The sequence below is a fragment of the Idiotropiscis lumnitzeri genome, chromosome 9 (genome assembly GCF_059441095.1).
Source record: "Idiotropiscis lumnitzeri isolate Australia: NSW breed Sydney's pygmy pipehorse chromosome 9, RoL_Ilum_1.0, whole genome shotgun sequence".
In the NCBI taxonomy this organism is placed as follows: domain Eukaryota; kingdom Metazoa; phylum Chordata; class Actinopteri; order Syngnathiformes; family Syngnathidae; genus Idiotropiscis; species Idiotropiscis lumnitzeri.
The window spans coordinates 10,700,921-10,926,916 of NC_142399.1; the positions used below are offsets into that span (position 1 = coordinate 10,700,921).

General features: G+C 42.1%; 8 protein-coding genes and 1 long non-coding RNA gene across 24 annotated transcripts in view; 1 reads left to right on the forward strand and 8 right to left on the reverse strand.

Annotated features, from left to right (window-relative positions):
- The window catches only part of LOC148330198 (phytanoyl-CoA hydroxylase-interacting protein-like), a 14,963-nt gene extending 2,179 nt beyond the window's left edge, over positions 1 to 12,784 (forward strand). The window contains exons 2-5 of the mRNA XM_088305087.1: positions 6,189 to 6,385; positions 7,970 to 8,144; positions 8,697 to 8,814; positions 11,810 to 12,784. Coding sequence (XP_088161213.1) covers positions 6,189 to 6,385; positions 7,970 to 8,144; positions 8,697 to 8,814; positions 11,810 to 12,365 — 1,046 coding nt within the window. The 3' untranslated portion in view covers positions 12,366 to 12,784. The remainder of the gene's footprint in view (positions 1 to 6,188; positions 6,386 to 7,969; positions 8,145 to 8,696; positions 8,815 to 11,809) is intronic.
- Positions 12,785 to 15,155: 2,371 nt separating this feature from the next.
- fam13c (family with sequence similarity 13 member C) lies at positions 15,156 to 22,944 on the reverse strand. The gene is made up of 10 exons (XM_088305180.1): positions 22,716 to 22,944; positions 21,541 to 21,790; positions 20,655 to 20,784; positions 20,435 to 20,516; positions 19,272 to 19,465; positions 19,119 to 19,202; positions 17,762 to 17,866; positions 16,921 to 17,111; positions 16,617 to 16,718; positions 15,156 to 15,558 (listed from the first exon to the last, which is right to left on the reverse strand). Exons 1-10 carry the CDS (start codon positions 22,939 to 22,941, stop codon positions 15,432 to 15,434), a joined length of 1,491 nt encoding a protein of 496 aa, XP_088161306.1. The 5' UTR covers positions 22,942 to 22,944; the 3' UTR covers positions 15,156 to 15,431.
- A 930-nt stretch (positions 22,945 to 23,874) lies between these two features.
- Positions 23,875 to 31,743, reverse strand: LOC148330200 (protein FAM13A-like). The gene is made up of 6 exons (XM_088305179.1): positions 31,460 to 31,743; positions 30,576 to 30,777; positions 30,301 to 30,507; positions 29,875 to 30,055; positions 28,360 to 28,502; positions 23,875 to 23,956 (listed from the first exon to the last, which is right to left on the reverse strand). Exons 1-5 carry the CDS (start codon positions 31,526 to 31,528, stop codon positions 28,361 to 28,363), a joined length of 801 nt encoding a protein of 266 aa, XP_088161305.1. The 5' UTR covers positions 31,529 to 31,743; the 3' UTR covers positions 23,875 to 23,956; position 28,360.
- A 735-nt stretch (positions 31,744 to 32,478) lies between these two features.
- Positions 32,479 to 42,276, reverse strand: LOC148330201 (monocarboxylate transporter 9-like). The gene is made up of 6 exons (XM_088305547.1): positions 41,624 to 42,276; positions 40,156 to 40,390; positions 38,345 to 38,488; positions 37,034 to 37,129; positions 34,702 to 35,580; positions 32,479 to 33,913 (listed from the first exon to the last, which is right to left on the reverse strand). Exons 2-6 carry the CDS (start codon positions 40,346 to 40,348, stop codon positions 33,726 to 33,728), a joined length of 1,500 nt encoding a protein of 499 aa, XP_088161673.1. The 5' UTR covers positions 40,349 to 40,390; positions 41,624 to 42,276; the 3' UTR covers positions 32,479 to 33,725.
- Positions 42,277 to 46,170: 3,894 nt separating this feature from the next.
- On the reverse strand, positions 46,171 to 57,951 carry LOC148330202 (coiled-coil domain-containing protein 6-like). Of its 2 annotated transcripts, none has more exons than XM_088305447.1 (9): positions 57,559 to 57,950; positions 54,512 to 54,661; positions 52,766 to 52,894; positions 51,408 to 51,511; positions 51,167 to 51,327; positions 50,084 to 50,240; positions 49,378 to 49,478; positions 48,410 to 48,531; positions 46,171 to 47,362 (listed from the first exon to the last, which is right to left on the reverse strand). In XM_088305447.1, exons 1-9 carry the CDS (start codon positions 57,811 to 57,813, stop codon positions 47,162 to 47,164), a joined length of 1,380 nt encoding a protein of 459 aa, XP_088161573.1. In that variant the 5' UTR covers positions 57,814 to 57,950; the 3' UTR covers positions 46,171 to 47,161. The 2 variants fall into 2 exon arrangements, with proteins under 2 accessions (XP_088161573.1, XP_088161574.1); XM_088305448.1 differs by having other exon boundaries at positions 47,214 to 47,362; positions 49,378 to 49,453; positions 57,559 to 57,951.
- A 1,641-nt stretch (positions 57,952 to 59,592) lies between these two features.
- Positions 59,593 to 163,334, reverse strand: LOC148330203 (ankyrin-3-like). Of its 14 annotated transcripts, none has more exons than XM_088304802.1 (51): positions 137,724 to 138,159; positions 115,120 to 115,221; positions 114,051 to 114,149; positions 112,165 to 112,263; positions 111,085 to 111,183; positions 109,334 to 109,519; positions 109,169 to 109,189; positions 107,388 to 107,486; positions 106,889 to 106,987; positions 106,620 to 106,718; positions 105,253 to 105,450; positions 104,699 to 104,797; positions 103,399 to 103,497; positions 103,229 to 103,327; positions 102,541 to 102,738; positions 101,538 to 101,636; positions 100,407 to 100,505; positions 99,191 to 99,388; positions 98,753 to 98,851; positions 97,928 to 98,026; positions 97,738 to 97,836; positions 97,559 to 97,654; positions 95,332 to 95,404; positions 95,146 to 95,202; positions 92,035 to 92,158; positions 90,635 to 90,646; positions 87,442 to 87,544; positions 86,891 to 86,941; positions 86,254 to 86,363; positions 84,315 to 84,539; positions 83,675 to 83,829; positions 82,768 to 82,979; positions 82,247 to 82,454; positions 82,075 to 82,171; positions 81,529 to 81,757; positions 81,270 to 81,395; positions 80,896 to 81,018; positions 80,409 to 80,435; positions 79,431 to 79,512; positions 71,003 to 78,187; positions 70,086 to 70,160; positions 69,847 to 69,978; positions 69,564 to 69,707; positions 67,256 to 67,657; positions 66,424 to 66,505; positions 66,191 to 66,350; positions 65,572 to 65,652; positions 64,748 to 64,831; positions 64,543 to 64,647; positions 63,833 to 63,931; positions 59,593 to 61,559 (listed from the first exon to the last, which is right to left on the reverse strand). In XM_088304802.1, the coding sequence occupies exons 1-50, from the start codon at positions 137,844 to 137,846 to the stop codon at positions 63,860 to 63,862; spliced, it is 13,044 nt and encodes a 4,347-aa protein (XP_088160928.1). In that variant the 5' UTR covers positions 137,847 to 138,159; the 3' UTR covers positions 59,593 to 61,559; positions 63,833 to 63,859. The 14 variants fall into 14 exon arrangements, with proteins under 14 accessions (XP_088160928.1, XP_088160921.1, XP_088160924.1 ...); XM_088304795.1 differs by adding an exon at positions 85,811 to 85,843 and having other exon boundaries at positions 66,424 to 67,657; positions 137,724 to 138,158; XM_088304798.1 differs by lacking the exons at positions 86,891 to 86,941; positions 137,724 to 138,159 and adding exons at positions 85,811 to 85,843; positions 162,824 to 163,334 and having other exon boundaries at positions 66,424 to 67,657.
- A 3,495-nt stretch (positions 163,335 to 166,829) lies between these two features.
- LOC148330204 (uncharacterized) lies at positions 166,830 to 170,994 on the reverse strand. The gene is made up of 4 exons (XR_015845005.1): positions 170,796 to 170,994; positions 169,809 to 169,926; positions 169,321 to 169,469; positions 166,830 to 167,018 (listed from the first exon to the last, which is right to left on the reverse strand). It is a non-coding gene; the product is annotated as an uncharacterized LOC148330204 (long non-coding RNA).
- A 6,620-nt stretch (positions 170,995 to 177,614) lies between these two features.
- ubac2 (UBA domain containing 2) lies at positions 177,615 to 183,543 on the reverse strand. The gene is made up of 10 exons (XM_088305621.1): positions 183,354 to 183,543; positions 182,749 to 182,873; positions 182,464 to 182,583; positions 182,064 to 182,170; positions 181,859 to 181,982; positions 181,725 to 181,772; positions 180,755 to 180,863; positions 180,543 to 180,685; positions 180,106 to 180,225; positions 177,615 to 179,528 (listed from the first exon to the last, which is right to left on the reverse strand). The coding sequence occupies exons 1-10, from the start codon at positions 183,382 to 183,384 to the stop codon at positions 179,421 to 179,423; spliced, it is 1,035 nt and encodes a 344-aa protein (XP_088161747.1). The 5' UTR covers positions 183,385 to 183,543; the 3' UTR covers positions 177,615 to 179,420.
- Positions 183,544 to 186,646: 3,103 nt separating this feature from the next.
- On the reverse strand, positions 186,647 to 217,647 carry dachc (dachshund c). Of its 2 annotated transcripts, none has more exons than XM_088304690.1 (11): positions 216,806 to 217,647; positions 204,816 to 204,925; positions 201,709 to 201,816; positions 197,136 to 197,317; positions 196,556 to 196,676; positions 196,354 to 196,467; positions 191,266 to 191,441; positions 189,976 to 190,126; positions 188,938 to 189,069; positions 188,686 to 188,757; positions 186,647 to 187,022 (listed from the first exon to the last, which is right to left on the reverse strand). In XM_088304690.1, the coding sequence occupies exons 1-11, from the start codon at positions 217,390 to 217,392 to the stop codon at positions 186,985 to 186,987; spliced, it is 1,791 nt and encodes a 596-aa protein (XP_088160816.1). In that variant the 5' UTR covers positions 217,393 to 217,647; the 3' UTR covers positions 186,647 to 186,984. The 2 variants fall into 2 exon arrangements, with proteins under 2 accessions (XP_088160816.1, XP_088160817.1); XM_088304691.1 differs by having other exon boundaries at positions 189,976 to 190,123; positions 216,806 to 217,646.
- Between the last annotated feature and the right edge of the window lie 8,349 nt (positions 217,648 to 225,996).

Consider the following 225,996-nt stretch of genomic DNA (forward strand, 5'->3'; position numbering starts at 1 on the left):
GAAAGCGGTGTAAAAAAATAGGTGGAAGACACAGCAACCGCATGTAACGTACTCGCATTGATTTTCCTGGAAATAGCCACTGTCCTTATCTGGAAAACCGTTTTTTTTTCTATTCTCAGGACCGGATTAATTTCCTTACTTTGTTGCTTTCTAAATTTACCTCTCACAGCCATCAATATTTAATTGGCAGCAAGAGAGGCTGCATGTGGCCAAGCTGAGCCAGCAAATGGAAGTGAATGCAGCATCACTGGGCTGCTTCCTGTCTGTGGGAACAGCACACACACACACACACACACACACACACACCCAGACACACACCCCGCACTGTCAGGACATTTCAATGCGCTAAACACGTGGCGGAACAGTTGTGTCAGTGTGTGGTGGTGAATGACAAAGTTGTGCAGCCTGAATGCAGGTTTTGTTCCTCAAAATGGAGGGTGTGCTACTTCTACACCCTCAGATTCGTAACTGGATTGGAACTACAAATTAGCCCAATGGGTCCGTTTGTTTAAAATAATAATAAAAAAATTCACTGATGATGCCTTTTCACGCTGCACTGTCCATATTACCTGAGCATCATTCTCAGCATTCCAACTCGATTGTTTTGATCCATAATGGAAGGTCAACCAATAAATAAATTAGCCTGCGTTGTTCTCTGAAGAGTGAGTTTTAATCAAATGCAAATTAATGATGTCGGCCTCAGACGTGCGCTTACTGCTAACGACGCAGATGAGCAAATTAGCGTCAACCTTGCGTCGACGTGCCGCGCGAGCGCTCGATGGCTGATTTGGAGGACTGTCAATTGCCGTTGTTGGTGTGATTCATATGACATTTCAGAGCAGGCTGAATGTTGACAACATGACTGTGCAGGCCAGATTGACATGTATGTGCTATTCATCACTCCACTGTCATAAAAAAAAAAAAAATGACTGATTGCCTTACTGGATGGTTTCAAACTTTATGCAGTCTTGAAGCTGCTAGCAAGATTTGAATGTAGCCTCACTTAACTTCCCGCCTCCACCCCTTGGAGGCTCCGCCCAAAGAAATGCCATCCGCTCACTAACGCGTGTACTCCAAGCCATTGCTAGCATGACTTAGTCATCATGGAATATTGCCAAAAATGAAATGTTACCGGTTTGACGTTATCAATTAAAGCAAGCAGCCGTTTGAAGCCATCGGAGTAACAAACACCAACATTCTGTCCCTTGACATTTCTTTAACTTTTGTTGCGGAGTTAAATAACTGGTCAAGAAACGTTAATGGAGCCTCTGAGTGTCTCCACAAGCCTCGGCGATGCTCATGAGCAAATGATCGACACATCCCTCGGTCACGCCTATTTTTCCCCATTCTCTGATTGGTTAGTTTTGTTCACACCAGGCTATTTTAAGAAAAAAATAATTAAAAGTTAAATTGGAGGCATAAGATGTGGCCTTAGAGGGATGACCCCCCCCCCCCAAAAAAAAAAAATCTACCACTGCATTTTCCACACGATGTGGTGTATAAAGTTATGTAATTGCACTAATCCCTCATGTTTAAATCGGATAATGTACCAAAAACTAATGTCGACCTACATTGAACCAGATGTGGCTTTGATGGACTGAAAGTGCGACTACAAGCTTGTAAACAACACCGGTCCGTTTTCAGAACATGCGTCATCTTCTGGCAGATTCCAACAATACGAGAGACACTTGTTGCTGTTTTCTTGTGGTCTTTTTCCAACCACTTCCTGCTAATAACTCAGTTACTAGCCAGTTACCCAGTATTTGAGTTTATTTTTTCTTGGGTACTTATTTACTCTTCCTCTTTTGGACATATTATCCCAGACACCAGGATAAGCGGTCCAGAAAATGGATGGATGGAATTGAACAACTCACGCAAGATTGATTTAGTGTTATCGTTATTATGATATGGTTTTACTGTGTCTGTATTTGCGGATGAGAAGCTTGCTGATGTGTAAACACGGCGATGAAGGGCCACATTGTTTGTGTGGTTTAGTATAGAGAAAGATGCTCTTGTTTCTGGCCGCTCTGCGCTCTCAGCATGACGTCCGTGTCAGTCTAGTAGTCCGTGTAGCGAAACCAACAAAGATGTGCTTTGCAAAAGGCCAGGCCAACATCCGTGTCCGCTGCGGCACTGCTAACCTAAAAAAGTTGGGACGCTGGTCCAAGACAAAGGATGTGTCATTTTGTTACACTACATGAGCAGCCAGTTCTTGACTGACCTCCAACTTGTTCTAAATTAAATTTTATTTACATTTTTTTTGTCTTTTACCGGACTCTTCTCAACTTCCTTTTGGGGCTGAGGATATTGAATATTTTTGGAATTGATTATTCTTTGCGCAAAAATATTTAATCAGAGATGCAAGTAAACTTTTCTATTGTTTTTATTTGTGCAAATTTCTAATCTGCCCTTGTTTTTCTTTAGCACATAAGGTGTCATAATAATATGAATAATATTGTAATAATATAATTTGCAATATAGTAATATACAGTATTTAGTAGTATTTATTAATTGACAACATAGCTATAAATTACACCGCGTCATGAAATCCATATAGTGCAAGTTTTTATTGGTCAAACTAAAAATCAACAAATGACAATACTTCAAAAACGTGATGTGCGAGTAAAAAAAATTAAATTAGCCTCAAAAATACATTTAGGGACCCAAGAAGCCCATCTGTGATTAAAAGTCGTTGTTGAGCAACGTTATTCGCGTAATCGCATAAAAAATAATACTAATAATAATTTGCATCATACCAATATAAAATATGTATATTTTTTGCCCACTTGGCGTCGCCATCTACACCATAGTATCTGAGACATCATATGTGTGTGGCTTCTAAAAGTGGTGCCCGACCTGGTGAGTGACGTGGGTGTCGACGAATGTGAGTGGCCCTTGTGGCTCAGGATAGCCGCTGGCAATTACCTGGCTAACATTTAACATATATTTCATTTTCTGCATGTTGATTGGCTCTGGCCATCAGCTGTAGGCCTGAGCTAGCATCTGAATGTGCTTGTTACATCTTAATTTGTTTCCATTTGTTCTATCAAGCGATTGGAACTGCTACATTTGCAATATGATAGTCTGGCGATGGTGTTAAGTGGTCCCAAACACAGGATGCTTTTATTTAGTTATTTATTTTTTGAGATGGGTACAATCCTTTCACTAATAAAGCACTATCAAGTTAGCCAGTACTTCAAGCCAGGTAATAATGCGGCACATCTAAGCAAGTAGATCCATTAGGAGGCTGATGTGTTTGCATGTTAACAAGATTTTTATTGATCCCTTTGCATCCGTCCATCGCTGGGCATTGTAGGACTGTTTGATGGCGCTAAATAAAAAGGGAACTCCGGAATCATGCTGGTGTTTACCTCTCTGCAAATGCTCGTAGTGAAGTAGTAAATGAGCTCATATGGCAGTAATAGTCATTCAGCGGCGTTTAGGGTGAAATGGTGATGCAGGAAATGAAAATATACGCTCTACCTGCCGACAAATGTGAGTCACAGCAACACTTGAGTTGTCCCTGGCGAGCAGTACGAGGGTTAATTTCTGCCTGCTCCGTCTGACCTTCGTCCTCCTCCATCTTTCATTCCCGCCATCCCCAGAGTATTGGTCACAGATAAGCGGCGCAGGCTGTCGAAAGCTCGAACGCACGCACTCTACCTGCAAAAGACAGAAAGGGTTGGACACAATATTAGGTCTGCAGATGAGTAGAGGTTTAATCGGAAAGCCATGCCAAAAATAGGATTCCATGTGACCAAAATATTCGCTGCTCTTCATTGTACACGAATGTCATACACAGGATATACAATCCATTGTATATTATACATGTTGTTGACGTTCAATGTCTATAATTTCGTCCATACTTCAACGTGCCATGAATCTATTATTCATACATATTATGCATATCAACAGTTTCATACGACTTCACATATTGGGAGTTTAATAATTTATCAGCATGTCGTCATATACTACATATCATCGACAAATATATATTGTACATGCCACTTTGCTGAAATATCTATTTATCTTGCTAGCTAGTGAGCTAGCCACATCTCGCTTGGGTTTGCGCTATCGCTCTCTCTCTCTCTCTCTTTCTCTCTCTCTGTCTCATCTATCTATCTATCTATCTATCTGTCTATCAGTCTGTCTGTCTGTCTGCAACCTAGCTAGCTAGCTGGCTAGCTGGATTACTTTTAATTACAGTTGGCTTTAAGTGTCCCTAGCTTTCTAGCTAGCTAGGTCGTAAACAGACTAACAGACAGAGAGACAGACATACAGATAGATTGATAAATAGATGAGAGAGCAAGAGAGTGAGATATGGCTAGCTCACTAGCTAGCAAGAGGCATAGATATTTGAGCAAAGTGGTATGTACAATATATATTTGTCAATGATATGCAGTATGACGACATGATGATGAATTATTAAACTCCCAAAAGTTTAGCTCGCTAGCTAGCTAGCCAGCCACATTTCTCTTTCTCACTTTCTTCTCTCTGTCTCTCATGTTGATCCATCTATCTAATTTTAAGAAAGAAGCAAAAGCCATCAACCCATCCATTCTCTGCCCACCTTGTTGTAGATGAACATAGTTAATGTGTAGTTCTTTGTTGATAAGCTGCGGGTGTCCGTCTGAGTTTGCATTTGCATTTTAGGAGGAGAATTAGCAATGCTTCATCATTATGGTGATGGACAGTGTTAATAATAACGCAGATGATATAGCTCGCCTCATGTTACGACCCCTCGCGGATTGTGATAAATGACTGTGGAGAGGACTGATAATGGTGCAAAAGAAATAATCGCCTCATTTGAAATATCATGGCACTATTTGCTGTCTTGAGTCATTATAAAACTTGAGTGGCCATGGTCACTCACTGTTGGATCTCACTAAGTTCAAATATGAAAGCCCAGTCTTGACCTGCTGTGCACCGAGTTTACTTTTGTGATGTAGTGAGTCTCTCAAGTGTTATACTTCCATTTATTCTGGGCGACAGCGGGCCTTGCCGAAATCAAAGGTCAGCAACAAAAGGTGGGACAGCACACAGCACACGGACCGTAATGTACTTTTCAGATGGCGTGCATGCAAATAATCAATCCGGATTGTCTGTTCTCTGCTTTTGATGTTTATTATCATGCGTTCCTGCAATATGAAGCTTTTTGTACAACCTAAACGCGAATATTTGTCACTGGAACAGTCTGTTCTCTTCTTCTTGGCTGCTTTTCCAATGCATGTGGATGATAGATTGTTATTGTCCAATCAGATTTCAGCTCCTCTGTTGCCATGCAAAGCTAATCTGCCCAGGGCCTTCAGAATTAGGAGTGCTGGTTCATGTCGACCACTGTTCACTGAAAAGCATTTTAGCCACCTTGATGGTGTACGAGAGACATTATTTACCATTTACAAATCAGACCTGGACCTTAACTTTTCCACCTTTTGCATTTAGTTGTGTGTTAACCTGCACATGTATCACTAGCAGCTCCCGTAGTGATGTCCAGCTCTCCATGAAAAGATGCTTGTGTGTGCGCGTGTGTGTGTGTGTGGTTGCAAGACAGTCCAATTATGGAATTGGTCTTTTAATCTCGGCGCGTGAATGGAGATGGCTGTACCACGCTCGGATGCTTCCGCCATTGTTTAGACGTGCATTCTTTGAATCGTATACTCACACACACACACACGCACACACACCCGTCACATTGTTGCCATGTCGCCCGAGTGTGACGCAAAAGTCTATATTCCTCCCTGATTCCACAAAGGAGCCGTTGAGCCGAGCCATTTTCTCTGACCTCGCTTTGCACTACGGGTCGTACATCCACATGTGCGATAACAATTAAGAAACAAATATGTGACAGATCGGAGCAAATCAACCACCAAATGTCATTTTTGTAGCCCTCGTTGCTGATTAGAGGTGGAGCCTCGACTGCGGAGAGCGCACGTTCAAATCAGCACCGTGTTGAAATATTCAATGCGGCTTCTGCTCGGGGAAGCACATAGGTATGTATTGTAAGGGGGATGATGTGTTTCCATGGCAACCTGCGCTGGTTAGACTGTAAGTGGCCAACAGGGAGGGAGAATAATCACTAGCAGCGATGAAGCAGATAAAAGAATGAGAGTTGTAAGTGTAATGAATGCACAAGCAGGATTTCAAGGCCAAATGTCAACATTTCTGACCAAACGTTACTTTGTCCGCAGGAAGTCAATCTCAGGATGGCGCCATCTCTGACATGGTGGAGCTGCCTGTCCCGCAGAGCATCAAGATCAGCAACATCACCTGCGACTCCTTCAAGATCTGCTGGGACATGGAGCAGCGCGGCAAGGAGCGCATCACACACTACTTCATTGACCTGAACAAGAAGGAGAACAAAAACTCCAACAAGTTCAAACACAAGGTAAGCAAGAAGGGAAGCGGTTTGTATGCTCCACGTGCTTTTCGTAGTTTTGTGCTTTACTTTAGGGAGATGTCGGATGTAGTTCCAGGTATTTTCCTGAGCCCTGATCTCTACTGGCACCGCTGTTGCCTTTACCCTTGACATTCCCTCTCGTTCTTCTTCTTCTGTCTGATGTGGTGGATCTCTATGCTGTCTTTCAATCCAGCTTTTCCAAACCCGTTTTCTCGATGTCAGCCACTTCTTGAATTTGTCTGTGTTCCATGCCATGCAGGGGCTTGTCTTTCCATGACAGTCCATCTGGCTCCTTCTACTTACCGAGCTTCGTTTGCCTGAAGCATTTACTAAGGATGTCGTCCCTGGATGCCATGACCTTGATGTATTCTTGGATGCATGTCCAGGATTCTGGACTTGGGGTGGAACCCTCTGTGCATTGTTAGGAGCTATCTAGTCATGTGGCTTATATCTAGATACGTGGGATGCTTTGATGCACTTGAGTCTGCTATCTGAAAACAGATTTCCTGATTCAAACCGTTTTTTGTGAAAGCCTTTATACGTATGTATAGATATATATGAGGTTTGTAATTGGCCATAAATGCCACAAGGTGGCACCAAAGCAATACTTTTGGAATTAGACAAGGATTTGCTAAAAAGAGTGAATAAAACGGAGGATTGTGTAAAAAAATTAAAAAATAATATATCTGTGACTAGGTGAACTTGTGAGTAGTAAATCGCAAATGCAACACTCGGCATGGACTGGTCGCTAGCGATTCAAAGGGTACATATACAATACTGAAGCAGTTGTTCAAATTCATTGAATAATCGAAATTGTCCATATGTGTGAATATGTATCAAAATGCTTATTCGGCAATATATGTGCCCTCCAGTTGACTGGCGAACAGTCCAGGGTGTACTATGCCTCTTGCGCAAAGTCAGCTGGGATTGGCTCAAACTCGCCTTTGACCCGAACAAGGATCAATTTGGATGTATTTCTCCTTACGTGCTGAGCAGCCAGCGAATGAATAGGGATGTATTGCAAATTGATATTTTCCAACGTAAACATCTCAGTTAGCTTTTGTTCAGTAACAGTGGCGTGCAAGTGCAGAACGGCTCGCCCACACACACTTTTCAGAAATAGAAATATCACAAAGGATTTACTCTGTTGTTTAATTTCCATTATGGTGGGTGGGCAAGCACTCCACATGCGCAATTGCTAGACAAGGAATTCAAAAGTCATATTTCCCATAATATGTCCCATTTCCGTCATTGTTGGGGGTGTGGGGGGGTTGTGGAGATAAATGCTTGTTTTATGACATCGTGGAAGGCAGAAGCGCACCGTTATTTGGATGAACACTGGCGCCATAATGTCGTAATGTGATGATTGTGAATTACAGTGGCAACTTGTGATGAGACAAAATTGGAGGTGAGCAGACAAACCGGCCAACCAGATCCTCTGTGTAATCATTAGCCCACGCCCGTGAAAGGCACACAACCTACAGTATCGACAGCAATTCTATTTTAGCAGTTTTTAAGGTACCATCTTATATGCGATTGCGTTGAAGTCTGATTGGTGCCGTCTTCCTCCAGGATGTGCCGACCAAGCTGGTGGCCAAGGCGGTCCCCCTGCCCATGACGGTGCGGGGCCACTGGTTCCTGAGCCCGCGCACCGAGTACACAGTGGCAGTCCAGACGGCGTCCAAACAGACCGACGGCGACTACGCCGTCTCGGAATGGAGTGAAATCGTTGAGTTTTGCACCGCTGGTGAGTCACAGGGAGCTCTGCCTCATTGTGTTTCCACGCAGTCGTTATACTCACTCTTTCATCGACGTGACTTTACATTTGAGGTATCCTTGAGGAGGTCACTGCGCCCTGAAAGATGTTTCATCATCATACCGGATGTGACCAAGCACTTTTGTCCACATGATATATGAGAGTGAACTGTAACGAGATTCTTACAGATGGATGGTATTACGATTCGGGAAGGACGCCGGGATTAAATCAAGCAGCTCGGCGAGCGGATGCGATTTATCTCGCGATGCAGAGGTCAGGACATTTAATGCCGGTAGAGGTTGACGTTGGGGGAGGGGAAGCAGGGGGTCATGTGAGGCGGGGGGGGGCTGGTACATTACGAACCACCCGGTCGTAAAACAGCCCAAAAAAGCAACACTGGCAATATTGTGAAGCTTTAGTGATTAAAAAAGAAAACATGTTTTACTTACTCGAGCGTAATAGCAGGTTAATGTGCATTAATCACCAAATCAGCCGTCCTTCAAATGATGCTTGATGGTGAGGACGTTTATGCCTTCTTTCCAGATTATTCCACCGTGCATCTCAACCAGCTTCTGGCGAAGGCCGAGGTGATCTCCGGCCGGATGCTGCGCTTCTCCGTCTTCTACCGTAACCAGAATAAGGAATACTTTGACCACGCCAGGTAGGCAGCTCACCATTAAAGTATCAACTGTTTGACGGTAATGGGAGATTGTTTTGCTATCTCAGTGTTTTTGTTCAATTGTTTCATTTTTTAGGGAACAAAGAACACGTTTACTGAATTAAAAACAAACAAAAATTAAAACAGGACAAATTCATCCCTTTAATAGTTGATTTGTTGGTCTTTATTAGTCAAGTGCTACTTCAACCTATAACAAAAAGTTATCCCTCTTATTTTGTGGGTAAAATAGACTGTTATGGTTAAAAAAAAAAACAACATTTGGATTAAACTGTCTCTGCTGGCGAAAATTTCCCCCCAATTTCTCCATAAAACATTTATAAGAAATGGTCAGCAAACTAATAGCAAACACAAATATGTGTATTTATGTTTCACTACCTAATAACAATAATGGCAAATACACAAATAATTTTATAGTATGTTTAAAAAATACAACTTTTTGTTTTACATTAGCAGGTCAATTTCATCATTTAAATAAATATATTTTATTTATAAAAAAAAAATAGGATTAATCTTTTTTAGTTTTGTCTTTTTCCTTTTAGAAAAATGTTTTTAAAAAATCTTGTCTAATAATTGTAATTATAAAAATAAAAAATGTAAGATTTATTATTTATTTTTAAAACATCATTTAATTTGTATAAATTATCAACCCTTTTATGTTGCAGGTCAAATTATTCACCATTTGATAATCTAGCTGGAAAATTGCAATTCAATTATTCTTGTATTTTTTTTTCTTTTTAATAGGGAAAAAAAGTGTCTTTACATGTGTATATATATATATATATATATATATATATATATATAAATATATATATATATACTCTCTAATCATTACAAATACAGTATTTTAAGTAGTTTTCTGTATTTAAAACAATTAAAAATTATCATGTATTCATTAACCTTTTTAATGAATATTATTAATATTGATTAATATATCAGGTTACATTCACTGTGTCAAAATCGGAAAATAGAAATAAGTCATTTTAAAAAGTGGACTGAATTTACAGTATTACTCATTTATTTTCCTTTTCTCTTTTATTAAAATCCTAATCAACTAATTTACATTTTTCAACAACAAATCATGCAGTGGGTCACATTGACCCCCAAACTAACTCAACCGTGCCCCACCCCCACCCCGCAGGATTTAGCAGCACAACAAAGCTCAGCTCGATGAAATCAATATGAGCACATAGAGTAAGCGAATTTGACTCATTATTCCATTTTAATGTGCTGCCCATTAGAAGTTCTCCATACGCAAACATGTTTTAATGCATTCTTGGTGCGCACAGCGGCTGCAGGGAGTGTTTTCATTCCATCCGTAAATCTGCAGCATGCACAACCGGGAACTACGGAGTCCATAAGGTGAAATGGAAGTTTAAAGAAATGAAAAAAATGAAAAACTTTGCGAGATAATGCAAAGTTGTTTTTGTTTGCAAGGGTATGTTTTTTGTTTTTTTTAAATGTGCGTTTATATACTTCCGGGTCTTATCGGCAGATTAGGAGCGCTTCTTGCGGTCAGATGTCATCCTCTTTTGTTTAGCACTCACTTCAGATGTCTTTTGCTTATTTAAAAACCATGCTTAATATTAAGAATTGATTTTATGTGTTGTATTTTAAGCGAATTTCATCGTAATGCAATTAAACTCACCCGGAAGATGACCCGGAAGTACATAAACGTGCATTAAAAAAACATTCCCTTTGCGTTTAAAAAAAAACGGTTATCTCGCAACTTTTTTTTATTCATTTTTTTTTATCTTCCATGTCACCTTAGGAGCTGCTTAGGAAGCATCCATCCTTTTTAAAATATTCTAGTGCTTGTCCTCAAGGTCATGCTTTGCTCAGCTGACTTTGAGCGAGAGGTGGGGTACAGCTAAGATTCAAACCCAGAACCTCAGAACTGTGAGGTAGATGTTGCCCTCCGTTCTATCCTAACAATAAAAAGTCATGCAAAAGATGCATTGTTTTGCACATTGTGCTGTTCACTAGTTTGTCAAATTTGCCAGTAAAGCATGGACTGCATGTACCCGACTGCAGACGCGGAAGGTGTGTTATCACAATTCTCTAATTGGAGCGTCTGTGCGCTCAAAGCAGACAAATGGCGGCGACGCAAGTGTGTGAGCTTGGCCCGTGTGCCGCTTTTGTTTGCAGCACTTTGTCATCATCAAATGTGTTTTTCCTCAATTTCTCTCGCTGCGCAAATGTTATTACAGCAGCGTGGGGAAAATGCAGCAGAGAGCTGTGTTAATTGATTTCATTTAGTTCTGCAAATGTAATCGGTTTCAAACAATTTAGCAGTGACGTCATGCACGCTTTTGGAATGCCTGCCACAGATTGCAAAACAAATTGCCAATTCGTAATGCTGTGGGAGATTTGTGATAGGTTAGTGGAAATACTTTGGGTGCAGATGTGCAGGATAGCTACCATTTAGGAACAAGAAGTCCATTTAATTTTCGGTATCCTGATTACATAATGTATATTTATTCTGATACTCTGCCTGCAAATCCCCAAGTGTGATTCTCACACTCTTAACTCATTCACTGCCAGCCTAGGTAAAATGAAAGTTCTATACCCGTCCGTCAATGGCAGTGAAAATGAGTTAAGCATTCACTATATCCATGTTTTTGCAGGACCCAAATTTAGCACTTCAAACGAACTGTCACTAGTTCTTGTGAAAGTAAACAATTGAAAGTAAAAAGTTTTTAGTTTACTAGTGAGAAATCTTTCATGTTATCTGAAAAACATGAATTAGGTTTTAGTGATTTTTTTTTTCATGAACCTGTACGCTCAACATCTGACGCACAAGTAAGACAAGTGCCATGTTTGCCATCTTCTGGTGAACAGTTATTACAATTTAAAACTGAAGATTCAAACCCAGCACCTCTTGAGGAGTATGTGCTAACCACTACTCCACAGTGCTTTTGACTTCCATATAGTCATCATCACTCAGGTGGGCTGATTTTTGTTCTTTGTTCTGCTCCAGGGAGGAGCAGGGTAACCGGATGCTCCCCTCGGTGAAGGACAACAGCGGCAGCCACGGTTCTCCGATCAGCGGCAAGCTGGAAGGTCTTTTCTTCAGCTGCAACACAGAGTTCAACACGGGCAAAACCCCGCAGGACTCCCCATACGGCCGCCACCGCTTTGAGGTGCGGGCCGATGCCCTCTTCAACCCCGACACCAACCTCTACTTTGGGGACTTCTACTGCATGTATACGGCCTACCACTACGTCATCCTGGTCTTGGCGCCCAAGGGCTCGCAGGGGGACGACTTCTGCAAGCAGAGGCTGCCCGCCCTCGACATCGCCGACAACCGGTTTCTCACGTGCCAACGGGTGGAAGGCGGGGGCGGCGACGGCGACAGCGACCTGGTGTTCCGTCACGCCCAGGACGTCATCTTGGAGGTGATCTACACAGAGCCCGTGGACCTGGCGCAGGGCACGGTGGCCGAGATCAGCGGCCACCAGCTCATGAGTCTGTCCACCGTCAACGCCAAGAAGGACCCCAGCTGCAAGACCTGCAACATCAGCGTGGGACGCTAGCAGGGGGCGGGACAGGTTGGGGGCTAGACTTTGGCGGAAGCGTGCATTGCAGTTGCATGATACGGCGCGTTTAAGTACACACACACACACGCATACAGTTATATTGCGTCACCCATCTACACTCTCAAACACAATTACAATTTTTCACAGAAGATTCACATTCCGTTCTCATAATATTGCAAATACGGATTATTTTCAAGAAAGTTGGGAAAATGTTTTATAGAAACCCACGCACAAAAAGAAACCAAAAAAAACGTTGCAGTTATGGACACCCCTCTACACAAATACTTTAGTGCTAATAGTGAATCCAAGATATAGAAATACTGTGACTTTTTTTTTTAAATAAATAAAAAACAAATAATTTCTGGTATATACATATATATATATATATATATATATATATATATATATATATATATATATATATATATATATATATATATATATATATATATATATATATATGTGTGTGTGCGTGTATAGATGTGTGTATACATAGTATGCAGAATATCTAATATATAATAAAATAAAAAATAACTAAAATAATTTTAAATCTGGATGATTTTTTTTCTTTTATTACCACTATATATAATAAAATAAAAAATAACTAAAATAATTTTAAATCTGGATGATTTTATTTTTATTTTATTACCACTCCCCCCAAAAAATCTTTTGTGATATTATAAATGCATATTTTTCGAGATTCTGATATTTATTACTCTTTGCTGATTATTGCAAATTTTTCTCTTAATCAGTTTTTTTCTCTGTCATATTAAGAATTTCTTTCTCCAAAATATGTATTTTCCAGTAACATGTGTAATAAAGTGACATTTGTTACACTCGTCTTTTTTAATCTAAAAACACATTGTCGTTCTTTTTTCTTCTAATTTTTGACGTTTTACCCAAAATCCTCGTATTTTTTTTTATTTTTAGAAAACTTTGTTTTACTTTTTTCTCATATTTCTATACTTTCTTCTAATATTCTAACTTTGTTCATCTAATAATACTCTTTTTTTTAAATAATAAAATGAATCAAAATCTTTTTTCTTATACAAATAAATGATCAAAAAATACTTTTGTTCCTGCACACAAATTATTTTTCTCATACTTTTGCAGATTATTTAAAAATATGAAAAGTAGTATTAAAAGAAAAAAAATGTAAACTTTCTCGAGACAAAAAGTTGGAGACTGGAGTGACTGCAACCTCCACATGCACTGTTCACATACACACACGCACGCACGCACACACAGGCTCTCACACACAACACGCGCTGGCAACACATTCTCATCAACGAAAAAGCCGCTTTTCACCAATGCTAACACACTACTGCTTCTCAGATTTTTTTTCTGATGTTTACTTAATTATTTTTTTCTTTTGCTTTGTAATTGTAATACTTAAGCATCGTTATTCTTTCTAACTTGATTTGGATCCTTTGTTTGCCGTTCCAGCGGGGGACATCTTCTCGCTACCTCCAACTATGGCATGGACTGATACTCTAACTTTGTGAGGCTGCAGCAACCTGTTATTTCTTTAAACCAAAGGTATTAAAACAACTAAGACTTAAAAAAAAAAAAAGAAAAAAGCTGTGGAATCGGACTGTAACTCATGCAACAGGCCTAAAAAATGTGTACTGTGATGGACAAGCGTGATAACCTTTAAAAAAAAACAAAAAAACAAGCATGATGCAGTCTTCTTTGCAGCACGGGTGTACTGTGAGTGTCGTCGCCATGGCAACCCTTTCTGCAACAGTCACTCTGTTGTTGTTGTTGTGCAGTGGTTGGTGGAAAGGCAAAAAAAAAAAATCAAAAATGTTGCGCGGGGTAAATGTGAAAAAATATTTATTTTCTATTGATACATTCATATGTACATATAAGGAGGGTATATAGAGTGTTATATAAACCAGAAGTGCACAAAGCTCTGTCTGATTCATGTCACCGATAGCATTTAAGTGGAATTTCCATCAAGCAAACTGCGCGACAGCAGCCGACATACGAAGATGACGAGACATAAAGTGGAACTGTGATGCGAATGACAACATTCACTAGGTTGCAAAGTCAACATCCAAATTGAATAGTCACAATAAATAATGGAAGAATAATGTGTGTGCACATGATAGCACAATGAAGGACTAAAACCTGACAGTTTCAATGCTTGCATCATTTGATAGGAATGACTGAGTGGGTCACACTGACAAGGAAAGAAAAATGAACAGCAGGTGGAGAAAGTCCCAATCTGGCCACATCATTTTTTTCGCAAAAGTTGTATTTATGAGAGAGAAAAGATCATAACGTTAGACTTCAGTATACGGAAAAAATGAAAATAAAATAAACCGTAATGTAATTTCCTCACATTTCTTCACATAAAAGTTTTCGTGGTTCAGCTTTTTGAGAAACATTTAGCTTGTGATGTTCGACTTTTTCGAAAATTTGTATTTGATTCTTGAGAAATGTAAATCAGTTTCCTCATGACTTTTTAATTCTTTTAAAAAGTGATGAGAAAGTGACTCTTTATTTTCCTTTAATATTGCCACCAAAAAGAAAACATTTAATTTAAGAAACTATAAAGTTGAGAAAACATTTCTGCAACATAAAAACACATTTGTATTATTTTTTTAAGAAAGAATTAATCTAATTGAAATTCCGAGGACAACAATTTTTTTCAAACTATTACAATTTTTTTCTTGAACTGTCCTCGTAGCTTTGTGACTTTTTCTCATAATTGTCCATTTTTTTCCCTCTGTTCAGCGTGGCCCTGTTACCTCCTCATGCATTGATACCTTTTTTTTTAAATTATTATTTGCCAAGACATTTAGAAAATGCATATTCCACAATAACGACAAACAAAAAAAAAAATTCAGTGCCATTAATCCACGAATATTTACACGACTCTCAATGTACAACAACATGATCATCACGTTCCGAGCGCGTGTGCTCCGCAACATAACGCTTGCTTCATCGTGTGCTTTTTGGACTAAAAAATAAAGAACTTTCAACGCCATTGTGGTCCTGTAAAGTGCATCACCTTCATCCTCGTCATCGTTTGGACAAAACGCTCCACTGTGAAGCTCAGTTGCTCTTGACTGTGTCCTGTTTTTTGCTGAGCAAGGCCTCGAGCAGGCGCAATTTGGCTTTGAGGTTCTTGTACTGGCAGTACTCCTCCGCCATGGGCCCGCGGTCTTCCTTCTGACAGACCCTGTGAGAGGACACACCATAGTTTGCTCATCGATTGTTTTTCGTTTTGTTTTTTTGGTTAGGGGCCGCAGCAGCTTCCTTAACCGCTTGACGCTCCCCATGTTGCCTCTAACAAAAAAAATGACTTTCCGCTGAATGTGTAAAGAACAGAAAAAAGTGCAAATTTTTTTCTGAGTTTTCTATGCTGTATAAAGTAGAGTTTCCTTTAGTTTTTTTTCCTCTCATTACACTGTGCTGCCTTGACTTGAGTTTAATTCCTTCCCTGATCACGTTGGTAAGCAGGGCCCACCGCCCCCTGCAAACGTCGCAGAAAATAAATTTAGGACGCATGTGTATCAAACAGCAGAAAGCAGCCCTGCGCTGAAAAATTACTTCGTAAAGTGTCAGTCTCCATTGAATTTAATGATGTCATTAATTGGTTCCAGTGTACTAAAAAAAAACACCAAAAACTACAACTTTTTACATTTTTATCAAGAAAAACAGCACTGCACAGCACTTGATGCAATAGAAACACAAATATAATGTAAAGAATTAAAACAGTTTGTGTACGATTTCATACATTAATTCAATGAGAATTTTGTGTGTGGTCATACATTAGTTGTGTTTTCTCAGAGGATGAAGAATATATCCCTTGCGAGTATTGACTGTCTGCAAGTGTTGTGACTGTGTTCAAATCTTAAGTTTTTTCAAGGTTTCCAAGTACTGCAACATCGATGCTAGTTTCATTAGCTCATCAATGGCGATTTGTATTGTGTGTTAGCATTAAGCTAATAGACTTTAGTTTCATTTACATAACATTTTAACTGGGATCAGCTAAAGATGACTTGTAGGAGGAGCTAGGCCACTTTTTTGGGAAAAAAAAAAGTTTTATCTGTCAAACTGATGTTTTTGCAACTCAAGGCAGATCTCTCAAAAGTCGAGGAACCACTGTGTTTCATTCCATTGACTGAATTATATTTGTTGTTTTTGTTGTAATCAAATGCTCCCCAGTTTGTTTATTATTTAGACAGAATAAAACCAAATAGCAAAATAGTTGTCCTGTTATTTATTTGCATGTACCTGCCACTCAGGGTGTAGAAAAGATCCTCAAACTCCCGAAGTGCTCGGTGGAGCCGCCGTTTTTCCAAGCGAGTGATCCGAAGATGATCTAGTAATTCCGATCTGCGTGATGAATAAAAGTCACAATGAGCAGGCCAAGGTAATCCCTTTTTCTTGGCCAAGAGTTGAAATGATGAATTTGGTTTATCTGCCCATGCCTGCGACAGACTCGATAGACACCTACAATATGTACACGAGCCTACACATGCTTGCAACTATTCAAAAAATTGAGAGGAAAAAAAGATTGAGTGCCCACAATCCGTACCTAGAAGCCTCATGGAGTGTTGCCATGGTGACAATCTGCGGCTGGAGACACTTCATTTCCTCCAGAGGTGACACCAGCGGCGTGTCGGACATTTCTAAGGAGGAAGGGGGCAGCGGTTCCCCAGATGACACGCATTGCTGTCTCGGGTTTTGCTCTTTAGGGCGGTCGTCGTCGGAGAAGTCCTCTTCCTCCTACGGACACACACACACACACACACACGCACACCCCCCCCCCCACACACACCCACACACACACACACACACACACACACACAACACGTTTTGATTGTAAAATATCAATGGACAGAACGCAGTTTAAAAAGGATCTTCGTTGATGCACATGGGACAGATTTTATGTAGTGTGCCCGTATTGCCACTAGAGGACAGCAAAGTACACTTATTTTATTTGCGTGGTGCATAACTTAAGACAAAGAGGTTTTTGTTGTTTCACATTTTGAAAAATCATGTCCTCATCATCAGTTTGTTATTTCTTTTGCTTAGCATAATATGAAAATGTGTTTTTATTTTCATTTATGAAAAATAAACAAAAATGCATCTCCATTTAGTGAGTTATTTCTTCTAACAACAAAGAAATATGAGTGAGCAGGCAAAACATGCTTGTTTTATAAAGTATTGTTTTTGTTGTTTCATATTTTTTTTTTTAAAAATATCCAAATTTTGTGGGTTACTTCTATATTAACAACTGAGAAAACGCAGCTATTTTTGTTTTGTTTTGTTGATACAAAACACGCAGAAGTGTTTTTTTTTGTGTGCGTGTGTTTTGCAGAAATTTTATTTGATTCTGAGTGACTTCAGTGTGGTGAAGTTGTCTTTCTACTCACAATGGTGGGAATGGGTGTGGAAGTGGTGGAGGAAAGCAGCAGCTGTTTGAGGATGCGGTAGCGCTCGTACAAAGGTTTGACCAGCGACCGCTCATTCACGCTGCTCTAAAGACACAAATGGAGATCACATTGTTACTGAGAGCGCCTTGCGATTGTCACACATTCGAATATTTCAAAAGATGTATAATGAAAATGTCATCAAGGTTGCCCCGCTCAAATATCGCAAAAGAGCTTAAAAATAACCAAAGGTGATTTATTTTCATCAAAGCCACAATGAAGTCATTTTTTTTGCTTTTTATTTCAGAAAACCCTAAAAAAATCTAACTAAATGTCAATTATATTATATTTTTTAATAATCTCACTTCAGATAACAAAAGATGTAGCAGATTAAAGCAGTGTTGGCAACCATCCAGCTCCACCAAAAAATATATTTTTGGGCGGGGGATAATTGGGAGTTGAAAAAATATATATATTAAAATGAAGAAACGTGTTTATTATCAAACCTAATAAATACAGAAAAAACTGTATCTCAAAGAAAATGTTTTGCAGTTTTAAATAAAAACAAAACCTAAAAAAAACTACAAAAATGGAATTTCTTTAAAAAAAATAACATTTAAAAATTATTTTAAAAATAAATTATTTAATTAATTAAAAATGTTTTAAAAAATTACATTTTAAAAGAAAACTGAGAAAATGTGCTTGTGTTTAGCATTAAAAAAATAATGAAATGATCAAATTTAAAAAAACATTGGGTATTGTTACTAGTTTCTTTTAATCCAATTTCTTTTTAATTAAAGTCCTAACCCTGACGCCGAATCACGCATTTTTCAAATATTGTAATGAAGAAAACTTGTTTCTGTTGTATTGTGCACAGAAAAAACAAAAATATTTGGATGAGTGTTTATTTTTTTACCCAAAACACAAGGAAAGGTATTTTGCATTTGCATAAAAACCAAAGACAAAACAAAAAAAGTCTCTGAATGATACGTAGAAACTCACCAAAAAAATTAAAACTAAAAAAAAGAATGTATCAGTAGTCCAAATTTCTTTTCATCGAAACCCCAAAAAGTATGTTTTTTGTTGAATTTCAACAGAAAAACGCACACACAACAAGAAAGTCATACTGATTTGACCTTCGATATTATTCCAAATCAATATAGTTCTTGCAATGAAATCCAAAAGGGTTTCAAGATCGCTTTTAAAAATTGTGTACTTTGCCTATACACATTTACAGGACATTAACACGCAAAAAAAGTGTCAAGATGCTCGCTGTTAAAATTGTTCGTGCAAGATCTCTTGATGACAAAACGTAAAACTCATCGAGAGATGTGACAGCCAAATCCAAATGTGTTCTTACCGGGCGTCCGTGCAGACTCTCAAAGTAGAGCAAACACTTCTGCAGGCTGGACTTCTCCATGCTCATCTGGGACGGGTTCATCTCCTGCACGTCAACACACGTCACGGTCTCGCTACAGGACTTTGTTCAATTGAAAGGAGAAGGAAAGAGAACCTTGATGGAGTCTGGCAGGCCGAGTTCTCGCCGCCTCTCCGCCAGCGTCCTGCTGATGACGTGCAGAGTTTCCTCCACACTGGGCTTGGCGTTGCTGTTGTTGTTCGCTGGCCCCGAAAGGGTCGCGTCGCTTGGACTGCCCCTTTCCAAAGCTGCTTTCGGGACGCCTTCCTCTGCATGACACAGCTTCAGCTCTGCACGACCACACAAGTTGGAGCATGCGGTTAAACATTAGCGCAGTTTTTGAGGATGAGAGACAAGAGTCACTTTGGATTCATTTGACAATCTCGTTCTTATTGTCCACGGCTGTTTGCAGTGATGACAAAACTATCAAACTAAGATTTAATTCTATCCCAAACACGAAGAAAATCTATTAGTTGTGATTTACATTATAATAAAAGGTTGAAAAAAATAATAATTTATACAAACAAAACAACAACGAAGCATTTTGTTTTGGGGATATAAACAACAACAAAAAAACAATTAGAATGTACAAAAAACATGTATCTTTAAGTCTTTAAGTTTGAACATTTATTAAAAAAAAATCCATTAGCCAAAACAAAAATGTTACATTTCATATGAACACAAAACATAAACCTCCGGAGTAGAGGCATATTTTATGTTATTTCTTTTCAAGTGATGTTACCCACTTAGATAGATAAATAGAAAGAAAGATAAATAAATAAATAAATAAAGGAAAACTATTTAAAATACGCAGTGTAGTGACAAATTTTCTGAGCTATTAATTTTTTGTATCCAAATTTGGTAGAAAATGTTTCTTGTGTGTACCAGAAAAAATAAACTAAAACTAAAAATAATAAAAATGCATCTTATTTTCTTCTCACAACGTGACTTTCTTTGTTCCACATTAAAACAAAAAGCAAAAGAAAAAAAAGATTAAAATTAGTTCACATTCGTAAAAAAAAAAAAAAAAATACACTAAAATTTTGGTGTCTTTGGATGAGCAAAAAAAGTTTTTGTTTTGCATAAAAACTACCAAATTTAGGTAAGAAATTAATGTTAATTCCCTTTAACCAAACCTTGTTTTGATTTGTCCAACATAAAAAATATATATTTTTAGGGAGGGATTACCAACAAAAAGTTTCTTTTGTTGTTGGTTTTTTTTTTTTTTTTTCATAAAAACAGCATGCACCCCAAGTGACCTTTTAGCTGCTTGCGGCTCTTCAGAAGCTCCTTGATCAGTCTGGCAACCTCGGGATGTGCGGTCTTGTCATAATAAGAAGGCTGAGGGAAAAACAACAACACATCCACATGAGTCACCTCCCAAACTCGTGACGTGATGTTTGTGATGCAGTGGTTGAGACGAGGCCTTTCGGGCTCGTGGACAAAGCGTGACTCAGTCGTTTCGACTTTGGTGTTCACCTTGAGCCTCTCCTGCTCAAAATGCTCCTCGAGCTGTCTGATCCTCTTCCTCAAGGTCTGAACGTGTCTTCTCAACACGGACACGGACAGCGAGCAGTCGTCTGCTTCTGCACGGACACTGCAGCGCGCCCTGCAGATAGGGAAAAAAAAGTCAATCCACGATAAGGACACATAATATAAATCTAAAAATGAAATAAAAATAAAAATAAAAATAAAAATAAAAATAAAAATAAAAATAAAAATAAAAATAAAAATAAAAATAAAAATAAAAATAAAAATAAAAATAAAAATAATAAAAATAAAAATAATAAAAATAAAAATAATAAAAATAAAAATAATAAAAATAAAAATTAAAAAATATTTATAAATAAAATTTAAAAAAAATATATAAATAAAAATAAAAATAATAAAAATAATAAAAAATAATAAAAAATAAAAATAAAAATAAAAATAAAAATAAAAATAAAAATAAAAATAAAAATAAAAATAAAAATAAAAATAAAAATAAAAATAAAAATAAAAATAAAAATAAAAATAAAAATAAAAATAAAAATAAAGTGCATGACCGACGACAGCAAGAGCAGTCGGGCTCTGGCCAGTTGCAGTAGCGCTGCTGTCAGTGTCAACAGAGGAGGATGGCACGAGTGTTGCTTGTTATTGCAATGATATGTGTATTAAAATGGTCAACGAGAATAAATGCTGATTAATGTTGATTCAAAGCACTTCAGGAACTAGGAAGAATTTCTCAAATGGACTTTTTAGCCCATGATTAAAATGAATACTCAGAATCTTTGCAGTCCAATTGATTAACGACACCTCGGATTTGTGACAAAATGTCAGATGTCAAATTGCATCAAACGTGCGGAGGGGCAGCAAAGTCTCATACATGCGTATATGCTGCGAGCACGGCGGCGACGGGGCGGTGTCGGGATCCAGGTTGTAGCGCAGGCTGCTGCTCAGGTTGGGGCAGCGAGGTGACGGGATAGGGCACTCGCCAGTGGTGAAAGCGGAGAGGGGCAGCAGTGTAGGACTGTCCGGGGAGCTGGCTGGGGGGTCGCCATGTCCCGGGGTTCCCTCAGGAGGAGAGGTCGTGGATGGAGCAGGAGGACAGGAAGAAACCTGCGACGGGGCAGGTACTGCTGGACAGAAAACAACAAAGAGAAACTTGAAAAGTGATAGAAGTGATTTTACTTTTTGTTTGCATAATCCCAACAAATACCAGACAAGGATAAACACCAGCCCCCACTCCCAAAAAAATATTACAAGAAATGCAAATAAATCAGCTGATTTTTGCCATTGTTTACTCTCTGTTGTAAACATAAACAAATATTACAGGACAAAGTGACATAATTCTGTTGTGGCGTTATTAATTGGTTTGTCTCTAGAGAATCTGTGATAGGCTGGCAACTAGTCCAAGGTGTACCCCGCTTCTTGCCCAAAATCAGTGTGCCATAGCCTTATAATAGTTTTATATTTTTTTAAATAGCTTTAAGAGCAAGTTTGTTCATTTTTATTTGTTTGTATTTCTCCAAAAATGCTTGGTTTTATGTTCGTTTTTATTAGTTTTAGTATTAGGTTTAGTATATTATAGTATATTATATTTTTTAATAAAGTAAATTACAATTCTCACACGCGTCCTTCTTCTGTACGGATGTACAATACTGAAATAAATAGATTGAAAATCAACCCTGAAAAGTCATTTTTGCTATAAATATAATTTTTATAAAGTTTTATAAACATAAAGATGCAGTTTAAGTTAGTTTTCTGTTTTTTGTTGAAGCATTTTCATTTGTTTTTTTTTCAGTCACGTAAATGATTTTTTTTTTACTTTTAGTTTTAATTTATTTCCTGAGACTTTGTAATAATATTGATGTGCCGTGAGATATTTGTAATGTATGATGGGTGCCTTGCATTAGGAACAAACAGAATTTTTTTTTTAAAAAAATATACAATCGATGACATGTATCTTAAACTTGGGAGCTACCTCAGTCACGTTCAAACATATCCGTGCGTGTGTTTGTGTGTGCGCGTGTGTCAATGTGAGTGTGTGGGTGCACTCACTATGCGGTGATGAGTCGATCGTGTCCTGAACCGGCGTTGTCGGGGGCGAGTGCAGGAGCGGCTTGTGGTCTAAATGCGGGCTTGGCTGCCTGCTTAAAAAAGGCTGCTGGTGGGCTGGCAGGTTCTTCTGCTCACGGGGGTCTTCTTGCTCCAAGTCCGGGGGGCTAAAATCTGCCTCCAGGGCTTGGAGCTTGAGGGAGGGGCTCTGGAAGCAGAAGCAGAACATGGCTTTGCGCAGCAAGGTCTTTCCTGAGCTTAAAAAGTCCTCCAGGGGATGAAGTGAGAAGGTATCACGCTGCGTTTCGTAGTAAATGATGGTGTCCTCCGCCTCGGCGATCCTCACGTCTCCAACATCACCTTGGTCATGATGGCGCTCAACCCAAAAAGTCAGAAGGACCACTGTCCAAACATGTCGGAATCCGAGTGCAGGACGCAGCACAGAAGTCCATTACGCAGGAAAACACGACGAGTAGAAAAAGACGATTGACGCACATGGCGTTGCTTCCCGGCCGGCATTCCCTGCTCAACTGCCTCCACATGGATTATTCATCAGGCGCGGCAAGAAGGGGCGCGGCGGGAATACCGCTCGTGTCGTTGCGTGCGGCGTGGGCGCGTGTGGGTGCGTGCTCGAGCAGAGGAGAGGAAGAGGAAGACGAGGATGATGTGAGGGGTGGGGGTTACCACGGCAACGTTGTCAGAGCGAGGCAGGGCGGCTACGCGATGATGGTGCTGCGGGAGTCACGTCGCTCTCCTGCACGAACATGGAGGCTGCGATGAAAAGCAGTTTTGCTTTGAGGCATTTGGGGAAGGGAGGCGGGGGGCCATATAAGTAGCTCTGACATCATCATCATCATCATCATCATCATCATGGCTTCAAACGCTGCTTTCTCACGCTCCTGCACTGTTCATTCATAAAAAACACAGCGTTGTGCGTCACAAGGGCAGGGAGGGGAGAGGGAAAGGAAGGAGGGGTCGGAATGAGGCGGAGGGTATCGATAGATGAGGCAGCCGCAGAGAAGCACGCTTCAATACGCAAGTAAAAAAAGAAATTACTTACGCGAGCATCGACGGTGCCCTGTTGTCAAAGATTAGGAGTCTAAAAATGGCAGCAAGGATGGAGGGATCCATTGTACGTCACAGCCTGTGTAATTATCAGTGTTTGCGCGTGGGTGTGTGCGTGTGTGTGTGTGGGGGTGTGTGCGTGCGTCAGGAGAAGCATCACCTCCTCCTCCTCCTTTTGCCTGAAGGAGGACAAAACAGAGTGATGATGTGTCATTGTGCTGCAGCCCATTGAACACGACACATATACGAAAGGAAATGCTCCACGCATGTTGCAATTTAAAGTCTGGCAGAAGCTACACGGCAAACAAAGTGGATCATTTGACAGGTTCAGGTCTTTGAATGCCAATATTTGAGGAACATTTCAATACAAGAGTGGTGTTGACAGCTCTGCCTTTAAAAAGTTATCCCTCGTAATTTTAAGGTAAGAGTGAGGAATTTACTTTTTATTTTAAGAGGAGGCAAAATAGTGAGTAGAAATATTAGAAAAATATGTAGTGCAGTTTTACACAACTGAAAATTACAATCTCAATAAACATTGTGAAATGCTGAGAGCAAAAAGGCGCTTTGGTAATGGTTGGAAAACGAAGCTTCAAAATTGCTTCATGAACCAGTTGTTGTATTTTTTTTATTCCTCCCGCCCAAAATCCCTGGAAGCACCCACTGACTCGAATAGCTCAATTTTTAAGCAATTATTATTATGTACTTCAGTCACATTATTTTAAATAAACAGCCGTCTTTCTAGAGTGTAACGTGCGACTATTCCTACATGACTCGGGTCGTATACAGTATACGTATGACTAATAGGAATCATATTATATGACAATAATGTCAACAGCATATAATGATTGAGTCGTCTCAGTAATAATACATCAACTGTAATGGCTTTGTTTAGAGCCGGCGTGGGAAAACTACGACCCGGGGGCCACATGCGGCCCGTTAAACGTTTTAATCCGGCCCGCCGAACTTGAAAAAATGTAATGAATAAACTTTGTTGATGTTTTATTTTCTAAATACTGTGGTGTGTCAAAGACAGCTATTTTGTTGGAATGTTTTTGTTCATTTTTATTTAAAATTAAATGGGTTTTTTTTCTCCGATGAGGCGAGATTACCAAAACACTCCATCCATCTGCTCCTGGTCCGGCCCCTCTGTCAAATTTTAGAACCCATTGTGGCCCGCCAATCAAAACGTTTGCCCACCCCTGGTTTAGAGCATGACACAAATGGCGTTTGGATTTATAATCAATTCTATCCCAGAGTTTGTGTATTTGTCTGTGTGTGTTGCTCTGAGGCCATCTGGCAAGTCCATTTAGGTTCCTGTTCAGTCTTGCGTGACATGAGTGAGGCACAAGTGAGACAACCTGTCCTGCAGCTCTGCTCTCAGGATGCATTGCGCCACCCACCGTACTCGCTCAGCGTAAAGTGGCCAGTTAGCAGTCACGTGGCACCCCCGCGGCGGCTCCGTGTTATTTGGACTGGAATCATATCAAAAGCGTGTCTGTGGGCACCGCGCTGCTCCAGTAACCCACTTGTCACGACGAGCGCAGCCAAGGCGAGTCAAGCTGGCGCAAAAGGAGGACAAGAACGACCGCAGCGTCCCGAGGAATCACGTCACGTCGGTGAGGATGGAAACGACAATGTCAGCCAGGCCCCTTTTTTTTTTTTTTTTTTTTTTTTTGAATTGAGCAGACAACTTAAGAGCAAACTTTAGCAAAGTGACGTGACTTGTTTTGTCACACAAAATTGAGGCCAATTAATTCAAGTGCCATCATTGAAAATCGTTAGGAATCAAATTTAAAATTGAACGTGCTTACAAGATCACCGTCGGTGTTTATTCGAACAAGTAAGAGAAGTATGCATAAGATGGGATAAGACATTTGACACTTATCAAAGCAGAATTACCAAACTTTGTTGAGCCAGCAAGGTTAAGGGAGTTAGCACGACACTTCCTGTTCATGCTCTTATTTTGAAAACTATGCGCTCAACTTCTGGTGATCTACTTAGCGAACTAATTTTACGACAGCAACAGTTATCAAAGGAGGCTTTCCACCTGTGGTTGTGTTATGCCTCTTTTTTTTTTTATTTTGGTATCAAGTTATTGTGACTTGGGTATTGTATGAACAAAAGTAGACAGTTAGTGACTATGTTTACATGCAGTCAACATTCGAGTGAAGGTCTAAATTCCGATTTCTGAACCATACAGTTTAAACCTCACATTTTGAGTCATCCAATTTAAACGGCAACGCGCCGACCTTGTGATGCAAATAGACGTAATTTCCGCTTGTAACTTGTTACCATCAATAAAACGTTATATTCTTGTGACCCAACACAGGAATAAAGCAGGCCGCTTCCTCTTCGCCCTAAAAGTTAGCCGTCTGAGTTTCGCCATGATCGCTGCAGAGAACTCAATCTATTCAAGTTAAGCTCATTATGGCGAGGATGCGGCACATACAAGAACGTTGTGTACTACAAAGACCGTGATTCCTTGCGGCTAGAACAAGCACATCCGCAAAACACACACTAATGCTTCATGAGAAGTCGGTAAACAATTCCGTTTAGATGATTGCCAGAACGTCCAGATTTGTCACTCCGGGCCTGCTGTAGGATGACAATATCACTAAGAAGTGAGCATGCCTCTGTCAAGGCTAAACTTAACAGGAGTGAAAATCCATTTGTGATCTCGCAGCGCATTGCTCGCTGACTTTGGCGAGAGGCCGAGTTTATCCTGGACCGGTTGCACTCAAATTGCAGGGCACATACAGACAAACAATTCACACTCACAAGTATGAGACTAATAAACCGAGCATGCATGTTCTTGGAATTTTGGAAGATGCAAAGAAGAGTGTTAGAGCTGATATTCGAACCACCGAACCTCAGAATTGTGAGAAAGGCAGACTAAGCGCTAGCTCATCGTGCTGTTCTGGAAAAAAAAGTGGCTGTTTGCGGAGGATTAAAAAATGCGCTGTGACTCAAACGGTGTAAATTAATTCCTGTATCAGAACCTTAAAACTGTGAGGCTGACTCATGGCTGAAAAAAATTTATAATCATATAACATGGGATTGTTTGTCCACGTTTAGGGTCTCTGAATGACAAAAAAATTATCAGGACCTTTATCCAGAGTCATATTAAAAATGAATCAATTGATGGTTCTAGCATGTTCAAAAAACGAAGCGTGAAGTCCTTCAATTTTTCTACATCTGCATATGAAGGAGAAAGTTTGGCTGCTCCTGCTCTGTAGCCCACAAGACGGCAGAAAACAACATTGTGCTTTTTCATCGACATGGCCGGCAGTCAAGCATACAGCTGACATGAGGGCGGCTTCCATTAGCAAGGAGAGCGCGCACACGCATGATGAGCACTCGGTAGTCGACAACAAGCCCCTTCCTGGAGGCAAAGCGGCTCACTCGCTGCCTTCAATTACAGCATGAGCCCAAACAACACACTTAAACATTAGGCACAGCACATGACAGCATCGTGTCACCAGCCGTTTGGTTCACAAGTAGGCCACACAGTGTGTGTATACAGCAGCACTCGTAGTCAAACAAAGCGCTTGACGCCATTTATTGCTGCTGAGCCTCGTGCTGGCACACATACATGAAAACGATTCATCCATATCGCAATGTAGCAAAATGCGCAATTTATAAACGATGTTTCATTTCAGTTGGTTGGTCAGGTTTATTTTTCATATAAGGTGGTCGGTTTGGCACGCGCGGATTCACATATTCGCAGATTTATTTTTTTTTGTTTTAACAATGTTTTTGGGTTTAAATGTATTTTTCCTCCCCTGAATGCAATTCAATGGGTGGTAATTATGCACAAATTTTAACAATTCACAGACCAGCCCAGTCCCTACATCCTCCGTGAATAGTAGATTTATTTCTATAGTGTTTAACTAAGTTTTGTGTTTTCATGTTTACATATTGTTTCATGACGCCTGAAAAGTTGAAGTGATGAACGCACAAATTTCTTTGCATTATTGCTGTAATGTGATTTATGACTGACAGAGTTATGTTTACGGCACACTTACTTGGTAGAATTTTTAGAAGTTGAAATAATGAGTACTTTAAAGACTGCAAATCAAAATGTTTAGAGAGTTAAAAACTCCAATTGAAGCACGTAAATTTTAATATTATATTAATTCATGGTTCATTTGCTTTTAGGCCCAACCAAGGAGAACAAAATGATTATGTATCATAAGAATTAATACTGTACATCAGATATTGTTTACTGAAATAAAAATGTATTTATTGCTTGTGTTTGTTGAGAAGACCTAGAAAAAAATAATTGTTTATGAAAAAAAATTGCAATATTGAGGAGGGGAAAAAAATGCAATTCAAAATCATTCAGCCCTAATGTTAACAGAACTGCAGTCACCAACCTGGATCACTTCACTTGCTTAGTTTTTTGTGTTTATAATTTAAACTTGCTTTAAGTACTACTTGAATATGAGCAACATGTTTGTCCTGTTGGCCACAACAATAGCTCTTGACCTGTCTGCAATATCAGATTATTGTGGTTGTTTTTTTTTTTTTAATAATTACTGAGCTTTTTTTTTTTTACATTGGCAAGAATTTCAAAAGTCACCTCAGAAGGGGTTGGAGGACGCCGGGGAAGGTGGGCGGGAAATGCCGGAAGGCAGAGGGAGGATCTTGTGTTTTCTGAGGAGATGGACCATCACGGTGTTGCACACGTTCTGCTCCTCCAGCATCTTCGCTCCAGCGGGAACGCTGCAAAGGGAAACAAACGCTGAGACACATCATCACCAGGTGGCATGTCGACAAACACATTGGGAAACACTCCCATCTAGTGGAGGGAATCATGCATCGGAGAAGCATCCTTTGTGCCGCCTTAAAATATGATTGACCAAATTGACGAGTTTTTACAGAAACGAGCCGTCCTTCGGATGATTTTCGCAAACTTGAGATACAAGGTCTGTTTGGTGGCAGTGAATTCAAATCACAATAAGTAGTAGCTAAGGGAAAAAAAAGAAGGAATCAGAAAGTTATGTAACGGCGGTGTTTGAGGCGTGGACGGCTACATACAGCTGACGTGACCGTTCCCATTGGCCATATTGCGGTGGCCCTGCTAGAACCGGTACTGGCCCTACATATTCACAATATGATACATTTTAATGATTATTTCATATTTAGCATAATTATTCTGGATTATCTAGCTTTTAAGAACATATTACTTCTGTGTAGTCCTTCTATGATGAGCGAGAACATCAAACCGGAAACATTTCGTTTTTGGCAATATGCCATCATGAATAAGTCATGCTAACAATGTAGCAGCCTTGGCGAGCTTGAAGAAATGGTTCTCAACTGACCTACTCAGTTAAATACAGGTTAAATGAAAAGAAAATTAGAAGCATGCTAGCAGCTTCAAGAGTACGAAGCTTTAACCTGGGAACAGTGAGGGAGACATTCGAAACAGCACATTAATGTGCTGCTATTAAATTAACAGTATGAACCCATTGAGATTTTTCCCCCGTTGCTTCAGGGCTCGATTTATGGCCGCCGCCAATATTATAGACCGTTAAATGGAGTGATGGGGGGGTCGTCATGGCAACAAGCCAGTTCAGCGTAAAAGTGGCTTAGAAGCTGCTATTTTGTTTGTAATTGCTTTAACATCACAGATATGTGAATTCAAATGACTCGAGGCGGCGCATTTGACTGGAAGTCATCAGAATCTTACATGCAACGTATAAAAATAGAACGACTTCAGGTTAACCTTTTCAATTGAGTACACAAAGTACAGGCAAGACCAGCATGGGGGAGTGTGAACCATGGTTGGTCGGAATGACAGGTCAGGATGGCTTACGTAACTGTCACGTATGGGTAAGAGGGGTTGTTTCAAGGCTCGGGTGGCAAATATGTGCAAGGGTGACTGAGGTCGAGCTGTCAAACAAGCTATCACAGAGGCAGCATGGCGAGTGCACTTCACACCTTTCAGTGTCGACAAGGTACATGGATTACAGTGGACGCAAACAAAAATAATTTTTGCCCTTCATGTGCGCTGGATATAAAAAGTCTCAGGTGAGTGAGCTGCATGCATATATATCAAGTGTGCAAGCATTCAACGTCCCTTCCAACAACTTACTGAAAGATGCAAGGTCCAAAAATGGTGGCGAGAGTGTCCACCGTCATGTGATTCAACTGGCTGCAAGCTGCCACTCTGGAAAGGAAGTTGGCGAAGTACAACAGGATGGTGAGGTTGTCATCCGGGATGCGGCAGAGGTGTTTTTTCAAGGACAAGTTCAACTGGGTCTCGTCTGTGTTGGCTACGAAACAAACATGAAAAAGAACGAGAATGTGTATTCATGAAGTCTCACAATAATATGATTTCATCTCGGGATGGGCTTTTGACAAATGTGAATTGACATGTCATTTTTGCTAACGGAGATGGGATAATTTTTTTTATGAAAATATAAAATATAAAGTGGCCCAAACAACAACTGTCAGTAGCGGCCAATTGGCATTTTCCAGCCAAGGTCATGACCCTAGAAAATCCTTGAATGCATTATACCTCTGAAGCACTGCACGAGGTTTCTGCGTTGGTACTCTGGGATGATGGGGTCGGGCAGCTGTTGAAAGAAGAGCTTGAGGAGCGAAGCTACAGTGGACACTTGTTCTAGCTCCAGTTTGACTTTCTCGCCATGATCCAGCCGCCGCCTCAAATGGTGGATCTTTGTCACTGAGCCGCCCACGCGAAAAAGATCCTTGTAGTCCATCGCTGATGACGAAAGAAAAAGGAGTCACAGATAGTTTGAGAATTAATCACAGAAAAAAAAACAGTGTTACCATTTTTCTCCAAGAACTCGACCATATCTCGTAAGACAATCGGTATGCCGTCGATCATCTTCCCGTTTTGTCGCAGCGTCTGGAGGGAGACGCCAAACACGCACTTGGATGCCACTCCAGACTTTGGGACCCGGACAGGAGCAGCTAGATCTGGGTTGCAATGAACACTGAACCACAGCCTTATGGCCGAAGTCCTTTCATGCTGTAAGGGGAAAGATACAAAATGTGAGTGGCTTACTGTCAGGGTTTACCAACGTTTATTAGCCAACACTTGACACTGTGCCCACTGCACACTGAGCAATGAGGCAGAGAGCGACTGAAGTGGAGCGTCACAAAAAACACTTGCCGTCTCTTCACCACACACCAAATGATTGAACACAGCACATTTTACCTTGTAGCTGTTGACCTGTATCTGGTTTTAAGGATCCACAGATAATACAATATACTGTATTATTTCTTATTGAACCACAAAAACATAGCATGATTGGCAAAGGCCACAAAGACAAGGAAATGGGAAGAGAATAAGTAGAGCGTCGATAGTTTGAGGGACTGTTGGCTTGAGTTGATTGGCCCGTTCGCTGCTACAGAGACTCTCTACATTTTACTTTGTAGGCACATGGACATATTACAATGTTATATAAGTTAAGTATTATTGTAAAACTCAAAATACAAAGCTGGCAAAGATACAAAGATTCCAAGATTCAAACCCTAAACCGCAGAACTGCGAGGCAGATGTGCATCAGACCAACTTTACCATGACAATTTGAAAAATATGTGAACATTTGTCTTAAATAGAAATTACATTTGATAATGTTTAGGTTATTCAACCTCTAGATACATCCTAATAAAGACAACGTTGGGTGAGTGATTGAAGATTTACTTACGGAGAATAATGAAAGTTTTCCACCCATGTTGCACTTGACTCTGTTGTTATTTGTGTTGTTTTCTTTCATTTGCTGCCATTTGTTCGCAGAAAGGTTTGCCTAATGTAAGCCTACCCCTGATTTTTATATTAGAATGTATTCTTCAGTTAATTGCAGATAGACATCCATCCAAGACATCCATTTAATTGAGATTAGGGACTAACCAACGAGGTCCGCACTGGCTGTACAAAAAAAATAAATAGATAAAAACTGGCGGAGGAAAATGAAACATGATATTGACTTGACGACGCGATCACTCCGCGGAGTTTTTTCCCCAAGTTAATTACATTTTACATCAGAATAACTAACGATACTTTAGTATGTTTGGTTTTAATGTAAAGCAAATACTATTCTGGGTGTAGACAGAGAGTGTTTTTGTTGTACTTTCTTTATATCACAGTACTGCAGTACGTATGACGGAACTACTTGTGGGACGTTTTGAACGCCTGCAACTTCCGGGTTTAAAATGGAAACGTAAATAATGACCGACCGACCAACGGGTTTTTGTGTAATCCGTTCATATCCACGCAACAAATAGCGTTGCGGTTATGTGCTGATCATTTTAAATTTGCGTAATGCCGACGTTTTCTTTAAAGGACACTCGCGTTATCGTGATCATCTACTTCCGCGTCTTGACGACGTCACAAGCCGCGCCCACTGCACATGTCACACAGCAGCCTTAGAATAAATGGCATGGAAATAAACAGTTTTTGGGGGGAAGGAAAAATCATTTTATATATATATATATATATATATATATATATACTAATAATCACATGCATTCAATCTGCACTAATAATTTGACCTATGTAACATGTATGTTTTGGGGAAGAGGAAGCCGGTGTACCTGGAGAAAACCCATGAACTTCAACCTGTCAACTGTGAGGTAGACAAGCTTACCATTTTTGTACAATAATTAAATTGCTATATTTCTGACTAGTATCCATCCATGCATTGCATAAAAGAACCCCACGCTTAAAAATTTTCAAAACATCTTTAATCGGCACAATGCATACAAAATAACAGAATTGAAATAAAATACATAGATATATTAAGTGCAAGAAAACAGTCTCTATGCAAAGTCAGTGTCAGTTGCATCGTATCTACACCCTGTACTGGGTTTAAAGACACAAAATGCCCCCCAAAACAATAACTTTTACCTGCTACTGGAACTTTTTTTCAGTGGTCTCCTGAACAACATTCAAGTGATTCTCAAAGCCTACGTGTGATTGCACGTACACAGTTCTAACTTCAAACATGACTTACAAATTTACAACCAGGTGCATATAAGTCACTAGTACATAGGACTTAACAAACTAAAGCTAATACAAAACCATACCAAACAACACTAATCTGCACACGTGCGTGCGCAGATACTAACACACACAACATACAAAAAAAAATCATGATAAAGGACCAGCCTGGTCAAAATAATTATTACACAAAGAGATTAAAGAATGAAAAACCTCCTGCTTCTAAAAAAAAAGGGATCTTTTGGTAGACATGCACACGCCAGTGCAGTTTAAAAAAAAAGAAAACTTCAACAACACAAAAAAATAAACATTGTTAGATGAATGCCTCTGTCAGTGTTAATCAATACTAAGCATTATTATCGTTTTGGCACAGCTCTTGTATTGGAGCTCACTGTTGTGCTAGTGTCGTCAATATAGTGGTATTCAGTTTCAAAAAGTAAAAAACTTGATGAGGAAATCTCTACAAAGCAAGGCGTGTGTATTGTTCAAACAGGCATTACGTGTTGACAGGCATTGATGCTTTTGTCATGTACAAGGTGTAATTCATTCGGATGTACAGTACATACAAAAACAAAACTTGTTGCTTAAATTAAGACGATTAAAGAAGCTCAGGCTTCTCAATTCTTGAAGGTTGTTTGTGCATTTTCAGTGGTTTCAAGTTTCCGCACGGAGCCGTTTGACAAGATCACTGATTTGGACCACCTCGTAAAATGAGGTTATAAAATAAGACCGACACCGACAGCACTGTTGTACCTTCAGCTGATGTGCAATGTGTGTTTGGCATCAACCTGAGAAATGCAGGCATGGTTTTTGGGAGGAAAGGCCTGTATTTCCTCTGGCAGGTGTTTTGCTGCGTGAAAAACCTGGCAGCAGCTTAACAGGGCAAACCGTGCTTGTACTCTGAAGGTGCTTCAGTGGAAACACTAGATGAACGTTGCGCGAGTGTTGCCGTGTTTCCCTCGGCGTGCTTGTCTTCACGCTACAGAGGCCACTTTGTCGCAGTTGCTGGTGTACTGGACGTCCGGTCTGTCGTTGTTGGACGTGGGTTTCCGCTTCCAGCAAGGCAGCGTGAGCAGGGAGAGAACCAGCGCTCCCAGCAACACGCAGCTTCCGCTGAAGTAGAACGCCAGGTCGTAAGACTGCGTCCAGTCAAAGAACCACCCTAAAAGGCAAACAGACATGTGAGGATTCCTGGAACATTTAACCAAATAAATGCTTTTAGCTTGTTATACTGTATCACTTGAGAAAAAAATTGTGTGAAGTGGGTCTACTTATGCGCCTGAAAGAAAAATCTTCAGGTAGTTCTGTCACTGTGCAAAGCAAACCCAGTTTTTAGGTTGCGCTTTCACTCTGTGTTGAAGTTCTTGGAATTTCTTTCCCGGAACAGGCCCAGTTCTTAATCATTCAATGCCAGCATAGGTCAAATGAATGGACTTTTTGACGTATATACCCGTCAATGGGCATGAATGAGTTTTAAGTAGATTTGTTCCAGAGCAAGCTGGGCCCGGTTTTTATTCTTCGCTTGCAGTGGACTCAGGAATTGGTAGTATGGTCACAAGCAAATTGGTTCTCTTGTTTGGTAGCTCTGTCACTGCGCAAAGCGGGTTTAGTTCATGGTTTTGTCACTTTGCAGGAAGCACCTCTAGTTATTTGGCAATTCTGTCAGTATCATTAAGCAAACCCAGTTCTTGGGTTGTCCAATCCCATGCAAAGTGGACTGCTTCTGAGGCATTTCTGTCACTATGCCCATAGCAGGCCTAGTTCTTTGATAGTTCTTTTAATTTAAGCTAGGCGGAGCCAAGTTAGCTAGTTCTGTCACATGCAAAGCAAACTAGTTTTGAAACGTTGCACAAAACACACCCACTTTCTTAGTTAGTAGTTTAGTGAACCCAGTTTTTAGGCAGTTGTCACCCCGCCCAACGTTCATCTCTTTCTGAAAACGTGACTTACCAACAACAGGTGGGCCCAGCATGATGCCAAACCCGCCAAAGAACATGACGATTCCGTGGGCTTGTGTGAGTCTGTCCAAGCCGACAATCTTAGTGGTAATGTACGAAGTGATGGACCAGTTTCCCGAGAAGAAGCCCAGGACAGCGCAGAGGATCTGCAGTCCCAAGTAGCTTTTTGTGACGGGGATGAGCAACAGCGCCACCCCTCCCGCGAACATGGTGAAGGCGTACATGTAGATGCTGTTGATCCACCTGATGTCCACCAGGATACCGAGCACCAGTTTGCCCACGCACGTCGTGATGGCTCCGATGGAGACCAGTGGGATGACACTGACTTCTTCGATGAGTCCCTGGCTCTGTGCCACGTCCTCGATTAAGAGCACGGGAGGGAACGCTCCCAGGCTGAACAGGAAGACGCCAATGCAGAAGGCCACCATGGCTTGGTCCTGCAGTAACTCATACATGGAGGTCATGTACTTGGAGTAGGCCTGCCTCTTTTTCTTGATGACTTTCATGATGCCCAACCGAGCCAGGAAGCTGCTCCTCTTCTTCTCCACCTGTATGCTAGCATCTATGCCATCGATAGTAATGAGAAGCTCCTTCACCATCAGACTTTTCTCCTGAGCCGACGTCGTAGAACCAGGTGTCGTCTTCAGGTCGTCCAGTTGGGGCTTTTCGAAGAGCTGCTGCTCCGTGTTGCGTTCCAGGGCTGCCCTCTGTTTGAGGTAGTAACCCGGCATGTAGAGGGGCCTCATGAAGCCGGCGCAGGCCATGAGGTTCAACGCCAGCGCGCCGATGATCAGGAGGCAGCCGTCCAGGCCGTACAGCACGATGAGTTCGTTTTGAGCCGTGGCGTAGATGAAGGCTCCGACGCTGGTGCCTGGACAAGATACAGCCACAATAAAAGTTGATTGCAAAGGATGGGTATTCAATCATCCATCTTCTAGAGCATTTGTCCTCATTCTGGCGCGCTAAAGCCTATCCTAGCACGTGCTGACAAATAACCATTCATACTTATGGACAACTTGAGTGTATGATTGACATAACAAGCTCGTTTTTGGAATGTCAGATGCAGTCTGAGTGCGAGGAGGAAATCCCTCGTAAACTCCACGCAAGCATAACCGAGGTCATTATAGCGAACAAAAACAAAATAATTCAAATAATTGAGGAAAACATTTTGGTTGGCAAAATATTAAATTAAAAAAGGCTCGGAAAAAAACTACTTGAAACTATACGTTACCTATATAAAACTACCTGACTGTAGCGAAAACATTTTTTTCAATGCATCTATTTTGGTATTTCTGTACAGCCGCATAGAAGAGGGAAGGTCAAAATTGTTTGTAGGCGACTTTATTACAGAATAGTTACTTTTTTAAATTAAATATTGCACTCGCCAAATACGCCAGATTTAAATAACTAAATCTAATTCCAAAACTAATAAGAATGAAACTAAAGCAAAGCATTTTTTAAAAAAATAACAAAAAATCCTTTCTTAGGATGGAGTAAGACTCAACATCCGATGTAAAAATGACAATGTTACTGTGTATCTTCAAAACCATTTGCTTTCAAAAAACTATTTTTTTTAAGAAAGCAAACTATTTCAACACTATAGAGTGGGCAAATGATTGGTAAGATTTGACCAATTATTTTGATTTTAGGAAAAATATTAAATTGTCCAAATTGGGACATGTTGCCCCAGTTTTGTTTCTTTGGAGGAACAAATTTGGTTCTGCACACGCTTGGAATGTTGTGCCCATCCACCTCTGCCGAATTCCAATAGATCAAGCAATAAATATATCGCATCAGCTCCCACATGACATCGTGCGTTTTCTAGGTGTGGACGTGGACTTTATACAGGAAGTGACTCGAGCTCAACTGGCGTCACCCGTCGACCGATTGTTGGCTATTTTGAAGCTGCGGGTGCGGCCCTTTGGCACCCGTCCACGTTTTGGTTGTCTGGCCTGTTCATAGTGATTTAGAGATAACTGATACACGGAGCATAACAAACAGTATAAATGTAACTGAAACTCATCGAGCAAACGTTTATTGTGGTCATAGAAGTCAAGCAATCATTTTCTTCCATTTGAAATCATAATTGCCAAATTAGCATTTTTGCAAAGCTTTCAAAAGTCAGCACTGCACTTGGCATTCCCAGCCAAACCTGCCGACTTCTTTCTGGCACATCGCCCCTAAAACTCCCCAGAACACTCCGCCCGTGCTGCACTGCAGATGTTTTTACCCGCTAAATTTTCTACGATTGCCAAGTAGCGGCGCGTACATGAAAGCAGTAATCATGGAGAACTCAGAGCAGCAGAAAGAGACAACAGCAATACCTGTGGTGACGATACCGAGAGCTAGGCCGCGCCTCTTGTCAAAATACTGGCAGGTGATTGTCAAGGTGGCTGCGTAGACCAGACCGCAACCCAAACCTACGTGAGGAAGAGACATGATGGCAGGAAGAGACAAGAGAGGAATTTCTATTAGTAAGAAAAACAAACAAGAATGTGCATTGCAAATTAGAAAATTTCCATTTCTGGAGGAACTGCGTGTGGGGGCTAAAATGCCGTTTGAGAAAATATGCAAAAATGCAGAATAAAATGGAATGATTAAGAATGATGTAAAATGATACTGACAGAAATGTTTTTTTTTGTGTCACTAAGGATAAAGATTTTTTTTTTTTAGGGGAATTTTAGTGGTAAAAATAATGAATTAGTGGCACATGGCAATTATGGACATGTTGAAATTATTCCCAATAGAATGAGCTGCATGTTTTGAATTTCAAATGAGAAACTTTTGTGTGGAATGAATGGGGAATTTTTGTTTCAAAATGCAAAATTTGGGTAAAATTGAATTTTTGGAATGAGAAATTTTATACCTCTTCATGATTAGATTCTTTGGAATATTTTGAAATTGTAATGATATGATCAGATAAATTATGTGGTAGGATATACATAAGGGTAAATAACAGAAATATTGTGTGAAGGCCTTCAGCCATTACACAATGGAACGGAGTTGGGGGCCGACAATTTTTCGATCGCGGCCGGAGAGCGGGGGACTGACTGGCAAAAAAGGGTCAAGTGTCCAGCTCTGCTTATACGTATACATAATATACATCTACGGTGCATATGTTATAGCATACCGGATTTGCGATCATGTTTGTGTCATACGATATAGTGCATTGCTCAATGAAATCCATACGCACAAGGCACTGCACACAACAACGAGCTGCAAATTGACCGCACGTGCATGGTGAGGCATCTCTATAAATAAACGACAGTCTTGAAATATGCATGGCGTCCACTTTGGGCCACTGCTTCCTCTGCTGACTGCAGCATTATGAACGCTACATTTCATGTGCGATAACAGGTGGCAAAGGGTAATAAAAGGTCACGCGGGGACCCGACAATAAAGTCATTAATGTTATTTTTCAGACCCTGATGTTATGTCAAACAAATGCTTCCAGAGTGCCTCTTTTATCATGATGCTCATATTCATTAGCTGTAATCAGCTCCTGTGTTACATAATGGCCGCTGTTTCCAGTGATTATCCAACTTGTTAATATTCCCGTGCATTTGAAAAGGATAAGAAGCTTAGGCCGTTCATATGACTGCCTTGACATCAAACGCATTCCCGGCCTCCCTTACCGACGACAATGCCGTAGGAGAAGATGAGGAACTGGACGTTGGGAGCAAAGGCACTGAGCATCAGGCCTCCGGCCACCATGATGCCGCTGAAGATGGTGACGGGGCGAGCGCCAAAATTGTCCACGCAGGCGCTGCACACGGGACCTGAAAAAAGGGAGACAATTATACTGTTTAATTGTGGGGGCAAAAGGAACTGCGTACAGTAGAAGTGCTGACAAATGAAGAGGCCAAATAAAAAGCCCCCGTTGACAACAAGATGTTGGCACTCCCTCATGTTTTATGTGCGGCACATCATTGCATCACGTTGGCCCAGATCATGACCAGGCCACAAACCAGATCTGCTTGCTCTCAATCAGCTCACTCAGTCAGTCAGCAGAACACGGGCCAGTAGGCAGAAAACCAATTTGAATCGGAAAATCGTTTCGGTTTTAACGGGAACAAATTGAATCGTGACACTTTGAAATATTCTGTCCTTGATTCATGTTGCAACCCATGTATCAAGATACGTATCCAATATTCTTTTATGTATGTAAAAATATACATATACAATCGAACCCTGCATACTCGTGGTTTGGCATCCACGGATTTGCATATTCACCAATTTTTTTTTTTAATATATTTTCTACTAGGATTTTTCTTTAAACATTTTATATGAATATACATTAACATTTTATATATATATATATATATATATATATATATATATATATATATTTTTTTTTTTAACATTTCATATAACATGAAAACTTCCAACAATTAGATTTGTTTTCATCATGCATTCATTTGGCAATTATGTTGCTTTGATGGTTCATCATTGGCTGCGACTTACATTTTGGTTCCAAAACTATATTTGTTTCAGTGTTTCTCATCTCAGAATTTGACCCACTCACGAGTGGTTAGAAATTAATCTTCTCACTTGTGCTTGTTTGCTTTTCCATCTCAAATCAATCAGAGCAACTCAGCCCAGCTCAGGGAGCCGCTAAGTGCTCATCAAAGTGACGTCTTGTTTCCCCTTCAACCCTGTTTCAAACGCTACGGAAAGGACTTGTGGCTCGCCGCCATCATTTTAATTCCCCCCCTGCGTCCGTGTCTGCTTTATCAGTGGCATCATAAGGGGATAGGAACAAGGTCAGGTGTAAAGGTGACGCTTTAGTGCACTACATTTTTTGAGAGTTGGGGCAAAATTGCACGTCAGCAGATGATAGTGCCAAAACATAAAACAGTGACAAAACATTATTTGGTTATGAATAGAACTGGCATTATATATATATATATATATAAATGCCATTTTACATATATCAAACTGACTCAAACTAAATTTACTTGTACCAAATGACTGTTTGACAGTCCTCCTTCCGTACGTCTGTACAATTATTCGAAAATAAATACATTCTGAATCATACCTGGGTTGCTAAAAGCTATTCACAAAGTCAAAGAGAGGACATTTTTTTCTCGAATTGAATTTAGTTTTAGTTTTATACATGTAAGAAGTCGTTACAGTTACCATAGTTAATTTATCAGTGGCAAGAAGTAGTTCTCGGTTTGGAAAAGGTTGCTGAATGAAGTGCTGCTGCCATCAGTGAAAAGTTTTGATTGTCCTTTATGAGACTAATTCCTGAGCCTTATGATAGTGTTGTACTTACAGGTATTTTATTTTTATATATATTTTTGCTACTTCTATAGCAAAATAAGGCAATTTTAGTACACGAAACAGCACTCACAACCAGAAATTGATAAATGTATCTATTTGTGACAGTGTCAATGAAAACTGAACCTTCTGGTCTTTGTATTGAAATGCCGGTGGTACTCACTAGCAATGAGACCCACTCCGGCCACCAGGGAGCCCACCCAGGCCGTCAGCCCCTTGCCCTCCTGGAAGGCATGCAGCCACTCGGGGTAGAGGACGCCGACCGACTGCGGGGAGCCGTAGGCCAGAAGCTGCGCCAGGAAGGAGGCTGCCACGATGACCCATCCCCAGCCGCCGTCCAGCGCTCTGGGAGCCATGTTGGCGATGTTGCTGCTGCCCGCCAGGTGAGGAAGGGGTACCTGTGTTTGGGAGTGGGGTGCTCAAATCAATCAGTCGTCATCTCCAGCAAAGAGCACACTCTGAGGCTGCCTAGATGTGACTCTGAGGACAAAGCCGGTGCACTTTTTGCACTTGTAACCACACGTTGGAGGAGGGGAAAGTTGAGAGAGAGAGGGAAAAAAAGGAGGGCTGGTGCTGTGCGTGGCCAACATGTTTATCTTGACTCAGAATAATTTCTTGATTCTATGTACTAAACAAGAGTGTCATTTGTTCAATTCTCCAAATGTCCCCCTTCAAAATTCTTCAAAGCATTCCAGAAAACTGCGACTCACAAATTCCCATCCGTAGCAATTTCATTATAGGCTTGCAAGATGAACTTTTGCAGTTGCAGTTGTGTCAAGCAAGCGTTAGCCTTCCAAAGTAAGGTTTCAAGGCAAGTATGAGGGCTTTTGTGTCATGTTTAGGAGTTCAAAGTAAGGTTTCAAGGCTTCAAGTAGGGACGGGTGAGCATGGTGTCGTAAGGAGGCCTGTGCGCGGGTTTCAAAAAGTTTGAAGACAGGGTCAGGGTTTGAAAGCAGGATTTATAAATAGGGTTTCAAGCCACTGTTGGTGCCTTAAAGTAAGATGTCAAGCCAGAATTGGGGTTTCAAGTTTGGGTTTCTATGACAGGTTATGGTTTGTAGTACGGGTTTTGAATTATGGTTTCAAGCCAGGGATAGGATTTCAAAATGGGATTACAATCTTAGAAAAGGGTTTCAAATTACCCACGACAAGGGGAGAGTTTCATGATAGAATTTCACAATGTGTTTGATTCAAAGGTTAGGGTTTTACATTTAGCTTTCAAAGACAGTGTAAGTCGCTTTAAGTCACACCATCCTTCCATTCTTCAGCAACCTTCTTTCCTTTCACGCATCCTTATTTCCTTGCTTGTACCATTCAAACCTTCCTTCTTTCATTATAAATTCATAAATTGAAAAAGGAAGCGTCTCCCTACTTTTCGTGCATGCCTGTTTGTGAGCAAGTGAAGCAAACCACTGCAGCAACAGCAGCATCCGCCTTCAGGCGCGCTTTGTTTACAACGCAATGACAACAGTGCAAAGCATTCTGTCATGTCACGGTTCGTCAAATCACAGGTAAAGAAAAATGCTGTCGAGTCCTCGATGTGCAATAATAGAAAAGAGCTCATTGAAACAGCTATTTTTTTCTCTCTGTTTTAAATCAATAATCCATGCATGAATCCAGCAGACACTCACCTCAACAGCAGCCGATGCTCGCGGTGGTGATGCGCGCTCCTCCGCGGCAACTTTCCATGTAGGATGGAGCTTCCCGGGTGGAAAAACGACCAGCGCTTTTGTAGCGGGGGAAAAGGGGGCGAAAAAACCTCGGCGTTATTTTGGTGACGTCTAGTAGAGGAGGTGTCGACTCAAACCGAGCATCAGCGCACTGCGCCTCCGCCTTCTTCTTCTTCTTCTTTCCTGGCCGCTTTGTGGCCGGCGAGCAAACCGGTTCGAAGCTGTTCTCGCCGGCCAGCAGGAGCGCGGCTACCCGTAAGCACGCGGATGTTTTTTTTGTTTTTTTTTCATGTGAATAAACAATAAGACAGACAAGACGCACCTTCTTTTATGAATCATTACATATTAATATTTACCAGATAGGCGCGCTAAAATGTTTGGGGAGGACAACAGCAATGGGGGAATGATAATATTAGGTCATGAAGTGCACTTCTACATATGCAAGGTGGCAAGATACAAAAAAAAAAAGGTGGCAAGATACAAGGGTGTTCGCAATCAATTACCTCTCCTATGAAACTTTTCAGACAGCTCACGGGTTATGGACGGCAATTTCTGCAGCCTCATTTAGGGGTGTACTCACCTTTGTTGTCTTCATGTGGTTTACAGCGGACAATACACTGATACAGTGTAGCGAACAAAAAAAAAATTACTCTCACTTAAGGGTGTGCTCACTTTTGTTGCCAGTGGTTTGGACATTAATAGAAGGCAAGGAAGCTTTATTTGCAATGTACAACATTGAAAAAGCATTTACAAAGAAAAGAGTTAATGACGTTTAAATGTGAAGTTATCTTCGGATCAGAAGATTGAGGGTTCGTGTCCCTTCATGGTTGCGTAACCCTTTCTCAAATTTCCCCATCTCAAATTTCCCCATTGTGGGACTAATAAAGGACATCTTATCTTAAAATAAAATATCTCATTAAAATTACTACCAGAATGTACCGCGCAAGAACGAACGGGATTTTGGAAAAACAGGATTTTTAAATTGCTTTCTAAGATCTTATTTATAGGTATGCGATAACCTGTTTTTTTTTGTTTTTTTTTAAGTATTTACTCTTGTGGTTGACTTCACTTCTGTTGGCAGCTGATTCCATTTGCGTGCAGCATAACAGCTAAATGCTGCTTTACCGTGTTTGCTTTGAACCCTAAACCCGAACAGCATTAATGGCTGTGTGTCGACTTCTTTTGAGGTGTACATTTTACGCTCTTTTACATGTAAATTGTCACACATTGAAGTAAAAATGTAGATATTCTCACTCAGGAGTGTACTCTTATTTGTTGCCAGCAGTTTAGACATTAATAGATGAATATTGAGTTATTTGGCGGAGACAGTAAATCTAGACTATTTGACAAGCTGTACACGACTATAAATGATGTTAACTTTTACACGGCAAGCTGTACACTACACTGAGTACATTGACGTATAAAAATGTAGACGTTCTCACTTCGGGGTGTACTCACTTCTGTTGCTGGCCATTTTGACATTGATGGCTGCATTGAGGTATTTAGAGAAGACGGTAAATTTACACTGTTATATGTGAACGCTGACTTCTTTAAATTAACTTTTGTATGCTCTCACCAGGGGCTGTACTCATTTTTTTGCCATTGGTTTAGACATTATGTGTTGATTTTTTTTTTTTAGCTGATAAGAATTCGTGACTCATATCTTTAATTCAATGGGCGTTGCGTATAAATGTGTTTAAACTGTAACCCTGATGATGGTCATATAGTGTTGGATGACTTGCCAGTTTCCTTGAAACGGCCAATTTTCATAGGCCGCAATCAACAAAACAGCTGATCGTCTTTATGATCTCCGTCAAAGAAAGAAGCCTATCGATGACTTGAGATTCTGATATTAGAGGGTACGGTGACTTGCCTGGGGTGACAATGGTTATTGTTATATCATCCTGATCTTTATATAATGTAATATTTTTCCAACCTTCTTGTTGTTATGAATAAAGCCATAAGAGCATCACCTTTGATGTTTTGTTGATGATTGATGGGTGCTCGTAGTGTTTGAAGCACCTCCTCGGGTTCCTGCATCAACCCATCAACCTCACTCCCAGACGCACATGCTTTCTATCTGGTTGGAACTGGTCTAAGGCAACATGTCACTTAAATGCCAGTGCGAGCACTGCACAAATGCCTCTTGCTCCCGTCACTTTTCCTGGCAGGAGGGGGATTACAGGGCCTAATTCTTTTCTGGAAAATAGAGCAAAGCGCCGCCGTGGAAGCGGTAAAGGTCCTGAGGAATTTTATCTTCACCACACACACATCACCACCACCCCCAGAGGGGCTTTGTTGGTTTTCTTTCATCAAGTTGAGTGCCCCCCCCACGATTTGTGACCTCGTGAAGGTTGTGGAAAAGTGTCAAGTCACGCGGCAAGCAGTTGTAAATTCTTTTAAACCACATTGCAACTTGGTCCAAGAAACTATTTCACTTGAAACATTTGAACAGTAAGCAATTAAACACAGATGCGGCATAATTAGCACACTTTACACTCCCTCTTTCATTTCCTGCTGAAATTAGCCTGTTGTAAGGGGGCAGACCTGACTTCTGTGAAGAGAATATTGTAATTTTCACTCAAGGAGACAGCACTTCATACACTTTGCTCTCTGACAACAAACTGGTTGTATGTCCACTTTGCCCATAGTGCGACATTGTGGATTATTTTCCTTAAAAAAATGTATTCTAAATATTTTGGGGAACAAAATGCAAGAATCAAGGAGTATTTAGGTAACTTTTCCAGAGTATCTTCCTAAATTAAGACTACTTGGGTAACTTTTAGGGAGCATTTAATTGATCATTTTTAAGACAATTTTTATGAATGAAGTCAGAGGGTCGAGACCACAATTGGACTGACTGGCAAAAAAGGGTCAAGTGCCCAGCGCTGCATAGTTGCTATTTAGAAAAAGCATCAAGATAGCAGATTTTTAAATACCAAAAGCAAACTTTTTGTTTCATGTGAGGCTTGATAGTAAACTTCAAGTGGGAGTGGCAATAAATAGCTTGAAGCCACTTTTTAATTTTTTTTTTTAAAGATGTTTTATTGTGACCTTCTCGAAGTTAATTTGCTATTGAATGAAAAGCATCTTCAAGTTCAAATTGACAAAGCTCATAGTTGTCCTGACATCTCGTAACACTTTGACTTGGGACGTAATTGTATTCCTTGATTGTTCCACTTGTATCTGTTGCAAGTTCACAGTATGGGTCAACAAAAATCTAGTGCACATACGTCAGCCGTCTCCTGCAGATGTTACTTGAGCTTCACCATCTCCTCTCCTCTGCAGTGACACAGGAGCCGCTGCAGCCTGCTGTTGTCTCCCATAGGGGGCGTCAGAACAGGGAGACCCCCGACTGCTCCGGTCACTAGAAAAAAAAGCAGATCACACACAAGTAGGAAAACACAGAAAGAGAAGACGGTGAGACTCGTGTGTGTTACTGAAGGGAGTCACCTTGGGGTGGTTTTGTTGCAGCCAATGGAAGGGCTCCGATTAGAGGGGGCCGCCCCCCAAAGGTTACACCATATTTTTGGTAAGATGAACAGTGGTTTGATCATGAGAACAAAACTCTTTGGGGGAGTCAAAGGCGGGAGGCTGTAGGGCCAATATTTTTTCAATATCATTTAAAGTAACCTGGAAAGCAAGACTGAACATTTTTGTAAATCTGGATCAATTGGAGCAACACTTGAACAACATTTACAATGTTAATTCTACCATTTGTTTCTAGAAACTGCATGAAGTGAGCAACGTTTTAATCTCTTTATTTTGTGGGACTTCTCTTGTCGGCACTGCTTTGAGTATATGTCGATGTTTATATTTTTGTCTATCACGATTTGAGCCAGTGTTGGTATGTTCATCTAATATGGCCCTCCACAACATCGGCATTTACATTTCCTCCGTTTGGTTGGCCAGAGCACTTGGCAATATATTTTTTAATGAATTTGTTCTGTTTTTTTTATGTCACTTGATAAATGTTGATAATAAACGGCTTTAAATGTTGCAGGCTGATTACTTGCGTTCTATACTAGTGATGTGGAATTAGTAATATGAATTGGTAAAAGATGAGAAAAGTGCCAACTTACAATGCAGTACATTTCTTTAAAAAGGCACCAAGATCAAATCAAATTTCCCCAGTTTGAGGCTAGAAAATCAAAACTGCACAATGTTGGGTGACAAAGCCACCAGCCGAACGCTTCCTGAGGAGGTGACGCCATTCTGAAGTGGAAGTCACACAAAATCAGCTTGCCTCATGTAGGGAAGAAGATGACTTTATAAAAGGTTAGCGATAGGAGCAGCCTCAACATTCGGTGCAGGAACTTGATAATGATCTGACCGCAAACGACACCTCGGCTCACAAGCAAACAGTTGGTAACACACTGTTATTTGAGATGTTCACCTATCATGTACCATCTTTAGCAAGGTCACCTAGCGAGCATTGTAAGATAGCCCATTAGCCGCTCAACATGTCAATGACGTGGACGAACATTGAAGAAAACTAAAATCAAAAGTTTTCATCTCAAGAGATTTTAATCATACATAGAAATTTAGTTTGACAGTACCATTCATTTAGAATGTTTGAGCATGTATACTTAGTGTAAAGAGCACAAAGTGTTTATTCTTGTTTTTTTTTCTTCTTTTTTTTGCCATTATCTGATGATAAAGCATTGAGAAATACACCAGAGAGAGAAGAGCAAAGAGTACATGACTAAGTAACACCTCAGACTACATTGTTATTTAACAACTTAAAGGCCGACATTTATCTGCGGGTTATGTACCAGTGTGCATCCTCAGAGAGGACCCCTTCCCCAAATTGACTTCAACGAGCCTTGAAAATGTCTGCAGGAACCAAAATCTCCGCGCCGCAAGCTCCGTGTTGGATACGCAACAACGAAGAGCCCCTGGTGGTCTTCTATGACACATCTCGGCCAAACTCGCTAAACGTGAGTGAACGATGAAACGGTCTAACGGATGAAAGGGGGCGGGGGTGTCGTAGTGAGGACATTACTGCAATCGAGTGCCACATTATAAGGCATAAAAACAATCGATCACATCTACAGAAACGGCCATACATCCATCTGCTGACCCAAACATCCATCCATCGCAAAACAAAAGGGCAACAAAAAAGCCGCCGTGAAGCTCTGTGCTGTTTGTGCTATCTGAAAAGCGCCACAACAATTCCAACCAGCTTAAGTTCCAAACGAAGCAAAAAAACAACAAAAAAAACTTACACAACAGGAGGGCAGAACAGACAAATGGCCTACGAGTCCCAGAAGCGATTATTTTTCAGTACATCCATTCCGTTTAAGAGCAATTTGGAAACCGCCGTCGGCGTCGCTTCTCTTCTCTTTAAAAACTTTGTAAGCTGCTTCTGAGCGCTTCTTCCAGAGCTTGTTAATGACGGAAGCTGCTGCGGTTTTGGCGTCGTGGCATCCGGCGGGCACCCTCGTGCGCCCCAAGACGGAGACGTGTGAGTGCGTGCGTGCGAGCAAGCGTGCGGCGTTAAGGCTGGGAGGGAGGCGGCTGCGCCCCGGCGGCGTGCTGCGACATGGCCGCCGGGGAGGACATGGACTGGACCATGGGCTGGGCCGGCGGGGGCAGCTGAGGCTGAGGCTGCAGGGCCCCTGAGTGTGTGTTGGGGGATGGCGGGGGGGTCGGACGTTTAAATTTGTCGGGGCTGGTGCTTCTCCTTGGCGAGGGCCTCTGCGTGAGAAAGAGAAAGACAGAGTAGTATTTTTATTTAATTATTAAGTATTAATTTAAGTTTGTTTCTTAAAATGTTTATGCCAAGAATGTCAAAAAGGCAACCGCAATGTCATCACTATGATCTATAATACCAGTTTATTGATTCAAAAAATATACAGATGAAAATGTGAACCTAACCTAAATATAAGAAACACGTCCTGGTATGAAGCAGCATCCAACTGCAAACTACAATGGCATCATTTATTTTCATTAAAAAGTGTTGTTATTCCATTAAGCAACCATAATTGTGTTTATTTAAATGTTAGTCATATATTTAAAGTTTGTATTTGTTATTTTGCCACTCCAATAGCAAAATAAGCTAATAGAATATATGAAACACTCCCCAGTATGATGCGGTGTCCCACTCCAAATAAACTAAAACAAAGGTGAATTAAGAGTCTTTGGCAACAAAGAAAAGAGGGTTGGCTTTTGGCTTTAAAAGCCAAACCAAAAGACCAAGTCCGCAACCTTGAGGAGCTGATAGAATTGGACCTGATTTTCAAAGCAAACATAGTGCAGCAGCATTTAGTTGTTATGCTGCACACACTCAGCCCCAAGTGTAAATGCTTTTTCCAGGTTAAAAACTATGCTCTTTTTTCTATGCCTAATATTGAGGTATTTCAAAGCATTTTACAAATAAAGCACCCCAAAATCATGTTTTTGAACTCTTTGTTCTGTTAGTAATATTAGTAAGCTACTTTGATTACTTTTAAAAATATTGAGCTCTTATGTAAATGCTTTTAAATGTTGCACCTTGTGTATGAAATGCGCTATATACTTATTATTTTTCAAATGTAACTGCAGCAAAAGGCCTTAATGCATGAAATGATTGCTGAAATGACACCTTGGTGGCAGAGTCAATAAAAATTTGCATTATCATTACAAAGACAACTTTTGATACAGCTCATTATAAAATGTTTAAAATGCATGAACCAGAAGCTAATTCCTTTAATACGTCAATTAAAAAACAGAGCACAGCTGCCCAGATGTTTATGTGTGACTCACCGCTACAGAGTGGGAGGAGCTTCCGTGGACGTGCAGGGCGGGTGTGTTGTAGTGGGAGATGGCGGCTCTGGACAGAGTGGCCGGTGGGGTGAAGCCGACCGTGTGGCTGCCATACGAAAGACCTGTGCGGACGGGAAGTCAAAGTTGCTTCAGAGGATGCACAATTTTTGATACATGCATCTAAACGATTTGCGCAGTGAGGAGCGGTTTACTGTGGAGGACACGTTGCAAACCACCTCGCAAATAGGTGAACTGCCACACAAAAAGTATTTCAGATTTTTGCCCCACCATGTGCTCTAAACATATTTCAAATAATTGAAATTGTCTTAAAATACAACACATATTTGAATGCATGGGACAAATACTGTACATGAACATGCAATATAGAAGTATCGTTTTGGCGCCAAGAAACTACGTTAAAAAGAGTTGAGGAGCTTAATGTAAAGCTCTTCTGTCATCTTGGTGCAAAGGAAGTAAATTGAGGAGCTTTATGAATTGATTTGCCTCCATCTTGTGGAGCCTAATACACAATTGAAGCTTTTTGGCATCAATTACTACCTATAAGCGACCATTTAAAAAAAAACAAAAAACTCTCAATGTAGCAAGGGCACACTGTACTTCAGTTTTCAGGAAGCTCAACAGGCCTGTTTTATGTGCCTGTTCAAGATGCTGGGAAACCCCTGACACACTTATTCAAACCTGATTGCAGAGAAATAAAATATTTATGTTTCTTTCGTCCGGTTCAAAGATTAGTTCAGTGATCAAACTCCATGTCAACACAATGCTGACATGAAAAAATGACATAAAAACAAGTTATGTAAGGTGACTTTATGGCACTGATTTTTATATGCTGCTGCCAGTATTCTTATGATAGCTTACAATTAGGTGTATTTATGCGAGTTCTCTCCCACTGACAAACATGTCACTTGTTGGCTGCTATCTGACCGCTTGGACAGCGGCCATCTTACCGGGGGATATGGGGCGGCTGGAGCTGGGGGAGGGCGTGTACGGGATCGGACTGGACACCGTCCTCGCTCGTAGGCCCTGTGCAGACATCTCGTTGAAATACCTGACGAAGTAAGACCCAAACCAAATAAATGAAAATGATGTTGGTGGCTAACATGATGTCATAAGCGCCATCTTGACTATCTGTGATCGGAGATCACATCACCACATCGCAGAGTTTTTTTTTTTTTTCAATTAGTACCATTATGTTATGTAAGTTTGGCTACAAAGCAATGACAACACTCAGGCTGGATTAAGGCCGCATGGTTCACGATCTGATATTCTTTTTGCAATTAAGTGATGTAATATGGGCATTATTTCTGTACAACAGATAGTAAGAGAAAAATAATTGAGAAGCGCTGCATTTATGTGACCAGTTTCAGGTGGTCCGTCATTGTAAATGCAGTCGTTATCAGATATGTCACTTGAAATGTACCAACATGTAAATCGGATGTCAATTCTCACATAGGCATTGAATCAAAATTAGTTACTTTGAAGTGCACCGTAAATCCAGCTTCACTTCTTATTTTTGTGCCAGCAGTGGCGCTTATTCACTTAAGGGCTTGTCTCGCAAAGAGCCGCTGCCGTGCACGTCTGACACCTTTGCTTTGCACCAACAGCTGCTTTCAAAACACTTCATCTGTGCGATTTAATTGTAGCGTCTCGTACCGCTCATCGTCCATCTCCAGGCTGGACTCGCTCTCCGACAACTGCCTGCACAGCGCCTCACGACGCTCCATCTCCCTCTGGAGTTTTCTCTGCAGCCTGACGTTCTCCTCCCTCATGTGTCGCTCCTCCTCGATGTACTGCGCACGCTTCTCCGTGTCTGTGCGAGAACAAACAACATTGTTGAGAGCAGGATTCACCCACCGCCATTTAACAAAATAGCGGGTCAGTGCCCGGATTCCAATATCATAAAGCAAACAAAATGTCTGCATTTCCTTCTCAGTCTTTCCCTCTAACTTGGCGTTGAGCAAAGCACTCCCCCTAGTGGCCAAAATGAAACGGAATCATCACAGGAGATTGTTTGGAGGAGGTTGTTTGGTTCAGGCCTATTAACCTCCATTAATTGGGCGAAAAGGCAAACAATACCAATTAGAATTGTCACAAATAAAGTGACTATGGACCTCATTAAAATTCAAAGAACTATGAATGTATCCACTTGCCGTAGCGCTTTCATTACAGTCACAAGTGACACGGATGTATTTGCTGGTAAAAGTGGTGAGCATGTCTGCTTCACAGCTTGAGATTCTGGGTTTGGATCCTGGCTCCTTTCTTTCGGCATAGAGCTTAAATGTGTTTCTGAACGACTTCCACTGAAACCTCCAAATGATAAGCTTCAGTTCAACTGCAGCACTAATCAGGACAAGCACTAAAGGGAATGAACACATGTTTCTTGAAGACATTGCACCGATATCAAATGCGTCACTGGCTAAAAAATAATAGAGGGTGGCACATTTAGAAATGTAAGGAGTTAAGACAATACTGTGGGGCTGTAAACTTTGTGCATCATATGAACAGTTGGAGCTGTGTTTATTTCACAAGGCCGTATAAATGTTTTATACTTGATTATAATGTATTGTAGTGATTCACAACATGAAAATGGCTGCAACAGCTTAATTTGGGTTAAAGGAGCAGCTTTTTTTAAATTAATTTATTTTTTAATATATATAAATGCTAGCATCCCGTTCTAAATGGCCGGCGTAATATTTGATAGCATCTGTCGAATTGAAGCGCGTAAAATCCACTTACGCTGCAGTTCGGTGGTGCGCAGGCTTTTCTTAAGCCTCTCCACCTCGTTCTTCAGGAAGCGGATATGCCGCATCATGTTCTCTGGGGAGTCGATCTCCATGGACACGTCCCGCGGGGACGGAGGGGCCGACACGGGCTGGTCCAACTTCTCCTGTAGGATCCTGGCAAACAAAAAGTCAATTTGAAAGAAGAAGATTGTCAATGCCGATGACACTTCGGATTTTGAGTGAACATTGTGTACCTTTTCTCCGCCTCCAGCTTGTCCATCCGCTTCCACAGTCTGTTGACGAGGGCTTCTTGTTCCTGCTCTAATGTGTTCTCGAGGTCGATCTTTTCCCGCCTCAACTGAAGGAGGGACGGGGAAAAAGAAACATTGAGAGAAAGTGCACAGCACATTCAAGGTTGCGGAACAGATAAGTTCTGCTGCGTGCTCGCTTGAGGACAACCCGAAAAAAAATAGAACAGGAGCGAGGCCATAAAACATTTGCCAAGTCCTTGATTGGGCGGAGGGGGCTTTCAGGAAATTATGATCATTTTACTCACTTCCTCAATGTGTCACTTCTCACAAAAAAATTTTAAGAGCACCCAGAATGGGAACACACTGACAAAGAATGGCACACATACTAATAAGCAGGCTGAATTTGAGAATTGCGCCTCCAATTGTGACTCACAAAATCCTGAGTCAAGGTCACTAGTGGCTCATTCCGGCATTTGATCAGGATGCCTCCCAGGTGAGGCGTTCGACATAAGACACACGTCAGACTATGTCGCCTGGCTGGCCTGGGAAAACCTCGTGGTCCCCTGGCTCATTGCTAGGGTGGTCGTTTCCCAACTGAGAGGTTGTGGGATCAATCCCTGGCCAGTGTGACCATGTTGAAGTAACCTTGAGCAAGATACTGAACCCCCAGTTGCTCCTGATGCTATGTCATCAGTACGTAGATGAGGTAATAGTGTGAAGCCCTTTGAGTACAGAAGGTAGAAAAGCGCTATACCTTTGACAGCCCATTTACCAAGAGTTGGATGAAGTGGCTGGGCCTTCCCTGCATAAGATACTGATTTCAAAAAATGGATTTGTGCATACAGACTTTTATTCATCTGCAGTAAGCACAAACGTTTTTTTTAGTCCTCGTCTCATGTGGGGTGTCTCACATTTTAAAAATCAGTTAAGATATTAATAATCGCGACGTGGGTACGATGCTCGAAAAAGTGGAATGTGTGAGTGTGCGTCACCACATCTAGAAGGGCCGGAGGGGAAATATTCTAAAAATCATTTGATGTTTTAATAAGTAAACCAAAATCTGAAACTTCTTTTTTAGTATCCCCCTCTGTCAAAACGTTTTGGGAACAACAAACAAACAAAAAAAAACGAACATTACCCATTTCACCAGTAGTGCATCAAGCAAAAATCTTGATTGTACAGATTTATTTACCTAGAAAAAAAAATGGTAACATGACTGCTGTCCTTTTGCAAACTGTTTACACAACCATCACCCGGGCATAAAAGTCAGAAACAAGAGAGGGGAAAAAAAAATCCTCTCAATAGAGAAAAGGAAGCATCTTGCGTGGAAAAAAAAATAAATAAATAAAAACCATTCATACCTGCTCCAAAGTCAGCTGCTTGGAGATGGTCTCGTTTTCCATCTTCTTGATCTTCTTCATGAGCTTGTTGACCTGGAACTCCTGCTCCTGCTCCAGGTGCTGCTCCAGTTCGGCCTTTTCATGCTGGAGCTAAGATGGGGTGGGAAAAAAAAAAGAAAATAAAAAAGAATGGCAAAATGAGTGGGGCGGGTGAAGAAAGAAGCACAAAAAGGGTGACCGCGATGAGTCACTCGTCAACTATTTGCATGAGAGCGCAAAAGATCACTACGTTAGCTAGACCATCGAGCGGTTAGCAAAACGAGACATGAAAACTGGCCAACATGGCAACCATGGCAACCACATTTGGCAGATAAACCAGACAAACAAGAATGATAGATTACATAAATGACAATCAGTCAGCACGAGGAAAACCGCAAACTAATTTATGGGAAACGACTGGCGAGGGTGACCCGGAATGACTGGCAAAGAAGCAACAAAACAAACGACACAGGGAGGAGAGTCACTTAGAACCGCGCCGTGATGTCATCGTGAGTCCTTTGAGCCTTAAAACTACAGTTGATGAGAATATACTCGCTGCTGTGGGCTTGTGCACACGAGGACGACCCAGACGGGACGGATGATGTCAAACACAGGCCAGAGTGGCCGGATTTACACTGCACGGTTCAAGTGACACAGTTTGGACAGTATGCGTCACTGCAGTGGAAATAGAAAATGCAGGGAATCGGAGCCCTTCCAAATGGAGTTCAAATTTGATCCACATTACACAAACGAGATGCACATCGTCAATTACAGCACTGACGTCAGTGAAATAAAATAACTGGGATTTAATAAGATCTATTTTTATGGTTGACTGTAGTACAGGCAACACAACGCTTTTACTTACTTTACTTGTATTTGTAATATGAACGGTAATTTTATTCTGACGATTTGAATTTCATTAATCTTGCACACACTCGTCTGCGCTAAGAAAACAGTTTAATGAGTATTATTTATGTATTTGCACATTGTGTCAATGGTTTCACCTTTGCAATTAAATTATTTGGCATCAATTCAGAATTGGAGTCTTGGACCTGCAGTGTCAATCCAGCTAAAGACGCTGCTAGGACATGAAAATCTGGTGTCCTGATGCGGTCGGCTTCAACCTGCAATGGCTCAAGGTGAGCCTGAGGATGGTGCGGCAGAGCCAATTGAGCTCAAGATGGCCGCCACGAGATTCTGGCAAAAAGCCCAAGTCCAATGTCAGCATAGGAGAGGAAAAAAAACTGAAGACAACTATCGTGTGGAGCTGCTTATGCATAAGGAGTATCATTCAGAGCAAACAAAAGGTCCTTCAAGGGAAATTTCAGTTCATTTCAACGGGGAAAATTTGCCATCCAACTGTACCTATTGCGTTTTTCAACATTGCTGTCAGACAAATGTTCAACGCTAAACCGAAACTAAAAAACTAAAACTAAAATGATGACATTAGACAAATGTGTCGCATTTCAACTTGCATTTAACACGCAACTGTGATACAAGCGCTGTACAATAAAAACCTAAAGCCAACACACTGGGAACTAACCATTAACTAGGCTGACAGACGGCGGGTGCAGAGGAGATTAGCGCATGTACCATTACTACTTAGCACACTTTGCCGCCTTTGATGTGTACCGCATCAGCCATGCAGTCCATCTTACTTTCCCCTCCCATTTGGACCTTAACGTCAACGAAAGTGAGCAAATGATTGTGCATGTAGGCCATACTCACTTGCATGAGCTTTCTGGAGAGCTCGTTGGTGAGAAACTCCTCCTCCTTCTCATAGTTGACGGCCAGGGTCTCCTTCTCCTTCTGGAGGGCTTGGATCTTCTTGAACAAGGTGTTGCTGATGAACTCTTCCTCCTGCTCCGCTCGCGCTTGCTGAGGTGACAAACACAAAGGATGGATTTACACCAAGTCCTTGTGCCCAATTCGGATGTTTTACCTCAATCTAACGCCCCCCCTCTCTTTTTTTGTTTTTTAACATGTGCACTTCACCTGCTATGCTGTGTTTACACCGATGCAACATGAGACAACCGACAACCTGCATGCACCCAACTGCACTTAAGTAACTCTACTAGCGTCAACACAGAGCAGTGATGAAATGGAAGTAAACAATACAGTATACCCATTCATTATCTAATCTGCTTCATCCCAAAAGAATCGCGGGCGTACTGGAGCCTATCCCAGCCGTCATCTGGCAAGTAGGCGTGGTACACCCTGAACTGGTTGCCAGCCAATCGCAGGGCACACACAGACATACAACCATCCGCGCTCAAACTCACACAGGGGCAATTCAGTGTGTTCAATCAACCTATCATGCATGTCTTTGGAATGTGGGAGGAAACCGGAGTACCCGGAGAAAACCCATGCAGGCACAAGGCGAACATGCCATCTCCAAACAGGAAGGCCGCAGGAGGAATTAAACCCCACACCTCTGAACTGTGAGGCGGACGTGCTAACCAGTTGACCACTGTGCCGCCCGAATACGGTACATATTACAAAAATTCAACATTTAGTTGACGTAGCTTACAAATCGATTCACATAAGAGTAACCTCCACATTTACCCCACTGGGGAATAAAAAAATAATAAGTTTTAATAATTTGTTTTTTTTTTTGTTATAACATGAATTTCACTCTCTCTCTTTCTACCCGTATTCTATATGGTGTACTGTATACAGGGGGGTATACTGTATACCTGTATAGGTTTTTTTTAAGCATTTTTGAAGGGGCGCCGCTACTTCGCGGATTTTCAGTTTTCGCGGGTGGTCTCGGTCCCCATTAACCGCGATAACCGGGGTTTCACTGTATATTCTTCTAATGTAGCATTAGCATTTAGACTATATTTACAAGTATAGTCCTTTAAATTTTGAGGATGTATTTATAAATGTGTTTGTGTGTACGTTTGTGTGTACAATAGGGATGGGCGAGTACTAATACTAGATTTCGATATTGGGCCGATAGCGGCTCTATTTTAAGGCATAGCGTATTTAATTTAGGAGCCAGCCGATACCAGTCACCCATACATAAGGCAACTACTTCTCGCCAGTAGGTAGCACTAAACTGCAATTTGACATAGTCATGAATCATCAACATCTGAAAGAAAGGTCTTTGGTCACAATTTTCTGTCATTGTTTTAAATGAAATCAAAACTACTAGAGGTATGGGCACTCGGTATTGGTGAGTAAATACTTGTCTGAAAATAAAGTGGCATCGAACATCCCTCGTCTACAGGGAATGCTGGCTGATTTGCGAATGCTCCCTGCAAAATTATCATAACATCAACTATTAGCTGGAAAAAAATGCATCTCGTCACGCCTAACAAAATACTTTTGTGCCTTTCTGTCTCGCCCTAAGATGCCATCAGCGCCTTCTTAAGGCTTCTCTGGCAAACAGCCCAGGCGCCAACAGAAGGTAATGACGTGCCAGAAGAGAAGGTAAGCCTCTAGGATATGCTCATAGAAAGGAAAACATGTCGCAGTGTGGGAACTGTACATGTTGTGGGTTATGTCGTACCATGAGTTTGAAATTATATCGGAAATGTTCGTGAACATTATTTGGGGTATATATGGGGTTTCAACTACGAATATAGGCAATTATAAACATCTGGGGCCATCTACTCTTGGCAAAATGTTGTTATTTGCATCTGGTTTTGTTGCCTTGGCGAATAGTGACGGTTGACTGCATACATGGACAATTTTGCCTATAATAAACCTAACATTCATGGTTTGGGAAGAAGGTGAAATATAAGCAACGCAAGCACAGGGAGAACTGCAAACTCCACATAAAGGACTGAAGAACAGATCCGAACCAAGCTCAGACCTGGGAGTCAGACATGTTAACCACTAGTGCACTATCGTGCTGCAGTCACTTGAACTGTGCCAAACCAGGCCAAGATGTTTGCTTCTACAGGGTGGAGTTGGTTAACCGAACGGTGGCAAAAGTAATTAGAATGGTAAGATGGTGATTCACTATTGTTTTTCCGCTGGCATCCAAAACGGAAACAGAATTTCCCCTAATGGCTTTTGAGTTATTGCAGTAATGGGAGCCTCAAAAAAAGAGGGAGGGGGGGGGGGGTGAAACAGGAGGCAGCACAAATTAATCATCTCGGCAATGCGTTTATACGAGCTGGAATGACTCAGTGAGAGGGGGGGGTCAAAGTGGAGGAGACACCCGGCATGAACCTCACCTCAACCAGGGGGGAGAGCACCTTGTGTCGCGCGCCGACACATGAGCCTCGCTCTCGGCTTAGCTCGGCCAAGTTTGGCCTACATACTTCCAATCTTGACACGGAATCAGTTACATACCTCGTCAAGGCTAATACTCGATCCACTTGATGTTGCGGCTCAGTTCGCGTGTGTGTGTGCGCGGTCTTAAACCCCCACGCCGATTTAATTAATGACTTCGTGAGGTGTCAGCGCGACTTTGGACGCCGAGCTAAGGTGAACGGCTATTAGCTGAGAGGGGTACTAAAGAAACAAAACAAAGCCAAACTAGCTGTCTGGCTAACCGCTGGCCGGCCAACGTAGACGTTAGCACGCAGGCTACGTTAGCATAGCAACACGGCCAACTCGCTAACATAACACGAGAGGGGCGTGTTGGGGATTCAAACACACGCATGACACGCATTACGCGTGGAAATTGATGACTTTAATTGTGATTAGACAACGCCGCGTATGACTAGCTACATGACAAATACGTACATAAATAAAAGGCCACGCATCGATCAGGTTGTCATGTATGTTAGCCCCGGAGCTAAGTGGCTAACGCTACTCACAATAGTGACGCTAGCTTTGCGCAGGTCCCGATTCTCCTCCTGCAGCGCTTTGCACTTGAGTTTGAACGTCTCCAGCTCGATTTTCAGAACTTTGTTCTCCTGCTGCAGCGAGGCCAGCCGGTTTGTGAGCTCCTCCAGGCGGAACTGCGAGATCACAATGCTCGGCTTGCCCGAATTGGAGGCGCAGGTGGACATCGGGGTGGCCGAGCTGCTGCCCGCGCCGTCGGTGTCGCTCTCGCTCGCGCTGTCCGCCATGGCGACTGTGAGGAGGAGGAGTAGGAGAGCGAAGACCTTCCACGCAGAAGAAGACGAGCGGCGCTTCCACGCAGCTCTGCCCCCGCGCGGTGTCACTTTGCCGGGGCGCCGCGATAACAGCGCCCCGGTGTGGATGTCTCCAGAAGCGCGGCGAGTCGTGAATCCTCTGTGAAACTCCGCGCTCCACTTTAGCACGTCATAAAGCCAGAACCAGCGCGCTAGAAAGTGGGTCTACGATGACGTGCGCGTTGTTAATAATTAAAAAATAAAAAATAAATCAAGTAAACTACATCTTTAAGTATGGATTCTCTGAATCTTCAGAATCCTGCATGAGAAGCAAACTCAGCAATGTTGTTTATTCAGAGCAGTGTAGTGAGGTTCCTTTGGGAACAAAACGACGTTCAAAATTCTGGAATGGGAGGCAAACTGGTTTGAAAGACGTATGAGGAAGAAGTGAACAAAGTTTTCAAGACAGGATTTGGTTCAAAGTTGGTTTTAAAAGGGGTTAGGATGGCCTAGCAGTCTTTTTTAATATAGATTTTAAGACAAGATTACGTTTCAAATTAGATCCAGTTTTTTTGTTTTGTTTCTAGTCAGGGTTTGGGTTTCAAGTTAGTAGGTTGGTTTAAAGTTTGTATTTTGTACAGATTTAAACCACAGTGAAAAAAACGTTTTTTCTTTTTTTTTTTTTCAAACCAAGAACAAGCCAGCGTTGGCTCAGGCTCTCATGATATCAAAACATGTTTCGGTAGCATTGTTAACAAAAAAAAAAGGAAAACTATCAACTGAAATAGTGGCTCATACTCCTTGCAGAAATGCTGATTTTCAAGCCTGAACGGCTTTTTAAAGGTTATGCCAAAGCAATTCAATAAGATTCAAGTCTGGACTTTGATTAGACCACCCATGAAACCATTGCATTTTTTAAGCCATTCAGAAGTTGACTTGCTGATGAGTTTTAGATTGTTGTCTTGATGTAGACCTCAAACGTGCTTCAGTTTAAGGTCACAAATTAATGGCCGAACATTCTCAGGATTTCCTGGCAACAATCAGAATTTATGGTTCCACCAATTACAGTCAACCAGGTCCTGAAGTTACTAAGCAGCCCCAGAGCATCACTCTTTTCGGAAATGCAGTTACATCTAATAAGATACATATGTTCCAAAAAGTTCCCCCTTTTTTTTTTGTCCAAAGATTATTCTCCCAAAAGTCTTGGGACACACTCCTAAGGTGAGGGAGGCCAACAGTTCATTCAACACTCCAAGGAAAGATCACCACTGTTCCGTGATTCTGGTGAGTGGAATTTGAAGCTTTAGGAATGACTTTGTGATTTCTCATCTGTTCTTGAATTCCTTTGATCATAGCATTTTGTTGCATCTTTTTGAGAACTTTTGGCCGACTTCATTTAGTAAGACTGGTTCTATTTTAGTGATTTCTTGACAGAACAGCAGTGGCGTAGCTAAACTGGTTCCCTTGGGGGGAGGGTTGAGCAAGGCTATTCCAGCGGATCTGCAAAACACAATCTTTGAAACATTTTATCAATGATCAACATCCATTTTTATATTGAATCAAATCCCCCCCCCCCCATTGAAGTGTGGAAACTGCAAAAACAAATGAGAATTTTAGGAGGGGGCAAAATACTTTTTCATTTGACCCTACACCAAAGCAGTCAATTGACATGTTTGAAACATTCGAGAAATCTTCCTCTCTCCACTGCCATTCCTTTCATGAAGTCGTTGTCAAAATTGCATGACACAAGGACACACACAACACAAGAGAAAGTGTATTGCAAAACCAATGCAGTTTTATTTTTTTTGTCCTTTTCAGGTCTATTTCTTCCTTTGTTTTCTTGAAAGACATCTGAAACATTTGCCTTGCTGCTATCGCCTCTAAAAGACCTCAGATAACCAAAGTGCTAGAATTATTATTACATTTCCATGGCTTCACTCTGTTAGTAAAGAATTGTACATAAAAAAAAAATGCGCCCGGGTGAAAACACATATGAAACAAAATCGATAGTTCAACCACATCAAAGGATCGAGCCCCTGATCGATTTTGAGAGGAGAAAGGGGATGTGTACCACCCCCGCACCCACCAGAAAAAGAAAGTCACATCATTTTAATGTCCACAGCGTTGGCATCAGCATGCTGATACTGAACACACTTGATCTATGGGTCCGCCTAATGAAAACCAACACGCAAGTGATGAAAATGATTCAAATGGACACTGCATATACAGGCTCCCCTGCCTAAATACCACACGGCATCAAGAGTCAAACGCAATTTATTCGATGCTTAAACGACTTCTGTTGACCATCCAGTGTTTTTATTTTTAAGATGCAATTAAGAGCTACAGTCAAAATAATCTCTTAGAGTGGATCTTAAATGAAGTAGTGACATCCATCCATCATCTGAGCTTCTTATCCTCACAAGGGTCATGTCACCCAAAATGATGAATAATGGAAAAATAAATGCCCTTTTTTTTGTCATTTGATACCACACAGCATTTGTGAGACAACACGGTCCAAACAGTGTACGGAGACTCTTACACCTTATAGCCAATAACACACGATATACGGTTACAGTGTTGCACAGTGAGCCAGCCTACTAGCGCTTACATTCGCCATTATTTCGCTCTCAAGCTGCCCCTCCAGTTTTACGCACGCACACACGCGCACACACATATATTCCTCCCCATCCACCCAATAAAAAAAAAAAAAGCAAAATGCCTCAATGCTATCCTTGTCCATTTTTAAAATATAAAACCAGTGACAAAACATTAGGGATATACGTGTATACACACACACACGGATAAAAGGGCCTTTTTCTTAATACAGTGCTTTTGCAAACTTGTAAAAATTGTACTTAAAATAATATGAACAGCATGCTTGAAAATACTCTTGAAAGGCTGGGGATCAGATCCCACTTTGGGAATGACCCAACGCTGATTTGCTAGAAATGTCCTCAAGTTAAAATCAAACCAGTCCGTGTACAAACGTTATACCTGCTCTAGTAGATCTTTTTTTTTCTTTTTTTAAAATTTTTATTGTATTTTTTAATTATTTTTTTACAAGAACCTGTGTTACACGCACAACTTTGAAAAGTGGAATTGCTTCAGTGGATTACTAAAGCACTTGAAAAGATCCCACACCCCAATGTGACGAAATTCCACCCTACCAGTAGCATATTAAGAATTGTACACATTCTGACTCTATATACAGAAAAAAAGTTTGTTTTAGTTTAAAAAAAAAAGGAAGAAAAAAAGTCCCCAAACATTTTACATCCTGACAACAGCGGGTTCAAGAAGAAAAACGATAAGGCCAGTGTTGAACGTGTTGAAGTTGGCTGACATGTTCCATTAGATCGCAGTCGAGTTGTATTGTGTCTTCGTCATATTCGTCTCGTAGCCGATTGTGCCGTCTTTGGTCAACGGTTGCACCTACATTGAATGTGAGCGAAGGAGGCCCCCCACCCCCCAAGAGGTCTTCCCCCGAAAGCCCTAACAGAATCCTCGAGGGTGGGTCCCGCGGACCGAGCGTTCACCCTCTCAGGCCCTTTGATTGACGGGGAGTTGGAGGAGTTTGTTCATGCTCATGCGTGGTCGGGTCAAGAGGGGCGTTGGACTCCTCTCATGCCCTGTTCGGTGGATGCTGATGCTGGCTGGACTCTTGGACTCAAGTCCTCAAGCTGGAAAATCTCAGCCCTCAAGTAACCCCTGTTCCCAGGAACGTGGAATATGATCCTGTATGGCTGTGGGACAAAAAAAACAGGACACTCAAATCAGTCTCTTTAAAGATGGACTATTATTAGCTTTAATATCATAATCGCCTGAACCTTCATCAAAGGGCACAGACATTTTTGACATTCTACCACCGTCTGCCAAGCAAGCCAAGGATTTAAATGCTTTTTTTTTTTTGTAAATAGTTGCCAGCAGGATGAGAAATGAGGCTAAAATAGTTGACAACACTGAGGAGGCCTTGCGTCATCACAATGCCCTTGCTCCTTCCCCAGTCATCACGATGATGAAAGCTCATTCTCTGAATAAGCTCTGCACGATTATGAGCAAAATAATACTCACGATTATTTTTGAACAATATTTTAATCATAATTTCTTATGACAATTAGTCATCATGTTGGCAAAAACATCTGTATTAGTATTACACCACTTTTTGACAAACTATGGAGACAGTTTACAGTGTGACATAAAACTTTAAAATTAATAGATTATCACGTTAGAATAAATGATTTCCACCCTTAATGTGTTCCGCTTCTCCTCACGAGGGTCGCAGGCGTGCTAGAGCTTATCCCACTGTCTTCAGTTCAGGGGTACACCCTCGACTGATTACCAGCCAATTGCAGGGCAAACAAAGACAAACAACCATCTGCGCTCACAATCACACCAAGGGGCAATTTAGAGTGTTCAATCAAACTACCATGCATGTTTTTGGAACGTGGGAGGAAACCGGAGTACCCGCAGGAAATCCACGCAGGCACAGGGAAGAACATGCAAACTCCACACAGGAAGGCTGGAGCTGGGATCGAACCCACGACCTCCGCATTGGCATTGTGCGCTAACCAGTTGGGCCTAAGTGATATATAAAGCAAAATAAAATTTACCTGAGAATTGCAACTGAAAAAATATCTGCTGTTATCTTGTTTAACAATATTTTCCCTGAAGCTGAAACAAGACCAGACACTGACTTTAGGCTTTTGCTACAGTTTCGCCCCCTGGTGGTTGGCTGACTACTTGTTGAGAAAGTGCTAAATAAGCAGCAGAAATCACAGACAATCAGGTTCATTTAATCATGGCAGTCAAAATCATGAACACAATTAAAATTGGTGCCCAGCCCTACTCTGGATGATACAAAATGTGATGTGATTGTGTATTTTTACCAACTATATTCAGAGACCTTTTAATAAGACATGTGAAAACGGTCTAAAATGGTGAACATTTAGTATGAAAGTATTCTGAATATCTACTTCAAACGTCACAACTCTAGGGGGAGCCTTGAGTATCACATTTTCAGTCACAAATAATTTTTTTTGACATCATCATGGTAGCACCTGATGTTCAGTGGGTGTGCTGCGTGACTTGACAACACTGCCAATAAATGCTCAGAAGGAGCTGCGCCTCGATGGAGTGGAGCATACGGCCAAACAGCAGTGGGGCTGAACCGTGAGGCTGCGGGGATAACAAGTCTCTTTTTGGAAGTGACGGACTGCTCTGAGTCAGGGATTTGGTAGACAAAAAAGACAGAGGCGCAGGTGGCACCGTTAAATATTGCTCATCAGCGTTTCGTCACCCATGTCTGGTGTCACCCGGGGGAAAAAAAAAACACTAACCCCCATCCAACACAAAAAAAGTTGCCATAGAATGAGCAGACTCAGACACCACTAAGCCTTTTGCACAGACAAGAGAAAATATGTGGGCTGGGATGTTTTTCCATTTTGGAGGGGGAAAAATGCTTACGCTGTATTCCCTCAAATATTTGCCTCCACTCTAATAAACGCAGTGTCATAGTTACTCACACTTTGTGTCAACTATTTGAACAAAACACCTCACTTCAAATAAATTAACCATGGCTCAAATAAACAATCAAAATAATTTTTGTCATTGTGTCAAATGAAATTTTATCTATGGTGGGTACTAGCTCGATAGGTACTCGATATTGGTGAGTTCTGAACGAGTGAATACTCAAACTGGTATTGGTCTAAATAATTTGGGATTGAACATCAAACAGAAATTAACCATGATTTAGAGAATCAAAGGGTGAGTCAGTCACTTGAGCAAATGCCTCAACTCAAATAACTTAACCATGATTAAAATTAATAATAAATTAACTTAAACAATCATCTGGCATGTCATCAAGTAATTGTGGCTCAAACAATAGCAGCGTGTCATCCATTTGAACAAATGTTGACTTGAGACCTGAAACCACCACAAGTAACATCTTGGCGTTGTTTTGGGACTGAGTAAACACGGCCAGGACTGGCAAAAAGTGACAGACATGGAGCAACTGTACCTGGTAGAGAGAAAAAAACATCCATCCCTATGAGTGAAACTTTTTATCTCCGGGTCTCCTCTCGTCCATTCGCCTGCTATTCCTCGACGGTCCGTCTTTCTGCAAAATCCAAAAATAGCCCAAAATAAAGTTGAGTCAAGGGAAGTTTTTCATCTTTAAACCACATCACAATCAACACCAAACCACTGTAATCCGAAACCTGCAAATGTTACACACGCCTGGATGAAGTATGTTGAGATATGGAGAGAGAAGACGAAAATGTATTTAGTATTTTTAAAATAGTCACGGCACCCCGTTAGTCACATTGTCTGTAAATGCAATCAAGGTGGTTGCACCACTGAAATCACTCTGTCCCAACTTTAGGTGGGCCTGAAATCGGAAATGGGATTCAAAACAAGAGCTGAATTGAAATGAATTAAATTTAGATTTATTGTGGTTTTAGTTTTTTTTCGTAGGTTTGGCAATCTCGACATGTGCCTTGTCACTGGCTGATGACGAGTCCAGGGTGTACTCCATCTCTGCCCAATGTCACCTGAGAGAGGCTCCAGCTACCCACAATGCTGATTCAAATAAGCGTTATAGAAAATGGACATTGTGGTTTTCATTCAGTGGTGCACAACCTTACTGCATCATTTGAAGTATCTAATCTTTGAGCCAAAATATCCGCATGCCACCAAGACTTTGCACCCAAGACGGCTATCTCTGCCAACCTCGGGCCCGTCCTCCTGCAGGATGGGACTTTTCTGAAAGTCCCTGTGGCACCTGTTGCTGTCTGTTGAGGAGCTAGAAAGTCGGCGGACGACCTTCCTGATGACCTACGCGGCGTGTCAACCAAGAGAAATGAGGACGGATGGTTTCACAAACCGCCTCGCTCCATGTAAATGAATTGATCGTGAACGTGAAATGATATATTACTTTTCTACTGATGAGGTTACCGTCTTGGTCCAAGTAGTGTTCCTCTGTGACAGACTCGCCGGATATGTTTTTTGCTTCCTCGCCCTGCGAATATTTTGTCATTAGCGCCATCAAATTGGACACAGTTCACACCGAAATACAACCAACAAGCTATCACCACACCAAAAGGAGAGCGACAGTACTCCAACAGCGTGACAAATTCAAAATTCTCTCTGAAAAGTTTTGACAGCAAACTCACAGCAATCCGCACATGCCAGGCACACGTGACCCCGAGAGTAGGGGTCCTCAATCCTGCTCCCTGGGTCCACTGTCCTGCCTGTTTTCCATCTCTCCCTGCTGCAACACAAACTAATTCAAAGGATCTGACAATGAAAAGGTTCTGCAGAAACTGGATAACAATCCTGATCCTTTGAATCAGGAAAGCGATGCAAAACAGGCAGGACAGCGGACCTCGAGGAACCGGATTCAAGACTTCTGCCCTCGGGGCTTCTTCACACTATCATCTTTGTACATTTAAGCCATGTTATGAAAAGTATTAGCTCACCAGCCCTCATTCAAATTATTATTTTGACCGAATCAGATCAGTTGTGAAATGTCAACACTATCATGTGCTGTTGAAGCAACAGTGCGAATGCTGGACACTCTCACAGCTCCCACACAAAGAGAGACACCAGGACAGGCTCAGGAATGCAAAAAAGACACTTTTCTACACTATTCAGTGCACCCACAACCAAAGAAGCAGCAAGTCAAAGCACACCAAGGGGAAAAAAAACCCACTCCAGAATCAAGCTAACCCGAGCCGCTTTCCCAGGCTCGCACGGTACCTTTAAAATGAGACGGCGTCTGAAGATTCTCGTGGTAACGGTCTGTTCTTCCTCTGAACCGGAATCTAAACTAACCCGCTGCTAGAGAAGGAATAATTCCAATATCATGACACAAACTTAAAAGAGAAGCTAGGAAGAGAGAAAGGAGTGCATGTGTTGGTGCGACATTGACAATTTGGCTCCATCTGCAGCTCTGCTCAAAAACCTGTTTAATAATTTTGAGCACAATGATACAATCGATTTTTGATCTTTAACACAACCGAAGGCAAAGATGGATTTACACTGCCTGGTTCAAGTGTCACAATCCCGATTAGTGTCTTGGCATAGAGAAAAAAATATGCAATCGCATATTTTTAGATCGGAATCAGGACTATTTCAAATGTGGATAAAAATATAATGTTAGATATGTTCCAATGTAAGTTCAGTGTAAACAAATACACATGTTGTATATATAGCCTAGATGCATAAATAACTGCAGACAGCCATTTCGGTGTCACTTGAAATGTACTTGACTTTTGGATACAGGCATTAAATTCGGGACACTTGAGACCGACAGTGTAAATTCAAGCCAAAATTCACATCCAAGAAACTGCTCTTCAAATAGTTTTTTCAGAACTACCTGGACTTTCTTCTCGGACACCAGCGTTCCCTCTTCCTTTCTGCCATTCATTGACTCAGATGAGCCGCCCTGAGGTGAGTTTTTTGAGTTGTCGTTTTGTCGGGACCTCCCTGATTCGCCTCTGGACGAGGAAGTGACAGAATCGGCCGAGTTCTCATGGCTGCGGAGAGACGCAGAATTAGCACTGATGTTTTGGAGCGTTTGAAAAATGACAAGGGCTGGATAATTCGCACCTTTCCCGCCGGTCCAGCAGATCTGAGCTGTGGCCTGGTGTTGGTGGCTCTACGTTGACGCTGGATGAGTCACTCTGCCAACCTGAAAGCGAGCACAAGTCTTTTTCTGGCTGTTCAACGCGATTGAGTGTCTTCAGATCTCTTGCCGCCTCAGTAGTCATCTCCTGGTTTTCCTCCTTCTCCTCTGAGCCTTCTTCAGTCTTCACCTCTGCCTTCTCTTGGTTCTCTTTATTTCCTCCTCCATCCTCCTCCTCATTTCCATACTCAGTGGGTTGATGTTCCCAAAGGGCCTTAGCCCATTCCTGAACGGTTAAGTCAATGGGCTGACAATTGCTTCTGCCTTCACATCGCAGTACTTTCGCTGCAATTTCAGCTCTCCCCCCTCGGAGGACCGTTTCTTCACTTTTCCCTTCTCCTTGTTCTACCCTGGGTGTTTCATCAAAACCCTTTGTGCCAGTCTTGGCCTCTAGTTCAAACCCAGCACCAACTACATTAATCTGCACTTCTGCCTCTCCTTTTTGTTGTGTGAAAATGTTTTCCACCTCCGACTGACACCTATCTTTTGTCACTATCTGACATTTTCTCTCCACGTTTTTAATCAAGTCCTCCTCTACCCACCTTTCCACAAATACGTTTCCCTGTACTGCAACCGTCTCATCAACTGTCCCCTTTTCTTTTGAAACTTCCTTTTCTTGTCCTTTATTATAAAAGTTCACTTGTACCATATCTCCATCTCCCATTTGTGCTCTGTCGGGTGGAGAAGGGGTTACCGATGATGCAGAGGAGACTGAAGAGGATGACGTGGAGTAGGCCATGCTGATGTCTAACTCACACATTGGCGGGACAGCGTGTGACTTGGGCTTGCGGCTCGGCTCCATTTCTCGATAAGATCTGTCCTCCTCCTCGCTCAAAAGCAGCTGGTCGTTCAGGGCGATGTGGGGCTTTTGCACCTTGGACGGAACAGGATTCGGGAGGTCGAAAGTAAAAAGGGACAGGTCAAGCTGAGAGGGTCTAAGGGGACTCTTGGGTGGGCTTCCAGGCTTGATCTCTGGGCTCCAGGGTTGGGGCTTTGGTTGGGAGTCAGCCGACTGAGGGGAGTCGGGTTGTGGGTAATGGTGATGCTGGTGGTGGACAGGGGACGGGTTGGGTGTGATGGGAAGTTCGGGCACCAGGAAATGTGGGTCAGAGAGCAGTGTAGCGGGAGAATGCAACTCGGCTAGAATGCTCTGATAATCTGTGGGTGACATGATGATAAATGTACACCAAAGCATGCTAAGAACTGAAAACACAGCATCACACACATATACATCCCACGGCAAGGACAATGGTACTGAGACTTAAGTGGGAAGTAGGTTGCGTCGCAGCAGACATACGCAATACCTACTGAATCTTATCCCACAAGGAGCTTTTAAAGGAGCAATATGGAAGATGCGACATGCTCACATGGGATGGTTGAAAGATGAGAGGTGGAATATAGGGCGATGGGACTCAAACCTTTTGGTTCCAGGGGCCCCTTATAGTTGGGACTTTTTCCAAGAACCCCTTCATAAAACTAACACCAATTAAAAATAAATAGTGCATGTAAATGCCACAGCAATAAAAAAAAAAGCAGACTACACAGCACACTATGAGAATAAATTGTTTCATCAGAACAAAGTCTTAATGTTATGAGCATTTAGTTGGATTAATGCTATGTTAATGTCAAAACAGATCATGGACCTCTGAGGGTACAGGTACCTCAGTTTGAGAACAACTAATATGTAGCTACAGGAATATTTCCAATGAGGTAGGGTCAATGCGGGTGCGAGGGGAAGGTGGACAAGCGCAAGGGCAATGGCAAGGAGACAGGGAGCGGAGAGGTGGGGACAGCGGAGTAGGGCTTGCGCAGCGTGACACACAAGGGGACACAGCGGGCAAGGAGAGAGGGGAGACAGGGCGAGAAGAAGCGGTCAAATCACTAGGCGAACGGGTAACAGAGGGTGAAGAAATGGGTGTGGTAGAATGTTCCAGGAGGTTGTGGATAACAGGACAGGGTGCAAGGGTGAGGACGGCGGGTGAGGTTGTAGGTCCGGAGAGGGTAGTTGCATCACATGTGAGTTCAGAAGTGCTTTGGGATAATTCCACAACAGCTGGGTCTGTATGAGCGGGTGAGGTTGGGGAAGGGGATGGTACAAATAAAGGTGCCGGTGAAGTGATGAGTGGGATCGGGGACGATGGATGTGGTGAGAAAGGAAATGTAGGGGACTGGCGTGAGTCAGCAGGGGGGCATTGAGGGTTGAGGCATTTAACAGGCGGGGGAATAAAGTTGAAGTGTTTTTCCAGTCGCGAAGGGGGCGCCAAGTCTTTGAGCGAAATGGAGAACTCGTAACTAGGAGAGCGGCGTGGGGTCGAGGCTCTAGGTGTGAGGGGAGGGGATGGGATGCATCGGTTTGTATGCAGGATGAAGGCAGGACTGCTTGGAATCAATGGAATAATCACACACACTATGGGGCAGGCATGGATTGACACAGAAAAATAAAACAGGAGAGAATGGAAAATGAATGTCAGAAACAATAAAACAGGAAAATGAATAAATAGTGTGACTTGGGCAGAGGGATGGCTGTCAGCAATATGTGACTCTTAAACAGTTAAGAGCTGTTATGTGCCGTTATCAGCAGTGGGTGCTGCTGATGGGGAGGTGATGAGAGGAAGGAGGAACAGGTAGAGAAGAAGCGGTACTCTCATCTATCCAAGGAAGGCTCAGAGGAACTGGAGGAGCACGAGGAGAACTTAACGGTATACCACTGTTAAATAGACGACACTAGCATAATTCACACTTAACTAGGATAAGGTGAAAAAATATTATTGTACTTTGAATCTTAACACATGCACTCGTATAAATATTGGTCATTTGTGACAACTGGCACAATGTAGCCGTGCATTCAATCTTGATTTAGCCAAGTGTTAACATTTTTGGGGAGAACAGTAAGAGCCAGTTGTCCAAATACAATTAGAAACAGCCACGAAAAAAACATCTCTATAAAAGGACAGAATTAGGCTTTGGGACTAGACATGATCGAAGCCATGTGGTGCATGCAAAAGCAAAAATAATATGGTAGCAGGAAGAGGTAATAGGTCAGCTAATCAGAGCTAAACTTTACCATCAGCCTGATCCCGGAAAACCGCATGATCATCGGCAAAACATCTCGTGCCGGAAATGTTACCATAGTCAAAAATTGGGCCCTCCAGTAAAGTCACAATATCCATCCGATTGACTTTGGTCAGCACTGCAGTCAAGGCATCCGCTGTGAAAAATCATAGGACGTTAAAAAAATGTCAACCTGATGCCAACCAAATGTAACCACGTAGAACGTTGTGTAAAGTCTGTTGAAACATTGAGCTAACGCAGATGGACGATATGACGTCACATATAAAAACTCTTACTTGTGGCATTTTTCCCTTCGCGACTGACCCACTTCTTTAATAGCATGAAACTCTGTGCTGTCAGCGAGTTGGGGTTCTCCAATCTAATGTGGTTGATCTCATCTACCGTGAAGTTCATCTCCCGAGCCAGCTCTATGACGGGACACACAAAGTAAGCCTCGAAGGACCAGTCCATAAGCGTGGTCGTGCACACAAAATGGCCACAATATTTGATGGCAAACACGCCGCCATTTCCTTACCTGTCCAGCTGAGTCCCAGGTGATCTGCCACAATGGCCATACGCAAATCTGTCCGTTCACAAGGACTTTGAGGACCTGGAGAGACAGAGGACAATCACTAGTTAATATTTTGCATATTTCTGTCCTCATATATTAAGAAAAAAATTAAAACATATCAATTTCCTTTTCTGGCCACTTTTCCAGTTTACAATTCAAGATAAGTGGATTAACTGCAATTATTCTTCACGACAATTCAGTGGTTATACAAAATATGTTGAATTGATCTTTTGCATGATGGCAAGAAAAGGTATTTCACACTACATGTGGTGGTCTACAGCTCTTTGTGCTATGTAACCTTTTAGCAGGCTTTGTAACCTTTTAGCAGGCATTATGTGTCATGAGAACCACACAAAACAAAGCATACCACAACTCTTAAGAAGCAGACTCAGAGTTCTAAAAATCTAAGGTGGATAGTTCTAGGTTAGAATCTAAATGGTCAACATGCGCTACTTGGTGTTCTTTGCAAAAAAACTACTGTGACAGTTGAGTGTATGAAAAGTTCTGACGAGACTACAACCATAACTATGACAATTTTGCCCTGAACAGAGACAAACAAACCAGGCGTTGCCAAAAAGGTTGTGCCAGTGTAGCAGTCACTACAACTGGCTTGCTACTCTACTGCACAGGGCACACAAGGTTGAAGAAAAGGGGGGTACAGAGGGAAAGGAATATTGAGACGATACAGGACACAGTACATCAATGATGATGGGTCAATGACAGCTATTGATCTAAGGGAATACATATATATATATATTTATATATATAAACACGCCACAGGCATTCCAGTCAATCAATTCAATGACCACAACATGTCATGCAACTATAAGTGAAATAGGTCAATATATAAATGTATTTGATAGTGTGAAAGTTTTACAAACTAGGCTTGATCTCTGCGATGGGAGGTGTTCGAGACCCTGTGAGTCCCTGACTGCCCTCCTTCCCACCAGTCCGCCTACTCCTCCTGCTCCTCTGACTGCCAGAGGCCCTGTCCGTCGTCGCCACCTTTGCCCCTACGGACGGGGCCCCGGCCTCAGCCCTCGAACCTCTACCAGACCTGGACGAGTGGGAGGGCTGGGAAGGTTGGGAAGGCTGCGAGGTGTCTGACAAGGAGGTGCTCCGGGAGGTGCTGTCTTCCTCCGACTGCTCTGTCTGCTTCTTTTTCTCCTCGTCTGACAGGCGGTCCACCAACTTTATCGTCTCTCCACTAATATCTTTAAAGTATTCAATGGTGCGTTTACAAACCTCGCTAGGGTTCTCCCGTCTCTCCTGCCTAGATGTTCCCTCACCTGACGCCTTGCTGACCTGATGTCTGTCCTTCTGCGGTAACCTCGAGGGCAACTTTATGGCTGCTCTTTCACTAGCTAATGGCCTTGTTGGCCGTGAGGTAACCCTAGCTGAATGTGGTGAGGTAGCTGCAGTTGTGGAGCTACCCTTCTTAATATCCTTGACTGGTATTCTAGACCTTGGTTCTACTTTGGCAATAGCTGGCTCTCCTCTTTTCCTGGTCTCAATTTTCACTACTTGTTTGGGCTTCTGTTTGCCTATCGCTGTTCCCTGGGTGTGAATCGACCGCCCTGACGCTTTTACTGGTAGTCTGGACCTGGGGAGCTTCACTTCACTGTCTTTAACTGGCACACTTTGCTGCTGCACCTGGCTGCTATGACCTATTTCTCCTTTCTCTTCTAAATGTCTACAACACAATGTTTCTATCCTGCTGGCTTTCTGAAGTGTGGGTTCAGAGGAGGACTGTAGATTGAACACCACACTGCCACACTGAATGTAGTTGGCCTGAATACTGGAGGATTCGAGGTTATTATTGTTGTTGCAGTTTTCAGAGGGGTAATCTCTTCTCTCAGACTTGCGTTCTAAGTCTTTGCTAGACTGGCCTTCTGTACTCTGACCCTCTATACTGATGTATTCGGGCACCATCTGGCCCTCTGATATCTCGGCTTTAAAATCAGCGAGATCACCTGAGTCTTTTTTCACAGTTATAGAGGCAGCTATGCCCATCTTAATAGGGGTGCGTAATTTGGGATCAACCTTGGAGGCTGTGATTGTGCATGAGGAGGCGGTCTCAGCTATGGCTTCACCGGTGGGTAGTTCAGTACCAGCATAGCCAGTGTCATTGCCAGGGTGCAAAGGGCTGCATTTCACTGCTGCTGCTGGTGTTGTGCTGCTGCCTGTGGTTGTATCTACAACTTTCACCTTGCCCTCGACTGGGGCCCTCTCCCCAGTTTTTGATGGAGAGGAAATTACACCCAGGATCTTGCCCCCTCTCCCCCTTTCCCCTGTTAGAGGGTCAGAGGAATGCTCACCAATCTGAAAAAACTGAAGCCTCTCTTCAACAAAGTCCCGCTTGCTCATGTCAATAGCACCACTGCGGGTCATCTCAAACATCTTCCCTTCGTGGAAAGGGAAGGGGTTAGGCTCACTAGTTGGTGTACTCTCATCAGTCGGTGTTCGAGCAGGGGTTGTGTCGGGTGTGGTAGCCTGTGATTTGTCCTCCACAGATAAACCAAAGGGCTTTGGATCTTCGTCTTTGGTTTTGGAGTCATACACTCCATCATGATCACTCCCTTTGGTGGACCAGGGGTCAAAGTCGAGGCCTTTCGTGGCTACTGTTTTAAAGGTTGAGTTTAGCTCCTCTTCAAGTTGGTAGCAAAAGTAGTGGTCTGTCAAGCTCTGCCTTTCTGGATGTCTTCCTTCAAGGGTGTAATCAATTTCTTCCCCACTGCTTCTTGTCGAGGACTGATTGGTTTTCCCATCATCACACTTCTCTTCCTCAATAACTTCAAGCTTAGACTGACCAAAGGAGCGATCAGCTGTTTTTCCATCATTGGATAGACTGGATGTTTTTGGGTCCTCACTCAGTCCATCGTCCTCATCCTGAAAATCATAACCATCTAATGAGTCAACCTCAGTGGCATCTGTGTCATGGGAAAATTCTGCAGTGGTTGCTATGGAGCAGTCAGTGATTGATTGGTCATTCCCATTTTGTTCCAAGTCAGCTTCCTCTCCCTTTACACCACCATTGACCCCAGCCTCCTTATTTCCATTCTTCTCTGATTTTCTGTGTTTTGAGCGCTTCTCCCCTTCTTCTTTCATTTTGAAGGTGTACTTTTTGACAGGGATTGGATGGAAAACAGATTCATCATCACTTGAGTCACTGTTATCAGCTCCAGGAGGAATGGGAGATGGAGGCTGGACTCTGATGATTGGCTCGGCTATGAAGTGCTTGTCATGCTCCTCCTGGAGGTTTACTTCCATCATTTCTGTCTCTGTCTCAGAGGATGCACAAGACTTTCTTTTCTCAGGATCTGACTGCTCTGTGTCCAAAGGTGGCGGTGGTGGAAACTCTATGTAAGGAACTCTCTTCTCACGTTTTGTCTTCTGTTTTTCTGCTTCCTGTTTCTTGCTGTGATGCTCTGAAGCTGCTTGCTTAGATTTGTCCCTTGTTGGCTCCTTGTAGATGAAGGTCTTACCGTCTTCCTCTTCTGACTCCTCTGGGATTGGACTTGGCATGCCAGTCATGGAGCTAATCACAGAGTCGGGTATTCTTGAGGTTTGGCTAACGTCCTCTGGGCTTGGCATTTCAGGAGTAACAGGACTCTTCCCAGAGCTGTCTATGAATGTCACTTGCTCTAGAGTGTCATCTTCTGGACTACCTTGAGGAGATGGAGACTCCTTTTGTTTGACAGTGAAAAATGTTCCCCTGGTCTCATGTACTGTCCTACTCTCATGGCTTACTATTGTTTTGTAAGTTCCAAGCTGCCCGGTAGCTGTTTCTTTCTCATACTGTTTGCCTACTTGAATGCTGACGTACACAGGTAAGGGTTTGATATCTTTGAAACCTTCTGTGATAAGTGCAGGAGTTCCATGATCCAAATACTCTATTTGGTCACTGTCAACACCATTACAAGTGATATTTGACTGGCTACAGTCTGAGTCTGTGGATTTCCCTGAGGATCCACAAGTAGATTTGTTAGATTCAAAGCTACTGTGTATCGGGCTTCGAACGAGGACGGGCGTGCGAGAGCCTTCCGTCCCATGTATTTCAACAGAGGAATCTAATTTTAAAGATGGGGATCTGCGATTTTCTGAAAAATTAGATGATTTTCTTACAGGAATTTGAGATTCCGAGTTTTTTTTTAGACCGTCATTACTATTTGGACTCTCTCGTACAACAAATTCAGTGTAAATAATTTTCTTGGTAGTTTCCTGTCTTGGTGAATCACTATTATTGTCATCTTTTAGAGCATCATGGACTAATGCTTGAGATAATTTGGGGGATTGAGGTTTATAGGTACCATACCCTTGGTTCTCCCATGTTTTAAACTTCTTATCATCCTGATTTTTCTCACCGGACTGATGCATGGATGAAAACTTGGACTCACTTTCTTGACCTCTTCTCTGACTTAATGGACTGTCTGGTGTTTTTGGAACATTAGAACCACCAAATACCTGATAGACAGGGAGTTTACTTTCATGCAACTTCCTTATGGGAGGATTGGAATTTTGGGCACCCTGAGTGCTCCTATCTTGTCTTTGAGCCTCTTGTTCAAATTTAAGCCTCACCGCGCTTACTTTGGAAGAAGACATCTGAAAAGGTTTTGGGCCTTCAATTTTTCCATCTCCATGTTTTCTAGAGTCTGAATCATTATGCTGCAGCAGTATTCGCCTCTCTGGACTACTAGGTAAACTGGCACATTTCCGATCATTAGAACTGAACTTGTCTCGAAGTCTTTCTCTGCTCCACTCTTCCCCACCAGCACCATTTCTATAAAGTGATCGTTCTGGACTGCTTTGTGTGGAACTAGGTCCAGATCGCGATTCCCTAAAGTCTGGTCTGCGAGATTTTCTTTCTGGAGAGGAGAGTTCATCATTGAGTTGCTCTGTTTTATCCCTAAAGAACTGAGATACCTCACATAGTTTTTCCTCTGCCTCTTTTACGGTTCTATCAACTCTTTCCTCATAGATCATTTGCTCTCTTTCTTTTCTCTCTGTGTTGTCTGATGAAACACGCATCCAAACTGATTGCTTTGGACTAGCAGGCTCAGAAGAATGCTGCAAAAGTGTCGTTGTGTCATAGTTATCATCAGCATTGCCCATTCTCCCTGACGTATCAAACACATTTCGGGACGACCGAAAGATATATTCTGTTCTTGGCCCTACTGACCTACTCTCCCTACTTCTGTCTGGAGAGTGGAAGCGAGATTTTTCCCTAACATGTTCCTCAGTATCAGAATGGGATTGGTCAAAATTCTCTGACAATAACATTTTCTCAGCAAAATTATAAGATTCTCCCCTTAACTCTGATGATTCATCCTCATGGTACTCCACAGATTGTTGACTAAGCAATTTCAAGGTCTTATAAGACTCATCTGCTATTAACTGGGCTGAACTAGGGCGACTATCCTCATGTGCCATGGTGGTGTTAAATTTGGAGGCGTCAAAATATATGGGAAGTTCATCAGTTTCCCTGTCCTCTTGTCTGTTTCCTGGGTAGTAATACATTTCATTGTCTGAATGGTTTTTAGTCTCCCTTATGATGACCTCTGTTGGTTCTGTTTTATTGCCCTTTTCAATATGCACTTCAATTATTCTTTCAACCTTAGGTTTGACGTCTTCAGAGACTCTCTGGGGTATATCCTCAGATTTGTGCTCAAAAAGTCCAGCAAGCTCCCTAGATGGGTCTTTTCCGGATTGAAAGGCCTTCATTATGTCATGAACAGACATAGTTTCCTCACACCTCTCTGACACAGCTTCATTGCCAGATGGTTTGTGGTAAACCATCCTGGTGGTAGTAGTGATGTGAGTTTCCTCCTTCAAGCGTATGCCTTTACCCATCGGATCCTCATCAGGGGCAATTTTAACTGAATATCCCTTATTCAGCTCAGGGGTGGAGCGAGCTTGATTGGCATGTCCTTTAGACTCAGTATCAATATAGCTGATGGGATTTCCCTCCACCATTGCAGGTTGTTTGTTATCCTCAGAGGGCTCATAGCTCCTGATGACGTGAACTACTTCAGTCCTAGTCTCTGTGATCACTGGGGGAACGGGGACATCCTGAAAAGGGGTCTTTGGGCCCATGCCTTCAGCACTCTGGGGGGCAGAGGGGGTTCTTTCACTTCTGGTCTCAAAGCCACTGTCTGAGAGGGGACTCTTGTCCTGTTCATGATATATATCATCAGGGGATTCCAGCACAGTGTCTGCTCCAAAAAGAGCATCAGCCACTTTACCTGGCTCTCTGTCTGAAGGTGATGATCGCATGCTCGTTGGCGGCATCTTGAGTTTTTGCTCTTGAACTGCCATGGTGGGTTTCAGAACACGTTTTTGTTTTTCCCTAACATCCGCTTCTCTCTTGCTCTCATCTCTTGCATGCTTTGTGTCATGCATTTTGGAAAAAGAATTGCTACCAACATCGTTAGCTAAATAGTCAACAACTTTAGAAAGATTGAAATCTCTATCTTGAATTGTTTTTGGTTTTGCTTGAGGAACCACTGTCTCATATCTTGGGGGATAGCTCCAGTTGCTGGGTGGTTGTTCAACGGGTACTTTTGAGAAGCGTATGTCATCCAAGGTGCCCCTTGCCATTGGCTCTCTGGCCGCATCTTTAGTCAGGATTTCACTCACTTTTACCAGATCTTGTTTTACTTTCTCCACAATCCGGTATGGCTCTTCGTCTTCTACCTTCACTGTAGAACCAGACTGAAATCCTTTACTTGTATTCAAATTTGGATCAGTCTGCAAAATGGCTGACATTCGTATTAAGTCCTCTTTCATATCAGCGACATCTTTCAGAATTTCTTGGCTGGATGACAACGGTGATGTCGTGTTTGACTTTAAACCGGATGAGAGAAGTGGAGGTTTGCTAGGGGAAAGATTTCTGGCAAAGGTCGACTGCAATTGAGGATTCATCTCAGGGGGCGCAGTCTTACGTGGAGACAGAAGAGCAGCAGTTGACCTGGAGACCTCGGGTAACTTTTTAAACTGGGGCTCTGGGACTACATTGATAACAGAATAGACGGGGACCGTCACTGTGCTGGATGTTCCAGCAGTGGTGGCATTAGGAGGAGATCTTAGTGAGTTGTAAAGGGAACTAGATGCTGAGGACCTAATGGACTGATATGATGAGGATGCAGAGGAGGACAATGACTTTAAGGTGCCATAGCCAGCCGAGCAAGAATTGAATGTTTTTTCAACCTCATCAAATGCTGCATTGACGCTTGTCGTCGCAGCATTGGTGGTTGCTTGTATTCTTTCTTGGAGACTGCTGGCAAGGAGAGAGGTTGGGGAGGAGGAGCGGTACTGTGCTGGTGACACTGTTCCATTGATCAGCGCTGCAGCACTTTGTGGGGTATTGGATTTGAGTGGTGATGACAGTGAGGAGAAGAGGTTCCTTGCAGGGCCTGACACATCTGAGGAAAAGGAACGGACAGAGGAGAGCCCAGGGACAGTTTTGATGGGGGAGGAAGATGATACTGTACCAGCGGAAGCACCAACAACGCTCTTATATGACAGAGGGGAACTGAACATAGTAAGGGAGGATTTGGGAGATGTTGGAGGCGTCATGGCTATCGATGTCCTCTCAAGAAGAGGACTTCCACCGGTAGAAGCAGTTATAGAGGAAGTCCTGGCTGACAATGCCGCAAGTCCTTTCATAGACGCACTGTCTGAAGCACTTTTTGCAGGTGATGCCAAGGGACTGTGGGCAACCTGGCCTGAGTACTGAGTATGTTGGACTACAGTTTTGATGGGAGAGGAGATGGTTCTGTACGATCGGATGGGAGAGACCATGTCACTAACTGACTTAACAGAAGAGGCAGGTGATCCGGGAATGTTTGTCTTAACGGGGGAGGCAGAGTTGATGGACCAGACAGACTTTAGTGGAGAGGCAGAAGGTGTGTTGGACGATGAGCTGGAGAGGGAGCCAAACCCAGACTTGGCTTGGCCAGGGACGGCGACAGGAACAGGCGGCCACGCCTGATAAGATCTCGTTGAAAAGACAGGTTTGTGAGGGTAGCCAGAAGGCTGTGTTCTTTGCGGACTTCGATCGGATGTTTCTTCAACAGTAATTCAAACAAAAAGAAAAAAAAGGAGGCAACAGAAAATATAAGGTAAAATAATTGAAAAAGAAAACATAAAAGAAAGAGAAATTCAGTCAGAAACAGCATCACTTACAAGCAGCAAGACAAAAATGTGCATTTGTAGATTACAGAAGGTCCCTTTTACAGACTCAGGATGACATGAGAAGTAAATGTATCAAAACAAAGATACATGACAAAATACAGTGCGTGTGTGGGGGGTGAGGGAACAAAAATGCATGACATGTGGTTGAAGTAACAAAACTAACAACCGAAAAGTACAATTCCATTGCCTTTTGATGTGCTTAATGTGCTTGTTTGACTTGTTGAGACTAGAGTATATTTTACTGTCCATGTTTCCTTGACATGCATTTTCTTACATTTGGTTCTTTTTCAATGCCAGAGATGACCCCACAAGTTAAGAGCATTTGGAAACGCTTAAATATCACATTATTTATGTATTTGGCCACAACTTAGGATAAAGAATGAGGTTGCACTTTACAAAAAATAAAAAATAAAATATATATGTAAATCTGAAGTTAAATGAGCACCAAGATTTAGGTAATGTGCATTTCTTGTGTTATTTTGTCACACCGACTGAATGACTTTTAAAATCTTGAAATTACCTCCAAAATATATAAGATGGACCAGGCATAAACAATAAAAACGAGAACCTATGAGATTTACAATTAAATGTGCACCTTAATGACATCAAGATTAAGCTGCAAAGTGCAACCTGTCAGCACAAAATTATTCTCAGCCACATCGTCACAAAGCCAATAAGAGAACAACGACTGCCGAATGCACAAGAACAAAATGAAATCAAAAGATTCATACAATGCAAATAATAATTAAAAAACAAAAAAAAAACAAAAAAAAAAAAACATTTGATCCAAAGAAATCAATGAATGACATGTATGATGCTAACTTGCTGATATTTTCAAAAGTGTAACACAAAATTTGAAACAGTGGCACATAATGCGGAAGGCTTAGCCAAGCTTGACACACAATAAAACCATGCAGGACGGATGACAATGTTTGTTGGGCTGGGAGAAGAAATGATTCATGAGAACTTGCGATTCAAAACTCCCTCTGGATGACGTAAGCAACATCAATACTACATAAAGGGACCTTCACACAGTTCAACTGATTGTGTTATTTTTGTAGAAAATCTCTATTGATTTTTTTTTCATGCAGGTTATAAAAGAAAAGGGGAACTCACTCGCCGCAGGGTCAGTCAAATAGCTGTAGCGCTTACGCAACGCAAAGGAGGCAAAGGTATGGCGTCGTTCTGGCCTTTCATTCTGAAACAAAAACAAAAGGTGCTTAAACATTAAAATATGGTCTGGTAGTTATATTGACCTAAAAAAAAATGTTACGCTGGTAATCTAGTAGGAAAGTGCGCTGTTTCGGGTGAGTCACCGTTGCCGCAGCCACAGACGAGAACTTCTTTGTCCTTTTTCGCTTTAACATCAAGTGCTCACTATAGTATTATCAAATCGAAATTGAAATGCCATTAATCGGTTTCCCATAAACCAACACATGATTTTAATAAATAAACATATTATTATAATGCATAATAGAACTGCATTGTGAAATACAAATACCGCATTAAAATGTAATAAAATGAAATGTAAACAAATTAACTGGATGTATTCGTCTATTAAAGCCAAAATTCTCACACGCAGTTTGACTGCTGAAAGTGCACCGGCAACTTCTTTTCACTTCACCCGAGCTGCGGCGAACCTGAAGCTCGCTTGTGAGTCAGTCAAGGTGACACAGTTTTTTATTTTTTTTTAACTTATTTTACTATGGGTGCCATATTAAATTCCTTCACTGCTACTCGCGTTTTAAGAACGAGAAAATATTTCTAGAAATGTGGCATGCATCTGCAACAGGTACGCTTATCCGTCATTATCGGTGAAAGGACTCTACTTTACAAATATTATTTAACTATGGGACCAGAAATATCATCACTTGTGCGTCTATAGACAAAGGGGGACAAGTTGGGAGAGGTGTGAAGCATTCCGCATCACTTTTAGATGAAGGCGCTAAATAAAAATAATTGGATTGAAACAAATACCATTTACATTCATGCATGCACAAAGCATTTTACTCAGTAACAAGCCAGCAGGGGGACCCAAAAAAAAAAAAAAAAAACAGAAGCAGCTGTTTGTGTGATGATGAAGAGACTATTTACCTCATCGTCAGGATCAGACTCCATATCCTGTGGGATTCCCAAGATGCATTGCAGCAAGTGCGGGGAGAGAGATGACACAATGGAGAGCGGGGACATTGTCGTGAGATGGGGTAGTGAAAAATGGAGCAGCAAAACCCAAAAAAATGAGAAAACATCAGGGGAAAAAAACTAGTAGCACAATAATAATAATAATAACAACAAGAGCAAAATATAGCAAGCAAAAGCACCATTTTCTTGCAACAAATGCATGTCGGCCGCTCTTAAATTGGAGCCAGGCAGCAGCGGAGCAAAGCAGAAGTAAAAAAACATGTATAGATAGATACATTGTGGGGTCTTATGACTGACTTCATATGTGTGATAGAAAACATACAAATAGCCAATCATCTCCTAAACCAAATGTGTGTCTCTGCCTCATTATTAAAACACTATGTAGGTGATATGACATGAGGCAAAAAGGACGCGGCACTCTTGAGAACTCGCCGCCTACCTTCTTGTGTGTCGGCAGTGTGATATTCAGATTGCATATGGCGGTCTGTGGAAGACCTTTGGAGGTTTTTGGTTCCTTCAGGAATGACAAGCGACCACAGGGCTCTTGGCCCATATCTCTGATCTGTCAAAAAGAGTCAAGAAAATGCATCGGTGAGGAAAGGAAAAAACTAAATCACAGCAGACGATTCTGTTCCCGCCATTAACTCATTCACTACCAGCCGAGTAAAAAAAAAAAAAAAAAAAAAGGGATCATTGATGTCTTTAGCCGTCAATGGTAGTAATATATTGAGACGCACATGTATTATAGGATTCTTAAAACAAATGTTTAGATGGAAAAGGTCAATCGACATATGAAAAAATAAAATCCGGTACCTTCACGTTGAAAGGAAGTCTGTTTTCCTTGAAGGAGTAGAAATTAAATACAAGCTGCTGCCCACTTTTGGTCAGCGGGGACAAGTTGCCATAGCAGTCCACATGGATGGGCTTGCCCTCCAGAACCTGAACCAGGCCGTTGACAAAATATCGACAATGAGGATTAAAGTGTAGAGGCACCTCTTAATCAATGAAACAATGAACGGTTTTCCACTCAAGTTGGGCAAATCCATTTTAGTCACGTCAAACAAAAGCCCACCTCGATGTCTTTACTTCGGGCCACCTCCTCAAAGTTCTCCTGCTGCTCGAGAGTTTTGTCCACTTTGTCGTCCGTCATGCAGAAGCAGCGGAGGCGCGCCTCTACTGGGTCGTTCATTTTGGCGAACACCACAAACTTGGCCAGGTACGGCACGCAGATCAGCTCCCGGTATAACTGAGACGCCAGGCCCACCGTCTCAGGAATCTGGTGACAGTCTGCGAGCCAGAACCTGCCCGGGACCGCACGGGAGGAGAGAGATTTTCTTAAGGAATATCGAGGAGTGTGAAATGAATGGGACACCTGAGAGGCTCCTGATTTTCAGTCATATACACACACTTGAAAAAAATTGTCTTCAAACTATTAGGGGCATTGTTCTCCTAAGATTTGTGACATTGCAAGTAAATTTTTCATTTACTTGTGCCTGTGCAATGAGTACATTTGCACATAAATAGGTGAGTTTGCCAAAAACCTGCCAATATGTGATTTGTGGATATGCAGACACTCGCTCTAAGATATATTCAAATGAATGGATGAATGGTGCCGTACCTGGCCGACACATTTGTGGTAAAGGAGACGCAATCGGTCACAAAAGAAAGCGGCGTGGTCCCCGTGATGTCTTCCCATTGGGCGGGGGACGTTCCTCCTGTGCGAAGCAAAGGACAAAACATGATGTTCCCATTAGGTTTTGGGCAGCGTGATTATTTCAAGGTGCCCCTGCCTGTGATGCTGCAGAGTAAACGCAGGCAAGGTGCCGCGTCACCCCGGTGGCCAGTGGGGTGGCCTTCCGCCTGGCGGGGTGGTACAGGGATGGTCATGGTGATTGGCTTGTGGAATTTCCTCCTCCTGGGCTCCACGGTGACGATGGGGCTGAAGGTGGCTCGGTTCCCCAGGACCGCCCGCACCATGTCATCGGGAACAGGCTGAGCCTGAAAGCGGGGGGAAAATTGTCATACACAGCGACACCTTCACTTGTGAGTAGGGCCCCAACCGACCCGATCGGCTGATTAAAATTAAAAAAAAATAAAATTTGTTTTAAATAATTTAGGGCCTCTATGCTCATAAAGATAAAGTCCTTTTGTATAGTAGGGAGAAAAAGATTGGCAAAAAAAAAGGCCTGATTTATGTTCGTGCGAGAGATTGTCCTTATCTTTGTCCAATTTTAGTAATGTTTTAGTTTTTATAAGAACTGCAAGCCCAGCACCATGGGCCTTGCGCCCTAATGTGTGAGTTGATTTGAACCTGCAAGCCGACGCGAATCTTCTTGGTCAGCGCCCCCTGTGGGAAGGAGGCCTGGACCATGGGCACAGTGCTACTGGACAGGACGCCCCCATCCGGACCCATGTGGTTGGACTCCTGCTTGATCCTCGACACCACGGCAAAATACTGGGGGAAGTCTCTGCTCACGATACGGCAAATGCGCTTCTTCTCCAACTCGGCGGGGCTGTCCAACTCTGAAACATGACCATCAGGAGTGGCGATGAGGGAAAAACAACTACAAGGGGTGCTCGGGTTACAGCAGTCTAACGTATAACATTTGGAGTTCACATTATGTGGCTCAAGAAGATTTATCACAGACACAGGACATGACAGATGACGGACCGGCAAAATAGTCCCGGTTGAAGCACAACTAAGACATGTCTGCCATCTTGTGGTTATTGGAGATATTGCAACTTAAAAATACAGTCATTCGCCGCATTTTTGCAGTTTGGCACCCGCAGGTTTGCATCCATGAAAATATATATATATTTTATTTTGGAAAACATGTGGAATGTTTATCAGAAAAAAAAAAAATCCCCCAAAGTTTTTTTCCCCGTTTGGGCCATCAGTGGCCCTTGATAATAAAAAACAGTCAGCACAGCAGGAACTAAGCTTGCCCTTTTGTGCTGCATGACCACCTATTATTTTGCCGCTGCGCAAACTTGCACTCCGTTCATAACCTTGAAACATCGTACAGTATGTTCGGAGCCATATATACTGCAGACTCCCTTAAGAATTTTCATCCATATGCATATGAGAACGTATGAGAAAATATTCCGGCTGTAGTTCTCATTCTCAGAAATGTCTCTGTTTATTCACAGAGTGACTGGATCACTTTATTTCTGCACATTGTGAACGGTCATTCTGTATTAAACGGCCGCTCTTTTACCTTCATCCATCCCGGTCAGCAGATCCGTGAGTTCCGCCGGCGTGGACTCGAACTGGTGCTCCCGCCATGTGTCGCCGTTGTCGCTCCTCAGCACGATTAGCTCCCTCTCTTTCCCTCGCATGGAGCCGAAATGAGGGATCTCCACGATCACGGGACTGAAATAGCACGCGATCGACGGGGTGAGTCAGTAGAGCTCAGACTCAAGGCCTCAACACAACAATCTGACGACTGCCATTCGAAGGAAAGTCGGTACACGCCTTCTGTTTGGTGTAGTGCGCCATGTCGTAAGGTCGCAGCTGTTGTTGGGATGTCTGAGGGGCGTGTTTGGCCAATTCAACATGTAAAATCGGGTCGGGCTGTCGGGACAACTGATTACTGTGATTGGCTGTCAGCTATCGAATCAGGGCACTGGACAAGTATGGGAAGTGACAAAAGCATAAAAACTGAAAATTTAAACCATTTCTCAAGAGCAAAACACACTATGCTCATTTTTACATCTCTATGGACAATAACGGCTCTCTGGACAGAAGTGCGCAACCATGAGGTAATCACTCTTATTGACGAAAGACCGCCGTTATTGGACAGCACCGTCAAAGGCGCCGCACCCACTGATGACGCATGGTGAACTGGCGAAACCTACCCAAGAAACTGCGCACCAGCCGGGCCGACCTCTACGAGTCTGCTGACCAGGCCTTCCCCTTCTACCATGGGGGGCGGGTAGGCGAGTTTATGTCTCTTGGCCAGGCGACAGGTGATACGCGTGGGCGCCGTGCACTTCCTGGGCGGGATGATGATGCGCATGCCATTATGTCGGCTGCCCCTCATGGATCCGCCGCGAGCGTCCACCATGAAGCTGACCAGGAACCTGAGTGAGAACAGAGAAGATCTGTGAGAGGGTGAGGACGAAGACGCCGAGGCCAAGATGGACAAAAGCCACGGACAAAAAGTGAGCAGGACGTTCCCCATGCTGTGATCACCGGACACCCAAACACGGAACGGAAACGAGAGAAGTAAAAATAAAAGAACGCGCCAGAGAGACGACAAAGAAAGATGCTTTGAGTTCCGAGAGCTGGCGCACAAGAAATGCCTCAAATTGAGGGCGAACTAAACTGCAATGGCGTTTAGTTCGGTTTAGAGGCAAAAAGTGAGATTGATGCCAGCGTTTCAGATCCTCTAAAGCAGCCGTCAGTGATCAAATATTACACACCTGCACAGATGTTTCACCAACAGAGTTAATGTGATTTTAAGGTGAGACACTACCCACAAAAACTTTGGAATATTCGGCTTTCAGGATGAACCGAAAATCCGCGATAATAACTTTTATACATGAAATTAATTTGACCGTTATTTTTTTTTTACTTTGAATGCACCGTTGAGCTCCGTGTTAGAAAATAGCATGTGCAAAAGTGCTGAAATGTGCATTCAAACACTTAGATAAGGTCAAGTTAAGGTCATCTGTAAAAGTTATAGTGCATTTGAAGATACACCCAGAAATTTCACCCGAAAGCACAACATGGTAATCTTTTTGTGAGAAGTCTTGTCCGGTCAGCAAAATGAATGACACGTGGAAAATGTGAGTACAGTAATCCCCCGCAGTTTCAGTTCACTTATTTTTTTTTCTTGTGTTCACACTCTCAATACATTCAACTATAAAATTAATGCTTATTTTTACTTTTTTTTTTAAATCCCATTATTATGACATACATACAGTATTTTATACATTTTGTTTGCAATTTTGGGGGTGTTTTCCAAATATGTGACTTTAAAAAGTGTTAAAATATGTGAAAGGTGTATTTTAAACTAAATTTAAAAAATGCTTTCTTATTGTATATACTGTCACATTCCCAAATGGGTCTGGAACGGGGGATCACTGGATATATTCTTCTTGTGAGTGTTGTTTGGGTTTTTTTCTGTCAATGTAGTATAAGGTTATTCATGTCTTCTGTAAGAGAAAATCAATAACAGAAAGATGACACACTTGTAGAATTTCTAAGCAATGCAAATGAAACACCAAAACACACGAATGAGTGGGAGAAAAAAGGGAATGTAGGGAAAGGCCGTGGTGATTGAGCGAGTGACATCACTGAGGGGATGTGGGGTTGTGACGGGTTACAGAGCAGCAAGCTCAGTCTTCACCTGGAGTCATACTGAGGAAGCGGGGAGGAGAAGCTGTAAAATAAACACATGGAGACAACGCAGGGAGAGGCAAAAGCCCCGAAACCTAGTTTTAGTATCAAGGTTGACAACCGCTGTCGGGATCTATGGCGACGAAACACAAACATCACGCATAACACTGAGTGGTAAAGGAGAGATGGAAAGTGAGGCCATCTGAGCTTTATTTAAGACGTTATCATTAGCATAAATTTAGAAGCAGTATTATGCACTGCACTTTTTGTATAAGCACTGTCATACCGTCGCTGTAATGTACTTGTGGATGGTTGATTTAAAAAATACAATTTTGGTTGACAATAACACACATTTGAAAAAAAGAAACTAGCCAGTAATACGAAAACTACCAAAAAAATAATGGAAATGAAACATTTTTTTTAAAACATCCACACGTTGACCGACGCTCTTACCCAGAATGGATGGGGCTGGATGCGATGTTGTGGCCGTGGTCAACGGTGTCCGGCGTCCAGCTGTAACGCCGCATACACTCCGAGTTGTATTCGCGGGTCACGGCCAGGTGCTAGAAACAGAAAGAGGCGTGTGAGCAGAGGTGACGACAAGGACAGAGGTGCAAGGTGAAGTGATGTGATGAAAAATATTGTGAAAAATTTAATTGATTTTGGGAGTTCCAATTCAAAAAGTGAATTTTATATTAAAAATATTAAACATGTTAAACAAACATGCAAGGAAGAACAATACTTGCAGTACATAAAATGTTTTGATTGTGTCATGCAATATTGTATTGTACTTTCTTGATATGGTGTTTTCATTCACTCAAAAAAGGTTAAAAAAAAGTTTAAAAAATAAAAAATAAATTATATATATATATATATATATATCAACCTGTGTGGAGCAACTCTAAATGAGCTTCACTTTTTCCCAAATGAATATTTTCAACAATATTCAAATTCATTCAGAAGCATAAGCACAACATAATTTGACAGAAACAAACAAGGATGAGTGAATGGATGTGAGAGATATTAGTGAAAACACTGAAATAATGATGAACTATATCGTCAACTTTTTTTTTTTTTTTAATATATATACCTTATTTAGGGGGTCGACCAGGTAGGAAATGTCTTTACAGACACTCTGAAGCTTCGAGAAGAGGGAAGAGTCAAGAGTTGCACTTAATCACAATTTATGATGTTTGCAGTGAAAATGAGACATAGTTACAATTATATCACACAAAATGTACCGGATTTGAATGGACAAGAGTTGAACTCGTGTAAATGAGTCATTTTGACTTTTTGGGTTATATTGAAAAGATTGTAAATCATGTTGAGTTTGTATTTTGGTCTTGTGTGTACTTTGGGATCTTGTGCAATGTGGTCACTCAACTAGCAGGCTACATTGCAGCCGCTGTTTATAATATGGGAGGTGACAGTTTCTGTTTTAGCTCCTGACCACCTAAAAAAAAAAAAAAAAAAAAAAAACAGGCGGGGAGCCCAGCAGTGTGCCCAGAGATTTTCCATGGGAAAACAAGAAACAGGAGGAAATTCAAGATACAGTACATGTAAGATGAACAATTGGCAAAAACGAAACAATATTGGGATGAGGGTGTGAAAGAAGGACTTTGAGAGGGCGTTGTGCTTTACCGTGTCCTTGGTTGGGGCCAAGATCTCCTCGATCATCATGCTGTCCCGGGCGAAGGAGCTCCGGTTGAGGGTGTTGGACCTATCCGAACTGAAGGAGCGGAGGCTAAATGTTACCACGCAAGCCAGCGCCGCGGGGCAACGACAAGCGACAGGCGGCAGGGAAATATAACACAGGACAAAAAGCAAAGAATTACGTTACTTCATGCAACCTCCAGGGAACATTTTTGGTTTTATCTAACTGGACAGAGAGTGTCCAGAGTGGAAAATTAGAAGGAGGCGGAAAGGAGAATGTGATTCTAAAGAGGCGGGATATTCACGGATGGAAATACTACAACTACTACTAGGACTGTATGATCTGGAACCAACATATGAAACACGGGTGTTAAATACTGCCATATTGATATTATTGCGATATTTAACATATACTGTCCCTAAAGAAAATACATTTTGATTGACTAAAGAATATTTTTTCTTCATGCGGCCAAATAAGCAGACTCAATGTATTCTTATTGGGCTGGCAGGACTTTTTGTGTGAGCCTTGGCTGCTTTGAGTCCCACTCTGCTCCGCTGTTGTAGGGTGTTCCACACGGTTCGGTTTTGGAGCCCCTGTAGTTTCCATTGTATTTGCTGAGCCTCTCTCTCAAGGAAACATGATATTTCCTTTCACTGCTATGCGGATGACAGTCAGATGTATGTCCCACTAAGCAAAAAGGACACTTTTTGTCCTATCTGGAGGAACTCAAAGCCTGGATGGCACGAGACTTCTTGAATTTCAACAAACAGAAAAAAGAGAATATAGTGGTTAATCTCACTGGCCTGCTGACTTAAAGCCAACAGTTTCGAATTCGGGTTTTACGTTGGACAGTGAAGTGTCAAGTCAATAAATAGCACTGTATATGCCAGATTTGGTTTCTTCAATTTGATTCCATATACTCCGCTGATCATGTTTTGGCCCAGCTATTTTGTGGAGTATCCCGGGTTAAAAACAAAAGTCTTTTTTGTTCAGTCTTCAGTCTGCAGCACTAATTTCTGATTTTGGCCCATAAATAAGAGGAGTCACAAATACCCATTGAGAGTCTGATGTGTCCTAAAAGACAAAACAACTAAGCTGGACGTTTGTGACGGTGGTCTGAGAGGAGGAAAATGCAGAGCTCAGCATGTCGAGCGGGGGCGCAGTTGGGCACAAAGACAAGGGCTTTATTCAATGCCGCGTTACCCAGCAACTCTGAGCTGCCTAAATGGACTCAGTGGCAATTCCCAGTTGGAAGTCTCCCAAGCCAACATCCGTTCAAAGGGTCGTCCTTCCTTTCTTGTGGCTTCCCTGGTGTTGGTTATGCAATGTTTCAATCGGTATCCAGAGTGTCACATCACCTGTCTCTCTCTCTCTCTCTCTCTCCCCCCCCTCTCTCTGCCTCTCTCTCATCTCTGTCTTTCTACAGAATGATGATGCTCTCATTCAGCCGCCTTTCCCAACACTTTCGCGAGCTCTGTTCATCCTTCCGTCTATTTTCAACTCTGCTACATTCATCCTTCCGCCACAGATCAATCAGTCTGCCCTCCTTTCTCGAAGCTGCACAGAAAATTTTCGCGACTACTCGATTCCCTGGGAATCGGTAAATACCAAGCAATGGTTTATGAAGCTACTTGTGCACCACAATGGCCATAGGATGAGTTCCGTTAACATCCTTGCTGAATATTGACCAAACATCCGGAATCCTCCTGATGGCTGCCGGGGTGTCTCCACTGATTTAACAACCCGCGCAACTTACGACTTTGTTTACAGCTTGGCTGTCTTTCACAAGGTCCCCTCTGTTTCTCTTACGGACACTATTTCCCCAGTCGCTACACTATATTACAATATGTCTGGCAAAACAATGTTGGTGTCAAAGTCGAAAAAAAAAAAGGGCAAAGAAAGGCCGTCGATTTCGACACCATGATAATAGTAATCCGGCTCTATGGGGGCGAGAGGAAAGTTAATGGGATTGGAAAAGGGCTTTAGGTAGCCTGTTAAACTGCTGCAAAGCTGCTAGCAGATGGTACCTGCAGTCAAACAACGTCTAAAACCGACTTACAACTGTTCGGTCCGACCAAACCAGCAAAAGAGTGATTCAGGTGCCAAATTAAACATTAGTCAGTATCAAAATTTCCGAGAATGGACTCTCAAACTTGGGAGATACGATTAGAGGAGCTTTCTTTTCAAAGTGAACCACATTGGGGCATTTTTCGGCACTATGTGGACAATGTTTGGCCATTTAAGGAACATTTTACTTCTTCCAACATATACAGGATATGGAGCGGAACCATAGACAGTTATTTCACAACAGTAGCTTAAGGGGGACCATATTACAGAAACCTGACTTTTTGATTGCCAGTAAATGTAACAGTCAGGACTGTGGAGGGCCATCAAGCGTGAAAATAAACCTAATCAGGTTTTTGAAAATGTGTCCGTGCCACTGTAACAATGGCACTAATTCACACAATAACTCAAGAAGATGAGCGAAGATCCAGTCATTTTCAAGCCACAGCCTGATTCCGGCAGCTTGATCGTACCGTCTGAAACACTATCAACGAATGAATCCCCACATCCCCCAGTTGCAATGCCACTACTATTTTGTCAAAAACAAAAGGTAAGCAGAGCTGCAGTGAACTGATCACATCATGGTAACAAAAGCCAGCTATTGGCTTAGCAGTATTTGCGACGGGGTCTACGGCCAATTCCACGCATGGACTGGGACTGGAACATAAAATGGCCTAATTTGGAAACACCTGGAAACTAAATAAAAAAAGGGGGAAAAAAGCATAATACGGATCATTTTAGTGAGAAACTAACAATTCCTGTCCTTAACTTGAGTGTCTGATCCCTGGAAGTTGCCACTTAAACAAGAAAGCCACATCAACGTTACAGGATTAGTGCTCAAAACTCAAAACTGAAGAAGGGTCGGGTAAACATTTATTGCGGCCGAGCTAGCACTGCAATTTCTTTTCTTTTATTTTTTTACATGATGACTCAGGTAAACAGGTGAGGGGGAAAAAAGGCGATCACAAACTACCACGAACAAACACCGGGTGACAAAGGACTCAGATGGATGCTCTCGATGGACGTTAAAGGGATTTGTGGGGTGTGAGTTTGGGGCAAGGTGACACGAGACGCCATTCAGAACCAAAGACTCCTACAACACTATACTTGTCTTACCTGATTCTAGGGCTAGAACGAGAGTTGAAGTGCAGGGAAAAGAAAAGATAGGAGAGCATCAAGCAAAGACTGACTTTGAGAGGTCTTCAGAAAGTCACATTTGTGTGTTTACAATATGGAATGCATACACACAAAGGCACAGAAAGGAAATGCAATTCTTAGAAGTAAGGCATTAAAATCAACAACAGATCATGGTTTGATGTAGCAGAATTTATTAGGAGGTTTTATTTTAATAAAATTAAATTGGGGTATGCTTGCACAATCTGACAAAATCAAATACACTGCAATCCAAAATAGTGGTTAAATTAAAGTTGAGTACACACATAGCAATAATTATAGCGAATTTGATGGGTTTTTTTTTTCATTCTTCCAATCAATCAGCAAAGACCCGATTGTCAGATGTCTCTAAAAAAATTATCCTGAACGATTATCCGGGTGTGCTTTGAGTGATTTAACTTCTGCTCAGAAAACATTGGTGGCAGATAAGGGTAATTGTGTAACCGGTTCAATATTTTTTATCACGAATCCTTACGTGTGCAGTCAACTCCAAATTGGGTCAAGCTACGGATTCTGTGATTGTAAAGTGACCATTTACGCACCTACCAAACAAAGTCAGCAAAAGCCTGATTATCAGATGCTTCTAAAAAAAACTATCCCGATCTTGCCAAAAGTGACTTTTCTTTCCAAATTTCCTCTGGAAAATGTTGCCGGAATAATTGTAGATGTTCAATACGCAAATCCTAATGTGTGTGATCAACATCAAGTTCAGTCGATGTGGAATGTGAAAACGCAATTCTGATGCAGTGCAGTAGTACAACCAAGCGAACAACAGCAACCACAACAATGAACATATAGAATATTGCACTGGATCTCACTAAATTGTGCAGGTGTACCTAATCAGAACTAGTTTCAGTTCCACCCCCCCCCCCCCCCCCCCCAGAGACAAAAACCTTCTTCCCGCTTTCCAAACTCAAAAACGCTCTTCATTTCCTGTCAATATTTACGTTTTTATCACTCTGACAACCCACAGCATGTCAATGTATTGACACTCGCTGGTGTTTTTCACTGCAGCGCTTCCTCTGGAATTCGGTCTGCCAAGCATTCCACAGGGCATACACCAGCTCAAGTATTTGGCTCATTTATTGCTCTAATTGGGACAAGTTCATAACCCCGCGTTTGAATGAGGCCACGCTAAAAAAAAACAAAAAAAAAAAAACGCTGAATCATTTCATCTGCGCCAATCATTAGATGGCAACTTTCCAACAATGTACTGTACCAGTGTGCACTGTTCCACCTAGTGTCATACATCTGTCGTGTGCTCCAAAGCAGTGATGTTTTTTTTTTTTAAATCTTCCTTTGCGTCTTCATCTTAACGAATGACATATGAGAAAGATGCCTACCTGGCCGAGCGGGCTCCGATGCTGAAGCCCAAGTAGCCCTCCTGGGGGAGAGAATCATCCCCAAGCTCTTTTAGGTCCTGGGGCCGCAGGTACTTGTCCGTGTCGCAGGTCATGGCATCCTCACCTGATGGAAGGATAGCATCATGAAATGCTTAAAGCAAAATAGTAATCCCTTATAAGATTTTAATCATGCTGGAGGCTGTGGGCCAGCCATCTGCAGCATTTATCGATGAATGCACCAGCAGAGCCCGCTGCAACTTTTTTCTTGTGTGACATTACAGCACCTATGAATCTATGACCAAATACATCCATAGTCACTCTCTTCCGCTCTCTCCCTGGCAGCAGCAAAAGCGTGAAGACACACATGACAGAATGTGCAGAAAAGTGAAGCAGCACCACACCACACCTCGATCGGCGGCCCGGTGGACGATGACACGCCGCTCCACGAAGCGGGTGGCGCGGCTACCGTGCTTGGCTTTCTCCCTCATCGTTGGAAGGTGGTCGTGCACCGCGTAGCCCCGCAAACAACTGCGCTCGTTCACCGCAGCCCCTCCCCTCTCGCCCGAGCCGGTGCCGCACTCCAAACGCACTCAAGCCCCACAAAAAGCAGCACTCGTTGCGTTTCCGGTTTTTCGTTTCAAAATAAAACACACTAAGAACGCTTATTTCACCCGAGAAACATTTGCTCCAACTCTAACGCCATCGCGTTAAATAGGAACATACATTCCGTTAATTTAATTTACTCGTGTGTTATTTGGGGCTGTTTTGAGTCGACACGACACACATGTAGTTGTTGGGACGCTAAGGATGATGAACAGAAAACTTAAGGCCATATTAGAAATATTTTTTCCGAGGGGAACATTTCTTGCTGTGTGTGCCAGTGTTCGTATTGTACGGCATTCCGTCATGGTTTTATTTTAGGGGCTTTCACTTCCCGTTTGTCACTGGCCGCCACACAAACGACTTTCAAAAGACATCGTTTTCCCGCATCATTATTTATTTTCTTCTTTTAATACGCGACAATAAATCGTCAAATTGACAAGCCGCATTTAATAAACGGCGAACTACTGTTATGACACGTTTACACTGCATTCGTCATTCAATTTCGAGTCGTCTTACCGTTCACTGACGCAGCCATGACAACTTTTTTATTTAGATTTCCCGAGTCCTTTTTAAAGCTGAAGGGAAAAGATGCGTTTACGAGTTGAAATATTCCAAAAATTGTTGCCCTCACCAGAGAGGAGAAAGCGTAAAGTCCGGTGACATTTGACGTCTGCAAAGTTCAGAGTTAATTCCCTTAAGAAAGCTCATCTCGTTGGCTTTAAAAGAGGCGATCGACACGCCTCTCCGCAAACGCCTTTTCTGACACACCAAGAAGGAGAAAGCATCCGGCATAAACAAGCACGAACGGTCATCCCTTCCTTTTCCATGGCGGAGGTGCAAAGTTTAGGTAGAAGAACTGGAAAACAGTTGAAACCGACGCGAGGAAGTGAACGTAGCGCAAACTTTGCACAAGAGTTAGTCATTGTGCAACGTGTGATGCACATTAAGTATTTGTCTCTCACTTACAGCGTCCTCGGTTTACGACGGTAACGACGTACGTTGTCACTCACGCTTAGTTACCAACGTGTTTTTCTTTGGATTGTTTTGTATTCATGTCCTAGACGTGTTTTTTACATTAACAGTGGTATTTCGACTTACAAGTAGTCCGAGATACAAGTAAACTTCACAGCAGTTTGGCAGACATTACTGTAAAAAGCGATTTCAAGCTGTTTATTAATTGCTGTCAAACTAAACATGAAACAAACAAAAAAAACAATACACGTTGACTAACCTCAACTTTGCCGGAGTAAACACTGCTAGCTTAATGCTAAGCTAGGATTTTAAACACCATTGCTGGGTTAACATACAGCATCACGCTGTTGTAGCCCGTTTAGGAATGTTTTTTCTTTCTATAGCGTGCTAGTCTTCTTGAAAAGAAAACACATTACACACATTTTCGTTTGTGTTTTCTTCCTACAAACAACTGTAATTTAAATTAAAATTTACATATTTTCCCAAGTCAAAGAGAACCACAGCAAAAGGATGAAAGAGCCAAATCTGGCTCTGGCACCGTGAGCTGCAGACCCCTGACCTATACACACACATCGTGACCACCTTGCAGTATTACAAGATTGGCCACCTAACCCTAGAGGATTAGACTCGCTACATCCACTTTCTCCTTCTTGACATAAGTACACCACCTGTGATTCATGCCTGCAACTCCTCGATGTGGGAACTTGCGTCCATCCAGTGCTGGCTTCGACCTATAGAGTTCCCATCAGTTGGCATACAAAGTACACTTCCACGCACACAACTGTTGTCTAGGCAACACATGTATGAAGTAGCTCATCAATTTTACAGGCGTGTTGTGGTTGGAAATAAAGGTCATGAAACCCAAATAACCCGTCGTCGTCGTAGCAGATATTTGGGAAGAGCTTTGTAACACTTTGGAACATCTCAAATGCAACTCTTCAAATATCTCAAAGTGGAGAATGGCGAGATGGAGTTGAAAATAACAAACGAGCTTTTAGAGGAAAATAGCATCTGTGCTGCAGAGGAAAACTGCAAGACTGCAAGGAAAGGAACAGAATTCCAAAATAACCCAGCAAGTGCTCACGCCGGGTGCAAAACTAACATTGAAATGGCATGTTGCAGTTTTCTGGGAGGAAGATTTTAGCATGCGAAATGGACAAAAGTATTAAGACACACTCCTTTGCAATTCAAGTCATCAATTTGCGCTCTTCCATTCATATTTTGCATGTTTTGACCACACAAGATGGCAGCATCTTGTGCAGAGCTGGCTTCGGACGTGCTGGTTATTTTTTACTCATTTTGATAGCTTGTGGGTAATATTAGCGGAATAGTACCGCAATATTTTCTTCTGCTATCAACTTCTGTACATGAAATGTGTCCTGATACTTTTGTCCACTGCAGCTCTAAACAGTCTTACTTACTTTAGTGTGAGTATCATGAAGAGAAAGGTTTAGAAGCAAGAAAAAGTAGAACTGCCCACAACAAAGCAAATCCACAACCAGAACGGTTTGGACGGCAAACTAACAAAGCCAGTACCTTCATCATCATCAGACATCGATTCCTCCTCCAGACTTTCAGGCACATTGGCCCAAACTGTGATTTGAACGTATACGCGGTGATACATGCACACATGTTAAGACACCACCTCTACAACAGTACACTCATGCAGTGCAGAAACAAAGAAAAATAAAAAATTACCAAAATATGCTGTTGTGAGCTTACCTTCGTCATCTGACATGTCCAGGAACTCATTCATGGTTTCTGGAACGTTGATTTTGTGTTTTTCGGCTGCACTCTGTCAACATGACAGGAAGATAAAACACTGAGTAATCGTAACAATAAATTAAATCTTGAGAAAAAAAAAAGTAAAAACATCTGACTTTCTGAAGCTAATAATGTTGAGTCTGATTCAATTGAGGAGAGTTTTGCAAGTCTGGCCCACACTGCTGAAATTTTCTTGAGTTCGCCCATATTCCCAAAACATGCTTGTTAATTTTCTACATCGTCATAATTGACATGACACGCTGAGATTTCGCTGCCAGATCATTATTTTCCAAAGCAAGGCTGCGCCGCCATCTACAGGGATCTGTAAGTAATTACAGTGGTTTCCAAACACAAATTCACAGACAAGCTGGGCCAGACCCTCTTCCACATTCACCCTTTCAAAAACAGACGTGATGAATACATTTATTTGAATTCCAGTTGATGAAAATAAATGAATGTGCTTTGTAAAAAAATTGATATAAAAAAGAAGATAAAAAATGCAGTTGCAGAAATAAAGGCTTGGTGCACTCGATAGCAGAGTAAATAAATGCCTCGCCCAATATTCAGTTTGAAATATGGTAATTAAACAATAATAATGTCATAATCACCAAGCCCACATGAAGCAGACTGCAGCTCCATGTTTAATAGAGACGTATGAGAATATGAGCACATGCTTGTGTGTGGTGAATAATAGATAAATCCCAGTGAGAGGCAAGCAAGCAACCTTGATCATTAAGTTACATCACAACAGATGGAGACACACGCTCACACACACTCATTTGGAGGCTTACACAAGTCCGTATTGTCTTAATAACCTTACTACCTGCTCCAGTCCTCTCCATGTCACGCGTGTGTACGTGGAGGAGATCAGTGTTCAAACGGCAGGCAACTTGAGGCGAAAACATTAGCGGCAATCTAAGCCCTCCTAATGGGCCACGTGAGGCGGCGTGAGCGGCCAACAAGCTGCTCACATGACACTAAATCCTCCTTCCAGTTACATGTTCACGGTTTTGGTTCTGCCTCTCGCTTATTTGGGGTGTAATTCTAGTGTCGACCACTAGATGGGGAAAACTATTTTGTTTGACCCAGTGTAAATTTGAAAGAAGAAGAAGGGAGTATTATAGCACTGCCTAATTTTTGTAGATGATTATTGAATGTACTGATGTGTACATGTTCCTTTGCTTTATCAACTGGTTAAAAAATTGTCAAGCAATCACACTTTTAGGGATCTTTCTTTATTTTTGAATTTTTTTAATGGCGAGAACTTCCCTTTTTTTTTTTTTTTTACTAGCGTAAAAGTCACCTTAATGTTTATAGTGATAAATTTGCATAAAATATTTGTTGTGTTTTTGTAGTGTGTAAATCCAATACACCCATAAGGAATAACATACAGTGAAAAATTAATTCAGTGTTTTCTTTACATTATTATGTCAAAGAAAAACTTTAATTATTTTATGTAAAAAAAAAAAAAACTGCACTTGAGAAATATTGCTAATGTCTCTGTAGGACTTACTGAGTTGCCCACTGTAATTCATTGATAACCAAACCCCATGTTCAAAGACTTAAAATATCTATCATTAAAAAAATATATATAATTACTTTATTTGAATCAGTATATCATCAATACTTGAACATTTTTGTTTAAATATTTTTTGTCATTCAAAAAACAATATGAAAAATATGAAACTTGTATTAATTAAAAAAATTTCATTCATGTATTATTTTATAATTTAATAGAGTAACACATTAATATTTTAATATTCTGTTTAAATAATTCCATTTGTTAGGTAAACAAAACAATTTCAGAATAAAATGCTTCTATTACTTCTGTACTGGCTTAAATAACTTTATTATAACAATGAACATGTATGAATTGAATTGAAAAAAAGCATTTAAAAAATAATAAATGGATCTAAATAAAACAAAGTCTGTTAACATGTTTGTTGTGACTCACGACTTGTCACTTGCCAAATTAGTTTGCGACAGTTTTTATGCCAGACGCATTTGGAGACACAACCCACCCATCTGATAAATTTGGTCTGTGTCTGCATGAAAGGCAAAAAGTATATTAACAGAGAGTAATATTACTGCACAAATATGTCATCTCAAAGTCCAAATATTTACCCGATTTCAAGCAATTTCTCAGTGTCAAGAAAATAGATTTGGTGTTTGGGATGCGTCTCACCACAGTATTCAGGTTTTCGTCCGTCACGGGCCTCAGCGTGTCCACCACCGAGATGTAACCGAGGCGACGGGCGATGGCGAGCGCCGTGTTCCCGTTCTGAGAGGGCGACACACAGGAAGTTTGTCACACAATGACAGACGCACACCGAAAAGAAACGGCGACCGAACGCGTTGACCAACCGCTGTGAGTTCGTTAGCCGCGGCGCCGTGCTGGAGGAGGAGGTTGATGATGTGTGTGTGGCCCTGCTGAGCCGCCTGATGTAGAGGCGTGTAACCATTCTGGACACAAGCAGGTGGGATAAGCGACACCGCATTATTCACGGACAATACACAACTTTATGATCTTAAGTTTTGATTTATTTCCCCCCACCTTGGTTTTGCCGTTGACTTTGGCCTGATTCCGCAGCAGGAAGTTTGCCATCTTTGCGTTGCCATAGTGACAAGCCACATGTAGCGGCGTGTAGTCCATCTGTGAGAAAGTGACAGACAGTTGACTTGCATCCGTCAGACGACTCGGCAAAACCGTTCAAAAGCATTTAGGAACAATATCCAAGTCGTTTTTAAAATGAAACAAAGTTGCCATTGTGTTGCGTGTGGAGGGCGCATCAGTGAGTCAATAACCTCTTCACTGGAAACAACTGCCCAGTCAGCACACACACACACAAATAACAGAGTAACCTTCAGCTTGTTAGGTTTCCATGCACGTGAGCTGCCTGCTATATAATTTGTACTCCATATACTGGATGCGTGAACTAGGTTGTGCGTACGCGGGTGTGTGTGTGCGTGTGTGTGAGGGTGTGTTTGTGTGTAAGTGAATATAACAGGTGCAATTATAATTGAATATCAGAGCGCGCCACATGCTTGCGTACAATCAAGCTGCATCACTGCACCGAGGACAGTTTCCACTCGAGTATGGATTTTTGTGGCAAGTGTGTACATGCGCAGTTGTGTGGGTGCAAGTGTGGTTGTGTGTACGTGAGGAAGTGTGGGTGTGCGTGTGTAGATGTATAAGTGTACATATAAGTGTGTATGCAGGTGTGTAGAAAGGTGTGTGTGTGTCAAGTGTAGTCACTGTTTGGTTTATGGTTTTGGCGATGCAAGTATTCCACCCGACGCCAACGATGTGCTTCTCATCATGAACTGCAGGAGTCGGTTCAAGTTACTGCCGTGTGTGCGCTGACAAAAAAGTCCGTACCTTTGTTTGCGTGTTGACGTCAGCGCCGTGGTTGAGAAGGACTTCGGCAACATTGACCTTATCTTCCTGAGCCGCTAGGTGGAGTGGCGTGAGTCCGCTCTGAGCGTGACACAAAGACACACGCACACACAAAAACATTCAATAGGATGGAAAGAGTTGGGTCAAGAATAACCCAAATTTGAGGCATGAAGGGCAAAGCCTTTGGGGGGACTCATTGACCCCCAAAACTTGGGTCAATGAAATAACATACAAAACAACAAAATTTTCTTTCGTAAATAAATAAGCCAAAAAGCTGGGTCGGTCCCTTTTTGAGTCCATTTGGGTTATTTTGGGCTTATTATTTTCCCCAACTTTCCCACATGCAAGCACATGACAGTGAGCATGCTGCAGTGGTTTAGGAGTGCAATTCCAATACAGGTCCTTCTTCAGTGATGTTACCTTGTTGCAAATGTTCACGGCGGCGCTCTTGGTCAACAGCAGCGACACCAGGTCCACGCTACCCTCCTGTGCCGCCAGGTGGATGGGGCTGATGCCCTGCCGCGTCACCGCGTTGGTGTCGGCGCCGTACTCCAGCAGTGTGGTGCCGATGTCCATTTGGTTCTTCTTGGCGGCAATGTGTAGCGGCGTGTAGCCATTCTGAGAGAGAGAGAGAGAAATTTGACCCAAGTTTGTTTTTTTTTTTGTACAAAAATTGGTTGTTTTCTACAATAAAACACAAGAAGTTGAGTCAAATTGACCCAAGTTAGCGGTTCAGTCCAATTTGGACCCAAATTGGGTTGTTTTTGACCCAGCAGATTTAAGAGTGTACTGAATGCGTTTAACCTTTACATGTTGTGATGCACAGGACACTCTTAAAACCAGCTAGGTCAAAAATAGCCCAATTTTGGTCACCACAGAAAATTACTTATATCAGAAATCAGAATCGGATTTCTGATATAAGTAATTATCTGTTGTTTGGCAGTTTTTACACCAGATATCCTTTCTGATGGAACCCACACATTTCCCCCCTGGGATTTGAATGCCGATCCCTATGTCCCAAATCAGTTGTGTTACCCACTGAAACATACAACCGCCATGAACGTTTTCTAAGATTGTTTCATTAAATGCACTTTAACTTCAGTGTATAACTCCAAAATGGTGGTGACCAGCTATTCAGCCTGTCCAAATCCAACCTTCAACCCAATGTACTGGGTCAAAAAATTCACCCAACCTTAGGTAAAAGTAACCCAATCTGTTCAAAATCCACAGCTGCCCATCATTTTTTAGTGTGTTCCTGTGATTTGAGCTGTGGGCATGATTATGAAACAAATTCAATTCGCATGTCCATGTACCACTGGATTTAGATTTTCCAAGCGTTCTAAATCACTTTGCCCATTGAAGCATTTTTCATCCATATGAACCGTCTTTTATGTCAAAACGGATTTTATACCAAAGCATTTTCTTCAATTGAATTATCGAGGTAGACTTGGATGAGTAAAGCTAGAGATGGAAAAGAAAGAGCTGTGCGTTAAAATGACTTCACGACACATCACCACCAGCAAAGAGCACAAATGTGAGCGAATGTACATTCGGAGTGGAACAAAATGGACGTTGGATGTGACCCGGACACACACCACCATGGGCCCGCCCCGTCACAGTTGCGTGTTGTGTGTACCTTGGCGGCGGCGTGCGGGGAAGCTCCCTGATCCAGCAACAGCAGGGCTACTCTCTGATTATCGTAGTGAGCGGCAACATGCAGTGGAGTTAGCCCGCTCTGAAACACCCCACACGGACACGCACACACGCATGCAACACAAGCAGCAGCAGGTTAGAAGGTCACTGAATGAATGGAGACACGCACAAACACAAACGGCATTCAGATGAGCCGGGAAGACAGCAAACACCAAAGTTGAAATCCAACAAAGACTTTTGTGTGTGTGTTCATGCAAACATTGAGAGGAAACAAGAGCACTCAAGCAGAAGATGATGTTATAAAAAAGGGATGGCTGAATGAGTCAAAACTTATGTCATTTAAACACTAGTTGAATTTTTACAGAAGAAGCATAACAATGTACAGAAAATGGTGATTGGTAACGGCATAAAAATCAATTCAAATGTAGTTGAAAGGTCTCAAAGGGGGTAAACGTGTCACTCATGATTTTCCCATAACAATGGAACACAGTTTAATGACGCTTCGCTACATTTTTGGGCAACTCCCACACAACATTCCACACAGTCCTTACGGTAAACACTTTAATGACAGAAGTGGAAAATTATTTTCTACTAGAGATCATTGTGGGAGTAAGATCTCGACAACCTCAAAAAGTTGCTGAGTCATGACAACGGTGTGATCGAAGCCTCATTATCATACTTGTGTCGCTAAATGCTATCAGATGGAATGGCTCACGCATATTGTTTATGCTACAACACATGGGCAAGAATTATTATCTTTTTGTTTGTTGGTTTGATAGAACGAGTATGAAAAAACTACACGTTTGTCATTCCACAAATGAGCTTTAAAAATGTTTGAGCTCTAATTTTTATCTATTTCTAACAAATCACATAACAATATACAATTGTTAGCATCCGGTCCAAATCAGGAAGTGATGGACGTCTTGTTGACAGTCAAATAAATATTATCATGACATACTTTACCGTGATTTTGACATTTAACAGGATTAAAAAAAAAAGAAAAAAAAATATCAATTTCACATTTGCTTTTGGCACTCCTGGGTGTTACCATGGTAACATATCAAGCAAAAAGTCAACTCTTTTATTGATATATTTTTTGTACTGGACTCCTCACCTTGCCAGCAGCGTCAGGTGCAGCCCTTTTCTGCAGGAGCAGACTGGCCACCTCCATCTTGCCGTATTTTGCAGCCACATGGAGCGGACTGAAGCCTTTCTGTTGGAACGTACAACGCGATAAATCTCAAATTGAGCTTTAAGGGTGGAAAGTAAAATTTTTTTTTTATGACAGTGACACCTCCTTTATACGGGCTCCAGAATCATACTTGCTCCTCCCATATACTTTAAACACATGCAAGAAAACACGCCATTAAAAACATTGTTTAAAAAAAAAGCATAAAATGAATAGAAAAACATGTAAGTACTGTGTATCGTGTAAAGTGTGTGCGTACAGTACAATGTGTGTGCCTTTAAGAGGCGGGGTCTGGAATCTGCATGAGTATAGTGTTGGATATTTTCAAAAGCTACTAGTGCTGCCCTTGGTCTTGTTAGCCCAACCAAATATACTTGATGATGGTATGCTATGCAACTGGAAAATAGGGTCTCAAGACCTATTATTTTTTTGGGGAATTTCTATTTGTACTGTAACTTAAGAAATGTACATTATATTCATCCGGATATAAATACTCTATCCAGCTTTGTAAAAGTCACTTTCTCCATGAATAATACAAACGAGCGGTTTGAGGTGACATCATTTCCGCAGAACAGCTGACTCGGGCGATGTCCCAAATGATGTTGTGTGTGTGCATGTGTGTGTGTGTGTTTCTGTGTAATTGAGTGTGTGCACACCAAGGGGTTTACCCTCCATTAATCTGTTCCACTGACGGAGGTCACCTTCACAAAAAGCCCCCCCCCTAAGCAACATGCCGCACACATGCTTATATCACCTCCATTATAAAATGCCCTTCACAGCTTATGACCTCCCTCAATATAATTAGTCATTTGGGAACTACCCATCATGAACCACATGGATGGGAAGACTCCAAACAAAGTAAAATGAGCAATTTAAATGTTTCTCATGAACTGAATTATTATTATTTTTTATTTTTTTTTTGGGGTACCTTAGTGGAGGAAGACAGCGAGGCTCCGTTCTCGAGGAGCATGGTGGCGACATCCTGGTGGCCTTCGCGGGCTGCCAGGTGCAGGGGCGTGTAGCCCGAGGTGGTGGCCGCATTGGCCGAGGCGCCGCACTGCAGAAGCTGCTGCACGATGTCCACCTTCCCCAGCCGGCTGGAGATGTGTAGTGCCGTCTGGTCATCCTGCAAGGTCACGTCATTTGAATGCTCTATTTGGCAGTATATTAAGTCGGCACACCCCTCGTCAATTGGAGGGTTTTTCTCGTATAAAAAAGCACACCAGTCACCTTTTAGCGCCTCAGATTAACCCCAATTGAATTTGAGATGTTCTAGTAGGCTTTTCCTGACACTTTTGGTTTCATTGGACAATAACAAAATCTTCCAAACAAATGTGTGCTGAGTCCCATTGCACATGAATGTCTTTGGTTGAATCTGAACACAACCAAACAGCAGTTATAAGAGGGTGTGCACACTTGTGCAACCACATTATTTCAATTGTTTATTTGGGCGTCCCCGTTCTAAAAATATTTTGTTTTATTTTTTTTGATTGAGTTGCATTCGTGGTTATAAAAAAGGTCTTTTTTTTTTTTTTTTCATAAAACAAACATTTGGAAAGGGGTGTGTAGACTTTTTACTCCCACTCTCAATTGAGACTGGCGGTCAGAGTGCCCACCTTGGACTTGGTCTCCACTTTAGCTCCGTTCTTGAGCAGGTATCGAACCACGTCGGCCTGGCCCGCCCGTGCTGCCATGTGAAGGGCCGTCTCGCCTCTCTGGAGGACAACAGCGACAGTGAGATTTGGAGCAAGGAACTTTTCAACAAATTCACAGATAAGTCTCTCACCACATTTGTGGTGTTGGGCGACGCTCCGTGGTGTGTGAGTGCATGGACGATGTTCTCGTGGCCCATGAAGGCCGCCACGTGGATTGGCGTCAAGCCAGACTGCGGAGAAACACTTCATTAATTAGACGATGCACCAACGTATGCAAGTTTAAGTATCTACTATCCCATATTATGGCTTTTGAAGCAATCTTTTTTTTAAATTTTTTGATAGTTTACAATTAAATCAGCGTTTAGAGTTTTGTATACAAGTAGGGAGAGATGCAGCATCATTTTAAGAGCGAGAAGAAAAATAAATTATGTTTTGGTTGAACATTTTGGGGTGTAAATATATAAGGTATGATTAATATTTGTTGGATGCATTGTGTGTTGAAGGTGTATAATGACAGAATGATCTCCAAGCTAATTTCCGTATTAGCCATGAGCATTTCTATTAGCCTTGCTACCACTACTACTACTGATTTTTTAAATTATATTTTAGAATTGAGATAGCACACTTTATTTAGATTTAGAGAGCATCAAATGATTTGTGTGAATGTTCTAGTGTTTAGATATACATTGATTAAATCTATTTTGTTGTATGTAGCTGTAGCCATCAAGCTAGCTATAGCATATAGGCTAATTCTGGGAGCTCATTTAGGGCCTTTTGCGTTATTGGCATTAATTTAGGTGTATGGTTTGCTTGAACATGTGGGTTTTTAAACATTGAATGTTTAAATGTATTTTGTTGGATGCTCTATTTGTATGCGTTGCTGCTCTGTGTTTGTTAAAGTCACAGTGGTGTTAAGGTTGTTATTACTATAGCATTTATGTTAATTTACGATACAGTAGTTCAGCTATGGCAATTTGTATTCTGTATTAGCATTAACCTAGCACACTATAATGAGAAATACATAAATAGGTTTGGATGAACATTTTGGTGTTTCTTTAAATCCTCTTTTATTGTATGCCTTGTTTGTATATGTTGTTGCTCAGTGTGTGTTCAATTACCAGTTGTGTGATGGTTTGGAATTACGCTAATTTAAAGGCAATTTTCTGTTAACTTATTTACAATGACAACATAGTTTTGTTCTGAAATATGTGATTTGGTTGAAAATTTTGGTCTTCACGATGTTTAATCCCATTTTGATTTTAATGCGTCCATTTTACAATAAACTTCAATTGGGGGTGATAACGTTGCAGTATTTCACCTATCTCTGTGAGTCTGGAGCGTTTCTCTCGCAATCAAAGTGTAAAACATTTGGCATAGAACCACTTCAACTATAATGTTTGGTCGGAGCAAATAAAGATGTGTCAGTTGCACCTCGGTTACAGCCTGGATGGACGCTCCATGCTTCAGCAGCAGCTCCATCACTTTCACTCTGTTCTTCTTGCAGGCGATGTGAAGCGGGGTGAAACCATTCTGCGGAGAAATCAAAAGGCTTAGCGCATATGCAACTTGGGGAATTTCCACAATAGGAAAACATCTGTGACTGCCGACGGGAGTGGAGGCAAATGAGCTGCCACGGATCGGAACAGTGATGAGAAAGTTTCCCATCAGCTGCACCCTTCTGATTCATGTTTCAATTGTTCCCTTTTACAGTACATGCCGGCTTATATAGTTTCTTTGCTGGGCCTTAACATTAGGTAGACCTGCCGAATTGAAAGAGATCCAGTACAAGAGCGGCATCAAGAATTTTGTTCGTTACAAAGTTTGAATCAAGATTTAAAGTTTCAAAGCGTTTGTACGATTAGAACATTTAATAACCCGCACTTATTCACAGTCCTTTGATACACATGCGTAGTATCGATACTACTACATGAGAACAGAATGTTCGTTTTTTTCTCAAAAACTTGAAGGGTCCCCTCCCCTCCTACCAGGGCCTTGGCGTTGGGGTTGGCCTTCTTGTCCACGATGAGCTTTGCCACCTTGTAGTGTCCGCAGTGGGCCGCCACGTGCAGCGCCGTCAGGTAGTCGTTGGTGACGTCGTCCACCGGCACGTCGTGCTGCAGCAGTAGCTGCACGCAGTTCAGGTGGTCCCCCTGAGTGGCCATGTGCAGCGGCGACAGGCCGTTCTGAAGTGGGATGGAGAGGATGCAAGCGGGGGGAAGAGAGAAAGAGAGAGAAACACGCAGACGGACACATAGACGGATGGACACACAGATGGATAAAAAGTCAGTCAGGCACCGCCGGGAAGGACTGTGCAGGAAGTTGATGGGGAGACTGCGGGAGCATTGTTATAACGAGGGCATTACAACAATGTCTAAGTGGTTACATTGGTGGTTCCGCCAGGTCAAAGCGGACGCGTTCTGTTCGGGTCGCACGGATGTTGCAGCGACATTGCCGCACCACGTCACCACGGCAACAACAAAAGCGCTGCTATGTGACTGGAAAAGTATGGTGAGGTGAGCTAATTCATTCGATGGTAATGACTGTTATTCACAATGAGGAAAGTTGACAAATCTCACACACAGTGAGTGGTACCTTGAATCGCAAGTTCATTTCGTGTCACGACCACACGAATCAAAATTTGGTTAATTTTTTCATCGTGCAGTCCCGGTTCGAGGTCCTGCTACTTCTTGCAATTTCTTTTGTACAGTTAATGATGCTATTGTGGTCTAATTGTCATTTATATTGAGTGTAATTCCACTGTTGACCACTTGATGGCGGCACACTATTGAGTTTGAAAATCAAGAGTATTTCAGCACAGCCTTGGTTTTGTATAGGTATATCTTCGGCCATGATTACTGATGTAAATTGTGAGATGATGAATTCAATTTGTAAGTTGGCAAACAATGGGATTAGTTTACTGTAAACACCAAGAGGGATCAGTACACTGTAGCAGTGTACGTATAATATTTTTTCACTATTCATTGCTCTTGCTCTCACTCAATACATGTGTGAAAATGTGTTTGTATTATTTTGAAAAGTGTGTTAAAAAGTCTTTTAAAAAATAAAATAAATACAGTAAATGCTATAAAAACATGGCTAGGGCGTATTTAAATAGTTTTAGCATACGAAATAAAAGTTACCTGTACTTCGCTGCTGCCAGTCGAATTTTGTGAAGCTCAATCATAAGTCAAATTTTTGTTTGCAACTCAAGGCCACAAATCGACCGAGATACTGGAAAAACTCACAAGTCAAGGTAACACTGTATTCTGGTATATCGGAGCCCACGGGCTGAAAAACAAACTCCACTCTGTAGAACCTTTCCTGAGCCGAGCCGCCGCTGCCCAGTAACTACCTTGGTCTTGGAGAGGATGGGAGCGCCTCTGTCCAGCAGGATTTCCACTACTTGTGCATGACCGCTCCTCGCCCCGCAATGAAGGGGAGTCAGACCATCCTGCAGGGAGAACATTCGATATTTTAGGAAGGCACTAAAACAGACTAACACGGATTTTTGGAAGGTAACGCCGATTCCGATATTGGGTTTGATTATTGAATATAATAATAATACCAATGCAATTTTATTGTGCATTAAAGTCTTGGAGGGGAAAAGAATCATGTCGTCACCTTGGTCTTGGCGTCTATTTTGGAGCCTCGGTCCAGTAGCAGCTTGACCATGTTACTGTTGCCTCTTTTGGAGGCCACGTGGAGCGGCGTGATGTCATTCTGAGGACGGGGAAAGACACAATGACTACCAGCAATGGTTCATTTGTAGCGAGCCATAAAAACAAACATTGCGTGGTGCTTAATTACTATGATAACGGCGCATGTGTGGCTATTCCCATTTGCAGGCCTCCTACTTGTACAGAGCCAACATGTGATTAATGGCAGAAAGCAGCACAAACACTCCTCCAGACATTGGCTGATGTAATTATGGACCTTTGCTGATTCTGGTTCGCTTAAGTCAAACGTGGAAATGGCTTTAAAGCCCACAAGCAAATCCTCATGAAACTAAATCTTGACCTGCCGTTTGACCGGTAAGAATTTATTACTTTATTTTATTGACGTGCAATCATGTGACATATGTAGTGGAGCTCCCAAACAACGGAGGTTGCGTGCAACTCACCCTGGCCATGAAGTCCACAGCGGCCCCTCGGTTCAGAAGCAGCGTGGCCACGTTAATGTTGCCATAGTGGGCTGCGATGTGAAGTGGGGTGAAGCCACTCTGATTGGAACACACACACACACACACGCACACACCTCAAATGAAATCACATTGTATTGCAAACCATAAAAAACGCGCACACGCACACAAATCCGTGCCAGCACTCAAGTCCACTCAAACAAGGACGCCCGTTATACTGCAACTGCACTTCATCCAACATCATACCGAATATAATTAATTAAGCGAAATCCTTTTTTTTTTTTTTTTTAATTAAGGTCGCTAAAATGAACACAACATCCCGAATAAGAGTCATTTCCTGCTTTAGTGAGCGACAGCTGTCCAAATAATACAACGGTTCCACATTAAGCTGTGTAATCATTCCACATTACTGATAATCCGGGGGAAAGGAGGTGTTTGCTGACAGATGTATAACATTTCAAACAAACATGGCAAAGGAAAAGGCAAAAAATCTCAACTTTTACATTTACTCATAAAGATATCAGCGTACCAAGCCTGGCATTATCAAAATAGCAAAGCTACTAAAGTACCATGCAAAACGCTTTCGGCAACTCCAATTTGCAATTCCCTCGCAAATTGCGTGTGAACGCTGAGAGTCGCCAAAGCCAAAAATGCCAAAGACACAAAGGAATTCACAGCAGATCCCGTGGATTCCAATAATTAGGAACAGATCAGTGTGCGGGCTGACGATCCTTTGCTCTGCACATTCTCATCAACGACAGCGTTGGCATTAAGACGGTAACTGCAAGCTGAAGTATAATAAGACAAGTTAAAGCTACAAGCAGCCAACAAACGGGCCCTCACACTCACTTATTCAAGGCCAAGCCTCGAAACCTTGACACCATGATATATTGTTCATGGTTTTATGTTCTGTTCTGCCACAGTTGTTTCGAAAGCACTTTATAAATAAATATGTATTGTATTGTATTTCCTGGCATCGGTCCTTGAGAATTTCATGCATCCTGTCATATCCACCCAATTCTGCAAGGATCAGTAAAGCTGTTGAAAAATCTTTTCTAATTTTTGAGTCATGTTTGTGTTAAAGAAATACCAAATTTTACCAGAGTGCAGAGTCGCAAAAATGGGTGAGTTTGCAGTCACACTGAGGCCCCTCAAAAGGTGATTAATCGGTTCAAACAATCCGAAAACATATCAAGAGGGACCTGAAGGGCATTTAGTGTAAATGCTCTTCTCTCAGCATTCACACACCAAATAAAAAAACATTGCCCGGTAAATTAGCATCACGGAGAATCTGTTGCCATGCGGGTTAAGGGCAAGCCACTGCTGATAACCGCTCGACATGCTCGACATACCGGTTATCATATTAATCAGTTTCATGGATCACACAATTCTGACATTTAAGTCGGAAGTCTGGAGACTCAAATCGTTTGCCAAAAATAATAGCCGAAGCTAACATTCATGGCACCATGAAACCATTAAAATCAAGGAGAGCTTGGCTTCTCCAGAGTTTAGCCAAAAGGCAGCGAAACATGCGCCATTAATTTGTTATAGTCTCTTTCCAAGACTATCTGTTACATGAGTGAAGACATGGAGGAGGAGAAAGATGGCTTTAAATGCGAGGTGGGGTTGGGGGGGTACAAAGGGGCTTTCAAACTGCAGTAAGTCGAGGGAACCGTTTTTGGGGGGAGGAGGGGGGGTTCTCATTTTTCCAGACTGTTTATGAGCTGAGATGGAGAGACTTTATGTACAGAGTTGAGGTGTACCTCTGTTGTTCTATTCATCATCTACAAAGTCAGCCAAGAGAGGAGAGAATGTGGAGTTAGTGAGGAAAAACGACATGTAAAAGTGAGCGGAGGAGCTCCTCAAAGGTTTGTGGCAGGAAATTAAAAAATAAAAAAAAACTGTCCTGCCCGAGCACGCTTCCTCACCTTGGACTCCACGTCTGCGTTGTGGTCGTTCTGGAGGAGCAGGGCGGCGGCCTTGGTGTCGTCCTTGCGGGCGGCGATGTGCAGGGCGGGCAAACGCACTTTGCCCTTAGTGTCGTTTTCCAAAAGCAAGGAGACCACCTGGTCGTGGCCCTGCTGGAGGGCCACCGCTAGAGGCGTGAAGCCATCCTGCGCACAGAGACAGTAAAATGAAAAAGTCATTAATTAGGTCAAATTAGAATGTTTTTGGACATTCCTCCCGATGAGGACAATGTTTTTTCAACAATCCCCCAAATTTCAATTCAATGTACCAAATGACTTTCCACAAGAGAGTTTCCCCCCAAAAATTCTATCCTGTGAAGAACTGAAAATATGTCATATTGACTGAAATTAAAAGAGATTCCAAACAAAAACATCTTTACAGGTCATGTTCCATGTTAACATTAAAAGACCCTCCCCCAGGGGTGTCAAACTAATTTTTGTGGAGGGCCACAGTGTCATTACTGTTTTCCCCTCAAAGGGCCGTTATGACTGTAACTGTATAATTGTTTCATAGCCTCATCTTGTTATTACATATAAACAACAAATGGAAAGATAACAGGTATTAAAATCAAAAGTCAAGGATGATTTCTGTTCAGGTTATTAAAAAGTGGTTTGGAAAATAAAAAAAATTGTTTTATTTATGGCATATGACAATTGGAAATTTTGGTAGGGCCACAAAAAATGAATGTGGCGGGCCTGAGTTTGACACTTGTGGCTTATCTGATATTCTTCCATCTTCTGAATTTCGGGGGAGTTTTTGCTTGACTTTCACGGCAGGAATACAGGGTTGCCTAAGAGAACTTTGGACGTCATGCTCAATAGGTTCCCAGTAGGGTTGAGGTCAGGGGAAGACAGCGATGATATCATTGGGAGGTTTTTGTTTAAAAAAAAAAAAAAGAAAAAGGAAAAACCTTTCAAACATACTCTAAACGGTGGATGATTTAAAAATGACCCAGCCTGTCACTTACATGGTGTGAGTGTGTAACTTTGGAGGGGGGTGGCACTAAGCTAGCAGGCATGCACTGATGTTCACATTGGTCAAAATGAGTCCGCTCATGAATAAAAATAAATACTTAATGTTACATATTACTTCCAACTACATCGTCCCGTCAACACACAGCCTGAATATAAGTACAAACGTTTTGCTTACAGCCCATTCTAAACTGCATGAATAAAAAGTCGTGCAACAAGCCCAACAAGTAAAGAAGTTATGGCATTGTTTTACATTTCGTGTCTGCACGAACTGAGCAATGTTAAACCAGCAGGGCAAAAATCATCACTGATACGTTTAAGGTCATTCTACCTTTGCCCGGATAGCAATCAATAAAACAAGCGCATGAGGAAAATGTGAAATGGAAGGACGAAGACGAGGAAGTCGCAACATATAAGCTCAAATGAGTTGTACAGCATGGAGCAAGAGTGTCCAAACTACGGCCCGGGGGCCTTTTGTGGCTTGTCGTCCAGTTTTTAAACGGTCACGGCATAAAGAATAACATTTGACATGGTTAAAGGATCCTCAAGTAACTGCTTTAAAAATTGTCATCTTACTATACATTGTGCTTGAGATCTGCTCAACGCAATGGCCATCAGGGCCGTGGCAACCCCAAAATTTGAAAAAATCCAATCCAATTTCGACCATTTCTTGCCTCAGCATGTTTTTTATTTTCCTGCATGCTTGCCTCAGTGGACTGTTTCAGAAGTATTTCCAGTACCTCAGTGGCCATACTCTGGCTGGCGCTGTTCTCCAGGAGGAAGCGGACCACCTCCAGGTGATTCTCCTGGGCTGCCATGTAGAGAGGCGTGAAGCCATTCTGCAGCACAAACAAAACTCATGCATGAACATGAAAAACATTTTCGAGAGACGCATTTGGCATTTTTTTCCCTCAATGTGTCTGCGATCTGTCATGTTAAAAAAAAAAAAATCTGTTCCGAAAGCAAACCTTCAGTTTTCCGCTTGCTTTTTTGTATGAAGCAAGGAACTGAATGACGCTCCTTATTACACTTCAAAATTGTTCACAAGTTGGCACCGTATTGTTTTATTTTACATGCATTTTTTAGCTTGAATGCTGAATGTGTGTGGTTTGTGGGCTGTGAATATTTTAAGAATGGATTTTTACTACCCCGAATAACATTTTTGTTTATTTGGTATTGTTTAGTGATAAAAAAAAAAATCAACTAAAAACAAATGAACGACAGTTAAGGTATATCACACAAGAGGGATTGAAGTTTGATTTGTACTGGTTCGGTCATTGTTTTATTCGTTGTAAAAGCAGATGTCTTATTTTGAATAAAATATGATGATTTCATGAAGGACAACCGAAATCAGAGAATTATATAATTGACAGAATCAAAGTTAAATGAAAATTTAAAGTTAAATCGATAACTCGATTCTGAAAATAGTTACCGATTAACCAATACATTTTGACACCTCTAGTGGGTTGACATTTCAACATGAACCTCAAATTGCTCATTTTTGGATTTCACCACTCATGAAATGCATATTTTACTAAGGGAACATCTGCACCGCTTTGCTGATGGCAGATAGAAAAACTACGAATAAAAAAAGAAAGTGCAAAGACCTTGACTTCACCTAGACGTGACAGAGCAGGCACGGCAAAATGTGATGCCGGCGGCTCAGTGAAAGGTAGAAGCCTACTGGGCACCAAGCCAGACTGAGCGAGCAGCTATCAGCTGAGTGATTCCCGGGACTTGATGATAAAATATCATCAGGTGAAAGGGAAGCCACGTTGGGGCTTATTGCTTCCATGATTTGCGTGCTGCGTACAACTCACCTGAGATTGTGCGTTGACATTGGCTCCGTTTGTGACCAGCTCTTTGACGACTTCCGTTTGGCCGGCCAGGGAGGCAATGTGCAGGGCAGTGTTTCCTTTCTGGATTACATAGAACAACCACAAGAATGCTGTTAAGCTCACACACCTGTTCTGTATGTGTGCAGCAGGGTCTGTTTACATCCAGTATCCGAGTATCCCAGCGACACACCAATCACACTTAGGTTCCAAAGGCACTAAAGCTCTCCCGACCTGCTGGCACTGCCAACAATGTGTCACTTCCGATGCCACACGTTCCGCAGAGAAATGAACCCTCGGCGAGCCTCGGCCATAAATATGCCCGCGCGAGGCTTTTATGAACCAGCGCCGTCCCCGTGATGGCGGAAACGACCCTGTGGAATGCCCCGCCAGCCACGTGATGTACTGCACCCTTGCACGATGGGGACACGTGTGCGTTGTTCTTTACCGGGGGAAATGAGAGCATCATGTAAATATAAGCATGCATCCGCTTCATATTCCAATTGTTCTTAACTGGATAATGAAGGCTATTCTTGCTGACTACACAAGGGACAATTTTTTTGGGGTCGCAAAATATTTAGCTTTCGGGTGAAATTTCAGGGTGAAACTAAAATGCACTATAACCAGTATAGGTGAAACGTATTTGACTGTCTCGAAAAAAAAAAAAAAAAAAAATAGCATACCGCATCTCGATCACAATATAAAGGGCGCTGGCGTTGCAATTAGATGATTTTTTTCCAAATAAGTTCAGCCCTACTCTGAGCGCAATGGCCACTTCCTTCTGACAATATCTCACAGCCTCACAATGGCTTGTTATCAATTGTTGAATCCGGAAATATATTGAGTTAAAAAAAAACTCTTATCAAAAAGTACATCAACTGAAAGGTGTCATTGAGGTGTCTGGTAATGAAGTGATGGCTCAATGACATAAAATAAAAATATATTATTCATTCATTTATTTATTATTGCTCAAAGTGCATCCCTCGTCGCCAAGGTTACAAAATCCAGCAGTCAGAGCGGAGTGAGTGTTGACTCCCTTGCAAAGTCAGTCAGTCTACGTCTATTATGGTCACAGATGATTTTTTTTTAATTAATCCGGGAATTGTTAAAAATTGTGAAAAGGGATTTTGTAAAAAAAAAAAAAAAAAAAAAATTAATAAATCACCTTTTAAGTGAGCATTTGGCATTGCAAGTGTCACAGACATTGGGCTTGAACATAACCATGAACAAAGAACCGAATATAAATAAATAAAAGGCAACTATAGCTTCAACCTCCTCATTGAGTGTCTTAAGTAAAAAAATAAATAAATAAAAAACGATGTGTGTAAAAGGCCTGACAGCACACACAATGAATCCCCAAGACCTTCCACTAATCCCTCAGACCGCTCGGGGGGGTCACAATTTCGAAGCTTTAATTGGGGAGACTCTCGCCTTCTTCTTGAATATTTCATCGCATTATGTGTTTGTCAGCAGAAGGTTTGGAGCCTGTGGCAGAAGGGCGGAGCCAAGGAAACGACCGCCAGACATTAATGGGGATAATATTTCCCCCTCAAAAGTGTTGATTAGCATCAGATGAAAGCCGCTTCAAAAGAGCGACCCCTCGCATAATGCATACCATTACGATTTGTTGTTCCAGCCACCCCTCCCCCCAAAAAAAGATGCCACCGTGGCATCGTTTGTTCGCGCACATTTAATAACATTCCTCCGGCAATGATGAGGCCGTTAAATGACTTATAATTCAAAATAAACCTCCTTCATCCGCACCTATCAAGTAGAGGCCACACACTTGCAGTAGCTCGGCATTGTTTAATCCCTGCAGCACATGCACTGATCCAAACAGGTCTTTCGGCGGACGGGGCAGCGTGGCTTACCTTGGTAGCTGCATCCACAGCGGCGCTGAGTTTCAGCAGCTCAGCCACAACCTCCACATGCCCCTCTTTAGAGGCTAAATGGAGAGCGTTCAGGCCATTCTGAGAAAAGGAAACAAGCCACTTAGAAGCAGGAAATTGACTACACAGGGGAGGTGGAACCGACGAACGGACAGGTCGCCTTTATGACTCTGCATCGACATTTAAAGCTTTAAGTTGACAAATTGCCGTTTTTGGCATCTCGTCTTCCAATCGGCTAATTTACGGCGGGCTTGGAACTTGGCCGTTTGCGCTCTGCGCAGCAACGAAATGTCCGGCCAACAAGACAACAGTCTTCATACGTTTCCAGGTCAGAGAGTACGACAATATGCTAGCTGCCATGAGAATAGCGGTTAGCTATGCTAGCTTTTGGATATTCCAATCATTGCAATTTCTAAAATATTCACGAAAGCACGACCACAGGAGTGGCAGCTAACAATTGCAAACTATACAAGCGCATCCTTAAATACGGAATGAGGAACAATGAAAGTGAGAAATGCTTAATTGTTTAGCACCAGGCTGCAAGGTGCCATCGTGAAACATGCTACGCCATGCAAAAAAGATGAGGTGGTGCCTCTCACGGTTTAATAACTACATTCAAAGTAACAGTAAGTTGTATTTTCAATCATTTGTTTTTATGTGTTTCCATGTCGGTCCAAAAATGAATGAAAATGGACCCAAAAAAAAAAAAAAAGCAACACCGTACTGTGCTGAAGACATATCAATGATGTCATCAATTAATCGATTTTATCATATTAGAGTCGACTAGCAAAAAAAAAAAAAAACTCTCATCACTTCTAACAGAAAAAAGTACTTCTGCACCTGGATCTACCATCTACAGGAAGAAAAATTAGATATAGCAGCCTTTTGAATACAGGAGAATTCACACATATTGACCATCAAGAGTCTTCAATGAATCTAATAAAGATGTTTTTAGAATGTAGGATAACTTTGGAAAATCACTTGCCCCTAAATCTATTAAAAGACACAAAATTCATCAGCATATGAGCATAGCAAAGTACGCTCAACTCACCTGATTGCAAATGTTAATCTCAACACCAGACTTGAGGTAGTCAAGGACCTTTTCAAGGTTTCCAGCCCGGGCAGCTCTCAAGTAACTGGCATTGCTGTCAGACTGCGGAGAAGCAAGCAAAAAAAAAAAAAAAAAAAGAAGAAGAGAGAGGGGAAATAATGAGTTCACACAGAACATGTGGAACAACTGAGACAAAAATCTGTATTTCCATGTACCAGGTAGAACTCAGTCATCATTCCTCCAGACAAACAACATCAGAAGAAGAGCAAAGCTAATATCCACGCATCCGTCATCCGAGGGCATCGGCACTTTTAAGTTTGCCATTTCCTCCTGGCCAGATGAAGACTTAAAAAGCAAAACATCCTGTAGACCGAAGCCATATGGAAGCCAACAGCGCTCCGGCATGCTGCTTGATCCCAAGCATGCGCCTCAGTCGTCACGTCCCAAAGGACACAGAGCTTCCGTCAAATCCAAAGCATGTTTTGATTCCCAGAGGAACGATCGTGACACCGAGCGTTCTCGCCTGCAGCCTCCCCGAATGTGCTGGGCTGCCCGCTCAAACAGGGCTTTGTATACTAAAATAAAATGATGAGGCAAGCATATTTTTGCCCCCATAAGAAAATGTGAGCACGGGAAGGAGGGAGGGAAAGCACGGAGGAAAGGAAAAGCTGAAAAACTGTAGACGATGCTCTGCTTTTCCACCATGCTTCACAAAAGTGTGCCTCTTGTGCACAGCAGCAGCAAGGGAGGTGTGGCTTCATAATAGAAGATGACAAAACCGAATGGGGCTTAATTGCAGAATCTTATTCAGGCACGAGAACCTGCTTGACAACCGAAGGTAAGGGCCTGATCCAGAAACAAAATGAGTAAACAAAAGAATCACCCTGTGCAAGTTTGCGAATGGAAAATATTTGTCACGGAGTCATTTCCTGATTACCGAGACCTTTCAACTTAAGTTCATATCGCAGCCACTATCTAGAAACATCGTCTTCCTTTCTCGACCAACCCCCAGAGGACATCTCGGCTCACATGGCCTTTGTGACACCAGACGACCAGCTGCGGAATATTCTTGTTCAAACATAATAATGCTTTGTTTTGATTGACACAGATAGCTGAGAATGTTGGTCTGCTCTAAACCCAATAGAGCATGCTTTTTTTTTTTAATTTACTGAAGATAGGAGGGGAGTAACACAAACGTGCAGCAAGACAAGGTGGCAGATCCAAATCAGGTTTAAGAAAACGTCCGCTACTTTTCAATCCTTAAAAAAAATGACATTGTCAAGAGGGCAAAGACTATCCTTCAAGGGCAAAGTCTGTCACCTGAACTCAACCCTAGAAAGCATGCATTTCACATAGCGCAGTTAAGGTGGTTACAAGGAAGGCGTGACCAAGCGACTCTTATTCGATCGCCTCGACATTAACATTGTCGGAGAACTAGAAAAAGGAAAAAAAAAAAGTTTTGTATGGCCAGGTCAACAAGCAAACGAGCAACAAGTGAAGGTAGCCTGGCAAAGCAAAGTCCTCTGCATCAAATGTAGCAATACATGTCAAACATATTTAATTGAAGCAAAAAAAAAAAATGTACACTTTTATTTTTACATCAATTTTGGCAAAATCATCACAAATATTGCCCAAACACTTGCGAACATTATTATAGCCTCTCTGGTGACCTTGTGCTATTCTGTCCTCATTCATTGCTTATTAAAGACAAAGTTTCTCATGCAGGATCACATCTGTGCAGCGTGTGTGTGTGTGTGTGTCTGCTGGTCCAAATCCAAACAGTCGCCCTCTTTCTTACATAAGCAGTCCTGATGCCTGAAAGCATGCGCTATGCTGGAGCTTGCCTGCATGATCAACAACATACCTCTGACGTAAAAGTACGCAAGCAGTTTAGAATGTGGCGTCGCCATTTATGCCAAGAAAATCTAATATGTAGGTCAAACACGACGTTGAATGCTGAACTTCTGCTCACAGCGTAGCTCCGTTAGCATCGTGCGTCAGATCTCTTACAACACGATAGTATATTCTCTTCTTCTTTTTGTGACCGGCTTAAGTGGCAGATTAAATTGTTTTAACTCGCAAATCGTGGATCCCGTCGCTTTATCCCTTAATGCTTAGCGACCAACATGTCGGGACGCTCCGACCTCGGGAAATCTGCCCATTCAAGACGAAGGTGCATCACGCAGGACAGGGGCGGCAGATTTCTAAGCGAAATATCGCTAAGCCCCACCGCGGTATCGGATATTGAAAGAAAATGGCGCCGTGTGAGAGTGTAGGTTAAGCCTCAGAGGGCGACGTTGGACAAATATGACACACGAGGGGATGACGCAAAGAGACGAGCGGCGTAGATTTATTGTTAATTGAGGTTGGCGAGGTCGGAAAAAAGAAAATCTGAGAGAGATTTGCGGGGAAATGACGCAAACGTGAGAATTTACTGTCCTGCGTCTGATTAACCTTCAGCAGTCCGAGCCATCTTAATAAGATTACTACAACTTCTTTGTCTCAAATCAGAAGACTAAAGAAAAAAAAAAGGAAGCAAAATATGCTTAGTAGACATTGTACATTGGCTGCATTTACATGGACACAATTATTCGGATTAAAAACCTGAATGGAATGAAAATGCTTCATGAACACAACCCATTCGGAATATTCGGACCCCATCGAGCCCATTCCGATCAAGATTTTATTCCAAACGAGAGGTGCTTTTTTTGATTCGATAATCCGATCGACCAGAAGCTAGTAGAAGCAAAGCAAGCGAAAGACATGGCGGATATTTTGCTGATTTTTTTTTTGGGGGACAATTCATTTAGTTCCGCCTCTCATTTGTTCTGGGTGTAACTGCACCAACACCACTAGATGGCAGCACACCATTCAGTTTCACACTGCGTGGATTTGACTGAAGAAGAAACCGGACTACAAGCTCTTGTTAGTTTTTGAATGCTATTCCAATTCAATCCTACTTTTTACGCCTACAGAAAGCAACAGTGCTAAATTCATTTCATAAAACAAATCTTTTGCCATTATTGATGTATACTGTGAGATGAAAAATAAATTGTCGACTGTAAACACAGAGGGATCAGTGCAGCATTTAAAAGTATTTGTATTATTTTAATAATAATAGACGGCAAAGCAATAAAGAAGAGAAAATGATATACTACTTGTAAAGGCAGATTATTATTATTATTTTTTTTTTTTTGGATTACATCTTTTCTTGTGAAGCTGCGATGTAGCATGACAAAGGTGCGAAAGAGCCAAACGTGTCAGCTAGCGATGAGCGCACAAACAGACACGGCGGGTTGATGTCATGTGCTGATGATTCTGGCTGAGTTGAGAGTGTTTAGAACAAGCAGTGGACCGGCCGCAGCGCTTGTATTGTTTCACTTGATCCCTCACTGTCCTGACTAAACAACAAAAAAAAAAAAACACAGTAGAGCTACAAAAAGCCCAGGGCACCCAGCGGCAGGCCCCAAAAAGGTGTCTGGTGCCAAACACCTTTGCACTCACGCAGTTATTTCTTCCTCTTCTCATATCACAAGCAGTGATGAAAGAACTCAGCAAAATATTTTTTGTAAGGAAAGGGAATTAAATATAAGAGTTTCTTTTTTTAGCAACGTCAACGTCAATAGTCTGTCTGGGGCGTTAAACAATGCAGACAGACGTGCAACAGTTTGAACAATCTGACTTATTATTCAGTACAAACACTAAAAATGGCTTTTTGTTATTGCTTCGGTAACTGCTAAAGAGCTCACAATTTGGCAGTGGTCTCTTGATTTTTATGATGTTGTGTGTGGGAACAACCACAAATGATCCATCCCAGCTTTTGAGAATCAGAAGTTAAGACAAAATTGTGTCAACCTCACACAGGGCCGCATAAAATGGCCTTGCGGGCCCGATCCAGTCCGCAGGCCTTGAGTTTGACACATGGTCAAGAACCTTCTCGTGTTTCAAATGTACAAACCCTCGAGTACACAATGCTCTCTGAACTGTCAAATACTGAAGCTGCTATTTTGGGCACCAAACATGTTCTGTGCTCCACTGGCCCAACAACAGGAAAGGAGATTTTGGGAATTCTGTAAGGTTTACATTGGAGTTCCATTCCGACTATTTTGCCATCATTAATTTACGGTAATGCTGATGTAAAACCATAATCCAATATTGTATTCTAGTAAATACCAAACAACTTGCAAACAAATAAATCCTGTTGCCATTCTGAAGGAACATAAAAAGCTTGCGGTTAAAATGTACCCATTGAGAACAAAGGCATGCAAGCAACACACTCGATTTGTGTCGGGCGGAATCCTTGCATCTCCCAAACCACACTTCTCGGGAACCCCCCAAAACAAAACAACTGAGCCATCAAAGCAAAGCAAGCATAGCCAGCAAGTAGTTTTCAACACTTTCTGCCTGATAGTGACATCGAAAAGTTTGGTTCAAAATCATGTTGTCCTTTTATTTTTGTCACGCCGACTTTTAGTCATCCAGGACATCGTAATCCACAAAGGTTAAATCCTTGCAACTGGATTCTTCTTGAATGTTGAATTTATTGTTGTTGTTGTATTTATTTTTCTTGTGTTCTGAAATCATTTCAATATGACTTAGGCAACTATGCTATTAGGCCAAACACTAGAATGTTTTCTGAACCCGACCGTTGGGCGCTTTGGAGTAGATTGGGTTACTTTCACCCAAGGTTGGGTTAAAGAATGGATTTGGGCAGGCTGCAGAGCTGAAGGTGCTCACTATTTTAGAGAATCCTGTTGTGTAATGAAATGCAAGTAAATTTAACGTATGGAAGACTCATACATGATGAATTTCCAAGACCTTAGACATAGGGATGCGCTGGGTATGAATAACCCAGGGTTGCTTCAAGTCCTTTTTTGGGCCGAGTGCTGGGTTAACAATTTCACCCGATTTGGATTACTTTTAACCCAACAAATTTAGAAATGGAACGAAATATCAAGAAAATTTTCCCTCATGGACCCCAACACTTGCAATATGTAATATAACCCAATAAGAGAGATGAAAAGCCATCGCCGTGTTGCATTTTCAAGGTCGGAGCAAGTTTGGAAAAGAGCGACATTTACTCACACGAGTTGGAAAGCCAGCACCTTCCTCCACAGCCATCTTTGCTCACTGTTTACACTTTGTCGCTTTCTCTCCTCTCTGAAGAGGAGTGAAACCTGAACCCCCCACTTCCACCACCACCAGCCCACCACCCAAAAGCGCACCGGCCGGCCCACCCGCCCGTCACCGTTCCGACACTCATCCCGACCTCGTGGGCCTCCATCTGATTGGAAAATAATACAAAGCAAGACGCTGACAACAAAAGGTGCTTTTTGCATCTATGGCGCGGCTCAGTGAGGCGTGGAGAGAGCGGAGGAGGTACACATGAGGAGGATGCTGAGATGGTCTCGCTGGTGAGTAAATAAAGCACGAAAAACATAAATAAATCCGCCTTTTTCCCCCCAATCAGGTTAAACCTCGTACCTTTTGAGCGTGGAGGGAACCCCACCATCCCCCCATGACTTACCATGACAGCGACGGATTCTCCCTCCTTTTCCGCCTCCTTGCTTTTCTTCCTCACCTTCATTGAGTCTGCAGCAGGAGGAGGAAGAGGAGGAAGAGGATGGGTCTTTGTGGTCCCGGATATCCAAGGTTAGAGAGGCGAGCGTGCTGGAAATAGACGCTGGTGCAAATCCTTAAGCCAAAATGACTACGCCGGGATGTGTCAACCCCACCCGCCCACCTCCATCCCTCCCACCCGCGATTTTATTATCCCACCCACCATCCCTCGTTCCCTCCCACTCTCGCTGCCTCCCTCAGCATGCGCCTCTTTGTCATCCCGCTGATCAGCCCTTTTCTCCCCAACAAAGACCATGTGTGCATGTGTTTGTCCAGCACACTCGTGCTACCTGGACTCAGCAAGTGGCAGCCAGCGGTGTGTATTTTTTTATTTTTGGTGATGTCGTCTCCGAGAGGAAAAAACGACAATAACATCAGATGCTGTCATGTGGGGTGCCTCCCCTTCCCCCTCCCCACCCAAAAAACAGTCAATGGGGACACTTTAACAGAGGATTAGGAGTGCTCGCTCTCTGGTATTAGGGACACCCCCCTGCCCCCACCCCATTGTCCTCCCACCTCCCTCTCAACCTACAAAGATAGCAATGACCTGCTCACCCTGTATCAAAACATACTCAGATTCACATAGAATGAGATGATATTTTTTTTTGTTTTAGTTTTAGCTTTTTCTTTTTTTTTTTAGGGCTGCCACTGTCAAATAATAATAATCAGTTATCCTATCGGTTACACTGGTCAACAGCAGGTGGCTTTAAGTGTCCCTAAACATATTTTTGACGCTGATTTAAAAAAAAAAAAAAAAAAAAAAAAGTCTTCCATTTTTTTCTTGCACATCAGGTTTTAAATATTCGTTTGTCTTGACAGAGGATAAAGACTAAATGGCCTGTGAGTTGCATTGTTGCATTATCTGTCTGCAGGTGTTGCTAAACCGTTTGTGCTCCACAATTCATTGCTTAAAGGTTTATAACACCACAACATCGATGCTATTTGTTAGCCGGTGTTAGCATTGAGCGAGCTGATTTTAAGGCAAAGTTATGTGGTGGTTTTAATTGCGCAATTGTATGAACATAAATACAGCTGCCCTGCCTTAACTGCTAAGTCAAAAGTAATCCAAATCGGGTGAAATGGCTAACTGGGTTCAAAAGGAAACAAACCAATGATGGGTTATTTAAACCCAGCACAATGGGTTGAGGATTTGACCCAGAATATTTGGATCCAACAAGGGGGTAAAAACTACCCGAACTACCAACATTTCTAAGAAGAAGAAACATTTCCAGTGAGGGGAAACTACAACACACCACACGCATCGGATTGACTGGGATTTAATTCACTGACCTAATGTCTAAAATCATCTGTGCTACCCACCAAACCACGGAGCCACCAGGAAGATGGTGAAAATTCTATTTTATGAGAATTTTACAGAACATTTACTTGAGAAAAATCCTTAAAAGGCAAGCAGCAATCATCCACCCGTTATCTGCTGGCTCCAAATATTGAATCAACTCAATCTGCTTCAAATGCACAGCTCCCCAGGAAAACTACCGTGTCATAAAGATACGCAACACTACTCAATGATTATTGCGCTTTTTACTTGTACGTAGTGTATTATCTGTTCGCCGCATCGCTCATACGCTCCCATGTGAGGGTGAGTGTTCCAGAGGAAAGGCGCCACTTGCATCACGGGTACATTTCAGCGCTCTTAGTCAGCGCGAGTGTGAGACATTTGGAAGGCCACTGCGATCCGACCGAGGGAGCCACAGATGCTCTGGACTCACGAGGAGGCGTCTTGGCCGCGTGATTGGTGGATTGCAGGCACGCCGTTCACCATAGCGCCGCAGTGAGCAGCCGTGCTTGAGTTAAAAAAAAAAAAAAAAGAAGGAAGAATGCAGGGTTGCCATGGCGATGGGGGAGGCTGCAGCAAAAGAGAACTACTTATGGAAAATGATGTGTTTTGACTCCGCGCTCGTACACTCTTGCTTGGACCTTTTATTGTTGCCGAGGCTGCTGTCGTGAGAGTTTCGTAGGATTTGTGCTAGTGGTTAGCAGAGCTGAATGTTTTGGCAAATTAATTTCATTGCTTCTTTTTGTCCACAATATTGGGATATAATTCTCATGTATTTGAAATTATACTAGATTGCATTATTTGGGGAAATATTAATATTTTCACTATGGAACTGATGAGTATTATTATTATCATTATTTATTTTTTTGTTCATGCGGTTCAATTCTAAACCATTGTCTCTCTCTCTTTTTTTTGGTGGGTAGGTTATCGGCCAAAAACAATTTTAACGTCCCAAAATAATGTCATGTATAGTGTAACATTTCTGTTCAAAATTCTTTCATAATTGGATAATAAACTTGATCCGCACGCATGAATTCCACACCCGCCATTCAATCAGATAGCACGCAAATATTCCTTGGAAGAAGCGCTTTGCTGCAGGACTCTTCACAGCTTGTCACAACCTGCCCATAAATCCAAAGGCTGTGTCCGCCTGTGCTAATCCGCTCTCTCTCGCTACACAAAAGACAAGCTTGGCCATCTCGGAGGGGCAATAAAGCATCTCGCCGTGCTCATTCTGCATGCGGGCTATCTGAATATGGGTGTGCGGGCAAGATTTACGGCTTCTGCTGCACGGTGCTCGCTCAAGGGCATGGCTTCCCTCCCATCACCTGGGACTTGAAACCATCGGGGAGGGACAAGAGGAGGACAAGGAGAGGAAGCGACTGAGGGAGATGCTTGAGGGAAGGCGAAGATTAACATGCTGGGATGTTCAGTGTCTCCTAAACACAAACTGGGTCGCTGGTCGACCTCAGATTGGCTCACGTTTCCAAACAATTTGATCAAATGACTACTATAGACTATGAACCATTCACACTGTATCATATTTATGTCAAATATTAAAACACTCCATTGACAACTATTAAGTGGGAGTTTACATTTTTTGAAGAAACCACCAAGCCTGAGGAAGAACAAACCATTAGAGACAGAAGGTGTGGTCCACGAGGTGTCACTCAATTGGCGTGCACTTTTGGCCACATTTCCGTGACTTGTTAGCTTTGCTGACTGTTTTGGAATATCCATTTTCTAAAACAAGACTAGCAAACAACTGTCAGAACAAAGAGACCTTAAGTAACGGAAGCGCTGTGGAATTAGCAAAACTTTTTAATTTTCAATTGACTGCACATTCCAAATATTTTCTATTAAACTGATAAAGTTGACATGTATTGACACATTATGAATAAGTCATGCTAATAGTGCAGTGGCAAACGTCGGGTTGTATACAGTGCTAATGCTAGCTTAGCATTATTAACGATGCTATTTTGTTGAAGCTCAGGCGCGGACGGTTCAGGATTTGTTCTCTACAGCAGCTTTTGGGGGGACTTGAACAATACATAAAATAATTCATAAATATTTTAATAAAAATTTAAATATCCAATAAAATGTTGTAGGGGTAAAACTGGGGGGTTTCAAAACATAAATGATGGACATTTATGGAAACAATTTCAGCATTTCACCAAAACAATTTGATGAGTATATTTTACTTATATCTTTAAGTTGGGGATGATTAGTTCTGTGAACTCTCGCACACGAAATGTGGGAATGACCATTATCATAACAGCACAAATTCAAATATTTTTGCTGAATTGTCCAACTTAAAACTTTAATGACGTTTGTTGCCTTGAAATTTTGAATTCACGCAACATTTTTTTTACAGTGCAAATCCTGCCATTAACTATGCTAATTATGAGCTCTGCCACTTTCCAGCATTGCAGCACCGAAGACTCATATGAACTGAACCAAAATGTCTGCTTGGATTCCTTCCAACAGACAAGTCATCTGGAAAGGCAAAAGCCCCTCGATCAATACTCATCCTGCCCAAATGTTACACATGTGGGGGAGTGGAATTTCCCACAGAAGAACAGAGGGCGAGGAGGATTTGGAAGAAGAACAAATGAAGCAAGATAAGATGACGGTGAGAAAGTTGCAGTGAAAGAAATGGTGACTTTGGAGGGGGAAAAAAGGGTCGGGAGAGATGAGGTTGATCTGGCATCAAGCCAAAGTGATGATGATGTCAAGCTTGTGGCCCTCAGCTCTCCTCTGAGTCCATTCAGCAGCCAAACACTGGACTCTGCTGGTCACTTTGGACATCACAGGCCGCTTGCCGACAAAAGGCCACGCTCATCCATCCTCATTTTTTTTTTTTGGGACTTTCTATTTCAAGGCACCACTATATTTAGCTACTTTTCCAACCCTTGTAGCGACTAAAAAAAAAAAAGTGACAAGCAACAAAAACTTTGAGGCATTCTTGGAGACTCTCTCCATAAAAGGAGACATTCAATTCCCTCCTCTGGACTGTAAATGAATGACGTTTGCGCAAATCTCCCACTGGCAAATTGGACCACTCCACTGAGCGCCATTCGAATGCCCTTCAAATTAATATCGTCCATAATTTTATTAGTGATCAGACGGGGGGAAATAAAACCACTCAATGATCTTCTAATGTCATCATTTGCAATGTAATCATGTTTGGTGGATGCACGGAAGGGTATCTGTATGTGCTCTATGGCGGTATTTATAGCGTGTGCGCGCGTGTGTAATGCCTCGACAGAGAAAGGAGCTTCCTCTCCAGACACAACGGAGAAGAAAAGCCAAGTGTGCAGAAGTCTCGTGATCATGTACATGTTGCAGAAAACCAACCAAATAGATATTTTTTTCCTTCCAAATTTTTGCGCCAAGTGCCACCAGTAGAAATACACGAAGCTCTCCCAGTTCCACCATTAATACCAACATTATAATACAGTGGTGTAGTTGAAGTCGTAAGGGTTCATCAAAAACGAGAAAAGTGGCAACTGTTATTTTTTGCACAATTTGAAAATAGAACATTGCTCTTAAATATTGGACAATTGCACGAGGCTGTACTTAAATAAAACTGGCCGAATGTTAATCCCAGATGGCTTTATGTTTCTTAAAATGTATTTATGTCTTTTTTTTCCCAGCAAATCATGTTTACAATATTTTCATTTTGGGTTTTGAAATGTGACCGATATAAACTTGCACAATAGCGATTTTACCATGCGTTGTCATTCATGGCTCATGACTAATAATTTAATTCATTCATGAATATTACCAAATGTGTTAGAATTTGAAGTAAGTAGCCACTGTGACTGCTGTGCACCGCTTTACAGATTGTGTTTCTCTTGATTTCTAAACAATTATGTTCATTATTTGGGGAAATTAAACATGATGCGACCGCAGAAAGCATCGAAAGTGATCTTAAGGTTTGATGATTGGAAGAAATGATGGGGACCAACCACCACCAACCACTTTGGAAGATGGCCAATCAAAAGCATCCATTGCCAGTGTAATGGACAAAACGTGCAGTCGTAACAATGCAATGTCTCCTAAAATTCATCTATAAAGACTAAAATAGCTGAGCTGAGAGAAGGAGCACGGTGACCACTTTCAAAGGATCTCTGGCAGGTATGGAGCACCAGACTGGGGCCATCTGTCCCCCCCCCCGGGCCTCCCACCACACACAAACATGCACACATTAAAAACAAACACACACGCACAGTCAGCAGTGCACAAAGCAAACATACGGGTGGCGGTCAACATGTTAAATTTAAGGAATGTGTTCTCATCCATATGACAGCAGGCCAAGGACAGAATGACGACATTGTTGAGAAATGAAGGCTTAGGGCACCCGACGTGATCAGTGACGGCAATATTTTGGAAAATACAACAAAACATCGTTTTAAAAAAATACGTACTTAAAATAAGCATTGCAGTGAATCACTACTACATTGTGTTTCATTGTTTGCACCGAGATTATATATTCTTTTACTAAATTGATTTGTGCAGAATAAAGGCAAGTCCGAATTTAGAGTTTTGCGCCAAGAAAGAGGCAGAGAAGGTCCCAAACAGTAATAATTGTTGTTCCCACCCCTGTGAGTATCCGGAGAGTGACAGAGTTGAGAACAGGAACTGAGGAATAATTTTTTTAGAATTGTATTTTAAAAAGTTTTAATTTAAAGCTTGCGGAAGGAATTAAATGCATCATTTATTCATTTATTTTTGTTAATCATCGTATCGAGATTTTTACCGAGAGTGTTTTCAACGTATTCCTGGCAGTTCACCGTATTATGGTTTTGGCTCCCCTTCGGTGTACCTAATGTTGTAGCCAGTGAGTGTAAACATGATGTTTTTTTCTGTTTTGTTTTGGGTGTTAAAAGTCAAGCTCATAGCTTGTGGCAGGCGGACATCTCGTTCGTGCACGACAGACAATTTATATTGTGGGTGGCAGCACTTTGACTTTAAAAATCCATGAGTGACATTATTGTGAGCCCACCCCCACTGCAGCTCACCCTGCGCGAGGACGTGTTGGCTGACCCTCTCTGACCCCACGTGTCCAACAGTCCATCACATGTAGCTTTAGCAGAAACATTCATTCTGGCTGAAGAGTTGAAAATATCCCTCAATATATTGGACACATTGTCCAGTCTTGTGTGTCCAGTTGCGGTTCACCTAAAGGCACCGGCGGTCAACAATACACACTCAACCCTGTAATTTACTGAATTTTAGTAGTGCAGTTCAAAATGTGAAACTAACTTAAAGGACTTAGGAACTATGTGCAGAGCTGGATTTTTCTTTCCTTTGGAGACGGTTGCGCCGTTGTGGGAGTGAAAACAGCCAACGAGCCAGGGCACTGAAACTGTTTGTCCACTAACTCTGTGTGTTCATATCACTGTTCACAACAGCACAAGAGCGCTTGATCAAACAAACTAACAAAATACAAAAGAATCAAGGTTAGTTTGGACAATCAAACAAACAAAAGCACAATAAACGAAAACGACGATAATGAGAATGATAGAATGACACCTAGCATGATACGACAACAGAACAAATGGTAAAATGATCAATAGATTAAAAACAATAGAATGGTTCAGAGAATGACAAATGAACAAATGATAGAGAGTACAAATGAATAAACAAAAGAACGATACAAAAAATGATCAAACAACTAAATGTTACAACAGAGTAAATGGTCAAGCAACATTAAAACAAACAATAAAACAAACGAGAGAATGGAGGGAAGACAATAGATATTTCCCCTGTCAGAACAATAGAAAGATGTTTTTAAATAATTTACTAACAATAATAACATTCTTTCTTTGAAATCGGTCAATTACGTAAGTGCCTCTTCATTCTTTACGTGCGTGTGTTTGCCCTAACAGTTCATTTAAGCTTTTGCTGTCTGCCGGCAAGGTCCCACCAAAAGTTACAAGTCCTCTATAAGTGTCAACACAGCTGACACACAGCTGACAGCATGCCCGTCAGCAACACACACACTTAAACAAACACACACTTTTCTCCAAACACACACTCTATGACAACCTTGTCAGCAGCAACGCCACTGCCAACTTGTCAAACTCAAATTGTTTTGTCTCAGTGCATCACATTCAAACGACGCGCTGACCGGTGACAAAAGTCAACAATGCTTAAGGCGCAATTTAATACAACTCTCGGTCCATGCTGGACGTTTAGTCAGAATCAAAAGATATACATACATCAAACAGCTAACCTAAAAGCCAAGCTAACACATGCTACACGCGTTAGCATTTCTTTGCACAAGATTCCCTCTGCTATTACGCAGCTGTTTCTCCAACTGGAATGTGAAATGTGAAACTTGTTGAGACTAACTGAGAGGGAGCTTGCCTAACATTTGGGAGGTTATTCCACAGGGAAGAACCGGCAACAGAAAAGGTGCAATCCCCCCTGATTCTGCGCTTAGTCTTTGGCACCTCCAATCGCATTTGGTCCGCAGACCTGAGGCAGCGTCAGGTGCGTAGGGGTGGAGGAGCAGGGAGAGGTACACTGGGGAGAGGCCATTTCAAGATTTGAAGACGAACAGAAGTATCTTAAAGCAAACCCTCAAGTGCACTGGGAGCCTTGAAGAGAGGCTAAGATTGGGGTGATGTGATCCGTCTTCCGAGATCGAGTTAAAAAACAAGCAGCAGCATTTTGCTTTGAGGGAGGCTGACTCCAAAATAAAGTGCATCACAGTAATCTACTAGCCGAGATGTAACGAAGGCATGCATTACTTTTTCTAAGTGCTGCTGGGAAAGAAAGGGCTTCACTTTAGCCAGCTCCCTAAGATGAAAGAATCTGGATCGAATAACAACACTGATTTGCAGATCCATTTTAATCCATCTGTAACGGGGCTGATTCGCAGTTAACAAGTGGCAAAAAAGCAGACAAAGACAATTACATGTCAAAGATCGTTACATGTGCGCTTACATTCTATGCTCACTGTGTTTATAGGGATGATAGAATATTCTTGCATCTTTCAACATGTTTGGCAAAGCGCTTGGTGAATAATTCAAGCATCTTGTAAACAGAGCACATGACATTTACTCAGCACCCACAAAAAATATAGCCAAACGATCTGGGTAATGGGCTTTTTTTTTTTTTTTTTTTTGTTATCCCTAGTGATCTTGTGCAAAATAAAGAATACCAATCCCACCTTAGAGCTACTATCAACCTTTTCCCCATCAGATGCCATTATGCTGAATTAGTTCCTGCTGCACATGGCTCAAGCATGCTTTTAAAGACGCAACTATAATACCGTAACGGCCAGCAGATGACTAATCTGATTATTTCACAGAGCTATGTACTTCTTTCCGCACATAAGGCCACGGGGGTGAAGGTGAAATGACTTTGTTTTAAGAAAAATAATTAGATACAGAAATAACGGCTATCTTTTCATAGGAAATTGCCCTCTTTGGGTTCAATGAATTTTTTTTCTTTTTTTGCCGTTCAGACAAAAGCACAAATACACTCAATGTGTTATGAGAAAAGTGCTTTCTATAAATGATATTAGCTGGATATTAAAAGGGAGCTACGGTGCTTCACACTATAATAATAACGATAAAAGAGTCATGAGTGGTTCAAATGAGGTACTTTCCATTCAGGTAGGGGATTGCTTAGTTAGCGTCTAAGTTTGGAATGTCATTAGAGAGCAAGGTGCAAGATGCTGAATATTTATTTTCTTCCCCTCAACCCGAATCTCAATTTCTTCCTACTTTGTACATGCGCGCACTGGAAAATCCCCGCCCCCTCCTTACCCCCAACGGACACCTCTACACGCATTCCCCCAAGCGGGCAAACGCACCACGGCCTCGCGCGAGCAGACCCCTAACTGTGAAGAGGTGTGACCCTTCCTTCGCGTCATGAATGACGGGGCCTGAAGTGCCACTAACATCGGAAATTTTAAAAATAAATAATTGGGCAGTAATATTGCAACATGAGCGTGACTGCTGACTGTCGAATGCATTTGCAAACGAGTAAGAGCATAGCTAGCTACATTATTCTAATTATCTGTGCATGTGACATCGGAGTGGCAGGTGGTTAAGTGGGGGACTGGGACACAGCCTCATAGTGGCGGGGGACCAAAAAGGAAAGAAAATTGTAATTATCAAGCCCAGCAGGCGTGAGTCCCAGGGGGCAGACCCAGTGTGTGTGCGTGCGCGCGTATAGAATGAGCTTTATCTCGGAGTGTCACCTGCCATTTATACTATTTATACGATCTAATGAAACACGTAAAAAAAAAAAAAAAAAATGTGGCAAAATAAGCAGGCTCAAAGTGCTCTTATCTAATTAAGTGTATTTCCCCTAGATCATTCCCAACTATTATGTGGCAATGCACACCAAGTTTTTGCAATTTAAGTAATCAAAACCAGATAAAATTATTGCATGTCTTTGTGATATGCATATTGCATGGGCCATCATTGCGATATTGATATTATTTCAATATGTTGTGCAGCCCTAATATTTTTATATATATATTATAAATATTTATCATAATTTTATTATTGTGTTTGGAATTCATGATCAAGCCTAAGGTGCCTGCAAATATTTGTAACAGAGTGGGAAGCGGAATTCTATCCTGAACTGAGGACCCGCTGTAAAGTGTCCAGGGTTTGCATAAAGGCCCATCCGGCAGTTCCGAATCAGGGCAGCACATCGTCAGAGCGAGCACGAGGACTGAGCGTTCACGTGGAGCGCAGGAGCACACGCTAGAAAAGACATCTCTCACCTTCAAATGACCTTTAGACTTGCCATCTCTCTCTCTCTCTCTCGCAAATGCTCTGCCTCTTACTTTCTCGCTCGCTCTATTTGTGCTTATCTACTCTCTTCTACTCTTCAGTGCATTTGCGCCACTGCCACTGGAAGACACATGTCAACATTTAATGTTGAGTTGTGCGGTAAATAGATGGATAGTGTCAAGGGTAGCGGATCGCAACCATACACGACATGGGGAGCGTAAACAAATGCCTACATGTGCTGGTTTAAATTATTCGGAGGAAAAATACCACAGCCCCCCCCCCCCGCCAAATCACCAAGGGACCCCAAAGGACATGGATCAATAATTAGAACAACCCTTAGTACAAGAGCCTGGCCCTCAAAGAACATGTGGAACAATGGTAGCATGCAGTGGGGATAAAAAAAAGAATACATTTAAAAAAAAAAAAAACAACAAAAAAAAAATCTCAGTGTAAATGCTACAATGGACCCCTTTGATCATTTATAAAAAATCTACTCTGCACGAGAAAAAAAAATTGTAAACAGGAAGTGAATGTGTCCTGTTGATATCTTCAAGTGAGCACCAAATTGAATTGAGTTATCCACATTTTATGCGGTTGCTAAAATTAATAAATTTCAATTCATTACTTTCTGGATTTCATTGAATATAAACTAGACTTCACCTGACATAATAACATTTTACGTATAGAGTATAAAATATACAATAAAGTCAGTCTTTTTTTATTTGACACATTAATTGATGTAAAACTTGCATTATAACGTACATTGTTTATAATTATAACTACAAAATTCACAAAACCTCCTGCTTTAATCGCAGCACACAAACTGTCGGGAGTTTGTTAATCATCAAAGTACCGTACTATGATTCCGAATGTTGCTTCAAATTCTAGTTTGTTATTTTTGAAGCAAGATAACACTTTGTCGACAGAACGACGTGTGCAAACATTCTTAATATTTTCATCTTTAGCTTTCGCGATCCCAACATAAGGCACTGGGAACGTCTACGACAACTCTCATTGGTATGCACACGAGAGATACGGGTTCATACTAACACGTCAAATCACAAGCACGTAAAAGTAGAAGAAGTTTTGCTATCACCAGACTGGATGGCCATCTCGCCGGCGGCAACGTGGAAGCAAACATTCAGTGACAGACGGAGGCAACGCAATTAGCCGAGGCATGCTTGAGCACCAAATTCATTAACCTCCATCTTTTATGTGCTGCTTGGTAAAAGCAAGAGGAGGAGGATGCAAAACGTGTGCCGGCTTTGTTTCGGCCCCACCGTTAAGTGGCTGGAAGAATACAAGTGACAAGGCAACAAGTGACAAATATATTCAATGGTCTCATTCTTCGCCCACTGCCTTGCCGGAAGTCTGACGTCTGTTTATTTTTCCCTCCTCGGGCCAAGAAGAGTCTTCTTGCTGCCACTCTTGCCAACAGGATTGAAGGCTGACATCCAATTTAAACAATGCCATTCTGCAACTAGGAGTATTTCCAAGGATTGGGCTGAATGATTTTAGGGAAATAAATTATTGCGATTTTTCTGACGTATATTGCAATTTCGATTTAATTTCAGCTTCAGATCAGAATCAAATCAAAATGGAAGGTTTGAACTAAATCTACAACATATTTTGAGACCAAATCAATCAAGTGCTAACAACTTAAAAGTAACTTTTTTTTTTTTTAGTTGGTCCAAAATGTAAATTTCCCTGTTGGTCTTATTCTCGCTGTGCAAATGTGGGTCACGGTAGAAGAAGAAGTAAGCTTAGCATTTAGCCTTCTCTTTATGGCGCTCTCAGGGATTCCAAGCTCAACTAAATGTCATTACAAGAAAAAAGGAAACAAAATAAAGCTGCTTGGAGAGTTTGTGTAATGGCGTACGAGGGCTTTCCCGTTCTCAGGAGCATTTTCACAAGCTAGCCGTCAAAACAGAAATTCTTTTTACTTGACAGTCACACTAGTGGTGTCAATATGTTTGTAGGCAGTTCCAACTTAGATTTTGTCAACTTGTGTTCAAAATGCAGCCTAACTGATAGTAAACAGAAGGCGACTTAAAAAATTGTGTTTACAAGTAACGTAATCAAAAAAAATAAATAAAGAAAAACGATTAATGTGCCAAATGGCGGCGCGTTGTGTGTGCGTATGGAAGTTTGCGTGTTGTGAAAGCACCCTGAACGCACCGTGTTGACTATGTTGCTTGCAGAGATCATAGGACATAGGTTTGAGGTTTTCTTTTTTTCCAGACAAAAATATTTAAAAGACAATATGAATGCGATAACGCCAAACATGTGAAAGGCTAGCAAAATTAGCATTAGAATGTTAGCGATGGAGACCGGTTACATAAAACCCACAAGCATACATTCATCCTAAACTGTTGTGAAATGCGCTCTATAAATAAAGTTGTATTGTATTGTATTGTATCTGAGTAATCAGATTATTTTTTTTTTTTTTAAAGTTCAATCACAACTTTCTTCTTGTGTGTTTCTCCATGCATACATCGCACCACACTGCCCCTTAGAGGTCAATGCATGCAGAGCAGAAGCAGCAGATGTTTATTTATTGTTGACTTTATTTATGTATTTGTTTGTCATTTTTAATAAAGTCAGATTTATTTGACCTGTTACGACAGCAATTTATTGTCTGGTTGATCTTTCCTGAATTTAAATTGGAGTTTTGGTTCTTGAATAATGAACTCAATGAATAATCATGTTTATTAACTCATTCACTACCTGCCGAGTAAAAAAAAATGGATCTTTGACGTCTTTTTAAATGCGTAAATCATCATTTCAGTCCAAATGATTGTGACGATATTATTTTGTTTATAACTGCCCTGCCCTTAGTTGAGAGTTCATGGGTTTGAGTCTTGACTCCAATTTGGAATTTACATGTGCTTGTGTGCGCTTCGGGTAAATCGTTCTACATACCAAAAACATGCATGTTCGCTTCATGGAAGACTTTAAATTAGAACGTGTTATTTCACAACGTCATTGCTACATGTCGTTAGACAAACCCGTTTTTAGACGTCGATGGAAAGTGTCCTAGTATGTTAACCTTTACTATGGTTACTAATTTGCATACTTTCTATTGTATTTGGGCACAAATGAAACCCCATTATAAACAGTTGTGTATCTGTACGTGTCAAGGTGGATATCGAAGAATAAATCCTCAGATGACTTTCCCTGACCGAGTACAGCTAACGATCCAAACAACACACACACCAAGGTGCTCAATATTTGGCCTCTACCATCCGGCTCTCCATTAGTCTCACAGTGGAGTGAGTGGTGCCTGATAAAAGCAGCAGGACTCGTCCAAAACACATCACGCAAGCTCATCGAGTGCAGAGCTGAGAAACACTTACTCATAGCATGTTGATGCAAAGACATTAGTCACGGCAGCTGCAGTATGATATAAGGGATTTGCTTCGGCCATTACCTGAACTGGACTACACGTCGAGCTCAAATGCTGTCTATCAACACGGAGAATAGTTTGCGGGTCTTATTACGTACGCACTTTACTCCCTTTGAGTGCCCTTGTTGTAACTGCATCTGTCATTTCTTTAACGACGCATGTTTCGCTCCGCCTTTGGCAGGCTTCATTAAGGACACAAAAACAGCTGGAAAGCCACCAAACTGGAGGAGGAGCATAAAAAAAAAAAGGAGAAATTCACTCACTCGCTCACTCACCCGGCTGACTGACGGATGCCTTTGCAGTGTAGCAACATCAGCCGGAGAACATTCAGAGCTAATAGTAAGACAAGTCAAGGTGACAAACTGAACAAAGTGCTTTAAAGTAGGACACCCGACTGATATGGGTTTTTATTTATTTATTTATTTTAGGCTGATGCTGATTCAGATTTTTGACTTTTTTTTTTTTGACAAGGAGACAATATTTGGAAGTCATGTTGTAATGGGTGGGGGGAATCAGAAAATTTAGCTGATTTGAAAATAACTAATGTCATCTGATTACATTTTTCTGCCAATTAATCGGTTGGGCCCTGATTTAAAGGACATAATTATGTCAAGTTATAATGTGTATACACAAAAAATACGAAATACGCACTGGCCATAACTTTGGCTTGAAAGAGGTTGAAAATTTCCTGAAAACTTGCAGTAAATTTCAGTGTTAAGTGAAACTAGAGCATTTTGTTCTTGTTCTCAAAACACTCTGATCTCAAATCATCTTTTCCCATTGGAATGGAAATGCCATGAATCCATTCCAACCTTTCCCGAAAACGCAACACAAATTATTCTTCGCAAAGGATGAAGAACATATGACTGTTTTGAACATTGCCTACATGTGTTGCTACGTCGTTTGAGTTTGAATCCGTTATAGCGCCGCAACGTAGCCGCTTTTTAGCGTTAAGCTAGCGGACCCAAAGACTAAGCTATGCAGTTGTTTTAAATCTACAGTATCCTTGTACGTTTAGTCGGACCTCTGTCGCGTGCTCTGCTGGGATAAGCGACACTAGCTGACAAACTGACAAATCGTCATAAAATCTGCATCAATATAACGTTAACAATGCTCAGTTCTTAATACGAGTGCGCTACTGTATCATGGTGCCGGTGTGCCTAATGCTGTGGCCAGTGACAATGATTAGGGCCCTGATGACTTGTTCGCTTGTTGTTTATGCCGAGGTCAAATAACATTGCCAGCAGCATAATTTAAAACCGAGGCACCCCCCGGGCACTGTAGAGTACAGTAAATGTCATCGTTAGCCAACAAGATCCCTCACGGTCAGCGCATGCAACGCCGCGGCTGATTTCATTCGACTCGGTAGTACGATAGTTACAACTGTGTCAACCGATGGTTCCGGCTCATCAAAAAGCATCGGTAATGTCCTGACACCAAAATATTTACGTGTTTGGGAAGCTGTTTGAACATTTATTGGATATCCTTGAGATCCATGTACGAGTGAGCTGTTTGTCAGCACATTAGAAGAATGGCGCGGGAACAACTAATCGAATTTGTCTTTTCTGTAAATTTTTTTTTCACCACGAGGGCCAACTTTGGTATATTAGCATGACCTTAAACTGGATGAAAAAAAAAGAAAAATAATTTCTCAAACTGATTCAATGTCAAGGATATTGATACATGTGCAATTACAATAATAATAATAATAATAATTCTTGACATCCATCTGCGGGTCCTTTGTTCTCCCTCTCTTTGGCGTACTAGTTGCAGTAACGGCTACATCTTTCTAGTGTGGCAATACTGTGCACTACTTGACAACTGTGTGGTCCTAGTACTATTTGCCAAGTTCAACGAGTTAACGTCTAGCGTTTCACTACTGTTAGCACACAATTGGGAACTAGTGCAGAGTTTTGTCTCTCTAATAACAGAGTTGTTATACTAGTATGCCTTAAATTGGATATAACGGTGCTAGTACGCTCTTTGTCCAAACTAGTAAGAAGATTCGGTGCACTAGTAGATCAACTGTCTTTCAAGCTTCACTACTAGTGCCACTTTTGGCCCACAACAATACAATTAAACCTGACTTAAAGACTGTGCTGCACTAGTAACCCCACTAAGCCCATTTGTTAGGAGCCTGCAGAACCTTACCAGCAGCACTAATTGTTTTACATTAGTAACATTTAGTTGTCCCATAGCAAAATGATTCTACGACTGTGGAAGGCAGTAGTGGGAAAAGCATCACTTGTGAGAAAGTCGTTCTAGTAGTTGCTAGTTATTAAGGATTTCAAATAAATGCTCCACATTGTGTTTGTGCGATTGGACATGTAGGGGGCCCACGTGCATCCTCACCATCATATGAAAAGCACGGTCATCAATAAATCAGCCGTGTATGCATTATACATGGCTGCCTGCGCATCGCAAGAACCTGCAAAAAACAAATCCACTCAGCACTCTCGCTCACAAAATCAAGTACAGCGAGAGATGATTTTTACGCTATTATTATCCCATTCATCTGTGCTGTTTTGTTTTTTTTCCAGTTATTCAACGGCGGTGTAGCCTGGAAGTCACGTCTCAGCCTCAGAATAGGACAAACAGCATGTTATGACGTGTCACAAAGGACAAGACTGATAAAGTTTGAAACTCCATTTGAACTTATTCTAAACGTACTTTGCAAGCTTTGACCTTCGACATGGACTTGAGCAAATCAGTTTCTTTCGCCGCCATATCAAACGCTCGCATCGATTTCAAAGAGAATGAGAGGAGCTGCGTCGATGAGCGGAGAATTTCCTCAGGTTTGTGCACACCCACGACGACACAAAATGCTACTTTTAAACAACGCCAAGCCGCAAAAATGCCAACAAGCTAGTTGACAAAAGAGTCACATAATTTGAATCCTCCCATTCATTAAACTTACAAAAAATAATGAATTGCACCATAAGCGTGTCAAGCTCCTTTTTGAGGGTGCTCAAGCATCAATCACTCCCACCCTTGGCCCGCTGACTAAATGCCCCCCATCAGAAGCTCTGAAACCGTCAACACCCCTAAAATGAATTCCCCACAAACTAATTAGGAAGAACACAGAAAAAATAAGTTGAAACATTTCCACGTCGGATTATACAATATTTTCCTCTGACAATTGCCAACGTGATAAAAATTGGCAGGCAACCCGTTCTGGGGAAGTTTGGGAAACCGTACTTTACAGTCTAGAAAAATGATCTCATCGGAACAGTTAACATGAGCATGCCACCACACATACACTTAACACTCAAGGTCAGCAATGAATTGAAATTGACAGGCCTGCAATAAAGACGAGCGTCCACATTATATGATTAGCAGACGTGGTGAGATGGAAACGTGTGCGCTGAGGTGACCTCCAAGCGCACCTGATATCAGGACTCCAACACACACACACAGAGCAGAGGGAGAGAGTCACGCTCCAGCGATGCCGGTGGAGGCGAGCAGCAGACGCTGCCGCCGCCGAGCAGCCAGCCCGTCCCGCCGCTCCTGCCTTTACCTTTCTCTTCTGCTCCCGGGACGTGGCTCTCCTGCTCTTCCTCCGCTTCTCCTTCTCGTCCTCCAACGCATTCACATCCACTTCCCCCCGATTCTTCTTCAGCTGGGAGGCCGCGTGAGCCATGACGGGCGACGGCGCTTGCCACACGCGCGCCTCACCTGGGATCCCGGAGAAGTTGGACGACGGTGGCCGCGGGGGGACAAATCCGGGATCCCAGAGGGAAAAATCGGGGTAGAAAAGGAAAGGGGGGGAAAGGGAAGAAAAATGCCCTCCTTTGAGAAGGACAATGGAGAAGCGCAGGTTCTCGCTTTTGGCTGTTTGCGGCGAGTATCCTGTTTGTCCTTCCTTGTGGCTGCTGCCCTGCTAAGGTCCGTTCCCTCGCTTCTTCTTGACTTCAAAGTGATGGAGAGGAGTCTTCCTCCTCCTCCTCCTCGTCGGGTGGCAGCGTGAGCGGAGAGGTGAGGACAAACCGGGTTGGAGGGAAGAGCGGCGCGAGCATCGCCAGCACAGAGGTGGATGGAACGAGGGAGGGAGGGAGGGAGAGAGAATGGAGGGCGGGTGCGAGGGGAGTGGTTGCTATGGCAACCACCTTCGGTTTCACTCCATCCTCCTAAATGGTCCTTGCTGCTCCACGATACACACGTGTCGCCATAGAGTGTGTGTTGAGAGAGAATGAATGAAATTCAGGTGCAGATGAAAACAGCAGCTGGCACACGCACACATTTTCATGTACCACATTTATGCATATCACAAATGGGGACCACCAATGCAGGATGTCCACAATATCTCATTAAAATTGACAAATTATACATATGCAGGAACTTCTCATATTGCGACGTACACGACCTGCCACTTTACGACGGACGCGCATCGTCTGACATTTTAGGTTCGCACTGAAGGAAAATGCGACCCAGATTGGATTTTTTTGCCTGTATGCGACCTGTATATTTTTAATGACAGTCTGAACGGCTCAATTACAATTTTTCTCAAATCCCAATTGAGCCAGTTTCATATGTGGTCCTCGATTGGATATGCATGGGATTTTTTTGGTAATGCGAGCGCAGCCAAACGGCGAGATCGCACGTACCCCTCGTTGACGTCATCCGAGCCCAAAATGCGCTCTGCCTGGGTGGAGGGAGAGTAATGTTTCGCAAGGATGCACAGTGTCAAGTGATTTGTCACTTTTGGTTGGCATTTGACTGACACAGAAAACAATTGGGTCCATTTGCTTCATGCTAACCTATAATGCAAAACGTCATAGACAGCTAAACATAAGTTAGCATAGCTGATACGGTTATTTCTAAAACTGCAACCAACTGCTACTTTCCCAAACAGGGAGTAGCGAATACAACAACGCACACAGGCACCTAATTTTCTCCGCACTGTGAGAATAAGGCTGATCTTTTTAATTACGCCGCATCGCTTAAACAACATCTCAGAGTTGCCTAGCATGCTGCTTCACAACGTGGTGCTACCTGGAAGGCACAACTTGCAATTTAGACTTGCTTGTAATGACCAGCCAAAGAGTGACTTAATTTTTTGTGAGGGGGGGGGGGCACTCTGTATACACACGCACGCACACACATACGCACGGATACGTTTTCCATAATGCTAACGTGAGATTTGTGAATGAACCATACACAGACACTGGCAATCTGTGTCATCGGAGGCGTGTGATGTCATTGCTGAGTAGCTCAATCATAAGCAATACATCAATAAAAAATATCGGAATGTCAGAAAATATTTTCATTTTGAGAGTTCGGCGTCTCCATCTTACTACACCGTCATGTTAGGTCAACGATGACCAGTGGAGCATTTGGTTCACTTGAGGGTAAAGTAAGAAAAAAAAGAGAGAGAGAAATAAAATAAAATGAAATTAAATGTCCTTCACGGCCACCGTTCTCACGTCAGATTGGCGGAGCTCGTGGCAGCCATCTTTGGGATTGTGTGTGCACGTGCGAAATCACGGGGAGCCTGGTCGGGTCCTGATGCCACTGTGAGGCTGCCTCAGCATGTGCCTGTCAGTTTTGCAGCACAATGACTGCACATGTCTAACCCATAGATGGAGTGTTCGGGACCATATGGGGGAATTGCTGAGGAGGGGGTGGCGTGGTTGGGGGGGCATATTCCGTGACAAGCCTCCTGGGGCGAATAGCCAGTGGAGCCCAATAAAATTCTCCTCTCTCTCTCTTCTCATTCCCTTGTTTTCTTTCTTTTCAAATGCAGCCACCAGCGTTGGGAAGTGGTGATGTCAGTGAGGGGGATGCTTACTCGCAGCCCCCATCTTGCATCGGGGGTGTCACATTATGCCAAATGATCATGCCGTTGCTAGGCGAGGGCCAATGGGGGCGGCTGCCGGGAGGACAGGATGGATGGATAAGGAGAGCGGAGAGGTGAGAAAAAGGATTTGTTGGGAGGAAGAGGGGACTGCTAGAATTTCATAATGGGTGATAACATTTCAAAATAGGCCAGTTGTAAAATCGTTCATTGATAAAAGTCCATTCAGAACCAAACAGCTGGCAGGTGGGGAGTAAAAAGCGCTGCCAAGGTGGACGTCACTTCACGGCGCTACATTTACTCCCAGACAAAAAAAAAGAAAAGAAAAATCTCAGCTCCAGAGTTGGCAGGTGGCCGTGAAGGAGTTGACGCCGTTTGGAACTTATTCACCCGCCGTTTCCAGGCGCATTGCCAGGCAGACATAAGGCCACCCGCTTATGGACGCAGATGCCAAAATATTACAGCCATGGGACTCAAAACGACAAATGTACTGGCACAAAAATCTCCAAAATATGTCCTCACCAACCCAAACGGGGCCGTGGCGCTGCACTCATATGTTTACAGTCAGCACAAAAACTTCTCAATAGGAAATCGAACACAAAACTTCTCCACGTTGAGGCAGACGTGAGGCTTCCAAGTGCCACTACATCCTCAAGTACCACATGGAAGACTGTGCTGAAATGTTAAGTTGAGTGTTTCAGACATTACTGAGCCTCGTTGAACAATCAAAGAAAATTCAACAGTGAAATTTACTGTGCATTGATATTTCTTCTGCAAGAATTGGGGCACACCTCACAACCCCCGTTTATTTTTAACGCCTGTGAGATCCTTTCCTTTTCCACAAGGGAAATTCCCCAGAGTGCAACAATCTCATTGACCCTTTGACCTTTACAGCCACAACAGCGCATCCCGGGCGGGGAACCAACGGTTTAGGGGGGGAGATGCCGCTTGCAGGGAGGCAGCATGTGTGTGTGTGCGTGTGTGTGTGTTTGGGGGTTTGAGTTTGACAGGTCACGTTGAGGGCGCACAATAAGTAATTACGCTAATAGCTTTAATGATATTACAGCCTGGCTTCATGATGCTTTTGAAGCATCATTAGTTCCCCAAAGCACATCAACACTAATGGCTTAAATTATTCATACCCTCTATATTTTGGACGGGGTACTTCAGAAATTAAAGGGGTGCATTTGCAGTATTTAAGCAATTTAGGTGATTTTAGCCTGAGCATAAAATAGTTTGAACATTAGATTTTTGTAACAATGTAAAAAAGAACATATTTAAAAAAAAATCATATTTTTTAAGAGGGGATTTTGTGATTTTTTTCCCCCAAGAATAAAAGAAAGGAAAAAGGAAAGTGCTCAGCGTCTGTTTTCTAGAGTGCACTTGGCTTCTTTTTGTACTCTGCTGCCCTCTGCTGTTGACAATGCTAAAAATGTACTCGAGATGGTCCTGCGTGGAAAAAAAGAGAAAGGATGCACCAATTTCTACAACATTGCCACATCAATATTCTTTCATTTGACCTCACCTTTGACCCCCTCTTCCGCTTGATTCGCTCATGTTTGACGTAGTGTGAATATTTCCAGATGATGGTTAGTGTGAAGGGGGCGTTAAAAACATATTGCAAAACTGGATTCCACTTTATGAAAAGTGCAACTGAGGTTGAAAGGAAACAAGCAGATTCAGTCAACATTTTGGGTAGTTCTACGACATATTTGCGCTCATGCATACACAAGAGGGCCCACATGGCCTTCACCCCCCCCCTTAACCAGCCCCTCCCCCCATGCCACCCCTTCACCTGCATTCCATCATGTTATTTCTCTCGCTCTGGATTGCTAAACAGTACAATGAGACGTAACCCACTTTGCTCCCACTAACCTAGCAAAATGGGTGTCAGCTGCAAAAAAAAAAAAAAAAAAAAAAAAAACAAGAGCAAAGTGTCCTTGCACATTTTGCCCACGGAGGGGCAGGCAGACATTTGTAGAGGAGGAGGAGGTGGAGGAGAGCACTGACTGGGATGAAGCCTCTCAAAGGCGCCAAAAGACTTGCCACTGGGGAGTGGGTTTGTTTTTGTGCTGTTTTTTGTTTTTTTTTCATTCTGTCTGAGGAGAAATGCTAAACAATTCGTCGTTGGCATTTTCTCATGTAAAATCGAGCTCGGCATCACCCTCCTCATTCACGCAACTGATGTGACAATCGCAATGTGGGTCACCAACGCACATATGAATGAATTTGCGGTTGGGGACAAACTGCGTCTTTCAATTACATTGGGTGATCTGGTTTTCGTTTTTTGCAAAACAAAAGTCCCGAATGCAGCACACGTGTGCGTCTGCCGTCACGATGCATAGCGAGTATACCGAGCATGCCTCAGCCGGATCTCCTCCCAGACGACTTAAGCGAGGAGGTGAAGACAACAGGTTACGTCAGGATAGCGAGACGGAACCGAGCTGACATTTACACTGCACTCCGGTCTCATTTGCTTTTCTTTAAATAGCATCGTCACCGTTGATGCTTTTTCAACATTTCAAAGGGAAAGGTGAAGATTTTCTTTCTGACAAAGACTGTGATTGGCTCATGGGACCCCGAACCTCTTGTTCAACATTTCCACTCAATTATTGTAGAAATATTACCTCAGAAGCTCCACTACCAACACATGGAAAAAAAAATAACGTATACATCCATTTCGCATCATGCGCCATTTCATCATGAAATATCGTCATTGAAAAAAAAAAACAACAACAATCCGAATAGGTTTTCCTTGCAATAACTATGGCAAGAATAAAACAGCTGCCGTTAATGAAGTCATTTCTCAGTGGAAAAAAGCGAGCAAGGTGGTGGCGGGTTTCCTCCCACGGAAAAAGGCTGAAGAAAAATCAACAATTTCACGGTCTGTTGGCGAGCGCAAAAACGCCAAGGCCTGGCGCAATCACGGCTGTAGTCTGCCTGTAATCACCAGTCGCAATAAGTCATCCGCGCAAAGTGCAGGCCAGCTGAAAAGTAGCCATTCCTGTTACACTGATGAAAATCACTCGCTCATTTCTTCCTCAAATAAAAGAAAAACTGCAGAAAACATTTGCCTCCTTTGCTATTAAACGCATCCATCAACGCGCAACACTTTGCCGAGGAGTCGCAGAAAGTCCTATCACATTAGGAGTTTCCCAGAAATGTGTTGCGGACAAAATGATGGAAGACCCGCGGCCGAGGGGGGAAGATCAATTTGGGCATTAATAAAACATCATTTTCCGATTCAAAGCATTTCCAGGAGGCTTGAGTGGTTTTTAATTGCAAATAGATAGTGAACGGTGCATTCGTTTTACTTTCACCGCCGAAATGGAGCAGAAGAACGCCATCATGAGACTTTGGGAGGATTCCAAAGACGAACCTTCACGTTCATTCGCGGGCAATTAACAATAAAATGAGGACAAAGAGCAGAGGATGTGATTCAATGGTCACGTCATGCTCGCATCACTGCGGAAATGTTGCATATGTCGCCTACAGATGAACAGGAACTGGCTGCGCACCAGCGTGGGCGAGTCCACTGCTAATTCCGACTCGGAAGAAATCTTCCGTGGGCAATGTGCTGAGTTATACTGAGAATGATTTTTCAATCATTGTTCTTCTTTTGAAGGGATAAAATGTCACATTCAAGTCAAGTCAACATCTGGAGCAGAGGATAAGGTGCTAGCGCCTATCCCAGCTATCTTGGGGCAGTAGGCGGGGGACACCCTGAACTGGTTGCCAGCCAATCGCAGGGCACACAGAGACGAACAACCATCCGCGCTCACACTCACACCTGCGGGCAATTTCGAGTGTCCAATAGCCCTGCCATGCATGTTTTTGCAATGTGGGAGGAAACCAGAGTACCCGGGAGGAAACCCACACAGGCACAGGGAGAACATGCAAACTCCACACAGGAAGGCCGGAGCCGGCATCGAACACGCGACCACTGCACTGTGACGACATCGTGCAAACCAGTCGGGCCACCGTGCCGGCCACAAAAAAAAAAAAAAAATACTCATAATTTAAATAATATTCCGGTATTGTTTGCATTGCATATCTTTCAAAGTCCACCAAAACAATATTAGGCCGACACACGAAAAGTAGGACAGTATAAGACCTGGTGTAAGTGTTAACTAATACATGTCTGACATCTAGTGGTGAGTGGTGATATTACAATTTAAAACTGCAGTTCACCACTCGCGGGTTCACATATCTGCGCATTTTATTTCTAACATACATATATATATGTATATATATATACATATATATACATATATTTTTTTTTTTTTACATTTTGGACCAATTTTTCACATTAATCTCAAGCAAGCTCAAAGACAAATGACCATTCATGACACACAGACACCAATGGACAATTTTAGAGTCTTCAATTTCTCTCAAAAGCATATTTTTGTCCCACGACGTCTCATCTAATCAAATATTGAAGTTCAACATAAATGTTAGTTGAGAGGCGACAAGTACGGGAACTACAGTAGGTAAAGACAAACTAAAAATGGAGAGAATGTTGCTGTTTTTTTTATTTATTTCTCATTTTTTAAATGGGGCTGTACTCCATTTGAGATCTGCAATTTGGAGTCCGATCAAAGGCGGCGAGCACGATGGTTTCTTCCCATGAGACGCAGCGGACGGCACCAGCACCATATGCGTGTGCCCGTCAGTGGGTGCGCATTCCATATGCCTGAATGTGCTGGCCTCATGCTTGCTCTGTGCCAGTCATCTCCATGTCTGCGGGAGTTTTCATTAGTGCGGTCCAGTTTAGCAGTGGCAAGCAGGGTGACAATAGTTTGGGGGATTTCCATTACAGCTAGTTTTGATTTCGTGTTGAGTTTACATTTTGTTAGTGTGAAATTGTTTTCAGAGCAGGGTGGTAGTTTTTATCGTGTAATTTTTCTCCCCCCAAAACTTTGTTTTAGTTTCATTTTTATTAGTTTTAGTGTTAGTTTTATTAAAATTTAGATTTTTTTTTTTGCGTGCAATAATTAAAAAAAAAAAAAAACAAAGAAAAAAAAAAAAGGAAATCCTCAAAATACGGTTACTGAAAACAGTCCAGACTGAAACATAGTAAGTGCCGCGCACTATACTGCTTTTAACAATAGGAAGAAAGAAGTTCGCAATTTCAATGCTATCGTCTTTAAGCAAGGATGGTCTCGCTTTCCATCCTTTGTTGCCAAGTCAACAACTTCTAAAGTGGCTTGAATTTTCTTTTGAGAACTATTCCACACGCAGCACGCTAGACAAGCCACTCGCTTTTATCCGTGAGATGTACACAAATTGGATGATAGATAGAGTACAAAAGAGATGCTAGCTAGCTAGCTAGCTAGCTAGATTTCGTTTTTATTTTATTTAATTAACAATACTGTTTTTTCAATTTGAGTTTTTACTATTTCTTTTGTTTTCAGGAACTATCCTAACCTTGGTGGCAACTCATTCAACCAGTCGCCAATTTTAGGTCTTGGAACCTGCTTGGCTAAAAGACTCGACTTGACTTAGCCTTGACGTGTTAAATGGCTTGAATTTCTTGAGACTTATGATTTGCAAACATGTGTGAAAACTATTTCATAATTACTCTTTCACCTACGCAAAAGCCACATGAGCCCGTGTCGGGGAGCGTAGAATCTGACGGCGGCATGAGAACGGTACGTTTGAAGCCTCGCCCGCAGCTGCGAGCTCGTGGAACATCCTCTCCCAGTGTCGTGTTTCCCCCCCGGCATGATGGATTGCAGCGACGTGCCAAGAATGAGGAGGCCTCGCATTGGGCTACCGCACTGGCTCGCCATTAGCGTACATCGCCCACACACACACACCCCCACAAACATATATGCACACACAGTCACACACTCTTCCAGAGCAAAGGTCAGGCTCCGTCTCACTGTTTATAGTTTGGATATTCTTCCGGAAGCATGGATGCATTTATACCAAACTATAATTCACAGATGCCACTATTTGTGACTGTAAAAGAAAAAAAAAACACACTTAAGGCCTTTTGGCTTGCACGCCACTCTTGATTTCACAACACACTATTATACTTTGCCAGCAAGTAAAATGTGTTGCCACAAGGTGTAACTCGCACGTTTGGAGTTATATTTTGAAAATGATTTTTCCAAAGGAAATATTAAGTCTCGGGTGCGTTTTCATTTACCAAAGCAAACTGTATGTATGTAAAAACAGCAACATCCAAAAATGTTACTGTATGTTAAAGAACACTTGTCAATTGTTGCTAGGCAAGAAACAATTCAGGCTCTTTTATTTTTTTCAAGGCATAAGCTTATTATGCTCAGTATTTCATTTGCTGGACAGTTTGAAGCAGAGGGCTGCACAGTCTCACACACAAAAGGAGAGGAAGATAGGCAGAAACAGTTAAAATTTCTCTCTCTCTCTCAAAAAAAAAAAATCATGAAATCATATTCAATCATCCTTACATGAGGCAAGTCAGTAGTGCCATCTGCAGCTAATGCAAATATCACAGCAGACTATTCTCATGAATTTCCTCTGTTGAGCAATGCCTATCGGTGCGCTCAAAGCATCAAATTGTCCAAAATGTCAAGGTGATATGAAGACTCAAGATTACTGGAAAAGTAATGTGCAATTGATTAAGACGATGAAATGGCAGCTAAGCGTCCCACACCGCACCACCTGATGTGCAAATTAACAAGTGCCTAAAGCAGCCGTGGGCAAACTACGGCCTGGAGTCCACATCCGGCCCGCCGAACTTGAAAACAATTTAAATGAATAAACCTTGTTAATGTTTTATTTTCTAAATACTGTGGTTTTTCAAAGACATGTATAATGTTGTAATGATTTTGTTCACTTTCATTTAAAATGAAATGTATTTTTTTCTCCGATAAGGTGCGGTTTTATATATATATATATATATATATATATATATATATGACCACATGCATGTTGAATATGGTCATGGTACTGAATGAACTACTGCACTGTAAAATAGAGCAAACTGCCACTAAATGAGCATGACACACAAACAACAAGCACTAAAGTGTGTCTTTAAGCACTTATTGCACTGGAACTAGCGTACAACACTCCTGACCATGAACACCATTTGGTGCGGTTTGAGGGCTAGGCGGTTCATATCACCTTCCGCTAGACCAGAAATCATCACCGGCCTCAGTCAGCATTGATAAGGCCGCATCCCACACGAAGGCAATCATGCGCTCCATCGCTGAACGCAATAACACAGAAAGAAAGCGGTGACTTATCAAAAGCCGGGAAATCTTGCCAAGTTTGATAAGAGAGCACTATTCGTTTTCTCCCCTCAGCAGCATCTCCCACCCGCCGCCAAAAACACACCCATGCGTCGCCGCTCCGCCTTGACAGCTGGGGCCTCCGGTCTCACATCAGTGTGCATTTACAGATATGTCACTCGGCTTGACGGTGCCACTGATTGGATGGAGTCGGGGAGCGTTGCAGCCGAGGCCACAGATGCACGTTGGCTGTGCGCCCCGGTGTCCATGGGCAGAGGCAGGAACATTTGGGCGGGGTGGCGCAACAGCTTATAAGATGACGCGTTGTAACCCCGTACCTTCCACAATGTGGTTGCCTTGGCGACACTACAGGTATCAAGTCATTGATCCAAATCTTCCCCCAGATGTGAGGGTGGCCCCTGTGGTGACCACATAGCTCCGCCCCCACCGGAGTGCCAGCCCCCAATTTTCAGCACCCGCGGGCACATCGGGCCAGCCATGCGTGGATCTCTCTACGACTGCGACTCAAAGTATGTCCTCAACTTCCTGTCCCCAGAGCTCAACCTGTCATGGCCACTCAGGCAGGGGCCGCATTGAAAAGGGGATGAGGTGAAGGGGTTAAAAGCAAGCCTCGAGGGTCCTCGGGGGTTGTTCATTATTTATATCAGATTTTTAGACTTAGAATTAGCACAAGCCCAATGACCCATTTTAATGCAGAAGGGAAATATTGTTGATAGTGGCTTGCGAAGCGAAAATTCAAGGCGTTTCCATGGTAACACTTGACCACCTTCTCTCGTGATATAGAATTACTGGACTGTAATATATGCACTCGTTTTAGCCCCAGAAATGGCCTACCTATGACAAGTACTTTGCAAATATGTAATTAACACAGTGGTACAGAAACTTAAGAGTGCCCCAACATGTGCGTTTTTCAAGTGACAGGCATTTTTTTTTTTTACTTTGATCTGCGAATAAGCTGCCAGTCGAGTGAAGTGGATTTTTTTTTTTTAAGCCACCCATGCACTTTCAGACATTTCTTGAATACAACTATCAAAACTACAAATACACAATGAAAACACTCACAAGGATCATGGAGCAGCCACGAGACTGACTAAGGGCATTTCAATGAATTCAATTCAATTAATCCATCCATCCATTATCCAAGCCGTTTATCCTCACGAGGGTCGCAAGCGTGCTGGAGGCCTATCGCAGCCGTCTTCGGGCAGTCGGCAGGATATGATTAAGTTCAAATTGAGTGACGATTTTGGTCATGGAACACATCAAACTTGGAAGTCCATCTATTGCTGTATTGTTACAACACTGATAGTAGGAAGCAAGAGGCAAATATTAAAATGCACTCATCAAATGGTGCTGAGGTTTTCTGGCGACCATTACAGGTCTTACTTGCAGCTCAGAAAAACTCGCAATTGAATATCTCCCCTCGAAACATGATAATAAGAAACAATGATTTAATGATTTTTAATCGTTTGTTTAACTGACATTTCTAGGATTTTTTAATTAATTGCGATATACCTGGGTGGGGAAAAAAAAAAACATTGTTCACCAACTCTTACCTTCCCAAATGGAAAATAACAACAGAATGTTCTTACATGAAAGGTCCTTGTAGCAAGGCTTTCCATTCTCACCTTTTCAACTCTTTGCATCTTCACTTCATCGCGGCCATCTGTGCCCGCTCGGGACTCCAAGAGAGCGAGAGCGCGTCAGAGACGACACAAAGCCAGCAGACAAAGACAACGGCGAGACCTCGCATGAAGCCGAGGCCAACGCGCTTTTCTTCCGGGCTCAAAATGACAACAGCGGTTGCAGGCAGTTAATCAGACAAGTGCTAATCTGGTTAGGAGATCAACAAACGAGCCACTCAAGAGCTGAAAAGGAGGACACAACCCCACAGACAACAGAGTGGGCCCGCCGCCATTATGTGACAGATTATGCCACCAAACCACAGCCGCAAACTGAGACTATTTTGCCGGGAATTTTCACAATGATTTCCTGACGCCATGGCTATTTGGTGTTGTTCTGCAACCACAACAAAATCCACCAGTGGATTGCGGAATTGCAGTCCATTACACGTCCAGGCTTCGGAACACTAACAAGTCTCCACAGACGAAAAGTCATTACGACTACTGTGATCCAGTGTACTTTGTTTGGGTTCTACTCTTGCCACAATAAAGGTTTCTAATTACCAATAGATGCCACAAGATGGCAGCAAAGCTTGACTTTTTTTATTCGACAGGGCTACGGCCCGGCTAAATTAATCTGCTCTCATCACGCCGACATTGTTCCTCGACAACAAGATGCCGCCATAATTTAGGAATTACAAATCATGAAGTTCAAGTGGCATATGTCAGCCTTCTTGAACGAGGAAATGTTCTGCTTGCATGATGAAAGACTACCAGATACCAGAGTAGCAGTTTCTACGCTTTGATTGGTAGAATTTTCTTTCTCTCATTACAGTATCTTTCATGATCAAACTGTTTCCTATAAAAAGCTTCCATTTTCAACGTTTTTCCACTTTTGTCACTTTGCACTGATTAGCTAGCTAACAGCCAATCACAATGACCATTTATCCCGATAGCCTGACCCGATTCTACATGTTGAATCCACCGAACACGCCCCCCAGACGACTCGACATCACGACGTGGCGCTCTACACCAGAGCATAATTTCCCACTTTGGTTTCTCCCAGCGCATTTCCCCATCATTCAACGGCGGCGGCATTGAGTAATTGGTATCGTTTATTTTGGCACTGCCACCTGGCATGGCATGTTCACGTCGCAGTCATAAATTGGGGGAAAACAATTACCTCGTCCAGAACGAGCAAAAAAAACAACAAGCAAAATTGCACCTGCGGCTCATTGGCTACACTTTGGATTCATTAAATGCGGTTTCGAGCTCTGGTAGTTGAACAGATCCTGACAGAGACTAGCAATATAACACACACACACACGCGCACACACGCACAACTGGGGGCCTTGTTAGTATGTGTCTGCGATTCTTAACGACTGTGCCATGAGAGATTGTCAGTTGGCTGGAAATTATCCAATTCCACTTGATCGTTCCGAAAATGATTTACTCCGAAAACGAAGGTTGGTGAAATAATATCAGTGTATTGTATCGGTGCATTTTTATGAACACTTTAAGTATCAGCACCAACATCGATATTATACTTCAATTGCTTCGACACTTTTTTGGGCCATTTTTTCCGCAAGTGTACAGTGACATCTTTTTCATGTGTCCTGTAAAAGTGGCGAAACATGAGAACCGACAGCATTACATCATTGCCACCCTTCCGCTGTAGTCGTCAGGTCCTAAGTGTGCGTCTGCGCCCACATCTGCGGCATCTTAGATGAAAATTCTCCCCTCCTTCAGGTTTTCACAGCCAAGCGAAGGAGCGAGGCTGGAGCAGGAGGAGGAGTTACAAAAGGAGGTCAGACGGCGGATATATGTCATTTTTTAATTATTATTCACTCGCAGATCCAAAAGTGAGAATGGAAAGGGAGGCTTGCTATGGCTAAATAAAATGTGAACAGATTTGCTCGGCGTTGGCGCTGGCTTTTCTCAAAAGTGTTGTAATGAAAAAGAGTTTGTATCTTTTTTTTTTTTTTTTTTTTTACTTGTATTACAGTTAGAAATGTTATGATATCTAAACATTGCCTGTACAGTCGATCTGGAGTTTTGAGGTTTCATTTTGTGACCGTTGTTCTTTTTTTTTTTTTTTTTTTTTTTTAAACTTACATTTTCCAAAGCCACTAGTGCTCCCTCTAGTGTTGAAAGAATCGCTGAATTAAATGTTCAAACAGCGTATAATGTTTCAGTGGCTAACTTCCAAATTGAAACTGTCTAAAACAATTTGTGTGTGGCTCCATCTAGTGGCCAACAGTGGAATTACACCAAAATATACAAGAGTTGGGCCAAAATAAAGTTAACTGTACAAAAAAAAAATACAATCCGCAAACACGCAAACGTGGAACCTGCAATGGCATCGGGTTTACTGCGAACTCTGAAATTAGGGCACAGTAAGTAACGCAATGAGTAATTTGCCGAACAAAGTTTTGGCCAGATTTGCATTTTTTGTCAATCTAAACGCTATTCGTGCATCCCTCCGATAATCCCGTTTCTGACTGAGGTGGTAACGCCGTCTTTTGGAACGTTCCACTGGTGCCGATTAGCGGCAGTTTGACAGCTCCAATTAGCCGAGCTTGACGATGGAATAATAAGATGAACGAGGATCATCCGTGCTCTCCGATCTCATTCCCTCCTAATCTCTCATTCCACACTTCTTCAGATTAAAGATTAAAGACACTTCCTGACCCCGTGGATGTTCAACCTCTCATTCGCTATTTCTTCCTCATTTCCAGTCAGGTGTTAATTTCACCAGCGGATCACAAGTCACGTCAGCTTCCGTGGCCCGCGTGTGCACTCGCATCGCTTGTAGCGCGAGTCCCGCAGGATTACGCGGCCACCCAACAGCTTGGGATCAATACTAATACAGTTTTCATCCGCTTGTGACTGTGACCGTGCTGGCCAAACAGACAATTAGCTGCCACTTTCACTGTAAGAGACGACGACGTCGCCCAAATCCTTTTCCACTGACGGGTGAGCCTCCGCTTTTATGAGAACGCTTCTGATAACATTCAGCATGTTGACACAATTTGAAACCACAAATGTTTATGAGGATGAAGCGTTCATTTTAACTGTATGCTGAAGGGAGGTCTTACGTAACATCAAGTCCCACACGTGACTCCGCTTTGTTTTACACTTCCACTTCAGCTATAGCGGCCTGCCGTGTTTATTGTCTGCAAGAACTCAAGAGACTTAGCCCCGCAGGACTTGTTGATATTATTTCTCCTCTAAGACCAGCACGCTGTTAATTACAAGCCTACATGCATCTCTCATCAAAGAACCGCAAGAGAGCGAGCGAGAGGCACCTCGAAAGATAATAAATCAAGAGCCATGGACCAGACGCACCCAATGGCTCGACGTCACGGCCACGCCGAGGACGACGACGTTTCCATTGTTTCGCGACGCCCGGGGAGGAAATGGTTTCCCCGTTGTCATCTCGCGACTCCATTACCGTCGCTCTCCGGTGCGCGTCGACAACGACTTCATCATTTAAGACGGGCCTGTCGACATTTTCCCTCATCTTCGTCGGCCATCTCGCTTTTTATGTTACATCTTCCTGTGTGAGTAGCAACATGCTTTGCACAATCAATTAGTCATCACTGCTTCGCCGCTGATATTTTTCTTTAACAGCGGTACCTTGAATTAAGCGCGATACCAACTTGTCAATTTTCCGAGACGGGAACAAGCAAAAATGGGTTACATGACCATGGATGCTACGAAGATGAGTGAAGAGACAAAGCGGTTAATGACTGGTCAGTCCTGCCTGAAGAAAAAAAAAAAGTTAAGGATGTGTGCCTCAAGCTGTTTATTGACACTCCCATCTGAAATTAACTGTACAACCAAAAGAATTGAACATTGTGCATATCGCATATTGCTTACGTTTTTGGAATGTTTTGGAAAAAATTCCTCACATTCTTCACAGTTCCACAAATACTCACTACTACTTTTCCCATCAAAAAACACAAAACACAAATTTGTTGGGAGTTTGTTGCAGTGTTGGAACGGATTAATGGCATTTCTATTGAGCTCAATGGGGAATGTTGATTTGAGATTTAAAACACAGATTAAAGTAAACGTGTAGGTCAAGGTAGCCCTGCAAATCTGTTTCTAATGCCAGTCTTCGATGCGGGTCATCATCAGGAAACGTCCTGCTTGCGTTTGGATCATCGCTGGTCGACGAGGCCACTGGGAAAATGTCCTCAGCTGGGGAATTACGACTTGGCAAGTCCTCTCTCTGGGTGAACTCGGCCATCTGGGACGCGCAGCAACTAAGACGACATTCCGCTTGAGATCTCAGCAGTGATTTATTCATGAGGGAAGACTCCGCTTTGGCTATCGTAAGCCACTTCCTGGACACCTCAGCAATGCATTCCCTCATCTGTATCCCACCATCGTACCCACATCCTTCCTTCCTCTGTACTCAGCCTCACTCCCTTATGCAGCATCCATTCTTTCTTCCCACTTCTTTCCATTTCCCTGTTCGTCCTTTCTTCATTCTTGCGCTGTTGAATTACTTTTCAAATCTTGAAAAAGGACTGCCTCGCTCACGCAGCAGCTTGATAGCATTGTTTACTCCAGGGACTTTATGCTCTGCCATTGGGAGATTTTTTGATCTTTAATTGAAATATATATATATTTATTTTTTAAATAGAGTGGCTAGAATCTTGCGATCGGACCGGTGATCGGTTAGCGGGTCTTTAAAAAAAACAAAAACTTTCTGATCAGTAATCGACTTCCAAATCCTCATTGCCTAAATCCTATTTTGATGGAAAGATGTCATTTTTGGTCACGTTTGAAACTACTGTCCATTATGAAAATTGCTCTGAAGCTTGATTTGAAAAAAATAAAAATAATATAATAATAATAATAAGTAAGTAAATAAAATAATAATAATGAATAAATAAAATAATTATAAATAAATAAGAAAATAATATCACAGATGAGCATTCTGACTTCATTTTAAAATTGTTTAATTTCTACGTCTGTTGCTACAGAAGAAGGAAGAAGGATCAGTTGTCTTTTTTATTTTAATACATGATACTGAGTGACCTTTTCTTCCCCAGCTTGCACTCAACAAATACTGCATATGTATATAAAACTAAAACTAATACTGAAACTAACAATAACCCAACTAAAATTAAGCATTTAAAAAAAAAAAAAGAATAAAAATAAATACATGATTAAAAAACAACTTGAAACTCCCGAAAAACTGCAAGTAGATCTCCTAACATCATTCAGCCCTACGTGGAACGCAACTGGACTTTCTCTACCTTCTTCTCATCCATCCGCTCTACTTGTACTCTTGCGTCCCAATTTCCCCTTCATCATGTGGACCCTTTTTACCAGCTCATCCTTCCTCCATATTTAATGGCAGCAATGTGGAAAGCTCAAAAAGGCAAGAAGAAGTGACCTCTGGGATGCCAGCCACAGTTTCTCCGTGAACTACACTCGCATGCGCATCTTGAGGCTATCTCATTAGCGGCCTCACACCCTCACAGCTGCAGGTTGTCACATTCTGCCACTGTTATCGTATCACCTGACCGCACCCGCTGCACGCACGCAGGCTATTCTACTGAATAAACACACACATACACACACTGTTATGTATGGCACGCCCTGGAGCAGGGAGCCATGCTACTTTCGCACGTTAGCCAATTGATGACAGTTTAAACACACAAGCACAAAGTGTCGCTTTTAAAAATAAATAAACAACATAATAAAATGTGTAATTGCACGCTATTTAGCAGTAGTAGTATTTAGTCGTGTGTGCGTGTGTGTGCGTGCATTGAGCTGTGTGCGTGTGGTTATGAGGTCATTGCCTACATTTAAATAATCTCCATCTTCTCTCTGTTGTGACACTCTTTGCAATAGGTTGAACATGACAAACATTTCGATCAATCACCAGCTGCTTGTAATGGTCGCATTTTCATGAATCCGGCAAGTTTTACACTTTACACAAGAATAAATCACAAGCTTTCCATGACAGTTTTCAAGGGTCCGCCATGTTTTAATTCTCCAGCTAAATAATCAAATCTGAGTTGGTCAAGAATTTTCTAAGCCCGTTCCCATAAAAAAAAAAAATAATAAAAAAAGTAATTGACGGCAAATGAGGTCAGAATTTCCATTAACCACATTTCATGGCAGCGGCGTTAAACGCTACTGAAATACGGAAGGACAGTATTGTAAAACAGTCTCATATTCTGCCTGTAAAATCTAACTTGATTGGTTTAAGTGTTAAGGGACCAAAAAAAAAAAGCAATTTTATATACTATATATTTTATTCTATAATCGGCATATTAATCAGTTGCCTGAAATTTTCAGCCTAAAAAAAAAAAAAATCAGTTGGGGCCTCGTATTTTTAAGTGACGTGCTGGAGCTCTCGTTCGACACGCGGAAATGACAAGCCTATCCAATGGTGGCCTGCAACTTTTTAATTTATTGGCTCATTACATCGACTGTTTGCACAGAGACCGTCATAAATGGAGGCGTCCAGTCGAACGGCAATATCAGTTCAGGATTTGTGTCGCCGGGCCAGACTGAGCCCGAAGAAAAACTTTGCCGCTCGTTAAAATCAATGGAGTGAAGAACGGATGGAGGTGATGGAGAGACGAGAGCGGCAATGAACGGTCAACCGTGGCACCGTCAGACGAAGCAGCTGCCACCAAAGCCACTTGAAAGCCACCCGAAACACAAGACCAGTATCAAGGCAGTCAAAAACTACGGCCTGTCTCCATTCCACAACATTGAGAGGAGCGAAAAAGCGTTGGATGGAGTTTGATTGAAAAGCGGTGAATGTTTTTGTTCTTGGAACGCTTAACAAAGACGGCCGGTTGCACACAGCAGGGAGGACTTTTATATCACAACATTACGTAAGATTGTGAAAAGCCACGAGAGGGACTGCTGAGCTTCCGTTAAGTTTCACTGGCATGCCATCTCATTTGCATCCATCTCATGCCCTCCTCGCGCTTGCTTAACATCCCGGCGAATTTCACCTGCTGTGATCAACCGCACTTTGCTTTCGGGTCTTTTTCCTGCTCAGAACACAAACTCGGGTACGTCTTCTCATCTGCCGGCCTGCTTAAACTTCACTTGCACATTCATCCCCAGGGTGATGCTGCCTCAGGGCACACGTTAAAGCGGCCCTTATCTCAGAGGTCCACAAACACCCATCTGCTGACTTGTAGGCAGCACAAAAAAAAAAAATCATTTCATATTTTATTTTATTTTGGATTCACATTAAATCTGTAACCATGACGCAGCCTCTGGTGGAAAAAAAGGTCAGGGACCATTGGTTTATCTTATCACTTTAGAAAATATTTTGTGGAATAAGGTGAGATGGGAATATTCTAGAAACTTTTCTTGAGCTAGAAAGCACAATATATGACACAGACTTGCAAATAGGGAAAATTCACGAATAATTGACGCTCATTAAATTGCATTGGAAAAAATGTTGGCTAGTTTATTTTTCAAAAACCCCCAAAAATATCATTTCATTTTGAAAAAAAATAAAATGCACACTTGGCACCGATATGAATTTATGGACTTGATGACAACTAGCGCTTAGGTTGCTCGTGTTTTTAATTACTGGCAAGAATTGAAAACCATTGTCTTTTTATGCACCGAACATGTTTTTTTATTTATTTATTTATTTATTTTTATTTTGTCATGTCTCAAGGTTAATTTCCCTTTTAGGAACAATGAAGAGATTCAGATTCTAATTCTGTAAGTGAATGTGGCGCACACTCGCTCAAACTTCCACTAACAACCCAGGCTAAACCTAGCTCCTCACAAAGTAAAGTGTCACTTTAACATACTTCCTTGTCACCAATATCTAATTTTAGGACTTTGGCCCCATCTTCTGCATGGTATCTTAGAGCGTGATTTAAAAAAGAAAAAAAAAGGCGAACAAAGCTGCAACAATGTGAATTTGTGTCTCACTGTATTCCCTTTCATTGCTGTAAGCAACCATATATTATATAGAAAAAAGAAAAACATCACACAGTGGGACTTGAAGTCAAGCGAGTACACCAGCAAATACATTTTTTCCTAAGGGCTGCCATAAATAGAGCAGCTCCAGTCACAACGGGGTCGACAGACAAAACGTCAGCTATAAAGCGCTTTCTTTTGGCGCCGAATAAAAAAGCTTTTGTAGTCCCGCTTGCTCGCGTTTAGCAGTTGCCAAGGCAACGCTCAGCCAGAGGAAGCCCAAAGAGGATCCCAAATGCCTGAGATTCTTTTTTTTTTTTTTTTATATAATTATTTTTTTTTTAACAAAATCCAACAGTGCAACTCTCGCACTGTGAAGTCTTTGAAATGAGAAGAGGAATCAACAACGAGATGAGAAGAAAAGAGTGGGAAGCGGAAGAGGCTGCCATAATGAGGCAGGAGCAGATGCTTGCACAGAAAATAACCAAGCGAGTGCATCCAGGAAAATACTTGACAGTCTTCCTCTCGTTGCCGCCATACAAGACGTTCGGGTTCAATGATTTGGAAAAATTATCAAATTGTTTTTTTACACCCCTCAATACTGCGATTTAATATGCGATTATTTTTGTTCTTCTATTCATATTTATCATCATTTCTTTAACAAACACAAACAATAAATGAATCTGTATTACAATAAACAATATCAGAATTATCATGCGTAATTGTTGTGATTTTTTTAAGTTAATATTATTACTATATTAATTAATATTAAAGGCCGTTTTATTTGTCGACTCCAATTAGATGTAACAAAATGTGAACATGTGGACAGCACTTGACTGCATTTGAACATTGAAATTGTGACGACACTATACAAATATATATATATATACAAAAAAAAAAAAAAAAAATATATATATATATATATATATCTATCTATCTATATATCTATATATCTATCTATCTATCTATATATCTATATATCTATCTATCTATCTATCTATATATCTATATATCTATATCTATATATCTATATATATAGACATATCTATATCTATATATATCTATATCTATATATATATATATCTATATATATATATATCTATATATATATATATCTATATATATATATATCTATATATATATATATATATCTATATATATATATATATATCTATATATATATCTATATATATATATATATATATATATATATATATATATATATATATATAGACATATATATAAAAATTAAGACTACCGACCGACTAAAATGTAGATTTTTTTTTTTTTTTTAAATAATTACACAGCCTTTGAGATTTTAAAATTGCATTCTACTTCAATGCAATCTCGATGGAAAAAAAGTGTTGGGACATCAAAACCTCAATCAATCAGTCAGAGGTTGGGCTGATTGCCTAGCGGTCTAAATTCTTCGTCTTAGCGAGGACAATTGTAGACCTTGTTGGAAGAGTTTGAGCAATTTCTATTCTGCACAGAGCCAGATCCATGACATTGATGTCAAAGAAAGCCATGTAGTCACCGCGGTGGAAGTGACACTCAATCAGCCGGCCGAGGCCCGACGGGCTTTCACATGGACCGAAACGTATAGCGGCGAATACCACCTCATAGGCGGTGAGAAAAAGCCGTTTCAATTGTGCTGAGCTCTCGGTGTTATTGATTTATTTCTGCCAAGAGAACATTAAAAAAAAAAAAGTCTGTGTGCTCGCTGACAGTAAAGCAGTAAAGCGGCAAGAGTTGCAGTGCCAGATGGAAAGAGTGCAGGAGAGTGGCGAGCCCTCATTTTGGCCTTTTTGTTGTTTAGCCGGACATGCTTCACCTTTTGTGTGCACACGCACTTCACTTGGGAACTTCAACTGAACTCAACACATTTGTGGCATAGGTTCAAGTGTAAGTCGGGTTTTATTTTGATCCCTTAGAAGCTACAGTGTTCCCCGTATAAAAACATGATTGAGTGGCTCATGGATAACGATAATAATTGGCTAAAATGGGATGTCTGCAGCAAGCCAGACTTCTTAGAAAAGCGCAATCAACCAACACGAATTGAGGGATTAGTATGGGCCCTCTTATTGTTGCCACTACACACAACGTCAACCCGAACAACAAAAGAAGGTTCTACAAAGCATTACATAACATACAGCGCAAATTTTTGGGGAATCTTTTTTTTTTTTATGGGTTTTCAGAGTACAAAGGCAAGTCAGAATTCAGAGTTGCAGTCGGGTAGCACCGAGGAAGACATGTCGTCTAATTAAAGGTGTGAAGAAACAACAGACAAGGTCGCCACTTAAGCTTGAGCTGGTGTCTTCACTTTGTGACGAGGACAGCGTTTCCGGTAGCAAGCAAAGAAAAAAATAGGTTTCGAGATGCTGTGCTGAAGCTAATGTAAACAATATTGCAGTCTTAGTAAAGTTCAACTGTTGTAAAAAAAAAAAAAGAAGTAAAACATAGCGGGTATGCCAAGGTCCTCGCTCACATGTCTTCAAGCCTGGTCAGATTTTTTATTTTTTAGGTTCCTGTCATAGTAGCTGCCCGTGTTGTAAAGCTCTGGATGTCCACAGACTGCATTGATAATTTTCACCTACATTTTTTTTTCTTATCAAAGAACCTGCCAAGTGTGGCTGACGTTGAATGTGACTGAATTTTTTGAAAGGACAAATGGGCAAATTTCCGGTGCATCACCCCGCCCGCTTCCGCGAACTCCATTGACTTCAAGTCAATCGCGCCATGGAAACGCCAACGGATTTGGTGTGAACCAAGCATTAGTTGGAAAACCGTTTGAGCCAGAGAGTGTAGAGGTGCTAAGGAATACTTTAAATTTGCTCCACAGAATAATGCACAACAACTCCCCCCCCCCACCACCACCGCTCTTCACACCCCTCTCCCCAATCTACTCTGCATCACACCTATTATCCACATCCTCACACGTATTCCTCCGAGAATAACGGAGCTTCACCAGGCTGGCCGCCGGCGTCGTCTCCACCAGACCTAACTTCGATTTGCCTCCGGGATCCAGAAGGCAAGGGCAGGAAGAACCCACCTACACGTGCATGCGTGCATTCATTTATAGAGCTGCCGGAGAGAGGGGGAAGCCCACACGTGCGCTCGCTCACACCTCCACACGCCACCCGATCGAGCACTTGTGCAGCTTTATGTAAGAAATTGCACGGATGTTCAAATAGCTCGTCTCATTTGCAGCTTGTTTAACATCTGCGGGATGGAGCCACGACAGAAATGCACATTTACCGTATTTGACGAGTGGACAAATAGAAGATGGCCATAAAGTCTCTTGCAATTGCCGATAATGCACAATCCAACCCTCTTAAGGATGTGATCTAAGTCCATTAAGCCTAATGTGAATATCAAAAAGCAGCACAGCACACACACACGTTGACGCAAATCCTCCATCAGCACATCGGCCAGGCGGCCGTCTGAGGTGCGTGTCATGTGTCATCCCTCTTTGAGGGCTACTTTGCAGCAGCTGTGAATCTGAGGATGCGAGATGGCCCAGACCGGTGTCGGTACTAGATGTGGTCGGGTTGCGAGATGTTCGGGGTCCTTCGGTGGCCTTCGCACCTGCTGATGACGTCACGCGTGAGAATACATTTTTGTCATATATTTGGAGTATTTTTTTTTTTTTTCTTTCTTATGGTATTTTTCTAGACGGTGTATCTGCAAAGGGGCGTCTACGCCATTGTGGGTGTGAACATAGCCAACTTATTTCCTGGCTCCACTCATTCCATTTAAATTCAGAGTAAGAGAGGCGTGTAGAAGCAGAAAACGACTCGCTCATGTTGTTCATGAGGAGCTGCAAGTAGACCAACACAGGCGGATGATAAAAACTTTCCCAGCCCAGGGGGGTGTTTTATTAATCTCTTTATTTAATGTAATAAAGGTGATTAGAATAATACGTTGAATGAAATGATTTCTACAATTAATCAGATTTGCTGCATGCTGTCGTCCAATTCATGAATAAAATACACTGACATCCATGACACATTTCAACTGAGCAAACAATCCGTCGGCCCGCTCCCCGATCGAATCGACCAAAACGTTACACCACCTGCGCCACAACCTTCACCTGGTCTAAAGTCGACTCTGCTTTCTGCCACCAATATATCAGGCGCTATTGCGTAATGTATGCCGAGAGGCCAGATCCGACCGCGCGAGTTTGACACATGCTCTCACTGGACCATTGTAAACCATACAGTCGGGATCGCCGTAGTGATTGCGTGATCATGATTTGTTGTCAGGAGAAATGCCAAATGAAGTCTGCCCTTTTTTTCATTCCACAACCTTCCTCATCACACTGGACGGACAGACAGACATTTAATCGGACATGCGCGCAATCAGGTCCATGAGAGTGGCTGCTTCATGAAATATGAAATATTTCTCTCCTGGCCAACAAGTTCAAGCAGCCCACACTCCCCTTCTTCGTCTCCTTCTCGCTCTTTAATTCCACTCCCTCCTCCATTCGTTCACTCTCGACATCTTTCGCTCCAAAGAGAGACTAGTTGCCATGGTTACAATCATGAACACATCTGGCGTAGTTATGATGTGGCATACGCACATACGCACACGGTGACCCGACAACAGACGACCGAAAAACAGAAGCAAGTAATCATCAATATGCATGATTTTCTGTTGGGTGCTTTGTGGCGGCGAAGCGGAGCCTGCGTGAGGGAGATAACAGAACGCGGGTCCGCTGAGGAAGAAGATGCGACTGTGGCGAACTTTGGGGCGTAGTGATGATAATCCAGTTGGTTCAGTTCAACCGATCTGCACCGCAACTACCGATTGAGAGATGAAGCCGATACTGGAAAATGGTTCAAATAGCGGACTCGAAGATATATTATGTACACAGTGAATTTCATTTTGCACAACTTCCACACTGCTAGAGAGAAAAAAAAAAAAGAGCAAACCAATCGCATCCAAACATCAGAGGCATTTGTCCATATCTGCTACTTGAATTCATTTCACTGCAGTTGACAGGCTACTGTATATGCCAAAAATTGCAAACTGGGACAAGTTAGTCAAAATGTCTGCCCCCCCCAAAAAAAAATTTAAAAATTAAGTTTTTTTTTATGGCTGAAATGCAGGTGGTTTTTTTTTCTAAAAATTGTAGCCTTTGTGATTTGAAAATGGCCATGGCCTTCTACTACAAAGATAATTGTTATTCTTGATTTTAGATAATAATAAGAATTATTTGTTCAACCCAAATGACCCTGCACACTTGATTTTGGGGCCACCGGCAATGACATTCAGAAGGTTTTTTTTGCACCACGAAAGGGGCGATTGCATACCAGAGCGGCCCTAAATTTCATTGGAAGCCAAAGAAAAGAATGCACCTCTTCCCAAACAACACACCATTGTTAAAATGTATGGCAGAAAGCTTGTGTAACTGTGCGCTCCGTTCTGCTCTTTCCCTCCTGTCTAATAAATCCAGCATCTCAAGGGCCAACCCCAAATAAAGCTTTAAGCCTCATCCTTTCTTAGATGGAAAAATAGTCCAGCCGTGTATTTTACAGCCAGACGCGCATCAAGAGAATGGAGATAAGTGCAGCTTTTTTAGGTTTGTTTATGCTGAAAGAAGACACGGTGGGTTTGCTTTCAGTCACAAAAAAAAAAAAAAAAAAAAAAAAAAAAAAGGAAAAAAAAAAGACACACATGAGTGCAGGCTGACACGCACGTCGACATTCCAAGTCATGAGTCAAAACATGTTTGTGCGGCTTCCTTTTAAACGCCTTGATAACAAGTCGCGGGCTGGCAGCGCATTACATAAGCACGTCCACACAACAGTGGCGGAGTTTGACAATACAACAGAAGCCTGTTCACTTGGACCCCCTTCTCCACCTTCTTCCTCAGCCCCTTCCATCTACTTCGCATATAGCTGCGCTCCTGTAGCCAATCACCCGGGGCAAGAAGGCCACCAGCCTTGTGAGTGCAACTGAAACATCACCTGTCATGTGCTTCCACATCTCCCATCCATTGATTCCACTTCCCATTCAAAGCAAAACAAACTCACCTTTTTGCCTTTCTTTTTGCGATGAGCCGCTTTTCCTCCTCCTCCTCCTGTCACTGTCTTCTCCTTTGCCTCCTCACTCATGTTGAGAGTCACTTTTTCTTCTTTTTGTTGTCGCGCCTCGTTTAATCCAGCATGTGGGAGCTTCTTCGTCGTCAGTGGAGCTCCTCCATGGCCACGGTGATTGAGAGGAGATGATGCTCTCCTCCTCTGTCTCCACTGAGGTCCACTCCCACTCGACTGCCTTCGCAATTAGCGGCGCGCTCTCGTGAGGGTGGGGTAGACAACCGAGAGCGAGAGCGCGGGAGAGCGAGAGCGCGAACGAGCGAGAGCGAGAGAGAGAGAGAGAGGTTTGTTGAAGAAAGGCTGTCTACCTGAGACTACCTGAGAGTCTACGGGGAGCTCAGGAAAAGAGCAGAGGGATCCAAATGGGGAAGTGGAGAAAGTGGCAGAGAGGGTGGAGGGGGAGTGGCGGGGGACAACGACAACAACAACAACAACAACAACAAAAAACAGATCCACTCCCTCCCTCCTTTTTACCGTGCGCGTCTCTCGGAGGCGTGACATGAACTGAGGCTTTCCACATCTCTGACAGGCGAGTGTGTGTTGAAGGTGGGGAGGTGGGGTGAAGTGGGACGGGCGGCGGGGGTCCTTCCAGAAAAGGAACTCCTCTCCACTCTCTGTCAACATGCAGGATCAGCTTACTGGAAAAAGAGAGCGCGAGCTGTGGATGAAGGAGTTTGAGACACAGGCAAGAGGCAAAGGTTGGTGCACGCTAAACGACAACATGGACTCATTGGGAGGGAGCGGGCTGGAGACCACCTCCTCGCCTGTGCTTCCCGCAGGCAAGCCAATACAGTGGCTAATGAGGCAGACGCTCAGAATGAGGAGAAAGCGGCCAGGTGATGGGAAGAAAAAAAAAAAAACCTACAAAAAACTACAAATCAGAGAGGGGAGAGATAAATTCTGAGAAACAATTAATCGGTCAATTACTTCACAATAAGGTTGCAACCAACGATTATCTCAATAACACTAGTCAGTACATTTTTCTGCACTTTTTTTTACACTGATTCAGAATATGCCTTTATTTTTTGTTTTTATTGGCAGGTTTTCATGATAATAATAATAATAATAATACTAATAATAATGAACATAAGAGTATATTTCGTAATATTTATGAGAGTAAACTTATAAGAACATTGTAACGACACGATTGAATAGATTAATAACTAAACTGCCATTTCAAACGATGTTATGTATCACAGCTACGGAATCACCTTTTGCGTGAGGAAGAAACCATTTTTGAAGGGTGATTGATGTGCAATAAATGTTCGACAACCTTGACAGCGTTCAACCCCCGTGAAAGGCTAACTGGCCAGATGGAGTGACACGTGTCACATGACACCCCGGTCAACGCTGTCATCTTCCTCCATCACGCCCTCCACGACACCTATCGACGGCGGGACCTCCTAACTGACACTTCATTACGTTCATATGAGAGTGCAAGTAAAAGTTCATGGACGCACTCTAGGGCTTGTATTGCGATTTTTCTGACATGTATTGCGATTTCGATTTAATTAGCGATTTTCTTGTACACTGACCATTCGAAATGTGACAGAAAATGCCATTAAAGCATTCAAAACAATAGCTAAACAAAGCTATTACTGTAATAATGCAAGGACACTGAAGGTTTGTGTGACTTGCTTCATGAATGTGGGGCTTTGACGATATTGAAAACGCGTTGTCTGCGATTTGGGTCTCAAAACAATAAATCGCACACTCACAATTTGGAAGGTGTGGTTGCTTTTGCTCAGTGCCAGAAGTTACAATGTGTGGGAAATTTACCGCTATGGTATACGCAAAACAATCACTTGATTGAATGTTCAAACTGATTAATCGGCTATTTATCATACTCAACATTTCTTTTTATGAAAGGCGACTGGGTATAAAACAGATGATCAAAAAATAAACACCTTTATCGTGCTGAAGGGAAAAGGCCTTGCCTTGTCATTTATGTTCTTCATTTAAAACAAAAAATATAAACACTAACTGAATCAGTTTTCCTATTTTTCACGAGTCACATGATTAGTAGAGAATGTTACATTTGCGCAACAACAGCAAAAAAAAAAAAAAAAACTCAGCTTGCTAATGTAGAGTACTGGTAGTTAAATTAAGACGGCTACTTAGAAAAATGCTTCCATTTACTTTTGTGGCGCACAATAAAACAGTAAGCACCGATTAAAATAACCATTATTATAAATATGGGGATTATTAAGTCATAACAAGCCCCGAGGGACTTGCATTTTCTTAGTTATGTTCATTAGTCGTGTTGCGGGTTTGTTTTTTATTATTTGTGAGCAAAATTGACTGCAATACAAGAGCTATATCAACAATTTGTCTATTGCGGTTTTAGAACTGCACGACATGTTACGGACAGCTGTGTCTAATGTTCCGACGCATCCATGGGGCGAAATAGAATTAGGATATTATTTCAGTGGTGTCCTTGCAGTGCGAACCAGACAAAGTCACAAGATCAGACGACGCCCCCCCCCCCCCCTTCCGGGTTTGCCATTAATGTGACTTTGATCATCTTAAACGCAGACATGTGGCATCATGCGCGGAAACCTAATTTTGCGCTGGTGGCTTTCTCAATATCCATCATACAAAGAGATGAAGGAGGATGACGGCCTTGAGAAGACCCCAAGGTTCACTTACAAAATGTGAGCGCAACATTTTATTTGGCTGGCAAAAACATTAAACAGATCATGTATATTCCCCACAGTTGCGCCACTGGGAACTACACACCATTGCGGTCATTTTTAATTACCGTATTTTCACGACCATAAGGTGCACTTAACTCATTTACTGCCATTGACGGCTAAAGACGTCAAAGATCCTTTTTTTTTTTTTTTTTTTACTCGGCTGGTGGTGAATGAGTTAAGTCTTGGATTTTCTCCCCAAAAACTTTTTACCAGTCTCAGTTTTGACTAAATTCACAAGGACTGTCTTACCATTTTCAGAAATAAGCAGATGACAGAAGATTGACTTGTAGTTTAATGTCACACTTGATGGGTGGGCAGGCCCTCCAGAGAGCCAATTGTTTGTAAATAAGCAATTAGGGAAATCAATTTTCCATTATATGTCGCCTTGAGAGATTACATTGTTGATATAAAGTTAGAGGAAAAGAGTTTTGTTTTTTGAACAGACATTGCTCTAAATGTACATAATCCTCAATATTGAAGTCGAGCTCTTTTTTCAGTCTTGGAAAAATCAGCACGTCGAAAAAGCATTCAACCAATCTGAGCCCCAAAGATCCATTTTTTTTTTTTCTTTTGCTCCGTCACTATTCTAGAAAGTTCGTTTATCTTGGGGATACGTGAAAGCACCCCAGGCACAGCTGTACAGCAATGTCTGTTTCAAGCAGGCTGTGATAGAAGGCACCGGCCTCCAAGTGTCTTCTCACATCCATCACCGAGCGGATCGAAGCCCGGCAATCAATGCTGTGTGCCGACGCCTGATCGGGCCTGACGTAAAGCTCAGCGACTGCTGGGTGGCAAACCGCCCCCCCCCCCCCTCACTTTCCGGGCTGCTACCAAGCAAGAGCTTCCCTCTTCACAACAAATCAATCATCACATACGACATAATGAACACTCCAGCTTCGCATGAATCATACCCGACTAAGCAACACGCAAAATAACAGCAGGAGCAGCTTCTATGTGAGTATTGACCAATGCGTTCACTGCGAATCAATGCCAAGGGAAGTTCTTATTACCGCAATAAGATTTTGGATTAGCAATTTGCAGTGACATATAGAAACAATGCAAGAATCCAGCCAACACATTACGGGCTGATCATTTCTTATGTTGCACAGTTGCATTTGCCACAAGGGAGCCATTGTTTATGTTTATTACATTTATGTGCACTACAGATGCACATGTGTGAATTTAATGGCACAGTGTTGGACTCACTGGAGCGATTCGCAGCCGAGTGTGAAGCGGTTGAGATGAAAATCAGCGCCTCCAAATCTGAGACCAGTCGGAAAATTGCTTGAGTGCGCTGTCCAGTTCTGGGATGAGATCCTGCCCCATGTGGAGGAGTTTAAGTATCTGGGGGTCTTGTTCAAGGACGACCGAGGACACGCTGGAGAGACGATGTCTCCCGGCTGGCTTGGGAAAGTTTCGGGATCCGGACGAAGTGGCTGGGAATAGAGTTTGGAAAAAGAACAGCATCTAAGGCTCAAGACAGGAATGCTCTCTGAGGACTGCCGAAGTGCCCTCCAGCAAGGCGCGGAAACTTCTCACAAGTGCCGCCCCTATATTGTAATAATCCCAGCGTTTGAAGTCAAATGTCACGCTGCGGGATGTGTCCGTGCATGCGTGCCGGGTGTGGGAATTGAATTCCGTGTTACTTGTCAAGCATGTCGATGTCAACGGAATTCCCACATTAGCAGGATTAAGACATACTACACGCATATACGAGACCCACATTTGCTCTCTTACGTTTAACAAATGAAACCATCATTCTATTTTTTTAATGCATTTTTACATTTAGACTTTATTCAATTGATTTTCTTTTTTTGCATTGTTTCTAATTGTATTTCTATGTCTTCGTAGGGTTTTATTTTTTGGTCACTGTTGCACATATGTAACAATTTGGGCATTTTAAATCACTAATAAAACGTATCACGCAGATGCACCACACATACTTTCTGACACCAATTTTCTTCATATTATTGACTTGCTGCAGATTACCTAATGGAACAAAAGAAATCACAATATATGTGGAGTCAATTGAATTTACATGTTTTCTAACACACTTCAATGTCATTCTTCATCATTTTGTTTTAAGTGTATTTATACATTTCTTTGGCTATTAATACCAAATGCAAGTTTGCTTTAAAAAGCACATTTCATACACATGATAACTCAATGTGCTTCACATACTTACAAAACAACATTTGAAGGCAAAAATACAACATTTAAAGGCAAACAAATTCAAGCTAAGTTCTGTCAATATAAAATAAAAACTAGTTTACTAAGGTGCCTAACAAAATGTACAACTCAAGAGCATGATTTGGGAAAAAAAAATGATTCGCAAAATTCTTTACAAGGCCTTAATGTATGGAAAATTGCAAAGTTTTTAAGCTGGTTTAAAAAGCATTTTCACTTGAGGCTAACTTCAGTTTTCATTTCATTTGCGTGCAGCATAACAGCAAAATGCTGATTCACCATGTTTAAAGCTGCCCATTGTGCGTAATGTACGACCTGTTTGCGTATATGGTACGCAGTCCACAATAAATCTTCTGTGTTATGGCGGTAATGTGCAAAGATGTTATTGCGGTATTTTCAGCTGATTTAGTCAACATGAATGAATTGAAATAAACTCCTACACTTTATCCACATTGCAATCACCTCATTGTGATCGGAACCAAGGCTCATGGCAATATTTCTTAAGGTTTCTATAATTTCTCAATATTTCTATAAACTGGGACAAAAATGGCCTTTTAAACTGAAGAAGCTGATATTTGGAAATATGATGCACACGCACATCATGTAAAAATCTGTGTAGCATTGAGCAATATCCTTCCAGGTGCTCCAACTGAGCCCTACTTTGTGCTGCAACCAGGTCAAGTCCAGACAGGTGCTCCCTGACTGATAAAAAGCTACCGGGCCGAAGGGGCTCCATTTTTATCCCGGCCCTAATATTCCAGGGACCCATTTGCATCATTAACACACATACACACCCTATTTTCACCAGGAGAGCCATAGTGAGGGTTTTACAGAGAAACCAATGCTGATTCAGGGGCACATTAAAGCTCCCTCACCTTGAACGTGTAAGTATGTAAAATGACTTTAATTTCCCCAAATTGCTACTTTACAGTGAAGGGACAACTCCCTAAACAAAGTAATGACAGTGGGTAAGCACGCAGAAACACCCACGCAGGCGTTTGGAGTCAACGAGCATGAGCAGAATAAAAATAGAAATTAGAACTTGCTTAAAAATTTCATTTCAGCTTTCTAAACTGTGAAGCTGAAAAATCACAGTAACTATGAGTAGGTAAGCGATTGATGACAAGACTGCTGTGAAAAAGCTACATAGGCTTTTTTTTTTTTATGGATTTTAAGTGAACGCGCTCAGCAAACCTGTCCTTTTCCGTGACATGATCATTATTACGGTCACATGTGATATATGTACAAGAGGTCTCACACCCCATATGAGCTATAACTCCAGCGGGGAGAAAGGTGGACCCACAAAGACGAACAAGTTATGACCGTAAGGAAGCAAAGGTCAGACAAATACGCAAGTAGGAGGCGAGATAATCGACTGGCACCAAGAATTGATGAGGCAACTCACCAGCTGATACTATTAGGTCAGTGGTGAGTCTGGCATTCATTATCATGACAAGCGGGGGCGGAGACTAGACTGGCCTGATGTGCAGAAATTTAGAGACGCACCAACACCCTCACCACTGAACAAATACACAATGCAGCTCTGCTTACCTTTGGCCTTTAATATGATAGCAGGGGGGTTGCACCTGTCAGAGTTGTTTCTGCACGATAGAGCTTGAGATAGTGTCGGCAAGCCGTTGCTTGAAAGTGGCTCTGGATCTTGGCCGAGCGTAGCTGGTCATGCCATGGGTGGAGAAAGGCTGTGAAGGGCAGTTATGTAAATTAGCCACATAGCTCCGTAACATTGGAGTCAGAATGCAGAAGGGTTAACTCACAGATATTTGCATCAACAGGCACATGACAAAAGGAAAATTCGGTTTAATTTGCTCATTCAATGCCAGACCGTTGAAATTTATTTTTGACGTCTACAGACGTCAATGGCAGTGAGTGAACAAGAAATTGGATAAATCCAAAAAATAAAATCTACATGCCCATAACATAAGGAATAAGACTCCCTTAAAGTCATTATAAGAACAAATATTAATTTCCAAGTAAATTAATGGATATGGATAAAGTCGTTCTCTTGTTTACCACCACACCTTTTTGGGCTTTAGTGTGTCATCAGCAGCTCTGCGGCGGAGGACTTTTTAGCAGCGCTAAGCAGTCTTTTCAGCGTCTCTCAAGTCAGATGAGGACACCGCAAATGCTGAACAACTGCTAAAAGACATTCAGTCAGTGTCACAACCAAATGAATACACTTGACATGCAATGATGGCAACAGAAAAATGAGGGGAGAGTGAAAATACACAAATACAGAAACCATACTGTTCAACCAGAATACATCTCAAGTTAATAAAATACACAAACATTTAGAGCAACCTAAAAATAAATTGTAGGCGCAAAATGTATCAAAAATATTGAATATTTAACGTCTGCCCATTGCCCGCCTTCCAAATGCACACCTATTCGAGTTATTTGTTGCATATTGTATTCATGTGGCAGTTTGCAGATTTTTTTTTTTTTTTCAAAACACATACTTTGCCCCTCCCATCTGCAGCATAGTGTGGGCCTTTTTTTTTTTTTCCTCCCCCTTCCTGATGTTTCCCATTTTCATCTAAGTCAATCGGGGCGCCATTTTGTGAACTGTCAAGCTTCCAGTTCTGTCGTCCTGTATTGGCCATTATTTTCCTTTTTTTTTTTTTTTTTAATGTGTCTTGGACAGGTTGTAAATGTTAAGAGAATTTCACTGCCGTGACGAGCATCGACAATAAATCCCGTGTTATGGATGGCCTTGCGGCCAGAGAAGGGATCACCACGCAGATGCAAGAGTTTGAGCACAGTGACACAGGCTTTATTCAAACCATAGATTTGAACTCCAACAACACAAAACGTCATCGCAAGAGTAAAAACAATTTTGCACTAACAAGAAATAGTGGACGAGAACCAAGGGATCCAAAAGGCTATTTAAAAAACTAAACAGAAAGTGTCCAAGAGCACTTAAAGGAAACACACATTAAGTACTCTTGGTATGCTAACTAGCTTTGTAGCAGAAACACAAAAACGCAGTAGAACTTAATTTAACCAACCTTAAATACTACTGGCGCATTGACAAATTGACGCAAGCTGAGAACCCGAAGGATTTGGCAAGCAGCAGGACCACTTGCAAGGAAATACACCGGCGATTCTGTTTGTTTGGGGCTGAACCTAAATACTACAGACTGCTGATTAGCACCAGGTGCATCGGACTCATTGAAATTGCTTCCCTTCTGTGACTCCGCCCACTACTCCACCGCGATGGACTGTGGGTGGAGAGAACATATTAGCAACATAAACAACACTGGACATGACATTTCGGCCCGTGACATGGGACCTTCAGACTTTTTCATGTGTCCTTCTATCATAAACTTGTCAACACAATTTTGTGGTGAAACTCATGTGTTTTTTTTTTTTTTTTTGTCTACTGAGAGAGCTTTTGGGTAGTCATGTTAAGGAACTCTCAATTCCATAAAATTTGACACCAGGACACATTTGCAAATCCGGAATGTGGGAGAGAGAAATAAAGTGCATAGAGAAAACCCACTTAAGTACGAGGATAACAAGTTTTAAAGCCTGAACCTCAGACCTGTCAGACATGCTGGACAAACGTGCTTCCCAAATGGGAATTATCCTCCAAAAAAAAAAAAAAAACCCTTAAGAGTCCAACATGCAAGTCACATGGTTTGCCAGAAGCTGCAACTGTCCATGAATGACAAAGACAGCGTTGCATATCATTATCGTTCGATTCAACAAAGAAATGATCTCTGGACAGAAATAATCTGGTCAAGCGTTGCCACGGACAACCAAATGACCGCTCTTTCTCTCTCGCTCTAGCGAGCGCCCTCCTTGTTACGTAGCGTGCAGACACACATGCGCGCACACGGATGACACGCGGGACCGCTTTTCTCCCAGCAACATCATCACTCGCTTTCCCACCCTTGTCTCCATGGAGACGAGCATCCAGTGCTGGCAGGTTCCTGACCGTTGTGAATCAGCACAGACGAAAAAAAGGAGGGGCGGGGTATCTCTTTGTATTTCAACATGACTGGGCGGGAGGGGTGGAAGATTTTTCTAGTTGACATGCGTCTGGTGTATTGCCTGGCAAAAGACATACAGCTTCACATTTTTTTCATCAAAGGGATGTTGGGGGGGGGGGTGGAACATGGGAGGAAAATGGAGTACCCAGTGAAAACCCACGCAGGCACGGGGAGAACATGCAAATTCCACACAGGAAGGGCGGAGCCAGAATCTATCCCACCTCTCCACTGTGAGGCCATCGAGCTAACCAGTCGTCCGGCGCGATTTAAAAAAATAAGCAAATAAATCATCTGCGCTACAGCTGAGGCACAAATGACGGACTGTGATATAGCGCTGGAAGGAACCCTGTACTTTTAATTCTTGAAAGATTACGACTTACTCCTACTTTTACGAGAATGTGAAGCATTCCAATAAAAAAATAAATAGTAATAAAAGTTGCTTTTTTTTTGTGCCGTTAAGTAGCAAACCAAATTTAAAGGTCATTGGATTTTAGTGAGGACTCTTTAAGGGAAGTCTCTTGTCAACGGCCCCGGCGATGCATACGGACGCCGCAGACTCTCTCGGTACAAAAATTGAAATGTGCTCGGATGACAAGACTGGAGCCAGAACCAGAAACAACACACACACACACACACACACACACACACACACCCCTAAACCTCTGCTTGGCCCCTTGCATCGCCACCCATCGCCACCTTCTCAAGAATCTTCCAGTGATGCAGGACCTTTAACTGAGGTTCATTTCCGCTGTAACTTCACACACACACACCCCACAGCAAGTTTGTGTGCGTGGGCATTTTTATTTTTATGCACACGTTCTTGCGTGTATTAATCTGATGATCTTAGGTAACACGCACAACAGTTGAAGTGTTGAGATGATTCTCTTCTGCTGAATGCACACATCAAGCAGATCTTTTACATTCCCTTTAAGACTTTCGATAGCCATTCAAGAATTTATAACACAGCATCCAGTAGGCCCATTTAGGTACTAGTACTGCTCTAGTGCACTTTGTCCTCACTGGGAAGACAATTGACCTCACTAAAAGAAGGACTAGGAGAAGGAATAAGTCACACTAGTAGAGCGATGGTGTCCTACCAGTAACGTTTTTTTTTTCTACTAGTGCATTTTCCTACTTCACATAAAGCACCTTAAGGTTTGTGCACTAGTATGCGCTTTGTCACTACTAATATAGATTTTAATTGCGTGGTTAATCGGTTTCGTTGCAGCCGTTGGCCTTGTAACTGAACCGTGGTTGTGCTATTCAACTTGTTAATGTTTTTCAGCCTCTCTGTGGATTTGGTTTCTCAGAGCAAGTCTGGACACAGATCTACTATCATATTAAAAAAATTATAATGATTAAGAGCATCAACACGCTTTCATGTTCGGGAAAACAAGTTAAGCATAAAACGAAAGCCACAATTCCTGACGTGCACCCAGCTGAGTCCTAATTAGACTGAACCACAAGCATGTGCGCCACCTGAAGGCACGCGGCCCGCTAAAACGCGATGGCAACATTCCTATATGTGCTTTGGAACGTGTGGCCACTAGTTACGAGCATTAGCATATCGGTGGGAGGCATTTGGCATTCTCGTCTGACGTAACGACGGCTTCATGTGAGGCGGGAGAACACATGTGACATTGTTCTCCATTCCGCTCATACTTTTGACAATTCAAGTCTCAGAGTGTGAGAATCACCCGATGATCGTCGAACAAAACCATCACACAAACGCACGCACGCGGGCGCGCAATCATGATGTGAGTGAGGACGGAAGGCTCTTGCATACGGTGTTGCCATGGCACACGTTCACCATGGCAACAGAGCCGGCAACTAGGGAATAAAAGCGGCGGTGGCGGCGACGATGTTGTCGTCTGGGCCACTGTGGCTGCTCTGACTGAGACATACATACAGTAGAGTGCATGAGTGCAAAGCCGGAGGAACGTTTCTTACTGGTATGGTACTAGTACACTCTTGGTCTTCCAAAGAATAAGACAATTCAGTATAAAATGAGAATGAGTGTCATACTAATGCTCCCCCGCCCCACTACTATGTCCACTAACTGTGCCGCACTAGTAATGACACTAATCACAACTAGTAGACATGAGCGGAACACGCACTAATAACTTCCTAGGCCTTACTAGTAGCACCAAAATATTGATTAATTGTAGTAGTTGTTTCACTAGTAACATGTACTCATCTATGAAATGTCAAACAGTAGAAGAAGGCAGTAGTGGAGAGAAACTGTATTGTTCACTTTTCAATCTATGCTATATTGTGTAACTCGTGAGGGAAAGGAGTATACTAGTGCAGGGACATGAAGCCGGATATAAGAGGTGTCAAATGTTCAAATTGCTGGAAATCTAAGAGTGACATTACAAAATTCTAATAGGTAACATCTAGTGTTTCACTGAGACTACTAGTAGCCTGCAGTTGCCAACGTGTGCACAGTTTTGCTTCAAGAGTAAGAGGTATAGCTGACCTGCTGGTGAACAGTAGCATACTAGTACGTGGTCCTGAAACCAGATGTAAAAGGTGTCAAATGTTAAAATTGCTTTGAAAGCTAATAGCGTTGTTACAAAATTCAACTATTCAACATGTGGTGTTTCACTAAAACTACTAGTAGGCTGCAGTAGTCAACTAGTGCAGTTTCGCCTCAAGAGTAACATGTATAGCGATCCTAATAGCGAACAGAAACGTCAGAGTAGTGTGAGGTAGTAGAGGGGAGAGAAATATTAGATAAAGTGGCCCTATTCTTTCTTGCTAGTGCAATGAAATTTAACTATTGAGGATAAAGAGCATACTAGCATAGATGAGCCTCGAATAAATGCGCTAATGGCGGCTAAGATACTGGTGACATGTCACTAACATTATTCTTCACTAGTAGTAGCACCACAATATCAAAAGGGGCAAAGCTTTGCCTCACTGATAAAATGTACAGTAGTTGTCTAACTGCTTTGCCAACGTTGAAAGGCTACTAGTACAAGAAATAGTCTTACTAGTGAGGACAAAGCGTGTACTAGTACATGGATCTTATGCCGGATCTCAAATAAATCCTCAAACGGCGTAGAACAATTACATGTTACATGTGAGGCAAAATTATGCACTAGTGTGTGAACTTGAAACATTATTTACAAGTAGAATACACACCCCAACTAATAATATGGCTGCATGTTGTTATTTGCATCCATTCATCACAGCAGTGGAAGTTCAAACCTGACTGACTGCAAGGGGAATCCCAAGTATTTCACAACACACACACACAGGCCTGCCTGTCATTCGCAATGTCATTTGAGATTTCTTTTTTCCCTGACATGATTTTCAACTCAGAAATAGACAGAGAGTGACAATGACAATTGAAATCCATTCTGATCAAAATCAGAAAAATTTGGATGTCTTAGAAAGATGATTTTGTGAGATTATCTCGTGGTGAAGTGCGTGTTGAAGGTTTTGCCCTACCTCGGGCCAGAACGCGTAACTAGATAAAGATAAAATAGAACAATGCGCTAAATAAAAAAATGTGATTGATTTTTTCTTTTTTTTGTGAAAATCAATTAATACTTAGGCAGCTATGCTAATAGGCTAACAAAATGATAAACCCCTTCAACATGTATGATCAAAAATTGTTGCGGAGTGTGTTAAAGGGTAAGAGATAAGTATCAATTACTAATGCACCACCCCACAGCATAGATACACACCACACTTGCCGATTTTCTCTCATGTGTGGTGTGTGACTCTCTTGCATATTAAAAATTGATCAGGTGTTAAAAATCGGCACGTGTACCGATCAGCTTGAGGTGGATAGGCACGTTGAATAAAACGGTGCTGTGAGTCACATACTTCCGTTTTAAATAAATAAAATATAAACACTTTCTGAAATATTGTATCGATAAATCAGCCCAGCCTTCCATGCGAATTGAATGTTGCTCTGGTTAACATCAGAGGGAGAAATGAAACGCGGCTTGAACATTACGCACCGAGGAGGCATTTCATTTCACAGATGAGGTTAGCCTTCTGTGGATTTGTTTGCTTTCATTGTGATTTAATTAAAACGGCTGATCGCAAAGATTTTTATCGCTATACTGTTTTTTGTTTTTAATTAAACGTGACACTAATTGGGCAGGCTTGGGAGGCGTCTGCTCTCAAAGGTGTCTCACACGTTCATATCCTTCTTTTGGTAATTCAAAAGAGTTCTGATCAGACCCGATTATTGGGCAGAACTCGTAAACCACCACATGATTGGTTGTTACATGGGCCATATACTTATTTATTACTACAATAAAACAAATGTTTTCAGGGAAATTGGACTAAAGCGGTAAACGGTTAACTTTGACCTGCCCTTAAAAAAATAAATGGCGCTTCAAAAATGTATCTGTCTCATGACAAAATGGCTGCAGTGAAAAAGGTCAATAAAACCAAAAAGCTGGTGATGCAGAATACGGCGCACATTTTTAACTATGGTGGTTTCCTTCCCCAGTAAATTTTACAAGTTGACGCTCCGTGGAGGAGACGGGCGGATGGAGATGTCTGCTCAGTGTCATCTTTGGCGCAGGTGGGAGTGGCACACAGTAACCTGGCAACAATAACTGATTCAATAGCGACATCTGTTGGCCAAAACAACCACTAGCCAATACATTAGGTACACCTAAACATCGCGAGGTCCGATACAAGGAACGTGCAAAAAAATTCGTACGTAACAAATAAAGTAAGAACAACAACAATATATTCATTTCACACTAAGTATATAATTGTGGTTGTAGACCTGCATTGTATTTTAACGAGTATTTTGTCTAATATACCAGTGCCATTGCTTAAAGGGGAAAGTCAACCCAAACAGTTTCTTTAAAAGAATGTTCTATGCAGGCTCAGTAGTCAATAATGCTATTCTGATTAATATTATGGTTGCGGAATATGAGTTAAGCAGTAAAATCGACCCGTTTTTAGCCATGTCTGAGGGGCGGCCATTTTGTCACTTATGTCGATTGGAAATGACATCACAAGCAAACTAAGCGAGCCATTGCATGTCCTGAAAAAGACAGCATAGTTGTTTGGAACACTGATTGTAAAGTTAATGATATATACAGAAACAATCACTTATTGTACTAAACATTTTAATTTTGAAGTGTATCTAGATGTTCATCTTTTATTTGGCCTGACTGCGAGGCAGACATGCTAACTACTAATTACTGTGCTGACAGTTTAGAAGTAGGGCTGTCAAAATTAAAGTGTTAACTCTGGAAATTAATCTAAAAAAATGTTAAGAGTTAAATATTTTAACTCAATAAACTTAGTTTTATTTACTTCAAAAATAATTTGCAAAGCGTAATTCAAACACTGTACCATATTAGCTCTACATCTTTAGTATAACATCTCAGAACAAAACACGACGCTCAAGTTACCACTCGGCCGTGCAAGAGAAATACCTGTAAAGATGACTTTTTAAATTGTATTCAAGGATCAGAAAAAGCTATTAAGACAGTCTTTGAATTAAAATACACTTTATATTTGATTTTACATTCATTCCATGATATTAATAAAGTTGTTACAAGCTTCACAAAAAATGGTATCTGAAATTTGTGATTAATCGTTATTAATTATGGATTTTTTTTTGTGTGATGTATTAGTTAAAAATTGGAATCGCTTGACAGCATTAATTTTTAAATGACTATATTAAAGTATTTAGCTTACCAATTTGACTTTAAATGAATTCAGCATGCAAAAAAAATGCTAAAAGTTATTCATTTCCACTTTAGCACAAAATACAACTGATCTGCACTTGTTGGCCTAAAGCAGAAAAATGCGACGGTTGGTGAAAGTCCCCCGTACCGAGCATCGTTCAATCAACAAGTTGATTTATTTCATAAATAAAAGTAGAATGTGTTACATTGTGATTGCATGCAACACCTCCACACCATTTTCCGTCACGCTGACAACAAATCATTGGCTCCACTCAGTGTGGTCACATACTGTATTAGCAATATTATTTTTGCACTCAAAGGTTCGCTTTGCTGACAACAGCAGCTAACTGCTGCCACTTGATCATTTACAGTACGCACACAGACTGTTGTAAGTGCTACAGCCTCCGTTGTAGTTACGGTATCATAAATAAACATTTAGGATTGATTATTTTTCAAATGGGGTTTGGAACATATTCCAATAAATACATCGTTTGTTAACACTCACTGACCACAATATGAGGTACATTAGCAATTAAATTGACTACAAGGGAATAGCTTGAAGCAAAAAAAATTTTGAAAAAATCTAAATTTAGTAGCATCCGTGTAATTTGCAGGGGTTTTGAGTTGGACTGCATCACAAGTAGGAGTTACTTAATATTTCTTTTTGTATGATGCAGTAGTTATACAAAACACCCTAAACACAAAAATACATATTTACACGCCACAAAAGGGAGTTTTATTATAGTCAAGACAGAATTTTTGTACCTAAAGTTGTGACCAGTGAGGGGGCTTGTCTCACCTGAGATGACCCACCTAACTAAACTCGCAAAGATCTGCTGCCTTCAGTCGCACTGACTGACTTGTTCAAAGACAAAACAAAAAAAAAATATTTTAGAGACACGGCATATGGACTAGAAGTGCATATTGCTGGAGAATCAAGCTCATGAATCTCATGTGCACCATCGCTTGAGGTTGTAAAATCAAATATTTTGTTGACTATTTCACCTCCTTGCTGAGTTAATGCACTTTTTTTTTTAATCCAGTGTGAGATGAAAATTGTATAAAAATATACGTCTATCACATCTGTCTTGAGGATCTGATGTTTTGCATACGGTCACCACGGGTATGAGGGTCACTGGTTACACTGGAGTGCACGGGGGTCCTCGGTTTGGGACTGTGATTCACTCCTACAGTGACAATAGAACGTGCCGATACGCTATTAACCTCCGCGAATGCAGTAGTTATGTCAGGAATACGATACATATTTGGATAGAAAGCACTTCTTGGCCAGCGCTAACCAAGCGCGCCTTCTTGTGCTGCCTGAGATTGCAAAATGTAGTATTCAAGTGAATTTTCCATGCTCCGTTATTCTCTGGACAACTAATTTGTTCTTTTTGCGCTCTGGCCAAAGCCCCGTTTAAAAAATGAGTATTGCTTTTTGGTATCTTGGCGCCAAGGAATTATTTTGAAATGACTTGAGGAGCTTCATAGTGCTTTGCCACCTACTTGTGACTTCCAAATGGCAACAATTACTCAGTGAATGATCATTTTCGTGGCAGGGATCTGTCCAAGTCCCCCTCAAATAGCGACGGTTCACACTGCAAAAATGAGTTCATTCACAAATTGCGGACGCTTGAAAGCTAGTATGTGAGGACTGTCATAAACTGAGGACCCCCAGTAAAAATGGACGTGTGAGGCGAGTTGGATCAGATTGTCCAGTGATTTTGTGGTTGGTGCTAAAATGTCAGGCTTGTCGTTCATTCGTGCCCATGTAACACCTCCTCAACTGTTCATTTTGAGGCGTGACTCGCCGTACGCAGCCTTCACATTACCTGCTACAGCACAATACACAATATTTGTCTTCCTTCATCATCCGTTTTCCCCCAAACTCGTCTCTGCCGGTTTCTTTTCGGCTGCGCCGCTTTGGTTTGTTTCTCGTCCCCGCTCCCACGCTCGGGGGCTCTCAGTGCTGCAGGAGGAAATTGGTGGCCATGTTGATGTCGTTGTTGGACGCTCGGAGGGCCTCGAGGGCATCCAGCCGGGAAAAGCCCATTTCCACCAACCTGGCGACCTGAAGGAGACATACAGTCGATGAAATGAGAGACGTCTCATACTGCGTATACATTAGAATTTCGATATGCGCATCAGGCATTATGATTATGCTCTTTAGCATCACCTTGTGTTCATGGAGGGCTACACAAGGGTTTATTTTTCCTTATTTCCTTTTGGACCTTGTGCTTAAAAATATGTTCTTTCTATGCCCTTCAAACACATATCCTTATACTGATGGACAGGTGTTTTGGCAACTTGATGAGGAAGTGCTGCCACCACATGTGAAAATGCAATCAGTGCTTTTGGTGTCTTAATGTGGTAGCTCCGCCCCTAGTCAATGCAGTAATTAACGAAAGTTGTACTCCGTCGTCTGTGTGTTGTTGTCTCAGATACAGAAAAGGGCGGAAGACCAAAGGCTCATTTACATGAGACGGGAATGCCCCCTCATTTTCGAATGATTTCAGTGAAACTAAAAAGAGGGTGGGAAGTTTAATTCTATCCCGGATTCTTGGATAGTTTGACAAAAGTATGTTTCTCATTATTAGCGTAGTGAAAGTAGAGTTTTTTAAATGAAGCACAGGCAAACATGGCTGCACCTGCTCCTCGGCGATAGAGTTGTCAGACGGTGGCGGTGGTGCGGAGGGCTGCGTCTGCGGCGGCGCCTGTCTTCTGCGTCTCAGGGTGGGGAACAACCTGCTCCACTGTAGAAAGCCAGTCTGGTGAAACAAAAAGGAAAACATTTTCAGTGCCTCCACTGGGGAAAAAAAAAATAGGGCAGCTCCAGCTTCCTTCCATTTATCAAAAACATGCAAGTTAGGTTCAGTGAAGATGCTTAAAGGTTCATTTAAAAAAAACCTAACCCTAACCCAACCCTAACCCCGCCTCTCCTCAATGTCAGCTGGGACGGGATGCAGCATACCTGTGACCTTAATTAAGGATTAATTAACACGTTGACTGCCATTGACGGCTAAAGACGTCAATTTTTTTTTTTTTTTTTTACTTGGCTGGTAGTGAATGAGTTAAGTGCTCGTACTTGTGTTTGGTGTCTGGAGTTTGCGTGGGCCTCATTGAACTGGGCCAGCAGCAGTTGTTGATCCAGTTGGTCCATCCGCTGTTGCCTTTGGATGTCCAGCGTGGCGCCCATCCCCAATGGCGCCTCATTGGTTGGTTGAGAACCTTGGAGGGTAAAAGAAACAAATGTACATCTCTGCTGTGTAAACTGCTACGGCGCTGGTTTGGACTCACTGGAAAAGAGGGGCTCCAGGAGGTAGCGTGCGACGGCGCACAGCCAAGCAGGCACAAAGAGGACGTTCTGGAGCCAGAGGATGTTGGAATGGTACAAACCACCTGAAATCTGAGATACATACAGTCAGTATGCAAATTGATAGACTGTTGTGTTATAATATCTTTAGTTTATACCAATGAACTCTTAAGATCAAGACTTCGACTGGTTAAAATGTTCTATAAGTCTTGATCTTTGCCTACTGTATTTTCAAGAAAAGCTTTCGTGTTGTATGTTAGTGATAGGAAAAGTAAATTTTTCTTTCCAAATGAATAGCAAATTAATTGGAACATGAAGCAACTTGTGGACTCCAGCCCATTTTATTTTCATTGTAAAATTCCAACTAGTGACCGGTCCCCACAAATATATATCTAATCGTAACTTGTGTTATAGTGACACCTTTGCACAACGTGAAAGACCTTTATTTTAGAAACACATGAGATTACTGGAGCCATCTTCTGCAGTTGCTGAATAAATTACATCTCAAGTCTAAAGGCCAAGTAAATTGGGAGTCACTCCAAGTGGCGATATGGGCAGAGACTCGCCTCTTGGCTCTCAAAGGCGTCTGTGAGTGCCCATGCAGACCCCATTGAGAGCTGTCGCAACCTAGTTCAGGGATTTCACCACATTGACATACATTGTGCAAAGTTTGAAGATCTGTTTTGCACATGCTGCTGAAAGCTTGTCTGGGTTTACGGTTGGTGAGCATTAACCAGGTTTTGTAAAGGTTCAGCCACTTCTGATGAAATTTGCATTTCCCAACAATGTATTTGACTCATTCCGTTTTCAATAGAGCATGAAATTCTGGAGTCGTGGACCAGACTTTCCTGACATTTCAGTTTGCAACTCCAAGCCGTTCAATTCCTGAACCACTTCATTTCTGAGGGTCCACAGTCGTCACTTGGGTCAATGGACAATAATCACGTAACTCACCAGCCCGCTGAGCGCCAGGAGCCACATGAAGGGACTCGACGTCAACAGCTACACAAACACACGGACAAAGAGGATGCAAGATTCAGGATTAGACGCATGGAAAACATAACAGAGCCGGAACACAACAACCATACCTGCAGTCCGACTATGTAGACCAAGGTTTTGTTGGTGATGTTGATGAGGCCTAGCACGTGTGTGACGGGCACCATGGGAATTGACGAATAGAAAGGCACAAAGAGGGCAAAGACTGGAGCCAGCCTGTGGAAGTCATGAGACGACTATTAAATGTGTTCAGATGGGGGTTTTTTTTACATTATGACTGTATAGAACGCTACTCACAGCCCTGCAGGCAACTCCTCCACCTCGTAGTTAAAGAGGAAGGAGAAAGCTTGAGCCAACAGCAAGTCCAGCAGTGCTGAAACACACCAGGTGCCAAACAGGAAGGACTGAACAAGAAGACACACACACACACACACACACACACACACACACACACACACACACACAATAAGGCGTCAGGAGCTGGACTTGGGTTGGCTGGTTAGTCTGCTTGTGAGTATCTGGGCATAAATTGTGGCCTGCAGTAGCTCCTTGTGAGTGTTTTCATTTAGCTCAAATAGGACCACGGAAAACTCCAATTAGGAATTGGCCCAAACGAGCCCCAACCGGAAGCAGGTGTGCAAAGCCATCAAATGTGGACAGAACATGCCGTCGAAGTCTGATCATCAGTGGCACTCACAGCAAACTTCCTGGAGCCAAACCTTCTCTCAAAGATTCGGAAGTTGTAGATGAGCATGCCACTGCAGAAGGAGTCTTTCACGTCCAGACACATCAGCCTGCCACAGAGCAGCCGCCACACCTACCACACAACCCAAATTATTAGGCACACTATCCCAAGCTTCATATCAATGTTTCAATAATTTTAATACGAATTCAGTTTTGTGTTACTGATGAAGGCGTGCCGATAAAATCAGAAAAGAACTTGTCATGTCATATACTTTTAACCCTTCGACTCAAGTAATACCTGTTGTTGGTGGCAGACAGCCTGCAGGTTGTACTCAAACATGTGCTGGTATTGCGGCAACAGGCTGAGCATCACCGTCAAGCCGCTCAGCACCAGCAGGAGGCCTTTGGATAGGGGAGCTTTGTCTTGAAAACACAAACAGAACCATGTTGCCAAACGGGGCGCTCTATGAAGGCATGTTTGTTGAAGTATATCTATTATACTTGGATATGTTTGGAGTAGACGTGTGGACATTATGCTGATATTCTATAGCAAATTCTTTTTACAAAGCCCTTTACACAGAAAGGTTTGTATTAAAACGTCTGCTGTGATTTTGCTGCTCCTGCCCGCTTAACATGAAATCAGGATGTGTTCAACCCTGGACGTGACATTTCTGGTTGGAGGAAAGCCTAATTTTTGCCAATGTGTAACTTTGACTTAACATTTATATGATTCAGTTTGCTAATTGTACAGGTGCGACTTAGTTGTCCCAGATCGCCAGAGAAAAAACAAATTACCTTCAAGCGGTTGAGCTGCCTGGAAAAAAATGAATGACAACTGAATGCTAATCTACTTAGCTGGGCTAGCTGTGGTGCACTGAACTTGCCAAAGGCGGGAATACTCACACAGGCCGCGGGAACCGGTAGTGGTGAACATGACGTCGAGGAAGTTAAAACACGCAAGAGATTAAAAAAAAAATACAAAACTAAAGGTGAAACAACCAGGTGGCGTTGAAGAAGCGATCCATGCTGGCTGGGATGAGTACAGTGGAGCAGCAGGGGATAAGGAAGTAGATCGCCAATGAGACTACAGGAGGCGGACTGGATCAAAAAACACCGCGAACTTTATTCGTTTAACATCACCGACAAAATTATTAATCTCATTTGTTCACTAGAGGGCAGTGTTACATTGGGTTTAAAAGTGAAAAAGGCAAGGCAAGGCAAACTACATTCATTAACTGAGCCGCTTTACGACAAAATATACAATATACAATATACAAATTTCAAATGGCAAAATCACTTAAGACAAAAAAAAGCAGGAATTTACGACATTAATCTGCAACGTCAAAAAACAACTAAGCAATTTACTGAAAAAATGTACAGCGCAAGAGCATGATTTTGGAAAAACTGATTCGAGAAATGCTCAAAAAGATCTTAATCATAGGTATGGGAAAAAGCAAAAGATTTTAACCATGATTTACCGCTAAAAGCAACAACACATAAAGGGTGGCGTCATGAAGATGATGTTAGGATATATTATTTTATAGGAAGACAATAATAATTTTGTCCTTGTTATTATTATTAGCAGTAGTAGTAATTGATTTAGCAGTAGTTGTATCAAAATTAGTTTTTAGTTTATTATTTTAATATTTTTATTACTATTAACTTAAAGTTTTAAATTTGCAAAATGTTAAAGGAAATTGACATAATTGCAAATATCCAGTTTTCAATTTTTTTCAAAATATTTTATATTGATACATTTAAAAATAAATATCAAGGCTTCAATTTATTTCTAAATTTTTATAATCTCTGTTATCAGAATTTAAACTATGTATGGAATGAAATGTTTTAATCCAAGAATTCTTCCATAAAATGTCTTTAAATTATTATTATTGATCATATTTTAATATTGCTGTTGGTGCTGTTGCTGTTAATTGAATTTTTTTGTTCTAGCTTTACTTTATTATTAAGATAATGAAGGATAAGAAAATTATATTATCAAATGATTCATCTAACTGTTATCATTAATAGTAATCATTATAATCCTCATCATTATTTTACTTTAAAAATAAAAAAATATTCCGTAGGTTTTCTATATATTGTCATCGTTGTTAATAACAATTGTAAGCAAGATTGAAATTCCAATTATTATTATTAGTAGTAGTAGTAGTAGTAGTAGTAGCAGTAATCATAAATAGTATTATAAGTTGGAAGCATACAACTTTTTACATGAAAAATCAAGACTCGACTTTCCACATGGCCATATACCAAATGTTAAATACAGGATGAAATCAGGTCTAAAATTGATTTTGACATGTATCTCTCTACATGTTTTTTAGTCAGGTAAGTCATCTAACAATGCAGCTGTAGCTGTGTTTCATGTCACAGTCGAATATTGTTGCACCTGTACGTCTGCTGACTAGCAGAAATCTGTTTCATGTCGCCTCAAACGCACAGGCCAGTGTCATAGTTTGCCACGGTGCAGATTCCTTGCAAGTAGGCCCTGCTGCTTTGCGTCACTCCACATCAAACGTGGCGGACGGGGCCTTCATCATGTGTGGCTCTGGTGGCTGCGTCTTATGTCCAAGTCCAACAGCTGTCTAATAGTATTGCGTGCACGGGGACACAGTTGCCCGTTAGTTCCCATTGGTTAGTTCCTGCCCATTAGCTCTATTTACTTGCCGGTGGTCAGACATTGAGTGCGAGAAACAGCTTGCTAATTGTGTTTCAGACCTTCTCTGTCACCGGCGTAGGAGTCGGGTCTAAAAAGGTTGCTTTGCCCCTGTTCTCAATCAAACGTAATCAGATTAAACAGCACAAAGATGTGTACGTGTGTGTTTGCATGTGTGTACGAGTGTGCCAATAAAGAGAGAGCAGATTTGGAGACAGCCTTGACTCCTGCTGTTTGCTTTGTTCATTAAGAGGAGATGAGCAGATGGTTTGCTGCTCTTGTGTACTGCACAATCACACGTACACACACACACACACACACACATTCAGGCCTGTCACCTTAGCTTCATCCTCCATTTATCTTTTCCATTACACATCTCTCGGCAGGACAATGTTACTTTGTGTGTGTGTGTGTGTGTGTGTGCGTGTCTAAGTGAAAGACAAGGGAGTGTGAAACAGTAGAAGTGTGTCCAATGAAGACACACTAAAGCTTTTCCATTCACCGCCTGACTCTGAGCTGGCCATCCAAAAAAGGTGATGAGTCATCCGTTAATGCATTTGTGAGTCACACTGCGTATTTAAGGAGGACAAAAGTACAGTATAGTGCACAGTGGGGCAAATTTTCCAGGAAGTGACACATTAAAACAGAAATCCATACCACATCAGATCCAATGGTGAGAAGTAACAAATAACAAATATTTAAGATGTCAAGTAAAACCTTTTCTTTGCAATAATATGCTCTATATTCCACATGTCTAGACACAGTATTCTGATTATTATAATAAAAAATTAAATTATTTTAAAAAAAAAATTAAATAAAATGAATCCACCTCAGGAGGTTGCCATTTTGTCTAGTGTCTCATGTTATCTTCTTTAAAATGGGTTTGGAGTTTTTTTTTTTTTTTAATGGAAAAAAAAAGGCTGTAATGATTGAAAAGAAGTAAAAACTCCAAACCATTTTGTCCAGTACTGCCACCTGCTGTCGACTGACACTGACGCCACACTGCGCACAGTCTCAGCTAGCAAATGTAACAGATCACCTCGTTTTTTCGGTCCGGGTTTGGTTTAGCAAATGGATGCATAGAATTTGAAAAACTTTGAAAGGAGCAGCATCCAAAATGTATGCATTATTTGTTTTATGATTTTGGTTTCCCACAGAGGGCTGTGACTGTAAAAGATTGTTCAACTATTGTTTAAGTTATTATAAAAAAGTTGCTTGGTTTATTCATATGACAATCAGAAATTTTGGTCGAGTTTTTAACAAGAACCAAGGAAATTGACGCACTAGATTAGCTTCTGTGGGCCTCTGGGCCTTGAGTTTGACACCTGTGGATTAAAGCATGAAGTTTCCTCAATTCATCACATAATTTTTTTTTTTAATCAAAATGATTTAAACTGCGTGGTCGTCGACAAACAAAAAGTATTGTCCAAAACCTTTTTTGACTCATGGAAAAATATCAACCCAATAAAAAAAAAAAGTTTTGTGTGAAGTGCAGGTGGAAAAAAAGAACGAGGCAAAGATGTTTTAATATGAAAAAGTATTTGTATTGTCTTGTCAAACTGCCCTACTGCATAACATACACCAAACATGTACTGACTATACAACATGCCTTTTCTGGATTATAACAACAAAAAGCAATGACTATATATGTACACAGCTGGTTTACAAGTTATACTCATCACTTGTGCCCAGTCAAAAAAAACAACAACGCCCCTCGTGGATAGGATCTCAGTTGAAAGAAACACAAACAAACACGTCATCAGAATAAAAGGAATTTCTGTTACGACTGTCCAGGATTGGGTGATATATGCAATAAATTAACGGTAGAGAACAGTGGAAAAGTTCAAACGTGTCCGCCTTCTTCCTTCAATACATCCCGGCCGTCTGCAGGAATACTCGGCCCTCTGAAAGCGAAGCAAACACAAGATTAATTTGCGATCTTTTATGGCGAATCCTCCAAATGATCATCAAATTTGATGCCAGAAGTCTGCCCACATTAGACCACGTAAGCAGAAAATCTTCACGATTTAACGTCGCCCATCTGGCGAGGATACCTGCTTCTGAGGGGGCTCATTTGGGGAAATTCCCCAGTTGAAGCTTATCCAAGTACAAAAGTCAATGCATTAAATCATAATGTCTGACTTCCTGTTTATTTGTCGCAATAGATCTGCACCCAATTTTGTGGTGATTTCTAAAACTGGAGTCAGGGGCTAATTTTTTAATTAGGCACTTTTGTGGCATTCAATGAGCGCCAATTGTTTTAGAGCGCCTCATTGTCTGCCATGAGGGGCCAGGGAGGGAGGAAATTTCTTTTTCAAAATCCGACTACAGGGAGTGCGGATAGGGGGCTTCGGGCTCTGCTTTAGAGTGCCTTGTTGTCTTGCCTTGTTGTAATGCATAACCCAGGGAAGAAAGCGGAAAAGTAAGCAGGAAATTATTTTCTATATTACATTTAAGTCGGACTTGATAGTCAAAGCAAAAGATAATTCTATGAACGGATTATGCCCGTTTTTGGCATGCATGGCGCAGGAGTGAACAACAGAAAAAAAACATGGCAGAATGTGCTTTGTGCGATCACTTCATTCCTTTGATAAATATCGTACAAAAGCCTACATTGCTTTGACCTAAGAGCATAAATATAAGCAGTTAGTAAGAAAGGTTCCCCATTTTTTTTTTAGGCATTTGAGCCCCTTTTCTGCACGATTAAACTTCCTGGCACAAAGGAAGCGCATCCTGCCACCGCCGTCTGACAGACAATTCCCCTTTAAATGATTTATTACTGGGTGTTAATTATGCAAATGATGTCCAAACAAACTCATCACGAGAACAATTAAGACAGCCGTTAATTAGTGGCCAGTTCTCTTCTTGCTTCACTGGCATTCAATTAAAAAAAAGCGCCTTGGAACAAGCTCGCTGTCTGCTGCGGCCGGCCCGGGGTCCAGTCTATTGGGTAGTTGGTTAGTAGGAGGGGGGTGTGGGGGGGGGGACACTAGAGATTGTCTACTGCCAGGAACTCTGGCTTGCCGTCTCTCTCTCCTGTCTGTCTTACACGTTGCATTTTCCAGTGGTCTTGGAGACAATAGCGTGGGACAAATAATAAACATATTGAACGTCGCAGTGCATTAAAACAGAAGGCGCAGTCGAGCGCGTCGCGCTCAGCGGCGTTTCTCAGAAGTGCTGGGAGAAAAAATTGAAAATCACTCTCAAGTCCTTCCAGCAGACTGATCAGCGAGGCATCGAGTGGGCAGAAATGATCAATTACAAAGTACTCCGCTTGGTCAAGGGTGTTGTGTGGGAGCTTCGTTTGGTTGCTCGTAAACAAGTGTCCATGTACTGCTACCTTTATTTCTTGACTTTGCTTTTGAACGTCTAACTCTTTTGTTTATACATTTGCTTGGCGATGCTTCCAAAGGTTGTACTTTTAATTATGTGAAGCACAATTGTTTTTTGCTTTTTTTTTTTTTTGCGTCTACATGACTATACATCGCATCCCATTCGAGTACAAGCGGCCAAACAAGGACACAAGCTGTTGTGAGTCGCAGCGCGACGGTTCCTTTTGTTGAGCACCTTGCACTGTTGCCTTAACGTCCAGCCTGTCGTCCTCCAGCTTGACGTCGTCCGCGTCCTGGGTCGCAGACTCTGTCGGGAGAGAGGCGGCTGATGATTGATGTGCTGCGCTTTGGTCATTAATGAATAAAGGAAGTCAATTATAAAGCTAATGAACAGTTGAGGCTGTCGCCAGTAAACGCTTGTTGACATTTATGTTAAAAAAATAAAAAATAAAAAACAGGAAAGAAAAGCATTGCGTTTATGCCTTACCTGAGAGCACACCGGCGGCATGCTGCAGGAAGCCGTGCTCCGCCTGATCTCGGAGTTTCACCTCCTCCTCCAAGGCCTCCTGAAGTCTCCTCTTACTCCTCTTTTCCTTCTTCAGTCGCTTCTGGATGAGAACTGAAAGAATAAACAAGAGGAGGAAAACGTGATAATGATGCCATCTATTAATTTTGGCTGGTCTGTAAGATGATATCATATCATGACAACTCAGGTGAGATCATCTTGCACTAGGTCAGCATTTTTGCGCTCGCTGTTCGAGACAAAAGATTAGCTTAGAACACAAGCTCTCTTTTGTCTGCTTTTTTTGCCCATTTAAACTTACGAAAACGCATTTTTAAACACATTGTACCCATATTCAAACACCAAAATAGTGTAAAAACAGTATGTATTGCAGTGTCTGTGCCGGCTTCATTAGAGGCGGGGCCTAGTAAGGTGGCAGATGACATCATCAAGTTTATGTCTGAGTGTGCGCTGTGGTCGACAGCAGCGCCTCTGTGGCTACACACTGATTGCGTTTAAGCATTTTACTGTTCCCGGTGATCAATGAACAACTGAAGAATTCAACCGTGACTCCAGCTTTAATGACTGACAGTAGAAATGTTTTTTTTTTTCTAAAAAGAACGTTTTAAAAAATGTGGAAACCTGCAACTGTTTGCCGTCTAGTGCCCAAACCCATGCAAAAAAAGTATTGGTGAAGCATGGTTTTATGGAATCTTGGTGCCAAGAAATATTGAAGTGTTTTGAGATTGATTTTTATGAGACAAAAGTAGTAATTTGTCGCATCTCACGGCATCCTGATGCCAGCGAACATTGTTGAAGTGACATGAGAAGCTTCATTTAAACAAAAGTAGTGGTTTGCCACCATGTTGTGGCATCTTGGTGTCATGTAACTTTGTTAAAGTGAGTTGAGAAGCTTCAATGTTATATTGAATCCAATAAGCCATCAGTTACCAAAAAAAAAAAAAAAAAAATCTGGATTTTTGTCCATTTCAACGCTAACTGCAAGCGGCACAAGCGGCGTACCTCTGTTTTTCTGCTCCATGCTCAGCTGCCTCTCCAGCGTCTCTCGCAGCTCTCGCTCGCGCACCAGCTCCATCTTCAGCTCGGTCCTCTCCAGGTGGTCCTGCTTCTCCTGTGCCCGGGCGTTCTCGATGGCAACCCTCAGCAGACCCTGCTTGGAGACACACACGGGCGCACATCAACAACAGGTTACACGCTGAACGCCAAATGCCGGCAGCCATGTCAAACATTTGGCAGCAGCCACTCACGGCCCTAAAAAAAAAAAGCAATTTGCATATGAACTTCGGATTTTCTGATTAACAGAATTCACCGGAACAAATAATGTTCCACAAGAAAATAAGAGGAAAACAGGTATACAAAATAAGGACAACCATTTTGATTTTGAAATGCAAATTTTTCAGGATGTTTTTTGACTATAAAATGCACAAAAAAAAAATCTATTATAACTTATATAATTTACATATGCAGGCATTATACAGTATCATATATACAATTTACATAAAATCCTATATATATATATATATATATATATATATATATATATATATATATATATATATTAACATTATGTAATACAGTATATACAGTAGGAACATTTCTACATGTGAATGAACATATTTAAATAAAACAAAATTTTAAATAATATTTATTTAATATTTTAAGTAAATTTAAGTGTTTTAACATTGTATTTATTTTACACAAAAATGTTATATTATTTAATTTTCCTTATTCCCAGAAAGGGAAGCACTTTTTTTTTTTACTTAAGATGGGTTTAATTATGCATTTTGTTTATATTTTAATAAACAATATATTAATGTATTTTTTTTATTTATCCATTTATTGGAAAACATGTTCAGTAATTTTTGGTTTGGTTTGGATTTTTTTTTCTTTCAACAAGGGGCAAGAACACTTTTGATGCCATTTTCTTTAAATTTATAAATATATTTTATTTATTTAAAAAAAAAGTCAAGGTATATCATTTTAAGTCCAGGTAAAAGTGTAGCTCATGTCACACTGGGGTCAGATGAGGTGACCAACCAAATTGTTATTGTTGTTTTCCCACAAAGTGAAAACCAAGCTGCCGGTGACTCCTCCACAACAAAGACATGCAACACGTGAGAAGCAGGTCAGCGCACGCCCATTCCAATTTAACCACATCCTAAATGTCTGCCTACTCTGTTATTTACCATTGCGGGACTCTCTAAAGAACGCCTCATCGTCGCCCTTCTATTCATATCGGAGTATAATAGTGGCCAAGATAATAATGGCAATAAAGCCCCGGCAGAGCCTCACCTGGATGTTAGTGAGCAGCGTCTCAATGGAGGACAAGCCTTCCGGGAAGATGAAGGGAGCGTGGTGGAGACCTGCTGGGAGCTTGTGTCCCGCGAGGTACGGCGCCTTCTCGCAGCCGTCTCTGCTCGGCGGGGGATGCTGGTAGACTTGTCTATCACCGGCCAACGGGTTGGAGTCTGCCAGACATTTAGACATTTCTCAGGCCCAAATATGGAGTACACTTTCCCTCGAAAAGAACAAATCAACAAAAGACGTGATCCCTGCGTGTTGAGCCAAAACCTGATGCAGTGTGGATTACTTCTCTTTTGTCCCACACAAGTCTAAAACTGTTACGGTTAAAAACGGGCAACTACAATTTAAAGACACACATTCAACAAACAACGGAAAACGTAAACAGATTACTGTATATCAATAATGATTATTGACACACTTCTGACGGAAAAAGTTCAGCCTTGCATCCTGGAAACTGCAGGGCGGACGAAAAGTACAAAAAAATACAAACAACAGCGATTTGTTTTTCTCACAAGAACCATTGACATTTCATTCAAAGTGCATTAAGTTGCCCATTATTGGTCTCAATTACTACTATGTCTGCAATTTTTTTGTAACTGTATTTCGTTCCAAGATATTGTGGCCTAGTGCTTGGTTATAAAAAAAAACAATTAAAAAGTGCAGATATGGTCCTTTTGCCAGTTTGAAACATTTATGTACAATTTTTAACCATAAACAATATCTAGACCCAGAGGTTCGAGTGCGCACACTGTCGGGCATGTTGCAAAACTTTGGACCCAGCGATGGGCAGTCCGGCCGGACGCCCATCGCTGGGGTGGGGGTCGGGGGCCGACAATTTTTCTGATTAAGATGAGGCCAGCAGGTTGAGGCCGTAAGACGACCCAGAAGGGTGAGGGACTGACTGTCATAAAAGGCTCAAGTTCCCAGCTCTGGTTGGACAATATGGACCCCTACAGTGTCGTCCTGAGATAAGAGTGACCTGACTTACAAGCAGGGAATTTAAAATTTGTAATGGCCCAGTCCGGCCAGCGTCAGAATCTAAATCGTGGCTTGACAAAGCGGCACAATGATCACGGATCTTTGTCAAACCGTCTTTTTTTTTTTTTTTCTCCACACTGGTCATCGCTTCCGCAGAAGTGCACCGTTATGCACCACTTTCCAATTTATATTTCACCTGTAATTAAATTCAACAAACGCTTTCCCGCTTCAACAGGAAAAAAAGAGAAAGGCCCTTCAAAATAAATCACCAAGACATTTTCTCAGTCTGCCCGTAAAGCATTTTTATGACGACGTGCCGCATTTTGACAGCTGCTGCGTAAAGTACTTTTGAATTAAAGTCTTGTTCTTGTGACCAACGCGAGCGGGCTGCACTTGCACCGCGCTGCTGAACAAATTCAGCCAGATGCTATTTTGGTTCTCCGCAACACATTTGAATAATTTACAGCTTTCTAATTTGTTGAGTGAATTCCTTGTAAACACATAAAACCACATATTAAATGGCTGTTTACACTAATCTTTGTCCTGGTTTAGAATTTCTCTTTTTATGACATGGCAGCGCGCCGATTGATAATGCATCACGGCTTGACGTGGCCCATAAAACGCAGAAAAGAAGAAGAAGTTGCATTATGGATGACCATCTGTTTGTACACGTGAGAAGCACGCGTGTGCCTGCTGCATGGCGGTGGTGCGAAGTAACAAAGTAGAAAGACTCGTAACATTGCACTGCCAGCCGTTTAAGAGCACAGAGACACGTGGTGCTAACAATCCTGCCAAATCATCAGTCCAAAAAAAAAAAAATGAAATTTTGATATATGAAATTTAATTTAAGGCAGTGAGAAAAAAAAAATCAACAAAGACCGTTGTTCCTGACACAGATGATGATTTGCCAACATGTCAAACTGCCGCATTACAGCGCCAATGGTAGCCGAGGAGGACCTTTTCTGCCTTAAGTATCGGGTGGCTGGTATTGGCAGCCTCCACGAGTATCCGATATCGTAAAATAAAGCCGGTATCGATCTGATACTGATATCTAATATCTGTATTCGCCCGTCCCAACTTGCGATATTTAAACAACGACACCGTGCTGTTGCGTAAATCGAGTCCTCCAGTGACGATGCAGTCTTTTCCTGTTTTTAGTTATTATCAAACATTGGATACTATTCGAGGATTTCACTTCACAAGGGCTTGAAGTGTATTTCAGAGTCCGTAATTTTTTTACTTTGACTTCATGAGTTGAATCAGAAATTTCTCTTTGACCATTGTTTTGTTTAAGTACAGATCTGAATGCGAGTACTTTGCCATTTCTGGCGCTTGGTGATGGAAATGAAGATGTGCCATTTTTTTAAATGTTGGAAGGTGGGCTATGGGAGTGTCCATGGAGGGTTAGCCGAGCTTAAACTGGCACTTTGATATTCTGACACTTTTTCCCCTCTCTCTCGTCTATCTGTGACAAATGACAGTGTTTTCTCCATTTAGCTGACCACAGCATCTTTCAATCACCCCCCCAAAAAATAAAATGCCTGCCTCGGCCTCATGTCTTGGCAACTGTCACATTCAAGGTGTTTCACAGATGAGAAGCATCACCCCCCCCTCTCCCCTAACCCCCTCCAACCACGCACACACACACACACGCACCTTCGTCTATTACTTTCTCGCTAAGAGCATTGCTCTGCAGAGAAAGGTAATTAGCAGGTGCTGGCGAGCTCAGCGGAGGGCATCCAACGACACACCCGTGGCCCACACGCACACACACACCTACATACATACATATACATACACGTACACACACACCCCCACACACACACACACGCACGCACGCACATGCTGATAGCCCGCTGAAGTGCGCAGTCAGCATCGCGGGCTCCCCAGGCTCCTTGGATGTGACTGATCCTTTATTGAGTTACTGTTTTACGCCTACTTTACCTCACTCTCTCTCTCTCTATCTCTCACACACACACACACACCCCAACACACGCGCGCACACACCCACGTCAGTCATAAACACACACGCACACACATCTGCAGGCCCGTTTGATCATTTACCCATCTCCCTAACCAAGGTCACTGTCTGTTTTCTCCCCCTCCTCCTCTTAAACTTCATTGCTCTTTTTCCTGCGCTCTTATTCCTCTCCAGGCTGTCCCCAGGGGGCATCGAGCATCACCACGTGAAGACTGCCAGTCAGCGGAAGAGCGAGAACGAGAGGGGGGGGGGAGTGATGGAGGAGAGGTGAGTAGAGGGGGGGGGGGGGTGAGGGCAAGACAGAGACGGAATAAAATTCTGCTGATGTTTGGTTAATGGGAGTGAGGTGTCAGGGATGGCCTCTGATCTTTGCTGCATGGAGACGTTGTTCAAAGAGCGTGCGAAACAGCACACACAGCCAAATCTGATTCTCACACACATACGTGCGTACACACACGCGCGTGCACACACAAAGTCAGATTTAAGCACAATGGATTGACAGAATGACAGCGCCGACGTGCCCTTTGAAAACTTTGCCCGCCCCCCCAACCCGAGCCGCAGAAGAAGCATGTAATCCAGCAAATGTACGCAGTCTTCATTTGCATGCGGGAAAATCAATTCAAAGTCAATTGCATAAATGCGCCGTCCACCCCAAGGAGGCCTTTGCGCGTCACTGTCGCCGCCTTTGTCAATATGTTCACGGCGAGCTGACAGCCCTTCCACCACTAAAAAAAAAAAATCTTACCTGAGGATGCCTTTGTGATTTGGGAGATTTGATTTAGGGAATAATGCGATTCGGCATTAGAATACATTTGCACAGGGGCTCCTCTCTTTATTTTTTTGCTGACTGTTTGCCCTTGAGCAGTCCTCATTAAGCTAATGCAAACTCCCGGACAGAGAGAAGCAAACAAACTGACGTTGCAGCGCCGCGCCGTGCCGACGCTTGGGCGCTAACAACAGGGAGGCGGGTCGTTATGCAGATGAGGTCCGGGAGCGCCGCCCGGCTCGTTAGGCCGCGGCCCGGCAAATGGCCGGCTAATGCCACGCCGTCGGAAGGAATCGTTCGCCTTGGCTCTCGGCGGGAGGGAGTAAGGCCATCATCAACTTGTTGTTTGGAAATGATGTTGTTGCTCGGAGCACCTTAAAACAAATGTGCACTTCTGTTCTCAGAATAGAATTTGGGAACTCTCAGTGGTAACATGCTTTTTTTTTTTTTGTTCATATTTCTTCACCTCACCTCACTTATTTTTTTAAACCAGTTTTGCTTTGTTAATGCAAATCTAATGAAACTTCTTATTGATGTTTTCTACTAGATTACGCCATGAATCAAATTTTGGACAAGGGAGCGACTTCACATAACTTTAGTTTGCGACGTTTAATGGTTTGCTGCACTCCAATGAAACAAATGCCATTTTGATATGGTTCATTTCCTGTCATTAAAAGTAAACTTTGATGATAAGAACAAAATGTTAAAAAAAATTTAAAAAAATTTTAAAAATCAATGAAATAGTTAAAATAGCAGCTGTTTTTGAAAATCCTGCAAAGGACGCGGCGTGTGCATGGATTATTCAAAGTATCCAAACATCCTATTGGCAGGCTTTGTTCCCTGCCTATTGATTTGTCCGTGGAATAATCATTACTGATTAAGAATCTGCAAATGATTAATCGCTGTGACAAGAACATCTTGTGAAAAAAAACACTTTGACCCAAAGTGGATGCTGGTGTTGTTTAATGTGAATGTCCTAAAACATCTGAAAGTTGTTCTTTTAGAATGTGAAAATTTTTGCTTCGTCTTGACCCCTTTTTTTTTTGGTCTTTTTAGTGTTGAGGATTTTTATTTGACATCATCTTCTTCTAAGTGCAAAACATGCCCTAGAAAACCTAACCTATTGCTGAATCGTTACTCTACTACCCGTAACCCAGATGCTTCTAACTCGAACCTTGCTAATCTTAACCGCTCTGGTGAGCGAGATGAACAAAAAACAAATACTGGATGCTACTCACACACGCACACGATTGGACTGACCCTCACACACATGCCAACTCACTGCAACGCCCGGCGTTTTTTTGTGTATGAGTGCACGCCGTTTATTCAGTCCTATATGACAGGAGCTTACCTTTGTCAGTGCGCCCCCTTTTGCTCTCCTTGCTGTAATCCATCGAGTCTGACTCTCTGACTCCTGACTGTGTCAACACGCAGTGACTTAAAGTGACGCCATCGGGGAGCTGGTCTGAAGTCAAAACATTTGACAAGTTAATATTGGCGTCGGTCGGTTGTTACGGTCACTTGGCATTTGGGAAAATTTGTAAAGTACATACGTGTGTTTTCTGTCGCACGTTCTGTGTGAGAGGGCGAACTGGACACGCTGCTGTGATTGGACGACATCTGAGCTTCTTCCAACGAAGGGGAAGGGGAGGGGCTGTCGTCGTGCATTCGCTCCTATCGGTAAATGAGAGAACGGTTATTCCTGAAATTAACAATGTGGCAAGACAACACAATTGTACCCAATTCAGAATCCATTCTCGTTTCACACGACAACCACATCATGAGATAGGCGTACCTAATGAAGAGGCCGATGAATGCAGGTTACATATCTAAAGATGGAAAATGTGATGCTGCCCTAAAGTTTTTTCCAGAACAATTGGGATCACTGTTATTGGTCTTGGAAACTATGAGCCGCTCAAAAACAAAGTCTTGATCCTTGCAATCAGGTGGGAACCTTTTAACATATGACATCATATATTCTGGTCATGTATTTGTCTTGTGTTATTATAGACAGATTTAGCAAATAGGTTATCATGGCCGTATGATTCCCTTCGAAATTTGGTGACTGGTGAACGCGGTTGCAGTGCGGCGTGAGTTTCAGTTTGAGGTGGACAAGCTTCCGTGCGCATTCACCTTAATGACGGAGGCGGGGGGCCGGGCGGCGGGGTTGACGTGATGGAGCTGCGCCATGTTGGCGATGCTGGCCAACGTGCTCAAGCGGTTCATCTGGCCCATCGCCAAGGAAACGGAGGCCGGTGCCAGACTGGCCGGGATCAGGGGATGTGACATCATCATGAAGGGCAGCTGGTCCAGAACTTGTGAGGGAGAAAACAATAAGATGAGGAGATTTATATTTTCCCATCCTAAGACGAGGCTTGTGTAAGCCTTGTGAGTCGGTGACTGATTCTGAACCCAGTGAAGTACTCCAGAAAACCAGAAATTCAATGGAATGGCACTTAAAGTCATAGATTGCAGTCATGAAGTTAAGGACAAGTCGCACAAACAAATTGTCACAGGCCACAGGAATTTATTATGTAAATCACCTGGACTTTTTTTGATAATCAATAAATATAGTTGGAGGAAAAACAATCTGGCAAACATAATCTTTAAAATACATATATTTAATACACATTTGATAGAATGTTTATCCTGCACGGTGAAGTTCTCCACAAATATTATTCCATTTTTTTTAAATGACAAAACAAAACCAAAATGACCAAAAACATAAAAAGCCTTCCAAAAGTTTCGTTCAGTTAGTCACTCAGAATGTTGTTGTTCATTGATCAAGTGACTTAGAAAATTAGTCAGTTAGTTGATCACAGTGTTCCTTTATTTTGTTCTTTTATATATTTTTTTAGTTACTCGAGTTAACTAGTCAGTTGTAACTCAGATAATGTTTTTGGGGGGGTTAGTTAGTCAGTAAGTTTGTGTTTCTTCTTTGTTCAGTTAATTTTAGTTTGTTAGAACGATAGCATTTAGAGTTTTCAACTAGTTAGCTAGTTAGTTAGTTAGTTAGTTAGTTAGTTAGTTAATTAGTTAGTTAGTTAGTTAGTTAGTTAGTTAGTTAGTTAGTTAGTTAGTTAGTGTGTAATAATTCCAAAAGATCTGATCTAGATTGTTACTCAAACATTTATGGTAAGTCGTGTAAATTTCCCTGGTTTTAGGAATGAGCCACAGCAGAACCACACCATATTCATTAGTGTTTCCACCTCACAACGCAATCAAAAATAGGCCTACAAATAATAGTGGACGAAAAAATACTTTGGGATTATTGTGAGACTCAAGTGTGATATTTCCTTCTTCCCATTTTTTCCTGAATTGCGTTTCTGTGGTTTTCGTGTGCTCACGACAGCACAAAGAGGAACATGTGATGGTGTTCTCACTGTACGCCTCACTAGCGTCAAGCAATCACTTGTCCCTTTTCACGCGCGTTCACAAGTTCCAAGCGCACCTCATCTCATCTGGGCCAATCTATTGTTCACAAAGCTCTCTTTGAGTCAAGAAATGGTTCGCTTTAAAGGGAAATCCCTTCTCGCAACAGTACCCCTGTGGCTTGTTGACATCCCTCTGGTCAGGACACAAACAATTCCATTTGGGGGTGGGCGGTAGAGGTTTGACATAAATATTTATCATTTAATAAAGGCACAAGCAAAAACAAAAGACGCACACGGCGAGGAAGTGGAACAAAAGAAGCTGATGGCAATGCTGGTGCTGGGCCAGCAACGCATGATGGGTAATTATGCGTACAAAGGAGGGGAGGAAAAAAAAAAAAAACACAATGTTGGTCGCCATTCTGCACAATTGTCATAAATAATATGAAAGGAAGGAAGCGAAGGAAAGAGATGAAAGAAGAGCGAGAGTGGACGGAGGAAGAAAGGGAAGGAAACGGGGGTACAAGGAACAAGGAAGGGATGGTGACAGAAGGAAGGAAGGAAGGAAGGAAAATGATAAGGAACGATGGAAAAACATACGACTGACGGTAAATAATGGATGGAAACTAAGAAGGAAGGAAGGTAGAAAGGGAGAATTGATAAAAGAAAGAGAGCAACCTAAGTCATTTGAAGGAAGACTTTAAGAAGGAAGGGCAAAGCAAAAAAAAGGGGAGAAGGAAAAAAGTTAATTTCGGAAGGAAAGAAGGAAGGAAAAAAAGGAAAGACAGAAGGGATTCTGGAAAGAATGGATGGTGGGAAAGAGGAGGAATGCAAACTGAGTGAAGAAAAAATACAGAAGGGCGGAAAGCAGGAAGGGTAGTGCATGAGGGAAGAATGCAGAAAATGGAATAAAGAAAGTCAATTTGAGCCTGAAGAAAGACGTGAAAGAAGACAGAAAGAAAGTGACGAAGAAAAGTAAATGGAGGAAGAAGGAAGGGATAAGAGCTGGAAGGGAGGAAAGCAAGCAAGGAAAATAAATTGAGTCAAAAGTGAGGAAGCTAGAAAAAAAATAAATTAGGGTGTAATGAAGAAGGATTGGAAGAAGTGAACTAAGTAGGAACATGAATCAAGGAAAGACAGAAGGGGGGAGAAAGGAAGGATGGACAGAAGAAAAGAAGGGGGAAGCTGAAAGTAAAGTAACTGAAGCTAGGCAAGAAAAGGGTATAGGATGGACTGAAGGATGGAAGGTAAGGAATTGAGGAAGGAGGCGAGGGAATGAGGGAAGGAGGCGAGCTGCACTGAGGAAGGAGAGGGAAATAGGAAGGGAAGGACAATAAATGAGGGAAGAGAGGAATATGGAAGAAAAAAAGAAGGGGCGTAAGATAGGACAGAAGGGATAAAGTTAAGAGGGTGGAGGAAGAGAGAACAACGCTGCAAGGAAGAAAGGGAGAAGAAAAACTAAATGGGAGATGGAAGAAAAGAGCAAGGGGGAAGATGAATAGGAAGTAAAAGAAGCAAGACGGGCAGGAAAAGGTAAGACAGGACAGACAGAAGAAAGACAGAAAGGAAGTGGGGAAGGAAAAAAAGCAATGGAAATGAAGTGTAGGAAGAAAGGAAAGAATGGAGGAAGTGCAGAAAGAAGGAAACAAAAACAGGGAAAATAAGCAAGATGGAAGTGAGTGCATTGTCTGACTGATATGGATTTTTTTTTTTTGAGGGATGGGGTGTTTGAATTATCTTTGTCTTACGTGATAATGTGTTAATGTGTATTAAAAAAAACTATAGGAAAAAAAAAAAAAAAAAATCAATAAATTGTCCAATGCTGATCTAGCTAGCAGCTAGCTAATATCGGGCGATTAATCGCTCAGGGAGTGAACATATGTTGGTTGTGAGTGCTTTTGACCCACTGGATGCTTCCAAACAAACGAAAATGTGAGAGGACGTAAACAAACAGCTGCTGTCACAATCAAGCAGCAGCCACTGTTTGCCTTTGACTTCTCCTCTGTCACCACCTCCTGCTATCATTTCATTCTCACCCCCACCTTCCCCCTTCTTCTCTTTGGGCCTCCCGTCGCTTCTCTTATGTTTCATTAAAAAACATCAAAAGTCAAAGTGGCTCTCTTCTGTTTATCCAAACAAGCCATTACTGTAAACAAACAGCGGCTGTAAATTTCCCAGAAGATCTTGTTAAACGCACAAATGGCTTGCACTCGGAAAGGTGTCGCACTCAGCATTTGTGAGCGCGCAAGATCCGCCTTTGTCTTGCTTCCAGCCCTAGTAGTAGCCCGTGCATTTCCCATAAGGCAGTGGGTGGCGCTATGGAAAAAAAAACAAAAAAAAAACAAAAACAAACCTGCGTCGAATGCATGTGTGAGTGTGTGTTTCCACTTGACTCCAGCATTAAGAGTGATTACGCATTACAGGTTTCTAATGGGTGGTGGTAACCATGCCACCTAACGCCACACAGATGCTATCAGAACTGGTAAACAAGGCTTACGAGCGGACGTGAGGACCAGCAGAAACACGTACAATAGAAACTAATAATAGTAATGCTAGCAACATATAAAGAGACGCATAATTTAAACTATGTGTGTGTGTGTGTGCGCCCCAGATTGATAGTGTATTCCACATAGGCCTCCGTATAAGCTCTGTCATCTGTCTAAACACACTGATGTCGCTTTAACCTGTCGATAACAACGGGAGGGTGAACTGTGGAGGGGGTGGCATCCGGCCTGCGTGCGTGTGTGTGCGTGTGTGTGTGTGTGTGTGTGTGTGTGTGTTGCGGCATTGATTGTCCGCCCGTTTGTCGTTTGCATTCAAGGTAGTGAATTAGAGGGAAGGCTATTGATTGTGCCTCAGCCTCTCATCTTTGTCATCCCTCTATCTAGCGCTCTGTCCATCTTCAGCCACAAGGAGGGCAAAGCACGACACGCCTGGCCACCACCAGCGGCCCATTCGGTTTTTAAATACGATCCACATTTACATGAGCTGTCTGTTGCTATACAGTCATGCCCAGCAATATTTGTTGCATTAAGTTAGACATGAGTATCACCTGGCAATGGTTCGCTATAATATTTTCATTGAATAATTATATTTAAATAATGGATTTAAAATAAATGCATTTCTTGTGAAAAATATAAAAAAATATTCAACGAAAAAAAAAATTGCATTTAATTAAATAATTGGCCAATAATTACAAGGGCTCATAAAATTCCTATAATCAATTAAGCAATTGAATTAATTATAATATTTATAATATTTATATATATATGTATAGGTGTGTGTGTGTGTGTGGATGTGTGTTCAAGTCTGGGTAGAAAAATAATGTCACCCACCCAATCCGGGACTGTGGTCGCCGTTCTCTCCGTTGTGGCCGCCATGTTGTTGGTTGCTGTGGTAACCACCCATTTCCAGTTTGATCTTCTTGGCCAGGGCGGACAAATCTGCGAGAACGGATACAAACAAGACAAATGAAAAACAAGTCACTCAACAAAACGAAGAAATTATGATTATGTTTGAAAAGGCCTACTTTTGGCCAACATAATCGCTCAGGCCCTACTTTTTCTATCCATCGTGTATGAGAAATGGTCGACAGGAAGTAGCATAGAACACGCAATGAAAGCTACACTGGTGTAACTAAACATGACCTCCTTCAGCTGGGGCGAGAGACAGAGCCAAAGGAAAGGCGATCAATAGCAGTTCAATCAATGGCCCCGCTGGAAGATGAAGCTCTACGGATGGTTGTCACTGGAAGACATTCGTTCCAGCCGCTCCGGTGCACCGGTCATTTGGTTTGGCAGCGAATCAAGAGAGACATTCATCTCTCCCACACGGAGCACAGCCGTCAACAATCACCGTTTTCGCCACACAGTATTTGAAAAGAAACAAGCTCCGTTTTTTTTTTTTTTTTTTTTGTGCTCCTTTTGTCGTTCAAGAGTGAGGAGAACACACATTTTCATTTCTTCCGTGAACTTCTGCAAGTACGCTGACCTGCAAGGGCAACCTTTCAAATTCATACAATTAAATATGTCTTGCACTAATGCGGACAAACACTGTGAATTATTAAAACTGGACAACTGTGCAAACACCAGTGAGGAAATACAAACAAGGCCTTAAGTCTTAATTTCCTGATCTTGGCTACATCGAAGCATTCGCATCAAGCTCAACTGCTCCGTTGTTTTTTTACCCCTCCTTATTCACACAAAAGAAGCTCTGTCCCACCAAAAACGTCGACAACCACAACAAATTGTCCCCTTTTTTTCTTCTCATCTTCCCCACTGCCCTTTTTCCTCGCCTTACTTTTTACCTTTTCAAAATGTCAGCGCCACAGCGGGACGCCAGGCCGTCATGTTTGTGTGTGTGTGAGGAGAGGATCACATCAAACGATTCCCGCCGCCTTTTTTTTTTTTTTTTACGCTCAAATGTCCTCACCGGAACGCTCGATCTCGCTTTGGCTTCCTCTCTCTCATGTGGGCCTTCCTATAATCAGGAGCGCTGACATTGCCGCCGTGCCCTCTCCTTGAGGTGGGAAAGAGAACACTTTTTTTCCCACAGAGAGACGCTCTCGAGCAACAATCACACAACACACACACAGTGGAGCTCCTTTGAACAACAGGAACGGAAGCGGCGGCTAATAGAAAATCTTTTGAGGAGCAGAATAAAAAAAAAGATCAGCTCGCAGAGACGACACAAAGACAAGGGCAACTTTGAGATCGGTCAGGTGCCAACAATTACTTTTATGCCTCTCGTTTTGCGCGTAGACACACACACACACACACACACCCCCACACACACACGCACAAACACGCACACACACACAAACACACCTTCAGGTGCACAAAAAACTAAGTGTGCCAACAAAGAGGTTTAATAAGTTGCGATGACCTTTAGAAGGCTTTTGACTAATTAAACACCAAATCCTAGGGCCCGACCAATATGGATTTTTTTTTTAGCCTGATGCCGATATTTGGCAGAATTAAATTCTAATAACCGATTACCGCAAAATTTTGTGTATAATAGGCACCGCAGGATTTTATAGTAATCAGCGAATAAAAAAATATATGCGTGTAATGAAGTAAAAAAAAAATGTGCCTTATAACCCAGTGTGCCTTATAGTCCCAAAAAATACAAATAAATTATTTCTGCGTCACAACAGAAAAGGGGTGAAACCGTCTTCGCCCATTAACAATGCTAAAACAAATTTGAATTATGTCGATATTGTAGAATACAGCACCTGTTGCCAGCATTAGCGACAGGTGGCTAGCAGCTAGCCGCTAAGCGAGTGTTCCATATAGGCTGGCAAGAGCTGTCAGACGACAGTTCACAGGCACTTTAATACGTGGAAATTTTGATGCTGACAGCCGGCAACAGTTCTAGTTCCTATTGATTGATTTTTAGCAAACAAGACTTCGTCAAATGTTCTGCTTTAGCCCTCCAAAATCACTACTGTGGTTCCGGCGTCACTTCATCTCTCAGCCCAAAATCTTACTAATGTTTCCAGAGAAAGGTATAGAGTTTGCTACGATGCACAGTTTAAATTTGGAGTGTTCCAGAAAGTGCGAGTGTTCAAGGTTGTGTAACAGAAAATGCTTTCAGAGCTCGAGTTTCAAAAATCAAATTATGCTTGAACTTAGCGGGAGATAATTAATAGCTCGCAAGTTGTGCAGGTTTGAAGATTACAAAGGACTTTTGTGAACTTTGTCGTTCAACTAAAAAAAAAAAAAAAGTTTGCAGGTCTTTATCTGAGGTGTCAGCAGTGTGTGTTAATCTTATTAATCAGTCACCTCGTTCGACTCCCCTCACCCGCCCCCTCCTCCTCCTGCTGCAAACACTTGTGTGGGTGAGGGGTGTAACGTGCCGTTGCAAGAAAGTCACAAAAGTCACCTCATTCTCAATCTGTTCTGCATTTAAGTGACCTCTAGCCTTTCATTTTCTATGCTGCCTGTGCTCATTAGGGTTGCGGGTGAGCCGGAGCATCGCTCATCCAACTTTGAATGGAGGCCGTCTCTACCCTGCATGGGGGGGGGGAGCTCGGTCATCTGTCAGGGGCTCAAAGGTGAGCCAGATGAACCAGACGAGGTGGCTCGGGCATCTGATCAAGATGCCTAGTGGATGCCTCCTTGCCGAGGTGGTCCAGGCGCGTCCCGGCAGGAGGAAGCCTCCGGGCACGTCCAGGATGGAAGTCTGGGCTTCCTTGCTAAAGCTACTTCCCAAATGACCCAACACCACATAAGTGGAAGAAAATGGATGGATGGATTAAAAGTGAAGAATTGATTTAATGTTTTTTTTTTTTTTTGTTCTGCGATGATAGAAATCGTATCACCAACATGCTCAACTGGTGTCGTGCGTCTCCAAGCGCGTGCGTGACATTTGACAGTTCCCGTGTGTTTCGTTTGTTTGCAGGTAATAGACAGTGTGTTTACGGTGAGTGCTGGGTGGTCACCTGCGGGAGGCATGATCCCGGCGTGCATCAGACCGCCGTGGGACAGCATGTGGTGAGCGCCGCCGTCAGTCACCGTCTGTAGCCTCTTGGGCGGTCGGCCGGGCCTCGAACTGCGGAGCACAACATCGGTTATTAGCCAGTTTAGAGCTTTTTTCTTTTTTTTGGGGGGAGTCACACTGAGACTGAGATGGGTGGCCCGTGTGTACAAAAACTGGTCTGCAAGTCTATAAAATTCTATGACAGGGGGGGGATAACCAGTGAAATGTGTGCGTTTTCCTGGAAGGTTGCTGCACAGCAAATGTGCCCTCCCACCTCCGTAGGTACGAGCAAAGCAAAAAAAGGAGTTTCCCCCTATGGCATCAATAAAGCGCCTCATTACTGTTCAGCTTACTCATTCATTTGTGTGCTTATTAAATGTGTGTGCTCGCCCACTACCACTTCTTGTCTCACTTGGCCGTTTGTTGCTATATATTTTTTTTTTCCAATTTCTTCTTACCTCAAACAGACTCACACTGGGCCAATTGTCTTGGACTGCGCTGGAGTACAGTTTGCCTCGACCTGCATTGTCCCCCACTGACCCGCACTCAACCGTGTTCAAACACGTTTATGCAGGTCATCACTTTGTGATAGAAGACAGCATGACTACTTTCTTGACTTTGTGGCTTTTTAAGTTGTTCAGGCTATCTTGACGATATTTAGAAGTATGCAACTCACGCGAAGTTAAGGGTGTTGTTTTTTTAGGAGAAATTTAAGAACCTAAACCTAAAACATACTCAGTCTGCAGTTGTTGGTGGTTAAGGCCTAACATAACCAAAAGAATTAAGAAAGAAATCATGATCATATTTATGCTAAAAGTTATACATATGTATTCTTCACATTCATGTCATATTATAGTGTTGTATTCGTGAGAGTGAGAGTTTTATCCAATGAGAATTCAGCTCGCTTGTGTTGTCAGGCAGATTTCAAAGTATCAGTAGCACGTACTATTCATCCAAACCTTCGGAGTGCGACAGTGCTGGCGTCCGTGCTGGGTGAGTGAACGGGCTCTTAGAGTTGATAGACAGTTGCAATCAGATCACGAGTTGGTGACAGGAAGGCCTTCCCGCAGGCCTCACGTTGAAGGTGGCCAACGCATCAATGTGATTTGTGAGAAGGTAGCGCTTTGCGGAATCAACAAATCCAGACACTCTTATCGGAAAATCCAAAATAGATTCTTGCATTTTTAAGCCACAAGTGGGGATTTGATAATGTTTCAAGAGCATTTGAATACACTTCAGGAATAAAACCTCTGCCTTGTTTTTTATGAACACTTTGGCCTACTATGCCACTGTATTTCAATGTTGTTCATGATGGTTGGAGCGCTAAGTATTTTTTTAAGCGGTACTTGATGCAAAAAGTTCGAGAACCGCCGGTCGAAGTTGCGCACCATCTCTTCCGACAGTGTCGGATCCCGGCAAGTATACCGTGCCTCAATATTGGACTCACCATAACCCAGCGATCCAGACGTCATGTGTCGTGCAATATTCAGCACAGTCGGGCTTATGGAGTTGAGTGTGGCCTTCTATGCTGTGATTGGGCCGGACATGCTCAATCAATCCTATTTGTGTGTTGGGGGCGTGCACGAGGGGGTGCGGCGTTGCTGAAAAGCTGTCAGACATCACTTGGGCTCTGACTAAACGGTGTGAATGTCCTGACAGGGGGAATGACACGGGCCACATCAGGCTTAATGACAAGCAGCGCGGCTCATCTCCTCTCATACTACACACTTCATAACATGAGCCTGTGGGCGCATGTATGCCCGCGAGGAGGGATATTAAAAGAGGGAGCGAGGCGAAAGAAAGTGTGCAGAGGAGGAGGAAAGGTGGAAGGAGAGATGGAATATATGGAAGGAGGGTCCGAGAGATTAAAAAAAAAAAAAAAAAAGGGAGGACGATAGACGAGCGGCAGCCGTTTCCTAGCGTGGGGTGTCTTTGAGCAGATTTTAATTAGAATCTAATCCAGCCGTCATTAAGGCCCCATAAACGAAGCTGTCAGTCAGGAGATTAATGGCGCCTCATTTGCATATTGCATATAATTCATCAATTACCCAGCAGAAAAGACCAATCCCCTGTTGACACACCCACTGGCTGCGAGTGGGGGGAGTGTGTTTGTATATGTGCGTGTGTGCGTGTGTGTAAAACAGAAATATTATGTAGCCACTAACTGCGAGAAAAACAGGTAGCTCCATCACGTGTGCCGCATGCGTGTGTGTGTGTGTGTGAGTGAGTGAGCGAGCTCAAACCAACGTGTGTGTATATGAAGTGTTCAAAGGTTAATTTGATGAGCCGATGAGCTCCACAGTTCCTGCCCTCGGTTTTAATGAGTTGTTATTATTGTCTCTTATTATAGGCCCAGACCGACTGGGATGTGACAGCTGACATCAGATATCTCACGCGCACTCCTACAAAGACACGCACACACACACACGCACACACACACACAGTCATTTTTAGGTTTTCACACAGGAACATGCAAAAAAGATTTGTTGGAGAATGTGGCTCTGAAGTCTTCATGGGGGCAGACGCATGCTGACAGGCTGGTTGACTTCCACGTTGTTCTCATTCCGAAACATTTATTTCCTAAACCAAAGTGATTTAGCGGTAGATTTCTGGGGGGTTTTTCAGGGTCGATACTGATTATTTGTTCACAAGGATGACGATAAACGAGGACACGCTATTCATTTCCATTAAAAGAGAAACATTGGTATCAAAATTGTGAATAATTCAAACTCCTACACATTACTTTAAAGGGGAAGTTGACCCCCCAAAAAATTCTTTGCAATAAAATGGTATATGTGACTTTACATGTTTGTCATTCTGATTACTAATTTTGTCACAGCTCCACAGGTCTCAGGTAACAACCAATCATGGCTCAGATTCAGAAAACAGGTGAGCCGTGAACATCTATGATGTCATTTTCAGTAAACAGAAGAGACAAAATGGCCGCCACTTGAGATGGCTAAAAAGGGTCGATTTCTACTGCTTAACTCATCGTCCGCAATGCGATATTAATCAGAATGCACTTTTCGACTAGAAAGCCTGCATAGAATATATCCTTATTAAGACAATTTTTGGGTTGACTTCCCCTTTAAAATTGTAAGCCTTTAAGTTCATCTTTATTAACAGTTTTCCCCAAAAAAGGTTCCCAAAATTGCAATATAAGTGATCATTCGTCTTCCACGTGTTTTTGTTCGGGTTCAAACAAAAACAAAAAGTGTCCGCCGCCTCTCTTTGATAATTCATTGAAAATTAATAGACCTCCAAAGTTTACCCAGCTTCCAATGTAATTTATCTAATTACATTTCAAATAGTGCACTTCTAAATCACGGATTGCACTTATTGCTGGGATAACGGCAATACAGCGGTTTACTGTACTGGGCCATTATTATGATGCCACCTTAAAAGCTTTTTTTGACTTCCCTTTTGCATCTAGCCCTGCACATCGAAAGACTTTTACTTTTCCACTTCTGTGTCCTGCCTGCTTCTGGGCCCAAACTCTGCTCCACGTGTGACAGTAGAGTACTCTACCATTCAGTACTATTTTCCCTTTGATAAAGCACTTTTTCTTTAAGTTTTGGAGGCGACTGAACTGGATTAATTGCATTTCAATTGGGAAAAGATTTGTGATACAAGTGTTTTGAGAAATGAGCGTGGTCATGGAACCAATTAAACTCGCATCTAAGGGCACGTCTGTACTCAGTGAGCATTCAATCGGACCCTCTGTTTCACTGTTTATTCCCGTTACGATAATTGAATTAATAACATGTAATATGCTTCAGTCATACTCCGCCACTGAGTACTAGTAGCTCCCATATGTCTACTAGTGCACTGTTTTGGACTACTACAATTCAAAAGGTGTTCAACTTGGAGAGTTGCTAAATTTTTTTTACAATACATCTAGTGACATACTGTGCAGCACAAAAGCAGGATACATATTTTTAGGCAGCTAGTTTGAAGCTAAAGCGCCTTCAATTGATAACGCACACTTCAAATGAGAGGCAAAAAGCACCACTGGAGGGAAATAAGAGTGTAGTTGTTCTTTTTTTTTTTTTTTTTTTTTTACTGCAGCCGCTTCCCTTTCCCTCACAACTGTTTATTTGTTCACACTAATTAATGGCCTCTGCGTGCTGATGGCTCGGTGCACCTTTGCGCGTTTAGAAGGGGGAGATTCAACTAGATACTGAGAAAGGGGAAAAAAGAAAAAAGAAAAAGAATTGGAACCTAATTTTGTGTTTAGTCTTCAAGTGTGTTGATACATCAAAGTGACCCGCAGAGGGAGGTCTATGTGTGTGTTTTGCTCATGTAAGTGTGTGTGCGTGTGCGTGTGTGTGTGTGAGGTTGAAGAGCGCTGGGTTCCCTGAGGTAGGATTAATGAAAAAGCCTTTCATGGAAAAGTCATCAAGCTGAGGGGATGGAATGAGAGAGAGGAGGGGGGAAGAGAGAAAACAGTGCATTGTGAGTCTGCGTGTGTGCGTGCGTGTGTGTGCGTGTGTGTGTCTAAGGTGTGCACAGAGGAGGGGGTGTATGGCTTATGACCTCTTTGTCTCAAACTTTAATTAAAATCTCACCCAGACGTCCTCCCTCATGCCAGCACTGGCCACACACACATCCACCCCCCCCCCACACACACACACACGTTTCGTTAAAAAACACACAGAAAGGCATTACAGTACATTGAGTTCTGCCCTTGTGTGCGTGTCATACCTGCGTGTAACGTGAAACGCCAACCATGGCAGCTGGGGCTAAACGCAGGTGGAAAAGAAAGGAAACATAACAAAGATGACAGACCTGTCCAAAAACACAGTGGCGAGTTGGGAGTGGGAGAAATGTAATGAAAGAAGAGGAAGTGCCAGAGTCAAAACAGTGAAAGAGCTACAGGCTCACTCGAGGTGCTGATAGGGAGCAGCTGCATGTGCAAATGTCTGCGAGCGCATGAGCGAATGCGTATGTGTCCGTCGTAGTGGCCGGAAGTGTTTCTTTACTCAACTGCAGAGGCGTCTTTGGCCAGGCGAAGGACTAGCATTTTTCTCAAAATACATTGAACTACTTTTTCTGTCAAAAAAATAAAAAAATACGTCAGGTACGACCGTGTGTTTCATTTCAGTGTTCTCCAAACAAGAGGTCAAATGTGCTCACTTCAAGCTATTTGTCAAACTCTGTTGAAGTTTGCTGTAAAACTGACCCTTAAAACAAAAGAGAATTAATCATTGTCTATATGTACCAAAACAATCTAGTTTTGTGGAACAGCGATGCTTAATGAGAAATGCCATAGGTAGGCAAGAGGAGGGAAAACACAACTAGCCCAAACAAAATTATGTTTGGAATACATTAGCCATCCGTTTACAACTCCCATGATCCCCATCCTTTCAATCTGTGTTTATCACGCTGCGTTTGTATTCGTCGTCACGGTCGGCTTTGATAAATCATAACCATCGCCATCATCGCGTCATCATGGCCGCCGCAGTGTGAAGGAAGATTGATCGTTGTGTTGCGCCTCTTAAAACAAAGACGGATCGGGAACTGCGAAAAAAAGCGAGATGTGCTATTGTTATTAAGGAGGCCTGAAGGATGATGTCATGAGAGGTGCAGGAAGGATGACACGCGTGCACACACACACACACACACCCCCCGCACACACCCCCACCCACGCACACACACAAGACGTTTGATCATGGCAAGAATCCGATTTCCGAGACTGATACTGCCTTGCATTCCTCGCCTACATTCCAGGGTCAAGACGATGTCACGACCGTGTGTGAGTGTGTGTGTGAGCGCATGTGCGTGTGTGCTCACTCCATTACGGCCTGTCTGAGATGATGTGGAGGTCCCCTATGTCACCCCACGCTTCTCAAGACAACATCAAAAGAGTGCGAGGGTTAAAGTTGAGCTAAACACAGCGCCCAAAAGCACAAATACACACGCGCACACACACCCCCACACACACACACACACACACACAATGCTCCCCTTTTAAGACCCCTCACTCTAATGCAGTTCACTTTGACAGTGACTTATGATATAGCAATGGGGCTCGGCTTTGAAGAGTCCACCTTCACACAGGCACACACACGCACAAACAAAACACACACAGTCTAATGGGGTGAAAGGAGCTCATCCCAGCATTTTTCTCATTTGGACCAGCCAAAATGTCCCCCACAAAGACAAATGTCCCCACAATAAAAGGTTGGAGAGTTGTTGAGGGTTGAGCAATACAAAGCCAGAGCGATAAGTGCACACCCACACACACACACACACTTGCTCGCACCCCACACACAGACACACAAAGAGCGTTTTTTGTTGCACTCTGCAGGCCGCCTCATCTCATTTATCATTTATCATCATAACAGATTCTTCGGTCTCATGTTTATTCTCCACCTGCTTCACATTTGGCTCGTTTATAAATGACCCGCTTCAAAAGTGCGCACACGCACACGCACACGCACACGCACACGCACACACGAAACATGGTTACAAAGTGCTGATTCTGTTTCAGCACCAGTCCATCTGCGGTCAGCCTCTTAAAGGGCCAGTTCGCTTCAAAGTGGGAAACTTTCTTACACTGTGAAGGCAAAGTTGCACACTTTGAGGCAAAGGTTGTGAAGTTCTCCATGAAGTTCATTTTGAGTGGATCTTCAACTTTTTACATCAAATGCCGGCAAAAAAAAAAATAAAATACATTTAAGTCTCAGACTGCCACTTTAATGACCAACATTTAAATAGAGTGGTGTTATTCCTAAAAAGTATATTTTGTAGTGTATTTCTTACCAAGGTCAAGCTACACTTTGCCACTTCATCCCGCGCGCTCCGGTCTTCAACCTCCGTCCTCCTCACTGTACCCCTTGCCCGCCTCCGCTTTTAGCCACTCTGCTCCCCAGCTCTGGAACTCTCTCCCACCTGACCTCCGTAATTGTACCACCCTCCCCGTTTTTAAAACTCAACTCAAAACCCATCTGTTCGGTCTAAATTACTCTCTCCAATTCCAGATATGTCCCTCGTCCACTTTATTCTATTTTATCCAGTTTGTTTTTACTTGTTGGTGTTTATACCCCTGTTTGGGTGTTTACTTTTATATTTTACTCTGTACGGCGTCCTTGAGGGTCCTGAGAGGCCCTTCCAAATCTAATATATTAATTATTATTATTATTGTTATTATTATTATTTGCACCAACAAAAATCGGAAAAGCATGATCCAATTAAAACAAGGTTGTACCTTTTGGCAACAATTCCAAAAGTTTCGGTCCTTAGCGTCTAACGTGTCTGGGTCCCTACAAAGTCTTCCAATCCTCCCAGAAACTTTTATTCATTTTAACGATTAATCGATTAACAAAACAATAATCATCAATTATTTATCAATCAATTAGCTCTCAATTACTCATTGCGCCTTGATATCACAGTGCTATTTTCACAGGCATGTGTTCACGTTGAACAGGCTACATGGGCGAGAGAAGGTGAAAAGTTGCATAATTTCTCTGAACTGGCACCGCCGCTTTAAGTTTCACGTCATTGTGCGTCTAAAAGTCGAAACCATGGGTTGCCTATGACACATGCTCTCTTTTTTTTAAATAGTAACAAGAGCTCCAGTTTGTCACGTTACACTTCTTTTATGTGTCAGCGTACAGGGATGACACACACGCACACACACACATTTACACAGCTTGACCTGATGTGTGCTTCTAATAGAGAATGAAACTGTTCCTTTGTGAGCAACAAAGAAAAGGACGAAGGATCGGGTTGCCTCCTCCACCGCCGTGTTCCCTCGGTGGAACTAATGTCATTTAGCAAGCGAGGCCAAGCAAACGCAGCCGTGACCGTGGGTGTGCGTGTGTGTGTTGTGTGGTAGTGAAAAAAGTTGGGCCTTCTTCTTCATGGTTGAGTCAGTGCGTGCACTTGTGTGCGCTCTTTGTATGTGTGTGTGTGCGTGTCCGTGTGTGCGTGAGAGTGTGCATGCACAGCAGGGGTGAAAGCAAGGGACAAAGATGGATAAACAGGACACTTCCGTGACCGCACCTTCAAACGCTTTCATTTAAGCGTCTAAAATCGATGTTTACTTGTTCCGTCATTAGCGTTTTAAGAAACCAGACATGTTGTTTGTCCCAGCAGCTTGTGCGACCATTCCGCTCCGACACGTAATAAGTGACGGCCCGTCTTAATCAGTAACCCGCTGAGAGAGAAGAGAGAGAGAAAGAGACAGAGAGAGGTTCTTGGAACGTTTCTTTCCCCCCAACACCCCCCCCCCCCCCCACACCGATTTGGACCTCCGCAGCAGGAAGTTGACACAAGAGCACAAATACAGCCTTGCAAAGTCGTTTGAAGACTTCTAACGAGTGATCTGCTCAGATCTCATTAACTTAAGACTGTTAGGGTGTTGTGTGGATAATTGAGACACGGCGGAGGCTGTGCACTTTTCTGCCGTGTGTATAACAGTGTTCCCATTAACACCTGACATGGAAAGAAATCCCCCTGAGACAGATCTGAATTTTGTCTTTTTTTTTTGCTGCAGGGTCTCACGTGTGGGTGGCGGAACTGGAAAAGAGAGTTTAGTGTAATTGCTTTGCTTTTAATACATATTCCAGATCTTATTCAACCTACCTGGTCAAATTTGATAATGAGACAAGCTATAACGTTGGGTACACCTGCCCAATCAAATGAGATCAGTGTCAGGAGGTCAAAAAATAATCATAGTGTTTTGGTTGATTTACCAACAAAAAGGGACAAGATCGCTGGTAATACTCCACCACCACAAAATACAATGTTAACAGTAAAAATATTAAATCCACTAGTAGCGACTAGCGGGTAGGGGTCGCTAAGTAACGATACATATGATATGATAGTATCGCGCTTAAGTGATTGTGTGATAATTGACAACAAATTAGAGGATACAACAAATGGTAAGCTTTATACACTGACTACATGTACATTGATTGGTAACATGAGTGACAAGTGTCTCAAGTATTTTAGAAGCTATTGCTTGGTCACTTTTAAGGTTGTTCGATACCACTTTTTTCAGACCGATACCAGTAATAATATTCAATCTTTGAGGACTCACGGATAACAAATACCGATACCAGGAGTAGTTTTAATGAATAAAATAGAATTTCATTTCATTTAATACAATGACAGAAACTTTTTGCCGCATTTGATGATTCGCCAATGTGTCACAGTACAGGGGTAACTACTTTTTTTTTTTTTTTTAATAATCAATTGATTGAGCCGTTATCAGAATGTTACTCTGCCAAATGTCTGAATCGGCATCAGCCTCAAAAAGCTCATTGTGGTCGGGCCCGGGATTCAATGTTTATATATTACAACAAAGTGCTATTTTTCTCGATAAAAAAATTAACAAAAATGAGAGTGATGACATTGTTGATATTGGCAACATGTGTATCAATACAGTACTGTGAGAGAAAACGATACATGGCTATATCAATGTTCTGATCCAGTCTCAATGGGCAAACGGATAATATTTGCAATGTTTGGTGTTGGATCTCACTTGAGTATGCGGGAAGAAAATTATAATATTGCAGGAAATTCTTGGTTTTACCAAATCTCATGTGCAATGTCGGTATAATTTTTTTCAATTTATTTTTTAAAGCCCTCTTCCAGTTCCATCTTTGCCTCCAAAAACAAAATCTACAACTTGTGGATCACATTCTTCCATGACATATTTAACAAACTTCATCTCGTCCGGATAATTATGTTTTTCAAGGTTGACATTTTGAAACAGCTTCTGCATTAGCTCTTATTACATTGTGCAGGTGGCCATCTGCTTGATAATACAGTATGATGGTTTGATTTACAGTTGGGCTGATAAAGGTTGGTCAAATCCCCATCCTTGTTGACACGGCCTCATCTGCATTTAGCGGCAGGTGTAAATTGGATCATTCACGCACCAGGGAGCGGGGATTAACTACCAAACAATACCAATTCCCCAAACCGAGGTGGGGAGGAGGGCTAATCCACAAACTTCTGATGGCAAACTCGTGCTGTCATGAGCATGTGGTTGCCGCCGCCGAATGGCGAGGCAGCGGGAAGCCACAAATCCCGGCCAATTTAGCCCCGTTCATCACAACATCTCTGCGGTATATTGGACTGATGACCCATGTGGGTTGGTCACCACTGGAGTTGTGCAAAAAAAAAAAAAAAAGAAGAAGCTCATTTGCATAATCTCATCATAAATACCGAGAATTCATTTAATCATCTCCTCTGTTCTGAGGCTCTGGGCTAAAGAGTGTTGATATGATAAGACAGTGAGTTATTAAGGGAGGAGAGAGAGTGAGAGTGAAGGGATCACAGAGTGAGCTTGTCCTGATTTGAGCTGCCGCTTGGGGCCAAATGAAAATTAATTAATTTCTGTGAAGAATCAATTTCTAAGAATGGCAGTGTCAGATTCGGCGCGTGCACACCCACTTGTGTATATGTCACACTGTGGGGGTGTGTGTGCGCGTGTGTGTCAGCCATGGCAAGAGATCACAGCCTACGATAACACCAGCGAAGTTTGCGTCTTGTTTTTTTTTTTTTTCAAATGAGGATTACTCGAGTCCATTATCTCCGCCGTCAGCGCTCTTATCATGCGTTAAAATTATGATTAGCAACAGAGCAAGAAATTAAATGTGGCAAGTCAAAAAAGAGAAAGTTAACCGGCTCCACTCGGTCGGAGATGACATATCCTGGGCTATTACGGAATTAATTTGCCATCATAAGTAACACTCAATTTGGAATGTACTGTACTTGAGTGCGGTTTTTGTGGTTGGGGGGTGAGCAATGATGTGTTCAAGGCACCTGGGATTTAATGACAGTCTTGATTCCCAACCTCTGTGCTGTGAGAAATCAGCAGATGTGCCTCGCAAAATTATCCAATTTCACTGTAAAATGTCCTTTTCAGTGGAAAATATATGTTAGTATCGCATAGCAACAAGTCGAATGAAAGAAGTTACAACTAACACACTTGCCATTCAAACAACTGAATAATGGTTTCGTGTTCATCAAAACAGGTCCCAATTTCACACCGACTAAGTAAATGGTCAGTAAACTGAGAAAAGGTCTTCATTATTTCATACGTTCAGGAAAAAAGAAAATGAAGAGATCACCGCAAAACAATTTCTCTGGTTTTGCTTTTGAGGGTATGCTTGAGTGAAATGAACATTTTAAAAAACAACTTAAGTACTTTATAAAGTACAAATAACTCCTGGATTTCAAATTCAATCACAGTGGACCAAGCTTGGTTGAAAATAGCAAAAATCTGTTAATAACTGACACTGCCCCAAAAGTGATTTAAATAGCTAATATGAAAGATTTAGGCCATAAATATGATTTAGACCACAAACTATGATCTCAACACACTTGGAAAGAGGTTCATAGCATTCCAAACGCTAACAAACATATTGTAGACAGTATTTGGCCCCAAAAATAATATTTAAAGTTGAGATTTTCTTTGAAACATGAATAAGTGAAATAAACTGTAAATATGGCAGTTTTCTGGAAATAAATGGAGATAGGTCCTACAAACAAATATGGGAATACAGTGGTTGAATTTGCGAGTACCGAACCATGAATATGTGAAGCTCCACTGTATTGTTTGCCATTTACACTATTTTTGTCAGAAAATAAAAAATAATCAAAAAGCAAAAAAGGTTTACCGTACTATGTTACTTTTTCCAGAGCTATACGTTTACACCTCTTTAAGTGACTTTTCTAATTCCTTGAACTACACATGGCGGTATTCAGCGAATAAGGGGGAGAGGTTTAAAGAAAGAAATCGCGAATGGGCGGGGGAACACTGTACCATGTTTGAGTTTGGTGAAACTGTGATGCGTTTGCGTCACCTGGGATTTGTTTGACCCCAACATCGACTTGCTGTCATCCAGGACAAATAAACCGAGGTTACCTCACCCTAAACACCCCCACACACCATGTCATACCCACCCCAGAACCCCCCCTCGCGTCCGTCCTCACCTCGCGTTGGTACAGTCGCTGTAGAGCGTCTCGAAGTCCTGCCTGGAGATGAGCTTGCATCGGTTCACGCCGGGCTGGATGGCTCCGAGTCCCCGGAGCACGCGGACCTGCTCAACGTTACACACCACCGGCGTGATGTCCAGACGCTTCAGTTTCGTGTAGACGGTGTGAAGCCCGCCGACCAGATGCTTGAGGAACACGTCGAAGGCCTGCGGGAGGCAAATGAGCTCCGTTTCTTTGACGGTGAACGACGCGAGCTTGGCTCCCTTCACCTCCACCAGCCGACACTCGTTGTTCTGCGGAGTGCTCTCCACTGGGGACGGCGTGGCGTAAACGGGCTTGTTCCCGCCGCCGGACACCGGCACCACGCCGATGCCACCGCTCTTCAACTGGGTGCCGTTCGGGAGTAAAAGGTCCGCCCGGAAATGGTGGAGCAGCGCCGGACGCGCCGCCGGGGGAGCCGGGGAGGAAGTTGCGGAGGTGGCCGCAGGTGGCGGTGAGTGAGTGGCCGGAGAGGCGGAACTCGCCCCCGGGTGGTGGCCGAGCGGAGCCACGGGGAGAAGAGTCGGAGCGGCGGGAGTTGCCATGTTGGTCGCGCGAGTCAGCGAACCGGTGGCGGTGAAACAAAAACAAAAACAGGAGCCAAAGAAAGTAAAGTTTTGAGTCTAGGAAAGTAACTTTGTCGCTTTGGCTGCTTTGCAGGAAGGAGAGGGAGCGACGAAGAGAAGATGGAAAGATAGCGGAGAGCAGATTTGAGGCAGAAAAGAGATCACATAGTTGATTGCGAATGGAGGCTTGTCTCACACAAGGAGATGCTGCTGTCACATTATCATAAAGAGGAGGAGTCTGGACATTTTCTCACACGAATGCACTGAGAGAGAGCGAGAGAGAGCGAGAGAGAGAGATTAGTCTACATAAACTTCACATAAGCCTATTTCCGAACGCCCAACACACATCATTCCGATTAATACTGACGACGAGTCTGACTGTAACACCAAAAGCCTTTCTTGATAAAAACATTAACACCTTTGAGGTATCACTGTAATCTTCCCCTAAAATTTTGTGCAATGCTTTAAAAATAGATGCACGTTTTTTTTTTAACGCAAACATGCCCTAAATCCCAATCTTACTCGAAAACAACCAGAATTTCTTGAAGGGTTACCTAATGGATACATTCAAGTTTAATAATGACGTCATTTAAGTGAAGACACCATGAACTTGGACGGTGACCAACTAGTTAGCCCGATGGCCTCACAGTACAGAGGTGCATGGTTTGATTCTGACCTTCCTGTGTGGAGGTTGCATGTTTTCCCCGTGCCTGAGTGGGTTTTCTCGGGGTACTCCCGTTTCTTCCCACCTCCCAGAAACATGCATGGTAGGTTGATTGAACACGCTAAATTGTACTTAGGTGTGAGTGTCAGAGCGGATGGTCGATTGCCTAGCCCTGCGATTGGCTGGCAATCAGTTCATGGTGCCCGAAGACAGCTGGGATAGGCTCCATGGTGCTCGAGATGATAATGATTGCAGATATTACATTTTGAGTTTTTATTGCAGTAATTTAAATCTCTCCATGAAATGAAACTTACCTCCTCTTTCAGTTTTAACAAACTCATTTTCTTTCTTTTGTAAAAGAGAAATTTATCAACTTCCCAACACGGTCCACATATTTCAGCCATCTTTGTTTTTGAATGAGCTGAGCTCACTGCATCGCTGATGGTGTAATTGTGGGACACTTGTGTGTGGGCAGCGTTGGATCCGTCCCCACTCAGTGATGGTGTCTGTGTGTGCCCTGCGACTGGCTGGCGACCAGTTCAGGGTGTGGTGCGCATTTCGCCCAAAGTCAGTCACCCTCCCGCGACCTTGTACAGGATAAGCGGTGTTGAAGTTGACACATGACACAAAGCTCAATCCTGGGAGACATTGATTTTTTTATGTCTTCAAGCAAGTTACGTTGGTCATCATTACTAATACGTGGGAATGAATTTCATTCAAATTCCTCATTTGGGACAGCGCAGAAGCTGACTGGTTAGCACTTTGGCCTCACAGTGCATAGGTCCAGGGTTCGATTCCAGCTCTGGCCTTTCTGTGTGATGTTTGCATGTTCTCCACGTGCCTGCGTGTGTTTTCTCCGGGTAATCTGGTTTCCTCCCACATTCTAAAGACAAGGATGGTAGGTTGATTGCTCCTTGGTGTGATTGTGAGCGTGGATGGTTGTTGGTCTTTGTGATTGGCTGGCAACCACTTCAGGATGTACCCCGGCATGTAGACAGCTGGGATAGGCTCCAGCACACCCGCGATGATCGTGAGGAGAAGTGGCTCAGATAATGGATGGATGGATTCCCCATTTGATCTTGAAACCAATAAAAAAAGGTGTCTCGGAAAAGGCGGCGTGTAAAGACGTCCAAAAGCTCATAATCAGTCAGCAATAACCTTGTCTTGACAAATTGACCCTTTTACCTGTTCCTCTGCGCACACACACAGACACACACACACTGCTGTCATTTACATATGGAGCTTACAGTCCTTTCAAAGTGGCTTTCACGGAACATTGTGCTGATAATGATCTCGGCGGCGAGGGAGTGCCAAAGATCTCCAGAGACCATCTCGCCATACGACAACTTGTGGGGGGGGGCGAATAAAACTCAGACTGTAGTCCTAACTCAAAGGACTCCAACGCTCTTTTTTTTTTTCCTCCCACTCCTACAAGACTCCCGCCCCACCCCACCTAACCCTCTCCAATAAGCCCTCTTGTGTTTTTTAATTGGCAGAAATTAATCTTTAGGATGTAGATGGTAGATTTACATTCATTAAAAGTCAAGAGAGGAAGCCAGGCTTGATGCTAATCAAATCTGCTTAATTATGCTTAACATGAGTATCTCCAGGGGGAAGAGGGGAGCAGGAGGGAGATAGCAAACTCCAACTTTTTACTTTTTGCCTTTGATAACTCCTGCTGAGTATGGCCTTTTCTTTGCCAAATAGAAATGTCACGACTCTCGCACTCCTCCATCTGTAGGAGAGACGCGCGCGCAGCCGTCGGCGCTGATTAGCCAAGTCGCACCTTAAACGTGCCGTTTAACCTCCTGCAACATTAGTGAATGATCTCATCTATAGGTCAATCGTCAATCGTGACCGTCAAATGATTGCGTGCTCACCTTTGACGCTTTAAGTGCAATTTTTTTTCCATCCGTGCAGTCAGGATATGGCTGTGTCTCACAACAGGAAGGTCACGGGTTTAATTTGCACAGCCGCTATTGTCGTTAAGATCCCCTGAAATTAAACAATGCGCTGATTAGCGCAAACATATCTGTTGGCCTCAAGCCTCTGTGTTGTGCAGCGGTTGTCCAACTTCTCTCTCCATGGGTTACCCAAAAACAAAAAAAAAACAAAAAACGTGGCTCACAAAGTACCACCATCATTGAAATACAGTAGAGTAGTAGGCCTAAGTGTTCATCCAACATTAAGGTTTTGTTTGTAGACATATATTGGTGGATGTTTTTACCTGACACTTGTCAACCAAAGGAAGAAGTTGTTATGAAAGAATCTGTGAGACTGTTGAGAAATAATATTTTATCGTTTTCCTCTAATTTGAAGGTGTCTTTTCCGTTTTTTGTTTTTTTTAACCAGATTTTCTGAGGGTGATGCCACACAAAAAACATTCTTCAAAACGGGCCATTTCCCACACAGAAATAGCAAATTTTCTGGAAAAACAAAACAATTGCATTTTCGTGATTCTGAAAACTTTAAACTGCTTCAGACCCCTCAAATCTAAAGTAACGCACCGTAACTTCACCCTTTTCCAGACTGCGCTTTTAACACTTATTGACAGTATTTCCTCCATCAGAGACGTACACTCTCCGCCATCCCTTCATCCAAACTCCTGCTCCTCTCCACATGTCTCTTTTGGCCAGTGTGCAAAAACTCAAGGGGGGAGAATGTGTAGGTGGCGAGATCAGCCGATGAAGTGTAAATACCACTCAATCTGTTCTCATTAGAAGGGTAAAACCAAACGAATGGCTTTGCCTCTATTTAAAAAAAAAAAGCCCCAGGGTCTTGGATGAGTGTGTGTGCGTGTATGTGTGATTTTATATGAGAGTGAAGGAGGGGGAGACAGAATGATGCTTTGGCATTTGTGTCTGCAGAGGGGATGTGAAATGCCACCACCATCAACGCTGCCTAATTCTCTGATACACACTTTTAATCTGAACAGACAATCCGTCCCGGCAGCCACTGTTATGATTCAAATCAACTTGGAGTGAAGGCTGTGTGTGTTTGTGTGTGTGTGTGTGTGTGTGTGTGTGGGTGGGTCTGTGCTCGCTCTTTTGAATGAGAGACGATGTCATTGTGTTTTGATATGTGATTAGATGTCTCAGTGGTTGTGTGTGCGTGTGACCGAGATATCACACACATCCATTCCACGCTGCCCTATGATAATGTGGATTGATTATGGATATGATAATGAGAGGCCGGCACAGCGTCGCGACCTTCACAAGGTCTAATTGAAACAAGCGTTGGTCCTCCGAAGCACTTATCAAGTCACACAGCACATCATTAATCACGAAGAATACAAGCTGTCACTGTAACACGCGCACACACACGTGCGCACGCATTCGCACACGTTCTCTCTGTTTTGCTGTTTTCCTAACACCAACACACATTCTTTGCCTTGTCCACTGTCTCCGTCTCTCTCACACACACACACTCAAACGCACATAATGCGAGCTGTCACTACAATGTGCCTGCTCTTGTCTTCTTTAAAGTGGAGTGGACAGCTCGTCCACCCCCCTGTCTTTATTTTCTGCCAGAAAACTTGATGAAAAAGCAGTCTACAGTGGGATTTAAGTGGGATTTAAAAAAAACAAAAAAAACATACATACAGTTCAGTCCACTTGTATTTGGACAATGACAGAGGTTTTTTTTTTTTGTTGTTGTTGCTTTTTTTGGTTTTGCCGTTACATGCCAACACAATGGATTTGAAATGATGTGTCCTTGCAGGCACAGAATTGCTGCCTCCATGAGTTTCCCCTCTATGTAGCTATCTATTGATAGATAGATAGATAGATAAATTGATAGATTTGGACGTATGGCTTCCAAGGGTTTTTCATACAAATATTTACTGTCGTTATGATTTTTGCCTTAGCGGAGGTTATTGATGGCCCATTGTGATTTCTGATCAAATTTTGATTTAAGTCCCCGCCATAGGACCTGTTGTGAACTCCAGCAGTGTTGGTTTGCAAGGCCCAGCGGAAACTCAAGCACAGTGTTTTGGTATGAGATAATGTGTTAAATGTACAGCTAGTATGGTACAGTATTTGAATTTGGCTTTGCAAAGTATGCAAATTATTTTTAAGTAAGTAAACTTGAGTTATAAATAAATGTAAATGTAAATATAAATATAAATATAAATTTGCTGACAAAATCCAGTTGACTGAGCTTTGTAAAAGTGTATAAGGCCGAACAATGCCGCCCAGAATGTCTGAAATCCATCCCCCCAATTGACACGGAAAAGGAGACAGAGGAAATGTCAATCTAAATGTTAAACGTCACATATTTATCCAACCTCAAAAGTTAAAGCCGACTGTCTATCTTTCCGTCACGTGTTGATTGTTTTATTCAAAACCCATCGTGGTGGTGTATGAAGGCCAAATCGTAAGAACTTTGTCATTGTCCACTAACCGTGCGTTTGCGAGAATGTTCAACAATGCAACAAACACAAGCAGCTGTTCACTTTGAGCCTCCACCGAAATTGAATTAGGCCGTGTTGTTTTACTAGCCGCTTTTATTAGAAGACAATTTTACAACCAAATGTGATTCCAGCGGCTGATTACGGCGGCATATGGTGCCTACCTGTTAAACACAAAGCGCTCAATGCCATCGCAACGCCTCAGTGAGCCCCCCTCGAATAAACTAACAAGCCCAATATCATACTCGTCATTATGTAGTCCAACACTCCAAATTGCAATCTGATAAGAAAGCTGCTTTCATTATCATTGCGGAGGAAAACACAGGAGAGAGGGTGCAGCCAAGGTTGCTAATTGTTATTCAATTAAGTGATTGTGTTAATGAAACCAATTAATAGTTTAAAACAAGCAGGCAAATATATGATTACTATGCGTCTGAGCACAAGATGGCTAATTACAACTGTAAATCAATCAATCCGACATTAATCAGCTTGGAAAAGATCCAAAAACAACAAAGTCACCAAAAGACTTTGGAAGTTGTTGTATTTTTTTTCAACAGATTTTGATTGCCACGCCATTATCCCGTCTAATGGCTGCTAACGATCCCTAAAAGAGTTTATGATCCAATTTCCTCGCCGTGAATTTAATTGGGAGCTAAATAGTTTAATATTAAACGTTTAGAAGTGTGTCCCGTATTTAATCAAGGGTGGTATATCGGCGTGCTCTGTAACAAGGTCACACAACTCCTCCGAGGGCAAACACGAGGCGCGCAGATTAAGCATCGAGGGTTACACAAATGTGAATTAATCAATTATTGAAGTCGCCTCGCAGTCAGGCATGTGTTTCCTCTTTTTGCTTCTTGTTCATATAGCCTTAGCCTCACCGTGTGGAGTGATATTTGGAGGTTGATATGCAAAAAAGGTCTCTTTGCAATTAAAAAAAAGTTACAGATGAAAAAAATCTGGTAAATCAAGGATTTTTGGGGCCGATTGGTGAGTTTTTAAAAAAACGATCACACTAGCATCTCTCATTCAATACACTGAAAAATTCAGATTTTTTTGAATCATCAGACCAATGGAACCAATCATTAAAACGTGTGATTGTGTTCCTGCTCTGATGAGAACGAACAATCCCCCAAAGGCCTGAAAAGATCATCTGTGTACTACAAATCCAATGTATTGTGTGTTCTCCTTCGGAATATTAACCGAGTGGGACCTCCAAGGGTGTACAAAATCCATTCTGGGACATTCTCAGTTTTCCTATAGAAAAGAATGGACATCAATTCAATCAATTACACCTCACCCCCAAAAAAAAAACAAAAACAACAGTTTGAAGTTTATTAACAAAGCCTATTCGTGCTCAAATTATCTCCAATGTTGTACTACTCAACTGAACGTAAAATTTAAATTAAAATTGTAAACTATATAGTAGTTTAAAAACAAGCCATTCTTAAATTTGAAATGCAAATGTATAGTAAGCCTGCGAAAAAGTTAAATACAACTGAATTGTACTTGGGCAGTCATTCTTTTGTGTACCACTAGAGGGTGCCTATGTACCATTACAACACACTTTGAAAATCACTACTCTAAAGAATACATATTGACCTGGTTAAAATATGGCTGATGAAATGTGGTTGTCATCTGGACATGAACGAGACAAGCGTGCGAATGCTAATGCGAAGGTGCATCAAACATAAAGAAAGTCTTTCTTTCTAATTGATCATCTAATAAGCACCAAAACTGGACTTCAAGCTCATCAAAAACAACATCATACAAAGGCTACGTTATTATTGTTATTCTTATATTATAAATTGGTCAACCTTCCACTTTCTTCTTCATTCCTCACTCGGAAGTTGAGCATAAACAGTACTTGTTTTTCCACCTCGACGCACTGTCCATAATTTGGCTTTTCGCATACAACGAGCCACTAATCAGTCTAATTATTTCTTGTACCATCCGTTTCCCACACCAGGACCATTACGGCACCACGAGGGTCCTGCGCTTTTAAATGAGAATGCCCTCGTTTATTAAGAAAAAAAATAATAACGTACGGGCCGCGGGTAATTATCAGACATACAAACATAAACACCTTTAGAAGTTTTGGTTGCGAGGGTCTGCTTGAAGTTGCCGCAGTCATGTGACCTGACCACTGCCCTACTTGAGCAGCCCCCCCCCCCTTTTTAGATGTTTATGCATATATGGCCCAGTCAGGACTGTGGGATTTGGGAATATTTTTGTTTTACGCCAGATCAAAGTGTCTGGCGGGGATCAGGAGGAACACATCAAACATGAAGGACTCCCACGCCCACACTCGCCAATCAAGCAACTGTTTTGCTTTGTGAAAAAAAAAAAAGTGAGGAAAAAAAAGGATTCACACTGTGGGCCTTTCTCCATCTACACCCCCCAACCTGTGTAGAGGCCAAGGGGGTGTTGAGAACTTTGGGTGTTCACATTTGTATGCGTGATTCAAACTCAGTGGTGGGAAGTAACTAAGTACAAATACTTAATTGCGTAGATTTTTCAGTGCAGCGGAACTTTGGTTTACGTGAGCCCCAATTTACCAGGTTTGTGCCGTCGCTTGGTTGATTTTTTTTATTTTTAGTATTTTTTTTCCTTTGTGCTGTGAGTCAATAATGAAGAGCTGTGAAACACACAAATACAAAATGAGAGCACTCGCAATCAGATAAAACTCCAAGAGCAAGCGGCCATGTTCCTCACTCACTCGGCCACGTGTCTGGGACGCACACTTAGTGCGATTCCGTTGGTCCTCATCTTCCCTCTACAAATATACTCACTCTCATTTCTCTAGATGTGTCCAAACCATCAAAGTCTCTCTAATTTTGAGTCCAAATCGTTGAGCAGTCCCTCTGATGAGCTCATTTCTCGGGGATTCCAGTCGAACCTCATCTGTCTGCCTATCCATCACTATTGTATAGAAATTGATACATAAATACACTGTTATTTGTGTTGATTAAAAACACAAAAAAATGGTTGTGTTTATGGAACAGCTTAATGCCATTAACATTTTATTCATTGAGGGAAATTGCTTTTGATATCTCATAAATGCCACTACATCTTTACTTCACTGATATTTTTTTTTCTGACGACTTTTTAGAGGTTTTGCTCCCTACATTTAAAAACAGTAATCTGTACTCTCTACTCCTTACAAGGGGTAAATATTGTTACATTTTTCCCAAAGATTTGCTGACTACTAGTCATGACAGAATGTTAAAAAAAAACAAAGAAAGGTAAAGTGGTCAAGTCCTCCGTGGTTGAGTATTTGATCACATGACTGACAGCAGTGACATGAAGTGAACCAGGACTCATTGACCAACATGAAGATTCATGGCTAAGACAATTTTTTTATGCTGTCGGCTCCAAAAATGATCTGAGGCCATTTGTGACGACGTGTTTTGTGCCACATGGCAGTGTAAAAAAAAACACAAAGCTTCTGCCATTCAAAAATTCTCTCTAATCTGAAAAACGCCCATGCAGTTTTTTTACCGCATTTTGC

Excerpts from the sequence above, each read along its gene's own strand:
- LOC148330202 (XM_088305447.1), bottom strand. The coding sequence starts at position 57,813 with ATGGCGGACAGCGCGAGCGAGAGCGACACCGACGGCGCGGGCAGCAGC. Across the intron at positions 51,512-52,765 it reads AGCAGCTGACTTTGGAGCAG|TTGAGGCGGGAAAAGATCGA; the intron begins GTATGAATGGTT and ends TCCCTCCTTCAG. Across the intron at positions 49,479-50,083 it reads CTGGAGATGGACGATGAGCG|GTATTTCAACGAGATGTCTG; the intron begins GTACGAGACGCT and ends TTACTTCGTCAG.
- fam13c (XM_088305180.1), bottom strand. The coding sequence starts at position 22,941 with ATGTTCTGCTTCTGCTTCCAGAGCCCCTCCCTCAAGCTCCAAGCCCTG. Across the intron at positions 20,785-21,540 it reads TGCTCGCAGCATATACGCAT|GGCGCGCTGCAGTGTCCGTG; the intron begins GTATGAGACTTT and ends CCCTATCTGCAG. Across the intron at positions 19,203-19,271 it reads GCCTGCCAGACTCCATCAAG|GAGATGAACCCGTCCCAGAT; the intron begins GTTCTCTTTCCT and ends GTTGACGTGCAG.
- ubac2 (XM_088305621.1), bottom strand. The coding sequence starts at position 183,384 with ATGTTCACCACTACCGGTTCCCGCGGCCTGT. Across the intron at positions 182,584-182,748 it reads CTGTCTGCCACCAACAACAG|GTGTGGCGGCTGCTCTGTGG; the intron begins GTATTACTTGAG and ends GTTGTGTGGTAG. Across the intron at positions 179,529-180,105 it reads ACTCTATCGCCGAGGAGCAG|GTCGCCAGGTTGGTGGAAAT; the intron begins GTGCAGCCATGT and ends TGTCTCCTTCAG.
- LOC148330203 (XM_088304795.1), bottom strand. The coding sequence starts at position 137,846 with ATGGCTCACGCGGCCTCCCAGCTGAAGAAGAATCGGGGGGAAGTGGAT. Across the intron at positions 95,405-97,558 it reads ACGAAAACCTGAATACTGTG|AGTGCAGCCGAAAAACACAA; the intron begins GTGAGACGCATC and ends TCATGTTGACAG. Across the intron at positions 67,658-69,563 it reads TTTCCGGGATCAGGCTGATG|ATTATCAGAGCATTCTAGCC; the intron begins GTAAAGTTTAGC and ends TGTCACCCACAG.
- LOC148330200 (XM_088305179.1), bottom strand. The coding sequence starts at position 31,528 with ATGAAAGAAAACAACACAAATAACAACAGAGTCAAGTGCAACATGGGT. Across the intron at positions 30,778-31,459 it reads GAAAACTTTCATTATTCTCC|CATGAAAGGACTTCGGCCAT; the intron begins GTAAGTAAATCT and ends TTCCCCTTACAG. Across the intron at positions 28,503-29,874 it reads TTTGGACCTTGCATCTTTCA|CGTTCCCGCTGGAGCGAAGA; the intron begins GTAAGTTGTTGG and ends TTCCCTTTGCAG.
- LOC148330201 (XM_088305547.1), bottom strand. The coding sequence starts at position 40,348 with ATGGCTCCCAGAGCGCTGGACGGCGGCTGGGGATGGGTCATCGTGGCA. Across the intron at positions 38,489-40,155 it reads CGGAGTGGGTCTCATTGCTA|GTCCCGTGTGCAGCGCCTGC; the intron begins GTGAGTACCACC and ends CCCTTTTTTCAG. Across the intron at positions 33,914-34,701 it reads GCTGGGCCCACCTGTTGTTG|GGTGGTTCTTTGACTGGACG; the intron begins GTAAGTCACGTT and ends TTTGCCTTTTAG.
- dachc (XM_088304690.1), bottom strand. The coding sequence starts at position 217,392 with ATGGCAACTCCCGCCGCTCCGACTCTTCTCCCCGTGGCTCCGCTCGGC. Across the intron at positions 196,677-197,135 it reads CCCCCGCCTCCGTCATTAAG|GAGCGAATGCACGACGACAG; the intron begins GTGAATGCGCAC and ends ATTTACCGATAG. Across the intron at positions 189,070-189,975 it reads CATGGAGCAGAAAAACAGAG|TTCTCATCCAGAAGCGACTG; the intron begins GTACGCCGCTTG and ends TTATTCTTTCAG.